The sequence below is a fragment of the Malus sylvestris genome, chromosome 4 (assembly GCF_916048215.2).
Source record: "Malus sylvestris chromosome 4, drMalSylv7.2, whole genome shotgun sequence".
NCBI lineage: Eukaryota > Viridiplantae > Streptophyta > Magnoliopsida > Rosales > Rosaceae > Malus > Malus sylvestris.
The window spans coordinates 1,270,918-1,559,275 of NC_062263.1; the positions used below are offsets into that span (position 1 = coordinate 1,270,918).

The window sequence follows — 288,358 nt, forward strand, 5'->3', positions numbered from 1 at the left end:
TCCGTGGTGCCTGCTTAACAGGTTTATATCATTCCTTGATGGGCATTCTATGTTCCACCAAGGCTGGGTCTAACCCTGGCATCTCGGTGTAATGCCAAGCAAAACAATCTTTGAACTCTTGCAAAAGACAAATAATCCTGGCCCGATCTTCAGCCCCTAATAAACCACTGATTTGAATTGGTCTTGGATCCTCCTTCGTGCCTAGATCAATAACTTCCAAATGATCCTGGACTTCTGGTGGTGGCTTATCAGGTTCTGTACATAAAAATTCGACCAACTCTGGGTTCTCGGGCAGATCGTCTGGCTCTTCTATATCATAGATGCATTCGGCCATTTGAATGGCCCTATCTAACTTCTCTTTGCAAGATTCCTCCTCATTTCCGTGCTGGCTGGTAGAAGCATTCTCCTGCCATTCCTGCTCTTCTTTATCTAAGAGTTCCCTTTCCTGTCTTCTTCCATTTCCATACATCAACAGTCTTTTAATCAGGGATCTGACTGCCATGACCTGATCTTTCTTCTTTTGTTCGATCATTAATGGTGTAGGGAATTTGGTATAAGATAGGGTCTTTCCCACTCCTCCTCGGTAATGAGCATTCCTTGTTCCAGAAGCTTTTGGGTCGTCACCTTGGTAGGGCGGCCGTTCTCATCATCTCCTAAACATTTCAAGATTCCTACGTTGGGATTGTAGAAACTTGCTTCTACAACATTAGCTGAGGGGAGGAACGGCCGTGATTCGGCCTCTACTAACTCCCAAAAGCCTGGTCCTTCAGTACCTGCCTCGTGATATACAGCTACTTGTTGATGAAGAGTGGAAGGTATGGCTAAACTTTGGTGGATCCAATCTCTTCCGAGTAAGGTCCCGTAAGTGGAAGTGCAGTCCACCACAAAGAATGCCAACATTATCTTCTTGGATCCCAGGTCTACTTCCAAAGGCAATATCCCATGAGTCCTGGTGATAGCACCTGAAAAGCTCAAAACTGTAAGGTCTGTGGGAATAAGATCTTCAGTGCCTCTCCCCATCCTCCTCATCTGTTTGGCTGGTAATACATTAACAGCTGCTCATCCATCAATTAAAATTTTTTTTTGAAGGGTACACCTTCCAAATGAGCTGAAACGTATATAGGCTTCAGGTGGTTGGCCAACGAAATACTCGGGCGGCTGAACATCATCTCATCTGTGTAAATCCTTAGAGGACCACCTTTGGATATTTCTGAGGGTTCAGCCTTGCCCGAGTCTTCTCCTTCAGCTACCTCCACATTGACGTGAGCCATCATTGGCTCAGTTGTTAAGTAATCACCCTCTATAGTAGCGGGCTGATCAGGCCTGGCGCCAAACGTGGCTGATAATACATACGTCATGTTGATGTGGAAGTTACTGGGCTCGAGCAAATCTTCCTTCTTGCTCCCAATTTGATCCATGAATTCGTCTAACCAGGCCATTGCATCGGCTGGAAGTAATGGCTCTGGTGTCCCTTCCTGTTGTGGTTGATTCATGCCCTCGTACAACGTTTGCTTTGGAACTTCACCAAAATGATCCACCAAGGGTAGAGAGGGTGGTCTCCTTTCAGGTGCAACAGTTTCCTCATGGGTGGGCTCTGGCTTCCAACCAGGGGTTGGTACCATAATCAGATCTTCTTGAGCTCTTCTTAAGATCCTATACTTCCCAGGATGTTGGCTCTGTGGCACATGATCCCCCACACCCTCCGTTTTGCTGTTGGCCTTCTTCACCTCCTTCTTACTTCGCCAACGAAGCTGGCTACTACCTCCAGATGTTGCTCTCTCCAGCTTTTGATTTTTTGAAGCTTCAGAGGTGGTGGGGGTCTTCAGGGAATTCATGTAGGCTTTGTGCTGCCTTTGAACCCTTCTGACCATGGAGGCTCCCATTGGTTTGGTGGGCTGCCCGTCCTTTCCAACTACATACCATTTCCGCCCAAGATGTGCAGGATTCATTTTCTTAACAGGATTAGCTATCCCATCAGCTCTTTTGACTTCCCTCCCCTTTTGGCCATTCTGAAGATGATCTGTACTTCTTCGGAGTTTGGCCTCCATATCTTCTGCTTCATCATAAACTTCATGGTTTCGAAACACTTCTGACAAAGCCTTGGGTTGGGAATCACCTCCTAGGCGTTGAAAAACGCTTCGGGAAGTATCCTTCCTTGTTGCCTGCTTAATCTTTTCGCGGGCTTCTCTTTTTGTACCTTCTTCTTTCATCCTAATCAACTCGTGATCAATGAGGACTCCAGCCGGGGGAATCTCGAGCTCACATTTGCACTGGCATTTACTACACATGACCAACCCTTTGATTATGGCAGCTTTTGGATACTCGGGCGGTTTGCTTATCCCTTCCGTAGGTCTTTTGGCCAGTTTTCCTTCTTCTTCTTCCCTTGTAATCTTCCCTTTTCCTTTCTCCGCCCACGTCATATTGAGCATATTTATAGGGGCCTCTGAAAAGGGGAACGCAGGGTTGACTATGACCATCTCGTCTGGCTGGCTGGTTCTACGTCTTTTTTCTTTGGGAGGAACTAAACCTGTATCACCTCTAGAGCCTGTGGAGCCTTTCTCTAGTCTCTGCAGCATTTGAAACAATGTGTTTTGTAGATCTTCTGGCATGTTTGTCTTATCTTCGGATCAGAGATCCCACCGGGCGTGCCAAAACTATGTTCGTCGTAGGAATTTCCGTCGGGGAATGATTTCCTGGCGGACGAGCACACAGCTCCCCTGGGAGGTTGGTGCTGGTTGAGGGCTGCTGTCGGGCTTCTGCTTTCTTCTCGAGCTTAGTCGGGCAATTCTCGTCGGGCAAGTCTTGATCGGGCAAGACTCGTCGGGCAAGGCTCGTCGGGCAGTGCTGAAAGAGAAGGACAGAGTTAATTTGAAAGGTGCCTTTGTGGGGCCTTAGGTGTAGGCCTTGAGGCTCACAATCAAGATTAACTTTGTGGTGCTCAAGCGTGCCATTGCCATCTTCAGTATGGCAGATGTCAAATGGATGTTACGTTTTAGTTGAATATGCATATGCCCGAGAAACTATGTTAGATATAACATGTGCCTTTGTGGGGCCTTAGGTGTAGGCCTTGAGGCTTCCTGTCAAACCAAACCAGTGCTTGAACATATCATATTCAGTCTTTATGGTTGCCGGAGTCTTATCACTATTATACTTTTGATTACCCGAGTCCGAGAGGTAGGACGAACCCAAATGGGTGCCTTCGTGGGGCCTTAGGTGTAGGCCTTGAGGCTTCCCATCAGAGTTCATCCTTATACTCGGACTATCTAGACCGCACCATAGAGTGAATCCAAATAGATGCCTTTGTGGGGCCTTAGGTGTAGGCCTTGAGGCTTTCTATCAGAATTCACTCCATACTTAAGCCTTCTATGATAATCAGGATATAATAGAAACAAAACCAAGAGGTAGGTCGATTACTTGCGCTCCAAGTAACTTCGGACTTCTCGTTTATCAAGGATTGTCGTGGATGGGTTAAGTCCACATAAAGTTCTTTTTTATGCCTTGAGGCCAAGGACTTTTAAACTGATCAGATTTACATGCCCGCGGGCTTAAGACTTAGATCTGATTTGAATACAAAAGATATATTCAAACCGGATTCAAGTACTGAGGAACCCTTTTCATCATGATTTTGCTAGAAACAACTTGTATATAACTGAAAATATACAACATATTACTAGGCTTTTAAAGAAAGAAAAGACAAAGACAGAGCAAAGACGGTCGGGCAAGATTAAACCTTATAGGTTAAGGCTGATCTTCTTGCAGGTTCCTATCTTTGTGACTTTGTCAAAGGTCTGAAAGCTTAGAGGGAGAGAGGTAGGGAGAGGATACAAAATGGAATCGATACTACAACAAGTTTGAACCAGGTAGCAGAGCTATTACAGAGGTTGGAAGAGAAAATTATCCCGCGGGGGATAAAGGTTTATCCCGAATGGGAAGAAAGCTTGGGCTGACTACAGCTTCGTTTGAAGGCAAATCTGGCTTTGAGCAGAGTTTTGGCTTGCATTTGTATGTTTGATTGAGTGTCCTTGTTCCTGCCTTCTCTCCCTCCTTTTATAGACAACTTTGGCTCGGGTTCCTGTAGCAATGGCCTTGCCCGAATGCGGTTTAGAGGTGATGACTCATTAGCTTTTTTACATGAATGCCACCATAAAGTACTTTATTGGGCTGTGCAGTCTGATCAGCCTACACCACTTGGTCCTTGGGTAGGTAAGCAAGTGGCCTTTGTGAATTGTGCCAAGCCAGAAAAGGCCCTTTCCTGCCTCCTAAGTTTCTTCCGGGCCGTGGATCTTCTATTCCTCCGGGCCTTTTTTCGGGCCGACTCCATCTTTGGGCCAAAAGTTCAGTTTTAACCCAAACAAGAGGAAGACAAACTAACAAAGAAAGCATATGGTATCTATGAAACAAGATTTGTTTTGAGGGTGCTAAGCTATGTATGGCTCACGCCGAGTCTAGGATTCTTATGTGTACTAAAGAATCCGTTCCTTTGGTTTTTTTTTTTCTTTTTTGTTCTTCGGTCCCTTCAGCGTCAAGTGCTCCTAATTTTTTAGATTTTAGGTGTTTCTCCTTTGTTGTCTACCGCCCCTTGTTTCCTCCCTGTTGTTTGGCAACCTCCTATGTGCAGGATATGGTGGTGTATCGTGATTCTCAAGGTATTGGGTTTCAGAGGCAAGGTCGCGCTACAGTTTCACAGGCCATTTGTATAGCACTTTGCGTTGAAAAGGAATTAATACCTTGCTGGATGATTATCTTTCAAGAGGAGAAATGTCAACAACGCTCCTCAAATCAATTGAAGAGTGGAGGATTTGTGTCATTGTATACTCTGAAAACCATGCCTCTTCAAGGTGGTGCTTGGACGAACTTGTGAAGTTCCTCGACGCAAGAAATCAAATCAACAAATGGTGGCACCAGTATTTAACAAGGTGAGTCCCTCGAATGTGCGAAATACACCATTACATTATTACCTCACTTTCTCCTTCACTTACCCTTGATCTTGTTACATCTTCAGTTAATGGAATAGAGTTCCATATTGCTAAGCATTTAAGAGTAGAATGTGCCTAAGGATATGGTAAATTGTCAACATCTTAAAGATTTTAAATAAAAGCCAACAGAAATGTTTCCACAGGAAGAGTCAACCGAATGTTTGCAGATTGTATAAAACATCATCTAGCTGGTTATATTTAAGGAACATCAACAATGTCAACAATCAGGATACAACTATATATATGTTGGCCAATTTGAGCATTACCCTGCTAATCCAATATGGCTTTTCCTACGAAAACGCGCCAAAGTTTGTTGCATTTCCAGATCAGGCATCGATCCTATTTTGATCATTTCTATAACAAGCCTCAAAGCTTCACCGATTCTGTTAACGTTTATATAGCCGTTGACCAAGGTTTTATAGGAAGCAATATCAGGCGCATAACCCATAATCACCATTAAGTTCAAGACCACCTTCGCCTTTTTCCATTCTGCCATGCAAACAATATTCACTAACCAGCATACTGCAAGTTATTGTGTTGAGTTTCATACCGTATTCAATTGTTGCCTCAAACATTTTGTGAGTCTCTTCTGTCATCCCACCTTTGCAGAGAGCATCCAAAAGTATTACCAAAGTAACGGTATCAGGCAAGAGTCCCAGGCCTACCATATCATCAAATAACCTTGTGGCTTCTTCCCATTGAGCTGTACGGCACATGCCATTGATTAAACTGTTGTAAGTGATAACATCTGGGGCAATACCTTCATCCAGCATTCTATTAAACACCTAAAATCTACACAGATTCAGCCCAGTTCATGAAATCCCATGAATTTTAATCCTTCTCTGGAATCAAGCTGTAATTGAAAAGAAACTGACTTCAATTGGTTCTTGCTTCAAACACCGATTCTGTATTCTGAAAAACAACACCCTTATGCTGATGACATAAAATATGCAACATATATTTACAGAGTGTTATAATCTATATATAAGACTAAAAATGTGAAGTTTTTAAAAAGTTCTTCAATACCGCACAATTTTTTTTTAAGGAATACAACTTAATTAAAAAGAAAAAAACTAAAAATACAAAATAAAACTACCTCAAGCACATGAGTAAGTGGTCCTTTATCACAATGGTAAAAATGTGTGATGTCATTGCATGACGGTATGAATTCGAACCCTGTCGAGAAAGCTAATCTAACATTTAACTTACTAACGCTATTGCTATATTTAAACAAAAAAAAAAACAAAAACAAAAAAAGAAAAAAGAAAGAAAAGGAACTACATGAGCAAATAATTGATGTATTTTATTTTTGTCTTTTAGACAATATAAATTTTATATTTAAACTAATAAAACAAATAGAAAACAAATTGTCACATGTGACAAGAGGATTAGCATAAATGAAATGAGAAGGCAAAAACAGTGAAACTTTCATAATACCTAAATTGTCCTTCTTCTATTAGGAGTTTCAAGGATAAAAAAAAAAAGAGATCATTTGATATAAGCGTCTCAATTTTGAATTTTCTAGATCAAACCTCCATGCATTTTAGTCATTTGATTAAACTTTTTTTTGTCATAATTTTGGTGCTATATGCACGTTATAGTGTAACAAATTTCCTATAATCTAGCCTTTTGATTACACTCTCCTCCGTTAGAGATAATTGTAAAAAAAAAAAGGTTGGTTAGATTCAATTTATTTTCACAATAATGCTACAATTTAGCAATAATTATCTACGATTTAAGATATTTTCTTTCCAAAATAGTTCAACATTTAAATCCCTCAAAATCAAATGTACCAAAATACGTTTTTCTTTTAGTACGTTAAGAGAAAATAGGATTGAGAATAATATAAACGTACCAATACAATATGTACAAAATAAAACGTACCAAAATAAAACGTACCAAAATAAAAATAATGTACCAATATTAACAATATATATCAAATCAAACGTACTAAAATTGCAAATAAACGTACCAATTAAAGATTTTTGTAAATTCAAACGTACCCACATAAAAAACTGTGATCGAAAAAACATATTTGGAATAAGAGAAAATATAGTTTAATTACTAATATCTCCACTAAATAAGGAAAAGTGCATCATGCAAATAAAATGATAAATTCAAAAAATTATTTTAATCTTAAAAAATAGAGATGACTATTGGTGAAAGCACTTTAATCAAATTTTAAAAAGGCACATATGTTTAATCTAAATGACATAGAAAAACTGTATGAGATTCTAATTTTCGCTTAAAAAACGTAGTGGGATCGTGATGGGTTTGTAAGTTCATTATTTTCCATAATATATTTTATTACACCAAGTTATTGTGTACTTATATATGTGAGTTGCTTTTTAATGACTTTGTTGAGTCGCACTAAAATGACTTAGGATAATGTTAGACAGATCAAATTTTTTAAACCAAATGACCAAGTTACTGCGTACTTATCCAATCACTAAATTTTTCTGTTTCATTCTAAACTGTAATTTTTGTTTCACATTCTAAACCTCGAGAGTAGTCAACCAAAAAAAAAAAAAAACATTGTGCAATCCCCCAATAAGCAAAGCCAAATCCTAGAAGCATAACTGAAAGTTCTAGGATGGGTACTAATTTAACCTAGAGGGGGGTGAATAAGTTCCAAGTTAAAAAACAAATTCAATTTTCACATCCACGCCAGGGGGAAGGTTCCAAGTTAAAAAACAAATTAAATTTTCAATTTAATTTACATATCAAATTATCATACTCATATGCAGTTAAAACAATAAATAAAATGTGCACATGATGTAGGATTTATCGAGGTAAAACCCACCACTGGGAAAATCCTCAAGCTCCCAAGCTAGGACAAACACTAAGAGAAATGAATTACAAAACTCATCTTGCTGGACACTCAACTAGAAGGCAGTTTTGTCTCCGTGCCTTTGCTACTCGATCTCTCTTTAGCCTTCGAGTGGAAGTGGCACGACACTAACGCGGCCGTCAATTACTGTCTCCTCGAACTTTGCAGGATACTAACGCGATCATGCATAATGTATGTAATGAAATGATTTTTGAAAATCAACCAATTATGAAAATCACAAGGCATATTTTCATAATTGATTTCTAATTAAAACACATGAAAAATTAGTGAACAAAAATTAATATTTTATTTAGGCTAATTTTTTCTTAAAATGTGCTGGGTCTGAATTTTATTTTATTTATCGAAATTTAAAATAGTTTTAGATTAAAATGTTCATAAAATTAATTTACGATAGTCTACAAAAATTTTTTTTAAGTTAATTTAAAAAAAATTACCCTAAATTCATTATTTAATAATCTAAGGCTAAAATTTTAGGTTAGAATGGTTGGAGCAGAAAAGTTGTTTCTAGGCTAAAAATTTTAGATTTTAGGCCGAAGGTTGGAGATGGTCTTAAGGGTTGTAATTAAACAAAATATAAATATATTTAAATATTTAAATAAAAACATATTACCATAGTTTAAAGAATGAGAGAAATTGCACTGTACGAATGTGCAGTGTTTGTGTCCGAATTTCACTTTATTTATGAGACTGCCACTATCATGTCTCTTTCTCACTTCTCCCTATTATTTCTGCAGTTTGTGGGTTTTGCAGGGAAAAAGACAAAGTTTATGGAATGGTACACGACACCATCTGAAAAGAAGGAATAGAATAATAAAAAAAAAGGATGGTGAATCTGAAAAGGTGAAAGAAAAAAAGGGTATTTTGATATGGATCCAAAGTAACTAAAAATTGAACTTATTTCAAAAGTCAAAAGTCACTAAAAATTGGACCTATTTCAAAAGCAGGTCTCTAAAATTGGACCTATTTCAAATTTTCCCAAGAAAAAATAATAAAAGGGAAGAACTGCATCGGCACCATCACAAAAATAATAGTAAAATATAATATTAAAAAAAAGAGAAATGGGGACAAATGTTTCTGGAGCCATGTGGAAGATAATGAGAGAATGAGCATGGTTCTCATTTCATTTTATTTACAAGACTGTCTTACAAACAAGAAGAGTGTTCCTTCAGGTATCATTTGGTATGAAGACGAGATGGGACGGAACAGAACTAACACACCCCGACCTGGAATGTCCACTAGGACTCCGAATCAAGTTGTGTTGGCCGACACCTGGAAGGTGACGAAGTCATAAAGTGTGATAATGTGGAAATTTGTGAATAAATTTAAACCTAATAGTGCCTAAATACCAGAGTGCACTGGTGAGCGGGAATGAACCCACTTCACACGTGATGTTAGAGCATAAGCAAGTACAGAAAAGTGATATAAGAATCGTACCCTCAAAATAGTCTTCGATACTAAGAATCGCCGCGAGTCTTTGGTGATAATAAAACTCAGCTAATAATACCTGGAAGGTGAAGACAAGATAAGGATGAGTGGCCCTGTAAGTGAAATACAAATAGAAAACATATAAAACATGTAATCACTCGCTATAACACCTGTATAATTTCCAGAGAAATCATAATGTATCACAACACAGCATCTCATCGATAATGTCAAATAATCATGCGATTAATAACTCATATTAGTACGCAAGTCGGAGTCACTTAAGGTGACCAATACGACTTATCCATAACTCATCACGTATAACAGTTCCTCCCATATTTCATCACCTAGGCTAGCTCGTCATGTATTCATTACATATACTAGCATGTAAGTCGGAGTCACCTCTAGTGACCTATACGACATATTCATATCTCATCGATTATGGCTAGCATATAAGTCGGAGTCACCTATAGTGACCTATACGACATATTCATATCTCATTGCATATCTCATCAGTTATGGCTAGCATATAATAGTCGGAGTCACCTCTAGTGACCTATACGACATATTCATATTTCATCGCATATCTCATCAATCATGGCTAGCATATAATAGTCGGAGTCATCTCTATTGACCTATATGACATATTCATATCTCATCGCATATCTCATCAATTATGGCTAGCATATAATAGTCGGAGTCACCTTTAGTGACCTACACGACATATTCATATCTCATCATATATCTCATCAATCATGGCTAGCATATAATAATCGGAGTCACCTCTAGTGACCTATACAACATATTCATATCTCATCACGTATCTCATCAATCATGGCTAGCATATAAGTTGGAGTCACCTCTAGTGACCTGTACGACTGAATCATAGCTCATCAATCATTGCTAGCACATAAGCCGAAGTCACCTCTAGTGACCTATACGGCACTACACTGCACACAAATTTGGAACCACTGAAAATGTTTGTACGACAAAATTGGGTGTAATATAGTTATGCTCAAGCACTACTACAAAATGGTCTTATAGTGTCAGTAGGTGGTGTCGCTTTAATTTAATATAGTGGCGGATAAGACAGTTGCGACACTAACTGAATATGACGTCGGATTTACTGTCGCTTATAAGCGTCATAAAGTACTAGTGTCGCTTTTAAACCGACGTAAACATACATTTTAATATTTTTAAATACTGGTGTCACTTTTAAACCGACGTAAACATACATTTTAATATTTTTAAATAATGGTGTCGCTTTTCAAATTTTAATATTTTTAAATACCGGTGTCGCTTTTAAGTGACATAAAGTATGAGAGCTTTTCAATTATTGTTGCAGAAGCTTCCTTATTTCGACGCACATGAGGCTAACGTCGGTTTAAATCGACGCAAATTTGGCCTTATTTCGACGCCACACAAACTTGTCCTTATTTTTTAAATATTTTAAAACCTGCATCGGTTTTGAGCGACATAGATTTTAGTTTTTTTAAATATTTTAAAATCCGGTGTCAGTTGTAAGCAACAAAATAATTGTCTATATATACTTTCCCCCGTGTTCTCTTCTTCCTCTATTGCATTTTCCTTGTTCGTTCTTCCAATTTCAAACCGTCCAATGTTCTCTCTTGCTACTTTCTTATTTGTTCTTCAACCCTCCCGTGTTCTCAACTTCATGTGTTCCTGCTTCACAACAGTAAGTTTTTCTTGCTTCTAATATTTTTATTTTCTCCACTTATGTTTAATTTTTATTTACAATTTATTTTTGTAGGGAATTTATTTGAGTTGGTTGAGTACATAAAGATTTGATCGACGACAGAATTCTTCCATAATTCAGGTTTCTATCATTAAATTCTTTAATTTTTATATTGTATAATACACAAGTTTATTTATTAAAAGTTCTAATTTAAGTACTTCGATAAATTTATACTATTTTTGTTAAATTAATAAATATTTAGTCGAATTAATTAATTTTGTCACTTGAATTGTTATGAGAAAAAGGAAATGAATAATATTTATAAGCTTTTATGTGAAATTGACATATTAAATATAACATAAACTTATAATATTTAGTAATATAAGAATATATTATGTTAAATTAATTTGTCTTGACCTCTAATTGTTATTTTAATTTGTTTTTGTTGTTATTTTGATAACTTTGATAACTTTTGGTTGTTATTTACTAGAATGGATTAGACGAGCATAATTTTGATAACTTTTTGTTGTTATTTTAATTTGTTTTTATTGTAATAGGTGTTGAAAATTAAAAGATTGCAATCGTGATAGAGTTCGAGGATTGAAAGATAGAAATTGAAAATTCTAACAGTTATGCCTACATGATAGGGATTGAAAGATTGTAGGCATTTTAGTGTCAACATAATATTTTGCCCTCAAAAAGCGGTAAAACATGGACAAGAGTTGGTTGACGATAGCTCGAAATTTGGAAGCTTATACAGCTGGAATTAATTTGTTTTGGACCAAGCAGTTGCAAATGGTGTTGGCCCTGATAAGTTGAGATGTCTTTGCAAAAGATGTTGTAATCGATATACTTTTGTTAGGAACATTGTTGTTGAACATCTCATATTGTATGATATGGATAAAGATTATAAAAACGCTTGGTGGCGACATCATGGTGAGAAAAACATTGGAGAGCAAAATGTGGCAATCGAAGAAGAAGAAACAGGAGATGAAGTGGCTAGTATGCATGATTTTCTTAATAATGTATTTGTCCAACCATTAACAGAAGAAGGTGTTGTGCCGTTTACTGAACCCCCTATTGGGGAAAGGCGTCCATAAGAGGTGGAGACTTTTTTTAGGTTGCTTGAAGAGGCAGATCAAGATTTGTGGCCAGGATGTAAAGAGTTTAAGAAATTGGAAGCAGTTGTAAGACTGTATCAGATCAAGTGTTTGGCAGGAATGCCAGACGAGATCTTCACCACTTTACTGGAGTTAATTAAAAGAATGTTGCCTGAAGGGGATTGTTTGCATGATTCATGTTATAAGGCAAAAAAACTTATAAATGACTTGGGTATGATGTATGTGAAAATTGATGCATGTCTCAATGATTGCATGATCTATTGGAAAGATACTTCGGAGTTGACCGTGTGCTCGGTTTGTGGTGAATCAAGATATAAAATTACCAATGCAGAGGATAGCTTAAGAAAAAAGATCGCAGCTAAGGTTATGTGGTATTTTCCTTTAAAACCACGATTGCAACGATTTTTTATGTCGAAGCATATTGCTGAACATATGAGGTGGCACGCAACTGAATGTCCTAAGGATGAGTTTATACGGCATCCTTCAAATTCTCCAGCATGGAAGCATTTGGATAATTTATATCAGGATTTTGAAAACGATGAACCACACAACTGGTGCAAAGTCTTTTGCAAGAGTTAGGGTAGAACTTGTAAGTGTTGTTCATTTTCAAGAATTGTAGATATTTTTAAATTTAATATATTATTGGTAGAAATTTATTTATAATTTGATGGTTGGTGAAAATTGTTCTTTTCTTTTGTTGACTTATAATTATAGTGGAAAAAGCATGGGAATGAGGCGGATCTTATTTCGTTTTTTCGTCATTGTTATACTCGAAAGGATCGCACTTGGATTGACGAAACGTCGGAGCGCACTGGGGTAATTGATTTTTTCTTTGTAGTATATCATTGTTATTAAATTTTATTATCTATAGTCGAATTCTTATTTGTAAAAATTTTATTGCAAGGCAACTATGGAGGGGAATATTCAAACTCTGATTGAGTCTGGGCATGAAGATGGTGATGAGCTTAGGACCCAGGTTTATGTGGAGACGATGGGTCTGGAGCGTCATAATAGAGTATGAGGGTATGGACATGGGGTGACTCCGGATATGGTGTCGTATGCATCCTCCTCAGCTTCTTCTAATTCTTCCAGAAGATCATCCAACAGTTCAGTGGCAGTGTTGTTGACCGAGAACAATGAATTGAAAATGAAGGAAGAAGCTCATTCTAAACGGATGGCAGATCTAGAATTTATGCTTACAGAAACACGCAGCCAACAGCAGGAACAGAATCAGCTTTTTAAGTTGATACTGCAAAAAATTCAGTCGATGCCACCGTATAGTCCGGGAACCCAACATTCAGGCCAGGGTTAGCCTCCTCCTCCATATCCATACCCACAAGGAACCCAACAGTCACCCCAAAATCAGCCTCCTGGTGCACTTGTATATCAATATACAGGCTATAATCAGCAACCTCCGTATCCGTTGTATTTGACACAGGCCATGGCATACATGCAGCAGCCACCCATGGCTTACATGCAGCAGCAACCACCCATGTCATATATGCAGCAGCTACCATATCAAATGCCTATATATCGACCTGAGATGGCTTCTCATGATGGGATTTGCTCGGATGTTCCAATTGGAGGTTTTTCTGGAATGCTTGGAGGTGGTCAAATAGATGTGGACATGACGAGGTTTATTGGATCATAAGGAGGATCTCAACAAGCATCTCGAGAAGGAACTGAAGAAGCATCTTGAGAATGAACGGGTTCACTTTCGGGCTCTGGTTTTGCTGAATAATGTGGTTCGTTTTCTTGTCGACTATGTATGACACTTGTGCTAGCGTTTATAGTTTCTATTTTTGTATTTTGTATGTTGTATTTGTAATGTCGGATTTGGTGTTTGTTATGACGGATGAGTTTTTGTATGTTATTTGAAATATAAAATATTTGTTATGAGTTTTTGTTAATGGTTGTCTAAGACTTGGCCTATAAATGATGAAAAACTTGAAAAAATATATCAAAATATAACAATTACAATCTGACGTGAGGATTTGATATTTTTTTATATTTTTAATATGTGTAGTGTCTCTTGTAAGCGACGTTAACTCACGTATTTTATTATTTTAACTCAATTGATGTCGGTTGTAAGCGACACCAAGTGTAATATATGACGTGAGGATTTGAATTTTTTTTTATTTTTAATATGTGTAGTGTCGCTTGTAAGCGACGTTAACTTGCGTATTTTATTATTTTAACTCAATTGATGTCGGTTGTAAGCGACACCAAGTGTAATATTTTAATTATTTATTTACTACTTAATGTCGGTTTAAACCGACATCTTGGTGCATTTCTATGTTGCTTATAAGCGACGTCAGTGGTAGTGTCGCTTTTAAGCGATGCCTTTTTTCCATTTTATTTTATATTACTTTGCTTCATGGTGTCAGATTAAGGTGCCTAAGCGACGTCAATACCTTTTTTGTGACGGTAGCATTGGTGTCGGTTTGTATATCCGACATTGCATGATTTAATGTCGGATTTTGCCCAATTATTCGACAGTAAGGGGTTTTTCCTGTCGTTTTTAAACCGACAGTAATATCTCCTTTTGTAGTAGTGAATGCTACGCACATCAAGATAGCCATGTGATAAATCGGTAGTCACCTACGAGTCGGAACCACCTATAGTGGTCTATACGACAAGATTATGCACCTAAATTGGATCCAATGTGAGTATAGGGTGCGGGAGGTGACATTATATACAGGCCTGTGTCATATCTCTGGCTAAATCACAATCACCCAGGGTGCAGGTTTATGAGCTCTAAATGCATCTAATACAACATGTACGACTCATAGGCAACCTATACGACAATACCGGAGTTGCCTACTATAGAAACTTGTACGATAGTGTCAGAGTTGCTAAAAGCGTAAATGTAGTCATATCATAACCCCATCAATTCAACTAATACCATATACTTACTTGAACTTACCTAAACTTACCTGAACTTACCTGAGCGTCCTGTATTCACCTTTGCATTTCAGAGCGTTCACCACACCACAATTATATATAATGCATCATATACCAATTCATATACGAATTATAGACTCATATGCATGGCATTCAAGGCATAATCTCATTTAAATGTATTTCTGGGAAAATATTAAGTATATAAATATATATTGAAAACCAAAAGCCCACACACATTGCTCAATTCCTTAAACAAGGCTATGGTCTCGACTATTTAATCTCATTTCTTATATGGTTGCATTTAACGTCTCGTTAGACTGCTTACGGACCCTAAACAGGGATCAAGCCATTCGTAGTTCACAATAATCATTTATAGTAATACGCATATGGATAGATCACGATGAAATCTAACTCAACCATCTCATAGTATTTTATAACTTATATATATATATATATATATATATATATATATATATATATATATCATGGCATAAGTTTCTCAGTTTTATTTAAAGCATTTATAGAATTATTAATCATGAAACATAAGATGAGCAAGGAAAGATCCACTCACTTGGAGTCCGTGCTACAACTTCCTAGCATGAACATCGAAGCGTCATAAACGATCGGCGCCTGTGACCAATTATCAAACCATATCTCAGAATTCTCGTTGATATAAAACATAACTTACATCGCACATAAGTCTACGCAATTCGGTCCAGAAGATCCACAAATCAGATCTCTGATCCGTAACTTCCAAGGATCCACATTATGCTTCTAGAACAACATACTAAAGTTTCAGAACGATCCAACGGTCGGATCTCCGCCAATTGCCAAAACCAAGTGGCGGTTAGCATTTTATTTTACGAACTTACAAATCCAATTCGAGGAGATCCATACGTCGAATTCCCACTCCATAAGTTCCTAAATTCTTCAAATATTACGTAATACCACGTACCAAAGTTTGGTGATGATCCAACGGTCGGATCGTCAATTCATATTTTGGCCTAACCATGTATCGTAACAAATTTAGGTTTGAATGATCATCATACGTCATTCATTCACCAAAACTGAATTCAGAACATGAATTATGGCCTAAAAATAGCATTGGCAGTTCACTAGCCAAGCGCCGCCGTAGGTGGCGGTCGGCTGCCCCGGCTCGCCGGAAAGTCTAACTATTTCAAAAAATTATCAAAATTTACAGATATGAAGATCTCAACTAGTAGAGTAAACTTTATACTTGCGGCCAATTCCAATTTGGTCTGGAAAGGCTCTAATTTCGTCAAAACCGTGCCAAACCCTTGTTTTTGGGTGTCTTCGATCCGTCTCCAAAACAGCTATGCCGCTCCCAAACCTGTTTGGGCTTTGTTCTAGGCCTCAAGAGGAAGCTAGGGGTGGTAGTTATTGGAAGAAATTGCTTCAAAAACTGGAGGATTTCGAACACAAACTCGTGGCACCCACGGGTGCGTTTTTCACCAAATCACTACCAAATTTCAAGATTTTTGGGGTGAAACATGAAGAGGGAAGGTCTAGGTGTTGATTAGGAATGGTACCTTGATCCAATTTGTGAGAAATCCGGTGAAAATCGTCGAAAAAATAGAGATGGGTGCACAGGTGCACGGGTTGGGGAAAACCCGTTTCTTCCTTCCCCCCCCCCCCCCCGCTTCTCTCCCTTCTCCTTTCCCTCCTTTCTTACTTTCTGATTGGTCTAACCCTTCTCTTCTCTCCCCATTCGGTCTCTGTCTCTTTTTCCAGATTGGACAGCTTTGCCCAATCCCTTTTTCTTCTGATTTCCTTCTCTCCGATGCCCTCTTCTCAGCCACACCCATGTGGCCCAATCATTTAGTACAAAATAATATAATATTCTTAGGATAAATCATTTTTTCAAAATACATTTGGTTTGTAGCTTCACAAAACTTTAATTGTAACTCCAAATTCACTTCTGCTTGCGTTCATGCGTTTGTATCGTCGAATACATCAGGAATACACTACAAGAATATTTAGTATGTTTCCCTACGCGTTGGTCAATGAAGGTCAACACCTTCATTTCTAGGGCATTTTTGTAAAATCACGCTTTTAAAATTTATAAAATAATAAAATTTGGGACGGGTTGTCACAGGAACAGGACGGAACAGAGAGAAAGCAAAGATGCACTCAGATGGAAACAAGGAGGAAGAAGAAGGAGACGAAGAGGTTATAATTTTGTGTTCCATGGATGTGGAACGAGTCGTTCCAGGGGGTGAGGTGGACCGAAAATTCATCCAAAATTCGTCCCATGGAACAGCGCGTTCCACCCATTTTAGGCGCACCAAACATGTGACGGAACGTCTCGTCCCACGTACCAAACGGTACCTCATATCCAATAGGGAATAGCAGGCTGACCATTTCTGTATGTAAATAGCAAGACATTTGATATTGTTCTTTGTATAAATTGTATAATATCCAAGAACATTGTCTATTGTGTTTAGTATTGTTTTGGGATGCATATTTGTACAGTGAAAAACCTCGGGATTAAAAACTTAATTTATAAGTTCTGAATAAATTGCATTGGTTGCATTAGCGTTCGAAAATCAATTTTTAACTCGAAAATTGTTTATGAAGATTGCAGTTCCATAATCTTTCATATAATTTTCAATCCCACAGCAACGCGCGAATACAAATTCTAGTTCTAAACTATTGATGCACTAATAATTGCGCCACCTGGATGCTACGGTGAATTGTTTGTGTAGGTTAGTCCTTGTTGAGATTAAATTGCTTGCTAGTGGTAATGATTGTGTAATGATAAAATCAAGAAATAGGTCTTGGACTTTTAATAGTTACCTATTAATAACTTAATAGGTTGATTTGTCATATATGATCGAAAAGACAATTCCAAATCTTAGGCAATCTCTAATAATGAAGAACTATATTTTTAACCCTTCATGAATTTTTTTTATGAAAAAAAAATGATATTTGTTAAAAATAAAAACCTCTGATACAACCATTATCAATACAATTGAAATTAATGGCATTGAGCGCAATAGAAGGTATGCCATAATCCTAAATATGAGGATTCTCAGTCGTCATCTCTCCATGATTTTATAGTCTGAAATTCATTTGTTTTTTTTTCTTGGAATTAGAAAAAAATACTCAATAGAAAGTGTTCGGAAATTTCTCAAAAGAAATTGTTCATCAACTGACTTAAAAAAAATCTCAATTTTGTATGTAAAGGTAAAGACCTTGAAGGGAGGCCCCATCCGATGTGCCCCTTTGTCGACTTTAGAGCAGTTCCAGCGTGGGAGCTCTCCCTCCAGGCAATCCACTATTCAATCTACCCCGTGAACAGTAATTGTCTTTAATGAACAGTAACTGCCTTTTGCATCTCCAGTGTGGGAGCCCTCCCCCTGGCAATAGGCAATAAAATATTAGTATTTTTTTATTTATAAAATAATACAAAATAATTTTATTTGTAATTTCGGATAAGATTTTTAATTGTTCTCATTGTGCCACGTGTCATAATCCGAAAAGTTATAAAAAATACAAAATAATTTTATTTGTAATTTCGGATAAGATTTTTTTCGTTATCATTGAGCCACGTGTCATAATCCGAAAAAAACAATTAATGGTGATGGATTTCCGATAAGATATTTAATCATTCTCGTTGCGCCACGTGTCATTATCCGAAAATACAATTATTGGTGATGGATTTCTGATAATATTATTAACCAATCACGTCGCGCCATATGTCATAATCTGTTTACAATCTTTGATGATAGATTTTCATCAGATTTTAAACGAATGACGGCATGCCACGTGGTATTATCTATAACCTAATCGTTTCTGAATCCTCCATATAATCCACCATCCATCCTCACAAATCTCACACCAATTTTCTCAAGATCTCTATCATTATTCATAGTTTCTGCTTCCTTATTCACCTAAATCTCTAATATTATTCATAGTTTTTGCTTCCTTCTTACAATGTCTTATTCTTCCTCAATGATGATGTGGGAAATTGATCAGCAAGAGAAAGAATTGTTTAACCAATCAGAAGGAATGTTCAAACGCAAGGGGCCCCAAAATGAGAGGGAAGAGAATGAGAAGCGTAGACGGAGAGACGACGAATCAAGAATGGCAAGAGCCTCACATTCCCGTCGAGTCATCCAAGCTGTGGCTCATATCTGCAGGCCCAACCCTGCTGTAAACATTGATAGAGACATGCAACAACGAGGTAAGTATCTCTTGGACAATTATTTTATCCGTAACAGTGCATTCCCTGATACGTACTTTAGACGTCATTTTAGAATGGAACGTCATTTGTTCAACAAAATCATGGCGCTGTTTGCAACCATGATTCTTACTTTATGCAAAAGCCGGATGCTTTTGGTGCTATAGGTCTCCTACTTGAGCAAAAAATTACTGCTGCCTTGCGGATGCTTGCATATAGAGCATCTGCAGACCAAGTGGACGAGATAGCGAGGATGGGAAAATCAACCATTCTTGAGTCCTTGATGAGGTTTTACTCGGCAATCGAATCTATCTACACCGCAGAGTACCTCCGGACACCTACTAATATGGACTTGGAAAAGCTTCCGAAGAAGGGCGAGATGCGAGGTTTTCCAGGGATGATTGGAAGCATTGACTATATGCACTGGACTTGAAAAAACTATCCAAGTGCATGGCAATGCGCTTATGAGGACAGAAAAGGATAAAAAAAATATCATTTTGGAGGCGGTGGCATCTTTTGATACATGGATTTGGCACGCATTTTTCAGGGTTTCGGGAGCTCAAAATGACCTCAACGTCCTCGCCCAATCCCCAGTGTTCAACGATGTCCTGCAAGGAAAGACATCAAAAGTCACGTATTGGGTCAACGGACGTATGTACGACGGGCCATACTACCTAGCAGACGGCATTTACCCAAGGTGGGCATCGTTTGTCAAAACAGTGCCACGTCCACGAAGTGCAAAGGAAAAACACTTTGCGAGCTGTCAAGAAGGGTGCAGGAAGGATGTGGAGCGTTGTTTTGGTATCTTACAAGTTCGATGGGCGATTGTCAGGGGTGTTGCCAGAATGTTTGATGTAGAGTCGCTTCGATTCATCATGATGACGTGCATCATTCTTCACAACATGATTGTGGAAGATGAGTACGATTATGATGCCGTTGATGAATATGAGCCAGACACGATGAACTATTCAAGAACACGTGTATATTGTGCTCATGACGCCATCGAAGAACCCGTGCAACATGAGCCATTAGAAATGGATGGACGTTACAATGAATTGGTCATTCAACGATATACTGCACTTCAAAGGCCATATATGCACAATGCCCGACTAAATGACTTGATAGAGCACCAGTGAGCATTGAAACAAGCTGAAGATAATTAAGTTCATTTAGTGCGTTTGGTTTTATTTGGTGTGTTTATTTAATTTTAGTTGGTGTGTTTTTTTTAGTTCATTTTTAGTTCATTTTTTATTATTTGGTATGTTTATGTAATTTTATTTGGTGTGTTTTTGTCATTTGAATAAATATTCTCTTAAGTATAAATAACTTACCAAATTAAATAAATTTACTCTCACTTTAAATAAAGTACTAAAGTCAATAAATTGGAAACAACATAAAGCACTATATTCAATAAATAATAAATTACAACTCAAAGTGATTGGAAAATTATGGGCTCCGATTACAAAAACTACTCTATTCATCATCACTTAACCAATTTGTGGTGCTAGGATGATCTTCTGTTGTCGTGCTAGGACCATTTTCTCTTGCTCTCGCTTCTCTTGCACGCCTCATTCGCACCACGTCCACTTTCTCTGACTTCTCAAAATATTTAGAATTTAGAGACTTCCCTTCTAAAGGCGTGTTCATAATTTCACGATCTCGTTGAACCATTTTTTTCTTCTCTAACATGTTCCCTTTCTTGCCTAAGTAGCTATCTTTCCATCTGATTAGCTTGAAATTCTCTCTCAATAGCTGCAACTTTTGCCTCCTCTCTAGCATTATCAGTCTTTCGCCATTTTCCGCGCCAAAGTCAATTCACCTTGGCGAGCAAGTTCTTCCATGTATTTTGCATACTCATTCTTGGAAGCACTCCCTTTTCTCTTTGAAGCCTTCTTACCTTCAGGCCTAATTGGATAACGGGTCGAACCCGACACTTGTTCAGGGAGGGGCGTTTCGGGCACTTCTTCTGCATCATCTTCATGAACATGCGAGCCATGATCGGGTGTAGAGTGTAGATGAGTGCTGTTCATGAAAACGTCTGGACTGACAGGCATAACTCTAAATTTAGAACAATCTTTGACAATATTCCAACATTCTCACCGATTGAATAATTTAATTTTGCTTTTGGTTTTGGCACTATACCAAACTTGTGCTTGAAGTTGCTACACAATGTGGTAGAAGAAATAATAATAATTTTAATGAAAGTAGGTAACAAATAAATAATACAAACTGTCACATCCCGGCCCGGGTGCACCACATCCCGAGCCCGTTCCACCACCGTAGCATGATATTGTCCGCTTTGGGCTTACCATTCCCTCACGGTTTTGTTTTTGGGAACTCACGAGCAACTTCCCAGTGGGTCACCCATCCTGGGAGTGCTATGGCCTCCTTCTCGCTTAACTTCGGAGTTCCTACGGAATCCGAAGACAGTGAGCTCCCAAAAGGTCTCGTGCTAGGTAGAGATGAGAATATACATTTAAGGATCACTCCCCTGGGCGATGTGGGATGTTACAATCCACTCCCCTTGGGGGGCCCGACGTCCTCGTCGGCACACTCGCGGCCAGGGTTAGGCTCTGATACCATTTTGTCACATCCCGGCCCGGGTGCACCACATCCCGAGCCCGTTCCACCACCGTAGCACGATATTGTCCGCTTTGGGCTTACCATTCCCTCACAGTTTTGTTTTTGGGAACTCACGAGCAATTTCTCAGTGGGTCACCCATCCTGGGAGTGCTCTGGCCTCCTTCTCGCTTAACTTCGGAGTTCCTACGGAACCCGAAGCCAGTGAGCTCCCAAAAGGCCTCTTGCTAGGTAGGGATGAGAATATACATTTAAGGATCACTCCCCTGAGCGATGTGGGATGTTACAATAACAAATAGTTATAATGAAAGTAGGTAACATATAAATAATACAAACAAATAATGAAAGTAGGTAACAAATAAATAATACAAACAAATAATTATAATGAAAGTAGATAACAATTAAATAATACAAACAAATAATTATAATGAAAGTAGTTAACAAAAAAAAATAATACAAACAAATAATTATAATGTAAATTTGGGTATAGTACAAACAAATAAATAATATATTGTTACCTGATCCGTGTAATTTTCCCCACTTCGAAGATTAGTACTAGCTTGTGCCAAGACTTCTCTCCACGTACTAAATGATTGGCTAAGTAATTTCCAACGACTGGACATCGATTCTTTGGTTCTTGTCCCACCCATTTTCTCAAGATAATTGGTATGAATAAGACTCCACATTTCTTGCAGCTGCATCTCATTACCCGTAAGTGAACTATGAGTAACTTCAACCCAGCTAGTCTAGTACAAAACGCAACATCTTCAAGAAGCGACCAATTCGTACCTGCAGCAGTAGTCATTTTGTTGAAAAAAAATTGGATTGAAACTTTGAGAGAAAGATAGGAATTTGATTTAAAGTAGTTGAGAAAATATGAAATTGTGATATAACGTAGATGATAATGAAAAGGTATTTATAGAAAAGTAAAAACTTTTTTTTTTTAAAAATTTCAGATATTTTTTTCGGATTTTTTACAATTTTTAAATTTTTTTTATTCAAATAATTAATTTCTGCCGTTGGATTTTAAAAAAATTGAATTCCAACACTCCAGATTGTGCCACGTGTTAGAACGGTAACTTTTCTTAATTTTAAAACTATTTTTTCTTTTTATTTATTTATTTATAAAGAATATTAATATCGACCGTTGATCTCAAATCGAACGGTTGATATTAAATAAGATTTTTTTTTATTTTTTTTACCTTTGAGATTGAACGGTCCAAGTTAAAGAACCGTTGAGATCGAACGGACCGTGGGAAGCCATGTGGCTTCCCAACGTTAACATTTCAAACAGAAAAGTGGGTTGATTTTTCTGAAAAGATGTCGGGCGACGCGCCCCCACGCACGAGTTGGATGCACGAGCCTGACAGAAAAAAAATAAAAAAAGGGCCTGCTGCAAGGTTGACATCACATCCGCTAAGGCTCGCGGCTCAAGCTCCTTCACGCTGGAGCAAATCCACAAGGCCTCGGGGCATTTTCTCTGGCCTGTCCCCGAGCAATCCACCACGGTGGAGTTGCCCTTATTGGAAGAAATTGTCGTCAACCAACTTAAAATATTCGTACCATTTTTTACTTTTGTGACTGTTCATCTCTCACTCATCTTTTACTTTTATATATATATATATATATATATATATATATTATAACCTTTTATTCCGTCTGAACGCGCATGGCTTCTTCTGCAACGAAATTGCCGTCCTTTACATTTTTTATGTTTTTTTTTTGGGTCTAATCTCTGATGATTTTTCTCAGTCGTCGTTCGTGTGTTTATTTTATTGAAATATGCCTTGCAGGAAATGCCTCATCCCTTGCCGATTCTCTCTCGCCGTTCTCAGTCTCGCCAGCTGCAAACCCCTTGACATCGCATATACCAGCTGAGACCGTCGTCCTCGTCACCGTATGAACAAATCTATGCTCAGAAATCAGAGATGAGAGCCCCAAGACCGTCGCCCTCCGTCTCAGAAAAGTGAGCCAAAATCTCAAGAGATTCAAGCTGCACGCGAGCGGATCCAAAGGCTGAACCTCCGATCTTGCTGAAAAACCGTCAATTTGGTCCCAATTCGAAGGAAAGCCTTGGTTTCACAGTAAAAACCCAGAAACTTGAGGTACGAAAATTTCAAATTTTTTGATGTTTTTGATTATTTTCAGTGTTAATTTCTGATTAAATTATTATTTTTGATAAACCCATCCAGAATCTGATCTGGGTTTTACCTGGATTCCAGAGTAAAAACCTTGAAACTTGAAGGTATAAAAATTTCAATTTTTTTTATTTATTTTCAGTGTTACTCTCTGATTAATACTATTCTGGGTTTTGCAGAAATGCTATTCTTGCTGAATACCTGTCATGTAAGTGATTTAATTTTTGCTTTTCGAATTTCTACTTTTTGTGCATAATTATGAATATGTAGATGATTTGTGGGTATTTTTATTTATTTTTTACTTTGTCTCCAATTCAAAGTGAAGGATATTGAATTTTGTTATCATTTTTAAATTCAAGAAAGGCAGTCTGTGCTGCCTCTTCTGTTCTGATTTGATGAAGATTTCTCAAGTGGCTATAATTTCATGGCAGGTTGGTTTAAATCAGTTCCAAAATTTGGGATCGTTTGGGATATTTTTAGGTTTTTCTGTCCCTCACAAATGTTGGCTCGCTAAAAAAACCGAAGCAGTTTAAGCTTCTTCAGCTTTTTAATTTGGATTGAAGATGATTTTTAGCCTAAAAGGCTAATGTTTTGTGGTAAGTTCTTTGAATCCTGGATCTGGGAGTTTTTTTTATTTTCCCCAAGCTGTGGGATTTGTTTTCTTCAATTTTAAAATATTACAATTGAATTCTTTGTTTGGGTAAAACTTTAATTAGATTCTGTATGGGTTCTGATGAGGCACTGAATTGGGTTTGAGAGTTTTGATATTATGAGAGAGGTAGGGATTGTGTTTAAACTTTTGAAGTACTTTTTTCACAGATATAGCCTACAAATGTTGGCCCAAAGGTTGGACATAATCATTACTTCCTATTACAATTATTAAAGTTAATTCAGTGTACATGTAAAGCAAAAGTATACAATAATTTCAATAATTTTTTTCTTCTAACACTGTTGACTTACTGTGTTCCTTATTGTTAAGTATATAGTTTTCAGTGATCTCTGGACAATCCCTGTATATGCATTGTATTTGTATATTAGTTTCACTTAGTTGAAGGTCTTGAAAAACTTCATTTAATAAATCCAAAATGCGTATTCCTTTAGGAGCCGTTTGATAACCATTTGGTTTCTAGTTTCAATTTTTTGTTTAGATTTCTTTTTGGGCATTTACGATAACTTTACTTTAGTATATGTAGATCTAATATTACAATTTAGTATAAATTTATATATTATCTTCTTCTTAGGTTCTTCAAGCATTTAGCTTCTTAGAATATCATTTTTGAAAAAAGTTGGAGCAGTGCATTTTATAGTGTGGTTGAAGTGGGATTTTTGAGAGGGAACTCGTGGATCTCTGAAAAGGAACTTGGTGGAGGTAATACTGAATTTAATATAGTTTGGTGTTTTGCATCCCTTGAACAAATTTTATAAACACTGAATTTAAAAATTGAATATACAACTAAAATAGTAGGGCAAATTCATTATTAGTTCTCTTAACTTCTATTGAATAGATTTATACTATTGTAGGTTTAATGAATATTATTTTTAGTTGATAATGAATTGATGATTTTGAAGTGTGTAATATCTTTTGAAATGTATATAAAAACCAAGCTGCTTATCTTACCGATCCCGTTCACTCATCTATCCCTCTATTCATTCAGGATTATGTTTAATTTATTCAGGTTAAATGTGTCTTATTCATGCCGTTAAGGCTGGTGCATTTAAGTCCCGTAACAACGCACGGGCATATTTACTAGTTGCTTCTACACTAAGAAGCATCGTCATTCGTCACAACTCCTCATTCCAAACTCAACTGTTAATTTGTGAACAAGCTAATACTTGGAATCTTGTAGCCTGTCGAACATTAATTGAAACTCTATTGAAACAATCATCTGTTTGCAACAATCATCTCGTTGGCTTCGATGGCTAAAGAAGCAGCAGCAGCAGCTGCCTCATCTTCTTCTCCTCCACCTTGGAAATACCATGTATTCTTGAGTTTCAGAGGCGAGGACACGCGCTACAATTTCACAGGCCATTTGTGTACAACTTTGCGTCAAAAAGGAATTAACACCTTCATGGATGATTGTCTTTCAAGAGGAGAAGAAATATCAACAGCGCTCCTCAAAGCGATTGAAGAGTCGATGATTTCTGTCATTGTATTCTCCGAAGACTATGCTTCCTCAAGTTGGTGCTTGGACGAACTTGTTAAGATCCTTGACTGCAAGAAATCAAATAAACAAATGGTGATACCGGTATTTTACAAGGTGAGTCCCTCGGATGTTCGAAATCAGAAGGGTTGTTTTGGTGATGGACTTGCTCGCCTTGAGTGCAAATATAAGGATAACGTTGACAAGATCCACAAATGGAGGCCAGCTCTTTCAAAAGCAGGAAATTTGTCTGGGTGGACTCTCTTGGATAAGTATACATTATTACTTTAACACTTCCTTCTGCTTTCGCTTGTTTCAATATCTCTCCTCTTTTGGTATATATAGATTTAAATTGTTTGTGATAGTATCAAGAATCAAAAGACCCAACATGTCATCAATTTGTGGCCTTGTCATCCATTTGTGCATATTTGGAGTCCAAATTTAGTGTACAAATTAGTGTCTCTAACATCCTTTGTCCAATCTTCCCAAACTATAAAAAAAAAAAAAAAAAGATACTGGTTTTTAAATATAACTAGAAGGAAATTCCCTTCTACTTTTGTGTGTGTATATTTTCTTCCCTCTTTTAAAAAAAATGGGAAAATGTCATTTATAAGATGTTCCTTGTGATTTTATACTCGCAGGCATGAAGATGAATCGAAATTTATTCATATCATTGTTGAATGGATTTCCGCGCAAGTAATAAACCATACATATTTGGATGTGGCCAAATACCCAGTTGGAATAGAGTCTCGGGCACAAGAAGTAAATAACCTCTTACATGTCCGGAGAGATGATGTCCGTATGGTAGGTTTGTGGGGGACTGGTGGAATTGGTAAATCAACAATTGCAAAAGCTGTTTATAATTTAATTTCCCACAAATTCGAAGGCAGTTGCTTTCTCAGTAAGGTTAGAGAAAGTTCAATGACAGAAAAAGGATTGGCCAAATTACAAAAGACACTTCTTTATGAGATGGAGAAAAGTTGAAGGTGGCCAATGTTGATAAAGGAATCACTTTAATTAAGGAAATATTAAGCAGTAAAAGGATTCTCTTAGTTCTTGATGATGTGAACGACATGAAACAGTTACGCTGCTTAGCTGGGGGATCAGATGGTTGGTTTGGCATGGGTAGTAGAATTATCATAACGACGAGGGATAAGAAACTGTTAACTGCTCATCATCATAATATTTCAATATACGAGGTGGAGAAATTGAACGATCATGAATCTCTCGAGCTCTTCAGTTGGAATGCCTTCAAAAGCAAAGGACCTTTGGATGGTTATGCGGAACTTGCAGACCATGCAATACGGTGGGCTCAAGGCCTTCCATTAATTTTGAGAGTTTTAGGTTCACATCTGTACGGTGAAAGTATAGATAAGTGGCAAGCTATATTAAATGGTACGATCAAAAGCCGAGAAATTCATGACGTTTTCAAGATAAGTTATGATGCATTGGATGAAATAGTGAAGGAAGTTTTTCTCGACATTGCGTGCTTCTTTAAAGGGGGAGGAAGTGACTATGTGATCGAAATATTAGAAGGTTGTGAGCTAAACCCCAAGCATAGCATTGACGTACTCATACAGAAGGCCCTCGTAAATATAGATCGTGGTTTAATATGGATGCACGATTTGGTAGAAGAAATGGGTAAAGAAGTAGTTCGCCAACAATCACCCAATGATCCTGGAGAGCGCAGCAGATTGTGGTTTCATGACGATGTTTATCGTGTTCTGACAGAAAATACAGTAAGTCCATTCGACAACATTTTATTTGTTAATGAGACATGCATTTTGTTTTATATGGAACTTGCATTGTTAATACCTTTGAATTTTCATACTAGGGAACGAAAAACATTACAGGCATAAAGGTGCAGCTGCTTGAATCGGATAATGAGATATGCTTAAGTGCTACAACCTTCTCCAACATGAAAAATCTTAAAATTTTCATAAACTGTAATGGACGGTTTTCTGGAGCCGTTGATTACCTCCCCAACAACTTAAGGTTAGTTGATTGGCCTCAATATCCGTTGACATCTTTGCCGCCCAATTTTTGTCCGAAGAATCTTGTTCTACTCAACATGAGGAACAGCCATATCACAGGATTCGGGGAGGGATTTAAGGTATATACGTTGATCTCTTTTCTTTCTGTTTTATTTAAGGCTAAAGAGTCTTTCTTTTTTTCTGTCCCCTTTGAAATGTTTTCATCCTTTCCTCTCTTTTTTTCTTCACAGAACCTGACGAAGCTGACTGATATAAATTTATCTGGCTGTCAATACTTAACCAGAATCTCCGACTTCTCCGGAGTTCCAAACTTAGTGAGGTTGAATCTAGGATTTTGCCCAAATTTAACCGAGGTTGATCCATCAGTTGGAATTCTTAATAAACTTGAAGAGCTAATTCTTGTTGGCTGCTATAACCTTACAGTGTTTCCAACAACAATAAGCTTGAAATCTCTGAGTACTTTTAATCTTTGCGGTTGCAAAAAGTTTGAGATATTCCCGGAAATTGTAGGCAAAATGGAAAGCCTAATTCGTTTGGAACTTGGTAGAACTGCTATAAAAGAATTGCCTCCATCGATTGAAAATATCACCGGGCTGAAATACTTAAATTTAAATGGATGTGAAAACATTGCAAATCTGCCGCAAAGCATTTATGTGCTGCCCCATCTTGGACATGTTTATCTCTGTGGCTGCCCAAAGCTTGTTACACTCCCTCCGGACATTGATACCCTTTCAAATTTCGGTTGGTCATCTAAATTAGTAGAAATTTTTCTATGTAATAGCAATTTTGAGAGTCTTCCTGCATGCATTAGCAAATTTGTGTCGTTGCGGGTACTTAATTTGTGTGGTTGCAAGAGACTTCGAGAAATTTTAGAACTTCCACCAAAGATAAGATGGATTGACGTTCGTGATTGCATATTACTGGAAATATTTCCAACATTGTCAGAGATGATTCTGGTAGACGGGGACATGAGACTCATTCGTTGGATGGACATGTCTAATTGCCAAAGGCTATGCGAAAATTTTGCTTTGGACGTCTCCAAGATGGCAAGCGTATTACTGCATCAGGCACTTTTCTCTCTTTCTCTTTTCCATTTTTCCACTCTTCCACTATGAACGACTAATTAACATTCATTATATGAATCTTACAGGCGGGGAAGTGCTATGAACAGATAAATATTATACTTCCAGGCAGTGAAGTTCCAAATTGGTTCAGTTGCCGTAAGGACGTAGGTGTGGTGGTTGATGACACTACAACTGATCATGGTTGTATATGTGAAATTTTTATTGAAATCCCTCGGACTTTCAAATGGAAAAACACAGGACTTGTTTTCTGTGCTGCTTTCAAAATCATGCAAATTTTTTCTGGAGACCGCGCTTTTTATATAAATGCTTCAATCAATGGAGTACCTATAATTAAAGACCTGCCTGATTATTGGTTAGTAGTAGGATTCAAAGTGACATATGCAGCTCATGTGTGGCTAAAATATATTCCATTACCGGCTCACATAAAGTCGAAGGTGGATGAGCGTGGTGATCAATCAAAGCCGTATCTGTGTCGAGTTGGAGTTCACTACCTATTTTCAAGAAAAGGGTTGCTCTTAAATGGGTGCGGTGTCCACTTGGGAAATTTCAGTATGCCCGAGGATGATGGTGAAGATGACGACGATGTAGGAGGCGAAGTTCGACCAAGAAAAAAGAAAAGGGTGTTGGCGATCAAGAGTTGAATGTGAGTTGCAACATTTTCAAATCTCTAATCATGTTTTTATGATGGTCATTCTTCTTTTGAAAGTATTTCTTCTGCTAACTCAACAAGTGCAAATAGTGAAACCATGAAATATAAACTGTATTCATTTCGGTCAGGTTTCCGACGCGGGACTTCACATTCTTCAACGCGTCCAAGAAGGCCATTGATATACGATTCCTCTCATCTCTCTCTTGTGTTTAAGGCAAGGATTTAGCTCCATTTTAACGCTCTCTCTTGTTTTTCTTCTGTTAGTTTTCAATTCTTAGAATTCTTTGTGATTTTCGTTTATGGAAAACTAATCTCCATAGCTACGGCTAGGAGAGAAACCTACACTATAACTATATACTTATATTATTTTGATTTCATTTTGGATTTTCAATGTCAAAATTATATTGTGGAATTTCTTATTTAATCTATTTTTAGAATGATGAATATTAGTTATGATCCATAGGATCAACCCTTATTTTTTTTTTTTTTTGGTATAGTTCTGTTTCAACATTCATGCTTTCAGTGAACTATATATATTGATTGATTGGTATGATTTTGATGACATAGTTTTTTTTTATATTTTGTCGTCGTAGGTATAAATCGAACATCCAAAATGGAGATTTAATCACAAAAAGGTTTCATATTGAGAAAACTTAATTGTCATATCTTCTGATTGAGAGCGCACGTTGTTTGTTTATTAGTTGAGTTATAAAAATGAATCGAAATAGTGGAATTGCATAATTATATATAGGCGGAACCCCAATGCTTTAATGCTATTTGGAGCATATGGTATCTACAAAACAAGATCCTGGTATACCATCTGCAGTTAATGGAATAGAATCCATCTTGCTAAGCATTTAAAAGGCCACAGAAATGTTTCCACAGGATGAGTCAACCGAATGTTTGCTGATACAACTATATGTATGTTGGACAATTTGAGCATTACCCTGCTTGTTGCATTTCCAGATCAGGCATCAATCCTATTTGGATCATTTCTTTAACTAACCTCAAAGCTTCACCAATTCTGTTAACGTTTATATAGCCGTTGACCAGGGTTTTATAGGAAGCAATATCAGGCGAATAACCCATAACCACCATTAAGTTCAAGATCACCTTCGCCTTATCCGTTCTGCTCTGCAAACAATATTCACTAACCAGCATACTGCAAGTTACTGTGCTGAGTTTCATACCGTATTCAATTGTTGCCTCAAATATTTTGTGAGTCTTCTGTCATCCCACCTTTGCAGATAGCATCCAAAAGTATTACCCAAGTAACAGAAAGATTATTTTTGGATTAAATTTGCTAACGGACTTCATCATAAGAGTATAAATCCTAATATTTTTTTTTACCACGGGGCTATTTTCCAATTATCTTATCACCACAAAGACCATTTATCCGATTAGGCCTAAAAGAAAAGGTGAACAAGTGTCGGAAGCCAAACAACAAATAATCACACCAGATGAATCACTTGCAAGCTAGAGATACCATGTGTGTTTATCATTTTCCTAAGAACTAACAGTCTGTTTGGATACGGTAAAAAAACACAGAATTTTAATTAATTTTGGAAATTTAGGATGGGAAAGCAATTTTCCCTTGTTTGAGAACTTGCCGCGAGAGAAAAGGAAAATTCCAAGGGGAAAAAACGTGGAAATCGAGGATGAAGCTTCCCGAGTTCAATTTCCGTCTAAATAGATGTAATTTTCCAATTACAACTACGACGAGAATCGCAAATTCATGTGGAGTAAATCTTGAGCATACCAATTTTCACGATTAGGACACCAAATTGGGATGATTGGGTGCCAAATTCCAAATACCGGAATCTTAATTATTGTAAATTGTAACTCCCGTCGTTTAGAATTCTATGAAAATTTAAAAATTCATCATCCAAACTTAGTGTAAAGGTTTAACTAGTTCAGTTGTAAATATCAATCAACTGTACCATGTAGTTGTTCATTAGTGACATCCAAAAACTCACGCAAGCCACTCACAAGGAGAAATATTCTGCAAAAAAAATTGCCTTCTAAACCAAAACGTCTACGTTGAATTTCCAGTTCAGGTATCAATACTTTTTCGATCACTTCTTTATACAAGCCCCGTAGCTTCAATGGTTCTCTCCGATGTGCCGCCACGAGCACTGATCTTCATCCATTCCAAAGTTTACCACAACTAACAATATTGCGTGGTCACTAGAAGTTAGAAACTAACGATAACTGAAGGCTTTTCATCCTTAATCTTCAAACCCTTGCAGAGGGACCTAACAACTACCCTGCTAATCCAATATGGCTTTTATGACGAAAACGCCCCAAAGTTAGTTGCATTTCCAGATCAGGCATCAATCCTATTTGGATCATTTCTTTAACAAGCCTCGAAGCTTCACCTATTCTGTTAACGTTTATATAGCCGTTGACCAAGGTTTTATAGGAAGCAATATCAGGCGCATAACCCATAGCTGCCGTTAAGTTCAAGACCACCTTCGCCTTATCCATTCTGCCCTGCAAACAATATTCACTAACCAGCATACTGCAAGTTATTGTGCTGAGTTTCATACCGTATTCAATTGTTGCCTCAAATATTTTGTGAGTCTCTTCCGTCATCCCACCTTTGCAGATAGCATCCAAAAGTATTACCAGAGTACCGGTATTAGGAAAGATTCCCCGGCCTACCAGTTCATCAAACAGCCTTGTGGCTTCTTCCCATTGAGCTGTACGGCACATGCCATGGATTAAACTGTTGTAAGTGATAACATCAGGTGTAAGACCTCTTTGAGTCATTAACTCTAACATACTGAGGGCTTCCTCGGTCCTCCCCTCCTTGCAAAGAGAACTTATCATATTATTATAGGTTATAACACTTGGGGCAATACCTTCATCCAGCATTCTATTAAACCACCTTGTGGCTTCTCTCCATTGGCTGGTCCGGCACAATCCATTAATTAAGGAGCTGTAAGTCACAACATTAGGCTTTTCCCCCCTACTGATCATTTCTTCCACAAGATTCAGTGCCTCTGTTGTCTTCCCTTCCTTGCATAAAGCATCCAGAACAGCACTGTATGTAACAATATCAGGCAAGACTCCATAACCAATCATGGTTTTGAATAACCTCACACCTTCCTCCCAGTTACCAGACTTGCATGATGCAGAAATCAAGGAAGTAAAAGTGACAACATTAGGCTTTATGCCTTTCGTTGTCATATTTTCCAACAGAGTAAGCGCTTCTTGAATTCTTTCTTCCTTGCAAAGAGTGCTGATAAGAATATTATATGTGTATACATCTGGTGAAATTCCATAACCAATCATGGTTTTGAATAAGCTCACACCTTCCTCCCAGTTACCAGACTTGCATAATGCAGAAATCAAGGAAGTAAAAGTGACAACATCAGGCTTTATGCCTTTCGTTGTCATATTTTCCAACAGAGTAAGCGCTTCTTGAATTCTTTCTTCCTTGCAAAGACTGCTGATAAGAATACTATATGTGTATACATCTGGAGAAATTCCACTGTTAAGCATGCAAATCAAGTAGCTCTTGGCCTTTTCCATCCTCCCCAATTGGCACAATGCATAAATTAGAGTGTTGTAGGTGACAACATTAGGCTTGACTCCTTGATCTACCATTCCTTCAAAAAGAGAGAGCATTTCTTCCCAGCGGCTCGTGTTGCATAACCCATGAATCAATGTGGTATAAGTGATAATACCCGGTACAACACTTTTGCTGATCATATCTCGAAATAGGGTCAAGGCGTCGTCTATTCGTCTTTCTTTACAAAGGCTATCCATAATTGGATTGTAGCAATCTTGGTTGGGCTTCAATCTTCCATCTTCCCACATCTTCATTAGTATCTCGAGTGCCTTAGAAGTTTTCCCAGCTTTGCATAACCCATTAATTATTGTAGCATAAGTGATTTCATCGCATGTGTATCCCTTATCTTCTATTTCCTGGAAGAACTCCATTGCCTCGGCCAGAGAACTATTCTTGCAAAGTCCATGGAGCAAAGTATTTATAGAATGAGCATCGGGTTGAAGACCATACTTAAGGGTAATTGCTAAAACAGAGAAACCCAATCCACCCGGTTTAGACGACACGAGCAATTCAGAAAAATATTCATTGTGCAGACATTAGGTCGGAATTGAGCGCAACCCATCAACTGTTTACACATAGAAACCACAGCAGAATACTCCTTCATCTTGGAGAGTGCCCCAAACAAACAATTGAAAGTCCAAATAGAGGGCAAGGGTTTTGTTTGAATCATGGAATCAAAGTAACTCAATGCTTCATCTGTCCTAAAATTTCCAGATTTGCATCGAGTTTGAATCAAATTCTCCAATTCCAAATGGGTTTGTTTAATTCTACCCGTACAAGCAGGATTAGCATTAACAGCGTCGGAATGAAATCCACTACTTGTATTCTGCAGAATGGTAAAAATGAAAGAAGGAAGATTACTTGGAGATGGAGGTCTTGTGGATATCCTCTTCATCTTCATTTTTGCGACTGGCCGACTCCTGACAAATTCAGTTCACGTCAATTTTTTAGATGAATCTGACTTTAATTTCATTGCTCTTTTCAAACCCTAATCCCCTTTTCTGCTCTCAGAGGCCCAACGACACGTTTGCTTGTTGGTTGACAAAGATGCAGGTAATTGAATATGATAGGGATTAGCATGAACAGCATTGGAATGAAATCCACTACTTGTATTCTGCAGACTGGTAAAAATGAAAGAAGGAAGATTACCTGGAGATGGAGGTCTTGTGGTTATCCTCTTCATCTTCATTTGAAAGCTCTCTCCTGTTTTTCTTGGGGTTCGAGGACGATTTTGGTATAAAGGCAAGGATTTGGCTCCATTTGAGAGCTCTCTCCTGTTTTTCTTCTTAGTTTTCAGTGCTTAGAATTCTTTGTGATTTTTCTGCATAGCTAAGGTTAGGAGAGAAACCTACACTATAACTGTGTACTTTTATTATTTTGATTTTATTTCGGATTTTCACCGTCAATTTTAGGGGTGGGTTCGGTTCAAATCGGTTCGGTTTTTTGTCAAAACCGAAACCGAATCGAAATTTCGGTTCGGTTCAATTTTTTTTCGGTTTTTTTCGGTTCGGTTTTTTTTCGGTTCGGTTTTTTCCGGTTCGGTTTCGGTTTTTTTTTCAAAAAATGAAATAAATTGAAATCTTAAATTTTAACATATCCAACACAATCATAACATAAATATTCCGACTAAACTTAAAGATAATGAAAATAAACATTTAAAGTTCAACTAGAATTATAACATAAAGATTTTTTTTTAATATTTTGGGTTTAAAGTTTAACTGTAAATAGATTTCTTTTTAGACGATGATGATGGAGTACGACCTTATTCATTCCTCTCTCTCTCTCTCTCTCTCTCTCTCTCTCTCTCTCTCTCTCTCTCTCTCCATGTATTCTTCACTAGCAATAAGAAACATTCTATAATATACTATTTATTTTGATTATTGTCTAGGTAACAATTTTTGATATTTTCTTTATCTTTATGGTCCGAATTTTTTTTATCCATATATGTGGTTACATAATATAATTTCTACATTCTGTCTTCAGCTTCTACTGCCAGCAAATTTTGAAGAGGTGTTCATCAATGTTTTTGAATATATTGATATACTTTTCAAAATTGTTGAGCCACGGAAGCTACTATACTTGGCCATAGGTGAGAAAGTTTGAATTTTGTTTTTGATCTCGTAGTGTTTAATAAACTCATGAGACTTTTATACGCTGTTTGTTTTCCCTAATCATCTGCAATGCAATTGAGATATGTGTTCTTATATATGTGTTGCACTTAATGATATAAACTAGAAATATTGCATGTAATGGTATAAGTTCTAATTTTTATTGTAGATGGAGAAGCTGAGAAGACAATTTGAATTGGAAAGCAAACAAGTCCTACCAAAGCAGCAGTCCGAAGTATCATATTCTAATATAATAAATTCAAATAATTAAATAAATAAAATTAAAAAAATATTAATTTAATTATATCGGTTCGGTTCGGTTCATTTTTTTCAATTCGGTTCGGTTTTTTCGGTTCGGTTTTCGGTTTTTTCGATTTTCGGTTTTTTGAACCCACTCCTAGTCAATTTTACATTGTGGATGTTCAGTTGAATTTTTTATTTAATCTAATTTCAGATTGATGAATATTAATTATGATCAAACATTTTTTTTTTTTTTTATAGTTTTGTTTCAACATTTTTTTTATATTTTGTCGTCGTAGGTATAAACTATTATTAGAATTTTAAGTAAAGTGTAGCAACGATCTCTTAACTTTAACTCAATTGGAACAATGGTCCCTCAACTAAAAATTCATTACCACTGATCCCTCAACTCATCAAAACATGCAGCTATGTTCCATCAACTAAAAGTCTATTACTCTTGGTCCCTCAACTTTAACTCAATTGTAGCAGTGATTATTTCAACATAACTCATTTTGACAAAACTCTAACGAAGTTGACGAAAATGGTCATAGCTACATGTTTTGATGAGCTGATGGACCCTAATTGTAGCCATGGTCCTTCCAACATAATTCATTTTGACAAAATTTTGAAGTTAATGAAAATGACCATAGTTACACATTTTGATGAGTTGAGAGACCAATGATAATGAATTTTTAGTTGAGGGACCATCGCTCCAATTTGATTAAAGTTGAGAGACCATTGCGACAATTTACTCGTATTTCTATAAGAAAACTAAAGGGCTTTATATAGTTCGAGTTCGAACATCCAAAATAGAGATTTAATCACCAAAAGCTTTTATATTGAGAAAACTTAATTGTCATATCTTCCGATTGAGAGAGCATGTTGTTTTGTATATCAGTTGAGTCATAAAAAATGAATCGAAATAGTGAAATTCATATTGTATATGGGCGGAACCCCAATGCTTTAATGTTACGTTGAATATTTTTTCTAGAAGTTACATCATATTATGCACAATGTGGTTATTTGGATATTCTTTTTCAAATGCTTTCTTTGTTGATTTGTCTTCCTCTTCTTGCCACTTGTGGGTACTTGTTCTAATGTTATTTGGAGCATATGGTATCTATGAAACAAGATCCGTTTTGAGGGTGCTAAGCTATGTATGGCTTACGCCAAGTCTAGGATTCTTATGTGTACTGAAGAATCCGTTCCTTTGGTTTTTTTTTGGGAGTTTTAACGAAAAGTCCACGGTACTGTTCACTTTAACGAAAAACCACATTTTTACACTAAAAAGTCAAACCTGATACTATTCACTTTACCCTTTATTTTGTCCTTATCGTTAAAACTCAAAGTTTTCAAGCCATTTTCATTAGTTTTTTTTTTTTTTTTCCTTCAGTCCCTTCAGCGTCAAGTGCTCCTAATTTTTTAAATTTTAGGTGTTTCTCCTTTGTTGTCCACTGCCCCTTGTTTCCTCCCTGTTGTTTGGCAACCTCCTATGATCCGGTGGATCGAGGTAAATACTAATGCGTCATTCAAGTCTACAGGCCATGCAGGATATGGTGGTGTATCGTGATTCTCAAGGTATTGGGTGCTTTTGTATTTGTCTTTTCCAACTTTATACGTAAAATAATGTCAAGAGGAAAGCACATGGCAGGAACATATCATCGTTCATGTCTCATTCCAAAGTCAACTATTGATTGAAATTCTATTGAAACAATCATCTGGTTGGCTTCAATGGCTAAAGAGGCAACAGCAGCTGCCTCATCTTTTCCTCCTCAATAGCAGCTGCCTCATCGTTCATGTCAACAGCAGCTGCCTCGTTTCACCAATTCATGGAAATACCATGTATTCTTGAGTTTCAGAGGCAAGGTCACGCGCTACAGTTTCACATGCCATTTGTATAGCACTTTGCGTCGAAAAGGAATTTACACCTCGCTGGATGATTTTCTTTCAAGAGGAGAAATGTCAACAACGCTCCTCAAAGCGATTGTAGAGTCGAGGATTTCTGTCATTGTATTCTTTGGAAACTATGTCTCCAGAAGGTGGTGCTTGGACGAACTTGTGAAGATCCTCGACTGCAAGAAATCAAATCAACAAATGGTGGTACCGGTAATTTACAAGGTGAGTCCCTCGGATGTGTGAAATACATCATTACACTATTACCTCGCTTTCTCCTTCACTTACCTTTGATCCTGTACATCTTCAGTTAATGGAAGCATTTAAGAGTAGAATGTGCCTAAGGATATGGTAAATTGTCAACATCTTAAGGATTTTAAATAAAAGCCAACAGAAATGTTTCCACAGGAAGAGTCAACCGAAAGCTTGCAGATTGTATAAAACATCATATCGCTGGTTATGTTTAAGAAACATCAACAATGCCAACAATTAGGATACAACTATATATATGTTGGCCAATTTGAGCATTTACCCTGCTAATCCAATATGCCTTTTACAACGAAAACGCCCCAAAGTTTGTTGCATTTCCAGATCAGGCATCAATCCTATTTCGATCATTTCTTTAACAAGCCTCAAAGCTTCACCCTTTCTGTCAACGCTTATATAGCCGTTGACCAAGGTTTTATAGGAAGCAATATCAGGCGCATAACCCATAATCACCATTAAGTTCAAGACCACCTTCGCCTTATCCATTCTGCCCTGCAAACAATATTCACTAACCAGCATACTGGAAGTTATTGCGCTGAGTTTCATACCGTATTCAATTGTTGCCTTAAATATTTTGTGAGTCTCTTCTGTCATCCCACCTTTGCAGATAGCATCCAAAAGTATTACCAAAGTAACGGTATCAGGCAAGAGTCCCCGGCCTACCATATCATCAAACAATCTTGTGGCTTCTTCCCATTGAGCTGTACGGCACAATCCATTAATTAAGGAGTTGTAAGTCACAACATCAGGCTTTTCCCCTCTACGGATCATTTCTTCCACAAGATTCAGTGCCTCTGCTGTCTTCCCTTCCTTGCATAAAGCATCTAGTACAGAATTGTATGTAACAATATCAGGCAAGACTCCATAACCAATCATGGTATTAAATAATCTCACACCTTCCTCCCAGTTACCAGACTTGCATGATGCGGAAATTATGCTATTAAAAGTGACAACATTAGGCTTCAGGCCATTCGTTTTCATCTTTTCAAACAGAGTAAGCGCTTCTTGAATTCTTTCCTCCTTGCAAAGACGGCTGATAAGAACACTATATGTGTATACATCGGGTGAAATTCCACTGTTAAGCATGCAAATCAAGAAGGGCGTCAGGTAGTCGACAGCCGGCACTCCATGATCACGTCGAATCCTTATGAAAATGAATTCAGAACAAAATTGCGCTAAAGCTAGGGCATCACCCGTAAGTGGCGCGCTGTGTGGCCCGAGCACAGTGATAAGTGAGCAAGGGTCGCTGTATCTCCATCGGCACCCGGATGCAGTGTTAAATGAGCAAGGGGGCCATAGAAACTTCTTTTCGAACGACTCCACTCAAAGTTGTTTGGGAGCATATGCTCCTATCAACTTTACACGGGACACACAAAAGAAGTATTTTGATCCTATTAGACGGGGGAGGGTGAAGAAGCTAGGACAGAAGGGTAGAGTTCAAGAGAGCAAAATGCGTTTAGGAACGTGGAATATAGGAACCTTAACGGGAAAATCTATGGAAGTAGTGGAAGTTATGGTGAGGAGAATGATAAATATTATGTGCCTACAAGAAACTAAGTGGGTTGGTAGTAAGGCAAAGGATCTAGAAAACTCAGGGTTTAAACTTTGGTATTCGGGCACAAATAGAACGAGAAACGATGTTGGCATCATCGTGGACAAGACCTTGACACAAGATGTTATGTTGTAGATGTCAAGAAGGTAGGAGATAGAATCATGGCAATCAAGATTGTAATAGGACAAGAACTTATCAATGTGATTAGTGCGTACGCACCTCAAGTAGGGTTGGATACGAGTTCGAAGGAGAAATTTTGGGAAGACCTTGGAGACTTGGTGCAAGGAATTGCTCAGACGGAGAAGTTATTTATAGGAGGAGATTTAAATGGACACGTGGGCAGGGAGACAGGCAACTATGGAGGTTTTCATGGTGGCCATGGTTTTGGGGAGAGAAACGAGGATGGGGAAGCTATCTTGGATTTTGCAATGGCATATGATCTCTTCTTAGCCAACACCTTCTTTAAGAAGAGAGAAGAACATGTGATCACCTACAAGAGTGGGTCGTCAAAAACACAAATAGATTTTCTTCTAATGAGGAAAGGGGGTCGTATAACTTGTAAGGATTGCAAAGTTATACCAGGAGAGAGCGTGGCAAATCAACATCGCTTGTTGGTGATGGATGTACATATCAAAAGAGCAAGACAAAAGAACAAGACTTGGAAGTGTCCAAGGACTAGATGGTGGAATCTAAAAGAAGAAAAACAAGTCATTTTCAAAGAGAAAGTAATCACCCAGTGTGTGTGGGATAGAGATGGGGAAGCTAGCCAAATGTGGGATTCCATGGCTAGTTGTATCCGAAAAGTAGCAAAAGAGGTATTAGGAAAGTCCAAGGGCTTTGCCCCACACCAAAAGGAATCTTGGTGGTGGAATGAGGAGGTACAAACAAAGGTGAAGGCTAAGAAGGAATGTTGTAAAGCCTTATACAAGGATAGGACTGATGAAAATGGTGAAAGGTATAGAAAAGCGAAGCAAGAGGCAAAGAAAGCTGTGAGAGAAGCTAAGTTAGCGGCTTACGACGATATGTATAAACGACTAGATACCAAAGAAGGAGAGTTGGATATCTATAAACTAGCTAGAGCAAGGGAAAAGAAGACAAGGGACCTAAACCAAGTGAGGTGCATCAAGGATGAGGATGGAAAGGTTCTTGCTACAGAGAACGCGGTTAAAGACAGATGGAGAGGTTATTTTCATAATCTTTTCAATGAAGGACATGAAAGGAGTGCTTCTTTAGGGGAGTTGAGTAACTCAGAAGAGTGTAGAAACTACTCTTTTTATCGTCGAATCCGGAAGGAAGAAGTGGTTGTAGCTTTGAAGAAGATGAAGCATAGAAAAGCAATAGGCCCAGACGATATACCAATCGAATTGTGGAAAGTTTTGGGAGAGACAGGTATAACATGGCTCACTGACCTTTTCAATAGGATTTTGAAAACGAAGAAGATGCCAAATGAGTGGCGAACGAGCACTTTGGTGCATATCTACAAGAATAAGGGCGACGTACAAAATTGCATGAACTATAGGGGTATTAAGCTAATGAGTCATACAATGAAGCTCTGGGAGAGAGTCATTGAGCATAGATTGAGGCAAGAGACACGGGTTTCGGACAACCAATTCGGGTTCATGCCAGGGCGCTCAACCATGGAGGCAATCTATCTCTTACGAAGATTGATGGAAAGATATAGAGATGGGAAAAAGGATTTACACATGATCTTTATAGATTTGGAGAAAGCGTATGATAGGGTCCCAAGAGACATTCTTTGTAGGATTTTAGAGAAGAAAGGAGTACGAGTAGCATATATCTAAGCTATAAAGGATATGTATGAAGGAGCAAAGACTGCCGTAAGAACTCATGAAGGACAAACTGAAAGCTTTCCCATAACTGTAGGATTACATCAAGGCTCATCCTTAAGTCCTTATCTTTTTGCGTTGGTAATGGATGAGTTAACAGGACATATTCAAGATGATATTCCTTGGTGTATGCTTTTCGCAGACGATATAGTGTTGATAGATGAAACTCAGGAAGGGGTAAATGCAAAGCTTAACCTTTGGAGAGAAGAGTTGGAATCTAAAGGTCTTCGCCTAAGCCGATCAAAGACAGAATATATGGAGTGCAAGTTCAGTGCAAATGGAGGTCAAAACGAGTTAGGGGTGAGGATCGGAGATCAAGAAATACCAAAGAGCGACCGTTTTCGTTACCTAGGATCTATCTTGCAAAAGAACGGAGAATTAGATGGAGATCTCAACCATAGAATACAAGCTGGATGGATGAAGTGGAAGAGTGCATCCGGCGTGTTGTGTGACCACCGTATGCCACTGAAGCTCAAGGGAAAATTTTATAGGACGGCAATAAGGCCGGCGATGCTGTATGGCACAGAATGTTGGGCGGTGAAGCATCAACACGTACACAAAATGGGTGTAGCGGAGATGAGGATGCTTCGTTGGATGTGTGGGCACACGAGAAAGGATAAGATTAGGAATGAGGATATCTGGGGTAAAGTAAGAGTAGCCGAAATTGAAGGAAAGATGAGAAAAAATCAGTTACGGTGGTTTGGACATGTGCAAAGAAGGCCTACTGACGCTCCGATTAGAAGATGCGACTATGGGACAGAGGTTCAGGGCCGAAGGGGTAGAGGAAGACCTAGGAAAACTTTGGAAGAGACTCTAAGAAAAGACTTAGAGTACTTGGATCTAACGAAGGACATGACACAGGACCGAGTACAATGGCGTTCTAAGATTCATATAGCCGATCCCACTCAGTGACTTGGATTTTCCAAGTCTCCAACCGAGAAGTTTTCCTCACTCAGGAAATTAAGGGAACACTACCTCAACCTACATGCTCCACTCACAAAGCTTCAACAAAAGAAAATTCAAAGAACTTAGCGAAGAAGGCTTTGGTGTATTTAACACAATACGTTGAAATGAAGGAAAGCTTATTTATTGATATCCCCGATAAGCTACAAATATGTACATATACATAAGTCAAAATAAACAAACAAGAGGGAGCCTTCACAAAGGTTGCTTAGGAGAAGTCTCAGCAGTCGGTAGAGCCCCAGAAAGAGAAGGCACCGGAGGGGGATCATTCGGAGCCTCAGTACTGGACAGAACCCTAGAAGGAGGAGGCATCAAAGGTTGATCATTTGGAGCTTCATTACGCGGTACAGCCCCAGAAGACGAAGGCAATAAATGCCTTTGGAATAAACCCACAAATCTCTGATGATCAAGTAAAACCTGACCATCAGATTCCTTCATCTGGTCAAGCTTCCTCTTCATGTTTGTAGCATAGTCATGTGCGAGCCGGTGCAACTGTTTATTCTCATGCTTGAGCCCTCTAATCTCCTGTTTGAGACTCATCACTTCAGCCGCCAATGATTCAACTTGGCGAGTTCGAGCAAATAGGCATTGGGCCATATTAGACACAGAACCTGCACACTGAACACTGAGAGCCAGAGAATCCTTAACAGCTAACTCATCAGACCGTTTGGAAAATAGTCTGTTATCTTTGGGAGTGAGAAGGTTCTTGGCCACCACCGCAGCGGTCATATAATTCTTCATCACGGAATCCCCAACGGTAAGAGGACCAGTTGAGGAGACGAAGGATGGGCGCCATATGTTGTCTGGAGAAGGCGGGGCTGCCTCTTCAACAAGGTTCAAGTCAAAACGACGGTCAGAGGGGCCAGACATTTTCAAAGGTGTTGAAGAGAGAAGAGGTCGGACAAATCAAGATCTTAGAAGTGCAAGAATGAAGCTTCTACTGGTGGAGATTCAAGTGTGCTTTGGAACTTAATGCCAGCCCCTATAAAAATCTGCACTCGACGGAGCTTTAAAAATCGAAGAGGCGCCTGCTCAGAAATCGAAGAGGCGTTTGCTTTCTCAAAAGCAAGGCTGCTCAGATGCCACGAGGGTCGATCTCAGAAATCGAAGAGGCGTTTGCTTTCTCAAAAGCTGGGCTGCGCAAAGACCACGAAGGCCGATCTCAGAAATCGAAGAGGCGCTTGCTTTCTCAAAAGCTGGGCTGCTCAGAGACCACGAGAGCCGATCTCAGAAATCGAAGAGGCACCTACTTTTCCAGCCTTGTCAACACCTGTCACACACACACTCAGCTTTGCGGAAATTATGGGCATTCGGTCGAAGACTTCTGGTGAAGTAGAAAGCACATGAGTTTTACTGTTCAATCACCCACTTCCCACACGCAACAGTAGCTCATGGGTACCACAGATAACTTTGCCAAAGTTCTCTGCCAAAGTTGAACACGTGAAGCTTGCAGCTCCCACTACATCGCTCTGACCAAGAAGGGTAAAAGAATAGCAAAGAAACAACACTAACAAAGTTTAGACACATAAATTTTGAAGGTCTAGCTACCATATTATTACCCACAAGGGTAAAGGAACAGTACCACTGCTGGATAATTGGAAAGTCCCTGTGTGTCAACCTCTGTGCTTCATGGCAAGGTAGACTAGCAAACATGCCCAACCTTTAATCACATTCGAGAAAACACTCCCAACAAGATTGCTTGCTCCAAAATCGAAGAGGCACCGTCCTCCGAATCTCGAGAGCCAGACTCCCAACATGACTACTTTCTCAAAAATCGAAGAGGGTAAAGGAACAGTACCATTGCTGGATAATTGGAAAGTCCCTGTGTGTCAACCTCTGTGCTTCGTGGCAAGGTAGACTAGCAAACATGCCCAACCTTTACTCACATTCGAGAAAACACTCCCAACAAGATTGCTTGCTCCAAAATCGAAGAGGCACCGCCCTCCGAATCTCGAGAGCCAGACTCCCAACATGAGTACTTTCTCAAAAATCGAAGAGACACCGCTCTCCGAATCTCGAGAGCCAGACCCCCAGCATGATTGCTTTCTCAAAAATCGAAGAGGCATCGTTCTCCGAATCTCGAGAGCCAGATCCCCGATAGGATTGCTTCTTCGAAAACCGAAGAGGCAACACTTTCCCAACTTCAAGAGCCGGATCTCCTTGGATAAAGCTGTCTGTAATCTTCACACGCAACATCAGCTTTCCAGATACCACAAACCACTTTTTCAAAGTGCTCTGACAACGTTAAAACATGTGAAGCTGACAGCTCCCACTACCGTGCTATGACCAAGTATGGTAAAGGAATAGCATTACTACTTGTTGTTAAGGAGACTCATATATATGTCGACCTCCATCCCCAACGGACAGGCAGACCTGCAAAAATGCTCAACCCTTCCTCATATCTGAGAGGGCACTCCCAACGAAGCCTTTCGAAATATTCAGCTTTCTTTCCCCTCGATAATCCCTCTGCAAACAAGCTATACTAGAGCAAGAATATCTTATATCATCAGGGTTAAAAGCAAGAGTATCCCATATCATGCTTTTTCCCTGTCTTTTCCTTGGACCTTGTTCTAACCTGCAAGACAAGGAGAAATAGAGCAATCAGTCAGTACTTGGAATCAAGCTTCCAGCCAGGAACTAACTGTCTGGAACCCCTTACCTGATTACTTACCTGACATTGCTCTCGAGTACTCATCTTCAACATCTTATGCTTCCAGGGAAGATACCGCATCTGCCTGAGGAACAGATAGGGCAAGGGAGAAGGATACAAGGAAGCATGTGGAGACAAGCGTAACAGCACACGTGCCGATACATCCATTACTCTGTCAAAGCAAAAGTATCCCATATCAGCAGGGTCGAACGTACTCTAGATTTGATGGACTTGTTTTGACCCTCAAATTCTTCAGTCGGCCTTATACTCTGAAGGAAACCAGAAAACCCTCCAGCTCAGTTCAAGAATAAGCCTGTGGAAAGTTACTTCTTCAAAAGCAAAAGTATCCCATATCATCTCTTCTCATTTTCTTCTCTTTATCCTTCATGCTACCTGCAAGATAGGGAGACTGTGAACAATCAGCCGGAGCTATGATTGCTTACCTTGTCTGTCACCTCTTTCAGCAGATCCCCTAGCTCGGCGACTTGGGGGACTCCTACTACATGGTTTGTATCGCGCTTGACCAAGCCTGAAACTACAAGTAAGCTTCAAGTGAAATTGATACATTACCTTGTGCATCTCCACCAGTTAAAGATACCACCCCGGGATGGAGGAAGAGTACTTCCAAAGAAGATGCCCCATCTACCTATGAGACAGATAAGGCACGTCAAGACGATACCACACTCCGATACTTAGAAGTTTCGTGATTACGCGATCATTCTCCCACAATATTTCCTAATGTCTTTTGTACTAAATCATTCACTTGTACTCACTAAAGGAGAGTTTGAACCTATGTACTTGTGTAAACCCTTCACAATTAATGAGAACTCCTCTATTCCGTGGACGTAGCCAATCTGGGTGAACCACGTACATCTTGTGTTCGCTTTCCTATCTCTATCCATTTATATACTTATCCATACTAATGACCGGAGCAATCTAGCGAAGATCACAAAAAGCGACCGTTTTCACTACCTAAGATCTATCGTGTAAGAGAACGGAGAATTAGATGGAGATCTCAACCATAGAATACAAGCTGGATGGATGAAGTGTAAGAGTGCATCCGGCGTGTTGTGTGACCGTCATAGGTCACTGAAGCTCAAGGGAAAATTTTATAGGACGACAATAAGGCCAGCGATGTTGTATGGCACAGAATGTTGGGCGGTGAAGCATCAACACGTACAAAAAATGGGTGTGGCGGAGATGAGGATGCTTCGTGGGATGTGTGGGCACACGAAAAAGGATAAGATTGGGAATGAGCATATCCGAGGTAAAGTAGGAGTAGCCGAAATTGAAGGAAATATGAGAGAAAATCGGTTTCGGTGATTTGGACATGTGCAAAGAAGGCCTACTGACGCTCCGGTTCGAAGATGTCACTACTGGACAGAGGTTCAGGGCCGAAGGGGTAGAGGAAGACCTAGGAAAACTTTGGAAGAGACTCTAAGAAAAGACTTAGAGTACTTGGATCTAACGGAGGACATGACACAAAACCGAGCGCAATGGCGTTCTAGGATTCATATAGCCGACCCCACTTAGTGGGAAAAGGCTTTGTTGTTGTTGTTGTTGTTGTTGTAAGCATGCAAATCAAGAAGCTCTTGGCTTTTTCAAACCTCCCCGATTGGCACAATGCATAAAGTAGAGTGTTATAGGTGACAACATCTGGCCTGACTCCTTGATCCACCATTTCTTCAAACAGAGAGAGCACTTCTTCCCAGCGACTCATGTTGCATAACCCATGAATCAAAGTGGTATAAGTGATAATACCCGGTACAACACTTTTGTAGATCATATCTCTAAATAGGGTTAAGGCCTCATCTATTTGTCTTTCCTTACACAGGCTATCTATGATGGGATTGTAGCAGTCTTGTTTGGGCTTGAACCTTCCATCTTCCAACATATTCGTAAGTATCTCGAGTGCCTTAGAAGTTTTCCCAGCCTTGCATAGTCCATTGATCATGGTGGCATAAGTGATTTCATCGCATTTGTATCCCTTCTCTTCTATCAACTTGAACAGCTCTATCGCCTCGGCCCAGAAACCGTACTTGCAAAGCCCGTGAAGTAAAGTGTTTATAGAATGAGCATCGGGTTGAAGACCATATTTAAGGGTAATTGCTAAAACAGAGAAACCCAAATCCACCCGGTTTAGATGGCACAAGCAATTCAGAAAAATATTCATTGTACAGACATTAGGTCGGAATTGAGCGCAACCCATCAACTGTTTACACATAGAAACGACAGCAGAATATTACTTCATCTTGGAGAGTGCCCCAAACAAACAATTGAAAGTCCAAATAGAGGGCAAGGGTTTGGTTTGAATCATGGAATCGAAGTAACCCAATGCTTCATCTTTCCTAATTTTTCCAGATTTGCATCGAGTTTGAATCAAATTGTCCGATTCCAAATGGGTTTGTTTAATTCCACCCGTGCAAGCAGGATTACCATTAACAGCGTCGGAATGAAATCCACTACTTGTATACTGCAGAATGGTAAAAATGAAAGAAGGAAGATTACTTGGAGATGGAGGTCTTGTGGATATCCTCTTCATCTTCATTTTTGCGACTGGCCGACTCCTGAAAAATTCAGTTCACGTAAATTTTGTAGATGAATCTTGACTTTAATTTCATTCCTCTTTTCAAACCCTAATCCCCTTTTCTGCTCCCAGAGGCCCAACGACACGTTTGCTTGTTGGTTGACAAAGATGAAGGTAATTGAATATGTTAGGGATTCGGGGGTACGATGATTAGGAAATCCTACTCGGAACATTTTGTGCTTGAATTACTCAGAACATTTTGTGTTTGAATCACTTTGCACAAATCATCTTTGCGACATATGAATTAAAATTAAGAAAACTAAGCTCGTTTAGTTAATCTATTGTAACAAATACATAAACGATTCGTAATGTTTTTGCTAATTACGTTAATTTGTTTATACACAATTCGATGACTAAACGACTTTAATTTAATTGATTTTTTGCAAAGGCGATCTATACGGTGATTCAAAATATGAACGGTTTATTATAAACACGAAGTTTTTAAATCAATAACAAACCGTTTTGAGTAGGAATGTCTGCTCATCCTTTAAGTAACAAAGTATTGTTCGGAAAACATTGAAGTGACTGTTGCGGCATGTACTAGTGAATGAATAAGCATACACAAAGGCCAATGAAGTTATGAAGCTCTAGATACCAACGGTCGAAGAGAGAGTAGGATTCTTTGCCCTTCCATCACCTTCTATTTAAACAGTTGTGATTACACCACGTTTACATCATATTTTGAAAATTTTATATAGAAGATAAGACAAAAAGAAAAGTGTGAGAGGGGAAGATGGTAATATGAGGGGAGAGAATCATACTTCGTCGAAGATAGCCATGTTGGCTATTCTTAGACTAATACAAGGCTATTCTTAGATGAATAATATTTGGCTGCTTAGAAAATGAGTAGAAGTTTTTACTCAAAAAATAAGTAGGAGTTCTTACTCAAAATTGTTTGCTTCGAATTTTTACAACTTCGTGTTTATAATCAGAACCTTTCATAGTATAAATCATTCTATAAAGATCACATCTGCAGAAAATCAATTAAAACTAAGGTCTTTTAGTCATCGAACAAATGAACGAAATTGGTAAAAGTATTACGAACCGTCTATATATTTCCTAAAATAGATTGACTAAATGACCTTAGTTTTAATTCATTTTTTGCAGAGATGATCTTTACAGTGGGATTTATAATATGAACAGCTCTGATCATAAGTACAAAGTTCTTTGATTCAAATACCAAAAAAATTGATAAGTACAAAGTTCTTTGATTCAAATACTAAAAAATTGAGTACGAGCTTCTACTTATTTTTGAGTAACCAAGTATTGTTCTACTTAGACCAACTTTGGGTTAAAACCTAAACTTTTAGCCCAACATATTTGGTTCTAACATAAAAACACTTTTTCTCCTCTAATGATTTTAGCTTTCTTTTTCTAAACGGTCTCTTGCCTCTTTCTTTGCTGCTTGCTTTTCAAAGCACATCAGACCATTTTTGGGAGTAGTTCTTGTGTAAATCACCATTGCTTTGTCACCCTATGCAAGGAATAAATAAAGATCAACTAGTTGCAAAATAAGATTGTCTACATAAAAAAGAATGGTGTGATGTACAATACATCTTGAATAGTCCCTGACAAATAGCCTATGACGAGGTGTTCAGGAGATTAGCTCTCCATGGACATGTTTACTCATAGACGGCGGCATATATGAAAGATGAGCCTCTGTTAAGCATAGAGAGAATATAAGAGAAATGTATCTTCGGTTGTAATTGTTTTCATTATCTTGAGCTTGATTTTGGGGATATGTAGAAGTAGTAACCGAGAAAAAACATACAAAATGAAAAGTCATAATAAAAAACCAAAACTCTTTTCTGTTTGATTTTGTTTTCATTCTTTTTTTATTTATTCCTCACTCTCGTCCCCCTTCTTTGTTCTACCTTTCCATCGTATACTTTCCTCACACCCCAAGCACAAAAAACTAAAAATTAATAACGAAATGACCTAAACTGAAGTCAGTGTGCGGCCAACATATATCTGCTGATGCCTTCTTTCCAGAGGTATTTAGTTTTGCACAAGCTAGGGAAAACGCACGCTCAAATATCACACACTAAGTAGCAACCTGATCAGCACCAAATCTCCGAGACTTCCACCATTTAAAATACCTCATGGAATCAACAAATAAAAATAGGCAGTGCCTGTTCATTAGGCAATCAATATAGCAAAAGATGAGAATGAGAGTCAACTTCCACCAAAAGATGAAGTTATCCTATGACTGCAACCATGCAGAAGACTCGTGATTCTGCAGATAAAATCTCACCTCGGCCAAGATTAGCAGTCATGCTATCTCTAATCAATCCTCTCGCTGCAATATTCCTTGAACGACCAATTTCTAGAGGAGAGGGACCAACATTTAATTTGGAAGCACCATGAAAAGGAGGATCTTGACGTAACATCACACAAGTAGCGTGTAACAAAAGGGAGAAACATATAACCACCCACTCATCCTTAGAAGTTCAATTACATATGACCACTCTTCATCAATATAAATTTCAACCTATTCTGCACATGAAGCATGTAGATTAGGACGAAGAACCTCCTAACATTCCTTCCGTTTCTAGACCAGGCGTCAATCCTTTTTGGACCATTTCCTTACCAAGCTACGAAGCTCCATCTATTCTCGCTTTAAATTCTTTGCGAACCTCATCTGTCATCCTTCCATTGCAGAGAGCACCTGAGAGTATCTTCGAAGTTATGAAATTAGGTAAGATTCCACGGCAAACCATTTCATCAAACAACCTTGTGGCTTCTCTCCATTGGCTGGTCCGGCACAATGCATTAATTAAGGAGTTGTAAGTCACACAATTAGGCTTTTCACCTCTGCGGACCATTTCTTCCACAAGATTCAGTGCCTCTTCTGTCTTCCCTTCCTTGCATAAAGCATCCAGAACAGCATTGTATGTAACAATATCAGGCAAGACTCCATAATCAATCATGTTTTTAAATAACCTCACACCTTCGTCCCAGTTACTAGACTTGGATGAAGCAGAAATCAAGGAATTAAAAGTGACAACATCAGGCTTTATACCTTTCTCTGTCATTGTTCCAAACAGAGTAAGTGCTTCTTGAATTCTTTCTTCCTTGCAAAGAGTGTTCATAAGAACATTATAGGTGTATACGTCGGGTGAAATTCCACTGTTAAGCATGCAAATCAAGAAGCTCTTGGCTTTTTCATACCTCCCCGATTGGCACAGTCCATAAATTAGAGTGTTGTAGGTGACAACATTAGGCTTGACTCCTTGATCTACCATTCCTTCAAAAAGAGAGAGCACTTCTTCCCAGCGACTCATGTTGCATAACCCATGAATCAATGTGGTATAATTGAAAACATTCGGTACAACACTTTTGCTGATCATATCTCGAAATATGGTTAAGGCCTCGTCTATTCGTCTTTCTTTACAGAGGTTATCAATGATTGGATTATAGCATTCTTGGTTGGGCTTGAACCTTCCACCTTCCCGCATCTTCATAAGTATCTCGAGCGCCTTAGAAGTTTTCCCAGCTTTGCATAGTCCATTGATCATGGTAGCATAGGTGATTTCATCGCATTCATATCCTTTCATTTCTATTTCTTGGAAGAACTCCATTGCCTCAGCCAGGGAACTGTACTTGCAAAGCCCGTGAAGTAAACTACTTACAGAATGAGCATTGGGTTGGATACCATGTTTAAGGGTAATTGCTAAAACAGAGAAACCCAAATCCACCCGGTTTAGACGGCACAAGCAATTCAGAAAAATATTCATTGTACTTACATCAGGTTGGAATTGAGCGCAACCCATCAACTGTTTACACATAGAAACCACAGCAGAATATTGCTTCATCTTGGAGAGTGCCCCAAACAAACAATTGAAAGTCCAAATGGAGGGCAAGGGTTTGGTTTGAATCATGGAATTAAAGTAACCCAAAGCTTCATCTTTCCTAATTTTTCCAGATTTGCATCGAGTTTGAATCGTACTCTCCGGCACCAAATGGGTTTGTTTAATTCTATCCGTACAAGTAGGATTAGCATGAACAGCATTGGAATGAAATCCACTACTTGTATTCTGCAGACTGGTAAAAATGAAAGAAGGAAGATTACCTGGAGATGGAGGTCTTGTGGTTATCCTCTTCATCTTCATTTGAAAGCTCTCTCCTGTTTTTCTTGGGGTTCGAGGACGATTTTGCTATAAAGGCAAGGATTTGGCTCCATTCGAGAGCTCTCTCCTGTTTTTCTTCGGTTAGTTTTCAGTTCTTAGAATTCTTTGTGATTTTTCTGCATAGCTAAGGTTAGGAGAGAAACCTACACTATAACTGTGTACTTTTATTATTTTGATTTTATTTCGGATTTTCACCGTCAATTTTACACTGTGGATGTGCAGTTGAATTTTTTATTTAATCTAATTTCAGATTGATGAATATTAATTATGATTCATAGGATCAAACTTTTTGTTTTTATAGTTTTGTTTCAACATTCATATTTTTAGTGAAATGTATAAATTGGTTGATTAGTATGATTTTGACGGTATAGTTTTTTTTTAATATTTTGTCATCGTAGGTATAAACTATTCTTAAGATTTTGAGTAAATTGTAGCAATGATTTCTTAACTTTAACTCAATTGGAACAATGATCCCTCAACTAAAAGGAGATTTACTCTTATTTCTATAAGAAATCTAAAGGGTTTTTGTTGACCCTAAAAACTATCAAGCCTACGTTGCGCGCAGGCCGAGTAATCTATGAGCTAACTACATCCTTCGGTTGTGTGCGGGGCGTGCCAACTCGTCGGCCGAGCTCGGCCGAGGAGTAAAATTTGTTGATGTTGCGTTGAGCGCGCTGCTGACTTCTGCGTCTTGCGATTGCGGCCGGGGAATGAACAATTCTCGGCCTCTTGGGTTCTAGAGCCTGAAGACAAGGCTGCTAATTTGCAAAGTTCAATATCAAATTCAGCTTTCAGTGTTCCGAATACAGTAACTTGGTAACACCTCACTTCGCCGAGAAGGCTGATGAGATGACCTCCGCCAATAAGGATTCGAAAATCCTTCTCGACCGATACTTGGATAGGTAACCAGTCGTCCTCGCTGTAGTGTTGTTGATGCCAACGGAAGATGCTGCGAGATCGGTTGATTCTACGGTGACAGAGTTATCTATGCCGACTTAAGATATCACCGGTTGCCTTCACAGTGCTGTTGATGCCAACGGAATATGTGTCGGCAAAGAGAGAAAATAAAAATCTCAAGGTTGTTGAGAGAGTTTGCGCAAGGTAGTTTTGTGTGTGTGTTGGAGAGGGCTCTTCCGTTGCTGAATGTCTTGTATTTATAGTAGCAGAACACTAGGATTGTCGTCGTGAGTTACGAAAATAATGGGAATATTCTGCATGATCCCGTAACCTTAGAAACCAACCGAGACTAAACTTCTCGAATTATCCCAAATGGATCCCGTGGCCTTGATGATTCCCTTATTTCCATGTTTATCCAAAGTAACCTTTCGTCCAAATGGTTGGCCCTCCAAGATCAAAGCCTCATTTTGAGTTTTCAAACTCTGTCAAAAGTCTAGCCTATCTAGACTTCGTGCCTTATCATAACTCTCCCAACATCAGTAGCATTTATCCCACGCATGCATGCCTTATCATCTGGTACCTTAAAGACCATCTTCCATGGCATCCAAGACTTGCACGGCACCAATCAATCACCCATTTAATTTGCACGCAAACCGTTGCTTAACCAGATATTGCACCCCATTAATCTTATAAAAACAATTCTTTACTAAAAGATAATTATTATAATAAAACCATAATAATATCTTTTAATAACAAAATTATCTTCATCTTTCCATCCGACGGTGTAAAGTTATGCTCACTCAACGGCCTTGATTGCACGAACCGACGATGTAAATTCGGGTCCAAACAGCTTTATATAGTTCGAAATCCAAAATGGAGATTTAATCACCAAAAGCTTTTATATTGAGAAAACTTAATTGTCATATCTTCTGATTGAGAGAGCAAGTAGTTTGTATATCAGATGAGTTATAAAAAATGAATCGAAATAGTGAAATTGCATAATTGTATATAGGTGGAACTCCAATGCTTTAATATTTCGTTGAATTTTTCTTCTAGAAGTTACATCACATTATGCACAATGTGGTTATTTGGATATTCTTTTTTCAAATGCTTTCTTTGTTGGTTTGTCTTCCTCTTCTTGCCACTTGTGGGTACTTGTTCTAATGTTATTTGGAGCATATGGTATCTAAGAAACAAGGTTCATTTTGAGGATGCTAAGCTATGTATGGCTCACGCCAAGTCTATGATTCTTATGTGTACTAAAGAATCCATTCCTTTGGTTTTTTATTTCTTCGGTCCCTTCAGCGTCAAGTGCTTCTAATTTTCTAGATTTTAGGTGTTTCTCTCCTTCGGTTTTTTAGATGTACAAGAGTAGAAACCTTCCGTACAGAAGCTTCACATCCTCCCTCAACAATTTGTGTGTCTTTTTGTCAAAATTATTCATGTCTTCCTATGTTATGGTTTAAAAAAGGATTTCGATATTGTCCCCAGTCAATCTAAGGGTTCTATTTGATCTCTAAGAATTGTGGGAAAGAACAGGCAAATGCATCTAGACGGGTGGTTTGGTGGTTAAGAGACTTGGAGGGCCAATAGAGGCAGTCTATTCTTGCCATATTTTCTTTTTTAGGTTAGTATATGTAGCTTTAAAGAAATGACGTTATTTCATCACAATCTCATTGCTGGATTTTATTCGGCGTTGGTTTCGATATGATAGTATCATATTTATACTCAAATGCTAATAGATTCTAAGTGGTTTTTAATCTTTGATGATCTGGCATCCGGTTTTACGCCGAGTTTTATCTTTCTTATGTTGTTTTTTTTTTAAATTAATTTTTTTGGAATTTTCAAAATTTTTGGTCGTTTGAGGCAAAAGTTGGTTGGTTGCTTGACACGATGAGCTATATAATTATACACCCAATTGACTTTGATCTTTATGTTTTTAATAATTGAGAAAGAGTAGTGTTAAGAATTGAGAAATCTGTGTTAAACATGTTTACATGACAAATTCATCTTAGAGATTTGTTTGGTTTTGAAATTCCATCAAAATGTATGGTTTTTGTGGGATTGATTTTGTGAGGGAGATAAGGCACGACTTTCTAATTTGGTTTTGTCTCCCTCCTTTTTCAAATTCCTTCAAAATCTTGCAATTTGCCTTTCTAAATTAGCTTAAGAGTTTTCATAAAATTGAATATTTTGTTAATTTGATAATTGAGATTGGTTCTGAAATTCCAATTTGTTTAAGCAATGACAAATTAGGATTGGTTTTTAAATTCCCCATTCAAAAATACATAGCAATTTCAGCTACAATTTGTTAAGCAAATACATGGCTAATAATTAACGTCTGTTTACTCTCAGAAAAACCTTTCCCAAATCCTCAAATACATAGCTAATTCAATTAAACGCACATTTGATTGCTGCAATCAATGTCAGATATTCCTTGGGAGTAAGCATTGTTAAATTTTAATTGCAAATGGCAGCTGAAATTATCTTATTTATTACCACTATTGATTTGGATATGTAATACACAATGTTTAGATCATTTGATCGGTACTTAGTTAAGTTTAATAGTGGCAGTTTGATTATGATTAAATTGATCCAGTCTCGAATAGTGTGGCATGTGAGATGATAATAGACTAACAGAGGAAAAGGAGTTGATGCATTTGTGTTTGATTTACAAATTTTGGCAAATCCTTGCCATTGTTTTGGTTTCCTGGTGATTTATATCTATCTTCATAACCAAATAGCGATAACTTCGAGTTTCTAGAAGTTTTAATGTGTTTTGCGTTCTGCATTTTTGTAGCGTCCGTACAAGTCGTCACTAAGATCTTTTGGTTTCTAGCTACTTTTGTTTTTCAGCATTGAATTGTAGGATTAGAGTTTTTGATTGAGTTCTTATTTAATTTCATATTGGAATGGGTACAATTTGAGCACTCCTAAAACTAAAAGTTCTCTGAAGATTGCGAGAATGGTTGTGTCAGATATGGTTTATTGTCCATGCAAGGATGGCGTACCACAATGGAGGATGCTGTGAGTGCATTAAACTTTTCTCTTCCTATTTGAAGTTGTTTTCAGAACATAAGTTCTGTTATGTCCATTTTCAGAAGTTTCTATATTTAGCATGCTATAGTTTAGGATTCCACTAAATATGATTTTACTTGACATGTTCAAATTCTCTTAATCATGTTCTTAAATTTTACTATATGTATCGTGTTCTTTGCATTTCATTATCTGAACTCTGTTATTTGAATTTGGTTACCTGAATCATGCCTAATATTTGATGTGGCCACTGGCTTTGTATGGTTGGTTGGTGTGCTTTGAGAGTGTTTTTAGTCAATGGGAGACGGAGGATAAAGGTGTGGGGCAGCGAAGTCAAGTGAGATTTGGAATTTAGGATGGTAGAATTTTTGCTAATTTATGGGATTAGAAGTCTTCCTTTATTTTTGTCTTGGTGTGATCAATTGCAACAAAGAATTTTCATTAAATTGAGGCAGTGAACCTACTAATTTTCAACTGTTGTTTATCTACAATCTTCTCCATTCTCTTGGACCAAACATGAAATCCCAAGCACCGTATCACCACAAAGCAAGCAAGCTGAAAAGCAAACCAACAAACCTTTTTTCAGAGGCACTTAACAGAACCTTTCTATGGGTTAATTGTTGTTTCAATTATACCGGATTGAAAACGAGTATGGAACCATTGGTCAAGCATATGGGGCTGTTGCTTCTTTTTCTCAGGAAATAGAGCATATTTTGCAACCATATGTTTTGTAATCAGCTCGGTTGAATGTATATAAAAGTTAAGCTGCTTATCTTACCGACACTGTTCACTAATCTATCCCTTTTGTTTATTCATGATTATATTGAATTTTTTTTTTCAGGTTAAATGTGTCTTATTTATATAGTTAAGGCTAATGCATTCAAGTCTCGCAGCAACGTGCATACATATTACTAGTTACTTTAGTCTAAAGAAGGGGGAGAAATTGCCCTGTATGAATGCGCAGTGTTTGTGTCCGAATTTTTTATTGCGAGTCTCAAGGCCTACATCTAAGGTCCTACAAAAGCATCTTTCAGAACTTACTTTGTTCTCTTCTTGCAGCACATCAGTAAGCAAGAGCCCGACCATACATCAAAAGTCTTGAGAAGTTTTGCTGAGTACCGAGGACCACCTATTCGGAAAAATCTTCGTCCGAACAGGAAGTCTTGCTTTCCTTAACATCATATTCCACGGTGCTTTTTCTAAACAATTATTGCTTTGTATTCGACACATTTACCTTTGGAGCAAGCAGAACTTTCTTTTAAAAATAAAAGAAAGCCGAATAGTGGAGAAGTTGGAGCGGACAATTGTTGCAAGTTGTTTGAAAAAAAAAAGGAAAAGAAAAGAGCACTTGCCTTTGTGGCTTTGAAAAGTGTGTGTGTTTTGTGACTCGCTCTTGGAGCACCTGCCCGGTGCCTTCTCATTGAGTATTGGAGCTTTAAAAACACAGGTGTCTGTTTTGTCGACGTAATTGATGGTGTTTTTGTTTTTTAACCGAAGATAGAATAGATTAAAGACGAATAGGAATGTTTACATCGTGGGCTAAAATATTAAACAAAAATTTCGGCCCAATACAATCCCAAACATAATCACCACCTTGCTGCAAGGCAAACTTCGCCACCGAGTGAGCCGCATGGTTGCTCTCCCTAGGTACAAACGAAAACGTCACTGACATTAACCTCTGTACTAGAATCTCGATGTCACCAAGGATGCATTCAATGCTGTAGTCTTGTGGAGAGACCTTACTTAGCATCTTAATGATAACTAAAGCATCAGATTCAATTATCACCATATCAAAACCATTATCAATACAAGCCATCAGAGCACTCCGAATAGCACATGCCCCAGCAGCCGCCGCGCTATGACAAATACCAGTTCCTGATCCTCCAGCAAATTGAAGCAGACCCTCAAAATCGCGGCCCACCCATCCTACTCCAGTTCGCAAAGAAGATCTGCACCAGGCCGCATCGATATTCACCTTGAGGGTTCCAAATTTTGGTTTCATCCAGTGAAGTTGCGGACGTTTCTCCGTCTTGAGGGGTTTGGAGTTCAGATGACTTTCGCCCTCGAGGCTCAGGGACAAAGCCTCACAGTACTCATAAATGTTCTTTCTCCATAGCTTCATGACTTCCAAATGTTGTCTTTGTACACCATTAAATACCACGTCATTTCTGTTCTTCCAGAGTCTCCATAGACCAAACGCAACCTCCTGGAGAATCTCCTCTTTCTTTTGCATATTCTTGATTCTGGTACATATTTTATCCCAACTTTCCAGGAAGTCGGCACCGGCCAACTCATGAGAATTTATGTGTAGAGGATAACCAAACCAGAATCGATGGCTGAATTCGCACTGGAAGAATAAATGATTTTCCGATTCATCAAAGGTGTTACATACCCCACATATATTTTCGACTCGTATTTGACGCCGTTGCAGGTTGTGTCGCACCGCCAGAGCCTTATTGCAGCACTTCCATATGAAAAAATTGATTTTGTTGGGAACCTGCAACGTCCAAATCATTTTCCATACCCAATTGTTCTTTCGGTGCTCACTAGGCGCACCTCGTCCTTTCCTACACAGGGCGCCATTCTCCATCAAGCTCATTGCCACTCCATATCCAGTTTTAACAGAGTAATCGCCATTCACCGTATAATGCCAAACTAATCTGTCAAGACAGCCAGATTTGCTTAGGGGTATACTTAAAATCTCCCTAGCTTCATCCCGATTGAAACCCGCCGAGATGACCTCTTCCTTCCAAGACTTTGAGATCGGGTCAATCAAATCTCGTACCTTAATTTCTTCTAGACTAACCATCGGGTTAGCCAAGAAGGTGGTAGGTGTCGGTAACCACGGATCCTTTCGGATATTTATGCTTTCCCCGTCTCCTACCCGCCACCTAACACCGTGTTGAAGAACCATGCGGCCTTCAAAGATGCCTTTTCATCCCCACGAAGTGTTCCTTCCTCTTCCAGCTTCCTTGAAACATTTCCCTGGAAGTATTTATCTCTTAAGACAGTTGCAAGTAGGGAAGTGGGGTTTTGGATCAAACGCCAGCCAATCTTAGCTAGGAAGGCCAGGTTAAAGCACTAGATATCCTTAAACCCCAAACCACCGGCCAATTTTTGTTTCATTAGCCGATCCCATGAAATCCAATGACATCCCCTTTTCTGAGCATTGCCTCTCCACCAGTAGCTCCGGACTGTTTTCTCCACATCCCTACATACCCCAATGGGGAGTTTGAAGCAACTCATGGCAAAGTTTGGCAGAGCCATAGCAACTGCCTTTACCAGGACTTCCTTTCCAGCTTGGGATAGGAATTGCTCCAACCATCCTGCTAACCTGGCTTCAATCTTATCCCGAATCTCCTCAAAGACAGCTTTCTTGGAGAGTCCAAAATCCGCCTGCAGCCCAAGGTACTTCCCGAAACCATCCTTAGATGGTATCCCCAGCGTGTTCCCAATCCTCTTCTTGGTCATTTTAGAAGTCGAAGTTCCAAAGAAAATCAAACTTTTGGATAAATTAATTTCCTGCCCATATCCGCTAGCATACGTATTCAGGATATCTGCCACACCTTGGGCCTCCTCAACCGTAGCATTCCCAAAGAGGACCGAGTCGTCTACGAAAAAGAGATGGGTAAGAGGAATCTCGTTAGGTGTGAACTTGTAGCCGTGTAGAATTCCACGCTCCATCCCTTTCCTGATCAAACTGGAGAAACCCTCAGTGCAAATTAAGAAAAGGAAATGAGATAAGGGATCCCCTTGTCTCAAGCCTCTATGCGGTTGGATGTAACCCGTCGGTGAGCCGTTGATGAGGATACTAAAGGATACAGTAGAAATACATTCTTTTACCCTGTTGCAAAACATCGGCGCAAACCCCAATTTAGACATAATGGAGAGAAGAAAATCCCACTCTACACGATCATAAGCCTTTTCCATGTCCAACTTAATGGCCATTCCTTTCTGCATATCTTTGCTTTGATGATTCAAGGAGTGAAAGATCTCGTGTACCACCAGAATATTGTCCTGAATTTGCTTCCCAGCAACAAAAGTAGATTGATTTTCGCCAATCACCTTCGGCATTATCTTTTTGAGTCTGTTGGTGATCACCTTTGCCAGGATCTTGTAGATAACATTGCAGAGGGCAATAGGTCTAAATTGTGTCATATTCTTTGGACATTTAACCTTGGGAATAAGTACTAAATTTGTGTGGTTTAAATTCCTCAGCATATTTCCAGAGTGCCAAAAAGCTTTGATGACCTTCACCACATCCTCTCCCACTGTCGTCCAGTGATCTTTATAGAAACATCCAAAGAATCCATCAGGGCCCGGGGCTCTTTCGGAGGGAATTTGAAACGCCGCCTCTTTTATTTCCTCATCAGTGATAGGTGCCACTAGGTCACGATTGTCCTCCGGTGACACCCTGGTCTCCATACAGTCTTCTACATCCCTGATTTGGCTAGGCCTGCAAGACTGAAATAAACTTGTAAAATAAGAATTGGCAATATCACAGATATCTTTGTCACAGTTATGCCACTTCCCGTTGGAGTCCTCTATACCCTTTATCTGGTTGTATCTCATTCTTTTCAAAGTTTGAGCATGAAATTTTTTTGTATTTTTATCTCCCTCTCGTAGCCACTGAACTCTTGATTTAGCTTTCCAGTAGGCTTCTTCGTTTCTAAGGGCAGACCGAAGATATCTTTCTTTCAGTTTGACCTCCTCAGAGGCAAATTGATTAAACGTGTATGCCCTCCTGATCTCATCTTTCAACTTATCAATGGCTTTTTTTTGAATTTCTACCCCTGCCTTGATACCACACCTTAAGCCTCTTCCTGAGCATTTTTTATTTTTCACAGATCCGGAAAGCATGGGAACCACCAAGATTACCTTCTCATTCATGTGCCACAAGCTCCCGGCATTCCTCCAGTTTGCTCCACCAGGCATCATACGAGAACTTTCTTCCTCTCCGCGCTTTTAGCTTTTCAGTGGAGAGAAAAAGCATGGCATGATCCGATCCTTCTAGCATCAAATGTCTGATTGTAGTGTCCAGATAGATGTTATTCTAGCCCATCGTTGCTAGCCCCCGGTCAAGCCTTTGTTGGATAGGTAGGGACTCTCTGTTGTTTCTCCAAGTGAAGGGATATCCTTCGTATCCAAGGTCCATGAGTTCATTCCTGGCCACGAACTCCCTGAAGTCTCTCATACTGGAAGCTGGTCTGTAGTTTCCTCCTTCATTCTCTTCATTGCAAAGAATGTCGTTAAAATCTCCAATTAGAAGGCAGTAATCCAAATCCTGCTCAATTCTTTTCCCCAACCTCTTCCATTGTTCCTTGCTCTTCTTCTCATCCGTACTAGCATAGATAGCGAAGAGACGCCACTGTTTTATTTAAATTTTCATCCCATATCTTCACTTCAATCACAAACTCCTTAGACTTTAGCAAAGTAACCTGAGAACCATCTTTCCAGAATACACACAGTCCGCCACTGAGACATTGAGGCTCCACGACAAACATATATTCCAGGCCTAGACTCTTTTTCAAAACCTCATAGCAATGACTCTTGTTTTTTTGTTTCCAACAGTATCACTATATCAGGGGTGTGAAGCCGGTTTGATTCCAGCAAATTGTCAACTGTCAGGTCACCCCCGATACCCTGACAGTTCCAAGTGAGTAGCTTCATGGGGCATTGGAAGACCCCTTAAGGCTGGTCTCCTCCGCCTCTGCAAATAAGCTCCTTCTTTGTTTAGTGTTCCTCGGTTCTAAGCAGAGAACCGGCGTCGTGGATTCAATATCACGGAAAGCTCTTTTCCTACTTTTGCTTTCCTTTGTTACCGCTTCAATGATTTCCTCCAAATCGAATGGATCATCCTCAGTGTGCTTCCTGTTTCCTGCAGATTGTTCCCCATTAGTCGTGTCATCAGTCGTCAGCCCCCATTCCGTTACAACAAAAGCTCCCACTCCAACCGTATCAGGCTCGATATTTAGATCAAAACCCTGTTCATTTACTAGAAATGCCTCAGGTACAGGCATCGAAACTTCATGATCAGGGAGGTCGTGAAGGGTGATATGTTCAGCTCCAGGGCCTACGACTCCTCCCGGTCCAATGAGACCAGCGTCAAAAGCTAATTCTCTTGCTTCCCTGACAATTTCAGCCCCCTTCCTTTGGTTCCGGATCTTCATTTCTAGCTCTAGACGGTCATTCTTTTATTTGTTTGATGATCCTCTAGGCTTATTTGGGGAAATAGCTGTATCCATATCATCCTCATCTGCCTTGTCAGTGCAACCACTTTCACTATTAGCTCTAGATCCGAAATGTTGAACTTGTGTTCCTGCTCCAAAGGCTGTGGAGGAACGAGTTGATCGCCATCCCCCATCCCTGTCCTCGCTCTTCTCATCCTTCCACCTGTCAGAGCTTTTCCTCCCCCTATTTGATCCATGAGATACATTACGCTTACCTCTAGAGCTCAGCGGATTTCCTCGTAAGTCACATGTTGCGTCTAAACCCCGGAACGCAAACTCTTCATTCCTCTCTTCTGGGCTCCCTCCATCATCCCTGTTAGCATTCTGATTTTCATGGCATATCCTGGTAGCATGTCCCATCATTCCACAGGCCAGGCAATATTTGGGTAAAGCTTCATATTTGAAGTCAACCCATATCTTTCCATCGTCAGGAAAATTCACAAAAGTCCCACGCATAAGGGGTTCACGGACATTGAAATTGATTTTTGCCCTGAGAAATCTTCCAATACAATCCCTGCTTCCGGATTTATCCACCTTACAAACGATACCCATTAGTCCTCCAATATATTCTGCTACTGCCTGGGTCATACTTAACACCGGAACATTATGCATTTGGACCCAGAAGGTACCTTCGGATAAGGGTGCCCATCGATCCCTGCCATTTTCCGTTCGGTCCACCACCATGACTAGATCATTTTTGAAAGTCCATGGCAGATCTGCCTCCACCACTCTCAGTAGATCTCGTTGGCCGGCAAACCTGGCTAAAAATCTTCGATTCCCGATGTCTCGGATTGAGACTCCCTCGCGCTCCCTCCAGAGAGACATGAAGCGATATGTAAAAACCTCCCCATTGACCTCCTTAGATGTAAGAACTTCAGCAATCAAAGTATATTGGAGTCCAAGAATAGCGCCTTCCACGTCCTTCCTCTCTATTACGATGCCACCACGTTCTTTCTCCGACAACTTCAGCTTAGATCCAAATCTGGAGCCCAGCTCGTCCATCTCGTCCTTGTTGATACTTCCTACCATGCAGGAGACAAGGCCCTCCCCAGGCAAACCGCCTTGTGCCCCCTTCGTAACTAGATCTGGGAAGACCAAAACTTTCAGATCTACCCCAAATCACAGAGAGTCAGTCCAAACCCTGCACTCCCCCACCACACACTCCCTGAGTAATAGTCGGCTCGCTTGTTTCACTCACGGATGTAAGCCTTAGGGTTCTCCTAGATCTGAGAAGGAAAGCCCTGACTGAAGGATCCCTCCGTCAAAAGCGCGCCGCTCCGCGCACCGCACCCCTCCTTTCGAGGGACTTTTACCTATAATTGATGGTGTTGATGTTACAATGTGATTCATGATGATGAAAGAAAAGAAATAATAGTACAATAATAAAAAGGAGAGGTGCATCGACACCATCACAGAAATAATAGTAAAATATAATTAAAAAAAAAAAGAGAAATGGGGACAAATGTTTCTGGAGCCATGTGGAAGATAATGAGAGAAATTGCACTGTTTGAATGTGCAGGGTCAGGATTTCATTTTATTTACGAGACTCTCTTACTTTAGTCTAAAGTTAGGGGAGAACAATTACAAAAAAAAATAAAATTAATAGAAATGATTTGAAAACTTTAAGTTTTAATGATAAGAATAAAATAAAAGGTAAAGTAAATAGTATCAGGATTAATCTTTTAACGTAAAAATATACTTTTTCTTTAAAATAAAAATTATTGCAGATTTTTCGTTAAAACACTTTTACAAAAAAAAATGAACTAAGCTTATTTACAAAGTCATTTACAGTCTTCGTGTAAACAATAAAGACTTCAATTATCAGGCTTAAAGTCTTCATGTGCACAGGCTTAAAGTCATTTACAGTGTTTGTGTCCGAATTTCCCTTTATTTACGAGACTGCCACTATCATGTCTCTTTCTCACTTCTCTATTATTTCTGCAGGGAAAAAGACAAAGTTTATGGAATGGTTCATGGCATCTGAAAAGAAGGAATATAATATTGGAAGTTTTAACGAAAAGTTTATAGTACTATTTATTTTAACGAAAAATCACATTTTTACATTAAAAAGTCAAACTTGGTACTATTCACTTTACCCTTTATTTTGTCCATATCGTTAAAACTCAAAGTTTTCAAGCCAATTTCATTAGTTTTCCTTATAATCTTATATAGAAAGCCGCTGGGCTGGTCAACAGTGTTGCACAGTGCAGCACTTTTTTTTTTACCAATTTACCCTTGCACAATTTGAAATATGATTTTGGGTAGGTTTTGAATTTTTTTTGGCAGAGGGGCATTTTCGTCCAATTATGTTGTCGAAGCCAGTGACACCAAAGTTTTGTCCTCATGTGCACTGTTCACTGTTCACTTCTTTATATTTAAACACGTTCAAAACATCATAAGAAGCGTGTAATGCAGGTTATAAAAAAGGTATTTCACATGCGAATAATAATGTGATTAAATGAATTGTCAAATGGATTTTTTTTAAACAAACGATATTATCTACACTAAAAGGGAGGAGGTGAGCTTGGCCTCACAATGACTAGCAATAATGTGATTCAATCAATTGTTTATTAAATATTATTTTCTCTATTATGTCAAATGATCAATTTTTTCTTTATAAAAAAGGTTTTTCGCACACGGATAATAATGTGATTAAATTAATTATCAAATAATTTTTTTTACCAAATAATATTATCTACACTAAGCAGAGAGGGTGAGCTTAGCCTCAAAATGAGCTAACAATAATGTGATTCAATCAATTGTTTATTAAATATTATTTTCTCTATTCCTGATGTAAATTCTATAAAAATCGATTTTATTATGTGAATTCAGCTACTTTAATTGGTTTATGAGGGGTTTCTTCTAGCATGATTTAAAATTATTCATTTACTTCAAATATTTAAATTTTCTTTTGTCAATTTACGTATATAAATACATTTAAAATGTGTAAGTCGCACATAACACGCCGTGATTCAAAAAATGTCTTCTGCACGCGCGTGAAGGCTAGTAATAATAAAAAGGAAAACTAATGAAAAGGGCTTGAAAACTTTAAGTTTTAACGATAAGGACAAAATAAAAGGGAAAGTGAATAGTACCAGGATTGATTTTTTAGTGTAAAAATATGATTTTTCGTTAAAGTGAACAGTACCAGGAGTTTTTGTTAAAGTTCTCGTAATAAAAATGATGATGAATCTAAAAAGGTGAAAGAAAAAATAATAAAAGGGAACAGGTGCATCGGCACCATCACAGAAACAATAGTAAAATATAATATATAAAAAAAAAAGAGAAATGTTTCTGGAGCCATGTGGAAGATAATGAGAGAAATTGCACCGTAAGAGTGTGCAGGTTCCGAATTTCATTTTATTTACGAGACTCTCTTACAAACAAGATCAGTGTTCCTTCATATCCAATGGGGAATAGCAGGCTAACCATTTCTGTATGTAAATAGACATTTGATAATGTTCTTTGTATAAATTGTATAATATCCAAGAACATAGTCTATTGTGTTTAGTATTGTTTTGTGATGGGTATTTGTACAGTGAAAAACATTGGGATTAAAAACTTAATGTATAAGTTGTGAATAAATTGCATTGGTTGCATTAGCGTTCGGAAATCAATTTTTGACTCGAACATTGTTTATGAAGATTGCAGTTCCATAATCTTTCATATAATTTTCAATCTCGCAGCAACGTGCATATACAAATTCTAGTTCTAAACTATTGGTGCACTAATTATTGCGCCACTTGGATGCTTCGGTGAATTGTTTGTGTAGGTTAGTCCTTGTTGAGATTAAATTGCTTGGTAGTGGTAATGATAAAATCAAGCTAAATAGGTCTTGGACTTTTAATAGTTACATATTAATAACTCAATCAGTTGATTTGTCACATATGATCGAAAAGACAATTCTAAATCTTAGGTAATCTCTAATAGTGAAGAACTATACTTTTAACCCTCTATGAATTTTTTTTATGAAAAAAAAAACGATATTTGTTAAAACTAAAAACCTGTAGTACAACCATTATCAATACAATCGAAATTAAGGCCATCTCCAACCGAAGGGTCCAGAGGGTCAGATGGCCGAAAATAGCCCTAAAACCGTCTCCAACCGAGGGCTAGGCCAGAGGGCTCTGGAATCTGGGAGGGCCCCACGGGATCGGAGAGGGCTGGAGGGCTGGCTATTTTTTTTTTAATGTTTCCTATTGCTGTCGGTTAAAACCGACAGCATTAAAGAGCTTTTTTTTTTTAAATAGTTCTACTATTAGTGTCGGTTATAACCGACACTAATAGTTTGAAATGTTTTTGAATGTAACGGCTAGTAGCCGTTGGATTATTAGGCCTCTTTTTTTTTTTAATTTATTTTTTTAATGAATTTAAACTTCTTTTTTTTTTAATGAATTTAAACTTCTTTTTTTCCCTTTTTTTTTTCCTTTTCATATGAATCAAATTTTTTTTCATATTTTTTTTCCTATAACTTCTATTTCACAAAATTTGTTTCATATTTTTTTTCAATTCTATTTTTTTCGTATAACTTCCTAGGCCATTTATATAACATTAAATTGTAGTTTTTAAATAATAAATTATGTTTGGCCCTATGACCCTTTGACCCTCGGTTGAAGACGGTTTTTTGTGACAGGGCTAAAACGAGCCCTTTGGCCCTCTGGCCCTCGGTTGGAGACGGAGTCAAATATGGCCCTATACTGTTCATTAAAATATTAATATCTTGGCCGAATGACATTGAGTGCAATAGAAGGTAAGCCATAATCCTAAATATGAGGATTCTCAATCGTCATCTCTCCATGATTTTATAGTTTGAAATTCATTTGTTTTTTATTTTTTCTTGGAATTATAAAAAAATACCCAATAAAAAGTGTTAGGAAATTTCTCAAAAGAAATTGCTGACTGAAAAAATTCGCAATTTTGTATGTAAAGGTAAAGCACTTGAAGGGAGGCATGTGCCCCTTTGTCGACTTTATTGAAATAAACTGTCGTCAACTAACTTAAAATATTTGCAACTTTGTACATAAAACACGTAAAGGAGCCCTCATCCTTTAAAGATATATATTATACTTTTGCGACTGTTGGTCTCTCACTCATCTTTTACTTTTCTGGCGGAGATCCTCCTCTAAAGATATGTATTATAACCTTTTATTCCGTTTGAAATCGCATGGCTTATGCAAAGAAATTGCTGAGCAATTTCATCCTTTACAATTTTTTATGTTTTTTTTTTTGGTCTAATCTCTAATGATGTTTCTCAATCGTCGTTCGTGTGTTTATTTTATTGAAATAAGCCTTACAGAAAATGCTTTGGACAAATATTTATTTTACAAAAAATAAACTAACCTTATTTACAAAGTCTTCATGTAAACAGTGAAGACTTCAATTGCTTTATACTATTATGAATAGGGAAGTCTTTGGAGTAGGTAATATTGTGATTTGCAGTTTATTTGATTACTACGTGGTATCTGTCAATTGCTTTATACTATTTTTGCTTTCCTTAACATCATAATCCACAGTGCTTTTTCTGAACAATTCTTGCTTTGTATTCCACTCACTTTACCCTTGGAGCAAGTGGAACTTCTTTTCTTTTAAAAATAAAAGGAAGCCGAAAGGTGGAAAAGTTGGAGGGGACAATTGGTGCAAGTTGTTTGAAAAAAATATGGAAAAGAAAAGAGCACTTGCCTTTGTGGCTTTGAAAAGTGTGTGTGTTTTGTCGACCCGCTCTTGGAGCACTTGCCTGGTGCCTTCTCATTGAGTATTGAAGCATTAAAACACAGGTTTTTGTGTTTTGTCGACGTAATTGATGGTGTTTATATTACACTGTGATTCATTAAGTATCGGCACCATCACAGAAATAATAGTAAAATATAATTAAAAAAAAAAGAGAAATGGGGACAAATGTATCTGGAGCCATGTGGAAGATATTGAGAGAAATCGCACTGTATGAATATGCAGGGTCGAATTTCATTTTATTTACTAGACTCTCTTACTTTAGTCTAAAGTTGGGGGAGAACAATTAAAAAAAAAATAATGAAAATGATTTGAAAACTTTAAATTTTAATTATAAGAATAAAATAAATAATAAAATAATAAAATAAAAATTATATTTTTATAAAATTTTTAATATAAAAATATAATTTTTAATTAAAATAAATAGCGCGAACCTTTTTTAAAACATCCATACAAAAATAAACTAAACTTATTTTCATTTACAAAGTCTTCGCGTAAACAGTAAAGACTTCAATTATTAGGCTTAAAAGTCTTCATGTGCACGCTTTCCATGCCCTAGTTCTTTCCCTCTTTTTTTTCTCTCTTACTCTCTCTCTGTACCCGTCAAATCCCTCATCCCACCCTTTTCTCACTCCCTCACCGATTCTCTCTCGCCATTCTCAGTCTTGCCAGCCGCAAACCCCTTGACATCGCATATACCAGCTGAGACCGTCGTCGTCGTCGTCACCGTATGAACAAATCTATGATCAGAAATCAGAGATGAGAGCCCCATGACCGTCGCCTGCACCTCCGTCTCAGAAAAGTGAGGCAAAATCTCGCGAGATTCAAGCTGCACACGAGCGGATCGAAAGGCCGAACCTCCGATCTTGCTGAAGAACCGTGAATTTGGTCCCAATTCGAAGGAAATTTTAAGCCCAGAAAAGCCTTGGTTTCACAGTAAAAACCCTGAAACTTGAGGTACGAAAATTTCAAAATTTTTGATGGTTTTGATTTATTTTCAGTGTTAATTTCTGATTAAATTATTATTTTTGATAAACCAATTCAGAATCTGATCTGGTTTTACCTCGATTCCAGAGTAAAAACCTTGAATCTTGAAGGTATAAAAATTTCAATTTTTTTATTTATTTTCAGTGGTACTCTCTGATTAATATTATTCTGGGCTTTGTAGAAATGCACCTCCCATGTAAGTGATTTAATTTTTGCTTTTCGAATTTCTACTTTTCATGCATATTTATGAATATGTAGATGATTTGTGGGTAATTTTTGTTTTTTACTTAATCTCCAATTCAAAGTGAAGGATGTTGAATTTTGTTATCATTTTTAAATTCAAGAAAGGCAGCCTGTGCTGCCTCTTCCGTTCTGATTTGAATAAGATTTCTCAAGCGGCTATAATTTCATGGCAGGTTGGTTTAAAGAAGTTCCAAAATTTGGGATCGTTTGGGATATTTTGAGGTTTTTCTGTCCCTCACAAATCTTGGCTCGCGAAAAAACCCGAAGCAGTTTAAGCTTCTTCAGCTTTTTGATTTGGATTGAAGATGATTTTTAGCCAAAAAGGCTAATGTTTTGTGGTAAGTTCTTTGAATCCTGGATCTGGGAGTCCCCCCCCAAGCTGTGGGATTTGTTTTCTTCAATTTTAAAATATTACAATTGAATTCTTTGTTTGGTTAAAAATTTAATCAGATTCTGTATGGGTTCTGATGAGGCACTGAATTGGGTTTGAGAGTTTTGATATTATGAGAGAGGTAGGGAGTATATAGGGAGAAAAGGCATTTACGATAACTTTACTTTAGTATATGTAGATTTAATATTACAATTTAGTATAAATTTATATATTATCTTCTTAGGTTCTTCAAGCTTTTAGCTTCTTAGAACATCATTTCTGAAAAGGAACTTGGTGGAGGTAATACTGAATTTAATAGAGTTGGGTGTTTTGCATCCATTGAGCAAATTTTACAAACACTGAATTTAAAAATTGAATATACAAATAAAGGTCAAATTCATTATTAGTTCTCTTAACTTCTGTTGAATAGATTTATACTATTGTAGGTTTAATGAATATTATTTTTAGTTGATAATTAATTGATGATTTTGAAGTGTGTAATATCTTTTGAAATGTATATAAAAACCTAGCTGCTTATCTTACCGATCTTGTCGACTCATCTATCCTTCGTTCAGGATTATATTTAATTGATTTAGGTTAAATGCATCTTATTCATGCAGTTAGGCTCATTCAAGTCCTAAAAGCATTGTCAATTAACTTAATAGAAATTGTTCGGAAATTTCTCAAAAGAAATTGTTCATCAATTGATGAAAAAATTTGCAATTTTGTTTGTAAAGGTAAAGCACTTGAAGGGATGCCTCATCTGATGTGCCCCTTTGTCGACTTTATTGAAAGAAATTGTCGTCAACTAACTTAAAATATACGTAAATTCGTACGAAAAACGTGTAAAGGAGCCCTCATCCCATGTGCACCATATTTTACTTTTGTGACTGTTCGTCTCTCGCTCATCTTTTACATTTCTGACGGAGATTCTTTTTATTCAGTCTGATGCGGCTTCGGAAGTGGATTGTTTGCCTTCTATTTCCGTACTTTTTCCATCTCTTTTTGTTTTGTATCTTTTTGTTTTGTATAGTCACGGTTAACTTACGTGAACATTTTATATTTTTTTAATTATTTTTATAAAAATCAATATAAAATGTTGATGTGGCTCAATCTTGATGGTACAAACAAGAAGGGATAGGAAAAGTATGGATATGAGAAGACAGACAATCCATCTCCTATGTTTCTGCAACGAAATTGCTCATCCTTTACATTTTTTATGTTGTTTTTTTTTGGTCTAATCTCTGATGATTTTTCTCAGTCGTCGTTTGTGTGTTTATTTTCTCAGTCGATATTTATTTTACAAAAAATAAGCTAACCTTATTTACAAAGTCTTCATGTAAACAGTAGACTTCAATTATCAGGCTTAAAGTCTACAGTTCTGATTTGAAGAAAGGCAGTCTGTGCTTCCTCTTCGGTTCTGATTTGAAGAAGATTTCTCGAGCGGCTATAATTTCATGGCAGGTTGGTTTAAATCAGTTCCAAAATTTGGGATCGTTTGGGATATTTTTAGGTTTTTCTGTCCCTCACAAATCTTGGCTCTCTAAAAAAACCGAAGCAGTTTAAGCTTCTTCAGCTTTTTAATTTGGATTGAAGATGATTTTAGGCTAACAGGCTAATGTTTTGAATCCTGGATCTGGGAGTTCCCCCCCCCCCCCCCCCAAGTTGTGGATTTGTTTTCTTCAATTTTAAAATATTACAATTGAATTCTTTGTTTGGGTAAAAGTTTAATTAGATTCTGTATGGGTTCTGATGAGGCACTGAATTGGGTTTGAGAGTTTTGATTTTACGGGAGAGGTAGGGATTTGTGTTTAAACTTTTGAAGTACTTTTTTCGCAGATATAGCCTACAAATGTTGACCCAAAGGTTGGACATAATCATTACTTCCTATTACAATTATTAAAGTTAATTCAATTAACTAAAGTTGATTTGAATGTGATGATGTGATGGCAACTACTAACAACAAAACAACAATCTCCTTAGATTAAGGAGAAAGAACCAAAAGGTGAGGAAGAAAAGAAAGGAAAGGAGGAAAGAGAGCTCTGCACATGCAAATGTCAGAGAGCTCTCGGTGTACATGTAAAGCAAAAGTATACAATAATTCCAATAATATTTTTCTTCTAACACTGTTAAGCATATAGTTTTCAGTGATCTCTGGACAATCCCTACATATGCATTGTATTTGTATATTAGTTTCACTTAGTTTTAGTGATCTTTGCGAGAACTTTATTTATTTTCAGTGTTACTCTCTGATTAATATTATTCTGAGTTTTGCAGAATGCTATTCTTGCTGAGTACCTGCCGTGTAAGTGATTTATTTTTTGCTTTTCGAATTTCTTCTTTTCATGCATAATTATGAATATGTAGATGATTTGTGGGTAATTTTTTCTTTTTACTTGATCTCCAATTCAAAGTGAAGGATATTGAATTTTGTTATCATTTTTAAATTCAGGTAAGGCAGTCTGTGCTGCCTCTAATGTTCTGATTTGAAGAAGATTTATCAAGCGGCTATAATTTCATGGCAGGTTGGTTTAAATCAGTTCCAAAATTTGGGATCGTTCGGGATACTTTTAGGTTTTTCTGCCCCTCACAAATCTTGGCTCGCTAAAAAACCGAACCAGTTTAAGCTTCTTCAGTTTTTTTATTTGGATTGAAGATGATTTTTAGCCAAAAAGGCTAACGTTTTGTGGTAAGTTCTTTGAATCCTGCATCTGCGAGGTTTTTTTTTTTTTTCCAAAGCTTTGGGATTTGTTCTCTTCAATTTTAAAATATTACAATTGAATTCTTTGTTTGGGTAAAAATTTAATTAGATTCTGTATGGGGGTTCTGATGAGGCACTGAATTGGGTTTGAGGGTTTTGATATTATGAGAGAGGTAGGGAGTATATAGGGAGAGAGGGAGGTAGGTGATTTGCAGAAATGGAGGGTGAAAGAAAAAAGGGGAGAGAAGGGGTAGTACATTATATTTTGATTTTATAATTTTGGGGGTTTTGTGTTTAAACTTTTTTCGCAGATATAGCCTACAAATCTTGACCCAAAGGTTGGACATAATCATTACTTCCTCATCTTCTGTTTAAACTTTTTTCGCAGATATAGCCTGTCGAACATTAATTGAACTCTATTGAAACAATCATCTGTTTGCAACAATCATCTCGTTGGCTTCGATGACTAAAGAAGCAGCAGCAGCTGCCTCATCTTCTTCAACTCCACCATGGAAATACCATGTATTCTTGAGTTTCAGAGGCGAGGACACACGCTTCAATTTCACAGGCCATTTGTGTAGAGCTTTGCGTCAAAAAGGAATTAACACCTTCATGGATGATTACCTTTCAAGAGGAGAAGAAATATCACCAGCGCTCCTCAAAGCGATTGAAGAGTCGAGGATTTCTGTCATTGTATTCTCCGAAAAATATGCTTCCTCAAGGTGGTGCTTGGACGAACTTGTTAAGATCATTGACTGCAAGAAATCAAATCAGCAAATGGTGATACCGGTATTTTACAAGGTGAGTCCCTCGGATGTTCGAAATCAGAAGGGTTGTTTTGGTGATGGACTTGCTGGCCTTGAGTGCAATTATAAGGATAACGTTGACAAGATCCACAAATGGAGGCCAGCTCTTTCAGAAGCAGGAAATTTGTCTGGGTGGACTCTCTTGGATAAGTATACATTATTACTTTAACACATCCTTCTGCTTTCGCTTGTTTCAATTTCTCTACTCTTTTGGTATGTATAGATTTAAATTTTTTGTGATAGGATCAAGAATGAAAATACCCAACATGTCATCGATTTGTGGCCTTGTCATCCATTTGTGCATATTTGGAGTTCAAATTTAGTGTACAAATTAGTGTCTCTAGCATGCTTTGTCCAATCTTCCCAAAGTATAAAAAAAATATTGGTTTGTAAATATAACTAGAAGGAAATTCTGTTCTACTTTTGGTTTGTAAATATAACTAGAAGTAAATATAACTAGATGTTCCTTGTGGTTTTATGCTCTCAGGAATGAAGATGAATCGAAACTTATTCATAACATTGTTGAAGGGATTTCCGCGCAATTAATAAGCCGTACATATTTGCATGTGGCCGACTACCCAGTTGGAATAGAGCATCGTGCACAAGAAGTAAATGACCTCTTACATGTCGGGAGAAATGATGTCCGTATGGTAGGTTTATGGGGGACTGGTGGAATTGGTAAATCAACAATTGCCAAAGATGTTTATAATAATTTAATTTCCCACAACTTCGAAGGCAGTTGCTTTCTCAGTGAGGTTAGAGAAAAATCAATGACAGAAGGATTGGCCAAATTACAAGAGACACTTCTTTATGAGATTCTAGGGGATGACAAGTTGAAGGTGGCTAATGTTGATAAAGGAATCACTTTAATTAAGGAAAGATTAAGCAGTAAAAGGATTCTCTTAGTTCTTGATGATGTGAACGACATGAAACAGTTACGCTGCTTAGCTGGGGGATCAGATGGTTGGTTTGGCATGGGTAGTAGAATTATCATAACGACGAGGGATAAGAAACTGTTAACTGCTCATCATCATAATATTTCCATATACGAGGTGAAGAAATTGAACGATCATGAATCTCTCGAGCTCTTCAGTTTGAATGCCTTCAAAAGCAAAGGTCCTTTGGATGGTTATGCGGAACTTGCAGACCATGCAATACGTCGTGCTCAGGGCCTTCCATTAGTTTTGAGAGTTTTAGGTTCACATCTGTACGGTGGAAGTATAGATAACTGGCAAGATATATTAGATGGTCTGATCAAAAGCCGAGAAATTCGTGATGTTTTGAAGATAAGTTATGATGCATTGGATGTAGACGTGAAGAAAGTTTTTCTCGACATTGCGTGCTTTTTTAAAGGGGGAGGAAGTAACTATGTGATCGAAATATTAGAAGGTTGTGGGCTAAACCCCAAGTATAGCATCGACGTACTCATAAAGAAGGCCCTCGTAAATATAGATCGTGGTGTTATATGGATGCACGATTTGGTAGAAGAAATGGGTAAAGAAGAAGTTCGCCTAGAATCACCCGATGATCCTGGAGAGCGCAGCAGGTTGTGGTTTCATGACGATGTTTATCGTGTTCTGACAGAAAATACAGTAAGTCCATTCGACAACATTTTATTTGTTAATGAGACAAGCATTTTGTTTTATAAGGAACTTGCATTGTTAATACCTTTGAATTTTCATACTAGGGAACGAAAAAGATTACAGGCATAAAGGTGCAGCTGCTTGAATCGGATAATGAGATATGCTTAAGTGCTACAACCTTCTCCAACATGAAAAATCTTAAAATTTTCATAAACTGTAATGGACGGTTTTCTGGAGCCGTTGATTACCTCCCCAACAACTTAAGGTTAGTTGATTGGCCTGAATGTCCGTTGAAATCTTTGCCGCTCAATTTTAATCCGAAGAATCTTTTTCTACTCAACATGAGGAACAGTCATATCGCAGGATTGGGGGAGGGATTTAAGGTATATACGTTGATCTTTTTTCTTTCTGTTTTATTTAAGGCTAAAGAGTCTTTCTTTTTTCTGTGTCCCCCTTGAAATGTTTTCATCCTTTCCTCTCTTTTTTTCTTCGCAGAAGCTGACGAAGCTGACTGATATAAATTTATCTGGCTGTCAATCCTTAACGAGAATCTCCGACTTCTCCGGAGTTCCGAACTTAGTGAGGTTGAATCTAGATGATTGCAAAAATTTAACTGAGGTTGATCCATCAGTTGGATTTCTTAATAAACTTGAAGAACTACGTCTTCTTGGCTGCTATAACCTTACAGTGTTTCCAACAACAATAAGCTTGAATTCTCTGGCAATTTTTGATCTTCACGGTTGCAAAAAGTTGGAGATATTCCCCGAAATTGTGGGCAAACTGGAACGCCTAAATATTTTGGAACTTGGTGAAACTGCTATAAAAGAATTGCCTCTATCGATTGAAAATATGACCGGGCTGAAATACATAAATTTAAATGGATGTGAAAACATAGCAAATCTGCCGCAAAGCATTTATGTGCTGCCCGGTCTTGAAAGTCTTAATCTCAGTGGCTGCCCAAAGCTTGTTACACTCCCTCCGGAGCTTCCAACTAACTCAAACATTTCACTTGACTACTTTGGGTCAGTAGCATTTCCCAATCTGTGGAATGTAGATTTTGGTAAATGCAATTTATCGGACATTGATACCCTTGCAAATTTCGGTTGGTCTTCTAAATTAGTAGAAATTGTTCTATCTAATAGCAATTTTGAGAGTCTTCCTTCATGCATTAGCAAATTTGTGTCGTTGCGGGTACTTAAATTGTGTGGTTGCAAGAGACTTAGAGAAATTTTAGAACTTCCACCAAAGATAAGATGGCTTCACGTTCGTGATTGCATATTACTGGAAATATTTCCAACATTGTCAGAGATGATAAGGGGAGACGGAGACGTGAGACTCATTCATTATATGGACATGTCTAATTGCCAAAGGCTATGCGAAAATTTGGCTTTCGACGTCTCCAAGATGGCAAGCGTATTACTGCATCAGGCACTTTTCTCTCTTTCTCTTTTCCTTTTTTCCACTCTTCCACTATGAACGACTAATTAACATTCATTATATGAATCTTACAGGCGGGGAAGTGCTATGAAGAGATAAATATTATACTTCCAGGCAGTGAAGTTCCAAATTGGTTCAGTTGCCGTAAGGACGTAGGTGTGGTGGTTGATGGCACTACAGCTGATCCTGGTTGTATATGTGAAATTTTTATTGAAATCCCTCGGACTTTCAAATGGAAAAACACAGGACTTGTTTTCTGTGCTGCTTTCAAAATCATGCAAAATTTGTCTGGATTTTATACAGAGACTGCAGTTAATGGAGTACCTATAAAGGACCAGGGTCATTTTTTGTTTGAATCAAAAGAGACGGATGCAGCTCATGTGTGGCTACAATATATTCCATTACCGGCTCACACAAAGTCGAAGGTGGACGAGGGTGGTGATCAATCAAAGCCGTATCTGTGTCGAGTTAGAGTTTACCACACATTCAGAGAAGGGTTGCTCTTAAATGGCTGCGGTGTCCACTTGGGAAATTTCAGTATGCCCGAGGATGGTGGTCAAGATGACGACGATGTAGGAGGCGAAGTTGGACCAAGAAAAAAGAAAAGGATGTTGGCGATCAAGAGTTGAATGTGAGTTGCAACATTTTCAAATCTCTAATCATGTTTTTATGATGGTCATTCTTGTTTTGAAAGTATTTCTTCTGCTAACTTAACCAGTGTGGGGTTTTATAAAAAGTGCAAATAGTGAAACCATGAAATATATACTGTATTAATTTCTGTCAGCTTTCCGACGTGGGACTTCGCATTCTTCAACGCGTCCAAGAAGGCCATTGATATACGATTCCTCTCATCTCTCTCGTGTTTAAGGCAAGGATTTGGCTCCATTTTAACGCTCTCTCCTGTTTTTCTTCTGTTAATTTTCAATTCTTAGAATTCTTTGTGATTTTCGTTTATGGAAAACTAATCTCCATAGCTACGGCTAGGAGAGAAACCTACACTGTAACTATGTACTTCTATTATTTTGATTTTATTTTGGATTTTCAGGTTGGAATTTCTTATTTAATCTATTTTTGGAATGATGAATATTAGTTATGATCCATAGGATCAACCCTTTTTTTCTTGGTATAGTTCCGTTTCAACATTCATGCTTTCAATGAACTGTATATATTGATTGATTGGTATGCTTTTGATGACGTAGTTTTTTTTGATCTTTTGTCGTTGTAGGCATAAATCGAACATCCAAAATGGAGATTTAATCACCAAAAGCTTTTATATTGAGAAAACTTAATTGTCATAGCTTCTGATTGAGGGCGCACGTTGTTTGTTTATCAGTTAAGTTATAACAATGAATTGAAATAGTGTAATTGCATAATTGTATATAGGCAGAACCCCAATGCTTTAATGTTATTTGGAGCATATGGTATCTACAAAACAAGATCCTGTTATACCGCCTTCAGTTAATGGAATAGAATTCCATCTTGCTAAGCATTTAAAATGCCACAGAAATGTTTCCACAGGATGAGTCAACCGTAATGTTTCCGCAGATTTCCATCTTGCTGGTTGTGTTTAAGGAACATCAACAACGCCAACAATTAGGATACAACTATATATATGTTGGACAATTTGAGCATTACCCTGCTAATCCAATATGGAACGCCTCAAAGTTTGTTACATTTCCAGATCAGGCATCAATCCTATCTGGATAATTTCTTTATCACCGATTCTGTTGACCAAGGTTTTATGGGAAGCAATATCAGGCGCATAACCCATAATCACCATTAAGTTCAAAACCAACTTCGCCCTATCCATTCTGCGCTGCAAACAATATTCACTAACCAGCACACTGCAAGTTATTGTGCTGAGTTTCATACCGTATTCAATTGTTGCCTCAAATATTTTGTTAGTCTCTTCTGTCATCCCACCTTTGCAGATAGCATCCAATAGTATTACCAAAGTAACGGTATCAGGCAAGAGTCCCCGGCCTACCATATCATCAAACAACCTTGCGGCTTCTTCCCATTGAGCTGTACGGCACATGCCATTGATTAAACTGTTGTAAGTGATAACATTTAAAGCAATACCTTCATCCAGCATTCTATTAAACACCCTTGTAGCTTCTCTCCATTGGCTGGTCCGGCACAATCCATTAATTAAGGAGTTGTAAGTCACAACATCAGGCTTTTCCCCTCTATGGATCATTTCTTCCACAAGATTCAGTGCCTCTGCTGTCCTCCCTTCCTTGCATAAAGCATCCAGTACAGAATTATATGTAACAATATTAGGCAAGGCTCCATAACCAATCATGGTTTTAAATAAACTCACACCTTCCTCCCAGTTACCAAACTTGCATAAAGCAGAAATCAAGCAATTAAAAGTGACAAGATCAGGTTTTATGCCTCTCATTGTCATCTTTTCAAACAGAGTAAGCGCTTCTTGAATTCTTTCTTCCTTGCAAATACCGCTGATAAGAACAGTATATGTGTATAAACTGGGTGAAATTCCACTGTCAAGCATGCAAATCAAGAAGCTCTTGACTTTTTCCAACCTCCCCGATTGGCACAATGCATAAATTAGAGCGGAGTAGGTGAGAACATCTGGCCTGACTCCTTGATCTTCCATTGCTTCAAAAAGAGAGAGCACTTCTTCCCAGCGATTCATGTTGCATAACCCATGAATCAAAGTGTTACAAGTGATAATACCCGGTACAACACTTTTGTAGATCATATCTCTAAATAGGTTCAAGGCCTCATCTATTCGTCTTTCTTTACAGAGGCTATCTATGATGGGATTGTAGCAGTCTTGTTTGGGCTTGAACCTTCCATCTTCCAACATATTCGTAAGTATCTCGAGTGCCTTAGAAGTTTTCCCAGCCTTGCATAGCCCATTGATCATGGTCGCATAAGTGATTTCATCGCACGTGTATCCCTTCTCTTCGATTTCCTGGAAGAACTCCAATGCCTCGGCCAGAGAACTATCTTGCAAAGTCCATGGAGCAAAGTATTTATAGAATGAGCGTTGGGTTGAAGACCGTATTTAAGGGTGATTGCTAAAACAGAGAAACCCAAGTCCATCCGGTTCAGACGGCACACGCAATTCAGAAAAATAGTCATCGTACTGACATCAGGTCGGAATTGAGCGCAACCCATCAACTGTTTACGCATAGAAACCACAGCAGAATATTCCTTCATCTTGGAGAGTGCCCCAAACAAACAATTGAAAGTCCAAATAGAGGGCAAGGGTTTGGTTTGAATCATGGAATCGAAGTACCCCAATGCTTCATCTTTCCTAATTTTTCCAGATTTGCATCGAGTTTGAATCAAATTGTCCGATTCCAAATGGGTTTGTTTGAATCTATCTGTACTAGTAGCATTAGCATTACCAGCAGCGGAATGAAATCCATCTTTTTTTAGCAGAAAGGTAAAAATGAATGAAGGAGTACCTGTTGAGTAAGGAAGTCTCGTGGTTATCACCTTTATCTTCATCTTCCACAGATTCAGCCCAGTTCATGAAATCCCATGAATTTCAATCCTTCTCTGGAATCAAGCTGCAATTGAAAAGAAATTGACTTCAATTGGTTCTTGTTTCAAACCCTAATTCTGTATTCCGAAAAACACTACCCTTATACTCATGACATAAAATATGCAACATGTATTTACAGTGTTATAATCTATATATCTATATAAGACTATAGAGGTGAAGTTTCTAAAAAGTTCTTAAATACCGCTCTATTTTTCCATTTTTTTTAAGGAATACAACTTGTGTAATTAAAAAGAAAAAAACTATAAAAATACAAAATAAAACTACCTCACGCACATGAGTAAGTAATCATTTATCACAGTGGTGAAAATGTATAGTGTCATTACATGATGACGTGAGTTCGAATTCCGTCGGAAGTTCATCTAACATTTAACTTATGCTATCGTAAACATGTGACAAGAGGTATAGCATAAATGAAACTAAAAGATGAGCACACACTTTGTGTGTGAACAATTTCATTTTCTTTTTTGTTTTTGATTAAGGAGTGTGATTAATTTTAAAATTTTTAAAAGGAGTATGAGACAATGATGATGAGATCTCTTCATAAGGGCATATTTTTCTTAATATTACATAATTATCATTTTACCCTCGTTATGTAAATATTGTGTATAAAAAATAAGAGTAAAATAGAGAAAATAGGGATATGATTGTCATTTTCTCAAAAGATACAAAATTACTATTTTGCGCTCCTCATGTCAATATTGTGTATTGAAAAGTGAGGGCAAAATTGGAAAAAAATGGGGAAAAAAGTTGACAAGAGGTCTTCTCTTAATTGAATAGATGAGATGGCAAAAAAAGTGAAACTTTCATAATATCTAAATTGCCCTTCTACTATTAGGAATTTCCAAACAAATAAAGGATGAAAAAAAAACGTAGTGGGATTGTGATTGGTTTGTCAGTTCATTATTTTCCAGAATATATTTTATTACACCAAGTTACTGTGTACTTACGCCATCTCCAACCGAATGAGGGCCAGATGGCTCGTTGTAGCCCTGTGACTCTCCAAGAAATTAATATTTTAATAAACAGTGCTAGAAGCATGACCAAAGAGTAACATTGTACAATCCCCCAATAAGTAAAACCAAATCCTAGAAGCATGACCAAAGAAGTATTAAAAAATCAATATCTTGATCAATGTAGGCTTTGTTTGAAACTGCTTTGAAAATAATTTTTTAGAGAAAATAGTTTTAGATTCTAAAAGCATTTAAAGTATTTCTTGCAAGAAGACAATTATGTGCTTCTTGCACGAAGCAATAAAATGTTTTTCCATGATTCACCTGCATTTTTACTAAGTATTAGTTCCAAAAACATTTTCCTCAAAATCACTTTCAATTATTTTAAAAGCTGAACTCGCCGCAAACGAGTTCACTTCTAGAATTCCGCAAATGTGTTCACCTTGCTGTGACTAATTTTGAGTTTGCTCCATGAGTTCGTTGTTTCTCGTTTTCAGCAGATTGTTCTAGGAGAACGTTGCTGGCTGAAGCACATAATTCAAAGAGCAAACAACTTCATCATCAACATCTAAACACACACTGAATGAGTTGTGCACATTATTAATCCAAGTACATATAGAGAAGCTAAAACTCCTAGGATTAGGACAGCGTATGAATCTCGGTTTCCTCGACACAAGCAGATGATGCGATGGAGACGACGGTGGTGGAGTTGCACAGGGAGATAAAGTAGTATGTGATAGATTTGCAGATAAAAGTCAGATGCATATGCATGACTGACAAATCTCACTAACATCTGAGAGTTCCAACACATATAAAAAGAGCAGAGACCTATAATACCTCGTAAAATCAACAGACTTGAATCAATTGGCCGTGCCAGTTCATAAAGCAATCGACATAGCAATAAGAGCAGACAAATGGATTACTGTTATGGAGAAACAACAGAGATTACCGAAAGAACTATACAACTGAAATCCCTTCTCTTAAGCTGCTCAGCTTCATTATTGATTACCTCAAAATCAAAGTGCTTTTTCGTACTACATCATTATACACTAAAAACAATAACGGGCTAAAGAAGAAGCTCCTGAATCAGAGTGGGGAGGAGAACCATACTAACCTGACGCCGCTTACTCAGGGCTCCGCAGGAGATCAAGGTCCATGGCAGTTTTATAATTTTATCTGCTGGTCGAATCCCTTGAACAAAAAGGATGTCACTTATACATCAATTACAGTAATGCTAATCCTCCTCTTTTCACACGTGCAAAAAGACACACCAGTACATGCATGTATACGCCCGGCCAAAAGGAGCTTTAAGTGGAAGGTCGAAGTCACAATACCTATCAAAACGGCTTGATTTCACACTCATATTGCCAAAACGTTATTATTGAGGGATAAAGAAAATTATTCAATTTAAACACAATAGTTACATAAAAATTTAGAGTTGGGAATTCATGGTCCTTATTGACTCGATTTCAAGCTCGATCGATCAGTCAATAACCATACCTAATTGAACAAAGTACAAATCGGAGTGCATTAAACAAATTTCTAACCTTTACAATCCCCACAATACTGCAGACATTCATACATACAGAGCAGAGAGCAGTTTCTTCAAGGTAAAGCGTTATCCATCGAGAATGTATTGACCATCTTGATTTTCTCCGTCAACCCTAGCATCATCATGAACCAAAATATTCACATGGTCAGCAATCATCGGCTGTATTATGCGGTATCCAGTCGGTCTGTTTTTTGTAATGGTCTTTGTAATGGTCATGTGGTGCATTTCTACTTTCTCCTATCTAATTCTTTTATAATCTATTTCTTCATCACTATGCTTTAGTTCCTTGGAATTTGGAAGTTCCTTACCCAAACATACCCCAACACTGCATTTGGATGTGAAAATTTTAGATTACCACAGAGGGGCCGACATTTAATCCTTAGCTACAGAGCAATTGAAAACTGAACGAGTTTAAGCTTATACGAAAAAGAGTTTCCATTGTAGCACAAGAGCACGTAACAGAAACAAGAAAAACATAACCAGTGACTTACCCCATCACACCGAAATCTATTCATTAATATATGACCACTCTTCATTAATATAAATTTCAAACCAGGTAGCATATTATTCTGCACATGAAGCATTAGGAAAAATCTTCAAAGCTCCATCCATTCTCGCCTTAAATTCTTTGCGAACCTCATCGGTCATCCTTCCATCGCAGAGAGCACCAGAAAGTATCTTCAAAGTTATGCAATTAGGTAAGATTCCATGGCATAACATTTTGTCAAACAACCTTGTGGCTTCTCTCCATTGGTTGGTACGGCACAATCCATTAATTAAGGAGTTGTAAGTCACAACATTAGGCTTTTCCTCTCTACAAATCATTTCGTCCACCAGATTCAGCGCCTCTGCTGTCTTCCCTTCCTTGCATAAAGCATCCAGTACAGAATTGTATGTAACAATATTAGGCAGGACTCCATAACCAATCATGGTTTTAAATAACCTCACACCTTCCTCCCAGTTACCAGACTTGCATGAAGCAGAAATCAAGGAATTAAAAGTGACAACATCAGGCTTTAGGCCATTCGTTGTCATCTTTTCAAACAGAGTAAGCGCTTCTTGAATTCTTTCTTCCTTGCAAAGATGACCGATAAGAACATTATATGTGTATACATCGGGTGAAATTCCACTGTTAAGCATGCAAATCAAGAAGCTCTTGGCTTTTTCAAACCTCTCCGATTGGCACAACGCATAAATTAGAGTGTTGTAGGTGACAACATTAGGCTTGACTCCTTGATCTACCATTCCTCCAAAAAGAGAGAGCACTTCTTCCCAGCGGCTCGTGTTGCATAACCCATGAATCAATGTGGTATAACTGAAAACATTCGGTACAACATTTTTGCTGATCATATCTCGAAATAGGGTCAAGGCCTCTTCTATTCGTCTTTCTTTACAGAGGCTATCGATGATGGGATTGTAGCAATCTTGGTTGGGCTTCAACCTTCCATCTTCCCACATCTTCATTAGTATCTCGAGTGCCTTAGAAGTTATCCCAGCTTTGCATAGTCCATTGATCATGGTAGCATAAGTTATTTCATTGCATTCGTGTCCTTTCTCTTCTATTAACTTGAACAGCTCCATTGCCTCAGCCAGGGAATTGTACATGCAAAGCCCGTGAAGCAAAATAGTTAAAGAACGAGCATCAGGTTTAAGACCATATTTAAGGGTAATTGCTAAAACAGAGAAACCCAAATCCACCTGGTTTAGACGGCACAAGCAATTCAGAAAAATATTGATTGTACAGACATCAGGTCGGAATTGAGCGCAACCCATCAACTGTTTACACATAGAAACCACAGCAGAATATTGCTTCATCTTGGAGAGTGCCCCAAACAAACAATTGAAAGTCCAAATAGAGGGCAAGGGTTTGGTTTGAATCATGGAATCGAAGTAACCCAATGCTTCATCTTTCCTAATTTTTCCAGATTTGCATCGAGTCTGAATCATACTCTCCGACACCAAATGGGTTTGTTTAATTCTATGCATACATGTAGGATTAGCATTAACAGCGTCGGAATGAAATCCACTGCTTGTATTCTGCAGAAAAGTAAACATGAAAGAAGGAAGATCACTTGGAGATGGAGGTCTTGTGGTTATCCTCGTTATCCTCTTCATCTTCATTCTTGCGACGAGCCGACTCCTGACAAATTCAGTTCACGTCAATTTTGTAGATGAATCTGACTTTAATTTCATCCCTCTTTTCAAACCCTAATCCTCTTTTCTGCTCTCAGAGGCCGAACGACACTTTTGCTTGTTGGTTGACATAGATGAAGGTAGTTGAATAACAGATGAAGGTAATTGAATATGATGGGATTTGGGGTGGGAAAACATTGAAGTGACCGTCGCGTCGTCAACTAGCGACTGAATAAGCATACACAGGCCAATGAAGTTATGAAGCTCTATATACCAACTGTCGAATATAAACTTGTTGGCTATTCTTAGACTAGGCTATTCTTCGAACCAATATTTGGCTGCTTAAAGAATGAGTAGTAGTTTTTACTCATAATTGTTTGTTTCTAATTTTTAGAATTCCATATTTATAATCAGAACTGTTTGTATTATAATTATTTTTGCAAAAATCAAAACTAAGGTCGTGTAGTAATTGAATTGTATAAAAACATATGAACAGAATTGGTAAAAACATTACGAACCGTCTATGTATTTGGTAGAATAGATTACCTAAACAACTTTAGTTTTAATTCATTTTTCGCAAAGATGATTTTACGGTGTGATTCAAACGATTTTGATCATAAGCACAAAACTCTTTAATTCAAACACTAAAAAGGCGAAGTTTTTAAAAAGTTCTTAAATACCGCTCTATTTTTTTATTTTTTAAGGAATACAACTTAATTAAAAAGAAAAAAACTACAAAAATGCAAAATAAAACTACCTCACGCACATGAGTAAGTGACCCTTTATCATAGTGATAAAAATGTGTGGTGTCATTACATGATGGTGTGGATTTGAACCCTAAAAAGCTAATCTAACACTTAACTTACTAATATTATCGCTCTACTTAAAAAAAAAACAAAAGAAAAGAACTACATGAGCAAGTAGTTGATTTATCATAATGAACTTACAAACCCATCACAACATCTTTAAAACATTTCAATTTCATACATTGACTTATCATTTTATTTCAATTTTATATATCCGTTAGAAAATTCATTAAGTGATGACGTGGCTGTCAAATTTGTGACACGTGGCCAAAAAAAATTATGCATTTAAATATTATAATAATTTATCCTATTTAAAAAAAATACCACAAACCCAGAAAACTCATCCCCCGACCCACCACCCTTCCGCTTCCCTGCAACCCAAACCCCTCATCCCACCCCACCCTACCTCCCTCGCAAGACCCCCCACGTGAGTTTGAATTTTTACAGATGGTGGCGGGCGGCGGAGGAGACTGTGAAATCCTGTTCCTTGATTTCACTGTTATAATCTATGTATTTGTATTATTGAGATTTTATATTATTTTTCAAGAATTTATTTTAATTTGTTTGAATTAAGATTTTAATTAAATTAGTTACGAAGTTTGAAGTTTGGAGATTAATTATTTAAAATCTGTAGACCTTTCGAGGTCACAATTTATATCATTGAATAGATTTCAAGATCACGAACGTATAGACGAAAGCCGCTTGCGAGTCCGAGTTTTAGCGGTATAGTTACGGATATTTGAAGTTGTGTTACTAAACTATATATTTTAATTTATTTTAAAACTCCCACATAGTGGGAGAGGGACCAGGGAGAAATGGAAAATAAAAGGGAACGGTCAGAACAAAAAAAAAAAAAAGAGGGAAGGAGGATCTGGTTTTGACCCCTTTTTTAGCATTTTCGACCCTTTTGACCTGCTTGTATTTCCTTCATCCGAGTTCTGTTTTGGGTGATCTTGGTGTCCATGGAAAGCTCTTGGCGAGCCCTACAACTCTGTAATGTTAGATTTTCCATTTTCTTATCCATTTTTCCAGTTCGAGGCAGCAAAGTTTCGTGGGTTTTCTGGCGGTTTGAAACTTTACCTACTATTCATAATCTTCAAGTTGGTATGCTTGGTTTGTGTTTTTGTAGTCGTTTTAGTGTTGGGTGTTTAGAACCCTAGAAATTCGGTTTTCCCCGGTGAAATAGGATGGCATACGGCTTGAATTTGTCGTTGGGCTAGTTGTGAAAAGTGTTTCCCTTGTTGAGCTCTAGCTACTACGTAAATTTGAACTCATTTAATTAATATTGAAAATTTGGGTTTTCTAAACCCTCCACCTTGGCTACCACCACATGTGGCGGTGCGTGGGACAGTCCACGAGTGTTGTTTAAGTACCAAATACCTTCCAGTGACCCTGTGAACCTATGTCTAGCTTGGTTTCCCGAAATTCAATTGTTTGGTGTGGTGATCAAATTGGACCGCCACTTGTTTGTGTGATTGATGACAATCCGATCTTTGGTTCGTCGTACAATTTTGTGAACACCCTAATTATTAGTTGTTGGACCTTTGAGAACTTATAGATCGGAAATCAGATGTGCGGATCTTCCGGATTGAATAACCTTAGTTTGTTGACCTTAATGGACCTACCTTATCGACGATTGACTCTTTAGTTAACGTGCTCTACTCTTGAGTGTTGCTTACCTCTAGTATGTTGTTGAGGCTTGATGGAAGTTAGTTGGCTCATCACGATGATGTGTTGTTCCTAGATGACGTGTGTCTCGATATATGTATTAGTGGCACCATATTGAGATATACTTGCTTATTAAATGTGCTTTCTATTGAATTGTTATTTTTATTTTTAGCATCGATTTATGTTTGGTAATTGTGAATCGATTATAGCTTGGAAACGTTTATGAAATGTGGTTAGATATGTATGAGGTGTATGATTATTTTCATGACAATGTGATCCTAGAATCCTATTAGAGGTATGTTGTAGCACTTATATGCTTGGGTGACATATAAGTGGTGACCTCGAGAAGTTGATGGTGTAGGTGACTACGTTGTAACTCATAGGGGTTGAAATGTGGACAAGTTGAGGTGTTGAGTTTACTACACCATGTAGTAGTTGTACATTGATGGTCCTGCTTGGTATATCCGCATTGGGGGACCATACGCATTCTAGGAGTGATCATGCTTGGTATATCCGCATTGGGTGATCTCTACCTACCTGATTATTTTGACCCTACTTGGTTAATCCGCATTGGGGGGTCATTAGTGGTCCTGCTTGGTTAATCCGCATTGAGGGACCATACTATATATGGATCGCGCTTGGTTAATTCGCATTGGGTAATCCTTATGGTCATGTATGCTTAGGAGTGATCATGCTTGGTTAATCCGCATTAGGTGATCACTTCCTAATAGTTGTATGGGTGACTCTGCTTGGTTGATCCGCATTGGGGGGTCACTGCCTACTTGGTTACTTTCTCAAGGGTGGCTCTGCTTGGTTAATCTGCTTTGGGGGGGGTGCACTTCCGTTTTGGTTACTTATGTGGGCTTCAGTTGAACTGCGTTCCTCTAGCCCTAGTTTTAATGTACATATGAATGATGGTTTTTGAGAATCTTGATGGTTTGAATAGGATAAGTCGTTGGATGTCTGGGTGACTCCTTCGGAATTGTTAGAGACTTGATTATGTTTTCATATTTATGAACTTATATTTGAGGTTATAAACTATGATCAATGGTCTTTTCTTTATTGATTATCTCACACTTGTAATTTGGTTCCGTTGAGTGGTCCAAAACCCCAGTGTTGTTGGATTCTGTTGAGCGGTCCGGAATTTTTGCTTTTGCTCATTTCCATAAGGTTATCTTAGAATCCTAGATTCGAGTGAATGAGAATTACGCATAATGGATCTTGTGCATACAAATGAGAATTACCATGTTATTATTCATAACCCAAGTAGGGAATTAGGTAGAGTTCTTTAATTAAACTCGTGAAATGATGTGCTATCTCACTAATTGATTAACGTAATTAAATATTAATATTGTGCTTCGTGATTCCCTGATATGTTACAAGTTATGGATTGAGATATAATGTTGGAAGTGATTGGTATGATGTAGTGAAATGTGATTTGACTTGTGTATTGGAAATGGTTGTGTCATGTGATTGAAATGCATATTGAATTGCTTGGGAGATGTGAGATCTAGTAATGGACCGATAACCCATTGTGATGACATTTGTTGCTTGGTATTGTTTCGTTTCGTTGAGTCTTTGTGAATTGAGTAACTTGAATCATGTCTTATTCTTTCGAGCCGTTGTTATGCTTCCTAGACTTCCGTTCAGTTTTATTGTGTCTGGAACTGAGTTCTGATTGGATTCCGTTAAGTGATGGTCCGGAATCCCTTATACTTCGCGATTCCGTTGAGTGATGGTCCGGAATTGTATTCTGATTGGATTCCGTTGAGTGATGGTCCGGAATCGTATCCTGATTGGATTTCGTTGATTGATGGTCCGGAATCGTATCAATGACTTGTTAGTTCCTTGGATTGATATCAACTTCTGAGATGTAGGCTTCGGTCAAACTGTGTCACTCTAACCCTGCATTTTGGTATATGATGTATTGTTGATTGATGTGATTGTGGAATAATGTTGATTGTGATTTTTGTCATTATAATTAGATTCGTTGACTATTTTGGCTAGAGAATAGCATGGTGATCCGTTGATTGTTCTTTGAGATGTTGCATATTATGAAATGGAGAATCATGTGAAATGTAGTGATTTATATGAAGAATGAAATGGAAAATATATGTGTGGGCATAGCATACCTACGTGCATGACAAGATGATAATTGTGTATGGCTTATGGTTGATGCGTAGTGTGGTACCCTATGTTTTTTTTCACTATGAGTATTTTATGAAAAGTTTAAAGTTTGACGAAAGTTGAACTACGAATGGCTTGATCCCTATTGAGAGTACGTAGGCAGTCTAATGAAGAGGTTAGATGCAGCCATAAATTGTACGAAAAATGCTATGAAATTTGAATCTTGATTTATGCTTTGTACATATCCCGGAGGCGGGGTATGTTAGATGTACGGGTATTGGTGACGTCACGTGTCGATTCTGGACGTATGTTGGGATCGAGGCGTGACAGAGACGATGAGGGGATACGATGGAGAGGCTGCACTTACATGTGGTGGCACGCGGCAGAGGAGATGATGGTGGCGCGTTTGCGCTATCATCGGCGCCAGAATATTCTTGCTCACCCGACTGGAGGCAAAAAATCACTAGGGCCCTGCTGTCGTACCGTCTTACGTCGTCTTAGGGGAAGTGAGGTGGGGTGGGGTGGGGGGGTTGCGGGGGAGGTGGAGGTGGAGGTGGAGGTGGAGGTGGGGTGGGGGTGGGGGATGGGGGGTTTAGGTTGCAGGGAAGGGGAAGGGAGGTAGGTCGGGGGAGGGGTTTTCTGGGTTTATGTTTTGTTTTGGTTTTTTTTTTAATAGGATAAATTATTATAATATTTTAAATGCATAAAAAATTATTGTTTTTGCTATGTGGTACAAATTTGATAGCCACGTCATCACTTAATGGTTTACTTAACGGATGTATGAAATTGAAATAAAATGATAAGCCAACAAACTTGTTAAGATCCTTGACTGGAAGAAATCACACCAACAAATGGTGGTACCGGTATTTTACAAGGTGAGTCCCTCGGATGTGCGAAATCAGAACGGTTGTTTTGGTGATGGACTTGCTTACCTTGAGTGCAAATATAAGGATAACGTTGACAAGATCCAAAAATGGAGGGTAGCTCTTTCAGAAGTAGCACACTTGTCTGGGTGGACTGTCTTGGATAAGTATACATTATTACTTTTACACTTCCTTCTGCTTTCGCTTGTTTCAATTTCTCTACTCTTTTGGTATGTATAGATTTAAATTTTTTGTGATAGGCCAAGCAAATAGAGAACAAGAGAAAACCTATGTACTTTAATTATTTCGATTTTATTTTGGATTTTCAATGTTAATTTTACATTATGAATGTTCAATGCAATTTTTTATTTATTTTATTTTCGAATTGATGAATATTAATTATGATGGTGTATCGTGTTTCTCAAGGTATGGGGTGCTTTTGTAATTTTCCTTTTCCACTTTGTTTGTAAAATAATGTCAATGACAAGAAAATATCCAGATGAGAAGAAATATCCACAGAGCTCCTCAAAGCGATTGAAGAATCGAGGATTTCCGTCATTGTGTTCTCAAAAACTATGCTTCCTTAAGGTGATGCTTGGACGAACTTGTTAAGATCCTTGACTGCAAGAAATCAAATCAACAAATAGTTAATGGAATAGAATTCCATCTTGCTCTAAGCATTTAAAAGCCCACAGAAATGTTTCCACAGGAAGAGTCAACCGAAAGTTTGCAGGTTGTATAAAACATCATAGAGCTGGTTGTGTTTAAGGAACATCAACAATGTCAACAATCAGGATACAAATATATATGTGTTGGACAATTTGAGCTTTACTCTGCTAATCCAATATGCCTTTTACGACGAAAACGCCCCAAAGTTTGTTGCATTTCTAGATCAGGCATCAATCCTATTTGGATCATTTCTTTAACAAGCCTCAAAGCTTCACCTATTCTGTTAACGTTTATATAGCCGCTGACCAAGGTTTTATAGGAAGCAATATCAGGCGCATAACCCATAAGCACCATTAAGTTCAAGAACGCCTTTGCCTTATCCATTCTGCCATGCAAACAATATTCATTAACCACCATACTGCAAGTTATTGTACTAAGTTTCATACCGTATTCAATTGTTGCCTCAAATATTTTGTGATTCTCTTCTGTCATCCTACCTTTGCAGATAGCATCCAAAAGTATTACCAAAGTAACGGTATCAGGCAAGAGTCCCCGGCCTACCATATCATCAAACAACCTTGTGGCTTCTTCCCATTGAGCTGTACGGCACATGCCACGGATTAAACTGTTATAAGTGATAACATCAGGTGTCAGACCTCTTTGAGTCATTAACTCTAACATACTGAGGGCTTCCTCGGTCCTCCCCTCCTTGCATAGAGAACTTATCATATTATTATAGGTTATAACATTTGGGGCAATACCTTCATCCAGCATTCTATTAAACAACCTTGTGGCTTCTCTCCATTGGCTGGTCCGGCACAATCCATTAATTAAGGAGCTGTAAGTCACAACATTAGGCTTTTCCCCCCTACTGATCATTTCTTCCACAAGATTCAGTGCCTCTGCTGTCTTCCCTTCCTTGCATAAAGCATCCAGTACAGAATTATATGTAACAATATTAGGCAAGGCTCCATAACCAATCATGGTTTTGAATAACCTCACACCTTCCTCCCAGTTACCAGACTTGCATGATGCAGAAATCAAGGAAGTAAAAGTGACAACATCAGGCTTTATGCTTTTCGTTGTCATATTTTCCAACAGAGTAAGCGCTTCTTGAATTTTTTCTTCCTTGCAAAGACTGCTGATAAGAATACTATATGTGTATACATCTGGTGAAATTCCACTGTTAAGCATGCAAATCAAGTAGCTCTTGGCCTTTTCCATCCTCCCCGATTGGCACAATGCATAAATTAGAGTGTTGTAGGTGATAACATTAGGTTTGACTCCTTGATCTACCATTCCTTCAAAAAGAGAGAGCATTTCTTCCCAGCGGCTCGTGTTGCATAACCCATGAATCAATGTGGAATAAGTGATAATACCTGGTACAACACTTTTGCTGATCATATCTCGAAATAGGGTCAAGGCGTCGTCTATTCGTCTTTCTTTACAGAGGCTATCCATAATTGGATTGTAGCAATTTTGGTTGGGCTTCAATCTTCCATCTTCCCACATCTTCATTAGTATCTCGAGTGCCTTCGAAGTTTTCCCAGCCTTGCATAGTCCATTGATCATGGTAGCATAAGTGATTTCATTGCATGTGTATCCCTTCTCTTCTATTAACTTGAACAGCTCCATTGCCTCATCCCAGGAACTGTACTTGCAAAGCCCGTGAAGTAAAATACTTATAGAATGAGAATCGGGTTGAAGACCGTATTTAAGGGTAATTGCTAAAACAGAGAAACCCAAGTCCACCCGGTTCAGACGGCACAAGCAATTCAGAAAAATATTCATTGTACAGACATCAGGTCGAAATTGAGCGCAACACATCAACTGTTTACACATAGAAACGACAGCAGAATACTCCTTCATCTTGGAGAGTGCCCCAAACAAACAACTGAAAGTCCCAAGAGAGGGCAAGGGTTTGGTTTGAATCATGGAATCGAAGTAACCCAATGCTTCATCTTTCCTAATTTTTCCAGATTTGCATCGAGTTTGAATCAAATTGTCCGATTCCAAATGGGTTTGTTTAAATCTATCTGTACTAGTAGCATTAGCATTACCAGCAGCGGAATGGAATCCATCTTTTTTGTGCAGAAAGGTAAAAACGAATGAAGGATTACCTGTTGAGTTAGGAAGTCTCGTGGTTATCACCTTCATCTTCATCTTCCACAGATTCAGCCCAGTTCATGAAATCCCATGAATTTCAATCCTTCACTGGAATCAAGCTGCAATTGAAAAGAAACTGACTTCAATTGGTTCTTGTTTCAAACCCTAATTCCAGTGAAGTATGCAACATGTATTTACAGTGTTATAATCTATATATCTATATAAGACTAAAAAGGTGAAGTTTTAAAAAAGTTCTTAAAATACCGCTCAATTGTTTAATTTTTGTAAGGAATACAGCTTAATTAAAAAGAAAAAAAACTATAAAAATACAAAATAAAACTACCTCACGCACATGAGCAAGTGGCATTTTGTCACAGTGGTAGAAATGTATTATGCCTTGACATGGCAGCGTGAGTTTGAATTCCGTCGGTAATTAATCTAACATTTAACTTACTAATGCTATCGCTTTACTCACAAAAATAAATAAATAAATAAAAAATACCTTATGCACATGAGCAAGTAGTTGATATCAGTGGCGGATCCAGGAATCTTACCCCAAGGGGTCGCAGTGTAAAAGTTCAAATAAAAATTGAGGATGGAAAAACATATTGAAAATGAAATCATAGTACTTTCATTCATAATTCATAATGGAAACAATATTACAAACTATAATTATCCACGACGAGGTTTCATATTTTGAAAACGAAGCATTATAGCTTCATTTTCAATACAAGCAAAAATATCTCTCTCAATATAAACAAGCAAGCTATCACTCAACCATTGATCTCTCATTTTGTTCCTAAGTTGACTCTTAACAATATTCATGATAGAAAATGCTCTATCCAGAACTATCAAAGTAATTGCCAAGGTAAACAATAATGAATTATCAGAAATATATTGCTATCTTAAATCTATTATAAATTGCGAGTTAATAGATGTCAAGCCTTCATTAAAGAACAGATGAATGTGGGAAGCTAATAATTGAATATTGTAACAAAGTAACGAAATGATATCCCCAACATCAAGTAATCGAGGTATCATCTTTCAGCACTGCATTCATAAAAGAAATTAACAATATATCGACTTACATCTCTTTTAACTTTGATAAACTCCCTAGCTCAGATGGCAGAGGGCCAGAAAAGTTGTTTGCCCCAAAAGCACTACAAAATATACAAGTCATCGTTCAAAAAGCATCCATGAACATTGTTTTAGAAGTTCACAAAATCAAGACTAAGTACAATAACAAGGTATAAGGCAGCATCTACATGCTGGAATCGAGAAGTACAGGCAGTAGAGAAGCAAAAACATCAAATTGTCATATAATACACACACACACACACACGCTATATACATAGGATGTAATGCTAGACTGTCAGGCACACATTAGAAAAAGACTCCACGTGATTTGATAGTTAGACTGTCTAGCAGGAGAACATTTTCGTATACAGGATACAAAATGAGAAAACTTACAATGATATCAAATCAGTAAGATTTCCAAGTTCCTTTGGTAGCTCACCTGATAATCCGTTAATGCCAAGGCTCCTAAACTTGATATTAAAACAAAACTAATAATCATGAACACCAAAAATCAAACAAAAACTATTATGGGTATAAACATCACAATGCATGGATGGAATTGACCAGTTTTTAAAATAAATTTAGATGGGCTCACAACTTGTATTTAAGGTGAGGAATGAGAAGCGCCATAGCATCCAACATCCGGCTTAGGGAAACAAAAGACGGATCAAATGTGGTATTGCAGAATTCATCAATGGATGCAAACTCAAGCATATCCGTATGGCATAGTAATAGCTTGCTTCTTCTTCTTCCTCTTCCTGCAGTGCCGAGCTTCGTTCAGGATTTTTGTCGAACACTTGGCGTGCGACTCCGACCCCGACGACCCCAGCTCCAAGAGGTCGCGTATGGGAGCTTCAAGGTTGTTTCCATGGTTTCCAAGGGGTCGTGCGACCCCGACGACCCCACTGTGGATCCGCCCCTGGTTGATATGTAAGTTACTCTGTACTTATACATGTAAGTTGCTTTTTAATGACTTTGTTGTGTCACACTAAAACGACTTAAGAAAAAAAAAAACTACCTCACGCACATGAGCAAGTAGTTGATATATAAGTTACTGTGTACTTATATATGTAATTGGCTTTTTAATAAGAGACGTTTTGAATTAGACGCCTGATTTTTAAATTTCATAGACTAAACATCTATTCCTTTTGCAAATTTGATTAAACATTTTCCCTACAATTTTGGTACTTTAATTTTATTTCATTAGAAGTCTATTCACGTTAGCATGCCTTTTTTTCCTCCTATTTTTATGCATCTCTTATTATGATGATTTAAGATTTTTTTATTTTTTATTAAATATATATATTTTAGTAAATTAAATAGAATGTAACAAAACTCGTTGTTAGGTATGTTTGATTATAATGGTACATTTGATTTTTTGGTCCATTTGAATTTTTGGTACATTTAGTTTTTGGTACGTTTGTTTTCAAAACATAAGTTTTATTACTTTTTGTCCTAATAATGAGGAATTACTTTAATTAATTTTTTTTTTATAGAAAGAGTCATTAACAATGTAAAAGTTTAAATCACTTTAATTAATTATTATTTTTATAGAAAGAGTCATTAATCAACGGATAATAACCTTTTTGTTAATTCAAAATTATATGATTTATTGTTATTATTTAGCATTATCTACAATAATAAGGATTTATCTCCGATCAACTAAAAGTTGTTCCAGAGACTTATCTACAAAAAAACCAAACTATCTAGAACATTGTGTATGAATCAAACATATTTTTAAACATTCCAAAAAGATGAATATTCATTTTAATATAGTTTATAATTGAGTACGTTTTAATTCAGGGTTGGTACGTTTTTGTTTGACATTGGTACGTTTTCATTTAATGTTGGTACGTTTTCATTTGGCGTGGGTGTAAATTTAGATTTGAAAAGTTTAAATTTTTAGACTTAAATATAGTTAAAATTATTTAAAATAGGATAAACTGCCAATTTAGTCCCTAAATTATCACCTTAGTGAAAATTAGGTCCGTTAACTATTTTTTTCAGAAAAATTAGTCCCTGAATTATAAAAATCTGCCAATTACATCCCTAATGTTATATTCGAAGCTACTATATTCAATTTTCCGTCAATTTAAGTCACGTTACTTGTATGTGATACACATTGGAAGGTAGATTGGTAGTTTTTCATAAAGAAATAGTGTATGGAGTTAACTTTGGAGGAGAAATTGGTAGTTTTTCATAAAGAAATAGTATAAGTTAACTTTTGAGTGTAAATTAGACATTAAATTCGCAACCTATATGATATGTTAAGCACTTATAGACGAGAAAATGATGGTATTACACTCTAAAGTGTGTCAAGTGACTTAAGTTGACGAAAAATTGGATAAAATAGCTTTGAATATAATAGTAGACATGAAATTAGCAATTTCTAATGAATTTAGGGACTTATTTTATCGAAAAACTAATTCAGGGACCTAATTTTCACTGAGGTGATAGTTCAAGGACTAAATCGGCACTTCATCCTTTAAAATATATAGCAGATATTTAAATGTAAATTAATTTCAATTAATCTGAAGTAGTTCAAGTCTGAGTATCTTAATCAAATGTTTCAAAAGCTTAATCAAAAACTCAAAAAGCATAAATGTTTAGTCTACAAAAGTTTGAAAGGAGGCATCTAATTCTAATTTTCTCTTTTAATAACTTTGTTGAGTCACACTAAAACGACTTAAAATAATGTTAAGGAGATTAAATTTTTTAAATCAAATCACCAAGTTACTGCATACTTATCCAATCACTAAATTTTGTTTGTTTCATTCCAAAATCATAATTTTTGTTTCACATTCTAAACCTGACACACCCCGTCCCGAAGGAGGGCATGCTGGCCGTCACGTGAGAGTGACGTAACCATTTGCACAGTACAGAAGCTTTAATTATACAATTTATAAGTTGATACACCCGAAGGTGAGTCCTAATTTTGTCCAATCTGTCAGAACACCGTCAAATTCCTCGTAGTCACCACACCTTTGTGATTCCTGAACCTGGAGGGGCGCAAAACCAAAATTGAGTGGGTCAGTAAAACAATTCTTTTCCAAATCCAAACATTTCTCAAAACGTTGTAACCCCTCTCCGTAAAACATGTATACTTTCCCAGAAATATAAAATATAAATATACATATATATATTCTCAATACTTCAATTCATTAACTCAACATTTTCATACAATTATGCCATGCCACATCATCTCAACATTTCTCATATTAATTATGCCATGCCACATCATCTCAACATTTCTCATATTAATTATGCCATGCCACATCATCTCAACATTAATAAGGTATGAATGCATCAACATAAATCATATCAGGTGCAAGAAAGTAATCAACCGTAGGCCCTCTAATAGCCCTATACGGTTGAACCTAGAGCTCAAAATCTATCATTATCACTCTACCGGAGTCACCTCTGTGACCCGTCCGGCCTTCTGCACACAAGTTACGCTCTAGTGCTTCTCATAAATCATCTGTGCACATAATCTAAGGTCACCCACCAGTCGGAATCTCACTAACACTCTCGCGACTGGTCTGTCGTACCCACTCCGCGTGGACTGTACGACTAGCATCTACTTGGATCCAAGGCGAGCGTGCGATGCGGTGAATACTATAAGCACTAAACCATGGTGCAGGATTTGAGCTCAATATATATCATCATCATCATAACAGTAATTAAATACTCATCTGTGCGTCCACCGCACCATTTCATACATATGCATCATAAATCAATTCTTACCTGTGCGTCCACCGCACCAATTCATACATATGCATCATATATCAATTCATGCATGGCATTTCAACTCACATTTCTATATACTTTTCATATCAATTCTATGCATGGTATTTCACTTCCCGTTTTTCCACATAACTCATATGCATTTCATTTTAAACATATTTTCATTTCAATTCAATTTCTGGGAAACGTCAAGTATATATATATACGGAAAACAAAACTGCCCACTCACCTGGAGTTCATCCAACAACTCCCTAGCACCACACATCAAGGCGTCACGACGATCGCCGCCTAGAATAGTAATCAAATCCAACCTCAGAATTCATAGTGATAGAATATATAACTTATATAAAATACGTCACTACGTAGTTCGATCCGGAAGATCTGCCACTCAGATTTTAAATCCATAAGTTCCAGAGGTCCACAATATATCTCTAGGATAACCTCCTAAAATTTCATTACCATCCAACGGTCGGATCGTCAATTCACATTTTTACCTAAATGTGAAAACTATAAAACGTTATTCGAACACCTAACCAACAATCCTTAATAACTTTCTCATACGGTGTTCAATTTGGGTATATGAATATACCACAGTGATCTACTCGACGTCACGGACGTCGACATATTTTTAAAATAATTTTTTACTGTAGCACGCGCCCCCACGCGCCAAGACAAGCACGGCCCACGCGCCCCCACGCGCATCATCTTCTTCCTTGGGTCGCCGGACTGGTTTTTCCGGCGGCCGTTTTCTGGGCAGTTTTTCAAATTGCCATAACTTTGTCATTTCTCAATTAAATCAAGTGATTAAAAAACTAAAGTTGTAGCCCTTGAAGAGAAAAAGAGAATGGTACCTTGCACAACACCTAGTTGGCCGTGGTTTGGCCGGAAACTGCCTCGAAAGCCTCGGAGGTCGCCGGAAACTGGGTATTTTTCAAATGAGTATAACTTCTTCAATACTTAACGAAATTGAGTGAAACAAAAAGGAAAGTTGTAGTACTTGACGAGACTAAGAGATTGATATCTACCTCAACTCCTAACTCGCCGGGGATTCGCCGGAAAGAGCCTCGAAAGCTCCGGCCAAACTTTGAACTTGTCGATCTCCGTGTTCTTACGTCCAAAAACTTCCAACGAAGCACTCCGAGCTTCCTTGGGACTTCCTTAAGCTCACTGTGAGCTTGGTTTCACCTAAAACAAAGCCAATTCGAAGATAATGAACAGTACTCTTCACGGGAACTTGGAAACTAAGGGTTTTCCGAAGCAAAACTTACCTGAAATGGATACCATCGTGATCGTGGAGGTTCCAGGAGTTTGATGGTGGTCTTAACTCCGTCGTTGGTAGAAGTTTAGGGTGGTTTTGTGGTTGGTTTGGTTCGAACGGAGAAGAAGAGTGACAGAGAGAGTGAGAGAGTCGTGAGGGAAGAGAGAGAGAGTACATACGGGAAATGGGGAGGGAATCAGGGTAGGAGGCCCTACTTAAATCCCAAACACAACTTTAAACATACTAATGTAAATCCAATTGATAAATTTTCGCCCCTTAGTCCCGCTTAAGGGCATTTTGGTCTTTTCACGTCCTCGGAATTAAAATTCCGGGACGGGCTGTGACAAAACCCCAAAAGTAGTCAACCAAAAAATAACATTGTAAAATCCCCCAATAAGCAAAGCCAAATCCTAGAAGCATAACCAAAGAAGTATTAAAAAATCAATATCTTGATCAATGTAGGTCTTGTTTGAAACTGCTTTGAAAATAATTTTTTAGAGAAAATATTTTTAGATTCTAAAAGCATTTAAAGTATTTCTTGCCAGAAAACAATTATGTGCTTCTTGCACGAAGCAATAAAATGTTTTTTCAGGACTCACCTTCGTTTTTACTAAATATTGATTCTAAAAATATTTTCCTCAAAATCGCTTTCAATTATTTTAAAAAGCTGAACTCGCTGAAAACGAGTTCACTTCTAGAATTCCACGAATGAGTTCACCTTGCTGTGACTAATTTTGAGTTTGCTCCATGAGTTGGTTGTTTTTTGTTTTCAGCGGATTGTTCTAGGAGAACGTTGCTGGCTGAAGCACATAATTCAAAGAGCAAACAACTTCATCATCAACCTCTAAACACGCACACGACACATATACTGAATGAGTTGTGTATATTATTAAAGGAAAACTAATGAAAAATGTTTGAAAACCTTTAGTTTTAACGAAGATGACAAAATAAAGGCTAAAGTGAATAGTACCATGATTGACTTTTTAGTGTAAAAATATGATTTTTCGTTAAAATGAACAATACCGAGAGCTTTTCGTTAAAGTTCCCTATTATTAATGCAGCGAAGGATTCCTAATCAAAAGGAAATCCAAGTACATATAGAGAAGCAAAAACGCTTAGGACTAGGACTGCGTATGAATCTCGGTTTCCTTGACAGAAGCAGATGACGGTGGTGGAGTTGCATAGGAAGATAAAAGTCGTATGTGAGATTTGCAGATAAAAGTTAGATGCATATGCATGACTAACAATTCTCACTAACATCTGAGAGTTCTTATCTATTCTATTATATATAAAGCCAACACAAAAGTGAATAGTGTTTTGGTGTCATAATACTTTACTAAAAATAATTGGACAAAAATGCCCCCAAAACAAAAAACTTTAAAGGCATTTCAAAATAATGTATCAAATAAGGCAAAGGCATTTTTGTCATTTTCATAGTATTTTTTAATAATTAATGATTTTGTGGGGTTTTTTATTATTTATTTATTTATTATTTATTTTTTAATTAGTACCTCACAATAGGCTAGTAATAATGTGATTCAATTTATCTATTTTTAAACACATTCAAAACATCTTAAGAGACGTATAATGCCGGTTATAAAAAAAAATCTTTCGCACGCGGATAATAATGTGATTAAATTAGTTGTCAAATGATTTTTTTTTGTAACAAACGATATTTTCTATACTAAGAGGGAATGGGGTGGGCTTAGTCTCATAGTGGGCTAGTAATAATGTGATTCAATTAGTTGTTTATTAAATATTATTCTCTCTATTTTAAACACGTTCAAAACATCTTAAGAGACTTGTAATGCCAGTTATAAAAAAGTCTTTCGCACGCGGATAATAATGTGATTAAATTAGTTGTCAAATGATTTTTTTTTTAACAAATGATATTATCTACACTAAGGGGAAGTGAGTGGGCTTTGCCTCACAATGAACTAATAATAATATGATTCAATCAATTATTAATTAAATATTATTTTCTCTATTCTTAATGTAAATTCTATAGATACTGATTTTATTATGTGAATTCAGCTACTGTAATTGGTTTATGAGGGGTTTCTTCTAGCATGATTTAAGATTATTCATTTACTTCAAATATTTGACTTTTCTTCTAACATGATTTAAAACGTGTAGGTCGCGCGTAGTATGCCGTGATTCAAAAAATGCCTTCTGCACGCGCGTGAGCACGTGCATGAAGGTTATTCTCTCTATTTTAAACACGTTCAAAACATCTTAAGACGCCTCTTGTAGTTATCCTTTTCATCGTCCTCTTCAGTTTCATTTCGCTGGACAAATTCAGCAAACCTCACTTCGTTAAACGAAAGTCCTCATGCAATGCAATTGCGATCTCGGCAAAAGTAAGAGGATATATAAGTTGGGCTAGAAAATAAAGGGCTTAAATTAGATGACTACTTCACGTCCTAAGCAAACAGAGAAGGAAAATACTAGTTTTACACCGTGAATTCGAGTCGGTCGGCAACATCATGTAAGTTTCTTAGTTTTCTTCTTATTTGTTATAATTCTTTTAATTTTATCATTTTTAGGAGCATATTCAATTAGAATTTTGAGAGATTTTAATTCTTTTAATGGATGTATAAGTATTCAATCAGAATTTTAAGTGTTTATTTGAAATTCAATGTGTATTCAATTAGAATTTTAAGATAGTTTATTAAAATTCTTTGAAATCCGGGTGTATTCAATTAATATTTAAAGAAATTTATAACAGGCGTATTCAATTATAAATTGATTTTAAAGAATTTGAGAAAGTTAAGGAATTAGAGAGAATTTGAGAGATTTTGTAATGTATTTTAAGCATCCATAAATCTCACATCTTCCCATGAGATTTCAAGGGAATTGAATCAAAATTTTATATGGAATCCCTACAAATCAATTCAACTTCATAAAAATCTATAGATTTATAAATCTATTAAAGTCTCTCAAATTCTCAATTGAATACACCCCCTTTATGTTTGAATATTTTTGTAAATTTATAAATTGTATATACTTTTGTATGATGCAGAGTTATCCAGCAGGTTTAAGCATCTCTTCTCTTTGTATTAATCCACAACAAAAAACCTCGCCTTCACAAACTCCTACCCTGCATCCTCAAGCATCCTCCTCACAAGATCCTCAAGCTTCTCTAATACCTCGTCAACGTCAAGCTTCAAAAAGAGCACCTTTATAGCCTCATAAACCTTCAACGAACTAGGGTGTTAAGAAAAAGTAGAAGCTTAAAAACTTATGCCTTTTTTTTTTGTTGCATTGCTTTTTAGGTTGAACAATTAAACTGATAATTTAGCTCTGATATTTACATAACTTATTACTTGATCCTTAAGATTTGAAATAGAAGTGGTCCATGAGATTGTTCACCATCGATCATTTTGGTCATTCTGTGAAACATTATGTTAAATAAGAATCAAAATGAGAAAAATACCCTTAATTCAATAAACAATAGGCCAAAATAATTTGATAAAAATTGAGGTTTTTTGTCGTTTTATTCTTATTTAATGAAGATTTTTCGTGAAATGACCAAAATGATTGATGACGAACAATCTCAAGGACCAATTTTATCGGTTTCAAATCTCAGATATCAAAATGAGAAGTTATACAAATCTTATGAACTATTTTGGTTAAAAAACCATTTTTATCACACAAAAAAAAAAACCAAAAAGTGAGCCTATAACTGAAACCCAAAAACCCTTCGTACCGAATTGAACCGAAGATGCATACTTTAGCACAATTAACAGAAACAAGAAAAACATAACCAGTGAATTTGACCCCATTTCATTTCATGGAAATCTATTCATTAATACAAGAAAAACGAAACCTCAAGTTCTTCCCGTTTCTAGACCAGGCTTGAGGCATCAATCCTTCTTGGACCTTTTCTTACCAAGCCTCAAAGCTCCATCTATTGTCGCCTCAAATTCCTTGCGAACCTCATCGGTCATCCCTTCATTGCAGAGCACCTGAATGTATCTTCAATGTTATGCAATTCGGTAAGATTCCATGGCATACCATTTCGTCAAACAACCTTGAGGTTTCTCTCCATTGGCTGGTACGACACAATCCATTAATTAAGGAGTTGTAAGTCACAATTGATAACTTTGTGAGCAAGCTATGAACAACAGAGAATATCCAGAGAGAGATTTTGAAGAGAGAGAGAGAGAAAAAAAAAAGTAGTGGGAGAAACTGTTATTTCATTATATCTCCAACATTACATCATTTGTCCTTATAAATATAATCACACATAACTAACTTCTAGAATCACCAATATAATTGTGACACATGGCAATGTGAAACAATACTAAACAATACTATCTTTTATTCTAACATTCCCCCTCAATCTTGTGCTAGAAACTCCCGAGCGTAAGATTGGAGCAATGAGAACTAAACAATAGAAAACACAATCCCTTGGTAAGAATATCAGCAAACTGTTCTGAGAAAGTAACAACTACAACAGAATTGTGCCTTGCTGCACTCGTTCACGCACAAAATAACAGTTGGTTTCTATGTTTTTAGCTTTTGAATGTAAAATGGGATTAGTTGCTAAAGCCATAGCAGATATATTGTCACAGTGAAGCAATGGAGTTACTAAAGAAGACAAAGATAGGTCCTTGAGTAACTGTTGAATCCACACAACCTTAGCAGTGGTAGTAGCCATTGTTCTATATTTTGCCTCAGTAGAAGAACGACTAACAGTATGCTGTTTCTTAGAACTCCAAGAAATCAGATTGCTACCTAAAAACACAACAAAACCAGTTGTTGATCTCCTGTCATTGGGATCCCCATCCTAATCAGCATCTGTGTAAGCTCTAATACCCAAACTACCAAGTATAAAACACAAACCAAGAGTCATAGACCCTTTCAGATATCTCAAGATTCGCTTCACAGCAACAAAGTGACTTTCAAGAGAAGAATGCATATACTAGCATACTTGATTGACTGAATAAGCTATATCAGGTCTAGTGAAAGTCAAATACTATAAAGCCCCAACTATACTTCTGTAAAGGCCTGGATCATGAAATGGAGAACTACTATGGTTTAAGAGCTTTTGATGAGGATGACATGGAGTTGTACAAGGCTTGCTATCAAGTATATGTGTCTTATGTAGCAAGTCCTTGATGTATTTTGACTGATGAACTAACAATCCTTGAGGTTGATACTTAATCTGCAGACCAAGGAAATAGTGTAAGATCCCTAAGTCCTTCATGTCAAACTTTCTGGTGAACTGATTAATCACAAACTGAACATGGGAATCATCATCTCCATTGAGTATAATATCATCAACATATATCATCAACACAACAAGGGAATGACCATCACTTTTAACATATAAAGAAGGATCTGCATAGGAAGATTTGAACCCCAAACTAATAAGAAATCTAGAAATTCTCTCATTCCAAGCTCGGGGAGCTTGTTTGAGACCATACAAAGATTTTTCTAATTTGCATACAAAATATGGATGATCCTTGTCAATAAACCCTTTGTAGTTAAGGCATGTACACTTCTTCATCTAGAAAATCATGCAGAAAAGCATTTTTAACATCTAACTGCTTAAGTTTCCAGCCCTTTGTTGCAACCAATGACAACATCAACCTAACTGTAGTAGGCTTAACCACATGGCTAAAAGTTTCATAGTAATGGAGACCAGCTTCTTGAGAGAAACCCTTGGCCACTAAACGAGCCTTATACCTTGCAACAGATCCATCTGGATTCCTTTTCACTTTATAAATCGATTTACAACCTACTAAGTTCTTGTGAGGTGGGAGAGAAACTAATTTCCATGTTTTCTATTTGAGAAAAGCCTTCATCTCTTATGTCATGGCTTGTTTCCACTGAGAAAACTTTGAAGCAACACTAAATGACTGAGGTTCCTTATCCAGAGAAGATTCTACTTGAACTGAAGCGTAAAGAACGTACTTTTTAAAAGTCCCAGACTTAGACCTTATTTGCATTGGGTGAGTGTTAAGACTAACCACAAAGACTGGTTGCAAATCTAGAACTTGAGAGTTAGATACATCAGGATGAATCTCAGATGACACCAATGTAAATGTAGAATGAAGCAAAAGTACCTTCAGCAGGAACAAGATCACCATGTGGCTGAGAACATGAGTGATATGGGTGGAAATGGTATGGGAATAAGTGGAGGATGATGAAAAGTAGTAGGATGAACCATGGTAACTGGTAGTGACTCAGAAGGTATAACAGAACTGGGTAAAGAATAAGACAGCCCATGTTCACTAGGAAAGACACTTTCATCAAACAAAACATGCCTAGAGAGACAATGAGTTTGTTATCCCTTATAGCATAGCATATGTATCCTTTATATTGAGCAACATACCCCAAGAAAATACATTGAGTAGTCTTAGGTTCAAGTTTGTGATCATGTCTATAAGGTTTTAAAGAAGGGTAACAAGCACAGCCAAAGACCTTTAAATGATCAAGTTTTGGTGGAGATTTATGTAACAATTCAAATGGAGATTGCATCTTCAACACAGAGGTAGGCAATCTATTAATAAGATAGGTAGCTATGGCACATGCATGAAACGAGAACTTAGATGAAAGGGAGGCTTTTTGAAGCAATGTAATAACAGTTTCAACAAGATGCCTATTCTTTCTTTCAGCTAAATCATTCTACTCAGGGGTGTAGGGACAAGATTTTTTATGAACAATGCCTTTGGTTGTAAGAAAATTTTGAAAAAGAGTGCTACTATATTCACCTCCACCATCACTTTGTAAAACTTTAATATTGGCATAAAAGTAGTTTTGAACATAAGTATGAAATTGTACAAAGATCTAAAAAACAGCAGCTTTATTAATCATGGGAAAGATCCATGTATATCTTGTACATTCATCAATGAATGACACATAATAGCTATACCCTTCTTTGGACTTAGTAGGAGATGGACCCCATACATCTGTATGAATGACTTCAAAGGGAACAAGAGACTTTGAAGCTACTAAAGAAAAAGGTAACTTGGTGAACTTGCCTTGTAAACAGGCAGTATAAGTTTAAGGTGTTGAATTACATGGAAAAGTAATGGCTGACTTACTAAGAGCTACTTGAGTTACAAAATTGGTGGGATGACCCAATCCGCAAGCCAAAGAGTTGCATTTATTCTTTGTCCAAGAAATGTTGCAGGATTTGTCTTTGGTGGTTTGAGAATGGGAAGTGGATAGACAGCTTGGTTACTCAGTCTTTGATATAGAACCTTATTGGTGACCTTGTCCTGTATACACATAGAAAACTCATCAACAATACACCTACAATTATCGTCTTTGCATAATTGATACATAGACAGTAAGTGTTGTGATAGTTGTGGAACATGTAACACAGATTTTAACTTAAGTGTATAAGAAGGAGTAGATAAACTAGCTTGACCAATGTGTGAAATGTGTAAACCTTCACCATTAGCACCAGTCACAGTTTCTGATGAAGCATATGGGGTAGCAGAATGTAGATTAGATAGATCGGATGTCATGTGATTGGTTGCTCCACAATCCAGCAACCAATACTCTTGTTGTGGGGATATTGGAGAGAAATTAGTGCTTGCAGTAAAAGCAACAAGTGATCTGTTGTGAGAATACATCATCCCATTGGAATGCTGAGATGTAGACATCATAGTAAGATTCTGCACTTGAGATTGGAATGTATTTGGTGACTGAAAATGTTGTTGCAAATGATATGAAGGCTGTTGAAATATCATGGGAGATGGAGAGTAATTCTGAGACATAGGTGCAGCATTGTTTCTGTCAAAACAAGTTGCAGCAGTGTGCCCTTTTTTGTGACACATTTGACACCCATTCTGAAACAATTCAAAGCTACATTTCCCTTTTTATCACATATTTGACAAATGAGTAGGGGTTTAAATGATTGGCCTGAAACCATTTGAGATCCAAGATTCTGAAACTGAGACTGAGACTGGAGAGGAGAGGGTACAAAATTCTGATATCCAGAAGGATGTTGATAACCAGCATTGAACTTCTTCCTTTTACCCTTGGATATGTAGTTATTCCCCCTGAAATTGTATAAGTTCCAGATCCAGTCCGAGAGACAAAAGCAACATGACCATTTGAAGAAGGAAAATGCAGTTGCTGAAACTGAGGCATTGGTAAAAAAGAGGAAACATGAGATCCTATGTCAAAATGCCTAGTTTGAGACTTAGAATGGGAAGATCCACCAGCTTCATAAACTGAATTAAAAGTATTGGCAAACATAGCTGCCATTAAAGATGGTTGTTTAACAACTTCCTCCAGAGTATACTCTTCCGCCTTTAACTAGGACCTAAGCTCTTTCAATGAAACCAAATTTTCTCTGCCCCAAACGAAAGACTTAATAGTATTGTATTATGTTGGTAATCATCTCAGAGCTACAATAACAATATCTTTATCAGAAATCACAACACCAGCTGTCACATCCCGGCCCGGGGCGGACCACTTCCCGGGCCCGCTCCACCACCGTAACACGATATTGTCCACTTTGGGCCCCGACCATGCCCTCACGGTTTTTGTTTCTGGGAACTCACGAGCAACTTCTTAGTGGGTCACCCATGCTGGGAGTGCTCTGGCCTCCTTCTCGCTTAACTTCGGAGTTCATACGGAACCCGAAACCAGTGAGCTCCCAAAAGGCCTCATGCTAGGTAGGGATGAGAATATACATTTAAGGATCACTTCCCTCGGCGATGTGGGATGTTACAATCGACCCCCCTTAGGGGCCCGACATCCTCGTCGGCACACTTCTGGCCAGGGATTGGCTCTGATACCATTTGTCACATCTCGGCCCAGGGCGGACCACTTCCCGGGCCCGCTCCACCACCGTAGCACGATATTGTCCGCTTTGGGCCCCGACCATGCCCTCACGGTTTTGTTTCTGGGAACTCATGAGCAACTTCCTAGTGGGTCACTCATTCTGGGAGTGTTCTGGCCTCCTTCTCGCTTAACTTCGGAGTTCCTACGGAACCCGAAGCCAGTGAGCTTCCAAAAAACCTCGTGCTAGGTAGGGATGAGAATATACATTTAAGGATCACTCCCCTGGGCGATGTGGGATGTTACACCAGCATTAGCTAATTGATCCCTACAATCTTTAATTCTCTGCAAATGCACATCAATATATTTTGGCACTTTCTTAATATTTTGCGGTTCAATCTTCATTTGGAAAATACTAGTACGAGTCATATGAGCAAACCTTTCTGTCAGATTATTCCACATATCTCTTGAGCTTTGACAGCCAATCACACAAGATAATGCAGCAGTAGAAAGAGTTGCAGTAAGCAAAGCCATAAAAGCTTTATCATGTATTTTCCAAACTTTATAAGCATCATTCAGTGGAGAATTATTAACAATCAACTCATCATCAGACTCCAACTCAGTATATTTCTGAGGACATGGAATGGATCCATCAATAAACCCCATAATTCCATTCCCTTCTAGTAACAATATGATATGAAAATTCCAAGTAACATAATTTGAATCATCTAACTTCACAATAACTGTGTTTCCAATGCTAGGTATAAGCTAAGAAATTGGAGATTGTGTGAGAGCTAATTGTGCAGTGGTAACCATGGTAAATCAACACAAAAATCAATCGTTTGACAATGAAGAAAAATTTCAAGAAACATAGAATTTTCCGTGGACAGCAAGCGATCTTCTAACACAAGATTATTTACCCAAGAAATCAACAGAAAAACACCAACAACAACAAATTGATATCCACAGAATGATCAAGAACAAATGATGAGTAGCGAATTCGAAAAAAAACACCTCAATTGCAGCAACAAGAGATGATCAGATCGATAATCAACAGCAACTTCAACGATTGACGACCAAATCAACAGTCTACGACGAAAAAAAGATCAACCGCCAAAGAAAAAATTCCATCGACCTAGGGTTTGATGAATTGACACTTCACCGGAAGAATGGAGAACCGACAAACACCAACCAACATCTTCACCGGAATGATAAAGATGAGCGGAAGCACATAAGTCGTCAAGCAACAATGTTAACCATGGCAGGCGAAGATACCATGATAACTTTGTGAGCAAGCTATGAACAATAGAGAATATCCAAAGAGAGATTTCGAAGAGAGAGAGAGAGAGAAAGTAGTGGGATAAACTGTTATTTCATTATATCTCCAACATTACATCATTTATCCTAATAACTACAATCACACGTAACTAACTTCTAGAATCACCAATATAATTGTGACACATGGCAGTGTGAAACAATACTAAACAATACTATCTTTTATTCTAACACATCAGGCTTTTCCCCTCTACGAATCATTTCTTCCACAAGATTCAGTGCCTCTGTTGTCTTCCCTTCCTTGCATAAAGCATCCAGTACAGAATTGTAAGAAACAATATTAGGCAAGGCTCCATAACCAATCATGGTTTTAAATAACCTCACACCTTCCTCCCATTTACCAGACTTGCATGATGCAGAAATCAAGGAATTAAAAGTGACAACATCAAGCTTTATGGTTTTTGTTATCATCTTTTCAAACAAAGCGCTTCTTGGATTCTTTCTTCCTTACAAAGACTGCTGATAAGAACATTATATGTATATACATTTGGTGAAATTTCATTGTTAAGCATGCAAATCAAGAATCTCTTGGCCTTAGGGGTGGACAATTGAAACTGAAAACCAAAACCGAAACACGAACCAAATCGAACTGCACCGAATGGTTCAGTTTTGCGGTTTTGAAACCGAAACGTAGTGTAGGAAACAGTTTGGTTTCGGTTTTGGCTTTTGAAAACTACACTAAAACAGAAATCGCACCTCAAATTAAATGTCATGTTTATGTTGTTTGCTAGAGTCCATATATTTAGTATGACCTCAACCACACTAGAATGTCATCATTTTCCACCCTTATTCGACATACTGTCAAATTATCTCTCATTCCTCGTCACTCTCTCTCTCAAAACTCATCTGAGAATTCTTACTGTGGTCAAATGCAAATGAATCTCTGATCAAATAATATGCCACAGCACTCCATTGGGTACTTTTTCCGGCTCACAATGTCCATCATTTGTGCAATTAGCTATGCTATGCTAGGCTAAGCTAGTTGATTATATATCATTCTCCCATACCATTTTCTTGCTGTCATCATGTAATAACCCATTCTCAAATTTTGGCATAATTTACAACTTTGCCATTTGGATTGGGGCGGTGACACTTAGGCCCAAAAGGTTGGGTGTGGGAGTGTTGGCCCAAAACCCGGCCCAAAAATCCTGTTTGTTTACCCCACCCGTGAAGTTGTGAACCCCTCTCTTCTTCCTTATTCTTTTCTGCACCTACTCTTTGTCTCACTTTATCTCTACTCTGCATTCTCTATGACACCGAGAGAGAGAACTACAACTGTTCCCTTCCAATCTGATCAAACCAATATCCAAAGACTTGAAGTTTAGACCTTTAGGACCTAGTGAACCCACCTGCACGGCTGCATGTGGAATCGGTGTATCTCTGTGTAATCTGCAATGTACACCGAGAGCATGAAGCTCTCAGACTAGCACTCAGGTGATGCTTTCCCTTCCTATCTTTGAATATCTGGGATTTTCATGTTGGTGATATGATTTTGTGTGAAATATCAAAGGTTAAACCTTGTTACTTTCTCTGTGCATGCACTGTGTATTTAGTTCCAGAATCCGACAAGGAAAATGGGTCGGAGCTTGGAGAAATCGAAGTGATTTGCGTCTGAAATAAACTTCAAACACTCTCAGGTATCTTTCCCAACTTCCCTATGTCGAATTTGAGTGGATTTCCAAAGAAAATGAGGCTTCAAATCTCTGTCTTCAGACTCTCTCTAACTATCGACACCTTTCTTCTCTCTTCTCTCCGCAGAGAGAGACCATCATTTACAACCATCACGTTTCACGACCAGATTTAACTCGAGACCACCATAATCAGCTTTTGGGTGGTCTGGGGGTCCTGCAAACTACTTGCATGGATAATCGGAGCTCGGAACAGTGGCGAACTCTTAAATCCGAGAGTTTCGAATTTTCGTTGTCGAACTCAGGTAGATTTCCTGTCCTAATTTCTAGTTGGTTTGGACGATTTTGAGTTCTATTAGGTTTTAAGGTTTGTTTTGAACCGATATTCGGGGGTTACACCTTCTGTTGCTTCTGTTCTTCAAACCCCAGTTTCCGATGAGGGAAATCCGGTGAGGCCGCGTCGATCCCGAGATGGACTCGACTTGAACTCGTCTAGTTCAATATTCTGGTATGTTATCTGAGCTTCTTGTGTGATTTTGGGTGAAAATTTCAAAGTGGGCTTGAGGTTTAACCTCCGTATGTGTCCTGTGCGAATTTGCAGAATTTTATGGTCCTTCTCGGCCATTTCCAGTGAACCCGGGAAGGTTCGGTCACCTAGTGACTTAAATTTGTGTCTAGGTAAAATTCTGGGCTTCTGGTATGAAGTTGGAGAATGAAATCAAAGGAATTCAAACTGATATGTACTGTGTTTCAAGCCCCGGACCAAGCGAGCATCACCGGTGCTATTTTGGTGAAACTATTACTTCCTAATCCTCCTAAATTGAAGTCTTGGTAATTTTCTAAACACATTTGTGAGATGTTAGTTTAAATCTTGTGATTTGGGATAAATTTTAGTTAATGCTTAAAATTAAGTAGTTAATATTTTTATAGGTGCAATATTAAGGGTTACTAACTGGACTGAGGCACCTATTTAATGATTGTGCTCGCAATTTGGTGAGTGAACCCCTTCTAAAATGATATTTTTATAAATCTTAGGGTTGCATGCATATTTTATTTTGGAATTTCATATTCTTTAAATATGTTTACAAATTGGCATATCTTAGAGATTTGGATATTTTATTAGTTAATTAAATTGTTTTGTGAATATTTTGATTATATTATATTACTTTTTATTAAAGGTTGTAAACTATGGATTTATACATACGAGTTTCAGTGGATTTATGATGAGATAGATTTATGAATTTTGGTACGAGGTTTTAAGTAATTGAACCTTGACATATTGATACTTTGGGTTGAGAGTGGAATTATGTTTTGGGATATATATGTATGTATGTATGTATGTATGTATGTATGTATGTATGTATGTATATATATGTATGTATGTATGTATGTATATCTAGCGGATCATACAACACATCCACACAACACGGGTATTAGATGTCTATGGCCATAGGACACGGAGATGAGGAGGAGTGAGATATAGGTTATACCCCCAGCTTCATTGCCGAAAACAGTGTCGAACAGCTTCACTAATCACAGCTAGTGTCGGTGTGTGATGTTACATATTTCTTCTTTTGCATAACCCAGAGTCGTACAGCTTCACCTTCGGGTGATGGACAGGTACTGCCTTCAGGTGACTATGATACCCCTAGAGAGTATAGTTTTAATGAGAATTATGGTTTTGCCTTTGGGTGGTGACAATACAGTTTTGATGCCTCGGGTTTACATACAGGTTTTATGGAGGTTTTTCATGGCATAGTAGAGTTTTTGGAAACCTATTACATAGTAATATATATATGTTTTCAAAACAGGGGGTTATTATATTCATAAAAGAAATGATTTTATTATTATTAGTATTATTTTAAACTTTGGTTCACTCACCTTTTCTGTTTTGCGCCCCCTCAAGGTTTAGTTTCGAGGCACATGATCCCGGCGTCAGGATGCTTCAGCTTAGTGATTCTCGAGTCTTCTCAGTTTAGGTATCATTCTTGGGTTGGTATAGTTTCCTAGTAATTTTTCAACATTATTCTTAATAGATGTATGCTCTGAATACGTTCCTGTTCTGATGTAATTGTTCTAATTGCATAATTATTTTAATTATATGCATGTTTAAAATGGCTTTGTCATCCTAGGATGTCGGCTAGCACATGTCTACCCTGATATTTGGGGATATCGGGGTTGGGACGTGTCACATCAAATGCACATGAGAGAGTGGGGAGAATAGTAAAGAAAAGAATTCTCATATGGGTTGGTTAATTAATGTATTGTGTGAAAAATGAGACTCTTTTATGCGTAGACGTGTAAATTTTAAAGAGCGCTACTACTCCCACCCAATGTGTTATTTTCCCACCCACGTCAAAGTAAATATTTTGTTTACAACCTCTTTTTTAAAATAAAAAAAAAACATGGGAAAATGTCATTTGTAAGATGTTCCTTGTGATTTTATACTCGCAGGCATGAAGATTAATTGAAACTTATTCATAACATTGTTGAAGGGATTTCCGCGCAAGTAATAAACCGTACATATTTGGATGTGACCAAATACCCAGTTGGAATAGAGTCTCGTGCACAAGAAATAAATAACCTCTTACATGTCGGGAGAAATGATGTCCGTATGGTAGGTTTACAGGGGACTGGTGGAATTGGTAAATCAACAATTGCCAAAGCTGTTTATAATTTAATTTCCCACAAATTCGAAGGCATTTGCTTTCACAATAAGGTTGGAGAAAGTTCAATGACAGATAAAGGGTTGGCCAAATTACAAAGGACACTTCTTTATGAGATTCTAGGGGGCAACAAGTTGAAGGCGGCCAATATTGATAAAGGAATCACTTTAATTAAGGAAAGATTAAGCAGTAAAAGGATTTTCTTAGTTCTTGATGATGTGAACGACATGAGACAGTTACGCTGCTTAGCTGGGGGATCAGATGGTTGGTTTGGCATTGGTAGTAGAATTATCATAACGATGAGGGATAAGAAACTGTCAACTGCTCATCATCATAATATTTCAATATACGAGGTGAAGAAATTGAACGATCATGAAGCTCTCGAGCTCTTCAGTTGGAATGCCTTCAAAAGCAAAGGACCTTTGGATGGTTATGCGAAACTTGCGGACCATGCAATACGGCGTGCTCAAGGCCTTCCATTAGTTTTGACAGTTTTAGGTTCTCATCTGTACCGTGAAAGTATATGACCACTCAAATATATTTGAGAGTTTTAGGTTCTTCCACTATGAACGACTATTTAACATTCATTATATGAATCTTACAGGCGGGGAAGTGCTATGAAGTGCTAAGTATTATCCCGGACCCTGGCAAGCTAGTAATGACTTTGATTTTCTTCTAGCAAAGGTGGACAAGTAGTTAGCTTCTGGCCTAATGAAAGCGCATTCTTATGATGGGGGAGGGAGGGCCAGCTCAGCACTCATCGCTGTATTATGCGGTATCATGTCTCATGTGGTGCATTTCTCATTTCTCATACCCTAACACAGCGTTTGGATGAGAAAATTTCAGATTACTATGGAGGGGCGATAAAGAGTTTCCATTGTAGCACAAGAGGACGTAACAGAAACAAGAAAAACATAACCAGTGAATTACCCCATCACATGGAAAACTATTCATCAATTTATGACCACTCTTCATTAATACAAATTTCAAACCAGGTAGCATATTATTCTGCACATGAAGCATTAGGAAAAATCTTCAAAGCTCCATCCATTCTCGCCTTAAATTCTTTGCAAACCTCATCGGCCATCCCTCCATTGCAGAGAGCACCCGAAAGTATCTTCAAAGTTAGGCGATTAGGTAAGATTCCATGGCATAACATTTTGTCAAACAACCTTGTGGCTTCTCTCCATTGGTTGGTACGACACAATCCATTAATTAAGGAGTTGTAAGTCACAACATTAGGCTTTTCCCCCCTACTGATCATTTCTTCCACAAGATTCAGTGCCTCTGCTGTCTTCCCTTCCTTGCATAAAGCATCCAGAACAGCACTGTATGTAACAATATTAGGCAAGGCTCCATAACCAATCATGGTTTTGAATAACCTCACACCTTCCTCCCAGTTACCAGACTTGCATGATGCAGAAATCAAGGAAGTAAAAGTGACAACATCAGGCTTTATGCCTTTCGTCGTCATATTTTCCAACAAAGTAAGCGCTTCTTGAATTCTTTCTTCCTTGCAAAGACTACTGATAAGAATACTATATGTGTATACATCTGGTGAAATTCCACTGTTAAGCATGCAAATCAAGTAGCTCTTGGCCTTTTCCATCCTCCCCGATTGGCACAATGCATAAATTAGTGTGTTGTAGGTGACAACATTAGGCTTGACTCCGTGATCTACCATTCCTTCAAAAAGAGAGAGCACTTCTTCCCAGCGACTCGTGTTGCATAACCCATGAATCAATGTGTTATAATTGAAAACATTCGGTACAACACTTTTGCTGATCATATCTCGAAATAGGATCAAGGCCTCGTCTATTCGTCTTTCTTTACAGAGGCTATCAGTGATTGGATTGTAGCATTCTTGGTTGGGCTTGAACATTCCATCTTCCCACATCTTTGTAAGTATCTCGAGCGCCTTAGAAGTTTTCCCAGCTTTGCATAGTCCATTGATCATGGTAGCATAAGTGATTTCATCGCATTTGTATCCTTTCATTTCTATTTCTTGGAAGAACTCCATTGCCTCGGCCAGGGAACGGTACTTGCAAAGTCCATGGAGCAAAGTATTTATAGTATGAGCATCGGGATTAAGACCATATTTAAGGGTAATTGCTAAAACAGAGAAACCCAAATCCACCTGATTCACACAGCACAAGCAATTCATAAGAATATTCAATGTACCCACCTCAGGTCGGAATTGAGCGCAACCCAGCAACTGTTTACACATAGAAACGACAGCAGAATACTGCTTCATCTTGGAGAGTGCCCCAAACAAACAATTGAAAGTCCAAATAGATGGCAAGGGTTTGGTTTGAATCATGGAATCGAAGTAACCCAATGCTTCATCTTTCCTAATTTTTCCGGATTTGCATCGAGTTTGAATCAAATTGTCCGATTCCAAATGGGGTTGTTTAAATCTATCTGTACTAGTAGCATTAGCATTACCAGCAGCGGAATGAAATCCATCTTTTTTGTGCAGAAAGGTAAATATGAATGAAGGATTACCTGTTGAGTTAGGAAGTCTCGTGGTTATCGTCTTTATCTTCATCTTCCACAGATTCAGCCCAGTTCATGAAATCCCATGAATTTCAATCCTTCTCTGGAATTAAGCTGCAATTGAAAAGAAACTGACTTCAATTGGTTCTTGTTTCAAACCCTAATTCTGTATTCTGCAAAACAACACCCTTATGGTGAGGAGGATTTTGCTTGCAACCTCAAAATCTTGTGCCGATTACATAAAAATATATGCAACATGTACACAGTGTCATAATCTATATAAGTGTTATAATCTATATATCTATATGAGATTAAAAAGGTGAAGTTTTTAAAAAGTTCTTAAAATATCGCTCTTTTTTTTTTCTTTTTTTAAGGAATACAACTTAATTAAAAAGAAAAAAAAACTATAAAAATACAAAATAAAACTCCCTCACGCACATGCATGTGGTCATTTACCACAATGGTATAAAGGTATTCTACCATTGCATAACAGCGTAAGTTCGAATCTCGTCGGTGACTAATTTAATATTTAACTTACTAACTACTATCGTAGTGGGATTGTGATTAGTTTGTAAGTTCATTATTTTTCCGAATATATCTTAATCAAATTTTTTAAACCAAATCACTACATATTTATCCAACTATTTTTTTTTTGTTTCATTCTAAAACCATAATTTTTGTTTCACATTCTAAACCCTGAAAGTAGTCAACCAAAAAATAACATTGTACAATCCCCCAAAAGCAAAGCCAAATCCTAGAAGCATAACCAAAGAAGTTTTAAAAATAGAGAAATTAGGTTCACATCCTTCTTTTTGCTATTCCATTGATTAAAATCCTATTCATTTTCAATTTTTTATCAAGGTCCTTGGGTATTAATAACATCATTAATTATTTGAATAATAAAATATTTTTATTTTTAAATATATTCCTTTAGTGTTAAAAATGTTACAATTAGTATATTTATATTTATGGCTAAATTTTTTATCATATATTTTTATTTTTAGTTTGTACCTATTTTTAATTTGTACCAATTTTTTTATTTTTAATTTGTACCCTTATATTAGTTTCTTTTTGTGCCCATATTTTTTAAAGTTTTATTTGTGTTTGTACCCATGTGTATACATTCACGTGACATTGTATATTTAATCAATGATAGAAAAATTACATATGATATATTTATGATTTATGCCTAAACTTTGTATCATATATTTATATTTTTAGTTTGTACCCACTTTTAATTTGCAACATTTTTTTTAAATTTGAAGTATTTTATTTTTAGTTTTATTTTGTACCCATGTATTAAGTTCTTTTAGCGTCTATATTTTTTAAAAATTCATTTGTACTCATAATTTTTTAATCTTTTATCTATATCCTAATTGATTTATAATGTACACATTCTTCTTTATTAATGTGCCACTTTGTTATATGTGAAATGTACCAATTTTTTTAACACTATGGATACATTCTTTTGCCATTTATTATTTCTTATTTTTACATAGTTTTTATCCATTTATTCAATCAAAATGTTTGAATTTTTTTATTGTAACCGTTTCTAATAGTATTATAATGAGGGATTTTAAATTTATAGGATTATAAATCTCATAAAATATCAAACAATTAATGTCAAAACTATAAAAATATAAATATCAATTGTAATACAATGAGGTGTACAAAGTCAAGGGACTTTGATCAAACTTTAAATACCATTAAGGTTTTAGTCAAAGAACGTTAAGGATTAGAGACCACATCCAAATTATCCCTTTAAAAAATCAATATCCTAATCAATGTAGAGCTTAATTGAAACTGCTTTGAAAATGATTTTTCAGAGAAGATATTTTTAGATTTTAAAAGCACTTATAATATTTCTTGCAAGAAGACAATTATGTGCTTCTTGCTCGAAGCAATAAAATGTTTTTCCATAACTCACTTGCATTTTTACTAAGTATTGATTTCAAAGACATTTTCACCAAAATCGCTTTCAATTGTTTTAAAAGCTGGACTCGCCGCAAACGAGTTCACTTCTAGAATTCCGCAAATGAGTTCACCCTGCTGTGACTAATTTCGAGCTTGCTCCATGAGTTTGTTGTTTTTTGTTTTCAGCGGATTGTTCTAGGAGAACGTTGCTGGCTGAAGCACATAAATTCAAAGAGCAAACAACTTCATCATCAACATCTAAACACACACACTGAATGAGTTGTGCACATTATCAGTGCAGCGAAGGATTCCTAATCAAAAGGAAATCCAAGTACGAGAAGCTAAAACGCCTAGGACTAGGACTGCGTATGAATCTCGGTTTCCTTGACAGAAGCAGATGACGCGATGGAGACGACGGTGGCGGAGTTGCACAGGCAGATAAAGTCGTATGTGATAGATTTGCAGATAAAAGTTAGATGCTTATGCATGACTAACAAATCTCACTAACATCTGAGAGTTCCAATATATATAAACACAGCAGAGACCTATAATACCTCGTAAGATCAACAGAGATGAACCAAGAAGAGGTCAAATGAAAATACGCCGTGCCAGTTCATTAGGCAATCGACATAGCGATCAGAGCATACAAATGGATTTGCTGTTATCGAGAAACAACAGAGATTACCAAACACACAATTCATCGAAGCAGTTTGAAAGAACTATACAACTGAAATCCCTTATCTTAAGCTGCTTAGCTTCATTATAGATTACCTTAAGATCAAAGTATAACACGACCGCCCGAGCAAGAAAGAACTACATTACTTTGATCCAAAAAGTTCACATTGTAAGCATGGTCTCTCGGAGTACTTATTTCTTTAGACTTGTAGAACAAAGGACAGCAAGGACAAAACTAACAACTTCTGACACGAACCTAGGTCAGATACGCCCGGCCAAAAGGAGATATAAGTGGAAGGTAGAAGTCACAATACCTATCAAAACGGCTTGATTTCACACTCATATTGCCAAAACGTTATTATTGAGGGATAAAGAAAATTATTCAATTTAAACACAATAGTTACATAAAAATTTAGAGTTGGGAATTCATGGTCCTTATTGACTCGATTTCAAGCTCGATAGATCAGTCAATAACCATACCTAATTGAACAAAGTACAAATCGGAGTGCATTAAACAAATTTCTAACCTTTACAATTCCCACGACACTGCAGACATTCATACATACAGAGCAGAGAGCAGTTTCTTCAAGGTAAAGCGTTATCCATCGAGAATGTATTGATCATCTTGATTTTCTCCGTCAACCCTAGCATCATCATGAACCAAAATATTCACATGGTGCAAGTTCTGCATCATTTGTGATAAATAATGGTTACTAGCACTTGTATGATCAGACTGTCCAGCTGGATGAGCAGGCCACTGAGAGACAATCCCAAGTAACTGGCTTGTAAGGCTTTGTTGCTCGTGAAGAATACGAGTCTGCATCTGGCCCATCTCTGCCCGGTGGTGAGCCAACATTTCATCAATCCTCGTCTTCCATTCTGTTCTCCTCCTATTCATCCTCTCCTCCCATTCCCTCTCATGAATCAACTCGTCCTCTTTTCTTCTTCTTTCTCTCTCTTCACTCTCCTTCTCCAATGCTTCCCATTCTAGAATCCTCTGCTTCTTTAACTTCTCTCTTGTCTTCTCTTGCGTCTCCTTTTTATTTGCCCATTCCTCCCATTTCTGCTCTCGTTCTTGCTCACACTCCATTCTAAAATTCTCACTCCTCCGTCTGTCCCGTTCTCTCTCTGCCTCGCGATGCTCAAACCGTGCCTCCATTTTCTTCAACTTGCCCAGTTGGTTACCTAGAAAGGCCCATGCCTTCTTCTTTCCCAACCCTGTCGACACCTCCCTCTTCTTCTTCCTCTTCTTTAAATTATGACCATTTTGCTCAACTTCTTCGAACACAAACTTGTCATCTCCATCCTGCCTCAACCGATCACAACGATTAAAATTCTCCTCTCCCTCCTCCCCGTCAAACTCAAATCCCAAACCCATCACTGCATTCTCAACCCCATCAATCCCCGCCCCAAAATCCCCATCTGAATGCCCCAATTGCCCAAAGTCCACAAGCCCCATTCCCCTCCCACTCCCCACAAACCTCCCACCATTCTCACCATCCCCATTCACAGACACCATCAAATCATTACCACTATTACTCACAATCTCCACATCCCCAAAAACCTCCTTATACCTCAAAAAATTCGACCAATGCGCAAGGCCCTCCATCCAATCAAACTCCTCCTCACTACACTCCCCACTCCCACCACCACTACTACCAACACCACCCCCACCGCCCCCCGAATTACACTCGGGTTGCTGCTTCTTAATCTTCTGCTTGACAAGCAAATACTGGTGCCTCATGTTCTGGACCTTGGTGGAAACATCCTTCCAAGACCACTGCCAACGATACGCAATCGGGTCTCGAACATGGTGCACAGAATTCACATAGCAGGCAATGGGTTTAAACTTTTTCTCTCTGGTTTTCATCTTAGCAAGGGTCCCATCAGAGACCATCTCTCCATATCTGTCGATCAGAGTTCTCTCCTCGGACTCTGTCCACTTCTTTCTTCTCGAGGGCATCATTTTTGTGCCCAAGAACCAATCTTTACTGTGCAAAAAGGACCTCAAATCCTAGAGGCTAATGCCTAACAGATAAAATCTGACACACCCATATCGAGAAAACATGAGAATTGAGCAGCAAAGTAGAGAGAATGGATTGAGAGCTTACCTTGGGATGGAGATTGAGAACCCGTGGTGGGGATTTTCTCGGGAAAATTGGCAGAGAAAGTGAGGGGGAGTTGTGGGAGAGTGATCTGTGGGGATTCCTGTAGTTTTCTGAATCTGTTGACTCAGATAGTTAGGAGGAGGACCAACAGTTTTAACTGAGGACTTGAAAAATTCGGTGTCGAACTACCGGAGTAGATAAACTAGACACAAGGGGAAGCAGATTTGGTATGTCCGAAATTTTTTGTGGTTTTATTTTATTTTATTTTCTTTCAAGCTTTTATTATTTATTGATCTAGAAGAAATGGCTTATTACGAATTCGCTCCTAAAACTTATTTGTTTACCCACTTTGGTCCATATTTCAAAGGGAAATGACTTCTTGATTATGGCTGGCCATGGTTTGGGTTGGTACGGTTTTGGGTCCAAACAATGGGATTTAGATCATCTCCGGATCTTCTCATTGGGGATCCCATGGATCAATTCATAGTAACCGTTCATAAAAAATCGTGCGGTCATAATATTTTTTATTTTTTATTTTTCACGTAAAACGAGACTGTTTTACTTTTTTAAATATAAAAAGCATTTAATTTTGACCACACGATCTTTAATGAACAGTTACTATGCATTGATCCCCGGAATCCCCAGTAATGGATCCAGAGAGGATCTAAATTCCAAACAACGAACCAAATTGTATGCTTTTGTTGCCCCAATTTTAAACCACAAACAAATCATAATGGGTTAAAATTAAGGCTATGTCGAAGTAATATTAGAAATATTTTGTAACCTATTCATTTATAAAAATATTCATCTTCAATCGGTTAAAATACTTATTCTCATAACTCAACTTCTATTGTTGGAGACGCCGCTGTTAAAATCTAGCGAGACTTCTGTTCACCACTAATTATTCTACCATTTTATATTTATTGGGTTTAAATAGAAGCTTCCTTAATTTAATGTGAATAAATTTAATGTGAATAAAAGGGCGCAAATGTGTTTGAATAGTAAGCTGGGTGAAACGACTAATTGACTTGATGGACAAAAGCTCTTCTCTAAGAAACCATAATTATGAGTTCTCATTAATTTACTAAATCTAACTTAAACATCGGTCACCTAGTACTACGATCTAATGGTATTCCTTTTTACTTGTAAGCGAAAGGTTTTAGGTTTGATTTTCGCCTAAGGCGAATTCGAACCACATGATTGCTAGCCCATTGTGAGACTAAGTTCATCCCTTCCCGTTTGCTAAAAAAAAAAACTCAAACATCCGAAAATCTTAGACTAAGGTAATTGTTTCTAAGCCAAGAAATTATAATTATGAATTCTCATTAATTTTTCCTAAATCTAACTTCGATATTTGAAAACTTTAGACTCACACTACATCGGCGTGACAATTCACTTTTGAAGGCAAGGCAAGGCAAGGCTTCCTACTTGCCTGAGTTGCCTCCAGCCTTTCATTTTTTAACAATTCACTTTTGAAGTATGCCAATCCTTTTCTTCTCTGGGTGCTTTTAGCAAAAGCACAAGTTCAGCTAAAGAAGAACATATGGATGGTGAGTAAGAAGCACTTTTCTTCACTAAAAGAATTTATAAATTTCATCATTTCCTGTAATTTAATTTCATCAGTAACAAATTCCCCCAAACTGCTGTAAATCTTATTTAACCATACAAGAAAACCTGTTCAAGAAAAAGGAAAAACAAATGGAAACTCAAGTATGGAGGAGTCCCTACAAACAACAAACTGCAACCTGATACCGTACCAGTGCATAAACTTCACTATCTGCGGCGCGGCTATCAGGAATTCGAGGATGAATCTAAGTGGCTCGGACTTTTGAATCCGGAGGGTTCCTTGGGTGGATCATTTCCCATGTCCTTTGTTTTGTGAAGGAGAAATGTACCGGATAATATAGTGATGAAACCACACAGTTCAGTCACTATGTGTGATCCATTTTGTGACTCCCAGTCCTGCAACCGAAAGGAAGGGTAAAAACCGGATTGTGAATCAAACCGAGTATTTAGCATCTGTAGAAAATGATTCTCGTCGATGCCAAAAGAGCGAGACAAATCGAAGCACTACAAACATTTTGAAAGTAAATGTACCTTGAACAAGATCACACTGGCAAGAATGGTGAATATTGTGAACATAACGTAGTAGACTGGAGATATGACGGCAGTGTTAAACGTGTCAAGAGCCTACAAAAATTGCATAGACAATATGGACTAAGCATTCGCCGGATAACAAGATTTAGAGTCAATTAATTGCACGGTATCTAACACTAAATAACTGATTTTTCAGGACCCCAACTGTGTGTGTTTCTATACAGCATCTGAAACTTTCTTACGAGTTTGGCCTTCGCTTCTCAATTTTTAGCAACTTATCGAATTTGACAAGGTTCAAAAGTTTGATTATCTTGTAATCTTTAAACTGTCCAGACACTAAATCAAGTTAATCAACAACTCTGATTCTCTAACTTTGTAGATAACGAAAACTACAACGGTAAACAGAATGAACGCGGTTTCTTGGGAACTATATACCTTGTTTAAGTAGTTGATCTGAAAAAGACAGCATACTGTCACTATCAACACAAAAATCCAAGTCTCGAAGTATTTAAATTGATTTGTTCCGGAAAACGTCAGCTTCAGAGCTATTCCCACTGCCTTCACACTCATAACCTGTAGATGAATCAGAGGACATAGAAGGATTACTTTATGGTACACCAAAATTAATAACATCAACGAGCTTCAAAATTATGAAACAGACCGTAAGAGATCCCATGAGTGAACAGATACCAACATAGACGATCATGTGGGTTTGCCCGTAGCGTGGCACATAACGGACAATGAGGACAGCAACCAGAATCAATACTATACATGTGTAGATGATGAAGCCTGTGAATAACGAAATCATTTGTACTAACTGTCTCGGATGTTCATAAACTAAGAGACTAAAGTAAATCTGCAAATACCTGGCTGCGTAGCATGATGCCACACTTGCTTAACGGAATATATTGGTTTCTCTTGTGGAGCATGCAATACAATACTTACAGAACCCACCACGCAAAGAACACAACCAAGCACACCAAAAATATGCAATTTTTCCTTCAAAACAAAATGAGCAAGCACTGCACTGGAAAAAAAAAATTTCGTCCTTATAAAAACACTCACACGCAAACACTGCTATCACAACAGCATGTGTGTACACACGCACAAGCCCATATGTTTAATACATCAACCGGCAGACAAAGGATATAACAAGAATAGACGAGGGCAGTGTCAAGATGTTTCATACCTGACAATAATACTTAAAGCTCCCAAGGGAGTTACGAGAATTGCTGGAGCAAATGCATAAGCCGCAAAGTTAGCTATCTCCCCAACAATCACTGAGAAAGAGAATAAACTCAGCATTAGCAGATGAGTGTCAACCACAGTAATTCTCCGATAAACAATTCTAACTTAGCATGCAATAATTTGAAAAAAAAAATCCCATAAAAAAATTTGAAACAAATTTAAAGTTTTGTTTATACCATATTTAGGGCCTCGTATAAATACTCGAGGGACTTAAATGTAATTATGTAATAAAGGAATTGGCAAATATGTAATAAGTGAGGAGTCCTTATTCTATAAAAGGACCCCTCACCCTCACAATTAGGGGAGGCCATTTCTTAAGCCCTCCTCATCCTCTCAAAGTTCTCACTCTCATTCAGAGCTCTCTCTCCATCAGAAATACAACAATATCAGTGTGGACGTAGCCCAAACTTTGGGGTGAACCACGATACATCTTGTGTTATTTACATTTCTTACAGATTCACGGTCGGATTTACGTTGTTCCAAGACCTCCGGTTTTGTGCATCAACAAGTTTAATTTATCTTAACAGGACATCTATAACATTGGATGAAAACACCAATTGGATAATCCCTTCGATTTCATATAGATTTTCCGACATAACGTATGGATGGAAAACTTGAGGCTGTTAATGAAACCACAATATCATCCCCTTGTTTCAAATAATATTTGCATATTGCCCCTGGAGAAACAAAGTCAAGGATGTCACTGTTCCGTTCTCTCACACACATAACCCCTTCAACCTAAATAAAAGTTATATCCGAGTACAGATAATTAAATCATGTAGAATATCCAGAGCGTGTCAGTTGAGTATCATGTAAAATGGTGTGATCAAAAGCACTCCTAACACCCGACCCAAAGCCACCTTTTCTACAGTTCTAGTAGACAAAGCAGAAACCAGAAAGAATCAAGAAGAAAATGCTTTCAGATCGGATCAAAGTGAAGGTCATTGTTTAACCATTTTTGCGCACAACTTTCTGTCCATGACCATCATGACTATCTGCATTTCCGATCTCAGAGCAAAGCTCGGCAATGAGCTTCTTCGGTATAACCACACAAAGTGAATCAAGCAAAGCTCGGAAATGAGCTTCTTCGGTATAACCACACAAAGTGAAGGAAGATCTCGTTCTTTTCGGCTGGCTCTTTTTTAAGGTTTGGACATATAAATTACTAGTTCTAATTACAATTTGGAAGTCTTCCCGAAATGACATCATGTAAAGAGTTTAATTTGTGCTTTTAATTTGTGTAAAGAGGTCGCACTTGGTGCGATGGCAAGTGCCTTCGCCCATGAGCGGTAGGTCTCGGGTTCGAGACTTGGGAGCAGCCTCTCCATAAATAGGGGTAAGGCTAGCCAACATTCACCTCTCCCAGACCCTACGTAAAGCGGGAGCCTTGTGCACTGGGTACGACCTTTTAGTAATTTTAGGTCTATAAAGGATATGTATGATGAAGCAAAGACTGCCGTAAGAATTCACAAACCTAAAGCTTTCCCATAACTGTAGGGTTATATCAAGGCTCATCTTTAAGTCTTTATCTTTTTGCATTGGTAATGGATGAGTTAACGGGACATATTCAAGATGATATTCCTTGGTGTATGCTTTTCACAGACGATATAGTGTTGATAGATGAAACTTAGGAAGCGGTAAATGCGAAGCTTAACCTTTGGAGAAAAGTGTTGGAATCTAAAGGTCTTCGCCTAAGCCGATCAAAGACAAAATATATGAAGTGCAAGTTCAATGCAAATGGAGGCCAAAATGAGTTAGGGGTGAGAATCAGAGATCAAGAAGTACCAAAGAGCGACCGCTTTCGCTACCTATGATCTATCTTGCAAAAGAACGGAGAATTAGATGGAGACCCTCAACCATAGAATACAAGCTGGATAGATGAAGTGGAAGAATGCATCCATAGAATACAAGTTGGTGTATACTTTTCGCAGACGATATAGTGTTGATAGATGAAATTCAGGAAGGGGTAAATGCGAAGCTTAACCTTTGGAGAGAAGTGTTGGAATCTAAAGGTCTTCGCCTAAGTCGTTAAAAGACAGAATATATGGAGTGCAAGTTCAGTGCAAATGAAGGCCAAAATGAGTTAGGGATGAGGATCGGAAATCAGAAAGTACCAAAGAGCAACCGCTTTCGCTACCTAGGATCTATCTTGCAAAAGAATGGAGAATTAGATGGAGACCTCAACCATAGAATAAAAACTGGATGGATGAAGTAGAAGAGTGTATCCGGCGTGTTGTGTGACTGCCTTATGCCATTAAAGCTTAAGGGAAAATTTTATAGGACGGTAATAAGGCTGGTGATGCTGTATGTCACGAAATGTTGGACAGCGAAGCATCAACCGTACATATAATGAGTGTAGCGGAGATGAAGATGCTTCGTTGGATGTGATGGCACACGAGAAATGATAAGATTAGGAATGATGATATCTGAGGTAAAGTAGGAGTAGCCGAAATTGAAGGAAAGATGAAAGAAAATCAGTTACGGTGGTTTGGACATGTGCAAAGAAGGCCTACTAACACTCCGGTTAGAAGATGCGACTACGGGACAGAGTTACATGGCCGAAAGAGTAAAGGAAAACCTAGGAAAACTTTAGAAGAGATTCTAAGAAAAGACTTAGAGTACTTGGATCTAACGGAGGACATGACACAGAACCGAGCGCAATGGTGTTCTAGGATTCATATAGCCGACCTCACTTAGTGGGAAAATGCTTTGTTGTTGTTGTTGTTTTTGTTTTAGTAATTTTAGGTCTATAAAAACCCATAATCTCAAATTTTTTAAGTTTGATATCAACAGTTGGCCAATAATCATCCAAAGTTCAGTGTCCTGACAAACGAATGCCTACTATCGGTCTGCCTGACTATGATACTTGTACAGAAAAGGAATCCAATATACTTTCTTCTGGAGGTTCTTAATTTTGTTTTTTGAAGAACTGATGCCGATAGCGTTTAAGGAGACTAGGAGACTCATCACTATCCAAATCCATATTCAAATTTGGTACCGAATGTTGACTTATCAAACGAAGGCGAGTGGTCTATGCCCTTCTCCGGCCTTGGAAAAGCAGCATACTACAGAAGCTAGGGCATTGTTCGCCTTTGGATATGAACACTATTTCATTCTTAGTGAAAACCCACCATAGAGATTGAATGTTGATTTATCTTACTCCACTACAAATAAGTCGACGTTCAGATACTCTACCTTGGCTATGCAGCCAACATATTACAGGTTGCACAGCCATACCGCTATATGGTGTAGCAAAGCACAGAAACAAACAATATAAAGGATTCCATATAAGTAAATGATGGCAAATGCGGCCTTTCCTTGCGATGAGAAAAACAAATTCATCGGACAAAAAATGGGCGGGGAGAGACAAAAGAAGGGCTGAATTTATAAACACATCCAACAAGAATGAAGAATCCAGAAAAAAAAACAAAAAATAACTTAAAGAATGCAACAATGCTAACAAACAAAGCAATTAGAACAAGAGATGATTAAACTTACTTGCTATCATCCCAGCCCACCACAAGGGTTCATACAAGTACGTATACCCTCCTAATCCTGAATCCGAAAATCCACAAACTCAATTAACAAAACATCGACGAAAACAACGAAATTGTAGGCAAATTTCCAAAGATATTTGAGGATTCAAGACTCTAAATAACGATAAAGGCGCAACGGAAAAGGGAATGAAACCTGCTCTGGTTCCTGTAGCGCCGGCCTTTTTAAGACCTTTCTTCTTGATGATAAAACTAGTGCCAATGAAAATGCTTGAAGAAACCGCAAGAGTGAGTCCATGAACATTGTCACGCGATATCCCCATTGATCACACAAAATATGGAGGAAAACTTTGCAGGGCCAAGAAATATTATATCCAAAAATCCAAATTAAATTCCTGATCCATAAAACCAGGCCAAGCAGATCACACAAATAACACAATCAATCCCAGAATAAATACATGCATTTAAATAAATAAAAATAGAAAATGATCATAAATATAAACAGCATACCTTCTTGGCACGCTGCAAAAGAAGGCAATGGGAGTTAAAAACCCACCACCACCATGATGTCTGTAATTTTATGGGGTTTTTTTTTTACATCCGACGTAAGAAAGTGATTGAATCGACGAAGATGGTAAATGGGGTTTCTGTGAAGGAAGGGAGGGAGGGAGGGAGGGAGGGAGGGAGAGAGAGAGAGAGAGAGAGAGAGGGGGGTTTGGTGGTTTCTTGTGAGGCTAGCTGAGGCAACGGTATGTCCGTTACGTTGGCGTATGAGAAACGAATGCCCTCCGCATCCCGCGTTCCTGCCATATGCCTTTGTGAATTGTGTTATTTTAGTGTGTTGTTTCGAGGTTAGATTCTCGGAGAAATTTTTTATTGGAAACGGAATTATTTTTACTAATTAATGAAATTCTTTTTGTCAACTAAAAGAGAATGAAAAGATAAATTAATCTTTTATCACATAAAAAAAAATGATGGGCAATAATGTAATTTCACAGGTCTAAATTTTACTTTTTTTTATTTAAGCATCACCATGATGTTAAAATACCTCAAATATTAAAAAAATATTAAAAAAAAACAAAAATAAAAACCTCTCACTCCCCCACGTTTTCTCTCTCTCCCTCCCTCCTTCTCTTTTTCTAAAAAAATGTGTTCATACATACAAAATATGTAGGCAAATGCTAGGTATTTTAATAGAAATGCCGAAAAGTTTTATTTTTTAAGTTATTAACTTTTTAGTACACATATTTTATCATTTGTACTCTGTATACCGGTCACATTGAAAAATCTTTCAGATTCTAGTTGGTGTTCTACGAGAAATCTTTTAGCATCCTGAAAATATACTAAGTGTTATAATACTAATAGTTAATATTTTTTTTAAAATTTAATAATTGATGTATCACTCATGGTATTTTTTTTATTTCTCCTTTTCTATTTATTTTTTGTTAAATAAGAATTTTGTTTATTTATTTTTCGGGTATACTAAAAAAATGCACAACTCCAAGTATTTTTAATTTTTATTTATTTGTTATTTGTTATTTATTTTTTTGTTAAATAGGAATTTTATTTACCAATTTAGCTAAAATGATCATTGATATTGACATAATTCAATAAAAGTCCCTCAATTTGTCACTATCAATGGTTTTGGACTTTTCGTGAAAAATCTTTGTTAATAAGGATTAAAATGATAAAAATACCCTTAATTTAATAAATAAGGACAAAATGACTTGACAAAACTCGAGAATATTTTTTTATTTTGATCCTATTTAACGAAGATTTTTTACAAATTATTTAAAATAATGGTGAAAAAAATCAAAACTAATTATATCGATTTTTAACCTCAAAAAAACAAAATAAAGAGATACTTAAAAATTATTTTGATTAAAAAGTCTATTTTCGTTGAGTGAATGAAATACGAAATTAGGAATTAAAAAAGGAAACTATTATTAGCATTCTAAGAAGACGTTTGTTTGTCCTTATTAAGCCCCAGTTTGGGGTTGAGGTGATTTTAAAAAAAGCTCCTATGAAAAAAAGCTGGGAGTGTTTTTGGTGTTTGGTAAACTTAAAAAAAATGTCTTATTTTGGAAGCTGCTGTGAGAATAAACTAAAATCAAAGGAAAAAGCTGAAGCTGCAATTTGTAGCTTTGGAAAACTGGCTTTTTTTCAAAGCACACAGAACTACAGTGCTCCTTTAATGAAAAGACCCACTATTAGACTGCTTTTTTTTCCAAAAGCACTTTTACAAAAAAGTTTACCAAACACTCTGCTGATTTATTTCACAGCCGCTTATTCTCACAGCACAGCCGCTTATTCTCACAGCAGCTTTTTTTCAAAGCACAGCAATACCAAACCAGCCCTAAGTGAGACTGGACTAGACTAGATTAGGTGTTAGTGTAATCCCATATCTGTTAGAGAAAGGGACTAGCTTTAGGGATTAAACCTCACTCGCCTTGACTACGGGCTCGCTGGATAGTATTAGCGAGACCCCCCCAATACCACTGAATTGCTAAGACCATTCTTTTCTCTCGTGTTGTTCCACTCGACTTCTTGCTCTGCTCGACTCCTCATCCTGCTTGACAACCTTGTCGGACCATCTCAGGACCACCGCCGTGTCCTCGTAAATCACGGCTTCCTCTGCCACTTTCTCTTCTTAGTTTTCTTCAATTTTGTTTTGAAGATTCGTGAAATTATTACTGGGTTTTGATAGATTTTTGTTTTTGATCGATTTGTGAGTTTGATTGATTTCTCAGATTTGATTGGTTTCTAGGTTTTGATTGCTACCCATTTGTTTTCAATTTATCTGCTATTTTTCCTTTTATGAATTGATTGATAAGTTTTTGTAAGTTGAAGTGATTTTTTTCCTCATTCCCTGCTTTCGTTTTGCTAGAAATTTGATGTTATCATATTTTGGTTTAATCTTTATCCAAAACTCCCCGATTTTCTTACAGTTCCACTACAAGATCTTGAGAACTGCAAGAGATGCAAGAGCCAAGAGCCACTAAATCTGCAGGTTTCTCTCAACTGGCAGACAAGGAAACAAATACGAGGACCACAAAAAGTCGCCATGAGGTATTGGAATCCTTGATTTTCAATTTGTCAATCGGGAAGGCCAAATGGCATTGGCTTTTGTAGTTTATTATGGCGTATTATCTTGGTGTTATTGTGGTCATTTATGATGTTTTATTGACTGAAATTAATGGATGGGTTAATTGGTATCTTGTGGGATGCATTAGAACTGTTTTCAGTTGAAAATTTGTGTATGTTTTCAGTTGGGGAAGTTGAACCTAGTACTGCTTTTCTAGTAATTTTTCTCTAATTTTCAGCTTTTGGGTTGTTCTTGGTTGTGTTGTTTGTCAAGTACTGCTTTTCTGGTAATTTTTCTCTAATTTTCAGCTTTTTGGGTTGTTCTTGGTTGTGTTGTTTGTGGTTGATTTGCTTCTGCACTGGCTTTTTTTTTTTTTCTGGTTTTCTGCATCTGGGTTCTCTAGTAGGCATTTTCCTGTGCCTGGTTCGTGCGAAAAATCGAAGCTTGAGTAATTTTATGTAGAACTTTGTTTGCTCAAGCTGGGAGCTTGAGATCACAAGGTTTAGTTCGTATTTCGTTTCAAAAATGCTAAGTGGGGTAAGTTAAGAAATTGTTGGAGGAAACGAAGAATTGTTGTTTTTGTTCCCTATTGTATGTCAGTTGTTGAGAATAAGAGTATATCATGTCTAAATTGGAATGTTTGGTTTTGGTTTGCAGAGTTTGTTTTAGGACTGCGATTTAGCATCTAGCATTTTTGTTCTTGATGATTAGATTCACTTGCGATGAGCCTTGCAAGTTGTGTTTACGTATGCGATCTCTCGTACTCTTTTTGTTATTCACTTTGTCATCCCCTTTTCATGTTGTATATTATTTGGCAGTGCACATTATATTACGAATGCCATTGATAATACTCAAAGCTGTAGCTGAACTTTGGTTTTTGTTCATCACGATCTCATCACATTTTGTATGCGGTTCATTTCTTTCAGTTTAGGAGTTACAAGCTAATTGCAGGGCATTGGAGGTTGAAGTGTGGTTGGTACAAATGATGAGTGGAAAATGGATTGGAGGCATGATTTTCCTCCTAGTTGGCATGTTCACCAATGTACTAGGTCTAGGTAACATAGTAACCTTGTTTTGTTTTCTGTTGATTCCGATTTTCTATTTTTGATAGTATAACTTCGAGCTCCATTCTGCCTGAAATTCTTGTCGTGAGGTCTTGGTTTTACTGACTTTGTTCAAGGATCTCTGAATTAAGTGTGCAATCGGTATCAACTGCTCATGTGGGCGGTAGTGTATACTGCTGATGAGGATTTGGAGTCCATAACCGACACACAAACTGAATTACAGCTGATGGAGTTAGATGCTCACAATTTTGTCAAATTCAAAGTGCAGAACAGTCACTACCCCAATGGACCATTGCAGAAAGAAAGCAAGTTCTTTTTTAAACCTTGAGGACAAGGTTGTTCTTTAAGGGGGGGAGTAATGATATGATCTGTAATTAGTGATTAGCTTAATCACTATTAAAGGTTTTAATCTTGGGATTATTAGGCTTATTCCTGTTTTAGTGAAGTTTGTTATAATTAGCCAGCTGACATGATGAGTTGTGACTTGAATAAGAGCACTAGCTCTCACTATTGTAATCAGATCAGAATTTACAAACACAAAAATATATTGGAGCTCTGCTCCCTTCTACTTCATCTTCTCCATTTGTCATTTCTATTGCTACTTGTAGGTTGAATATGGTCCTCAGATTTGTGATCCTATCATCAAGAAGCTTTTGAGCATACAGAAAGCACCCTTTTCTGACCCATAACCCAGATAACCTTTTTTACATCGTACTGGGCTTCCTAATTCAACAAGCTTCTAACTCTTTCTAATTTCTGCTTTGTTTTCTTAAAAGACCATTCAAGAGAGTCCTTTTTCTACAGCCGCATGATGCTTGGAAACTCTTTTGGCCAAGGCAATTGCAAATGAACGTCAAGCTTAGTTCAGCAGTGTCAAAGGCCCTAAATTGCTCACCATGTGGTTTGGTGAGGGTGAAACCAATGTTCAAGAAATCTTATACAAGGCTCGTTCATCTTCTAAATTGCAAAATTGGTTCTATTTGCCTATCAATTTGAGTCATTGAAAAGTTTGATAATTCTCCAAGTTGCAAAGCACCTGCAATTCGTGATGAAGAAGAGGGATATGCCCTTTTATTTTTCCATATATTCATTTTGATATTTTTAATAGAAAATAAATTAAAATATAATAATAATAATAATAATAATTTATTGTTAGTCTAGCTTCTTAGTTTGACACTGCACCAAACGCTTCACTAAGCTAGTCCAGCTTAGTGTAGTCTAAGACAGTCCAACTTAGTCCCTGAAGCTAGTCCAGTCCGAGATAGTCCGGTACAACAAACGCACCCTAAAAATCTCATTATACACTTTCTACAAGTATATTTTCCTTTCTATTTATAGAAAATTTAAAATGTCAAATAAAATTTTAAAGCTACTAGACCCACCCATTGTCTTATTTCTCCACCCACGTTATAATCCCACCCTCCTTAAAAAGTGAAAAACTTAAAATGTTATTTCCCCACCCACTATTATTTTCAAAATAACCTTTAACATATGCATACATATGAAATTATAAAAGAACATATAATTTTCATAATGCATCACAGATGTGGTATTTCAACTGGCTCTCATGCCAGGGTGCTGCTGATTCAATCCAAGCGTTCTAAAATGCACACAACAATGAAACAACAAAAAAGGAAAGGATTGTTTGATTTGCTTAAAGATTTTCGTAGGTGAGTTTTGTGTTTCTCAACCTACGTTAGCCAAATTCAAATAAACAATAAAATTAAGGATATGTTGCCCAAATCCTTTTTGCTGATCTTGAAGTCACAAGTATGCAAATTCAATTGGAAAACATAGAGGTATCCAAATTCAAAAGGAAAACTTCGACGGCAAATGCAAAAGATCCACTTACAAAATTATTCTTTTACCCCTTCAATAGAAACATAATTTTCTAACTTTTCCATAGAAGCATCATCTTCTGTTTCTTCAACGAAAAAGTCATCTAAATCCTTTTTTTTTTCTTCCTGTAGATGAAAAGAGATGGAAAGATGAGTTAGGGTTTAAGATAAACTGAGCGTGCAACCCAACTCTTTTTTTTTTTAACACAAAAGAGGATAATTATGTCCTTATCAGTCATTTTACAAATGAACAAATTTGTAATTAAATTTTTTAATAAAAGATAGATGAAAAGATAAGACAATGGGGTGGGAATAACATCCCTCTAAAATTTTAGGAGTCACGAATCACGATAACAATTTCCTTAAAAAATTGAGACGGTAGGAGTATATTTTGAGTTGCCCTTGTGTTCAAAATATCCCATCTTATCGCGAACCCAAATCTTCCGCCGTCCGCAACATAGAGAATACGTACGCTCCTTCCTCCCATCCATCATCGGTCGGATTCTACGTGTTTGGCTGCTGAGAAAGTCCGATTAAACTTTCCCAGAAAATTGATTTGGAAGAAAACAAAAGGCCTCCTTATTTTTATCTAATATCGGTATTGTCATTGCTTTTTCAAGATTTCTTTTTTCTTCACGTCATATTCGTCAATTTCTCGGCATCAATCAGGACATTATAGATATTTGCTTCATCTGTTTTGGTATTTTTGTTTAATTTTAGGGTTTCGAAGAATAGTGCGAATGGAGGTTTTGGCTGATTGATCTTATTAGGGTTTTGAACTTGTTTAATTGAAGGACGGTATTGGCGTTTAGGGTTTCTGTGAGGTTTGGTTATTGGGGGAAGTAGGGCATTGATGGCTGATCGAAATCTTGCACTTGTTAAGCCAGTATGGATGAAGCAAGCCGAAGAGGCGAGGAGCAAGAGCGAGGCTGAGAAAGCCGCAGCGGCAAAAGCTGCTTTTGAAGCCACATTCAAAGATGTGGATAAGAATCGAGAGAAAGAAGTGGTGGCTGGATCAGATAGTGAATCTGAAGAAGCTGAGGACTTGGCGAACAAGCCCATTGGGCCGGTGGACCCGGCAAAGTGCACTGCAGCCGGGGCTGGGATCGCGGGTGGTACAGCATGTGCGCCGTCTTCGTTTATGGTAGTGACTAAAGACTCTGATGGAAGGAAGGTTCCAAATGGTGGGGTGCAGATTAAGGTGAAAGTTGTGCCTGGTGTGGGAGTTGGGGGATCAGAGCAAGAAGGGATGGTGAAGGATATGGGTGATGGGACGTACACAGTTACTTATGTGGTGCCAAAACGAGGGAATTATATGGTGAGTGTGGAGTGCAGTGGTAAACCCATCATGGGTAGCCCATTCCCAGTGTTCTTCAGTGCAGGTATTTATAGTTTATCGTGCTTTTATGTGTTGTTGTCGATGCATTTAGTCCAGAGTTCATAAATTTATTGCGGGTTTATTGTTTAGTGAGTGAGTTGTGCTCTTAGCCAATATTGTTTCTGTAATGATGTCAATGCTGCAATTAGCTTGTGGTCTATATGAAATCCTTTGCAGCTCTTAAAACTGCTTCTGAGATGCACCGAAGACATAAGAGAAAAACAAAAACATTCTTTCTAGACAAGAAAGTGACTGATAGGGGAGGTTAGGGTTTTTAAGGAAATAGTTTTATCTTACATTCTTTTGCAAGACGCAGTATTAAAGCCTATTCAGTATGCATCTTGGATTATTCACAAGTTACTGGTTATCTCTCAGACACATAATTTTGAGGATTTGCTTTGTTCTCATGCAGGTTCTAGTGCTGGAGGACTGCTGGGATTGGCTCCGCCGTCCACATTTCCCAATCTAGTTAACCAAACCATGCCTAACATGCCAAATTATTCAGCTTCTGTTTCAGGGGCATTCCCTGGACTGTTGGGAATGATTCCAGGCATTGTTCCTGGTGCTTCAGGAGGGGCTATATTGCCAGGAATTGGAGCATCTCTTGGGGAAGTTTGTAGAGACTACCTTAGTGGTAGGTGCGCCAAAATTGATTGTAAGCTGAACCACCCGCCTCACAATCTGCTAATGACTGCGTTAGCTGCAACCACCTCTATGGGAAATGTTAGCCAAGTGCCTATGGCACCTTCTGCAGCTGCAATGGCTGCTGCTCAGGCAATTGTTGCTGCCCAGGCTCTTCAAGCCCATGCTGCTCAGGTGCAAGCACAAGCTCAGTCAAACAAAGACTCTTCTGGTATACCTCTCAGATTTTACGTGGTGATGATTATAATGTGGCTTAGAAGCTGCTAGTTTCTCACATGTATTTTGGCTTTTGGTAGTCTTATTTGAATGTGTTTTCTCATGTTTTTGAGTTGTGTTGTTTTCGTTACAATTGCTACATATATATATATATATATATATATATATATAGTTAAATATATATACAAATGTATATGTCTATCTATCTATAACATTTTACCATCTATTAATTAGGTTCACTTGACAAAGCTGGGAAGGCTGATGTGCTGAAGAAGACGGTTCAAGTTAGCAATCTTAGCCCACTTCTCACTGTGGAACAGCTGAAAGAACTTTTTAGCTATTGTGGCACTGTTGTAGAATGTACCATCGCTGACTCAAAGCATTTTGCATATATAGAATACTCAAAACCTGAAGAAGCAACTGCTGCTTTGCAATTGAATAATATGGATGTTGGAGGCCGTCCTATGAATGTTGAGATGGCAAAATCACTTCCTCAGCAACCAGCTGCTATGAATTCCTCAATGGCTTCATCATCTCTTCCTATGGTGATGCAGCAAGCTGTTGCCATGCAACAGATGCAATTCCAGCAGGCTTTGCTTATGCAACAAACTATGACCGCCCAACAGGCAGCCAACCGAGCTGCAACCATGAAGACAGCAACAGAGTTAGCTGCTGCCAGAGCAGCAGAAATAAGTAAGAAATTTAAAGCTGATGGAGTAGAAATTGAAGAGAAGGAAACAAAAGAGAAATCTAGGTATGTTACATTGATTACAAATTGTCATTGTCATCTGCCTTTGGATGTCTTATTCCAAAATGGTGAACTTAAACATTGAAAATACTTTGGTATATAGATTATGAAGAATTACGTGATGCTCAAATATTGTTACACTTATAAATTGTTGAAATCCTTTGTTCTGGATATCTGAGGCTTTAGATTTTGTTATCACAAATTTAGTACAGGAAATAGTGTTCAACCTGTATGATTTTAGGGTTAGGGAATTACCAGTTTTAATAAAAAAATTCCTATCCAATCCAGTTGAGTCCCAACTTAATGTACAAAATGGGGTCTCGGTTACTGTTGTTAGGTAGGTTAATGCTCAATCATATTGGTGCTACTCCTGAGAATATTCTCCACCTAATATGTTTAGCAATTAGTAACTAATGATGAGTCTGTCGTTAACAGATTATAACATGAAAGCGGTATTCAGAGGTTCAGAGGCATGAGTTTTGGAGTTTTTTTTTTTTTTTTAATTTTTTTATCTTGCAATGGTTTCCTTTATTTGTAAAATCTTATTGATTTATTGTATGCAAAAGTTATAACACTGTTGAGAAGTGCACATGTGATTATGAATAATCTCTGTTTTCATAATAGGAAACCATATAATTCTAATTGTTTATTTGAAGCAACGAAGTTTTCTTTATTTGTTAGAAATTGTTTTAATTGAAAACTGTGTTGCCTTGTTTACAATCAAAGTATTTTTCTTTTGCTAATCAATTACTCCTATTACAGGTCTCCATCACCATCTCGTGCAAGGTCAAAATCCAGATCCAGATCACCTATAAATTATCGCCGAAGGCGGAAGTCTCCTTCTTACTCTCCTCCATATCGCTATCCAAGAGATCGTAGATCCAGATCCCCTTTGAGATCACGCCACTATTCAAGCTATGATAATGAACGCAGGCTATATAGAGACATTAGGAATGATGGTGACAGAACTAGAAGGCGGGATTCAGATAGATCACATGATCATCATTTTTCTATGTCACGGAGAAATAGGAGTAGGAGTGTTAGTCCTAGAACAAGAAAAACACGAGTTGATTCGGTGTCACCCAAACATCGACGAGAAAGTTCTCCACGTAGAACTCGAGCTGCGTCTAGATCACCTGGTCATCATACAGGAAGTAAGTCTTCTCCAAGAAAACGCTCAAGGTCAAAGTCTTCAGAAGGAAAACATCACTTAAGTGACAAAAAAGATGACACCCACTATGAAAAAGAAAAACATGGAGAAAGAAGGCGATCAAGGTCAGTGTCTACTGAAGGTAAGGGACATAGAAGACGGTTATCACCAAGAAGTCCGGATGAAAAAAAATCCAGACAGAGAAGGCGGTCTAGGTCAAAATCTGTGGAAGTCAAGTACCGCTCTAATGAGAAATCGGACGAAACAAGAGATGAAAAATTAAAACGTCGTAGTAGAAGGCGGTCCAGGTCAAAATCTTTGGAAGATAAGCACCACTCTGATGAGAAAACAAATGAAATAGATGAAAAATCAAAGTATCGTGATAGAAGACGTTCTAGATCAAAATCTGTGGAAGGGAAGCATCACTTGAAGGAGTTGGGCGAAGGTAGGGATAAAAGATCAAAGCATTGTGATAGAAGGCGATCCCGGTCAGTATCTGTGGAGCCTAAGCACGACAGAAGACGTGGGTCATCCCCAAGAAGCTTGGATGACAATAAAGTGAAGCACAGAAGGCGGTCAAGGTCAAAGTCTGCTGAAGGGAAGCATCGCTCCAATGATAGGGCATATAAAAGTAGAGACGAAAAAGAAAAGAGTCATAGGAGAAGACGGTCCGGGTCTACATCTGTGGAACCTAAGCGTCATAGAGGAAGTATGTTATCCCCAAGAAGTACGGATGGAAAGAAATCAAAACACAGAAGAAGGCGCTCTAGGTCAGAATCTTCTGAAGGCAAGCATCCAGCTAGTTGTGGAAGGGATGAGAATGGTGGTGATGGAAAGAAATCAAAACACAGAAGAAGGCGCTCTAGGTCAGAATCTTCTGAAGGCAAGCATCCAGCTAGTTGTGGAAGGGATGAGAATGGTGGTGACAAATCAGAGTATCATGAAGATGGCAATGAGAAACCAAGTTCGGTGGTGAAAGATTCAACAAAGAAAATTGATGATGGGGTGGTTATTTCAGCGGAAGAGGACTTGGACTCGAAGGAATCAATGCGAAATATGAGAACTGAAGATATTCCTCATATGAAAAAACATGGTTTTGTGCAAGATCTTGATAGTGAACGAACTTCTAGAGTCTCGTTAAATGTGGAGGAAAGCAAAGTGGAAGTGTCTATCACTGAGAATCTAGCACTTGGAACATCTGGTAATTAACAAGGTGATAAATACTTATTCTTCAGTGTTGATTACTAGCATAGCTGAATATTCTACTTTTGTGGCCTACAGGACAGGAAAATCAAATTGGTTGTGAAAAGTTAACTGATGCAGATGATGTTTGCAGAACTGACTCCGGAAAGGATTACATCACAGTGAAGGCTCAGAAGAGAAACTCCCTGATACCTGATGCAGATAACGCAGATATGTTTTCTGATGACACCATTGCAGAAGAGAACTTGTGAAAATATGAAACCAGACCCTGGGCTGTTAGGATTCAAGAGTATCTGCCGGGGGAGATGATGCTGACAAGTGCTGCAGTCGCTGCACTGATAATAACTTGGTCTAATTTGAGGGACTAACTGAGAAACTTGAAAATTCTGGGGAATGATCTGTTGCTTCTCATTGGAAGGGCGATTTACTTGGAAGCTTGCTTAGCGTTTCTATTGTTGTATGGCTCTTCATAAGTATACTCTCTTTTTTTTCTTTTAATCTTATTGCAGGTTCTTTGGGTCTCTGAGCTGATCTGGATATGGTTTAAATATTTCAAGGAGTGTTCTGATATCATCCACATCCAACATTCCAGTGTTTGTAGTGAGCTTCTTTTACTGATTGATGTATGTTGGACCATTAACTCTATTATTACATTATGAATTACTTTGACTGTTTATCTTTAAGAAATATTGCTACTTTCATGTTGTTTTGCTGTAGTAATTTGGTGCTTAATTGTTTTTTTTTTTTTTTTTGGGATGAAGATACGAATAATTGGTCTGTATAAAAGGCTGAACTATGCTGTAGGTCTGTTAGCAAATCCTTTCCTCAGAGTCAGCTTGTGTCCATAAATGTATCCTGTTGATAGCATTTATGTAAATAACTGAAGTCTTTATCCTTGGCGTTTCTTTGATCTAGTTGGTCACGGGTCCATCTTTTATTTATGTTTGATGGTATGGTGGGCCTGTTATGTCTCAAACACGTGCAGGTTACGGTGATTTTGATTGGAGCTTTCTGAGATTCAGTTTGGCAGGGTTGATTTTCTCTGGATATGAAGGTATGCCGCCATAGACATTGATAGTTTTGCATGGAGAGCTTATGCTGTAAAAGCTTCTGTCCAAGTGTTGAAAGTTTATGGGAGGACCCTAGTAACTTTTGCAAGTGTTATAAATTGGTTCTTACTGTTTCCCCTCCATCTTTCTTTCTTGTGTTTTTTTTTTTCCCTTTATTTTTTTTCCTCTTTCCCTAGAAATTGGCTTGGTTGGGTAAAAGCTACTTCTAAGGTCGAGTGAAATCAGATGTTGCTGGGATGAGTTGCACCAAAATTCCACAACAGGTAATGCAGAAACTTTCTAGGTTGAGTTCCATTTCTTGATATGACATCTGGTTATACGCTCAGTTATAGTTGTATCAGTGGTACTGGAATTGTTCCTATGAAAGTAATCATACAAATGCTGGTGTTGTGCCGTTTGTTAGTTGGGTTGACCGGTGGAAGTTTTCTGTTTGATTGATCCTTATCGTTCTTGGTAGTTGCTTAGTTACCGGAGGACTGGCTACCAACTTTTTGTTTGCATACATATTCGCTACATGTAGAAGTGGTATTTGATGTTGTTCAGTGTGATTTCTGAAACCCCATTCCATTTTTTTCGTTGACCTCATTTTCTCTGGTCTTTTCCCCCCAGTTTCTTTATTTTATTTAGGGTGAGCTGTGGATGGTTAAGCACTGCTGCCTAGGTCTCAACTTGGGAATCGATTATGCTTGACTACAAATTTGGTATGTAGGATTCGATTGGAATGGACGACGAATTTGAAGGATTGGAATGGACTACCAATTTCTTCTCTCCTCGTACATCTTCCCCTCTCCCTTTCTTTTGCTCTCCACTTTGTTCTCGTTTGTTATGTAGGATTGGATTGGACTGGACGACTAATTTGAAGGCATATTGGAGGTAGAAGCAAGTGATGTTTCGTTTGGATGGGATTTGAAGAGGATTATACATCAAGAAAATCCTCCCTTCTAGTCCTACCATTTTTGGAGAGCATATTGGAATAGATAAGTTTCCTTCATGAGTAATCCATCGTCTGCACTCTAGTTGGTTATAATGTTTTCATTTCTCCCTTCAACATACCTTGAAATTAGAGTTATCCATTCCATTCCAATCCAATCCAATCTTACCAAACGAGGGTTTTTTTTTTTTTCATCTAGATTTGTTTTCAAGAAAATTTGTAGTTAAACCTCCATCACTTAATGCAAGAGAGCTTTTGCCGTAGTGCGGAGAAATTCTGAATTGTGGCTGCCATACGCAGCAGCACACTTCAAGGCTGTAAGGACCCTTGCATGTTTGTTCCCACTTGGCGCCACCTCCTTGTGAGTGTGCTGCCGCGTATCACAGCCTTCAACAAGGAATTAGAGAGTCGAGAGACTGGTAGTGGTCGTGTTGGCGTTGAGCTGGAAATTCATTTTCTTACTTGATGCTGATTTCGGCATCTAAATTTCAAATTGAATGTCGTTTGGTCTCTATTTGCAAGACACTGTTGCCATCTATCGATGACGGATGGTATTAGTTTGAAATTTGACACAATAAGATAACAACAATGGTTATTGTAGAGAAAAACAAATCTATAAGAATATTGGAACACTTCTTCCTCATGGTCAAGGGTTCGGTACTTCGCAAATTACAAATTGACACATGGGAGTGAAATTTAACCTGTGAATAACAAATTGACGTATACATTTCAAAAGGAACTATTATTGGCATCAGGAAATTAATTGTGCACTCTTTGTTTTTTTTTTTTCTTCTAAATGTAGAAAGTTTGGAGAGCACAATTAGATTTTGGAGTGCCAATCAAAGTAACAAGAAAAAGATTTTAGAATTAGTTAAAAAAAATTCAGAAATGTTATTTGGAGTCACCTAGAAAATATGAAGTCGGATTCTGTGACATTTCAAGATGAGAGAGATATCAAGAAGGATCAAGAAAAATAGTCCCAAACCAGAAGGTGTTAGTATACTTTATTTGTCATGTTTATGTATAAATTCATATGCATATTCGGTATATGCTTGTGTATAAATTTATTTATTTTGTAGTATATTAGTATGATTATTGTTTTTAATATTGGAGTGTGGTGTATAATTAATATAAAAAAAATGAACACAATGTATCCAAAATTAGTGATAAAATATAAAAGTGATTACAAAATACATAATTTTAGTAAATAATTTTAAAACATCTGAATATTTGGTATTTTAATATGGAAATGTTCGTAATACTTTAGAGATTAATTTAGAATTTTTGGAATCTTTAAAGTACATTTTATTTTTTTCATAAATTTTCAGGTTCAGATTTAAAAAATTTAATATCAGAATCAGCTCACCCCTTAGATTGAACATATCAACAAGAAGACCGATTCAAGAAAAAAATAAAGATCAAGGGTATGTTTAGATGAGGATTTCTCAAGTTTCAAAAAATTGATGTCAAGTTATGAAAGAATAGACATAATGTTATATAAGATATAGAGGAGATTAGAAGCTATCCACGAACACTACAAAACAATGTGAGAAGGTTTTGTAGATGATACATCGTAAGTAGGGATTTGTAAAGTCCTCCCACATAATTTTGTACTGCTCATAGAGAAAATGTTTTTAAGGACAATATTTGGCTATTAAAATATGAGTAGGAATTCATACTCAAAATTTCTTAAAATTGTTCGTTATCAATTTATAGAAGTTTGTGTTTATAATCCGAAAAACTCATATTATAAATCATCATATTAATATCGCATTTGCAAAAAATCAATTAAAACTAAGGTCGTTTAGTCATTAAACTGTTTAAAAATAAATGAATTGTATTAGTAAAAGCATTACGAACCGTCTACGTATTTGCTTTAATAGATTGACTAAATGACCTTAATTTTAATTTATTTTTTGCAGAAATGATCTTTACAGTGTGATTCATAATATGAACGATTATGATCATAATCACAAAACTCTGTAATTAGAACACTAAGAGTTTTAAGTAGCCAAATATTATTCTTTTTCTAATCCAATCTACAATATGTTTTGGATTTCATCGTTCATCGTTTGATAACAATTCCTTAGCGGCAAAATAAATAAGTAGGGGTTGTCAGCATAGCTTAGGTATCATGTGTGTAAATGCTGTCGGTGCCAACTGTGCCTGCCAATCTGCGCACCTGGGGTTATCCGTCAGTGACAGAGTTCGGTTTGCAAATCTGTGCGTCTCTTCTTCGGAGACGAAACTGCGGCCTAATAAAAGTAAGCACTGCTGGTGACAGGTGTTATTGCTCGAGTCCTTTTGTGGCAGTGTTCCATCGTCGGCATAACAAATTGTGTGAATGGTGTCACTCGAGTCTAACAAATTGGATACAATCCCCTGTGCTAATGAGTATGCGGGATAAACAACCTCTCTGTTAACAAGTATGACCCCTTATGTTAATGGTGTCACTCGAGTCTTAACAATTTGCCATCGTCGGCATAACAATTTTTCAGGGCATGTTTACTTATATGATATAGGTATGAGAAGAAATGTGTATGGAATTAGCAACCCCCTATATTAATGTCTTTTTATTCCGATATGTAATACCAACACATGAGACTCACCTACTTTTTCATTCCGCTTACTGTTAATAAACACATGAATAGAAATATTACTCATTTTTTTAGAAATTCATTCCTCTCAAGTAAATATATCTTAAAAAATAAAACTCAATGCTAAATTTTAAAAATTAATTTTCTATTTTTATTTTAAAAAATTAAAAAAAATTACTAAACAAGATTTAACGTCACCAATCAATAACTATATCTTAAGTATCTGTTTCACGTTTGTTATCTTTTATTTTTAGTGTTTTTTTTTCCAATCTTCACATTCCTATAAATTTGTTGACCCAACTTTTATTTTTTTAATATTTAATTTCTTTTACACAAGTAACCCAAAGAAGGAGAGAAAGATTTAATTATGCCAGGAGGATCCTCTCCGAAGAGGATCCTGGGATCCTCAAATTATGTCTGCTTATCGTATATCGTGCGATTAATTTTCATTAGATACTATTCATATTTAATTTAAAATAAAAATATTTAAAATGATTTCTGACCGTACGATGTACGATAAACAGACATAATTTGAGGATCCCCACAAAGAGAATCCAGAGAGGGTGGGTCCTCATTCTTAATTATGCCCTTGGATTGGACGTGGTTGAAGCCCTTTGGTTCCTTTCTAGTTTCTACAAGTGGAGCTTTAAGAGCATTTTCAAGAGAAATTTTAAATTTTTGTCAAATTAGCAGGTGAATAGTCTAAAAAAGCTATATTAGCTAAATTGCTGGAGAGAAGGGAAGGATGAGGCTTACTTTCCCAGATATCCTTAGCCGACCTTAACTTCCTTCTCTTTTAATTATGTTAGTGCATATGCTATGAGCTGATTTTAAGTTAGTAGAAATAAGCCTTGTACGTAGTTGTGTATTCACTTCGGTTAAAATTATGAAGTGTAGGGTTCATATTGTAATTTTGTCTAAGTGACATGTGGATGAATCACCTTGAATCCAGCTAGATGTGTGGCTGAGATCCTTTGATATAATAGTGAGATTCCATCAGCGTAACTAACCGTTATGCGGTGCATGATTGTGTGTGCTAGTGTGAAAATGAAAGAAAACAATCCTCTATGATTTTGGAGAAGCATCCATCACTATCTCCATTTCTGTGATTTTTCTTTCTTCCTTCTTCGATTCATACGCTCTCATACCCAAACTTTAACAAATTAATCATCTGAATAAAATATTGGATCAGCAACAGATGACATGTCTTCTAATGTGCTCTTTTCCTCCCCTTTTCTGTGTTTCTTGAACTTAGGGTTTGGTAGTTTCCATGCCCCCCCACACTCACCCCACCACATAAACAGTAAACAGAAAAACTTATAAAACTGATATGGTGCTTGGCCTTTTGACAAACTTAAGGGTTAACCCAACTTGTTTAACAAAAATCGTACGAGTCACGCTAAATTATATTTGGTTTGACAGTTGTACAAGTTTCATAAGTAGTTCATCTACCAGAGCATGGTGCATACAAGTTTAGCCAAAATGAAAAGCCATCATTGTCAAAATTATTAGTCCTGATACGCATGGATGCCAAACAAGATATTTTACTAGTTTTCCCAAAAAAAAAAAAAAAAAAAAAACAAGAAATTTTACTTTATTTATAGTACTTTTTTATGAAATTTATTTCTGCAGTTGTCTACTACTTGTTATTTGGGCTAAATATATCTATATCGTGGATGATGTGTGACCTTTTAAAATAATTGCATTAATCTTTCCGCTCTTCATTAAAAACTACTAAATCAGCTAAATCAGAACTCTAATTTATCTTATTATTCATGCTCGCCCTTTTATTTATGTTGTTTGTACCATACTTAGGGCCTCCGTATTTAGATCTCGTATAAATACTCGGGGAACTCAAATGTAATTATGTAATAAATGAAGGGGCAAATATGTAAAAAGGGGAGAAACCCTTAGTCTATAAAAGGGTCTCCTCACAATCCTCAAGCCTTCTCACCCTCACAAACAGAGGAGCTCTCATCCTCATAACCAGAAAGCTCTCTCACACTCTCTCTTTCTCTGGGGGACTCCTCTCACACTTGTAATCCATACATTCATACAGTTAGAGAGAAATACAATCAACATCAGTGTGGACGTAGCCCAAACATTGGGGTGAACCACGATACATCTTGTGTTCTTTACTTTCTTGCAGATTCACGGTCGGATTTACGTTGTTCCAAGACCCATCCGGTTTTGTGCATCAACATTTGGCGCCGTCTGTGGGAATCGACACGAAAAGCTATGTCGGTTCTCTCTCAATTTTCACCTTCGCTGTGAATCTGCAAAAACCCAACAACCCAAAGCTATCCCAGAAAACCCACGAGCCATCTCATCTCTCACTCTCTCTCTCTACTCCCTTAACTATAAACCCACCATATCTCTCACTCCCACTCTGTTTGTACCATACTTGACTAATCCCGAAACTACTGAGCACCGGTCAACGTTATACCGTCAAGGACCCAGAAGAGTTTCCCTTCAACCAGAAGGCCAATCACAATGCGACACGTGTCAACATTAGAAGCCAATCACAACACGACACGTGTCAATATTAGAACAAAACTAGAAACTCTCTTCTATAAATAGGGATCATTCTCCCACAATAATCTCTAATGTCATTTTGTGCTAAACTATTCACTAGAACTCACTAAACCAGAGCTTGAACCTATGTATTTGTGTAAACCCTTCACAATTAATGAGAACTCCTCTACTCCGTGGACGTAGCCAATCTGGGTGAACCACGTACATCCTGTGTTTGCTTCTCTGTCTCTATTCATTTACGTACTTATCCTCACTAGTGACCGAAGCAACCAAGCGAAGGTCACAAAACCTGACACTTTCTGTTGTACCAAAGTCCTCGCTGATTTTGTGCATCAACATTTGGCGCCGTCTGTGGGAAACGACACTTATTCCCACTCTCTTCAACTTTGTCAAGCTGGTTTCCACCGCTCGTACACTCTCTTTTGGCCAAGCATCTCTCTCCGATATGGGGAGCGAAAGAAGCCACATCACACAGAATGACACTCCCGTTGGACCTAGTATGAAGCAACGAAAGCAGGAAGGAAATAGAGTTACTCTTCAAGCTAAAGTTGATGAGCTAGAGGTTCAGAACAACAAGATAGCGATGAAGAATGAAGTCCTCCAGGAACAATATGAAAAACTTTTCGAGATGCTTCACGAGGCTAGGCAGGCTCAAACACATAAGCTCGTCGCCCCTGTTGAGGTCAACAATCAACTGAATGCCCCCCAACACGGAGGGTCGCCGATATCCGACACGGACATCCCTGATAGGGATCGAGCTACACATCAATGTGATAATCAACATGAGACTTCTCTCAACCCAGCTGCTTCAACCCGAAGCAGGAGAAGTAGAGGAAAACACCTCCTCACAGAGGGTGTGGAAGGATCAAAAGCTGTCTATCGCGATTGTCGAGACTTCCTAAAGCAACGTCGAGAGAATCCCATCCACATAAGCTCGAAGATCAATGACCCAAGGGTTTCTAAAAGACTCGGTCCTCTTCCACGACCCAGGCCAGCCGCCAATCTAGAGAAGGGGCAACAAGTCCCAGAAGAATATGAAGGTACTGGGGACTCGGAAACACTCCGACATACACACTCTAGAAGTCAGTATGGCGAGTCCAGAGAAAGATCACGTTATCTTGATCAAACTTTCCTACTTCCAAGAGGCGATGGGGACTTAAAGAAGAAAACTTCGGTGGTGCACGACTCCGCTCAGGACCCCCTTGTCCTGTAGCTCTTTGAGGAAGTAAACAAGCTGAAGGCTGAACGTCAAGCCGAGATACCTGACTGGAACCAACCCAGGCCTGGCCCTCTCACAAGAAGGATCCTCAACACTCCCCTCCAAGCGAAGACAAAGCAGAAGCTTGACTTACAACTCTATACTGGAAGGGAAGACCCGATTGAACACCTTAACCTCTTTGAGTCCACCATGGTATACCGGGGACACACCGACGAAGAACAGTGCCTTCTCTTCCCCTCCACCCTCTCTGGCGGAGCTTTAAACTGGTATTGCCGTCTTCCACCTGAGACAGTAGACTCATTTGAAGAGTTGAGAAAGCTGTTTGTCTCTCAACACATCTTCCAGACCGATCGCTTGCATTCCGCAGATGACTTGTACACTATTCGCCAGAAGCCGGACGAGTCATTACGAAAGTACGCTGGCCGCTTCAGCCATGAGTATTCTCGCTGCGCTGAGGCAGATGACAAGACCGCCTTCAAGGCTTTCACTGCAGGCTTACGTGACTGTTTCTTCAAGTACATGATCAATGCCAACACTTGGAAGACTTACTCTGAGGTGATGACACAAGCTTACAACCATGCCTCCGCCGAGGTAAGGACATATCAAGGGAAACCCCCTACAGTCACCCCTTATCAGCAAGTAGGGAGTGGAGGCCAGATCCAACCGAATGAAAAGACCTCAACCTTCCAAATGGCAGCAGCACACCCCCCAGCCTCATTTAATGCTTCGCCAAGTCAGCAGACATATCAATCTCAGGGCAAAAGGAAAGACTTCCATCCTCACCAATCTCATTTTAATAAAAAGAATAAAGGGCACTATCGCGATAACTCAGGATATCGTCACAATAATGCCCGCCCCCAGGCAGTCAACGCAGTGGGCCAATCACGTGTCAAGACAGGCCCTACCCCGAGGTATGAGACATACACCTCTTTGAATGCTACATGTGCTGCCATCTACCCCAGTATAGCTCACCTGATACCAAAGCCAAAGCCAAGACAGCCAGATTACAAGTCCACGAAGAACACGGGCATGTTTTGCTGCTACCACGAGTATAATGGCCATGATAGTGAGAAATGCATTATCCTCCGTGACCATATTGAAGCTTTGGCACGTGAAGGAAAAATTGATCAGTTCCTCCTTCATCCTCCAAGGGATAACCGTAACCAACGCCAGGTGAATGTGATATATTCCATTAGCGGCGGCACACCCATGTCTGAATCTTCCAATAGGGCCATGAAAAGCAGTGAACGAATTTTGAGACCTGGCCATCAAGTGTTTCACGTGGAAGACATCAGAGGAGGCAAGTATCAAAAGCCTAACTGGGATCCAATATGTTTCTACCCTGAGGAAGAAAGAGGTATCATCTACCCTCACAATGACCCGCTGATCGTGGAAGCTCACATAGCAAATTTTGATGTGAAACGAATCCTGATAGACACAGGTGCTTCAGTCAATATCATGTTTGCTGAAGCTTTCAAGGCACTTAATGTAGCTGAACAATTGCTCGATCGCTCGATTTCTCCTCTGATAAGCTTCTCTGGCGATATCGTGCAACCTTTAGGGAGTATACACTTACCCTTCACCATTGGTACAGGCCCCTACACAGCTACTATTACCACTAACTTCCTAGTGGTCAACTGCCCGACGGCATACAATGTCATCTTTGGGCGCACAAGCATCAATGATCTCAAGGCCATGGTATCCACACATATGTTGTTGATGAAGTTTCCAACCCCTTTCGGCAATGGGTACATCAGGGGAGATCAACTTAGTGCTCGATCATGTTACAACACTTCAGTCAAACAACAACACCTGCCTGTCCCTAAGGAGACTCTCTTTATACATAACCAAGTCGTAAAGACCAGTCCAGATGAATCCAACTCGGGTCTTCAGGATGGCAACAGTCAACCCGATGACCCTCGAGATGACTCCTTCACCCAGCAAGCACAACCCGCTGAAGAGTTAGAGAAGGTCTCTATCTCCAAAGACCATCCAGACCGCATGGTGAAGATTGGCACCACTTTGTCACCACCCCTTCGGTTGTCGCTGATCTCCTTTTTGCAAGAGAACGCCGAGGTCTTCGCTTGGTCATATAAAGATATGCCGGGCATCTCTCCTGATATCATCTGTCACCACTTGAGTATTGATCCCAAGACCAAACCAGTAAAACAGAAGCGAAGATCTTATGATGTTGAGCGATACGAGGCGATGAAAGCAGAAGTTGAAAAACTCAAGGACATAGGCTTCGTCCGTGAAGTTAATTACCCAACATAGGTAGCAAATGTTGTCCTTGTTAAGAAAAATCCGACCAAGGAAAGTCTCCTGCTTCAAAAGGTCTTGTGGAGAATGTGTGTCGACTACACCGACCTAAACAAAGGATGCCCGAAGGATAGTTTCCCTCTTCCTCTCATTGATAGACTTATAGACTCTACGGCAGGGTGTGAGCTCTTGAGCTTCATGGACGCTTATTCGGGATACAACCAAATCCTCATGAACCCCTCAGACCAAGAACACACAGCCTTCACTACTGACAGGGGACTATATTGCTACAAAGTCATGCCCTTCGGTTTAAAGAATGCAGGAGCAACTTATCAGAGACTGGTCAATTCAATGTTCGTCGAACAGATTGGGAAGAGCATGGAAGTTTACGTTGATGATATGTTAGTCAAGAGCAAACATGCTGACCAACACATCACCAACCTATCTGAAACTTTCACCATTCTAAAGAGGTATCGAATGAGGTTGAACCCCAACAAATGTGCCTTCGGCGTGGGCTCTGGCAAATTCTTAGGTTTCATGATTAGCCAACGAGGCATTGAAGCTAACCCTGAAAAGATCAAAGCAATCCTCGACATGAAAGAGCCAATAACTTCCAAAGACATCCAAAGCCTTACTGGCAAGGTGGCAGCCTTAACCAGATTCATCTCTAAGGCCACAGACAGATGTGCTCCTTTCTTCAAAGCACTCAAGGGAAATAAAAAGTACATTACATGGACGGAGGAATGTGCCAAGGCATTCAGGAACCTCAAAGAGTACATGAGTAAAGCCCATCTGCTCTCCAAACCAGAAGTTGGTGACACTCTCATTATCTATCTATCGGTTTCGGTTTCAGCAGTTAGTTCTGTTCTTATTCGAAAGGACAGTGGGGTTGAAAGGCCCGTCTACTACGCTAGCAAGGCCCTATAAGATGCGGAGACACGATACTCCAACATTGAGAAATTAGCTTTAGCATTGGTCATGTCTGCTCGAAAACTTCGCCCTTATTTCCAAGCACACGCTATCATCGTGCTTACCAATCACCCTCTTCGATAGATACTCCAGAGTCCTGACACGTCTGGGCGAATGATCAAATGGGCGATAGCATTGGGTGAGTTTGACATCTCCTACCAACCAAAACAAGCCGAAAAAGGTCAGGCTGTAGCAGATTTCATAGCCGACTTCACATATCCTGTTGACATTGCTTCTACACCTGAAGCAGTAGCTTCATTACCATCGGAAGCTCAGAAGATAGAATCAACAACCCCAGCATGGAGTCTGTATGTTGATGGCTCATCCAACCAACAGGGCTGCGGAGCAGGATTAGTCATCACTACCCCCGACAAAGTGGCGAAGGAATACGCTCTTCGTTTCAAATTCAAGGCATCGAACAATGAGGCCGAATACGAAGCCCTTCTAGCAGGCTTACGTTTGGCCAAGCACCTCGGGGTTAAACGAATTGATATCTTAAGTGACTCCCAATTAGTGGTCAACCAAGTCACGAACAACTTTGATGCTAAGGATAGCTCCATGGCAGCATATCTTGCGCAAACGCGACTTTTGCTCAAGCACTTCCACTACCAGATCACCCAAGTTCCTCGAGCGACAAACAGTCATGCAGACGCTTTGGCTCTCCTCGCCTCGGCAGTGGAAGACAAGATTGGGAGAAAAATTCATGTCGAATTGTTGGCAGAACCAAGCACCATGGTCGCAGAGGTGTGCAATTTACAACAAGAAGATAGTTGGATCACCCCAATTTATAAATTCCTTGCTCATGGCACCTTCCCAATTGACAAAGTCCAAGCTAAGCAGATTCGATACAAGTCTGCCCGCTACCTGATCATTAATGACCAACTCTACAAGCGCGGTTTCACCCTGCCATACCTAAGATGCCTTACACCTGCGGAGGCGGAAATTGTCCTGCGGGAAATACATGAAGGAGTCTGCGGAGATCATGCTGGGTCTCGATCCCTAGCACACAAGACTTTTCGCCAAGGATACTATTGGCCAACACTCCACCAAGATGCCATCAGAATATCTCGCTCATGTGATAAGTGTCAACGCTACGCAACTATCCCTCACTCCCATCCCGAGCCGCTCACTCCTATGATCAGCCCTTGGCCCTTCGCCCAATGGAGACTTGATTTGATCGACCCAATGCCTGCAGGGAAGGGCAAAGTCCGCTATGCAATCGTTGCAGTTGACTACTTCACAAAGTGGGCTGAAGTGGAACCCTTGGCAACCATTACTGAGGGAAAAATAGAAGACTTCGTATGGAAGAACATCCTCTGCAGATTTGGCATTCCCAATGCGATAGTCACGGACAATGGGCGGCAGTTCGACAACAAGAAGTTCAAGATGTTCTGCTCTAAGTTCAACATCAACTTATGTTTTGCCTCTCCAGCCCATCCCCAGTCTAACGGACAAGTCGAGGCCGTTAACAAAATAATCAAGCGCACTCTGAAAACTAGCTTGGACAAAGCTAAAGGTTGTTGGCCAGAATTCGTACCCCAAGTTCTTTGGTCATACCGCACTTCATATCGGACTTCCACAAGAGAAACTCCGTTCTCACTTGCTTTTGGTACAGAAGCAGTTGTCCCAGTTGAGCTTGAGCAAGCAACATACCGAATCCAGAATTACATCCAGAGTGAGAACGACAAGCAACTCACCCTCAACCTGGATCTAGTCGAGGAACACAGAAATCAGGCTCACCTGAGGAATGTCGCCTACAAGCAGCGCATCTCCAACTACTACGACTCAAGGGTCAAACCTCGCTCTTTCAAAGTGGGAGACTGGGTACTGAAGAAAAGATTACTCTGTGATAGAGTCCCGAGTGAAGGAACACTCAGTCCTAACTGGGACGGACCATTCGAGATCGTTGGCATTAGCCGCCCTGGCTCCTACAAGCTCAGAAACTCCGACGGCAAGACCCTTGGCCATCCATGGAATGCTGACCACTTGAAGTATTATTACAAATAGACTCACATTGTACAAGTGTTAAGCTACAGCCGTTCGGCATCCTATGTAACAAAGACCATTTGGTATGAATTCAATAAAGAGGTGATTTAGCCAACTCGTCCCTAAACTCTTTTACATTCTGAGCAATGAAACACTCAAGTGTTGAAGCTTCAACGCAAATGTTTCCAATACAAAATCAAATCTCAGTATGTGTCAACAAGACTATACAAAGGATCTATGCAAACATAGTCAAACATTCATCAATGATAGGGCAAACACTTGAAGCTTGATAATGCAAACACTTGAAGCTTGACAATACAAACACTTGCTTGATAATGCAAACACTCATAAACATACAAAACAAAAAAAAAAAAAAAAAAAACTCTCAGGCTTCTAACATGGCACATGCCATACAAACAACAAACTAGTGCAGGTAGAGTACATGCAGAAAGTGAAAGCACTTCTAGTCATCCTCATATGAGGTTGAACCCCTGATCATATCACTATGAGTCCTACCGCCATTTTCTGCATTTCCAAACTCATCATCACCCTGATGACTCTGCTCATCAGCACTAGCCTCATCACTAGACTCATCTGCACTGCTAGAATAAACGGCAAGGTTGAAGGTTTCACCTTTTCGATGATGCTCATCTATTTCTTCACGGTATTTTCGAAGAACGCTTCCATCATCATAACGATCAAGGACAACCATCCATTTCCTTTTTTCAAAGTGAACTTCCCGGGTACAGCGAGGTCTAAGGACATGGAGAAAGGCCGGGGAACCCAAGAACTCCTTCACAGCAGCTTCCTTCTCAGTCGGGATACTACTCTTCAGCTCAGAAATCTCAACCAATGCACTATCCAACTCCCCTTTAACCTTGGAAACCTCAAGCATAGTTGTCTCCAACTGTTTCTTAGTCGCCTCCAACTGTACTTTGAGTCTCAAGTTCTCACCATTCCGCCTCTTCAAACTCTCAAAATGTTGATCCCTGACTTCAATGGCCTCAGCCAAAGCTTTGCTCGTCTTCCTGGCATCATTCACAAGCTGCTTATTCTCTTTCAGTTTCACTTTGCACCGCTCAGCCTCTCGCAGTCTATCGTGATACTCAGTCATGACCTGCATGACAAGACGATCATCGCTACCAAAATAATGCTAATAAAGAGGAGAAAACAAGGAAATGACAAAGTAACACTCACATATGAAGACAGCTTCAACATCCGGTCACAATCCGATTCATCTTTAGCTAAAGGCTCTCCGAGCTCATCGAAAGTGAATCGACGCCCTGCCAGGCAATTGTTGATATACCCAAAGTCCTTTGGCCGCATGGCAACCTTCAAATCCTTCCAAGGGACACTGCCAACCTCTTCCTTATCTTTACCCTTGCTGCTAGAACTAGGATCACCTTCCTACCCAATGTGTTCCCTAACTGGAGGAAAGATGGGATTAATAGTAGGAAGAGGAGGCAGCAATCGCCTATCTTCCCCGGCAACTATGGTAGCAGCACATCCAATGGCCTCAGCTTCAGCTTTCTTCGAGGCAGCAACCTTGAGGACTTCTTCTCGAGACTTAGTTTTAATGATTGGTCTCACCCGGTGCTTGCGAGCTTCCTTGTGAAACAGGATGTCTTCTGAAGGAACTAACATGGGCACTCTCCTTTTCTTGGTGCTAGTCTCCACTTTCTTGCCCACCTTCTCCACTGAACAAGGAAAATCAAAGTAAGGAATACCACATTATATATCTATAAAAAAAAAAAAAAAAGGAAGAACAAGGATCAAGTGAGGATACAACTTACTCGCTCGTCTCTGGCACTCAGAAACTAAGGGCTGGAAACCGTACTTTCGAAACAAGGGTCGTAGCTTACCCAAGTGTCTATCTTCTTTAGGCACCCTCAGCACTTTCTCTACATCAGCTAGCTCCTGTCCGGAGAGTTTGATGGTGCCTCGTGTCACTGCATGAAGAAAAATCTTAGAAGCAAGAGAAAGTCACAACAATAGCAAATAATGAGAAAATGGATACATTGCAACCTACAGTCTGGAAATGAGTAGGAACACGTCGCTCAGGCGTGACACCCTTAGCATGCTCCCAATCATTATAAAGAAAGCACCAACGTTTCTTCCATGTGCAGTACGACTTTCTCTTATCAAAGACAACACGCTCTATCTCACTCCGACATGCACATTCAGCATAACCCGTACATGCTTTCACCGGGCGCATCTTATAACAGTAGCGCCACTGATGGAAGGAAGGTTCACCTAATCCACACTCCATCCATATAATATAAAACCCGATCAAGGTATCCCAGAAACCAGGGTTGAGTTGCCCCGGTGCATAACCAATAAAAGACAGCATCCGTTGCAACCACGGATGCAAAGGTAAATTTACCCCCAAGGTCACTAATGTCTGGGTATAGAACATAACATGACCCGTGGGCGGCTCAGAAGGCAATTCTTCACAACGCACCAAACGTATTCCTACACTACGGGGGATACTACATGATTGCCTTAGGGCCTCAAGCTGCTTTTCGCTATCTAACAAGTTATTTTCTAAATGGTCCGCTGTGAACTCAGAGCGAAATATGGGTATGGCATCACAAACAACCCCCTCACCCACTCGTATGGAGGAAGAACCAATCTCGGCTAAGGTTTGACAATTGTGAGGATCAGAACGACATATGGGTATGGCGTCACAAACAACCCCCTCACCTACTAACATGGAGGAAGAACCAATATTGGCTAAGGTTTGACAATTGTGAGGATCATCCAACGTTTCTTTTGTACAAGACTCTAACAAAGGCCATGAAGACCCCGACATTGCAGGCTCAAACCTAGAGCCCGAGCTAGGGGAGCCCTCATCACTTAGACTTCCAGACTCTGACATCTACAACAAACAGAAACAAACTCTATCACTACATGAAGGATCAAAACATAAGGAAGCTCACAGGGCATGAAGAACAGCTCAACCAGTTCATTATGTTCTTCACAAAATACATGAACATTCCAACAATTCAACAAAAAGGAAAACATCCAATGTAGTGGAGAAGACTACCAACCTGAAGATGGTGCAGCAAATGCTAGAATCCCTATCAAGGAAAAAGCACTCTGTCTTCAAAAATCACTACAAGATGAGCAAATGAGGGTAAGGTAAAGAATGGAAACTTATCATTCTTATATATAGTTCAACATGGCTATTAATATTCAAAATTCAAATTCAAACCATGAGAAAGCCCCACATGGAAAATCTTCAAACTTCTAACATTAGGGAGTTTCAAATTTCAAATGTTTCAGTTCCCCCCTCCAACAAAAAAAAAATAAAACAAAAAAAAAATAAAACAAAAAAAAAATAAAACAAAAAAAAAAAAAACAAAAACAAAAATAAAACAAAAAAAAAAAAAAAAAAAAAAAAAAAGGTGAAGGGGGAACACAGCAGCTTCATCAATGGAAGACAAGTATCAATCTCAAAAGCTTCGCACTATGTTCATCAAGATAGTGCGAAGCACAATCAATTTATGGTGCCCACAAAAGCTTCATCAATGGAGGACCAATATCAATCTCAAAAGCTTCGCACTATGTTCATCAAGATAGTGCGAAGCACAATCAATTTATGGTGCCAACAAAAGCTTCATCAATGGAGGACAAGTATCAATCTCAAAAGCTTCGCACTATGTTCATCAAGATAGTGCGAAGCACAATCAATTTATGGTGCCAACAAAAGCTTCATCAATGGATGACAAGTATCAATCTCAAAAGCTTCGCACTATGTTCATCAAGATAGTGCGAAGCACAATCAATTTATGGTGCCAACAAAAGCTTCATCAATGGAGGACAAGTATCAATCTCAAAAGCTTCGCACTATGTTCATCAAGATAGTGCGAAGCACAATCAATTTATGGTGCCAACAAAAGCTTCACCTATAAAGCTTCAACACCAAAGCTTCACCTATAAAGCTTCAAACACAAAGCTTCACCTATCAAGCTTCAACCCCAAAGCTTCACCTATAAATCTTCAAACACAAAGCTTCACCTATAAAGCTTCAACACCAAAGGTTCACCTATCAAGCTTCAACCCCAATGCTTCACCTACAATACAAAATTTCAACACCAAAACATATAAAAGCTTCGCACACTCTTCATCAAGATAGTGCGAAACTAATTCAAGTTTTGTATCCTAAAAATAGCTTCAACTAGTCACGCTATATACCCAAGCAAAAATCTATAGTCAATAAACCTTACCTATTAAACTATTTCCCAAACACAAAACCTTGTGACAAATAAACAAATTTTGTTCACAAAACCAAGATTCCCTTGAACCTGTACAAAAACATGGGTCAACACAAACATTTGTTTTGTTCTACACCCACAACATCCCTGTCATAACCAAACAAGCAATTATGTATATGTTTCCAAACATATTATAATAAATCAAACAACAAGCCAAAATCTCAAGTTTAACTACAAAACCAACCCAAGCAACCTCTTTCCCTCTTTTCCTCTTCCGCCTCCTTTCATCTATCAAATTTCTGCAACCTTTGCTCTTCTCCAGTGGAGCTGAATTTTGGACACCCTGTAGTTCTTGAGCAGATGAAAAACTTTCAAGAAGGAATCGTTTCTGTTTGAGCGACGGAAATTAAAGTGTTGAGGCTCCAAACACGACGGTCGGATTCCCGCAAATTTAAAGACTGCTGTGATGTTTCGAAGATCTGGAAATATTTAACCGTTAGTTCATTCTGAATTTTTGATATGTCATGAAAGAGATGATAAGGAACAACTTTGATGAAGAAAGTATGTTGATCTGCACAAGAGAAAATGGAGTTTCGAAGCTCACAACAAGTCTGACAGGTTAACAGACAAATGATGAACAGTCACTCATCATACCTGAATTTCTGGATTTGTACTGCTCCGATGGATCTCAAATTTGGATATGTTGTAGCTGACAAGGTGAGAAACAACTTTGATGAAGCAAGTATGTTGATCGGAACAAGAGAAAATGGAGTTTCGAAGCTCACAACAAGTCTGACAGGTTGACAGAAAAATGATGAACAGTCACTCATCATACCTGAATTTCTGGATTTGTACTGCTCCGATGGATCTCACATTTGGATATGTTGTAGCTGACAAGGTGAGGAACAACTTTGATGAAGAAAGTATGTTGATCTGAACAAGAGAAAATGGAGTTTCGAAGCTCACAACAAGTCTGACAGGTTGACAGAAAAATGATGAACAGTCACTCATCATACCTGAATTTCTGGATTTGTACTGCTCCGATGGATCTCAAATTTGGATATGTTGTAGCTGACAAGGTGAGGAACAACTTTGATGAAGAAGGTATGTTGAGCTGAACAAGACAAAATGGAGTTTAGAAGCTCACAACAAGTTTGACGGGTAAACAGAAAATTGATGAACAGTTACTCATCATACCTGAATTTCTGAAGTTGTACTACTCCGATGGATCTCAAATTTGGATATGTTGTAGTTCACAAGATAAGGAACAACTTTCATGAAGACGACTTTGCGATCTGAGCTATAGAGAATGGTGTTATCTTGCTTCCACTCAGGCTGATTAGTGGAAACGAAAAGCAATTCCACCAAAGAAAAGATGAAAAAGAGAGAAAAGCTACTAATTGCACTTGATCTTGTCTAGTCAATAGCATGCAGCATCAAACACACAAAAGTTGGAAATATTTTTAGATAAGTCATATATGAAGGTGTGACATCAAAACACGGCTTCGTTACTTTGACAAATTAGTAGCAAGCAAGACACCTCATTCGGCAACTCTCCTCGCCTGAAGACTTGGGGGACTCCCACCATATGCTACTGCACCTTGATACTCGGCAGTCTCACAACCACTCAGTGACTTGGCTTTTTTCAAGTCTCCAACCGAGAAGTTTTCCTCACTCGGGAAATTAGGGGAACACTACCTCAAACTACACGCTTCACTCACAAAGCTTCAACAATACAGGTTTCAACAAAAGAAAAAATTCAAAGAACTTTCTGAAGAAGGCTTTGGTGTATTTAACACAATATGTTGAAATGAAGCAAATCTTATTTATTAATATTTTCGATAAGCCACAAATATGTACATATACATGAGTCAAAATAAACAAACAAAAGGGAGCCTTCACAAAGGTTGCTTAGGGGAAGTCTCAGCAGTCGGTAGAGCCCCAGAAAGAGAAAGCACCGGAGGGTGGTTATCCGGAGCCTCAGTACTTGACAAAACCCCAGAAGGAGGAGGCATTGGAGGTTCATCATTTGAAGCTTCATTACCAGGTACAGCCCTAGAGGACGAAGGCAATAAATGCCTTTGGAACAAACCCACAAACCGCTGATGATCAAGTAAAACCTTACTATCAGATTCCTTCATCTGGTCAAGCTTCCTCTTCATGTTTGTAGCATAGTCATGGGCGAGCCGGTGCAACTGTTTATTCTCATGCTTGAGCCCTCTAATCTCCTGTTTGAGACTCATCACTTCAGCAGCCAATGATTCAACTTGGCGGGTTCTAGCAAATAGGCGTTGGGCCATATTAGACACAAAACCTGCACACTGAACACTAAGAGCCAGAGAGTCCTTAACAGCCAACTCATCAGACCGTTTGGAAAGTAGTCTGTTATCTTTGGGAGTGAGAAGGTTCCTGGCCACCACTGCAGCGGTCATATCATTCTTCATCACAGAATCCCCAACGGTAAGAGGACCAGTAGGGGATATGAAGGATGGGCGCCATATGTTGTCTGGAGAAGGCGTGGCTGTCTCTTCTTCAAGGTTCAAGTCAAAACGACGGTAGGAGGGTCCAGACATTTTCAAATGTGTTGAAGAGGGAGGAGGTCAGACAAATCAAGATCTTAGAAGTGCAAGAAGGGAGCTTCTACTGGTAGAGATTCAAGTGTGCTGTGGAACTTAATGCCAGCCTCTATAAAAATCTGCACTCGACGGAGCTTCAGAAATCGAAGAGGCGTTTGCTTTCTCAAAAGCTGGGCTGCTCAGAGACCACGAGGGCCAATCTCAGAAATCGAAGAAGCACCTGCTTTTTCAGCCTCGTCAGCACCTGTCACATGCACACTCAGCTTTGCGGAAATTACGGGCAATCTGTCGAAGATTTCTGGTGAAGTAGAAAGCACGTGAATCTTACAGTTCAATCACCGCTCTCCACATGCACCATCAACTCCTCGGGTACCACATATAACTTTGTCAAAGATCTCTGACAAAGTTTAGGCACGAGAATTTCGAAGTTCCAGCTACCCTACTATTACCCACAAGGGTAAAGGAACAGCACCACTGCTTGACAACTGGAAAGTCCCTATGTGTGTCGACCTCCGTGTTTTGCGGCAAGACAGGTTGGCAAGAACGTCCAACCTTTACTCACATTCGAGAAAAGACTCCCAACATAATTACTTTCTAAAAAACTGAAGTAGCACCGCTTTCCGAATCTCGAGAGTCAGATCCTCGACGGGATTGCTTGTTCGAAAACCGAAGAGGCACAACTCTCAAAACTTCGAGAGCCAGATTTCCTTAGATAAAGCTTGTCTGTAATCTTCACACGTAACATCAGCTTTCCAGATACCACATACCACTTTTTCAAAGTGCTCTGACAAAGTTAAAACACGTGAAGCTGGCAGCTCCCACTACATTGCTGTGACCAAGAAGGGTAAATGAATAGCATTACTACTTGTTATTGGGAAATCCCTATATACATCGGCCTCCCTCCTCAACGGACAGGCAAACCTGCAAAAATGCTCAACCTTTTCTTGCATTCGAGAAGGCACCCTCAACATACCCTCTCGAAATACTCAGCTTTATTTCCCCCCGATAATACCTCAGCAAATAAGCCACACCAAGAACAAGAGTATCTCATATCATCAGGGTCGAAAGCAAGAGTATCCCATATCATGCTTTCTCCCTGTCTTTGTCTTTGTCCTTGTCCACACCTGCAGGACAAGGAGAAAGAGAGCAGTCAGTCGGAACCTGAAATCAAACCTCCAATCTGGAACTGACTGCCTGGAACCTTTGCCTGGTTGCTTACTTAGCATTGCTCTCGAGTACTCATCCTCAACTGCTGTCAAGGTCACGAATTCCACCGGCAAATACCTCATGACAGTTGATCAGATATTGGCTCTTTACACTGAAGCTGCCAAGCGTGGATGAGTCACTATGAAGGAATGTTCTGAATGACCATTTAAATGCAAAGGTTGCACACCACTTCTGCCATGCAAAAGATTGAAGCAGAAGGTTCAACGGTGAGCTGAAACAGATCACTACAGCACGACACCTTTCCATACCACATTCATTATTCCGTTAACAGCAAAAGTATCCCATATCATCAAGGTCGAACGTACTCTAGATTTGATGGACTTGTTTTGACCCTCAAATTCTTGAGTCGGCCTTATACTCTGAAGGGAACCAGAAAACCCTCCAGCACAGTTCAAGAATAAGCCTGTGGAAAGTTACTTCTTCAAAAGCAAAAATATCTCATATCATCTCTTATCCATTTGCTTCTCCTTATCCTGGCAGTCGAATGAGAGACAAGCAGAATGAGAACAATCAACCGGAAGCCGAAGTCAAACCTCTGATCCTAGGTTGCTTGCTTGGAAGTTTGAATGCTTACCTTGTCTGTCACCTCTTTCGGCAGATCTCCTAGCTCGGCGACTTGGGGGACTCCTACTATAGGGTTTGTATCGCACTTGACCAAGCCCGAAACTACAAGTAAGCTTCAAGTGAAATTGATACATTACCTTGTGCATCTTCATCGGTTAAAGATACCACCCCTGGATGGAGGAAGCGTACTTCCAGAAAAGATGCCACATCTACCTATGAGAAAGATAAGGCAAGTGAAGACGATACCACACCTCGGTACTTAGAAGTTTCGTGATTACTCAGCGGCTTGGATCTTGCAAGTCCCCAACCGAGGAGATTCCCTCACTCGAGAACTTAGGGGAGCACTGTTTGTACCATACTTGACTAATCCCGAAACTACTGAGCACCGGTCAACGTTATACCGTCAAGGACCCAGAAGAGTTTCCCTTCAACCAGAAGGCCAATCACAATGCGACACGTGTCAACATCAGAAGCCAATCACAACACGACACGTGTCAATATTAGAACAAAACTAGAAACTCTCTTCTATAAATAGGGATCATTCTCCCACAATAATCTCTAATGTCATTTTGTGCTAAACTATTCACTAGAACTCACTAAACCAGAGCTTGAACCTATGTATTTGTGTAAACCCTTCACAATTAATGAGAACTCCTCTACTCCGTGGACGTAGCCAATCTGGGTGAACCACGTACATCCTGTGTTTGCTTCTCTGTCTCTATTCATTTACGTACTTATCCTCACTAGTGACTGAAGCAACCAAGCGAAGGTCACAAAACCTGACACTTTCTGTTGTACCAAAATCCTCGCTGATTTTGTGCATCAACACACTCCAATAATTTCTCTTCAATTTTAAGCAAAACCCATTCAGATTTCAGAAAACCCATTTGAAAGTTCAAAACTTTTACTCGAATCCCTTGAAGAATAAGGAAGAGAAAAAGAAAGCTTCAGGAAGAAGGGTGTGGACTTTCTGCAAATCCCGTTTGTTAATGGGTTGTCATTCAGCTTCTCAAAGAAAAGCGTAGCATTCGCACAAAAAGACTGCAGCCTTTTGCCCACTGAACTAGACCCAATGACCCAAGCTCCAAGCTTGGTATCGTCTCATCCTCTGCGTCGGTTTCGGCTTTACGTTTTCTGTCAGCTCCACTCTGCAACAAGCTAGAGAGAGGTCAAGATTGAGAAGACTGAGAGGAAGAAGAAGCAGAATGGAGCTTGGAAAAGAATGAGAGAAGAAAAACGAGTTGATTTGGGTTTGTGGGTCGTTTTCTGATTGACTGAATAATCGAGTTTTGTTGGTGGAAGTTTGGCTATATGGCTTTTCCTCATGTTTTGTTGCAGAGGGGGATTTTCTCGAAAAGTACGAGGAAAGAAGCAGCCAACATGAAGGGTATTTTCCTTGAAAGAACTGCACGCCGCAACAAACAATTTTAATTATGACAACAAACTTGGAGATGGGGGATTTGGAAGTGTTTACTGGGGTCAGCTCTGGGATGGATCACAATGTTCAAGAGCTTGTAGATCTTCCATTCGTCGAAAACCGCCGGAGAGTTACCGCGGGTGAACTTACGGTTTGTTTTTCGAGTTCGTCGTCGAGTTCGGAACTTGGAGAAAGCGAAAGCTAGCCTTCCCTCAGACAACCCAGCTCTTCAAATTGTGATGGCATATGTGGCAGATGGTTCTGCTAAGTTAGCAGAAGTAATAAGTGATGATTCAGAAGCTGCGATTTGTGCCACTGGTCAAGTAAAATCTGAATGACTGTGATTTGTGACACTGATTCAGAAGCTGCGATTTGTGCCACTGGTCAAATTATGATGACTAAATGCCGCTCCATGAACCGGAGGTGAACCGATAGCAGCATTCTGAACGACTGCAGAAACCCCACCCATACCAAAAGCCCTTCAAAAATTTCCCAAAATTCTCAGGCTTTCGATCGTCTCGATCCACCCAATTCCATGGCCACCACCAATGGCGTCTCTCTGAGAGCTGCGGACGCTGAGAACAGCTTGGAGAAGATCAAGCGCCAGCTCGCATCGAGTTTGGGCCGGAACTTGTTGCAGGGTCCACTTCTCAAGCAAGAAAGCAGAGATACTTGATGATGGATATAGATGGAGGAAGTATGGTAAAAAAAGCAGTGAATATACTTATCACCACTGATACGAAGGTTCTCACGGTCAAGGCAGTCGTGGACCCAAATCCCATATCCTGCGAATACCACGAGCACTAGTGGAAAACAGGAAGAAGATAAGTTTTCTTATCAATATTTCTATTATTATTCTCCTTTGTGTTGTCTGCCATCTACCAAAAGAAAGAGAACAAAGATGAAGGAATTATAGGTGGTGGTGTTTCCCTTCTTTATGCCTCAAAAGAGCTGGAAAAGTTGGTGACTGCCAACTTCGATCAAAAGATAGGTTCCTATTTTCTGAGAAAGCAAAAGCAGAAAGCAAAAGTAAAAAAAAAAAAAAAAAGGGAGGGAAATAATAAAAAAGGAAAAGATGTCTGGAGATGGAGAAAAGCCGAGGAAGTGGAAAGCATGGCACACCCATACCCACTGTCATTGATGAATATTTTATTAAATTGTCTTCTGCAAACTGGAGCAATTATTGTATAGTAATATTGATGTGTAAAGAAGGCAGGAAAAAAAAAACGGCAAGCCCAAAATAATGGGTTGGAATGTTATATGGAGGGCAAAGGCCCATATGCCCAAAAGAGTCAGGCCCTCTATTATCACCAACCAGGTGATTAAAAGTACGTCTAGTACTACAAAAAATTATTCGGCAGTCTGCCGCTATCACCACCAACCAGGTGATCAAAAGTACGCCCAGTACTCCAAAATTATTCGGCAGCCTGCCGCTATTACCACCAACCAGGTGATAAAAAATATGCCCAGTACTCCAAAAGTATTCGGCAGTCTGCCGCTGTTATCACCAACCGGGTGATCAAAAGTACGCCTAGTACTCCAAAATTATTCAGCAACCTGCCGCTATTATCACCAACCAGGTGATCAAAAGTACATCCAGTACTCCAAAATTATACATGAGCATCACTCATGTCAATCATACATAAACATTCATGAGCATCACTCATATCAATTATATATAAACATTCACGAACATCATTCATGTCAACATTCATGAGCATCACTCATGTCAACATTCATGAGCATCATTCATGTCAATAAGCTTCGAAAGCTTCATTTATAGAGCTCTAGCTTCGAAAGCTTCATTTATAGAGGCTCCAGCTTCAAAGCTTCACTTGCAAAGCTTTACCTACAAAGCTTCAGTGCAGGGTATACAAATGCCGCCTCCGAACAACCGCCACTTCGGCCCATACATGGATTCAATTTGAAGTCTCCAGCCAACAAACCCTATTAACTGAAGACTTGGAGGACTACATTATGTATCATATATTGGGCCTCAACTGGGCCTCATAAAAAATACTTGGGGGACTTAGCCCATTATTTATGTACTGAGGAACAAGCCCTTATTTTATAAAAGGGACTCCCTCACCATTATTAGAGAGCATCGCCGCCTACTGAGTAGCCACCTCGCCGCGAGCATCAACTCTAGCCCATCATTTATGTATTGAGAAGTGAGCCCTTATTCTATAAAAGAGACTCTCTCACATTCAAACGCCACAAGCCGAGCCAACCAAGGCAACATAAGCCACAAACCAAGCAGCCTCACAACAAGTGCTACTTTTGGTTGAGGATCATCTCAGATTGGGCACCGCCTCATATCGAGTATCAGTTATAGACGACATCTAGTTACTTCGGCCCACACATGGACTGAATTTCAAGTCTCTAGCCAAAAGACTCTCTTGACTGAAGACTTGGGGGACTACTGTTTGTACCATACTTAGGACCTCCGTATTTAGATCTCATATAAATACTCGGGGGACTCAAATGTAATTATGTAATAAATGAATGGGCAAATATATAAAAGGGGGATGAGCCCTTAGTCTATAAAAGGGCATCATCACCCTCACAATCCTCAAGCCTTCTCACCATCACAAACAGAGGAGTTCTCATCCTCACAACCAAAGAGCTCCCTCAAACTCTCTATTTCTCTGAGGGACTCCCCTCACACTTGTAATCCATACATTCATATAGTTAGAGAGAAATACAATCAACGTCAGTGTGGACGTAACCCAAACATTGGGGTGAACCACGATACATCTTGTGTTCTTTACTTTCTTGCAGATTATGATAGAAAATCTATTATTTATATAAAAACAACTAAATCAGCCAAATCAGAACTCTAATTAATCTTAATTAATATTCATGCTTGCCCTTTTATTTATGTAATAGCCACCGTGAAGTATTTATAGTTTCTTTAGAACTTAAAAGGCAATAAGAAGTTGAGGTTCCATTATAAAATTAATTTGCAATATGAGTAGTTCAATCTCTTATAACTTATAAGCCTTTGCAAGCTAAACACGTGGACTACACAAATTGGGTGACGTGAAGCACCATGAAGAAGGTTGAGGTTTCACCATAAAATCAATTGGCAATGTGGTGAGTAACCCAACCTCTTATAAGCCCTTGCAAGATTTCTCGTTTCACTAATGTGAGACTCTTTTACTTTCACTATCACAAACTATACGAATAATTTTACTTCATGATTTTCTGGTCTATAATCATAGATATTATCTTTAATTTAACCATCTATTAAATGATGTTGTGGTTTAATAATAAAATACTTTGTGGTACATTCGTTTATAGTTTGACATCAAATTCTTTTGATGACAAAACAAATAAGTGTAGCTTGTCACCATAGCCAGTAGCGAAGCTAGACTAGGGGCAATGTATGCTCACGACCCCAATAAGTTAATAACCCATTGCTCCTCCTTGTATTTTGTTGTCTTGACCACATAGTTTGTTCAAAGAAGACCAAATTTGATGGTGTAGGTGGAGCAGTGCTAGATATTTTGCATACCATCCATTTGGAATTTGGCTTCTTCCTTTGGACTGGAGATATGAATTTTACTTCCTATTCATGTGGGCGGGTCTTTGTTTGACCAGTTTGTGCACTACATATGTTCATCTTTCACTTTCTAATTAGAATATTACAGAATTCACTTAGTTACATCTCTCATTAATTGTTTCAGCAACTATCTTCTATTAAGTCTTGAATTTGATTACATTATCATAAATATTAGTTTTCTTTTCAATGGATTAAATTGATCTAATAATTGAGCATTTGTAACATAAGACATTCTTCTAAGACTCAGGGCAACCGATTACATATATTTTGTAATCTTTTTAATACAACGAAATATTTATACTAAAGGGTGGGGGAATGAATTGGTTGTCAACTCATCATGCACGAGATTCGAACCTAAGAATTCTCATTTACAAGTGAAAAAGAATAGCACTAGACAATAGTATTAAATGACACATATATTTATACTTATAAGTAGGTTAGTTCATTAAGTTTTTTTCCTTGTGAGAAGTTTATTTATCATGACCCCATTATTACAAAATCCCGGCTCCACCACTGACCATAGCTTAGGTGTCTTGTATGTAAATGTTGTCGGTGCCAACTGTGCTTGCCTATCTTCTTGGGCACCTGGGCAGTGACCGAGGGTTCGAACTTCGGTTTGCAAATCTGTCTTGCTCTTCTTTAGCCACGAAAACTTGACCTAACAATACCAATTCGAGAGAAAATGGAAACAAAAAAGAAGCGTAAATTGTAACAATGGTCCCTTAACTTTAATTCAAATGGAGTAATGGTCCCTCAACTAAAAATTCATTACCATTGGTCCATTAACTTTAATCCAACTGGAGAAATTGTCCTTTAACTTTAATTCAATTGAAGCAATGGTCTCTCAACTTTACCTCAATTGTAGCAATGATCTTTCCAACATAACTCATTTTGACAAAATTCTGACGAAGTTGACGAAAATGACCATAGCTACATGTTTTGATGAGTTGAGGGACCCCAATTGTAGCAATGTTTCTTCTAACATAACTTATTTTGACAAAATTCTAACGAAGTTGACGAAAATGACCATAATTATAAATTTTAATGAGTTGAGGGACTAATGATAATGGATTTTTAATTGGAGGATCTTTGCTCTAATTTGATTAAAGTTAAAGGATCATTGCTACAATTTACTCCAAAAAAGAAAGAGGAAAAGAGTGGCTGCCTATGAAAAAAATTGTAACAGAAAGTAAGCACTGCTGTTGTTATTGCTAGAATTTTGTTGCAATTTGCCATCGTCGGCATGACACAATTTGTTAATGATGTCACTCCAGTTTAACAAATTGGTTTGTTTATAATTTTCATGTCATTCGTGTTGCATTTTTTTAAAGGTATTTTGGACGTTTGAACTATAATGAGTATAAACATGAGTATGAGAAGAAATGAGTATGAGATAAACATTCCTTTGTGTCAACAAGATATCTTTTGTTTTTCAGGTATTTAATACCCAAAACTTGAGACTCGTCTACTTTTTCATTCTTTTGGTTGTTGGCAAGGTTTTAAAAGATGTTAGACGCTAGTCGGGTGATGAACTGAGACTTAGCGCCTAGGTGGATTTAAGTATATTTATATCATAAAAAATACATAATTGTATTGTGATACATAAATTGTAAAATAAAAAAAGAGCGAGATTAAAGTATTAGAACAAACTGAAAATATGGGGTGCAAACATTTAATGAGTGTTCATCCAAGTATTCAACAAGTCTTTTACAATTTATTGAACAAAAATAAAATGCAAAACGAAAGTTATCTATTTTCTGTTTAATTGATAGTAGTGACTTAGGCAGGTGTCTAGGTGGGTCTAGGCAAGCAAACTAGGCGGACGCCTAAAGAGGTATAGGCGCCCTAAAATGCAAAATGAAAGTTATCAATTTTTTGTCTAAGTGAAAGTAGCGACTTAGGCAGGTGCCTAGGTGGGTCTAGGCGGCGCGGGCAAGGTGGGCACATAGGTAGATTAGGCAGACGCCTAAGCCCTTTCTTAATTTTGAAATGTCTAAGGATTAATCAGGTTGATGGCTAACCGCCTAGGTGGGAATTTTTGAAACAGTGGTTGTTGTAAACATATGAATAACAATGATACTCTTGGTTTTCAAATTTCATTCCTTGTAAGTAAATATGTCCTAAAGAGTGAAAACTCAATGCCAAATTTTGAAAACTAAATTTCAATTTTTTTTTTGTCACAGCCCGTTCCAAAATATTACATTCGTGGCTGTGAATGGACGAAATTGCCCTTAAGAAATACTAAGTATGTGAAGTTCAAGTTGATAATTATCTAGGTTCCTAAGTTTTGAAAATAAAATGGAATTTATTAAGGATGAAACTTAGATTTTTAGGTTAAAATTTTGTGGTTTGGAGTTGGGGATTGGAAAAGGACCACGTGGGATCCCCACATCCCTCAATCCTCTCCCTATTTTCTGCATACTGTCTCTCTCTCTTCCCTCACGACTCTCTCACTCTCTCTGTCACTCTTCTTCTCCGTTCAAACAAACCAACCACAAAACAATCCTAAATCTATACCAACGACGGAGTTAAGACCACCATCAAACTCCTGGAACCTCCACGATCACGATGGTACCAGTTTAAGGTAAGTTCCACTTCGAAAACCCTAGTTTCTAAAGTTGCCGTGAATGTGTACTGTTCATGAGCTTTGAATTGGTTGATTTTTAGGACAATCCAAGCTCATAGTGAGCTTAGTGAGGTCCCAAGGAAGCTCGGAGTGCTTCGTTGGAAGGATTTGGACGTCGGGATCACGAGGGTTAAGTTTGGCCGGTTTTGCTTGGATTTTTCCGGTGAGATTTAGTTGTTTTTGAAGATTAAAAGTAGTATATTGTGATTCTACATGTTGAGGGCTTTAAATTGATATATTATACGAAGAAAATGGTTGAGAAACGAAGGAGAACGAAGCATTTGAAAATTCCCCAGTTTTCCGGCCACCGGAAAAACCAGTCCGGCGAACCCGCGAGGAAGAAGGTGCGCGTGGGCACGCGTGGACCCGTGCCTTCCTTGGCGCGTGGGGGCGCGTGCTACAGTAAAAAATTATTTTAAAAATATTTCGACGTCCGTGACGTCGAGTAGATCACTGTGGTATATTCATATACCCAAATTGAGCACTGTATGAGAAAGTTATTAAGGATTGTTGGTTAGGTGTTCGAATAACGTTTTATAGTTTTCGCATTAGGTGAAAATGTGAATTGATGATCCGACCGTTGGATCGTTACCAAGCTTTAATACGTTGCAATACGTAATGTTTGAGGATTATTGGAACTTACGGATTGGGAATCCGAGTTACGGATCTTCCGGAATTGGAGTTGTAAGTTCATAAAATAAAATGTTAACCGTCACTTAGTTTTGGAAATTGACGGAGATCCGACCGTTGGATGGTAATGAAATTTTAGGATGTTATCCTAGAGATATATTGTGGACCTCTGGAAGTTATGGATTTAAAATCTGAGTGGTGGATCTTCCGGATTGAACTACGTAGTGACGTATTTTATATAAGTTATATATTCTATCGATATGAATTCTGAGGTTGGAATTGATTATTGTTTTAGGCGCCGATCGTCATGACGCCTTGGCGTATTGTGCTAGGGAGTTGTAGGGCGAACTCCAGGTGAGTGGGCAGTTTTGTTTTCCGTATATATATATACTTGACGTTTTCCCAGAAATTGAAATTGAATGAAAGTATGCTTTAAATGCAATGTATAAAATTATATGAAAAGTATATTGAAATGTGAATTGAGATGCCATGCATAAAAGTATATGAAAAGTATATAGAAATGTGAATTGAATTGCCATGCATGAAATGATATGAAAAGTATGAAATTGAGATATGATGCATATGAATGAATGGTGCGGCGGACGCACAGGTGAGTATCAGGTGAGTATTTAAATACTGATATGATGATGTTAATGTATATTGAGCTCAAATCCTGCACCATGGTTTAGTGCTTATAGTATTCACCGCATCGCACGCTCGCCTTGGATCCAAGTAGATGCTGGTCGCACAGTCCACGCGGAGTGGGTGCGACGGGCCAGTCGAAGAGTGTTAGTGAGATTTCGACTGGTGGGTGACCTTAGATTATGTGCACAGATGATTGATGAGAAAGCACTAGAGCGTAACTTGTGTGCAGAAGGCCGTACAGGTCACAGAGGTGACTCCGGCAGAGTGAGAGTGATAGATTTTGAGCTCTAGGTTCAACCGTGCAGGGCTATTAGAGGGCCTCCGGTTGATTACTTTTGTTGATGCACAAAATCAGCGAAGACTTTGGTACAACAGAAAGTGTCAGGTTTTGTGACCTTCGCTTGTTTTCTTCGGTCACTAGTGAGGATAAGTACGTAAATGAATAGAGACAGAGAAGCAAACACAGGATGTACGTGGTTCACCCAGATTGGCTACGTCCACGGAGTAGAGGAGTTCTTATTAGTAGTGAAGGGCTTACACAAGTACAAAGGATCAAGCTCTCAATTTAGTGAGTTCTTGTGAATGATTTAACACAAATGGCATTAGGCAATATTGTGGGGGAATGACCCCTATTTATAGAAAAACTTGTAGCTTTGTCACATTGACATGTGTCATGTTATGATTGGTTCTTGATGTTGACACGTGCTGCGCTCTGATTGGCTTCTAATCTTGACACGTGTCGAGTAGTGATTGGCCTCCTGGTCGGAGGGGAACTCTTCTGGGTCCTTGACAGTATAGCGTTGGCCGGTGCTCGGTAGTTTCGGGATTGGTCAAGTATGGTACAAACAACTTTCTTGCACCTGATATGATTATTGTTGATGCATCCATAATTAACTGTTGAATTCCGACATGGCATGGCATATTTGTACTGAAAAATGTTGAGTTAATGAATTGAAGTATTGAGAATATATATGTATATTTATATTTTACATTTCTGGGAAAGTATACAGGTTTTACGGAGAGGGGTTACAACGTTTTGAGAAATGTTTGGATTTGGAAAAGAATTGTTTTACTGACCCACTCAATTTTGGTTTTGCGCCCCTCCAGGTTCAGGAATCACAAAGGTGTGGTGACTACGAGGAATTCGACGGTGTTCTGACAGATTGGACAAAATTAGGACTCACCTTCGGGTGTATCAACTTATAAATTGTATCTTAAAGCTTCCGTACTGTGCAAATGGTTACGTCACTCTCACGTGACGGCCAGCATGCCCTCCTTCGGGACGGGGTGTGTCAGTTGGTATCAGAGCATGGTTGCAATCTTGGACATCTTGAGAAGTTCTAGTGAATTCTGTCAGAACTACACCGCCTCGTAGCAAGCCACGTAGTTAGAGGAACTTAGTCTCCCTGATTTAGCGGTTTAGGGAAAACTACCACTATGGTGATTCAGTTTATTATTAAAAGGGACATTTTAAGACGGGTTATAAGTCGAATTTGAATCACCTTATGAAATGATGAACCTGAGGGAGCGAAGTAACGGTTTAACCATTTGGAAAAGATGTTTCAGATTATGCAAGTCAAAGGAAATTTCCTTCTGACAAGGGGTCGAGACGACTACCTGGTTTTGGTTATGAATTTGTATCCTGGTGGAAACAGGAGTATGATTTGTTGTCACCGGAGGAACAGTCGATTGAGAATTGTTTAAGGACTTGTTTAAGGAAAAGTTTATCCCTCCGACATTTATCGATGGTAGTAAGCAAGAGTTTGCAAATGTGAATCAAGGAAGTTGACGATAAATGAATATTATAGAAAGTTTTCAGACTAGCCTCGTTTCCATTCGGATATTGCTGCTAATTTGGTGGAGGTGTTATGTTGTTTTAAGCTGGGTGGCAAAAGGGAAGTGGTATTTTGGGTGACCACTATCCATTGTAGTTCTTATCAGGAGTATGCTAGATGTTGTTGAGCCTTGAGGACTCTGAGAACATGATCAACGAGAGTAAAGAAGAATAAGAAAAGATTGGGAATTAAAAGAAGACGATAAAGTTAATGATTCGTCATATCAAGAATATCGAAGGATTCAGAGTTTAAAAAGAAGTGAAGCTAGAGTTAATTCTTCCAGCAGAGGTTTTAACGCCACTGGTCAGAGGCGAAGTGATGGATATACTGGTAATCCCAGATATTTGAGACAAGGTGTCTCGAGTAAAGGAAATGTACCTTGTGCAGCAGGTACAAAATTAACACTTTGGGAAGTGTGAAATTAATGAATGTGTTTATGTGAACAGAGGGGACACAGAATTGTGAATCGTCCCTAGAATCAGTTGTACCCAACAGTTTTCTATGACATCGTAGTATCGATTCAGCAGGTTTATGGACTTAGTAGTTTGGTCGGATTGACCGTGGGTACAGAGAGATTTGATGAGTTATATGTTCAGCCGTACAGGCCACGAGAGGTGGATCTGGCTGACGCATGAGAAATTGGTGAGTTATAGGCTCGGCCGTACCGACCACGCGGAGTGGATCCGGCCGACGTATTATTGAGATAAGAGTTGAATCAGCCGTATTGGTCATTCTAGTTGACTTCGGCTGATATATTTCTTATTATGTATGTTATTACCTAGAGAGTAGTAAATAAATGTAGTTGAGACGAGTGTATGTATTTTGCATTGAGTGACAAATTAGTAATGTTATATCTTTGAGAGTGGTTACCTACTTATCGAGACAACGATGATTTATCAGTATTGCGGGCTGCAGACCGTAATATTAATAACTCATTCGTGGATTCGTTAAGCAAGCAAACCGGTAGGTTATTTTATGTTAGTATTGTACTTGTTTAGAATGCTTAATAATAATAGAATAGATATTGTATCAGTTAATTCTGTTCCATTAGATTGGTTGGTTATAATTGTGACAAGACGGAATGTTACGGGAAACCAGTACTTTCCATCGATCTGGATGACCAGAGATTTCTTTTGTAAGTATGCAAAGTGGATTGAGTCAGGCCTTTATTTATGCTGTGAAAGCAAAGAGATTGTTTTCGAAAGGCTGTCAAAAATACTTAGTTCATGTGGTGCTAAATGATGTTGTTTGGAGTAGTGTGAATAATGTCAAAAGGGTTAGACTTTTCTTGATGTCTTCCCTGAAAGTATACCTGGATTGCCTTCAGGCAGAGATGTGAGGTTCACTATTGAATTGTTGCCAGGTATAAATTTATGTTAAAGATTGGTTCATGATGAGTTAAGGGAATTGGAAATTCAGTTGAAAGAATTGGTTGATAAAAGTTTTATTCAACCTAGTACAACGCTTTGGGGGAACCCCAGTTCGTTGGTGAGGAAGAAAATGGACTTAGAGATTGTTCATTGATTATAGACAATGGAATTGGTAACGATCGAGAACCGTTATCCATGATAGTGTACTGATGTTTAGTTGATAAGCTCAGAGATGTTTGTGTAATTTCAAAGATTGATTGAGGTCTGGTTATTACCAATCGAAGATTTTGAGCGACATTGATCATAAGACGGTTTTCTGGACTTGTTATGGTCCTTATGAAGTTTGGTGATGCTATGTGGATACTCATGCGGTTTTATGAGTTGATGGATGAAGTATTCCAATAATGCCTTGATAATTGATATCATTTTCATTGAAGATATTCTGGCATATTCTGAGCTAGAGCAGAGCATGTAAACGTATTAAGTCGGTGAAGCAAAGATTAAGAGAACGTTGGTTGTATGCTAAGTTTAGCAAATGCGAATGTTGGATGAATCAAGTGGCATTCTAAGAAAGGTTATATCTGCTTAAGGTATTCAAGTGAATCCTTAAAAGGTAGCAGAAATTGAGAATTTGGAACAACCACGAGTCGTAATTGAGATTTGGAATTTCTTAACTTACCAGGCTATCTTGGATGGTTGTGAAAGAGTTTTTAGTCATTGCTTTGTCATTGACGAGACTGTTGAGAAAAGAGGTTATGTATGAGTGGGAAGGAAATTGTGAGCAAAGGATTCAACAACTGAAGTATTTCCTCACTCATGCACGTATTCTGGTATTCCCAGAGAATAGTGGTAATCATAAATTTTTAGTGATGTTTCTTGAATGGTATTGGAGGCATGTTGATGCAAATGTTAGGGTGATTGCATACGTTTCACGATAAATGGAACCTCATGAGATGAATTACCCTACGGGTGACTTGGAAGTCATGATTACCATTCTTGCTGTGAAGTTATGAAGGCATTATATTTGGTAAGAATGCAAGATTTTTACGAATCCAAAAAGTCTTCAATATCCATTACTTGGAAGGATTTTGATATGAGGCAACAAAGGTGGATTGAATTACTTAGTGATTATGATTGTACGATCAGGGTGATCGTGAATTGTTGTAGCTGAAGCACTTGATGAGAAGACTCCAGTAAGATTAATGTCTGGCACGTTTGCCAAGAGTATCATCTTGTGGATTGAAAACCAACGGAAGAAAAGTTGAGAATTGGAGATCGAGAAGAAGCTCTACTTGCTAATTTTCAAGTTAGGCATTTTTGGTAAGGTCGTACTCGAGACTCAAATGCTTGACGAAGAAATTTAAGAATTAACCAAGGCAGAGAAAGAAGGGAAAAAGAATGAGTACATGATTCGTGAATCAAATGGTATGTGGATACAAGAAAACAAAAAGTATGTGCCTAATGCTGAGGATTTGAAGCAAGCAAATATTGGACGAAGTTCACTGTTCAACTTCTGCAATATTCCAAAAGTAATAAGATTTATCATACCATTCGACAGTTTTATTTGGTCAGCAGATTGAGGCAGAAAGAGATAAACCTTTGGATTGAGATAATTATTTTCTGTTTCGCAGTGGAAATGGAAAGATATTACTTTGGATTATGTGTACAAGCTTCCTTGTACACAAGATGGTTATGATCGAATTTGAAGTGATAGTTGGTCAATGTACCAAGTTAGTACAATTACTCCAGTGCTGAGTAATAACTTTTTCCCAGACAGGGCAACGGTACTTAATGTATTTTGTGTTCGATGCGTTGTCGCTAGGTGGCAGAGTCGTCACATGAGATTCTAGTGCAACTATTGAGAATTAAATTGGATTCGACTTGATAAGGAACCAAGGACGACTTGGATTGGAAAAAAGAAGGTCCTGAGAATTAAGACAGAGTAAGTGGTAAAAGCTTTGTGAAGGAAATCATTCAGTAGAAAATTATGTGGGAGAAAAAGAATCGGATGAGAGAGATTTACCCGAAGCTATTGTTGGAGTATGGTTGATTTAGTTGGTTGCTGGAATTTCGGGGACGAAATTCTATAAGGAGGGGAGATTGTCACAGCCCGTTCCAAAATATTACATTCGTGGCTGTGAATGGACGAAATTGCCCTTAAGAAATACTAAGTATGTGAAGCTCAAGTTGATAATTATCTAGGTTCCTAAGTTTTGAAAATAAAATGGAATTTATTAAGGATGGAACTTAGATTTTTAGGTTAAAATTTTGTGGTTTGGAGTTGGGGATTGGAAAAGGACCACGTGGGATCCCCACATCCCTCAATCCTCTCCCTATTTTCTGCATACTGTCTCTCTCTCTTCCCTCACGACTCTCTCACTCTCTCTGTCACTCTTCTTCTCCGTTCAAACAAACCAACCACAAAACAATCCTAAATCTATACCAACGACGGAGTTAAGACCACCATCAAACTCCTGGAACCTCCACGATCACGATGGTACCAGTTTAAGGTAAGTTTCACTTCGAAAACCCTAGTTTCTAAAGTTGCCGTGAATGTGTACTGTTCATGAGCTTTGAATTGGTTGATTTTTAGGACAATCCAAGCTCATAGTGAGCTTAGTGAGGTCCCAAGGAAGCTCGGAGTGCTTCGTTGGAAGGATTTGGACGTCGGGATCACGAGGGTTAAGTTTGGCCGGTTTTTCTTGGATTTTTCCGGTGAGATTTAGTTGTTTTTGAAGATTAAAAGTAGTATATTGTGATTCTACATGTTGAGGGCTTTAAATTGATATATTATACGAAGAAAATGGTTGAGAAACGAAGGAGAACGAAGCATTTGAAAATTCCCCAGTTTTCCGGCCACCGGAAAAACCAGTCCGGCGAACCCGCGAGGAAGAAGGTGCGCGTGGGCGCGCGTGGACCCGTGCCTTCATTGGCGCGTGGGGGCGCGTGCTACAGTAAAAAATTATTTTAAAAATATTTCGACGTCCGTGACGTCGAGTAGATCACTGTGGTATATTCATATACCCAAATTGAGCACTGTATGAGAAAGTTATTAAGGATTGTTGGTTAGGTGTTCGAATAACGTTTTATAGTTTTCGCATTAGGTGAAAATGTGAATTGATGATCCGACCGTTGGATCGTTACCAAACTTTAATACGTTGCAATACGTAATGTTTGAGGATTATTGGAACTTACGGATTGGGAATCCGAGTTACGGATCTTCCGGAATTGGAGTTGTAAGTTCATAAAATAAAATGTTAACCGTCACTTAGTTTTGGAAATTGACGGAGATCCGACCGTTGGATGGTAATGAAATTTTAGGATGTTATCCTAGAGATATATTGTGGACCTCTGGAAGTTATGGATTTAAAATCTGAGTGGTGGATCTTCCGGATTGAACTACGTAGTGACGTATTTTATATAAGTTATATATTCTATCGATATGAATTCTGAGGTTGGAATTGATTATTGTTTTAGGCGCCGATCGTCATGACGCCTTGGCGTATTGTGCTAGGGAGTTGTAGGGCGAACTCCAGGTGAGTGGGCAGTTTTGTTTTCCGTATATATATATACTTGACGTTTTCCCAGAAATTGAAATTGAATGAAAGTATGCTTTAAATGCAATGTATAAAATTATATGAAAAGTATATTGAAATGTGAATTGAGATGCCATGCATAAAAGTATATGAAAAGTATATAGAAATGTGAATTGAATTGCCATGCATGAAATGATATGAAAAGTATGAAATTGAGATATGATGCATATGAATGAATGGTGCGGCGGACGCACAGGTGAGTATCAGGTGAGTATTTAAATACTGATATGATGATGTTAATGTATATTGAGCTCAAATCCTGCACCATGGTTTAGTGCTTATAGTATTCACCGCATCGCACGCTCGCCTTGGATCCAAGTAGATGCTGGTCGCACAGTCCACGCGGAGTGGGTGCGACGGGCCAGTCGAAGAGTGTTAGTGAGATTTCGACTGGTGGGTGACCTTAGATTATGTGCACAGATGATTGATGAGAAAGCACTAGAGCGTAACTTGTGTGCAGAAGGCCGTACAGGTCACAGAGGTGACTCCGGCAGAGTGAGAGTGATAGATTTTGAGCTCTAGGTTCAACCGTGCAGGGCTATTAGAGGGCCTCCGGTTGATTACTTTCTTGCACCTGATATGATTATTGTTGATGCATCCATAATTAACTGTTGAATTCCGACATGGCATGGCATATTTGTACTGAAAAATGTTGAGTTAATGAATTGAAGTATTGAGAATATATATGTATATTTATATTTTACATTTCTGGGAAAGTATACAGGTTTTACGGAGAGGGGTTACAACGTTTTGAGAAATGTTTGGATTTGGAAAAGAATTGTTTTACTGACCCACTCAATTTTGGTTTTGCGCCCCTCCAGGTTCAGGAATCACAAAGGTGTGGTGACTACGAGGAATTCGACGGTGTTCTGACAGATTGGACAAAATTAGGACTCACCTTCGGGTGTATCAACTTATAAATTGTATCTTAAAGCTTCCGTACTGTGCAAATGGTTACGTCACTCTCACGTGACGGCCAGCATGCCCTCCTTCGGGACGGGGTGTGTCATTTTTTAACTAAAAATGATTACAAAACAAAAGTTCTATATTTAGATTTCAAAAGTGTTAAACAAAAATAAAATATGTACTGAACGGTCTCTAAGCAATACTTATATCTTTGGGAAGTATCTATTTCTTGTTAATTTCTTGTCTTTTATTTTTGGTTTTTCCAAAACCATGGGGTTTCACATTCTTGTAAATTTTTTGACACAACCTTTTTTTTTTCTTTTTTTAATTTAATTTCCTTTACACAAAGTAATCAAAGAAGGAGAGGAAGATTGAAATTATGCCCTTGGACTGAATGTGGTTTATGCTCTTTGGTTCCTTTCTAGATTCTACCAAGAGCATCTCCAAGAAAAGTTCTATCTTTTTATTAAATTAGCAAGTGAATAGCGTCAAAAAACTATTTTAGCCACTCAGTTTAATTTTTCATCTCTAACAACACTCTCTATTTTAATAAACTTAGAATATTTTATTATTAACAATTCAAACACAACTCACTCATTTTGTAAAACAGTCTTCTCGCTTTTTCTTTTTTCCTATCTCAAGAGTCCACCTTTAAGTTTTATTATTTTTTAATATTTAGCCGATGAATATTTGCTCTGTAAATTTATAGAAGGACTGTTCATTTTACTATAATAGAGAATCTTTATATTGGAGATGTGTGTTTTTGAATTTAGTTATTTAAAATAGAATTTTGATTATTTTACAGCATTTTTTGGAAATGCTTTAACCCCTTTGCCAACATTTCAATTTCTTTAGTCCTCTTTACAGGTAAAAAAACAAAGGGATAATGGAATAGCTACAATCCGTACACATGTCGTGTCCATGCATGTGGTAGAAGGCTAATTGTACTATTTTTAGTGGTTATATAATGAAGGAAAATATTAAAATGATAACATCAAATAAGCTGATAAATTTTTATTTTTGTTCTAAGCGATATTCTATATTAAATTTACACTAAAGAAAGAGTAGTTTGACTTTAGAATGCAATGGGCTGAAGAATAGACCATAACTACTAGAACAATCCATCAATTACAAGTGATAACTTTTTATAGTACTTGATGCAGCAAGTGTTCTCACAAGTTAAGTCATTAACGATTTTATTTTGTTAGCTATGTAATATTATTTGACATATATATTCTACTTTAACGGGTTGAGTTTTGTCTTATTCATTGGTCGGTCAAGTCTTGCCCTCCTAAGGTTCTTATTTTGAAGGTTTGTAAATATCAAATGCATATTAGTCATAATATTATATTAATTTGGATCTAAAGGCTTAAAATATTTGACAATTTGATAAAGTAAAACACAAAAAAGACTTTTTTAATGGTTCATGACTAATTTTAAGTTAGTTTTGCTTTATTAAGTTGTCAAATAATTTAAACCTTTTGATCTAAACTAATATAATCTTGTGACTAATATGCATTTGATTCTCACAGGTCTTCAAAATGAGGTCATAGTGATTAGGCATTGAACTTGTCAAATAGTAAGTTAAACTTGAGATTTTCTAAGTGGAAATGAATGTTACTAAACCGTAGTACTAGTAACACAATTAAGTACTAGGACACTAAAAAAAGAGTACTTCGTCATTTCAGCAAATCGTAGTTTGACATATATACACATTCAAATCATCAAAAACACGTCACTTAGTACTACGGTCTACTGATATTCCTTTTCATTTGTAAATGAGAGGTCTTAGACTTGGTTTTTACCAAAGGCGAAGTTGAACTACATTATTATGACAAGCCTATTGTAAGGCTTAGCTCACTTTCTGACTATCTTAGTGTAAATACTATTGTTTGTTAAAAAAAATCATCAAAAACACAACAATAAAAATATTTCGGACACATGTCAAATTGTTTCTGGAAAAAATTTTAAAATGTCTAATTGTGGAAGGTGCCAAATATTTTTCTAATTAAAATACTATTACTGAACATATTATTTTAGCCTTTAGTGTACCAAAAAAACTTATTACTTTTTTGTCAATTAAAAAAATATCATTCGAATTGTTGATTGCCCTATGATTTTTGGATCTTTCATAAAAATGTAGGTGGTGGCTGAGAAGGTGAGGAAGTGTGGGTATCAAGAATACTATTAATAGTAATCCAGAAATTTATATAATATGGATTCTTGAAAAAAATAGTTCGTGAAAACAATCTTGAGTAATTTGATATTGATTTCCAGATCTCTTAGAATCTGAATTCGAGTTTTAAAAGCGTTTTTGGTCAAGCTGGTGAATTTTTAAATTCTAAGCTTGTCTACATTCCATTCGTCATCGGATAATCAGCAACTTTATCTTTCTTATTTATCTGAGTAATTGGCATCTTGTAGGTTTCTGAGTATCTAAATTTAGCATTGGTGCATTTTCACATCAGCCCAGGTCTGAATAATTGTAGGTTTTACATTTGTTTGCACCGCTTTTCATCTCTCTCCTTCCTGTCTGTTCTCTACTAAACCCTAATCATGGCCTCCACATTTGATCACTTTCAGCTATTTGGATCTCTCTTTCTTCCCCCACCCAAAAACGAAATCATTCCACCGCTTCAATCCTTCCCCTATTTTTTAAGTTCATATTTCTCACTCTTCTGTTCTTTATCATACGATCTTTCTTCAAACCGTCTCCCTCTTGTTCCTAAGTTTTATATAGAAACCGATGAACCCAACTAAAGGTTTCCAACTCCATATTATTTTCTTAGTTTATGTTATGAGTTACAATTATTGAAAAAGGAAGAATTGCAGGATTAATCTTAACTGATAAGAGGAAAAATGATATTGAAAAAAGCTTCCCAACTCTAAAACTTATGGATTGTCAAATGAGATATGGAAAAAAGGAAAAATTAGAGGAGAGAAGGGAAGGATGAAGAAAATAAGGGACATGAGATACTATGCAGAGAATGTAATACAACTAAGTTGACGTGGATGGATCAAAATTCATTTGATTAATATAACGATTAAGACTTTTTTTAATGCGTGTAAATACACAGATGCTAGAGTAAAGACTTGGAATCCTCCTTCTAGCTATGTTGAGAGCCCACGGGTAGATTTTGTTTAAAACTCGACATATAAACTTCAAGAAAGTCAGAGGGTAAGGTTGAGTACGTAAATAGACGTTGGCGTTTCACATGGGAATCAACTTTTATACTATAAAAGAAGTAGAAGTTTTATCATAAAATCTATAAGCACATGCAATTAATCTCTACTTTCCTGATGTCCTTAGATGACCCTAACTTCCTTCTCTTTTTGTTAATCATCTCAATTAAAAATTAGATCAGTAACAAGTAACATTCCTTTAAATGTGAGATTCGTATCCTCAACAAACCTAATGCTCCAATGGGGAGTAGGTTTTTTCTTTTCCTCCTCCTTTTTCGGTGGAGTTCTTGAAGTTAGGGTTTGATAGTTTCCAAGCCCCGCCGCATAAACGGAAGAGATTTTTCTATGTAAGTAGCATATGGGTGATACATCACGTGTCTTATATAAATGGTAGGATATATGTGTCAAAAATTAATAACTTAAAAAATATAATTTCCAACCACTTATATTCAAATAAATGATGTACTACTTGTATTCCGGTCACAATGAAAATTTCTCTATAAACAGCTAGCAAACAGAAAAACTAAAACTGATAGGATGCCTGTCCTTTGACAGACTTAAGGGTTAACCCACTTGTTTAACAAGAATCGTACGAATCACGCTAAATTGTAATGGTTTGACAGTTGTACCAAGTTTCATAAGTAGTTTATTTATCAGAGCATGGTGTTTACAAGTTTAGAAAAAAGTAAAAAACATCATTGTCAACATTATTAGCCCTGATAAGCATGCATGCTTAACAAGATATTTTAAGGGGTGTGCTATCCACACACCTCATTTTACTTCTCACACACCCTTAATAATTTCTGTCCGTTGATCTTCTTCAATTCATCCAATCCGACGGCCGAAAATTAAAAAGGTGTGTGAGAAGTAAAATAGGATGTGTGGATATCATATCCCTATTTTAATTTATAATTCTTTTTTTATATTTCTGCAGGGTGTTTATTTTCTATCTCGTGGGTAATGTATGACCTTCTAAAATTGTTGCATTTATCTTTCCACCCTTCATTATAAACTACTAAATTAGCCAAACATAACTGTTAGACCTACTTCAATTCTTACAATAAAACTCAAATTTTAGGTTTTAAACTTATCTCAACTTACTTCAACCTTGGGGCAAATATGAGTTTTAACCCAAAACTCATTTATGGGACAAATTTAGCCTAGGATTTCCCTAAGTTAGTGGGGGTTGGTCCATCATATATGGTATTTTTTTAATTTTGTATTTATAAATTCATTATATTCAACGGTTAAGATCTAATATGATCAAATCTAACAGTAAAAAAGAAGATCTAACGGTCCAAATTTAAATCTAAATGCCAAAGTAATTAAAAAAATTATTTTAAGTGTTTCATATTCTTTCATAGTGTTCCACAAGTTTCATGATGTCGATTTAATAATATTTCAATATTTATTCAAATATAAATATTTTTAAGTTATAATGTTCATAAAATAAAACTAGGATAGTCTACAATTTTTTTGTTCAAAGGGTTACTTTAAGAAAAAAATTATCCTAAATTCATTCTTTAATAGTCTTGGACTAAAAATTTAACCTAGAAGGGTTGGAGGAGAAAAATTGTTTCTGGGTCAAACCTAAATTTTATGAGTTAAAAATTTTAGGTTTTAACCCAAGGGTTGAAGATGATCTAATATCCCAATGTTCATGTTTGCCCTTTTTTATTTATGTTGTGACAAAAAATGTATGGGTAATGCTAACGCGACTAAATGTGTAGATTAAATTTTGTAAACTAAATGATATAGAAGTTAATTATTGGATTATTACTTACGTGTTGATTAATGTGTTTATTTCTTATTGTTGACACATCGTTTAGTTTGCAAATTTACTCTACAAATTTAGTCTACCTAGCAATACTTAAAATCTATTATTTATGAGAAATACTAAGGAGATTCTCTCAAAAGTGAGACTTTTCATAGACTTTCTGTCACCTCATGTTTTTGGTATAATATATTATAATGTTGACACGAGAGTTAACGTTAAATTGTGAGTGACAAAGAATCCTTGAAGAGTCCCTTCTTGAGAAAGTTTCCTTGCCATTTCTCATTATTTATAAGAATAAGTTTACTTCATAATTTTATGGTCTAAAATTATTAATATTGCAACCATTTAGTACATGATGTATGATGTGGTTTAATAATAACATGCTTCGGTAACTTCTCACGTATAAAGAACATATTATTTTGTAATATTTCCAATATAATACTCTATCTCAAATGCTTATAATCGGACCACACACACACAAAAAAATGTCCTACTCATATGATTTAATGTTTATCTTCAGAGCCCCGCTTTGGGGTCACGGCTTCGACAAAAAATAATATGGCCAAAATGTCTCTTAGCCAATAAAAAAATCAAAAGCAGCAAAAGGAATGCATAAAATAATACAAGGGTAATTTTGTAATTTTAACGGTTTTTTTTTTTGGTGCAGCTTTGTTTTGTTTTGTTTTTTTTAATTAGTACCTCAAAATATGTTAGCAATAATATAATTCAATTTCTCTATTTTTAAACACGTTCGAAACATCTTAAAAGACGTGTAATGCTGATTATAAAAAAAGTATTTCACACACGGATAATAATGTGATTAAATTAATTGTTAAATTTTTTTTTTTAACAAAAGATATTATCTATACTAAAGGGGAGAGGGTGAGCTTAGCCTCATAATGAGTTAGCAATAATGTGATTCAATCAATTGTTTATTAAACATTATTTTCTCTATTCTTAATGTAAATTATATAGAGACTAATTTTATTATGTGAATTCAGCTGATTTAATTAGTTTATGAGGGGTTTCTTTTAGCATGATCTAAAATTATTCATTTACTTCAAATATTTGACTTTTCTTTTATCAATGCACGCATATAAATACATTTAAAACGTATAAGTCGCGCGTAGTATACCATGATTCAAAAAATATATTTTGCACATGCGTGAACGCGTGCATGAAGGCTAGTAACTCATAAAATGACACATCTATTGGGATAACAGATACAAACCTTGCAAAAATAATTTTATGTAGAAACCTTTGCATACTTTCTCTCTCTGCGCAAACACCTTCAGAACCCTCCAGGCCACAAAGCAACGTTTCCTTATAGATTCCAGACAGAGGGGATGGTTTCCCCCCTGGAATCATACTTCTGTCTGCAGAATACATTTGGCTTCTTTTTTCTATCTCATCACTTGTATTAAGACATTTGGTGTACCAGATCGTGTTTTTTACAGACTAAAATTTTTTTTCTACCTGCATAATAAATTTGGGCATCTCTCCTATATCCAACTACTTGTAGTATGACATTTGGTATATTAGACCATGTTATTTGCAAACTGAAAAATCTCTTCTAGTTCTGTGCTATTTATCTCACGTTGCATCTCTTGCAAGGATTTGGATCTCCCTTATTTTTTAGGAGTGACTTTTTAGGGGTTACTATAATTCAATAGAGATGAGATGTTTATGCAAAAGCCTCGATGCAATTAGAAGTGGAATAATTTGATATAAGTTGTGATTTGTTTTATAAGACGGCTAACATGAAGCTTTACTTTATTTAACATGCTCCCTCATGTCGGACCACTTTAGAGTGGGCCTGACATGGAATTGCATCAGTCATGTTTGGGAGTGAACCCAATAATTTGGGCCCAAATCTGAAAATCCGCTTGAAACTACGTTTGAAATAGACTGTAGGCCACCACTAATGGTATCAATACTTTCTCCCACTTAATCACTTCAATCAGTGGAAAACTTTTATGTAAAAAACATCGATGCAATTAAAAATGAAACCATTTAATATACATTGTGATTTATTTTGTAAGATGACGAATGTGCTGGGTTTTTACTTTATTCAATAATTATTGCCTGATCTGATGTAGATTTGTCTCTTTACGCTGGCGATGTTGTGCATCTCGGCTTTGAGAGGCTGATTCCTTCAGTTCTTGCTTGCCAAGAAGTCAAATCGGTCGAGATTGATCTGTAGTATATTCGTTTTTTTTTTTTTTTTTGACCGAGTCTCGGATGGCTTTCATCGTTTCATTTTTAAGTGTTGCTGGAACCCTCCTCTTTGGGGTGTTGTTATATTTCAAGTATTGTAATTTGGCCATTTTTGTTAATCAAATTGACTATGGTTTTAGGAAAAAAAAAATTGTCCAAAAATGTATTGTTCTCTCTTTTTCTACCCCATGTAAAACTGTGCGTAACTGATATTTTATCCCTTTAATGTAAGTTTCCACTTTAATTTTACTTTAATTTTTTTTGACCAAAATGTGATACACACCTTGTAAACTAGCGAAACGGAAAAATACGTTCATGTCAAAAAATTAATTGATTTCCCTCTCTTCATGTAATTTCTAGCCTATAACGAATATCACCCTGTAACACAAGTTTCAACATAACACCTATTTTAAAATTGTTGGCCAAACGTGATACACACGTTGTAAGCTAGCAACATAAGTAAATATTTTCACTCCAACAATTCATTTGTTTCTCTCTATCTCTCCCATGTGATTTTTAACATAACGTATATCATAATTTAACGTAAACTTTCACCTGATACCCACTTTAGAATTGTTGACTAAAACGTGATATTAATGAAACAAAAAAATTCTTATCCATAGATATTTATTTTTACTATCAACCGTCCCATCACAAAAGTTCTCTTAATAGGAAAAACATATCTATCTCTTGTATTTCTTTTATTAGGACATCTATCTCTTGTATTTCTTTTATTAGGACGTTAGAGCACCGAAATGTCACATCCCAAAAACAAAACTACCAAATTACCCATTGAAACAACAGCCCATGGTATGTATATACACACACATTACATTACATTAGTCCAATATAATGTCCAATCCACTCCACAAATATTATATATTTCCCTTCAACTTTTTTCTGAACATTCTTTATTCTGATCTTCTCCAAAATCCAAGATAAATACACAAAAGATAGAAAGCAAAAGACATTGCTGAGGAGAGAGAGGAGAGAGAGGACAGATGCAGAGCTATGGATTAGCAATCTCAGGAACGGGAAGCGATTCCTGCTTCCACATCCCAACATCCCACACAGCCATCCCTACCAACATACCCATACCCGACCCCAAACCCAGCTTCCTCTTCCCCAAATCGGTTTCCTCCTTCCGGAACCTGTCCGGCCCCCTCAGGCTCAAAGCGAAGGCCGCCATCAACGATGGGTGGGTGGCGGAGTACAAGGAGCTCACCTTCTACGAGCTTCTGGGCATACCCGAATCCGGATCCGTGACCGAAATCAAGCAGGCGTATAAGCAGCTGGCCCGGAAGTACCATCCGGACGTGTCGCCTCCGGGTCTGGTGGAGGAGTATACGGAGAAGTTTATCCGGGTTCAGGAGGCTTACGAGACCTTGTCTGATTCGAGAAGGAGAGCTTTATATGATCAAGACATGGCCAGGGGTCTTCACCTTGCCTTCTCTGCAAGACGATGCCAATACGATGAGGTATTTTTTTTTGGGTTTTTTTTTATTTAAATCTTCTGATGATTTTGGTGTTAATTTAATTCGATCTTTCTCCAAATTATTAATATGGGTTTTATGAAAATCTCTGAATCTTAATTGGGGTTTTTTCAATTTCTAATCTTGGTGCTGTATTTGTTTTTTTTTTTGAGCTTTGATTCGGTGGGTTTTACCGGCCCCTGTAATTGCAAGTATTTGCTGGAATTAGTTCTGGTTTCAGAAGCCATGGTTTTGATATCCTTAGCTTTCTGTTTTATATCAAATCTCCGGTGTCTAGGGGTGTATTCAATTGGGATTTTGAGGGATTTTAATTCGTCTTGTGCCTTGGCAGCCTCGTTCATTTCATAACAGTTGTTTTTCGATGACAGTTTTGGTTTCAGTTGTCTGAACCTTCCATACACGTTAATCTTCATGCCTCGATGATTAAAGTATTTCGAAGGTTCAGACAACCGAGAAATCCAGAAATATATCGAGGCATGAAGATTAACATATATGGTAGTATAATATCAAAGGGAAATGGCCAAGATTAGCTCTTTATTAGCCAATTGTTTTCCTATTCCGGAATGGCATTAAATTTCAATTTCGATTGTTTACAATTTCAGGGAGAGGAGGATGTCGGCAGCTGGAGGAATCGATGGCAAAGTCAGCTTTCTGAGTTGAAGAGAAGAAGCATGAACAAGGATGCTGCTACAAGAGAAGCACATATGTCATGGGGAGCTCGAATGCGCCGGCAAAGAGAAGGATCGTCCGATCAACTATAAAATAGGTCCTCCGGTGTTCTATGTATGCCTGCAGATGTATCTTCCCTACCTTCTTAGTCATGGTTGACATTGACAGAGGGAACTCAAGCTTCCATTTAGTTACCATATTTACCCTAGCCAAGCAAGGAAAGTATTTCAATATGCTAAACAGATGGAAGGTTAAAACAGAAATTTGCAAAGATGTAATCCCTGTCCGTGACAATCATAATTAGAGGCAAGATATAATGTACATAAGGTTTTGTTAGACTTTGTTGCTTGATTAAACATTATTGCCAACTCTGACTCAGTAACATGTGAGCTTGAATTATTCCCAATTGAAATTGTATTCAATGAGGTGGAGGACAAGTCTTCTCATCGGATACAAGATGAGAACATTGGAGGAATCGACCTTCAATTTTAGTTAGAGTTTTGGTCTCTCAAAAAAATAATCGTGGGTATTCGTACCTGGACTTGTAATAATGTGGCGGCAGAACTTCAATTCACTTTTCGTTTCTTTAAACTCTTTACTTTGGATGGAAGTTCTAACTGAGTTAGCGAAAATGACTATTCTTTCACGTTATAACAAATTTAAGGAATACTCATTAACTTTTAATTAAGGGAAATGCTAGAAAAACCAAATTTTATAAATTTAATGATGTGGATGTTGCAAATTTGGTTTAAAATTTTTGTCTCCCATTATCTTTTAGTTCAAGAACTAAAGGTTCTATTGGACCAAAGTTTGGGCATCATTGCTCTAAGTTTCAATAACCAAGTAGGCATATGTATATGAACAGTACTTGCTGGTAACTCTTCCTGGCCGAGATGATCTCTTAAAAGGAAAACTAATGAAAAATGCTTGAAAATTTTTTGTTTTAACTATAAGGACAAAATAAAGGGTAAAGTGAATAGTACCATGTTTGATTTTTTTAGTGAAAATGTGATTTTTCGTTAAAGTGAACAATACCACGAGCTTTTTGTTAAAACTCCCTTTTTAAAACTCTTGATTTTTGTATAAATAATCTTTACTGTATAAAAAATTAGTTTTAATTATAAACACGAAATTATTGTGAATTGCCACATAGAGTTGTTGAGTAGAAAGTAGCCAAGTACTATTCCGTATGGATAAACCTTAAAGCTGCAACTTGCCAATTTGATTAACTTTACAACTGGCCAATTTGCTTTACAACTTGCGAAATAAAATAGGGAATTTTAACGAAAAGCTTCTGGTACTGTTTACTTTAACAAAAAATCATATTTTTACACTAAAAAGTCAATCATGGTACCATTCAATTTACCATTTATTTTGTCATTATTGTTAAAACTCAAAGTACATGTACAAACAAAATGGACCAACCAAGCAAACCAAAGCAAAACTCAACCAACAGCATGGGCCCAAAACAGAAAAACCTAAAGCAAGCCGAGAAAGGCCCAAAGGAAGGAAGCCCAGCCGAAGCTAGGGTCGGCGGCCCCCGATCTGCACAGAATTGAAATTAAACCCTCAGATAAAACTGAGAAAAACCCTCAAGCAGAGAGAAAGGCTCTCACAAGGGAGAGAATCTAACCTGGGTTTAATTAGTGGGCGTTTTTTTCTCTCTATCTCTCTACATGTGCAACGGGTATCACCCTTTAACGCACCCTTTAACAAACAAACAAACTTAATACTAATTTGTTTTTTATTTTCAATTTTCACTTTTTATTCTTAATATATGAGATAAATTATAAAGAAGAAAGCAAAGGCGAAGAAATGTGCTGGAAAGAAGGAAAGAAATATACAAGAATAAAAGCGAAAATTTTAAAGTCAAAACAAACTTGAGATAGTTTTTTATTTTTTTAAATTTAGTTTTCTCTTTGTGCATCATTCTTGCACCATGTAATTTCTCCATATTTCAAGCACAAAACTAACAACTAAATGCTTATCAAACATATGCTCATAACATATTTAGTGTCCTCATATAACTTGTATTTATTTTTTGATTTTAAGAATGATAATAGATTAAGTGAGTCAAGCTACACATAAGGTTTGGTCTACCAAATTAGTCTTACTCTCTAAACTTGCACAAGATGAGAGACCCTAGAAAATAAGTCATCAACTGCAAAGTATGATATACTTCTTTCCCACTCAAAGCGATTAGAAAATGGCTAACTCTCCGGTAAACTGACCCCCTATCCCCAGGACAACACAGTGACGATGGGATCCACGGTCATCCTAGATGGAAATCAGAATGCCCTCTGACCTCAAATTTTCAAAGACAAGTAGTGGATAGACTAGAGCAGTGACTCGTTAATTGTATTCGTCCAAATCTCCATTGAGAGAGAGTCTTTTGTTTCAAGCTGATTTCCAACTCGTCCAGAATAATAAAAAGAACAATCTAGCTAATTTATTTCTTCGTATATTTAGGGCTTATTTGGCCATGCAGGTTGCTATCCTCCTCATCACTATCAGTGAGTGACCTTGGTTTTAGACCTTTCGAACCCAACCACAAAATGACCTCTCTCATAACTCAGAAAATGATAGAAATTGAATTATTTGAAGGGTGTACCGAGGTGGGTATATATTCGATCGCATATTTTAATGTTTTTTTTTTTTTTTGGTTGATTGATGGAAGCATGTTTTCTGTCTCTTTTATTTATATTAATACCACCATCAACATATAAGACATCAGAATTTGAACTAAGAACCCAGACCCTCTCCATTTGAACCCAGAACCTAGATCCCTCTCCGGATCCCTAAAAACTGAGCCTAAGGATCAAATAATCCGGGCCGTTGAAATTTGATCAAACGGCTACAAATAGGAGGCTCCTCTAAAAGTTACAATAATTGTAGCCGTTGGATCAAATTTCAACAATCCGTTAGGTGTGAGGTTTTATCACAAAAAACCTCGGTATTAGTTGGAGTGGAGTTAGGATATTTGAACTCTTCTTTTCTTAGTGATATGGACGATGTGGGATATTTCAACATATCACTACTTAGTTTAGTTTGTTTTTGGTTTACGGTTGTAAAGTAGAGAAAGGGCTCTAGTTAATTGGATTTGAAAGCGAGTTTAATCAATTTCAGTTTTACGTACTTTTTAAAATAAAATTTAGGTGATTCATGTAATGTAGATAATATGAATGGACCATATAGTTGTCACACTGCTTATGGTTCAATCAATTTATTCATCTTAAAATTACAATGAAGAGAGGTGTGTTACGTGTAAAAAAAGTGTGCATAAATTATTCCTCAAACTATATCTTAGGTCCATCACACATATCAATCTCATCGTGTACCCATTTTATAAATTCAAACTTGCTAGGTCAACAGGAAATTCATCACTGTTGTAGAGACGTCGACAGAGAATAGTGCTGCTCATCTCTAGCTGCTTTTGCTTATGCTGAAGAGTGTGTGTCTTCTTTTCATTCTATTTATTTATTAAGAGGGTCCTCTAGGGCTCAGGAATTGTAATTTGAAGGTGTGGTTGTGTCTAGGTTTTCGATTGGTAAAGTTGTACAGCTGATGATCACAAAGCATAAAATTAACAAAGTACTTTTAGGCAAGTGATCATTTACCACAGTGGTGGAATTGAGCTCTTGCATGACAGTGTAAGTTCGACCCTCGTCAGTGGCTAATCTAAAAAGACTCTTGAGATACTTCAGAAGGTAGGTAGGACATAATTAATTTTCATGTCACATTATTCCTCAGTTATAATTTAATGATGGTCTCAAAGCTTTAATAAAAAGTAATACGTGAGAGATTATCATCTCGAAATAGTTATTACGTTGTACATTATATTATAAGTAAATGACATGATTGATATTTTTCACTTATAAAATATATTAATAAAAAATAAAAACACACGTTACAATATAAGTGAGATGACAACACAATGCCACAGTGTTCGGAATAAAAAAAATTGCCCAAATAAAGATTTATTGAAAATAAACAACGGGAGCCCTAGAGCTCAATTATTTTTCTTACATATTTTCTCAACTTTTTTAGCGGTTGCCTACTCTGATTCAAACCCTATGGCAAGCCCTAGAGTTCAATCATTTTCACACCAAACCCTAACTACCACCCATGCCCTAACTCATTCAAGCTCATTACCAAACAGCAGATCATTTTTCCTCAACTCAGATTTGACCCCAAACACTTCTTTCTCTGGCAGAATAACAGTCACCACTCTTCCTCCATCACCCAACTCTTTAGCCCCAGCAGGCAGCAACAAAACAGCCCCTTCATCACCAACACCTTGTATGTTATAATGCACGCAAACCGGCTTATGTCCCTTCACTTCCAACCCATAAAAATCGACATCTTCCCAGTTCACAAACGTCAAGTTGGCTCCATACACAACAAAATCAGCTACTCCATTCTCATTCTCTATGGCCTCTTCGATTCGTGTTTTCTCGTTCTGGCCGGCTTGCTTGGCTAGCAAGTTTGCTAGTTCTTTCAGATCCATATCCGAAACCCTAAAATCTGCCTCGACTGTGCTTATAGTCTGACTGTTACCTTCTGTTCTCTTATTTGTGTCATTTTTGCAAATTGTCACCAATTTTGGTTGTGGCCCTTCTCTAACTGTGGCTACGCATTTCCAAATTAGGGCACAAATAAGTTCAAAAATTGGAATTTGGTCACTTTGAATTGGACCTAATATCTTGACTTGCAAGTTGTTTAGCTGCGTGGCAGTTACAGTGAACGAGAATGTTTCCATCTTGCATTTATTGGGACTTATCCAATAGTCACCAACCGAGTCCACGTGTCTGATGGAGAGTGGTGGGGGTGATGGATTTTTTGCAAGTTTTTGTTGAACATTTGTGTTCGGTTTTGCATAATTTGGTAGCCTGCTGGGCTCCAGACCAGACATGACTTGCCCTAAGCCGTTGATGAAATCTGATGCTGCAAATGCATCTCCGAGGACATGAGACCAGCTGAGGCCTAGTGACATTCCCCCACATTTGAAATAAGTAACCTGCAGAAAATAAAGCATTAATTATACCTAAAAATATTGTTTTAAAAATTTCCACCCAGCGCCGCTTAAACTCTAGAAGGCTGGTTATTGTCCCGATTAATCCCTAAACGTTTGAATATCAAGAAAAGACGGCTAGACTTGCTTAGGTGTCCGCCTAGCCTGCCTAAGCACTTGCCTAGACTGCTTAGACCCGCTTAGGCATCTACTTAGATCGCAACTCTCACCTAGACAGAAAATCGACAACTTTCATTTTGCATTTTATTTTTTTAATAAAATATAAGAGACTTGTTGAATCACTGATCATACACTCATTATAGTTTGTTCCTCATATTTTTAATATGTTCTAATACTTTATAATCTATATATTATTTTATTGTAATTTATGTATCTCAGTACAATTATGTATTTTTTTAATATAAAAAATACTTATTTATACTATATATGATAAAACTGACTTGCCTAGATCCCGTCTAACTAGCGTCCTTTCAAACCTTGCGTAGAAATACCAAAAGGTTGGTTTGTCCTTTAGCTTTTAAAAGTGTTGCATGTTAAGTCATCCTAAGCCAATCAATCAAATTTAATGCCCAATCTTAATGACTATTAGATTGGGAACATCAGCGTCTTTAGCTTTTAAGAGTGTTGTATGCCAAGTCATCTTAAGCCAATCAATCAAATTTAATGCCCAATATTAATGGGACTTGGATTCTTTGCCCTCCCATTTTGGTACCTTTCCAGTGCCTTCCTGTTTTGTGTGGTCACGGTTAATCCATGATAACATTTTATATTATTTTTTATAAAAATAATAAGACAAAAAAAAATAGTAATATCAAATATTGACGTGGCTTAACCGTGACCACACAAACAGGAGAGCACGAAGAGGGCACCGAATTGGGAGGGCAGAGAATCCAAGTCCATATTAATGACCATTAGATTGGGAATATCTGCGTCTTTTAGAACATGCCTAAAAATACCAAAAGTTAGGTGGTCCTTTAGCTTTTCAGAGTATGCATATTATAAGTACTATAGCATAGTAGTATTATTCTTTATTCATAAATGAGAGATTTTAGGTTTGAATATCGTGAGTATAATAATATTATTTTTTATTCAGAAATGAGAGATTTTAAGTTCGAATATCGTGAATGATGAATTCGATACTAAATTAAATTGTTCATTGTGTGAGTTAAAAATTAAAAAAAAGTATGCATATTGTATGGCAAGTCATCTTAAACGAATCAATCAAATTTAATGCCCAATATTAATGACTATTAGATTGGGAACATGACCACCAGTTCGCCCAGCGTGTCTTTTGGTTTTTTACTTGGTTAGAAGAGATTTTAGATTTTATCATGCAAGATTAATATAAATTGAGTATTGTTATTCATACCAAGTTTTTATACCATATTTTCATATTATGTGACATTTGATGTGGATAGACACATCATTTGAATTAATTAGATTTTTAAATTTAGTTCATTATTTAATAAACTAATAATTAGGAAAAACTAGTTAATTAAATGATGATTGTGGTATACGAAGAATCATTCTCCTTCATTTCCTTGGGTTTTGCAAATTTTTCAAATGATGTGGCTGTCCACATCAGATGCCACCTAAGGTTGTATAAAAACATGGTATGAATTGCATTACTCATATAAATTTGTAATGTTAAGTTATAACGCATTATGTCTTGTCCTTCATGTTAAACGGCCGAAATTTTTTTCTTTTATTTTTCTCAAAATTTGTAACGAGTTTGATGTTAAGCTAAAAATAGCACGAATAATAAAACTAATCTGCTCTCAAATACTTCAATCACAATAATCATATAGAAAAAAGGAAGTATCTTTTTTTCTCAACTTGTACAAATTACTGCCAACTTTTTAAGAGTTGGATATTCTTTGATTTAAAAAATAAATAAAAAATTGGGACACTTTGGATGCAGTCCCTAGCTATCAATATTCTTTGATTGAAACCTTGTTAGTTTTTAGTTTTTGATTGAGATCCTTGACATTAATGCAATAATGTAAGTTACTATATTTTTTTAATTAAAAATTAAAAATTGAAATTTGTAATTGTTTATATTAATGAGATTTTAAATAAAACCCATAATTTATGGGATTAAAAATAATAAAATATAAATTATACTCTCTATTATATTGTGTGTGTGTATATATACATATATGTATGGGTACATTAACCAAAATTAATAAAAAAAGTTATTGTACCAAAACATGGATACATTCTCAAATCAACGAAAAAGAATGAACCCATATAAGTTTAAACATGGATTAAAAAATTTGAATGGATTTTATATTAAAAAAAGGGTACATTTTACATATAACAAATTGATATATTTGAGAATGGGTACATTTAAGATTAAAAAAATTGAAAAATTATATGAATGGGTACATTTAAGATTAAAAAATTGAGAATCTTTTTATATATATATAAAAAAAAAAAAAACCTAATAGGTACAAACTTAATTTAATTTAATTTTTTTTATTTTTGAAATGTTTGAATTGAAAATTAATTAGAAGTTTAATAGAGGTGTGAGTATTAAACCCTAAATTAATTACTAATTTTTATATTAAAAAATTATATAATAAACATGTAAATTCATTATCACATCAATGCTAGGGACTTGAATCAAAATTTGAGAACTAATAAGGTCTTAGTCAATGAACAGTAAAAACTAGGGACCGGATACTAATTTTTTCTAAAAAATTTACCTGGAAGAGAACAACTGGAGAGAAGAATAGTTCAGGGCCAATGATTTGGTTAGAAGCAAGCAGCTTCTGAAGAGAGCAGTCCATCCCCAGCCATTCATCGATGGTTTTATCACACTGCGCTTCAAGATACCTCGCACCGCAATCGTTACACTTCAGGTAGGGCCGGCCGGATTCGGATCTCCGAAACCGGCCGCATGTCTGGTAGCTGACACATAACCATGTGAACATAGCTTCCTTTATGCGGTTAGTGGTCAGGCCTTGAGCCGCCTGGCTATCAAAGAAGTAAACTCCTCTAAGGTAGTGAAGCTTCATAGCCAAGTCCATGCCACTCGGGTTATGAACCACGTCCGAACCGGTAACCCTGGCTGGCCCGACCGATGAAAGCTTGATGCCATAGACCAAGTTTTCTTGACTGGCTAAGACCATGGTGGTAGAGAAATGAGAGGGTGTTTGAGTGTTTAGGTCGGTGCCTAAGATTATGGTGTAGTTTGTAAATATATATGTGAAGGTGAGTAGTTGAGAAAGTTAAATGAGCAGTTGAGAAAGTTAATTGACCTCTATTGCAGATGAAATGTCAATTGGTTGGTTCAGAAGAAGGGAAAATTTTTAGTTGTGAGGAGAACACGGATAATACACCACATGTTTTTATGCAAGTGGTGAAAATTTTTAATTTTTAAGTTATTAGCCTTTTAACACACATAACTCACCATTTATATAGGGACACGTGATGTACCACTTCGTGTGACGGGAACACTAAAAATTCTCTACAGAAGAACAGTTAAGCGGCCTTCATTAAATTTCATCGGCCCAAACCTAGAAATAGAGCAAAAATAGTTGCATTTTCGTGTAATAAAAATGCTATATTTAAAGGGTAATGCTTCTTATTCCATTATCAAGTCCTTGTTCTAAGTTATGATCGCAAACCTCTAATATCACAGTACAAAAAGAACACTACTTGGCTGCCACAAGTTCAGCAAGTAGTGGCTCTTGCTTCTATCCAATTGTAGATAAACACGTATCCAGTCTGTGTTTACAATTTCAATTATTTTAGACACGTGTTCATTTGTAATTGAGTAGAAGCAGGAGCTACTATTGAATAGCCAAGTAGTGTTCTAAAATGAACTTGTTCCATTTTGAATATTTTCTTAATAAGAAAAAAAGATCAGTATTATTTAATTCAAACGTTGTTAGCGTAATGCAATCATGTTAAAGTCTACTATCTTACATTTGTAGTATAATATGATGTTTACAAGGTAAAATCCAATTTTTTTTTTAATGAAAAATGGCTTTTTATCCAAAATGGTCTTTAAGATTGACATAAGTCCTCACTTTGGTCTCTGACAATGAAAATCGATAGACATCGTCCCTAAGTTTGTCCATTATATGAAAAATCTAACAATATCCTTGTTAAGTAGAGGGGTTGCTTTGATAAAACTACTCTTGAAAAGGTTGTCCCATAGTTGTTAACATGACAATTTGACGAGAATATTGATAATTTTTTGCAGAATGATCAAAATGATTTACAATACAACAAACATAGGAACTACTTCTATCAGTTTTCATTGCCAATGACTAAAATGGTGAGTTATATTAATCTCAATGAATATTTTAGATAAAAGAAAAAAATAAATAAAAACTAGGAGCATGTTTAATAATTATTTAGTGTTTTTTTAGGCTTATTGTTTGGAATGCCTCATGAACTAATTTACAACCGTTACTTTACATTCTGAAACTCTATATTCTTTTTAGACTAGAATTTTCTTCCCTCCTCCTTTCATTCCCTTCCATCCTCTCCTCTCACATTCTCTATTTTGTCTGTCTCTTTCTATAAAAAAAAATTAATATAAGATGTTGACGTGGCTTAACCATGACCGTTCAAATAGAAAGAGAGAAAATTTAAAGGAAAAAAAAAGGGGAAAGAATCCTATTCCATTCTTTTTACCTCACTAACGCCTAAACCTGCAACCATTTCTACTTGTCCTCCCTTCCATAACTCTTAATGAGGGACAAAATGACTTGTTTACTCTTAGAAGTTTTTCACATAGACAACACCTGACTAAGATGGAGAAAGTTTGATGGACAATTCGAAAATCTAACAGCATGAGAAACTTAGCCAACTATATAAGTTCAGTGAGGTATTAGATAAAATATAAATATACTGCCAATGCCTTGCAAGTTCTAAGGAAAATTGACGAATATTACGTCTAATAAAAAAAATAAAAAAATCAGTTGGATAGGAAACAAGCATATGCATGATTGGTCATGTTATTTTTATCACCTAAATATACAATAATTTGTACCATATGATATGGCTCATGATCTGACTCGTCTTCAATTAAAAAAAAATCCTTAATAAAAAAAATTTGAAATTAATCCGACCCTGATTTTTTTTTCCTTATGTTTCTCCCATTCCTGCCTCCTCCTCCCTCCTCCGTCGCAGTAATGAGTCATGGCACCTAATTGCTTCTCACCGCTCCACTGATTTTTCGGGGAATTTAAGGAAATTAATTAGGGTCACTTTATTCAAGTGCACCTTTTTTGAATTTATTTATTTGTGAAATGAAAGCATTGTATTCTGGTGGCCAATTCATTATGTGACTTATTAATCCAAGTCTCCACCCTCGGAAAGGGATCCTCTCTGGATCCCTTCCATCTGAGCCTCATGACCCATAAATCCAGGCTATTGAAATTTGATCAAAAGACTACAAGCAAGAGGCCCCATTAAAAGTTATAATAATTTTAGCCGTTGGATCAAATTTCAAGAGTCTGGAATGTGTGGTCATGAGGCTCAGGTGGAGGATCCCTTCCCTCCACCCTCCACCAAAAACATGAAACCAATACAAATATGGAAACACTGAATGGGGAAGAACAATAATGAGAGGCCAAACGAATTATGCAACTACTTTCCCCTTTCCTCCTTCTATCTTAATTTATGTAAATAGGAGCTGCTCTATGTTACAAATCAAAATTGAGGTGGAGTTCCAAATATACCACATCTAGTTTTCTCAAATGCTCAATTAGGATGAGCTTCTCAACTCCTAACCAAATGACAACAAAAAATGCACAAGCCTTATATATCTCTCCCTCCCTTTTGTACGCAAACCATTTCACTTGGTCGCGTTTATGAAACTTTCCGTTTTGAATGAATTAGCCGTTGGGGAAAACCACCCGTTGAATCCAAATAGCGAGCCCGTCCCCGAGTATGCCATTACGTGTTGAGTGTGTCCCCGTGACGTGTGACGACATTCGTGTTTGGGACGTGTTGAGTCATGATCACTGCAACAGTGCTGATCACATGAATGCAGCTTAAAAACTCAAAAACTGTCGAAGGTGCCCGGACGCCTCTGTAGCTTTTGCTCTAGTGTGGTCCTATCAAGGGTTTGCCCACACCACAGTTACGAGGTGAAGTGTGCCCATTTGAGTTGTTCAATATGGAATGACATACGGCAGGGCATGAACGTCAGCGGACTCTATCCACAGAACCTCTGACCATACCTCAGGTGTCTACTCAAATCCTGAAGATTCCACCTTGGGTTTCTTTGATTGGGCATCACTGCACCCAAACAACCAATCTTGATCGTCATGATCAGGCAGTCCAACTTCGGAACCAAATAAACATGGCTTAGATATCTGGAATCCGGATGGGGTGGTCTCATGCATGCTTCAGCAACAGGAACAACCTGTGTTGCTGTAGATGTCGGCTTTGCAGTGGAGACAGCCAATGACGGAGCTTCAACAATGCCATTTATCTTTAACCGGGTCCCTATCTTTCTCCTTATCCTTCTTCTTGTCTTTCTTTTCCCGATGCTTTCCTTCACTTTTATCTTTACTCTCTCTTCTCTTTGTCCTTCTTTTCCTTTTTATGCTTCTTTTCTCTGTGCTTCTCCTGTAATTATTACAAGTTATACAAGAATAACTGGTAAGGATATCTAATCAAGGTAAACATATCTACTGATTTAATAGATATAAATAAATAAAGAGGCTTCTGGGAATCCATACTGAATAAATTGATAATATGGACTGACTTGCGAGAAATGCCACAGAAAACAACCAAATCTAAACCTGAGTGAATTCTCAGTCTTTGGACAATATACTACTGATGTCTACTGATATGTCCACCGTCCAAACGTACCCCATACTGGTAAAGATCCTTCCTTTCCTTTTCAAAACATCCCAAAAACCAGAAAAGAACAAAGGATAACAAATGTTCACTGTTTTCAAATAGTTTTGGCACTTAAACTATCAAATACATAGTTTTTGAAGAAATAATACATTCTGTGAATAGTACACGAAAAGTGAAATAAACCTACCATCACTCGCTTGAAAAAAACAAAAACCAACCTTATTTTATACATAACCGGAAGGGGAAAGTTAAAAAAAACACATCTTTTAGGTAATAGAAATTACAATTAAATGACATGTACAACGCAGTGTCACTACTGCATCGGAAGCGCAAAATTGTACTATGCCAACAACCACCACCCACCAAATCATTGCAACGTGAGAAACCACCATAAGATTGTTTCCTCACAAATAAAATTTCAGAACTTAAGTAGGAGAAGAGAATACTAGCAAGACAGACAGTCAAGTACAAAGTAAGAACTTCAGGCTTATAAGATGGTGCAGAAATAAGATATGCAAAGGCAATCCGAAACCAAAGTTCAAGACAAGCAAAACAGGGAAAACAACCAAAAAAGAAAATTAGAACATTTTAAATACAAACCAACAATAAAAGACTGATCATCAAATAGCCGTTATCACCAAGATAAAGGAGAAGCAATACAAGGAAACTTCTTTGGTTCATAGCTAACTTCCTACGCGGTGTCCAAAACAGAATACAGATGACAATTATCCATACCCTCCAGTCTCCCAGTTATCAATCATATCCTACCATATAAAAAAAAAATTAGCAATCCAAACTTCAGGGGACAAAGAAAGGAGGATGAAGAGATCAAGACAAGCAAATAGGGAATGAGAAAACGGAAAAGAAAGGAAGATTGTACATGATAAAAGCCCAAATCACAAAGAAAAAAAGAAAAAACGACAAAAGACATTCCCCCCGAAAATCCAGGAAATTTGAGCCTGTTGATTCCCAAAACAAATTCTATTCCAGAATCTCTCTGTTTCCTCACCCTGGATGTTTCTTTTTAAAGGGTATCACCCTTTAACGCACGCTCCAATCCGCTCCACAAATATATATAAGCTTCATTCCTGCCTCTGACCTTCTCATTTCATTTTCTTTCTATATTTTTTTCCTGAAACATTCTTGATTCTGATTTTCTCCAAAATCCAAAAAAAAAACAAGAAAAAAAAAAAAACAAACACCTTGCTGATCAGATGGATGATTAAAATAGAAATTGCAAAGATGTATCCCAGTCCGTGACAATCATAGTTCCAGGCAAGATATATATAATGTACATAACTCGCAACGTTTTGTTAGATTATATATTTATTTCTTCTTAGACTCTGTTGCTCAAATGAACATGTTTGCCAATCTGACTCAGTAACATGTGAGTTGTGACAAATATTAGAAACATAAAATAAAATTGTTTTAATCATTGTTTTGAAATGCAGGGGAAACCCAAGTGTTGCCTAATTAACATAATGTTTAAAGACTTTGAGTTTTGAATTAAATAATAGTACTTGCATTTCCGTTTTCTTATTTTTCTCTAAAGTGGTCGGACATGAGGGGCATGTTGACTAAAGCTAAAAGTTTTACGTTAGTTATTTTATAAAACATATCACAACTTATATCAAATTGTCCAACTTTTAATTGCAAACGAGAGGTTTTTTGCATAAAAACCTAACACCTATTAATTGCATAGATGCTTAAGTGCAGAAATATCGATGCCATTATTAGTGGACTGTTCCCCGTCTCTCTGAAACTTTTTAAAATTTTACCCAAATGAAAAGAAAAATGGCTTTGAGGTCTTTGGCTCTGGTCGTACCAAACTAGAGAGAAATATATATATATTGGGAAATCCGGAAAATTATATTCATGTATTTTATTTTTCAAACTATAGGATTTGTATTTGATAAGAATGGAAACATCTGCGTCACTTACAACTTACAAGAACAAACATTCAGATACAGATAACCTTAAAGCTGCAACTGGACAATTTGAGTAATATATTTACATTCATATCTTAGTCAATTTGAGTAACTTGACTAAGATGTGTGACACTATTTGGTACAACTTGAGTTGTGGCCCTACGGTCTTGATTTTTTAAGAAGGAGATGTCGGGATCGGTCATTGAAGAAGGGTATATTCATATTCGGTGTCACGTTTGATTTCATATCGATATCTTTTGCAATATAAATTGATTTATAGGGTAACGGATTCACTCTCAGAATTTGAACTCTCTCACAACTTAGAAAATGATAGAAATTGAATTATTTGAAGGGTGTACCGAAGTGGGTATATATTCGATCGCATATTTTAATTTTTTTTGTTTTTGGTTGATTGATGAAAGCATTTTTATCTGTCTCTTTTATTTATATTAATACCACATATAACACATCAGAATTTGAACCCATATCCTTTCTGAATCCCCAAAAACTGAGCCTAAGGATCAAATGATATGGGCCATTGAAATTTGATCAAACGGCTTCAAATAGGGAGCCCCTCTAAAAGTTATAATAATTGTAGCCATTAGATCAAATTTCAACGGCCCGGATCATTTGATCCTTAGGCTCAGTTTTTTGTGATCCGTAGAGGATCTGGGTTGTCAGAATTTAATGTTATTGACCAAAATGTATTATAGTTTATAGGGTTGTTTAGATATAGGCCCTTGTAACTAATATTGTCTAGACAAAAACCCACCTCATATTAAACATCCAAATAAAATTCAAAATTCAAATAGTCTGCCATGTTGGCAAATAAATGACATATCCTTATAAAATATTTACAACATATGCCACAATGACCTAAATATGTCAATAAATATTATTATTACTCACCTTCAATTATACTATCAATGAGCAATTGAGCTTCTGTTTTAAAACCACGTATTACAAACTATTTACCTATATTTTAAAAATTCACTAATTGACCTACATTCTTTTGATACAAACTATTTACCTATATTTAAAAAAAAAATCACTAATTTACATACATTCTTTTGTTACAAGCTAATTTATTTGCATTTTTTAGTACATACTAATTTACCAATCTACTTATTAATTTACCTATACAAATAATACTGTCATATTATTACTTATAATATCCAAAGTAATCATATACATTTTTTCTTTACAATATCACATCTATGGGGCAGGTAAATTATTTTTACAGAATTTCTATTCTAAGTGGGTACTAACATATAGATAGGTAAATTATTTTCTATGGAAAGAAAAAAATACAACCATTATTTTGTTTAATTTTTTGGACAGAAATTATTTTTGTCCATCTCAACGTAAAACACCATAATATTTTTTTATATATTATATATTGTGTTGATGCACAAAACCGGATGGTCTTGGAACAACGTAAATCCGACCGTGAATCTGCATGAAATGTAAATGACACAAGAGTTATCGTGGTTCACCCCAAGGTTTGGGCTACGTCCACACTGATTGTATTATATTTCTCTGAGAAGTGAGGGAGAGAGAGCTTAGAGCTTAGGGGGTGTGAGGAAGCTTTAAGAGGGGATGAGAGGCTTCAGGCCTAGGAATTGGCCTCCGAGAGTGAGAGTGAGGCCTCCCCTAGAATGAGGGTAGGAGTCCCCTTTTATAGAATAAGGGGCTCCTCCTCTTTTACAAAGTATGGGCTTTAGTGTGAGGCCCAAATACAAGGCCCAAGGCCCAAATATACGAGGCCCTAAATATGGTATAAACAGTAGTCCCCCAAGTCTTCAGTCAAGAGTCTTTTGGCTGGAGACTTGAAATTCAGTTCATGTGTGGGCCGAAGTAACTGATGCTCGATATGAGGCGGTGCCCAATCTGAAATGATGCTCAACTAGAAGTAGCACATGTTGTGAGGCCGCTTTGCTTGTAGCTTATGTTGCCTTGGTTGGCTTGGCTTGTGGCGTTTGAAGGTGAGGGAGTCCCTTTTATAGAATAAGGGTTCACTCCTCAGTACATGAATAATGGGTGCTCTCTAATGAAAGTGAGGAATTCCCTTTTATAGAATAAGGGCTCACTCCTCAATACATAAGTGATGGGCTAGAGTCCCCCAAGTATTTTTCATGAGTGCTCTCTAAAAGTGAAGGAGTCCCTTTTATAGAATAAGGGCTCGCTCCTCAATACATAAGTGATGGGCTAGAGTCTCCCAAGTATTTTTTATGAGGCCCAGTTGAGGCCCAATATATGGTACATAATGTAGTCCCCCAAGTCTTCGGTCAATAGAGTCTGTTGGCTGGAGACTTCAAATTGAATCCATGTATGGGCCGAAGTGGTGGTTGTTCGGAGGCGGTATTTGTATACCCTGCACTGAAGCTTTGTAGGTGAAGCTTTGAAGCTAGAGCTCTGTAAATGAAGTCTTTGAAGCTAGAGCTCTTGTAAATGAAGCCTTTGAAAGCTAGAGCTTTTGTAAATGAAGCTTTTGAAGCTAGAGCTCTGTAAATGAAGTCTTTGAAGCTAGAGCTCTTGTAAATGAAGCTTTTGAAGCTAGAGCTCTGTAAATGAAGTCTTTGAAAGCTAGAGCTTTTGTAAATGAAGCTTTTGAAGCTAGAGCTCTGTAAATGAAGTCTTTGAAGCTAGAGCTCTTGTAAATGAAGCTTTTGAAGCTAGAGCTCTGTAAATGAAGCTTTTGAAGCTAGAGCTCTTGTGAATGAAGCTTTTGAAGCTAGAGCTCTGTAAATGAAGTCTTTGAAGCTGATTTGACATGAGTGATGCTCATGCATGTTTATGTTGATTGACATGAGTGATGCTCATGGATGTTGACATGAGTGATGCTTATGGATGGTTATGTTGATTGACATGAGTGATGCTCATGGATGTTGACATGAGTGATGCTCATGAATGTTGACATGAGTGATGCTCATGAATGTTTATGTATGATTGGATGAGTGATGCTCATGAATGTTTATGTATGATTGACATGAGTAATGCTCATGTATGACTTGAAGTACTGGGCGTACTTTTGATGGCCTGATTGAAGTTTTTTTTTTTTTTTTTTTTTTTTTTTTTTTTTGGGCTTATGGGCCTTCGCCCTCCACAACATGACAGCCCATTTATTGTGAGCTTTGTCGTTTTGTTTTGTTTTTGTTTTTGTTTTTTTTTTTTTTTTTTTTTTTTTTAACCCTCTGATGGGGTTTATACATATTACCCTCTGATGGGGTTTATACAGATGTTTCCGAAAGATACAAAAAATAAATTACATCATTCAAAAATAAATAAAGCAGTCGTTGGTGCGTTGCTGTTGCCTTTGTTTTCTGCTTTGCTTTCTCTTTAAAGTGACAACTGCTTTGGACACTGATATTCCTGCTGTAATAATTGCAGTTGAGATAATATATATAACAGGTGAATGCATGGTTGGAGTTCGTGGAAGACACGTTGGTGGTGCCCGTGCCACTGCTAGTGGATGATTGCCTTTGCCTGTTTTTTGATGATGGTGTCTCTTTCTTTTTCTCTTTTTGCTTTTGCTTTCCTCTGCGCCTGTCTCTGTCTCTTGGCGAAACTGGAGGGCTAAATCTACTTGCTTTTCTTGGACAGCCTGTGCCCATCCATTCTCACTCCTCTTTTTCTTTTTCTTTTTCTTTTTCTTTTCTGTTCCCATTGCCTTTCTCTTTTGCTTTTTGTGCTGTCATCTGCCGCTGGGATCTGCAGCCATCGCTGAAGAAGACCGACTGACTCTCACCGTGGTCGCGTATCCTGTATGCGAAACTGCTACTTTTCTTCCCTAATTTTTTGTTGAGGCCCTTCCTCGAATCATCTCCATAGGTGGAGGTGGTTTTGAAAGGGGAAGATGAGTGTGCAGAAAGAAGAAGGACTATGGCATAAGCTGATAGGTTCAGATAGAGAAGATGCCTGCCTTTGGCTTTGCCTTTGCCTTTCTGGTGTTGTATCACTATCATAATCATACGAGTGCATCATGTACGGACTGTTACTGGCAACAGATTGACCCGCTATGTCGTTGCAATACGGTCAAGTGGGGATGTCCATAAAGTTATGTTCCCTGTCTTCAATGTCACTTCGTAACCTTGGGAAGTTAAACGCTCCATGCTGTGAGGACCCAAAGGTGACTGACCGTTTGAGCATCTCATCAGTGACGTCATCGCTGCGGTGGAGGTACCACGTACATCTCTTCTTCGCCGCCAACAGAAGCTTTTCATGGCCACAGACAAAAACCCACCAAGAAAAGATTCAATCTTTGGGAAAGATCTAAAAGCAGAGACCCTTCAAATTCAATGTAGTGCTTCTTCTTCCTCAGGATGGGAGACGATCTGGACGATAGAGGGCGATCGGGAGTAGACTGTGAGTGAGGTGACGAATGGGAAGGCGTCGCAGAGATGTTAGGCGAGGAGAAGATGGGCAGTGTTGGCGGCGGAGAGGGAGAGCAGAGCGTGGCCCCATGGGGATATAAGTGTGAGAGGTCGAGCTGGGCGACCGCCGTGAAGCAAATTGGGATCCTGTGGAGGTCGCAGGCATTGCCCCGGGGCGTGAGGGATGTGTGCGTGGTCCTCTTCATGCTCCAGAACTTTTTTGCACACAAGGCAGAGCGAGTTCCTGGTCCGGATGTCAGAAACTAAGGTGATGACGGTGGAGAGTATGGGCTCCGACAGGTCATTGATGATGGTGGCCATGGTGAGAGGGAGGGAGGGAATGAGTGAGATAGCGTGAGATTAGGATTGGGAGAGTTCCTCGTTTGAAACAATCACCTCTTTCATCCTGTCCCGACTGCCTTCTTCCTTCTAGAAATTGATTGGTTGAGGCTTCTCCGAGTACATGCCGTGGTGTGGAAATTAAAAATATGAGTTTGCCATTTTTGTTACTTTTTTGCAGTCGGTGAGTTTGGGGTTCTCTAGGCTCAAAGACAGAAAGAGCTCTCTAAAGAGAGAAATGAGAGAGAAGCTAGAGAGAGAAAGAAAAAGAGAGAGAGATCTGGATCTTTTCTGTGTCTGGGTTTTTGTGATTTTGCAGACACGGTGGTGAGATGAAAAAATGAAGGAGAACCGACATGATTTTTTGTGTCGTTTCCCACAGACAGCGCCAAATGTTGATGCACAAAACCGGATGGTCTTGGAACAACGTAAATCCGACCGTGAATCTGCATGAAATGTAAATGACACAAGAGTTATCGTGGTTCACCCCAAGGTTTGGGCTACGTCCACACTAATTGTATTATATTTCTCTGAGAAGTGAGGGAGAGAGAGCTTAGAGCTTAGGGGGTGTGAGGAAGCTTTAAGAGGGGATGAGAGGCTTCAGGCCTAGGAATTGGCCTCCGAGAGTGAGAGTGAGGCCTCCCCTAGAATGAGGGTAGGAGTCCCCTTTTATAGAATAAGGGGCTCCTCCTCTTTTACAAAGTATGGGCTTTAGTGTGAGGCCCAAATACAAGGCCCAAGGCCCAAATATACGAAGCCCTAAATATGGTATAAACATATTGCATGCTAATAAGGTAAGCTAGTTTCATGATAAAACAATTTTTGGTAAAAAAAATTAGAAAAAAAGCCCAATCAAATAATAGGTTAATTGACATTTAATTGCATTGAAAATAATAAAATGTAAAATTTATTATTAATTATAAGTCAAACCTAACCCATGTTACACTCTATGAGGGTATTTTAGAAACACGAGAATTATAAAAACTGACATACCAAGCTTGTTAAGGAAATTTGCTTAGTTGGACTCTAGTAAATGGGGTTTATGTCTGAAAAAAAATAAAGAGGATGGGTTTTAAGTGAGATAAAATAAGTTTTAAGGGGGAAACTCTCATTTCCAGTAGTTTATATCGCATATATTTATTTTTATTTAATTATTGAATAGCTATTCATTCATTAAGGTAGCTCTCATGACTACAATATGATAATGCTAGGAAGACTAACTTCTTAAACTAAATTTTGTAAACTACAAAACATGGTTATTGATGATTGAATTAGAATTTAAATGTTGATTAACGTGCTTATTCTTTATTGGTGACATATCATATAATTTGTAAATTTGGTCTAAAAAGTTGGTCAACCTAGCATTACTCATAACGATATATATGAATTTGAACTCTCTTTGTAAGCATGCAAGTTGCTTGTAGCTTAGTTGGTTAAGAGCATCTGCCCTTGCATTTGAAATCCCATGTTTGAATCCCCATTTTCCATAGTTTAATATAAGGGAAATCTAAGGAGACCAAATTTTTAAACTAAATTTTGTAAACCAAATGGTGTTGTTGTTGATGATTGGATTAATTATTACTTATCTATTGTAACGTGCTTATTTTCTATTGGTAAGACATCATTTGGTTTACAAATTTGGTCTATCTAGCATTACCCTTAATGTAAAGTTACCTATTGTTTGTTCAAAAAAAAAAAAAAAAAACTCTCTTTATAAGGTATTGCTAGGGAGACCAAATTTCTAAACCAAATGATGTGGATGGTTATATAATCTTTGTGTGGCTATTCTTTGCAAACACTTTTACTCTATTTCGATACCATGTCGTAGTTATAACTCATTTTATATAAGTTTCTCTTTCATAACGTCAAACACAGGACACGTGAGCGAATAGAGATAGTGTAACTTTAATAATATTAAGCTAGAAGTTCTATTGTCACAACTAAAACGATTTTATTTTTGAAGTTGAAGTTTGACGCAAATGGTGTTTCATTGTAATATCGGAAAACAATGATTCCTATGCACCTTGGTACTTCTTATGCACCTTGGTGCATATCAATTGTCACCGATCTCCTTCCTACCTAATTATTAATAATTTAACTTACTAACGCTATCGTTTGTTAAAATAAAAATTTTAGTTTGACATTAATTTGTTTATTGGAATTCTGAATTTCCATTCAATTAGAACGAGCAAATGAGATATATACAAGCAGAAGGAAATTAGAAAGATAAGGAAGTGAGGGCCCTCCTTCAACTGTATGCATGCAGTCATTAACGTTTTGAAGTCAGATCTGTTTGCTTTTTCTTTTTCTTTTTTTGGACAATGTTTGCTTTGTTGTAAAATTGACTGTGGGTGCAGTGGAATAAATGAAACAAGACACAAAATTTACAAGGTTCCTCTACAGTCAGTGTGACTGGAGTACGTCCTCGGGGCAGCAGTGGTGCTTTCATTATGATTTGAAATAATAGGAGTACACAGATAACTCTCTCTATTATCTCCTCTCATCTTCCTCTATTTTCTCTCTTCCTCTTCCTTCTCTCTCTTCCTCTTCATTCCTTCCTCTCTTTCTTTCTTTCTTTTCATTCCCATCTTTCCCGTGAACTCCACCACCAATTATGAAACTCTCTCTTTTTGTTGTGTTCCATAGTGTTGTTTTTATAGAAGTAAATCACATGCTAAATAGTGGAAGGGCAACTTGCCCATTATTTGAGTGGACATCCATTTCTACAACACTCCCCCTTAGATGGCCACAAGTCTTCGATTGACTCGTTAAAATCTTGATCTGTTTTGGATGCTCCCCCTGATGAGTATCTCCCCCTGATTTCAAATCATTTAGGTTGATCGTTGATCGTTCTGCTTTAGTCTCTTAGTAAGAAGAGTTGCTGAAAGAGTTGCTTTACTTGTTGTTAACTTTCCACAGGCTTTTTCTTGAACTGGGTTGTAGGACTTTCTGCTAGACTAGCATCGAAGATCTGAATTTACTCCTTTTATCTGGAGCGGAATTTGATTCAAAAGTGGTGGACACTTGATCTTGAATCGGACTTATGATTTTTTCAAAGACTTCGAGGCTTGATCTTGAATGAAATTGCACTGTTAAGAGCTTCATGTGGCAAGTGATCTTCGGTTTTGTCGGGGATGAATCAGCACGTGTTTATTGTGCTTGTCTCCACATGCTTCAATGTATCATTTTCACTTGTCTTACTTGCTCCCCTTGCTTAAGTGGTATTTTCCCTGGTTTTCCCCTACATGTGTGGCATCTTCTCTTGTAGGATTTGTCCCCTGATGCAGGAGAGGAATGCAAACCCTTGCATTTGAATGGTTCATCACTTCTTGGTGACTGGAGACCCAGCTCCAACCGTTGAAGATGACTACTCGAGAGCAATACTAGGTAAGCAATCAGGAAAGGTTCCAGGCAGTCGGTTCCTTACCGGGAGTTTGAGTGGAGGTTCCGACATATTGCTTTCTTTATCCTTGTCTTTGCAGGCAAGAACAAGGACAAATGAAAGGACAGGGAGATTGCATGATATGAGATAATCTTGCTCTGGTCCCTGAAGATATGTGATAATCTTGCTCTGGTGTGACATGTTTGAAGAGGTATTCTCGGAGAGGAAGAAAACTGAGTATGTTGAAAGGTTTGGTTGCAGGTGCATCTTCGACAATAAGAGAGAAAGTTAGGAGTTTTAGATGTATGCCTTGCCATGGAGGATGAAAGTCGACATATATAGGGATCTCCCCAATAGCAGGTAGTGGTGTGGACGTGACTTTGTCATCCACACTTGTCAGCAACAGTGTTGTAGGTGGAATAGTGAAATTCACGCGTTTTCAATTTTATCAGAGATCTTTGACAAAGTTGTACGTGATATCCAAAAGCTGAGATTGCATCTGAAAAATTTTTATTCAGGAAAATCTGGCTTTTGAAATTCAGAGAGCTGTGCATCTTCGATCTCTGAACAAGTGGCTCTGTTGCCTCTTCTTTTATAGAGGTATTGATTGTATTCAAATTTGCACACTTTGAAGATTTCCCACTTGTGAAAATTGTCTCTGCTGTATTTCTGAGATTTCACTATATCCAACCTTTTTCTTTCATCAATTTCTGAAAATGGCTTGCTCATCTAACATTTGCTTAGATTTGAGTCTTAGGACTAACACAAGCGAGCCGCCTCAGGATAATATATGGCGCCCATCTTTCTTATCTTCAAATGGTCCTCTTACGGTTGGGGACTCTGTGATGAAGAATGACCTAACCGCTACAGTGGTAGCTAGGAATCTTCTCACTCCCAAGGATAACAGAATCCTTTCAAACCGATTTGATGAGGCTGCCGTTCAAGACTCATTGGCTCTCAATATTCAATGTGCGAGCTCTGTTTCTAACATGGGCCAACGCCTACTTGCTTGAACTCGCCAAGTTGAATCATTGATGGCTGAGGTGGCAAGTCTTAAACAAGAGATCAGAGGGCTTAAGCACGAGAATAGAGTGTTACACATGCTCGCAAATAATTACTCAACGAGCATGAAAAGAAAGCTCGACCAGCTACTGGAATCCGAAGGTCGGACTCAAAATGACAATCAAGGGTTCAAGTCTTTATTCCAAAGACACTCATTGTCTCAACCGTCCGGAGTTTCACCAAGTACTGAGGTTCCAAATAATCAACCTTTGGTGCCTCCCCCTTCTGGGGTACTTCCGAGTACTGAGGCTTCACATGAGCAACTTTTGTGAAGGCTCCTTCATGTTTTCATGTGTATGTACATGCTTGTAATTCCTCGGATATATCAATAGATAAGCTTTATTTCATTTAATGTATTGCGTCAAATACAATAAAGCATATACTTCACTAAGATGTGGTACTTCTGGACCAAATATCAATGTATCTTTACCCTCACGAAGATAAATGATCTTTCTTAGTGTCTACATCGTTTGAGTATTCAACTCATAATCTTCAATCCATATGGTTTTTTAATATCATAAACATCATGGATAATATTCGTGTTGGCATATTGTTCGATCTGCAGTTCGAGACAATATTTCTTTCAACACTTTATAATCTTTCTCGACTCTTCAGGAGTCCCAATTTAACATCATCAACTCTTCAGGAGTTCTAATTTAATGTCATCGATTCTTACAAGAGATTTTAGTATAGTACTCTCTAAGGCAATTATACCATCCATTGGTATTGAGTACATATTTTATACTTTACCCTTCGGGGGCTTACCTCAAGCAATTTGAATCATTCAAGGGTTTTCTACACTTCATGACACATTTTCCTTTGGAATTTATACAGAGCAATTTGCTCCCATGTATACTTGAGGGATTTACTTATGGAGATATAATGTGGGCGACTCATAACCCTTCGTATATAATTCTCCATTTATATGAATTTGTTTACAAGAGTATAATTTCAGGTTTCAATTAGTAACCTTGTGTCATATCATGTGAGTGTATTACACTGTATTACAAATGCGCATATGTAACCTCCTTGGTTCAACATCTTTTGGCTATTTGTATTGTATTCAAATATATATATAGGTTCATTTGCCCACGTTCTTACAAAATTGTAATGGAATTGCCTTTCTCCATTTTGGCCAATAATTTTTCTTTTGTCGACGAACAAAAGAACGTGACTCAATATTAACACAGCTCATTGATGAATTTAGTAGCTACTTGTAAAAACCAAAATTACCATTGGTTATCATCAATCCGTGATCCCATATTCTCATATGCATGCGCATGCATAAAAGCTTTTCATTTCTTTGGATATCCATTGCCTCTTCAAGGGCATGACGCTATCTCTTCCAGGATAGTCATAATTTAGAGAATGTGGATCATAACCTCCTCTTGAGCGTTATAGAGCTTGGATTTTAATCTCCACTTCCAGGAGTTGAGTCATTGGAACCTATATGTCTGTCATGCTTCTGGCATGCAACAATTATGCTTCGGGAATGCAATAGTTCAGTAGTGCCATATTATTCTTCTTTCGAATAACTGAACCTTTTGAGTCTAAAAATCTACCACGCTTCAGGCGTGCAACAGATAAATCATTTACTGTCTCATTATTTTATCCAACAGAGACATCAATTTTTGTAGGCACATTTGCAACAAGTATATGTGATTTCATCACTTTTGTTGCATCATTAAATGCATTTGGCATTTGATTCACACATCATTGCATCATTCAATTATTCTTACTTCATTTGATTACTTCGTGAATCAAAATAAAATAAATTCTCTTCGTTCTTCTGGAACGATCCTTTCTCGTCATTCTTCTGGAATGATATTTTCTCATTGTTCTTTTGGAACGATATTTTCTCCCCCTAACAGCGGAAAAATTGTCTTATCAAAATGACAGTCCGCAAACCAAGCGGTAAATATATCCCCAGTCAAGGGTTCTAAATATTGAATGATAGATGATGTTCAACATCAATGCCCATTTCAGTACGTTGTGGCAGTGCAATAGGCACATAGATAACACAACCAAAAACTCGTAAATGTATAATGTTTGGCTAGTTCCCAAACACGAGTTGTACTGAGCAATATTGATGGTTGGAAACTGGTCTCATCCGAACTTAATAATGCGTCATGTAAAATGACATGTCCCCATGTAGAAAACTGGTAATTTCGTTTTCATGAGCAGAGCGCGGGTAATCAATTTCATCCGCTTAATAAATGCTTCTGCTAAACCATTTTAAGTATGGACATAAGGAACTTCTGGTCCTTATTAAATAGTCTATGGACTGAGACTTTTATGACCTTTATTATAATCAAGTTGAGGCACTGTGGCACTTTAAACTTAAGGTACTTATCAAGAAACTTCATGTCCGATCTTGAGGATCTAGGGACTTCATGTTTGATCTTTTTGCATGATGGAACTTCGGGTCCTATCATTTTATGTGATGAGGATCAAGAAACTGCAGGTTCTGATCTAATCAAGGAACTCTGGGTCCTTGTTATACTCATCGTAACAAAAGATAAGTACAATAAATAAATTAAAGCAATAGGCGGCAATTCCAGCCATAGTAAATAAATTGCACAATAAATAAATTAAAGCTTGTGACAAGGGCTTTAATTCAGCACCATTCACATAAATCAAAACTTAAAGCAGTGGGCGGTAAAACCGTCCATGATAAATAAATTGCTTTAAAGTAAATAGAATTTGTGACATGGGCTTTAAACCAACACCATGCACATAAATATCGAAGCTTTAAAGCAAAGGTGACATGGGCTTTAAACCAACACCATGCACATAAATAAATATATACATATTTTCTTCTTTCTTTTTAGATGGTGTAACACCATCCAAAAACCTTTACCTTTATTATTATTTTTCTTATTCATTCACATGCTACAACATTCCAACAACTTTTGGTTTTATTTCTTTTATTTTACATGGTGCAACGCACCTTTCTAAATCATTGGCCCCATTTCCCCTTTTCTTTGTCTATCTCTACCAGTCTCGAAACCCAGTACCAGCTGGGTTGTTGTGGGGGTTACACAAAACCAATTCAATCCAAAAAGGCTACCAGAGACTGGCGTTGTTCTTGCATGGCCCAAAGAACATGGCATCGCAAAGCAAGAACCTCTCCATAGAGACATAGATGACAGTGAGGTTGACGAAGGCACAAGAGAGGGAGGCCTGTGTGGAGTCAGTCATGCCATCACCATCTCAGACAACTGAGGATTCATGGAGGTCCTCGAGATCCATTGAGAACGACACGATCTGGGTTTCCAAGTCTAATGAGATTTTTCTGGATCTCTGGAAACCAGTTGTCAGGTACGAGTTTTCTTATCTCGTGACGACTTCAGGTCGTTGGAAATTTCAATTTGCACCGGAATTCGGTGGGGCGCTTCTGGCGCGGTGGGATAAATGAAAAATGGACATACCTTTGCTTGTTTTGCTGCACCTTTGTTTGTCTGTAAGATCTCTTCATCTTTCTTGTCCACGAGAGAAAAATAGATTGCAGGTCTAGCAGGGATAAGGATTAGCACATCAATAGTTAGAGTGATAAAAGAAAAGTGATAAAAGAAAGGTTGATGGAATTTTGACAAGATGATCTTCCCTGTTTGACATGTCTGGCTTGTCGTCTCTACTCTGTGAGATTTTAGCTGACCGAGGTGAGAGATAGATAATGCTTCACCAGATTTATGATGTTGTGCTTTCCACTGACATGAGAGCTTTTCGTACTGATAACGTGTTGTAAAATCGACTGTGGGTGCAGTGGAATAAATGAAACAAGACACAAAATTTATGAGGTTCCTCTACAGTCAGTGTGACTGGAGTACGTCCTCGATGCATCAGTGGTGCTTTCATTATGATTTGAAATAATATGAGTACAAAGATAACTCTCTCTATTATCTCCTCTCATCTTCCTCTATTTTCTCTCTTCCTCTTCCTTCCTTCCTCTCTTTCTTTCTTTCTTTTCATTCCCATCTTTCCCGTGAACTCCACCACCAATTATGAAACTCTCTCATTTTGTTGTGTTCCATAGTGTTGTTTTTATAGAGGTAAATCACATGCTAAATAGTGGAAGGGCAACTTGCCCATTATTTGAGTGGACATCCATTTCTACAACATACTTCTTTTTTTTTGGACAGAAGACTTTCATTAAAGAAACGAAGAAGAACAACCATAACAAGGAGAAAAGGCTAGATATCTAAGACCATCCTCAAATGAGATATCAAATTTTAAGTGGAATGTCATGTAATTAAATTTGAAGGTAAGAGCAAGTTCCAACTGATATGTCAATCTTATGTGGATTGACATAAGTTTTTATATGCCAAATTTGACATATGAGAAAATGTGGTGTCAAATAATTTTTAATTATTTTATTGTGTGAGTCTCATTAATGCACTAATTATAGATCTTGAATATTTATTTTAATTAATTTTTTAAAAGGGTCCTACAAACATTGGCGAAGCCAGGATTTGCCGAGGGGAGGGGCGAAATTCAAAAGAGTGCAAGGTTCAATCGAAGCGGTTACTTTCACATTGGATAGTGCAAAGTTTTGACTCAATATTCATAGCAGAAAATAATCTCTCCACCCAAACGGTTGTAAGCAATAATATCTAAGCCAATGTAAGAAACTTAAATTGGCTAGGATTAGATCCTAAAAAATGTTAGGTACTAATCAAACAGCGGACTGAGACCTAGCAGCTAGGTGCCTAAGCGAGATCTAGGTGGGAGCCTAGATAGATTTAAATTATCATAAAATAAGCATTAAACAATATTTACATTGTTTTTAAAAGTAATACAATATTTATAAATAATACATTATTTTTAAAAGTAATACAATATTTATAAATAATATGAGAGTTTAAAATAAATACGGTGGGAGTCTTAAAAGAGAAAATAAAAATACATACAAGAATAAAAAATAAAACCACAAATACTTGTTATCTTGTTAAGCAAACACCCAACTTTAAAACACCTGTCATTTAAAACTCTTCCCGAATGCTTGTTATCTTGTTAACCAAACACCCAACTTTATCTTCAACCCACATCCAAACACCCATCTTCTTCCTTGCTTTTTTCCTAGACCCGGCACCCCTAACCGCTTTTCGTCAATCTCATCCCCACACCTCCTCCATCAACCTCTCCTTCGACCATCACAACCGCATCTCATTCCCCGTCGATCCCACTCCCACCCCCTCCTTCGTCATCCCCACCGTAATCCTTCTTCGACTCTCTTCCGGACCTCTGTTAATGTCCACTGCCATTCCTCTACAAATTCGACCAAGATAGTGCACCGGCCAAAACCAATTTTTACAGGTGCCATGAATTCTGACGAGAGCGGATGGGCCGAACCAGCGCTCCTAGGCGTGTTTTCCGGTGAGGGGAGGGGTGGCCGCCACTCCTCGCCCTCACGTAGCTTAGCCAGTGCCTACAAATATCATTTATAACAAAAAAACATATCGGTTAGAAAAAGAGAAAATTTAACATTGCCACATCAGCCATTAAATTAACATTTGACATTTATCTTTTGACGTCTCCTTTAGAGATTATCACCCTGCAACAGGGTTTTCTATGCGGTCTATGCGTTGGCAATTGGAGAGATTTTTTTTTTATGGAAAAAACAATAAGATTAATGACACACCCCGACCCGAAATGTCTATAAATTTAAACAAAAAAGTGTAATGATGTGGAAAATGTGAATAAATTTAAACCAAAAAGTGCCTAATTATAAGAAAGTGCTAGTGAGCGGGAATGAACCCAATTCACACGTGATGTCAGAGCATAAGTAAAGTAAAATAAGGTAGGACGAGAATTATATCATCGAAGGTAATCTCCATTACCTGAAGCTAGGGTCAGCGCCCCCCGATTTGCACAGAATTGAAATTAAACCCTTAGATAAAATTGAGAAAAACCATCAAGCAGAGAGAAAGCCTCTCACAAGGGAGAGAATCTAACCTAGGTTTAATTAGTGGGCGTTTTTTCTCTCTCTGTCTCTCTACATGTGCAACGGGTATCACCTTTTAACACACCCTTTAACAAACAAACAAACTTAATACTAATTTGTTTTTATTTTCAATTTTCACTTTTTATTCTTAATATATGAGATAAATTTATAAAGAAGAAAGGAAAGGCGAAGAAAGGTGCTGGAAAGAAGGAAAGAAATATACAGGAATAAAAACGAAAATTTTAAAGTCAAAACAAACTTGAGATAGTTTTTTATTTTTTTTAAATTTAGTTTTCTCTTTGTGCATCGTTCTTGCACCATGTAATTTCTCCATATTTCAAGCACAAAACTAAAAACTAAATGCTTATCAAACATATGCTCATAACATATTTAGTGTCCTCGTATAACTTGTATTTATTTTTTATTTTTTTATTTTAAGAATGATAATAGATTAAGTGAATCAAGCTACACATAAGGTTTGGTCTACCAAATTAGTCTTACTCTCTAAAGCTGCACAAGATGATGAGAAAGAACCAAGACCCCGGAAAATAAGTCATCAACTACAAAGTATGATACTTCTTTCCCACTCAAAGCAATTAGAAAATGGCTAACTCTCCGGTAAACCGACCCCCATCCCCAGTACAAGACAGTGACGATGGGATCCACTGTCATCCAAGTTGGAAATCAGAATGCCCTCTCACCTCAAATTTTCAAGAACAAGTAGTGGATAGATTAGAGCAGTGACTCGTTAATTGTATTCGTCCAAATCTCCATTGAGAGAGAGTCTTTTGTTTCAAGCTGATTTCCAACTCGTCCAGAATAATAAAAAGAACAATCTAGCTAATTTATTTCTTCGTATAAAAAGAACAATTGCTATCCTCCTCATCACTGTCAGTGAGTCACCTTGGTTATAGACCTTTCGAACCCGACCGCAAAATGACCACTCTCATAACTCAGGAAATGATAGAAATTGAATTATTTGAAGGGTGTACCGAGGTGGGTATATATTCGATCGCATATTTTAATTTTAATTTTTTTGGTTGATTGATGGAAGCATTTTTTTTCCGTCTCTTTTATTTATATTAATACATATAACACATCAGAATTTGAACTCAGAGATTAGGCTCCACAATGTAATTAAATATTGCCATGTGGATTAAAAAAATTTAAAAAATTATTTTACACAATTAAAAAAAAAGACTGTTCATCTTCTTCTTCCCCTCCTACCCAATGACTCACCATTAACGGATCAAACTGGAGGCCTCTGGAGGCTCGCATCGAGCTTCCTCAGACGCTTCAGCACCACTTCCCAAAACCCAACTTCCGCTGCCGCTTCTCCTTCTTCGGCTTCAAAGAAACCCAAGCGGAAGAAGAAGAAGAAAAACCTTTTCGAGGTAGCCCAATTTCTTCCCAACTGGGGATTGGGGTACCGAATGGCTAAGACCCACTGGGTTGGCGTCTCTTACCAGATTACCAAAATCAATATTTACAAGGTATTGATTGCTATCAAATTTTCCCAGATTTTGCTGGGGTTTTTGGGTAGGAGGGGAAGAAGCTTCTTCCTTTTTTTTCCTTTTGTTTTTGTTTTTAATTGTATAAAATAATTTTTTATTTTCTATTTAAATATTTTTAATCCACATGGCAATATTGAATTACATTGTGGGACCCACTTGTGTGTCATATCAGCACATAACGGAATTTTTGACAGAATTGTGATGGAAGGACCATATTGATTTGCGACATCCAATTTCAGGGACGACATTGATCGATTTTCAATTTTAGAAATCATTTTGATGAGGTGGGTCAATTTTAGGGAGCATTTATGATAAAACCCCAATTTTTTTTTATACTATATTATTTTTGGTAGAGATTAGCTTGACAATTGTTTGCTGTTCTTTTGGCATAGGAATATGGTCGGTTAGGCAATGAATATGAGGAATATGAGGACGATGAGGATGGTGAAGAGTATGATTCCAAAGAGTTTCACCGCCACTACATTTGCATGTTACAAATTTTCAGTTTGATTGAAATCCTCCATCTCATCACTCCCTTTTTCAGTATCTAAATGGGCGATTTTCAAACTTTTTGTAATAATTTTTTAGTTCTAACAGGTAATTCTCCACTTAATTGTTTAATCTTTTATTTGCTACAAGCCTACAAGTATATTGTCTTTTGAACATTCTAATTTTTCTTATGACCATAGCCCCTAATTATTGTCAAAGGAAATGGATCCTCTCCTGATTCCTTCTACCTAATCATCCTCATCAAACAATCTGGGTTCTTAAAATTTGATCCAACGGCTAAAGTTATTATAACTTTAAGAGTGGGCACCTGTTTTTAGCCGTTGGATCAAATTTCAAGAGCCTGGATTTTTTTATGAGGAGGATTAGGTGGAAAAAATTCGGAGAGGATCCCTTTCCATTGTTAAAAAAGTATTGTAGAGTCGTAGTTTTTCTATGACTCCGGCTGAAATGAAGATGCTCCACAGTGGTCAAGATGGTAAAGGTTTACAAATATCTAATTTTATTCATATGTGTATTCTTTCTCATTTGCTTTTCTACTCATACGAACTTAAACTTTAAACTAAACCAATTTTAAGGCTTTACAACATTTCAAGCACACTCTAGAGTTGGGAATTCTCCCTCAATCTCTCATCCTTTCTTTTGAATGTTTGATTTGTATTTTACTGTTATTAGGTTTTCCATTTTGGTTTTTGCCTCAATCAGAGAGAGAGAGAGAGAGAGAGAGAGAGAGAGAGAGAGAATGTTCTTGCAAACAATCAATTGGTATGCAATTTGTGAGGGAATTTGCTCCATTCTTTCTTGACACACCCCGACCTGGGAAGGTCGAAACATGCTGGCCATCACTGTGAGGTGACGTAACCATAAAGGTAGTGATGTGATAAAGTGGGTATATTTAAACCTAAAAGTGCCTATAACAAAAGAGTGCGCAGGTGAGCGGGATTGCACCCATTTCACACATGATAGTAGAGCATAAGAATAGTATAATAATTAGGGTGAGGGTTATACCACTAAGGTATCCATCTACTAAGATCTTGCCAGAGTCCTCGTTTACACGCAAGCACAGCTACTAAACCTGGAGGGTGAGTGGGTCAGCAAAACAATGCTTATACAAAACCTTTATTTTCGAATATACTAACCCCTCACCGTAAAACAAGTATAGTTTCCTTAAAACATACTACGTAAGTATGTAAACAATAATACAACAACATTAAAACCAGAAATATGCCAAGTCATGATATATCAAATGCCATAGTAATATAATCATGAATAATCAATTGCTTTAAGCAATTCTACTCGACAAGACTGGGTGTAATTAATATGCTCTAATACTACGATCACGTGAAGACTGATGCAGAAGCACATCACATACAAGTCGGATTGTCTAATGCAATCTACCCAACAGGACTGGCAGCTAACTTGGATCCAAGGTGAGCGAACGGTGCGATGTGAACATATTAGTGAAAGACTGGCCCTGGCCTTGGGGCGAGTACTAACACCGGGATGCAACAAGATGAGCATGTATGAAGGTATGTATGAATGTCATGACATTAATATCTCAACCATATAACAACATTTATCACAATTCATGTCACAATAATGATACTAGGCAGTATAGGCGTAAAATGAAGTAAATACGCATTTATGGAAACTATAATATGTATAGGCATAAAAACAAATTGCCCACTCACAGATACGCAGTCGAAACAAAGCCTCATAGCCTGGCTTAACTCCGTACGTCCTCGGAATATGTTCCTTATACGTGAAATTACTAATTAACTTAGTTTAATAACAAATAAATGGAAACTTAAATAAAACCTTTGTAGATTACTCAAACATAGGTTTTAAATATACGAAATCGATCTACTTGATGTCACGGACCTAAACAAATTTTTAGAATAATTTTTTGTTCACTCACGCACCACTCACGCGGATCCCTCACGCGCGCCCACGCGCCTTCTTCACGAAACCTGCGATTTTTGCAGTTTGTAGGCCTTACTTTCAGAGCTCCAAACGAGCTCATTTCTCAACCAAAATCAGTGATTCAAAAACCAAAATAAATTTAGGAATGCAGGGAATATATATATGTCCATTTGGGGTCGTGTCATGGACAAAGATTGCCGGAAAAATGGCCTGAAAGTGGCCAAATGGTCACGGGTCTGAGTTTCCAGAAATCTGGGAAATTTTATCCCAACTTTGAAGGCAAATTTCTAGTTCACTACCTAACCATTTTCAGTGTTCTACTTATATATTTTAAGATCGTAATGAGGGAAACAAGATTATACGATCATGATGTAAAAAAATGGTAGGAGCCGGCCGGAAAAGTGATATGAAAGTGACTCGATGGTCAAGGTTCCGTCCATCCAAAAATCAGGGGAAAAATTCCATTTCATCCTTTTAGTCACCAACCCTACCAAGATAAGTTTAAAACCCTAAAATCATTTACAAACAACGAAGAAGAATGAAGAGAGGGTGCTCCTAAGGCTAACCTTGGTTATGAACTGGAGAAACACACAGGAGTAAGTCGAACTCGAAGTAGTTCTTTCTTGTGCACCCGGAGAGCTCCGTTCTCGAACGAGTGCTGGTAGTTAGGATAATAATAGTGGTTCAGTGGCCTGAGGGATCGCTGGAGGGGTGAGGTGGTGACTGGTGTTGGTGCATGGCCTTTCGGCCTCTCTACTTGTGCAGAGAAAAGAGTAAGGTTTTGAGAGGGAGTGAAGAGGGAAATAGAGAGAATGAAGTGAGTTTTTTTACTTTTTTTATTTTTATTGGTGCCAAGGTTGAAGGAAAGGAGATGGATTGTCTGCCCTCCCCTTCCCATATCCTCCCTATGTTCTCTTGTTTTGTACAATTTTTAATGTAAAAGATCTACTTCCTTACAGTGTTTCCGACACTGTTAATTTGTACATGCATGTACAAAAGTACTCGTGATTATGTACTTTAACGAAACATAACTTTTTTGTTATAGATCCATTTCGGGTCTAACTCGTGTCCATGCATTCGTAGCGACAACTACTAATTTAGTACGAAACCAATAAAATGAAATTGAAAGCCGAAAACCATGCCCACGTCACATTCCACTTTTGTCCAAAAGGGTATGACCGTCAAATTACACCAACAAAAAGAAAATTATAGTGAAAAGTAAGGATGGGTCGTCACATTTCTTTTGATTATTTTACGTTTTTGGTAATTAAACTTTTTGTTTTACTCTTATCTTTTTTCTTTTTTTTTTGTTATGTACCTCTAATCCAAGCATTCGGCCTATTAATATTTTTGTAAATTTTAATTATGTTTATATGTGTTGGAAAGTGGATGCTACTTGCTATTGTTCATGGACTTTAGGTAGGAACTTGTATTCAAAATGCCATGTTGTTTGACAATTGCATGAATAACATTTAAGTCATTACTTCACGCAAAGTGAAAACGAAAAACATGACAACTTTTTAGGACGTGCATGATAAATAAAAAGTTCCTCTTTGCACAATACATTTAAAATATATCTTGACAATTACAATGGAAAAAAAAAACTAACACAATACACATTTAGGGACGCGTAGCTTTTGTGATGCAAAAATGCTTCTCGCACGCACGTTAGCGCAGAGAGGCTAGTAAATTATAAAAGGCGAAGAAAGGTGTTGGAAAGAAGGAAAGAAATATAGAAGAATAAAAGCGAAAATTTTGAAGTCAAAACAAACTTGAGATAGTTTTTTAGTTTTTTAAATCTAGTTTTCTCTTTGTGCATCATTCTTGCACCATATAATTTCTCTGTATTCTAAGCACAAAACAGATAAATTAGAAAAGAAAAAAAAAAGGAAAGACGAAGAAAGGTATTGGAAGGAGGGAAAGAAATATAGAGGAATCAATAAAAGCGATATTTAAAGTCAAAACAAACTTGAGATAGTTTTTTATTTTTTTAAATTTAGTTTTCTCTTTGTGCATCATTCTTGCACCATGTAATTTCTCCATATTTCAAGCACAAAACTAAAATCTAAATGCTTACATGCTCATAACGTATTTAGTGTCCTCATATAACTTGTATTTATTTATTTATTTATTTTATTTTAAGAATGTGTTTGGACTCGAATTTACATCTTCGGCCTGTGCATTCGAGGCCGTTGAATAAGTATAGCTTCATGCCGTCGGATGAGAAATAGAGGTAATTCATTTTGTTATTATTAAAGGATTCATTTTATGATGTTTTATCATAATTATCTTTTAATAATAGTTTTTTTTATGAATGATGAGATATGTATTTCCAATTGGAAACATGTCAGCACAGTTCAAGTTGATATCCGGATGTGGGTATGCGGCACAGTTCAAAATGGATTTTAAAATTTATTTAGTTGGGATCAGGATACATGATGATGGCCTTGGGTGATGGATAAGACAAGGAGTCTAGGTAAGCTAGGCTATGATGATAAGAAGACTTTTATTTGGATAGGCTTTTATGGGGTTTAAAAAGTCACGAAAGCTAGAGGATATGCTTTGGCATTTCACACGGATCAATTTCACGGAGTCAGAGTTGCAGTTGGACTTTACACAATTATCCAGCCGTGCCAAGCAAGTACAAAATGCTATAAATACAAGATGCTCTGCGACAGAGAAGACCGGCCTCCAATTCAACACACAACTACCCTGCGCAAATTCTCTCAACAACGTTGAGATTTTTTCTTTTCTCTTTTCGCCGACACACCTTCAGTTTGGATAAACAGCACTGTGAAGGCAACCGGTGATATCTTCAGTTGGCATAAACAGCACTGTCGCCATAGAATCAACCGAACTCGCAGCATCTTCAATTGGCATAAACAGCACTGCGTCGAGGGCGACTGGTTATCTATCCAAGTCTCGGTTGAGAAGGATTTCCGAATCCTTATTGGTCGAGGTCATTTTATCAGCATTCTCGGCGAAGTGAGGTGTTACAGTTTATTGGGGCTCAGCACATTGCACACCGAAAACCTTGGTATTAGTTAGAGTGGAGTTAGGATATTTAAACTCTTCTTTTCTTAATGACATGGACGATGTGAGATATTTCAAATGATCACTACTTAGTTTAGTTTGTTTTTGGTTTACGGTTGTAAAGTAGGGAAAGGGCTTTAGTTAATTGGATTTGAAAGTGAGTTTAATCAATTTCAATTTTACGTACTTTTTAAAATAAAATTTAGGTGATTCCTATAATGTAGATAATATGAATGGACCATATAGTTGTCACATTGCTTATGCTTCAATCAATTTACTCATCTTAAGATTACAATGAAGAGAGGTGTGGTACGCGTAAAAAAAGTGTGCATTAATTATTCCTCAAACTATATCTTAGGTCCATCACATATCAATCTCATTGTGTACCCATTTTATAAAAGGAAAACTAATGAAAATGATTTAAAAATTTTGAGTTTTAACAAAAAAGACAAAACAAATGGTAAAGTGAATAGTACCAGGATTGACTTTTTAGTGTAAAAATATGATTTTTTTTGTTAAAGTAAACAGTTCAGAAGCTTTTGTTAAAATTCCCTTTTATTAATTCAAACTTGATAGGTCAACAGGAAATTTTCCACTGTTGTAGAGACATCGACAGAGAATAGTGCTGCTCATCTCTAGCTGCTTTTGCTTATGCTGAAGAGTGTGTGTCTTTTTTCATTCTATTTATTTATTTATTTATTTATTTATTAGGAGGGTGGGTAGGACATAATTTCATGTCACATTATTCCTCAATTATAATTTAATGATGGTCTCAAAGCTTTAATAAAAAGTAATACGTGACGATGGGATCCACTATCATCCTAGTCGGAAATCAAAATGTCCTCTCACCTCAAATTTTCAAAAACAAGTAGTGGATAGACTAGAGCAGTGACTCGTTAATTGTATTCGTCCAAATCTTCATTGAGAGTCTTTTGTTTCAAGCTGATTTCTAACTCGTCCAGAATAATAAAAAGAACAATCTAGCTAATTTATTTCTTCGTATATATTTAGGGCTTATTTAGTGCAGGTTGTTATCCTCCTCATCACTGTCAGTGAGTCACCTTGGTTTTAAAACCCAACTGCAAATTGACCTCTCTCATAACTCAGAAAATGATAGAAATTGAATTATTTGAAGGGTGTACCAAGGTGGGTATATATTCGATCGCATATTTTATTTATTTTTTTTTTGGTTGATTGATGGAAGCATTTTTTTTCCGTCTCTTTTATTTATATTAATACCACCATCCACATATAACACATCAGAATTTGAACCAGAACTCAATCCTCTTCAAATCTCTAAAAACTGAGCCTAAAGATCAAATGATTTGGACTGTTGAAATTTGATCCAACGGCTACAAACAGAGACCCCTCTAAAAGTTATAATAATTGTAGTTGTTGGATCAAATTTCAACAATCCGTCAGGTGTGAGGTTTTATCACCAAAAACCTCGGTATTAGTTGGAGTGGAGTTAGGATATTTAAACTCTTTTTCTTAGTGATATGGACGATGTGAGATATTTCAACAAATCACTACTTAATTTAGTTTGTTTTTGGCTTACGGTTGTAAAGTAGGGATAGGGATTTAGTTAATTGGATTTGAAAGCGAGTTTAATCAATTTCAGTTTTATGTACTTTTTAAAATAAAATTTAGGTGATTCCTATAATGTAGATAATATGAATGGACCATATAATTGTCAGACTGCCAAAGGTTCAATCAATTTACTCATTTTAAAATTACAACGAAGAGAGGTGTGGTACGTGTAAAAAAAGTGTGCATTAATTATTCCTCCAACTATATCTTAGGTCCATCACATATCAATCTTATTGTGTACCCCATTTTATAAATTCAAACTTGTTAGGTCAACAGGAAATTCATCACTGATGTAGAGACGTCGACAGAGAATAGTACTGCTCATCTCTAGCTGCTTTTGCTTATGCTGAAGAGTGTGTTATTTATTTATTAGGAGCGTAGGTAGGACATTATTTTCATGTCACATTATTCCTCAGTTATAATTTAATGATGGTCTCAAAGCTTTAATAAAAAGTATTACGTGAGAGATTATCATCTCGAAATAGTTATTACGTTGTACATTATATTATAAGTAAATGACATGATTGATATTTTTCACTTATAAAATATATTAATAAAAAATAAAAACACACGTTACAATATAAGTGAGATGACAACACAATGCCACAGTGTTCGGAATAAAAAAAATTGCCCAAATAAAGATTTATTGAAAATAAACAACGGGAGCCCTAGAGCTCAATTATTTTTCTTACATATTTTCTCAACTTTTTTAGCGGTTGCCTACTCTGATTCAAACCCTATGGCAAGCCCTAGAGTTCAATCATTTTCACACCAAACCCTAACTACCACCCATGCCCTAACTCATTCAAGCTCATTACCAAACAACAGATCATTTTTCCTCAACTCAGATTTGACCCCAAACACTTCTTTCTCTGGCAGAATAACAGTCACCACTCTTCCTCCATCACCCAACTCTTTAGCCCCAGCAGGCAGCAACAAAACAGCTCCTTCATCACCAACACCTTGTATGTTATAATGCACGCAAACCGGCTTATGTCCCTTCACTTCCAACCCATAAAAATTAACATCTTCCCAGTTCACAAACGTCAAGTTGGCTCCATACACAACAAAATCAGCTACTCCATTCTCATTCTCTATGGCCTCTTCGATTCGTGTTTTCTCGTTCTGGCCGGCTTGCTTGGCTAGCAAGTTTGCTAGTTCTTTCGGATCCATATCCGAAACCCTAAAATCTGCCTCAACTGTGCTTATAGTCTGACTGTTGCTGCATTCACCTTCTGTTCTCTTATTTGTGTCATTTTTGCAAATTGTCACCAATTTTGGTTGTGGCCCTTCTCTAACTGTGGCTATGCATTTCCAAATTAGGGCACAAATAAGTTCAAAATTTGGAATTTGGTCACTTTGAATTGGACCTAATATCTTGACTTGCAAGTTGTTTAGGTGCGTGGCAGTTACAGGGAACGAGAATGTTTCCATCTTGCAATTATTGGGACTTATCCAATAGTCACCAACCGAGTCCACGTGTCTGATGGAGAGTGGTGGTGGTGATGGATTTTTTGCAAGTTTTTGTTGAACATTTGTGTTCGGTTTTGCATAATTTGGTAGCTTGCTGATCTCCAGACCAGACATGACTTGCCCTAAGCCGTTGATGAAATCTGATGCTGCAAATGCATCTCCGAGGACATGAGACCAGCTGAGGCCTAGTGATATTCCTCCACATTTGAAATAAGTAACCTGCAGAAAATAAAGCATTATACCTAAAAATATTGTTTTAAAAATTTCCACTTAGCGCCATTTAGACTCTAGACGGATGGTTATCGTCCTGATTAATTCCTAAACGTTTGAATATCAAGAAAAGACGGCTAGACTTGCTTAGGCGTCCGTCTAGCCTGCCTAAGCACCTGCCTAGACTGCTTAGACCCGCTTAGGCACCCACTTAGATCACAACTCTCACCTAAACAGAAAATCGACAACTTTCATTTTGCATTTTATTTTTTTCAATAAAATATAAGAGATTTGTCAAATAACTAATCATACACTCATTATAGCTTGTTTCTCGTATTTTTAATATGTTCTAATACTTTATAATCTATATATTATTTTATTGTAATTTATGTATCCCAATACAATTATGTATTTTTTAAATATAAAAAATACTTATATGATATATGATAAAACTTACTTGCCTAGATCCCGTCTAATTGCCTAGATGCTAGATCCCTAAATACTAGATCCAACCTCCCGCTCGACTAGCGTCCTTTCAAACCTTGTCTAAAAATACCAAAAGGTTGGTTTGTCCCTTAGCTTTTAAGAGTGTTGCATGCTAAGTCATCATAAGCCAATCAATCAAATTTAATGCCCAATATTAATGACTATTAGATTGGGAACATCAGCGTCTCTTATAACTTGCCTAAAAATATCATTTGAATTAATTATATTTTTTAATTTAATTCATTATTTAATAAACTAATTAATTAAATGATGGTTGTGGTATACGAGGAGTCTTTCTCCTTTCTTTTCTTAGGTTTTGCAAACTTTTCAAATGATGTGGGGTTTTGCAAATTTTTCAAATGATGTGGCTGTCCACATCAGATGTCACCTAAGGTGGTATAAAAATATTGTATGAATTGCATTACTTATATAAATTTGTAATGTTAAGTTATAACTCATTATGTCTTGTCCTTCAGGTTAAACGGCCGAATTTTTTTTTCTGTTATTTTTCGCAACATTTTTTCGCAAAATTTGTAACGAGTTTGATGTTAAGCTAAAAATAGCACGAATGATAAAACTAATCTGCTCTCAAATACTTCAATCACAATAATCATATAGAAAAAGGGAAGTAACTTTTTTTCTCAACTTGTAACAAATTACTGCCAACTTTTTAAGGTCTGGATATTCTTTGATTTAAAAAATAAAAAAATATTACCTGGAAGAGAACAACTGGAGAGAAGAATAGTTCAGGGCCAATGATTTGGTTAGAAGCAAGCAGCTTCTGAAGAGAGCAGTCCAACCCTAGCCATTCATCGAGGGTTTTATCACACTGCGCTTCAAGATACCTCACACCGCAATCGTTACACTTCAGATAGGGCCGGCTGGATTCGGATCTCCGAAACCGGCCGCATGTCCGGTAGCTGACACATAACCATGTGAAAATAGCTTCCTTTATGCGGTTAGTGGTCATGCCTTGGGCCGCCTGGCTATCAAAGAAGTAGACTCCTCTAAGGTAGTGAAGCTTCATAGCCAAGTCCATGCCACTCGGGTTATGAACCACGTCCGAACCGGTAACCCTGGCTGGCCCGACCGATGAAAGCTTAATGCCATAGACCAAATTTTCTTGACTGGCTAAGACCATGGTGGTAGAGAAATGAGAGGGTGTTTGAGTGTTTAGGTTGGTGCCTAAGATTATGGTGTAGTTTGTAAATATATATGTGAAGGTGAGTAGTTGAGAAAGTTAAATGAGTGGTTGAGACAGTTATGACCCCTATTGCAGATGAACTGTCAATTCGTTGGTTCAGAAGAACAGTTAAGCGGCCTTCATTAAATTTCATCGGCCCAAACCTAGAAATAGAGCAAAAATAGTTGTATTTTCGTGTAATAAAATGCCATATTTAAAGGGTAATGCTTCTTATTCCATTATCAAGTCCTTGTTCTAAATTATGATCGCAAACCTCTAATATCACTGTACAAAGAGAACACTACTTGGCTGCTACAAGTTCTGCAAGTAGTGGCTCTTGCTTCTATCCAATTATAGATAAACACGTATCCAGTTTGTGTTTAGAATTTCAATTATTTTAGACACATGTTCATTTGTGATTGAGTAGAAGCAGGAGTTGTTGTTGAATAGCCAAGTAGTGTTCTAAAATGAACTTGTTCCATTTTGAATATTTTCTTAATAAGAAAAAAAGGATCAGTATTATTTAATTTAAACGTTGTTAGCGTAATGCAATCACGTTAAGGTCTAATATCTTACATTTGCAATATAATATGATGTTGTTTGGGCCCAAAATAATAGTTTGGGCCGAGTATAGAATCATTCTCGGCCCGAAAGGCCTTGCGACAAGAATGCCATGGATCGTTTAGTACGTGGGCCTCCAAACCTAGGCCGGCTAGGTCATAACGCAAGAAGCCGAGTCCTAGTGCAATGAGGAGTCTCGGCAGGACCCGGAAGCGAATCCGGCTCAATTAAGGACTAGGTTCACAATCCTAGTGAAAATAGGACTGGTCGAGTTGGTGCTGATCAGGAGAAGAAGACCTAGTCCGAGTAGGTTTTTAACTCGACCTTGGGGGGAGCCGTTGCTATAAATAGAAGAGGCTGCGCATCATTCAAGCCCCCTGAAAATCAATACAAAACTGCCCTGCGCAAACTCTCAACAACTTGAGATTTTTTCTTTCTTTTTCGCTGACACATCTTCCGTTGGCATCAACAGCACTGTGGAAGCAACCTGTGATATCTTAGGTCGGCATAGATAGCTCTGTCACCGTAGAATCAATCGATCTCGCAATATCTTCCGTTGGCATCAACAGCACTGCGGCGAGAACGGTTGATTACCTATCCAAGTCTCGGTCGAGAAGGATTTCCGGATCCTTATTGATTGAGGTTATCTCATTAGCCTTCTCGGCGAAGTGAGGTGTTACGGCATATCGAGCTCGGCGCTTTGCTCGCCGAGTTATTTTATGATTGGATATTCCCAAGTGGGATTTAGAGTTCGGCATTCGTACGGCCGAACCACGTTCACCATTAAAACTTATATTTGCTTTGAATATTTGTGCCCTTACACTCTGGTGTCGATTCGGCGTGAGTTTACTCTGACGAATAACATCACTGTGACTGAATCCGACGACGACGACTCGTGAACTTCGTAAGAATAGTAAACTTGTCTTCAGGTTCGAGAGCCCAAGAGGCCGAGACGTGTTCCTTTCTCGGCCGCAATCGCAAGACGCAGAAGTCAGCCGCGCACCCAACGCAACATCAACAAATTTTACTCCTCGGTCGAGCTCGGCCGACGAGTTGGCACGCCCCACATTCACCGAAGGACGTAGTTAACTTATAGAATTACTCGGCATGCGTGCCACGTAGGCTTGGTAGTTTCTAGGGTCAACATTTTAGCACGCCCAGTGGGACCCAGTGCTAAACTACGAAGTTCATGCCAATTGAAACACGATCGGTAAAAAAGAAAACAGCTATGGGAAAGTCGACAGCCGATCTACCAAATCAGAACGCAGGAAACCATGTGCCACAAGCGCAGAATCCCATCAGCGCCGTGACACCTGAGTCCACGAGCACAACTCGCCGAGAGAGGGAAGTTAATCTCGGCGGTTAGGTTCGCAGTCTTGAAATTCCCGACAGGAACACTTGCGTTCTTAATGAAGGAGTAATAGAAGATTGTGATGAAGATGGTGGCAAAGGATCCGATCCACCCACAAAGTCGTTTCTTCGAAAACGGCTTGACGAGCAATCTCGGACAGTTGAACAGACATTGAGTCGAGGAATCGATAAGCTTCATGACGTGATACGCAATTACAGTGAAGCACAAACCAGATTACTCGAAATACTGGTTAGTAAGGTCAGCGATGGTAGACTTTTCGATCTTGCCCAGCATTTGCCGCCGAGGAATAATCTATTATCGAGTGCACCGACCGAGCCAATTCCTGTTCGGCTCAGGCCACTTCAATTGGAAAGAGGAGGAGGGTCGAATAGTAGGTCAGACGGATCCGACCAGAGAGCGGAAGTAACGCCCGTCGATATGACCGAAGTTCAACGGATGATCGATTCGGCCATGAAGAAATGGCCGAAGTTCCCTAAGTTTATACACCCGTATCCAGCTTACGTGGAACAGGTCGAATACCCTAGAGGTTTCAAGATCCCGGATTTTAGCCTTTTTGCCGGAGAATCATCCTTATCCTCGTTAGAACATGTAGCTCGCTTCACCGCACAGTGCGGAGACGTTAATAGTGACTTTCACAAGCTGCGACTTTTCAATTTTTTGTTGACCGACTCAGCTTTCGCTTGGTATATTAACCTCCAACCGAACTCTGTCCAGAGTTGGGAGGAGTTGGTCGAGAAATTTCATGAGCAGTTTTATCGACCGGGAATGGAAATGTTAGTATCCTCACTAGCAAGGATGGCTCAGGCGTCCGACGAGTCACCAATGGATTATCTTACTAGATTCAAATCAGCTAGGAATTGGTGCCGAGTGCCTCTCCCCGAAGTTGAATTCGTCAGACTTGCTCTAAACGGTCTTGACGTCGAATACAAAAAGAAATTCTTGGGGGCAAACTTTCGGGATATGTACGAATTAGCCCAGCATGTCGAGCAGTATGATTATTTGCTCCGCGAGGAAAAGATTTCGAAAACTCCATCTCGGGGGACGATGTACAAGAATCCTACTGTCAATTATGCATCAACCGAGGATGAATGTGTTAGTGTGGATGCAGCTGAGATAGTGATAGATAAGCCATACGTCTGCAAGGCATTGACTCAAGTTGACTCTAAGGAAGTCAAAACCCGCTCGGCTACTGAATGAGCACTGAAACCGTCGAAAGTTTATACTTTTGATATTACAAAAGCCGATGCAATTTTTGATCAACTGTTATCAGCAAGGATCATCAAACTTCGGCCTGGGCACAACATTCCCAAGGCCGAAGAGCTTAAAGGGAAGATATATTGCAAATACCACAATTCAAGCAAACACACGACAAACAATTGTGTCGTGTTTCGAGACAACGTCCAAAGCTGGATTGATAATGGCAAACTGAAATTCCCAGAGAAGAAGATGAGTGTTGATACTGACCCGTTCCCCACGGCAACAGTAAATATGGTCGATGTGTGCCTACTTAAAGACAAAGGGAAAGGGAAAGGCGAAGATGTTGCGACACAACGTTTTCGGAATCAGAATTCTCGGCCACGTTTCATGGCTGATTTTCGTTCAAACAAACCGCCTACAGCTTTAACAAGACCCGCTATTGTCAAACCTATGATGGATTATACCACCGATGAAGACAGCGGGACAGCGATTTTATGCAGTAAATGTAGAGCAAAGGTCGGCAGTGAGCCAGATGAGAAGCCCTATTCGCTTATAACGGAACGACCTACGGCCACAACCCAGCAGAAGGTTGCCAACGTAGGCAAACATCAAGGGGTTTTTGATAGGCTCGGTCCCAAAGTGAGGATGGAAGAGGCACCCTCAGTTAGGCGGCGTCTTGATTTTGATGCTTCATTTTATGACGAGGACTACTATAAACGTAATTCTAGTAGTTCGGAGTCATCGCGGAGCCAAAAAACTTTCAAACCTCCCAAACCTAGCGATCAACGTTGGTATACATATCATTCTTCGAAAGGCGTCTACACCGCACTATCCAAATCCCAGAAACGCCGGCACCAAAGGATAGATTGCATGGCCCGCCGACAGGCGGCCCAAGAAACTTCGGCCCCTCAATGGCGGCCGAATGACACAATTGTTACTGATGATGAACGACCACCCCCAGCTATTATGACAGAGTTGGTTCAAGGGAAACGGCTGGTCAATCGAGATATCGAAACCACGTTCGAAGAGGCTGATAAACGGATCAAACTTTTTCTTCGGTCGGGGGAGATGAAGGCACGCCTCGAGCATTTCAGGCAAGAGGCCGAAAGCAAATTAGCCCCGCCGGCCATACAAGAACCTTTGATCAAAATTCGACGAAATTTGCACCCACCGTTCCTCGGGGAGGCTTTGGAGTACATGTGAGAATTCCATAAGAAACATTCGGCCAATGATCTGTATGGTTTGCCGAAAGCATGTCAGGATACAATTGATCTAGTCCTGACTTGTCCTGATGCCGAGCAAATCATTCAGAAGACCTCAGACCCAGGATTGAAAGCAAGGTTCCAACACATACGAGAAACTCGTGTCATTGGATTTGAAGTCGACCTATACACTGATATTGATGCAGCCGACCTTCCTTTCTCAATGAAGGACCTTCAGTATTTACGATATCACTTCAAAGTATTTTCCGCTGTTTCTCTTTTCGGCCTTACGACCGATGAAATAGCACGTGTTGCGCGATTGGATGCTTATCTCGACACCAGGAATGCCCGGATACACTACCAGGAGCAGGCTCGGATCTTGACGCCAAGCACACTATCGACCTCAACCTCACTTGAGGCAATCACGCAGAACCAACAAGCTGTCGAAGCAGCACCGCAGGATCAAACCATTGAAGAAGAAGCCGAAGAGTCTCTTTGTCTAACTCTGATAACAACGGAAGCCGTAGTCGCCGACCAGACGAGAGATGAGGTTAGCGAGGAGGATCCTAACCCGATGGGCCCATCAGTCTTGGATAACATGGAAATCAGTATGGTCCATGTGTTACCCGCTGCTTTTCAGTCCAGCACAGCTCAGCTGAATTTCCTCGATGGTGATGTAGTCGCCGAGGAAGCCGGCCATGTTGATTTTGTATCTGTTGCTGAAGTTGACTCTACAACAAAAGATGACAATATCAAAGCAGCTTTGGCCGAAATATTTCCTCGCTCACCATCGGCCAACCTCCATCATTTAAAGGCATTGTATGTGACGGCCCATATCGAGGGATATCCAGTTTCTAAAGTTTTTGTCGACTATGGAGCTACCGTCAATATCATGCCTATGAACATCATGAAGGCCTTACGTCGCTCTAATGACGAACTTATTCCGTCAGGGATCACAATGAGTAGTTTCGTCGGCGATAAATCCCAAACCAAAGGTGTCCTTCCGTTAACAGTGAATATTGCCGGTCGTACTCACATGACCGCCTTTTTCGTGGTTGATTCTAAATCCGAGTATAATGCACTACTCGGTCGAGATTGGATTCACCAAACCAGCTGTATTCTTTCCTCATTGTATCAAGTGCTCATTTTTTGGGACGGCAAATCGATCACTATTCACCTGGCCGACCGCCAACCCTTTGAAACTAACATGATCCAAGCACGGTATTATGATGACCACGTCGGCTACATTACTTTGCAAGGCTTCAATGATGAAGGACGGCCGACTCAGATTTCTGTTCAGAAAGCTATCGAGGTTGGCGCCGAGACTGTCCACCAGGATTTGGCGAGACTCGGATTAGCCAACTTTCTCCCCGAAGCCGATGTTTGACACAGATTGGGAGGAACGTAGGGCCGCGGTTTCATCTACTATGGAACGACTGCTGGCCCATTGGTATATTATATCTAAACAACCAAATTCGGGCGTTAACCTCGTCGAGTTCCTTGCCGAATGAAATAATGGTCCTGTCTTATCTCTTGACAAAGTTCGAGCCGCCCCGGCCGAGCTCGAGGACCATCAGCCCTAAGTTAAGGACCCCCTGGAAGAGATTAATGTTGGGACGGTCGACGACCCACGGCCTTTGTTTATTAGTGCATTACTTCCCCAACAAATGAAGGACGAAATTTGTGCCTTGCTTACGGAGTTCAAGGATTGTTTTGCTTGGAGCTACCATGAAATGCCCGGCTTAGATCGTACTCTTGTCGAGCATGAATTACGTATTAAGCCCGGATGTAAACCTTTCCGGCAGCCACCTCGTCGATTCTCGATCGAGGTGCAACTCGGCATCAAGGACGAACTGGTTCGACTTTTGAAAGCCGGGTTCATTCGGCCAGCTCAATATGTGGAATGGTTGGCGAATATCGTTCCTGTCTTAAAAAAGAATGATGCACTGCGCATCTGCATCGATTTCAGAAATCTGAATCTAGCAACTCCCAAAGATAAGTATACAATGCCGATTTCAGATCTATTAATCGATGCCGCGGCAAATCATGCGATCTTATCCTTTATGGATGGACATGTCGGGTACAACCAAATTTCATTGCCGAAGTCGATGTGCACAAAACTGCTTTCCGCTGCCCGGGGGCACTCGGCACTTACGAATGGGTCGTTATGCCATTCGGCCTCAAAAATACCGGCGCCACATACCAACGGGCAATGAACACCATATTTCATGATTTAATTGGAACCATCGTCGAAGTCTATATCGACGATGTTGTAATTAAATCCAAACAACGGCGGACTCATGTGGATGATCTCCGGCAGGCTTTCCTTCGTATGCGCCAACACAATCTCAAAATGAATCCTGCCGAATGTGCATTCGGTGTGTCGGCCGGTAATTTTCTCGGTTTCCTGGTACATCACCGTGGGATTGAAGTGGACGAAAATAAAGCACGCGCAATCATCAATGCTCCACCACCGACTACGAAGAAACAGCTGCAGTCCTTACTCGGCAAGATAAATTTTCTCCGCCGATTTATAGCTAACTCGGCAGGGAAAATGAAAGCGTTTTCAACGCTTTTGAAACTTAAGGACTCGGATACATTTGCGTGGATGGACGAGCATCAGGCGGCGTTTACACAAATCAAAGTCTCCCTCACGACACCACTTGTCCTTGTTCCACCTCGGCGCGGTAAACCTCTCAAACTATATATCTCGGCGGTTGAAGAGTCCATCGGCTGCCTCCTTGCCCAAGATAATGATGCCAGGCGAGAGCAGGCTATTTTCTACCTCAGTCGAAATCTTAATCAACCGGATATCAATTATTCCACCGTTGAGAAGCTTTGTCTTGCCGTGTTCTTCGCCGCCTCCAAGCTCCGGCATTACATGCTTCCGTCGGTCACGCAAGTCATTGCCCAAACCGACGTTATCCGGTACATGCTTACACGACCAATCGTAAAAGGGAGAATTGGGAAGTGGACGATGGCGTTGTTCGAGTTTAGCTTGCAATATGTGCCCTAGAAAGCTGTCAAAGGCCAAGCATTGGCCGATTTCCTTGCTCACCACCCCTCCCCCTATGGTTTTGGGGACACTGATGTCGAAATCGGCATGGTTGAAACACGCGACAACTATTGGACGATGTATTTTAACGGGTCCAGTACTTCATCCTCGACCGGTGTTGGAGTTGTCATTCAATCTCCTAATCACGATCGTTGGTATTTTTCGCTTAAGTTGGATTTTGACTGCACCAACAATCAGGCCGAATATGAAGCCCTTATCATCGGCCTTGGCCTCCTTCATGACTTGCGGGCTATTTGGCCGAGTCCTTCGACGGTATTACGTTCGAACATATTTTTCGGATCCATAATACCGACGCAGACGAGTTGGCTCAAATTGCCTCTGGTGCATAACTCCTGGGGGGCAAGCTAGGTCGAGAAATACCGGTGTTACGACAACTATACCCGGCCTTGGTCAACCAGCAAATCCTCCGGCGCGACGATGTAATACGCACTCGGGTCATGTCTTTACCTTCGTTGCTAGACCGACAAGAGACTATAGAGGTTTGTACCGTCGAGGCAATACCAGATGATTGGAGAAAACCCATTATGCAGTACTTTGACAATCCCAATGGAAAACATAGTCGCAAGACACGAGTCCACGCCACGAACTATGTCACGTACCAAAACGAGTTATACCGAAAAGGGGAGGATAGATTGCTACTGCTATACCTCGGCCCCCAAGAGGGTGCTCGGGCGATCACAGAAGTCCATGAAGGGGTTTGCGGAGCTCATCAATCCAGACGAAAAATGCGATGGCTACTTCGACGACACAGTTACTTTTGGCCAAGAATACTAAAGGATTGTATCGAGTTTGCACGAGGATGCGTACAGTGCCAAATCCACGGGCCTATACAAAGGGTCCCGGCCGAATCGTTGCATTTGGTCATCAAACCATGGCCGTTTAGAGGATGGGCCATGGACGTAATCGGCAAAATCACGCCATCCTCCGGAGCTGCCAAGCACGCATAGATAATAGTCGCAACCGATTACTTTACTAAGTGGGTCGAAGCAAAATCATATGTCGAGCTAACGTCTAAAGAAGTTTGCGACTTTGTGGAGGAACACATTGTGACCAGATTTGGCGTACCATAAACGATCATAACTGACAATGGAATAATCTTCACAGCCGAAAGGTTTAAAGAGTATACGGCAAATTTAAAAATTCAGCTCGAACAGTCTACACCGTATTATCCACAAGCGAATGGGCAGGCCGAGGTAAGTAATAAAATATTGATCGGCATCCTCAAAAAAATAATAAAAGAAAGACCCGGCATGTGGCATTTGAAGTTGAACGAGGCATTATGGGCATATCGAACATCGCCCCGATCAGCGACTGCGACAACCCCGTATGCATTAACCTACGGACACGATGCAATGTTACCAGTCGAGTTAAGCATAAATTCGTTGCGATTAATTGAACAAAGTAGTTTGTTTAGCGCCGAATATAATCAGTCCATGAGACAGGAATTAGAGGATTTGGAAGAAGCGCGACTTGACGCTTATAACTTACTGGTGGCACAAAAACGGATTGCCGAGCGAGCCTATAATCAAAAGGTGCATCAGAAAACATTCGGCGAGGGTGAATTGGTTTGGCAAACGGTATTACCCGTAGAACTAAAAGACCCTAGGTTTGGCAAGTGGTCGCCTAATTGGGAGGGGCCGTTCGTTGTGCATAAAGTATACGGAAAAGGGGCGTATCATCTTAAAGACCGGACCGGTGTAGTTTACAGATTACCAATCAATGGGAAGTTTTTGAAGAAATACTATCCGGTCACATGGGAAATGCGGGAATAAAAAACCAATTCATTCAGATTGATGAGCATGTACAAAATGAGTAAGTCGATCGGTTTACATTCAATTCAAATACAGTTAAGGTGAAGAAGGTAGAAGAGTGCCGAGCAGGGCCTTCAGCTCCAACCACCGCACCTCGCCCATGATAACCTCGGCCTGCCGATTCTTCTTGTCCAGCTTCAACCGCTCGACCCGTTTTGTGTTCGTCGAATACTCGGTCAAACAAACCTTGCCGCCCGACTCAAAGTCCTTGGCAAGCTCGGAGGCGATGGCCGACCAGCATTTCGCCAATTCGGCTATTTGACGGTCAAGGTCGGCCAAGGCTTCTCCTTTAGCCTTTAGGGCGTCAATCTTCGGACAAATAGTGTCTTGAACGGCCATGGCAGCCTGCAGGTCTTGTTCGGCCCTTTGAGCGCTTTCAAAAATACTGAAAGTTTCTTGAACCCGCTCCAAGGCGGTTGACGCCTGAACGACAGCCTCGTCGCTCAGTTGACCGTCGGCTCCAAGGTCGTTCAGACACGCACCCAGCACATCAAGACCTCTTGCAGCCGAGTCAGAGCAGTTGAATCAGCAGTATCAGTTGCGACGGCCGAAGGACCAGACCCTCAAGTGGTGCTGGACAAAAGAGCTTTAAATTCGACCTCCCACGAAGCCTGCACACACAAATCAGGTTAAGCTCAAAAGAAGTCATAAAAAGATAGCAAGAAGGTTTTGTTTCTTTTAACCTGCCGAGAGGAGACCTCGGCCATGTCTCCAGGATCGTTGCTCAAACCTAAAGAACTCAATGGCCGAGCCCAGTGTCTTAGACTGCTTCTCAGTTCACGCGGCCGATGGAGGTTATCTACGTTCGATGGCCACTGAGGTGGCCAAGAAATATAGATAACGCCCTTCGGTGCATAGGATTTTTTATGAAAAGAGTGTATAGGCACCTGACATTTAGTACTTTCCTCGTTTAGAATTCTAAGGCAGAAAAGTAATCAAGGAAAGGCGGTGGAGGGCACTTACAAAGGCCGAAGCGGCTTTCTGCGAAGGAATGTTAAGGTCCTGGTCTTGAGGATGAATGGGCGTTTCCGCCGTTGCCTCTGGTTCCTCGGCCAGTCGCTTGCCACGGTCGGCGGTGGAAGGGCCGACTGGGACAGCCGCTTCGGACGTAGGATGGACATCCTGGTCCTGTGGAGGAGCGGGGTTTCGGTCGCCGCTAATGGTTCCTCGGTCGGTCGTTTACCACGGTCGGCCGTGGAAGGGCCGACTGAAACAGCCACCTTAGACCCAGGAAAAGGGTGACGGCGGGGATGAGGGCGACTCGCCACTGGAACTTCGTCACTCCCTTCGCTCTCTTCCAGAACGACGACCGAAGGCTTTGGAGGTGCGAGAGAAGTCTTCTCGATCGCGGGGACTGCCCTTTCTAGGGCAGGCGTAGCCTCGACCGATGGAGCTACGACTGCTGCACCGACCTCAGAAACAGGCCGTGCTTGGACTGTTTTTACGGTCAGAGTTGGTTGTTTCTCGACCTGGCCGACGGTGAGAGAAGGGGAAACACTGGGAGTCGTTGCCTCCGTAGTATGACTGGAAATGACGTGGATCTCCCGTGCTCCTTTCTTCGCCAACTTTTTGACCCACTTGGCAGGCCGAGGGGGCTCGATGATCGGCTCGGCCTCTTGACGAGGCCGTTTGCTCGGCAAGACAGGCCCAGCGGTTTTAGCCTTCTTCGAGGCGACCGATTTTTTCTCAGCTGCAGCTGCAGCAACCACTTCCACCTTTTTCAAGGACCGGCTACCTGAGGAAGCAAAAGCAAGTCAGCAAAGCAGATCAGTAGTTCAAAATTGAAAGAAAAAGGTATAAATAAACCATTACCTTGGGTTTGGGGGCAGAAGCTTTCTTAGGTCGACCACCGAAGAGTTTGGCGAGAACGGTTTTGACCGGGACACCAAAGAACTGTTGGGTATATTCTTCCTACTAGGCACCGAATGTATCAGTGCAAAGAGTTTCTGGAGTGGCCGGTCGAAGGTGGAATTTCTGGCACCGCTCTTGGAACTCCCTTTTCGCGTCGCTGCATTCCTTCTCAGAAGAACCAGTTTCGCGTCCACGGCTCAGGACGGACCGAGAGGAGAGAAAGGGGACCGGGCAACCTTGGAGGTAGCCAAGCTGCCGAGCGAGGAAGTTTGGGTGATACACGTCCCAACTCGCTCGGCGGCCCTCACAACCGAGAAGAAGGTCGCGGGCAAGCACGAAGGACCCCCAGGATTGACGAAGGTCGGCCTCTTCGTCCGCGCCCCATGCTGATGTAGGAAGTCTAATCGACGAAGGGTATTCTCGACGACGACAGATCAAGAATTCGTCATCAGAAAGGTCGTCAAGAGCGAAAAAGTATCTGAACACTTCTTCAGCTTGGTGGGGGGGATTGGCCGAAGAGCCAGTTGGGGGCCGAGCGCTTCCTTGGGTGAAAAATTGGCCATCGTTGGCCGAAGAGGGGCAAAATAGACCTGCAACCAGAGTTTGAAGACCCATAGGGGCCCATTCTGCTCCGGATCGACCTTGTCGAGAGTGACTTCGGCCAAGCAGCGTAGGAGATGTGCGACAATGGCCGGGCTGAGTGCCAAAGTGTGACCACTGGCATATTCTCGACCAGACACTTGTTAGATTTGGTACAACAAATAAATTTGTTGTACCAATAGAAGAGGAAAGCCTCGTGCTCCCCTTCTCGTAGAGCCTCCTTTCCTCGGCCGGTAAAATGGAGGTAGAGGGTGTTGTAGTTGAAGAAGTTCTTGTGAAGCTTGTGGACCTCTTCCTTCGAGGGTGTTTGGCCATCACCGCTCAGCGTCTCAAGGGCCCGCTTGTCGAAGAGCACCTTCAAATTGAGGTTCGACGGGTACCCAGGGAGGGCAGCGTCGACTGGGATTCCAGTTGGGGAAGTCCCCAAGATGGCAGTGAGGTCGAGGATGGTGGGGCCAATAGGGCCGAGAGGGAGAACCATGGTGTTAGTAGCCGAACACCAGAAACATGAGGCCGCCAGGAGAAGCTCCTTGTCCAGGATGATATCCATGGACGAGAGGCGAATGGCATCATAAATGCCTAGGGCTTTCCATTGCTCGCCGAAAAGCCTCTCCATTCGTACAACCCAGGCTGCCCAGGTTGTAGTGGTTGAGGGCCAGGAGCCCTGAGGCCTCGCCACCTCCCACTTCGACCATTCAAATCCTTGCAGCAAGGATGACAGGCAGTGCTTCTGGAGGAGCCCAGTGATGGTCGGTGGCACCGCCGCCTTAAAGAGAAGACCCAAGATTTGGTGAGAGGTACTCATGTCACTCTCAAATCGGATGGTCTTGATTGAACTCCGATCAATGATTTTCTGGCATTGGTCACACTCCTTGGAAAGCTTGGAGATAAAGGAGGCCATGGTGAATGGTTTGACAAGAAGAGAATTTTTTGGGTTTAAAGATTGAGGAACGAAGACTCTGGGAGAAGAACTGTGCTGGAGAACAAAGGCAAGAAATTTCAGAGAGATTTTGAAAGCGTAAAGTATGAATGAGGGATTTCGGTATTTATAGGATTTTGGAAGGAAGGGCAATCGTTCGAAATTCAAAATAAAGGGCAAAATCGACCAAAGGAATCACTGATCATGATGAACATTCAGGAAATGCGGTTGAGAAGACCGAGAGTCTCAGGTTTTGGGGGCGCACGATTGCGTGTGATGGCGAGATTAATGGCGAAAGACGTTTCGACGTCTGCACGATGACAAGCGGCTCGAGGATTAAGGTAAAGTGGCTAGGTTCAGCCATAAGGTCATGATGGCACGACGGTTCAGGTAGCCGCACGCCTCAGACGTCATTATTAGGGATTGGCCGTGTTAGAAGACGCCACGTGGCGAGTTGGTTAGCAGGATCAAGATCGTGCAATCGTGCTCAATAAATGTGCCTTGGAAATAGAGCACTGGGGTTCTGAGGGTTACATTCGCTTCTTCAAGGCCGAAACTCGGCCAACGAATTCAGGCTGAGGACCTCAGAAGCGAGGGGGCAATGTTTGGGCCCAAAATAATAGTTTGGGCCGAGTATAGAATCATTCTCGGCCTGGAAGGCCTTGCGACAAGAATGCCATGGATCGTTTAGTACGTGGGCCTCCAAACCTAGGCCGGCTAGGTTATAACGCAAGAAGCCGAGTCCTAGTGCAATGAGGAGTCTCGGAAGGACCCGGAAGCGAATCCGGCTCGGTTAAGGAATAGGTTCACAATCCTAGTGAAAATAGGACTGGTCGAGTTGGTGCTGATCAGGAGAAGAAGACCTAGTCCGAGTAGGTTTTTAACTCGACCTTGGGGGGAGCCGTTGCTATAAATAGAAGAGGTTGCACATCATTCAAGCCCCCTGAAAATCAATACAAAACTGCCCTGCGCAAACTCTCAACAACTTGAGATTTTTTCTTTCTTTTTCGCTGACACATCTTGCGTTGGCATCAACAGCACTGTGGAAGCAACCGGTGATATCTTAAGTCGGCATAGATAGCTCTGTCACCGTAGAATCAGTCGATCTCGCAGTATCTTCCGTTGGCATCAACAGCACTGCGGCGAGAACGGTTGATTACCTATCCAAGTCTCGATCGAGAAGGATTTCCGGATCCTTATTGATTGAGGTCATCTCATTAGCCTTCTCGGCGAAGTGAGGTGTTACGGCATATCGAGTTCGGCGCTTTGCTCGCCGAGTTATTTTATGATTGGATATTCCCAAGTGGGATTTAGAGTTCGGCATTCGGACGGCCGAACCACGTTCACCATTAAAACTTATATTTGCTTTGAATATTTGTGCCCTTACACTCTGGTGTCGATTCGGCGTGAGTTTACTCTGACGAATAACATCACTGTGACTGAATCCGACGACGACGACTCGTGAACTTCGTAAGAATAGTAACCTTGTCTTCAAGTTCGAGAGCCCAAGAGGCCGAGACGTGTTCCTTTCTCGGCCGCAATCGCAAGACGCAGAAGTCAGCCGCGCACCCAACGCAACATCAACAAATTACTCCTCGGCCGAGCTCGGCCGACGAGTTGGCACGCCCCGCATTCACCGAAGGACGTAGTTAACTTATAGAATTACTCGGCCTGCGCACCACGTAGGCTTGGTAGTTTCTAGGGTCAACAGATGTTTACAAGGTAAAATCCTTTTTTTTTTTAATGAAAAATGGCTTTTTATCCAAAATGGTGTTTAAGATTGGCATAAGTTCTCACTTTGGTCCCTGACAGTGAAAATCGATAGACGTCGTCCTTGAGTTTGTCCATTATATGAAAAATCTAACAATATCCACGTTAAGTAGAGGGGTTGGTTTGACAAAACTACTCTTGAAAAGATTGTCACATAGTTGTTCACGTGACAATTTGACGAGAATATTGATAATTTCTTTGCATAATGATCAAAATGATTTACAGTGGACAAATATAGGAACTACTTCTATCAATTTTCATTGCCAGTGACTAAAATGGTGAGTTATATTAATCTCAATGACCATTTTAGATAAAAAAATAAATAAATTAAAACTAGGAGCATGTTTATAATAATTATTTAGTGTTTTTTTTTTAAGGCTTATTGTTTGGAATGCCTCATGAATTAATTTACAACCGTTACTTTACATTTTGAAACTCTATATTCTTTTTGGACTAGAATTTTCTTCCCTCCTCTTTCCATTCCCTTCCATCCTCTCCTCTCGCATTCTCTATTTTGTCTTTTTCTTTCTATAAAAAAAATTCATATAAAATGTTGACGTGGCTTAACCATGACGGTTCAAATAGAAAGAAAGAGAATGAAAAGGAAAAAAAAAGGGGAGATAATCCTATTCCGTTCTTTTTACCTGACTAACGCCTAAACCTGCAACCATTTCTACTTTTCCTCCCTTCCATAACTTTAATGAGGGACAAAATGACTTGTTTACTCTTAGAAGTTTTTCACATAGACAACACTTGACTAAGATGGAAGAAAGTTCGATGGACAATTCGAAAATCTAACAGCATGAGAAACTTAGCCAACTATATAAGTTCAGTGAGTTATTAGATAAAATATAAATATTGCCAATGCCTTGCAAGTTCTAAGGAAAATTGGCGAATATTACCTCTAATAAAAAAATTAAAAAATTAAAAAAATCAGTTGGATAGGAAACAAGCATATGCATGATTGGTCATGTTATTTTTATCACCTAAATATACAATAATTTGTACCATATGATATGGCTCATGATCTAACTCGCCACGTCAATTAAAAATAAATCCTTAATAAAAAAAAACTTTGAAATTAATCCGACCCTGATTATTTTTTTCTTATGTTTCTCCCATTCCTGCCTCCTCCTCCCTCTTCCGTCGCAGTCATGAGTCATGGCACCTAATTGCTTCTCACCGCTCCACTGATTTTTCAGGGAAGTTAAGGAAATTAATTAGGATCACTTTATTCAAGTGTATCTTTTTTGAAATTATTTATTTATTTATTTACTTGTGAAATAAAAGTGTTATATTCAAGTGGCCGATTCATTATGTGATTTATTAATCCAAACCTCCACCCTCGGAAAGGGATTCTCTCTGGATCCCTTCCATCTGAGTCTCATGACCCATAAATTTAAGCCGTTAAAATTTGATCCAACGGCTACAAACAGGAGGCTCTATTAAAAGTTATAATAACTTTAGCCGTTTGATCAAATTTCAAGAGTCCGGATTGTGTGATCATGAGGCTCAGGTGGAAGGGATCCAGAGAGGATCCCTTTCCTCCACCCACCACCAAAATCATGAAACCAATACAAATATGGAAACACTGAATGGGGAAGAACAATAATGAGAGGCCAAACGAATTATGCAACTACTTTCCCCTTTCCTCCTTTTATCTTAAAATTTATGTAAATAGGAGCTGCTCTATGTTACAAATCAAAATTGAGGTGGAGTTCCAAATATACCACATCTAGTTTTCTCAAATGCTTAATTAGGATGAGCTTCTCAGCTCCTAACCAAATGACAACAAAAAATGCACAAGCCTTGTATATATCTCTCTCCCTGTTGTACGCAAACAATTTCACTTGGTCGCGTTTATGAAACTTTCCGTTTTGAATGAATTAGCCGTTGGGGAAAACCACCTGTTGAATCCAAATAGCGAGCCCGTCGCCGAGCATGCCATTACGTGTTGAGTGTGTCCCCGTGACGTGTGACGACATTTGTGTTTGAGACGTGTTGAGTCATGATCACTGCAACAGTGCTTGATCACATGAATGCAGCTAGAAATCTCAAAAACCGTCGAAGGTGCCCAGAGTACGCCTTTGTAGCTTTTGCTCTAGTGTGGTCCTATCAAGGGTTGCCCACACCACAGTTTCGAGGTGAAGTGTACCCATTTGAGTTGTTCAATATGGAATGACATACGGCAGGGCATGAACATCAGCGGACTCTATCCGCAGAACCTCTGACCATCCCTCAGGTGTCTCCTCAAACCCTGAAGATTCCACCTTGGGTTTCTTTGATTGGGCATCACTGCACCCGAACAACCAATCTTGATCGTCATGATCAGGCACTTCGTCCAACTTCGGAACCAAATAAACATGGCTTAGATATCTGGAATCCGGATAGGGTGGTCTCATGCATGCTTCAGCAACAGGAACAACCTGTGTAGCTGTAGATGTCGGCTTTGCGGTGGAGACAGCCGATGACGGAGCTTCAACAATGCCATTTATCTTGAACCATACCGAAATTTGGGAATAACGAAATTTCGGTTTTGGTTTCTGAAATCCTGTCCTAAAAAGAAATCGGTTTGGAATTTGGGATCCCATGGCGAACCAGCCCTAGTTGTTAACGTGACAATTTGACGAGAATATTGATAATGTTTTTGCATAATGATCAAAATGATTTACAATGGACAAACATATGGGCTACTTCTATCAATTTCTCTTGTCAGTGACTAAAGTGGTGAGTTATAACAATCTCAATGACCATTTTGGATATAAAAAATAAATTAATTAATTAAAAGTATGAGCATGTTTGATAATTATTTAGTTTTTATTTTTTGAGGCTTATTGTTTGGACTGCCTCGTGAACTAATTTACAATCATTACTTTACACTCTAAAACTCGATATTCTTTTTACCTCACTAACACCTAAACCTGCAACCATTTCTACTTTTCCTCCCTTCCATAACTCTTATGGCACATTTACGTAACTATAATCAACTATGGAGGAATTAGATTAAGGAGGAATTGAATTAAGGAGGAATTGAATTAAGGAGGAATTGGATTGAGCAGAATCAAAATCCAAATTTCCATAGAAGCTGTTTACTAAAGTATTCTGGAATCATAATAGAAATAGTATTGAATCCATAAAACTGTTTACTAATTCAACAGAATTGAAATATAAATCATCAGAATTACTAAAATACCCTTGCCACAATTCCTTTTATATGCTTATTTTCTTTTAATACAATTTGATATTATATAATAGTAAAAATTAAAAAATAAATAAATACTCATTTATCTTATTTTGCTCAGCACTCTACAGTCGCATCTTCTTCCTTTTGATTTTTCTCCCCATTTTTTCCTCTCCTCCTCCCTCTCTCTGTTATGGGAAATTTGGAAAAATAACCAAATTTTAGATCTCATATAGAATTATAACCACTATTTTAATTTTATGATAATTATAACCAAAACTTGATGTAAAAGTATTAATATACCCTTAATACTAGGGTTTCTCATAACAACCACAACACAACCTTTAAACTACCTTAAAATGTTGAGAATTACTGCAGATTGTGGCCACTGAATTAGATTTCTCTTTAATTAGCAGGACAAGCTACTAATTCCATGGCTAATTATTATTTTTTTAATTAGATACTTGGATTTAGCGTTTCATTGACTAAATTGCATACATTCAGATATATTTTTCCAGTGGATGAAGAAGAATATGAAATTGCATATGCAAAGTGAATAGTGAAAGCAAAAAAGTGATGAAGATTAATTTCTCATTTTAAGATAGTTTAAAGGTTTGTTTTGGTTGTTGTGAGAAGCCCTAATATTAAGGGTATATTAGTACTTTTACATCAAGTTTTGGTTATAATTATCATAAAATTAAAATAGTGGCTATAATTCTATATGGGATCTAAAATTTGATTATTTTTCCAAATTTCCCTTGTTATCTACCCGGAAATATCATTCTATGAAATGGGGCAAAAAGATTATTCTTCTCCTCCTTCCTCTCTATGTTACCTACCCGGAAATATCATTTTATGAAATGGGTTAGAAAAGTTATTCCTCTCCTCCTTCCTTTGTTTTTATTTCCTTTTCTTTCCTCTCTTCCTTTGTTTTTCCCATTTTTCCTTTGCTCCTTCCTCTCTCTGTTACCTACTCTGCCGTCAGTACAGGTTAGATTTCAAAGGAATGGATCTTCAGATCCAAGAATTCACGTGCGCGCGACTAAGCTTCTGATGGCTGCTTCGATCCTCACTTTGGTATCGTGCATGCGAAGATGGCGGTGCAGGATGCTGAAGCAGTAAAGGAGTCGGCGAGAGAAAGAAACAGATGAAGGGGAGGGTTGGGTGCTAAATCGTTTTAAGGGCATTTTGGGAAGGAAAGTATGATTCCAGATTGAGGCTTTCACCCGGAGTGGGATTACCACCTCCATCTAAGTAATCCAATTCCTCCTAAATTTGGAATTGAATTCCTATTTTTGAGTGGACCCCACCATGTTCCCATTCCCATAAAGATTAGTAAACACTAGAATCCTTTCAATTGGGGAATGATTCCTGTTGATGCACAAAACCGGAGGTCTTAGAACAATGTAAATTCGACCGTAAATCTGCAAGTAATGTAAATAACACAAAGGTTATCGTGGTTCACCCCAAGGTTTGGGCTACGTCCACACTGATATTGTATTTCTGAGGGGGAGAGAGAGAGAGCTTGAGGGGGTGAGGAGCCTTAGGAATTCGCCTCCCCTAATTGTGAAGGTGAAGAGTCCTTTTATATAATAAGTGCTCATCACTTATTACATATTTGTCCTTTCCTTTATTACATAATTACATTTGAGTCTCTCGAGTATTTATAAGAGATCTAAATATGGAGGCCCTAAGTATGGTATAAACAGTAGTCCCCCAAGTCTTCAGTCAAGAGAGTCTTTTGGCTGGAGATTTGAAATTCAGTCCATGTGTGGGCCGAAGTAACTAGATGTTGCCTTGAACTGGTACTTTATATGAGGCGGTGCTCAAAGTGAAATGATGTTCAACTATAAGTAGCACATGTTGCGAGGCTGCTCAATTTGTGGCTTATGTTGCCTTGGTTGGCTCAGCTTGTGGCGCTTGAAGTTGAGGGGGTCCCTTTTATAGAATAAGGGCTCACTCCTCAATACATAAATGATGGGCTAGAGTTGATGCTCGCGGCGAGGCGGTTGCTCAGTAGGCGGCGATGCTCTCTAATGGTGGTCAGGGAGTCTCTTTTATAGAATAAGGGCTCGCTCCTCAATACATAAGTGATAGGTTAGGAATGATACTCGCGGCGATATGGTTGCTCAGCTGGCAGCATTACTCTCTAATGAAGGTGAGGGAGTCCCTTTTATAAAATAAGGGCTCGCTCCTCAGTACATGAATAACGGGTGCTCTCTAATGAAAGTGAGGAAGTCCCTTTAATAGAATAAGGGTTCGCTCCTTAATACATAAATAATGGGCTAAGTCCCCCAAGTATTTTTCATGAGGCCCAGTTGAGGCTCAATATATGGTACATAATGTAGTCCCCCAAGTCTTCGGTCAATAGAGTCTGTTGGCTGGAGACTTCAAATTGAATCCATGTATGAGCCGAAGTAGCGGTTGTTCGGATGCGGTATTTGTATACCCTGCACTGAAGCTTTCTAGGTGAAGCTTTGCAAGTGAAGCTTTTGTAAATGATGCTTTGAAAGCTGGAGCTATGTAAATGAAGCTTTTGAAGCTAGAGCTTTGTAAAAAAAACTTTCGAAGCTGGAGCTCTGTAAATGAAGCTTTTGAAACTGATTGACATGAGTGATGCTCATGAATGTTTATGTTGATTGACATGAGCGATGCTCATGGATGTTGACATAAGTGATGCTCATGAATGTTTATGTATGATTGATATGAGTGATGCTCATGAATGTTTATGTATGATTGTCATGAGTAATGCTCATGTATAATTTAGAGTACTGGGCGTACTTTTGATCACCTGGTTAGTGGCATGAATGGCTAGTTGCCAAATGATATTAAAGTATGGGTTGTACTTTTGATCACATGGTTGGTGGTAATAACGGCAGGTTGCCGAATAATTTTGGAGTATTTGGCGTACTTTTGGTCACCTGGTTGGTGGCATGAAGGAGAGTACGGGTTGTACATTTCATCACCTAGTTGGTGGCATGAATGACTAGTTGCCAAATAATATTAGAGTACGGGTTGTACTTTTGATCACCTGGTTTGTGGTAATAGCGGTAGGTTGCTGAATAATTTTGGAGTACTGGGCATACTTTTGGTCACCTAGGTGGTGGCATGAAGGAGAGTATGGGTTGTACATTCCATCACCTGGTTGGTGGCATGAATAGCTAGATAGGGCCTGGCTCTTTTGGGCATATGGGGCTTCGCCTTCCACATGACATTGCAGCCGATTTATTTTAGGCTTTGCCGTTTTTTTTTTTTTTTTTTTTTTTTTTTACCCTCTGATGGGGTTTATACAGATATCTCCGAAAGATATGAAAAATAAATTACATCATTCAAAAATAAGGAAAGTAAACCACTTCACTCTGGTGGGGTGTTTATTCCTAGCTTTTGCAGTGTGGGTGTTTATTCATTGCTTTTGCTTGTGTTTTTCTGCTGCACTCTCTCTGTCTCTTCATCTGGCAAACAGAAGGAATCATAATAATAGGAAGATCTTTTGATTTTCTTCTTTTCTCTCCACTGCGTCTCTGTCTTTTGTTTTTTGTGCCGCAGCTCACTTGATTGTTTTCCTTTCTGCTTTCTTCTTTTGCTTTTCTCTTTTCTGTTGCACGCTATCTGTCTCTTTCCACCTTCATTTCTGCTTTAATTATTATGTTGTTGCTCCTTTAGTACTCATTTCCTTTTACTCTTCCCTCAATAAAGCTAGCAATAGCACTAGTGTCCAATCCATTTGGATCTGTCGAGGCAGAAAGTGCTTCGAAAATCATTGCATTGCACACTGGGGTAAGTATTGCATCAGATAAGCCTGTCGAGGAATTATCCGCAACTGGAGTTATATCGCGTTTGACCGAAGTTTCTGTTGATGCTTGCGGAGGAGAATTTCGACCTGCTGTTATTGCTGAGCCATTTGCATAGAGGACACTGTGCCTTCATACGCCAATGTCGACATGCCCTGTCTTTGCTTATGCTTGGGGTTAGCTGTGCAAATCACGAAAACAAGCCCGTGACTCTTAACTGTCTTACAAAACTCACACATCTTCTTCACATATGAACGCACCTTCATGGCTACTCTCGCGGAGGGCATCAGCATCTGGGTAGAAGAGGAGGCGATGAATGGCCCAGTTGAGAGTGTCTCTGAAGGCTCGCCTGTAGAGGATCTGAACCTTCTCCTTCTGAGCTGCTTGACAAGTTACGTACGCTGTTGTTGACACTCCGCTCATTGATCAAGGCAGAGAGATGAGAGATTTGATTCCCTAAATTTGCCTTGCTAGATTTTCCAGAACCAATGCCTTTCTTGCCGGAGATGGAGTCGTCGAAAGAGATCAGGCGGTGCTTGTAGATGCAGTTGGTGGGTTCCGGGATCCGTCCCCGGGAGAGATTGGATCGAAACAGGTCCATGGGGTCGAGCATCACTCTCTGTGCAAAAAGAAAGGGTTTTGAAATTGGACAGGCAAGACGAGAGAGGTGGACTTTTCTGTATGCTTTTGCTTTTTGAATACAAAAGCAACAGGCAATACATTTTGAAGTTTCTCTGGTCTTCCTCATCTTGTCTCGACTCTACTGGAGTGATGAGAGAGAGTGAGAGAGTGTGTCTGTGTCTTTGTGGGTTTTTGCAGATTTTGCAGATTTTGCAGATTCACGGCGGAGGTGAAAAAATGAAAAAGAACCGACACAACTTTTCGTATCGATTCCCACAGACGACGCCAAATGTTGATGCACAAAACCGGAGGTCTTGGAACAACGTAAATCCGACCGTGAATCTACAAGTAATGTAAATAACACAAGGGTTATCATAGTTCACCCCAAGGTTTGGGCTACGTCCACACACACTGATATTGTATTTCTAAGGGGGGGAGAGAGAGAGCTTGAGGAGGTGAGGAGCCTTAGGAATTGGCCTCCCCTAATTGTGAGGGTGAGGAGTCCTTTTATAGAATAAGGGCTCCTCACTTATTACATATTTGCCCCTTTCTTTATTACATAATTATATTTGAGTCCCCCGAGTATTTATACGAGATCTAAATACGGAGACCCTAAGTATGGTATAAACAATTCCCTTTCATTTCATCTCATACCCGATGCGTAAACACGCCATTAGTGAGGGACAAAATGACTTGTTTACCTTCAAAAGTTTTTCACATAGACAACACTTGACTAAGATGGAAGAATGTTTGATGGACAATTCGAAAATCTAAAAGCATGATAAACTTAGCTAACTATATAAGTTCAGTGGATAATTGAATAAAATAACAATAAATTGCCAATGCCTTGCAAGTTCTGAAAAAAAATTGACGAATATTACCTCTAATATAAAAAAAAATTCAGTTGGATAGGAAACAAGCATATGCATTATTGGTCATGTTATTTTTGTCACCTAAATATACAATAATTTGTACCATATGATATGGCAGATTATCTGACTCGCCACGTCAATTAAAAATAATTCCTTAATAAATAAAAAATTTGAAATTAATCCGACCCTGATTTTAGGTTCTTTTGTTTCTCCCATTCCTGCCTCCTCCTCCCTCTTCCGTCGGCCGTTACTGGCACCTAATTGCTTCTCACTGCTCCACTGATTTTTCAGGGAATCTAAGGAAATTAATTAGGGACGTTAACTTTATTCACGTGCACCTTTTTTGAAATTAAATTTTTTTTTTTTTCAAAGGAAAGCGTTGTATTGATTCTAATCAACTCATAAAGAGCTATATATGTCTTGGAGGAGGACATCTTGAATGAGAGTAGGAGGCTTCTCGATCCAAATTAAATTATTGTTACTAGTCAAAGCAAACTTTGCAAGACAATGGGCAACCACATTACATAAACGAGAACATGAATAAATTCAAAATAGAGAAGGAGGATGCCACCTGCAAAACATCATCCGCAATCAAACCTATTGCTGACGAGTCTGAATAGGTCCTATTACGTGTTTGTAGTGGCCTTCATGAAATCACTCTCCACCACAACCTGATCAAGACCCTGCTGATGGGTTAGTTGGATGCCGTGACTCACAGCAAACAGCTTCAGGAGCGGCACAGATGTGATGCCTGGATATTGCCACACCCCAGCCGCCAAAAAACCCCCCACCAATCCCATATCACAGCTCCAACACCACCCAGCTTGGTATTGACTTGTGTAGCTCTTCATGAGTTTCTCCAATATGTGTTAGAAATGTCGACGATATATATCGATTTTAGTTTAAATTTAAGAGTTTCTCCGATATGAGTTGAAGTTTAGACTTCACTCCCCATTTCCATATCTTTCTCTGATTCTTTGGATATTTCCAAGGACATATAGACCATGTCGAAGAAATTTTAAACACTAGTACCAGACCATTTTCTTGCCACACTAAAAAGTGTGTGAAAGACTCAAACGACTATAGCAAACTTCTCAGACACTGATCACAATCAGTCATTTTTAACTCTTGCAAGTATAAGGTCTTAATTCATTTTCCTTAGACAATGAGTAGAATTGTAATTTATAGCCAACCCGTTATGTGACTTATTAATCCGAGTCTCCACCCCCCACCAAAAACATGAAACGAATACAAATATGAAATATGGAAACACTGAATGGGGAAGAACAATAATGAGAGGCCAAAAGAATTATGCAACTACTTTCCCCCTTCCTTCTTCTATCTTACAATTTATGAAAATAGGAGCTGTTCTATGTTACAAATCAAAATTGAGGTGGGGTTGCAAATATACCACATCTAGTTTCTCTCAAATGCTCAATTAGGATGAGCTTCTCAGCTCCTAACCAAATGACAACAAAAAATGCACAAGCCTTATATATATCTATCTCCCTTTCTACGCAAACCATTTCACTTGGTCGCGTTTATGAAACTTTCCGTTTCGAATGAATTAGCCGTTGGGGAAAACCACCCGTTGAATCCAAATAGCGAGCCCGGTCCCCGAGCATGCCATTACGTGTTGAGTGTGTCCCCGTGACGTGTGACGACATTTGTGTTTGAGACGTGTAGCGCTTGATCACATGAATGCAGCTAGAAAACTCAAAAACTGTCTAAGGTGCCCAGACGCCTTTCTAGCTTTTGCTCTAGTGTGGTCCTATCAAGGGTTTGCCCACACCAGAGTCACGAGGTGAAGTGTGCCCATTTGAGTTGTTCAATATGGAATGACGTACGGCAGGGCATGAACATCAGCTGACTCTATCCGCAGAACCTCTGACCATACCTCAGGTGTCTCCTCAAACCCTGAAGATTCCACCTTGGGTTTCTTTGATTGGGCATCACTGCACCCAAACAACCAATCTTGATCGTCATGATCAGGCACTTCGTCCAACTTCGGAACCAAATAAACATGGCTTAGATATCTGGAATCCGGATGGGGTGGTCTCATGCATGCTTCAGCAACAGGAACAACCTGTGTAGCTGTAGATGTCGGCTTTGCAGTGGAGACAGCCAATGACGGAGCTTCAACAATGCCATTTATCTTGCAGTCCTTAATGTCCACCTTAACGTTATTTGCAGCACCCAGCGTATCTGAAACATATGGGATGGAAGTTTGGCAAGATTCCATTGTTCTCCCATTTACAGGCAATGAATGAGAGGAAGAGGAAGGTCTCAACAGTTTACTGGGCCTAATATCATTGGCTGTAAGATCAGAAAAGGAAGCATCATTAGTCAGCTAAGAATAAAAATTACCAAAGCTTGAACCTGCTTGACAAAATTGATTCAAGAGCACTGCCAATTCACTGATACCAAACTGGAAAACAACAATATTCGGAATCAAAGGAAGCAGAGGATAGCAGAATCCAGCTTTAGTTCCAAAAAGTGCACCTACAACCTCCCTCAGTTGTAGGCAAAAAGAGCCCAACTTGTGCTAGACAACTACATAGCATGATTGGGATCCAACGATGATACTTAGCGTCATAAAAAAGAACTCACCATGCACAATTCCATTCGTCTGTATGTCCTTTCTTTTCTTCAGATTTCCATCAGCACCAGCACTTTTGTTGCTGTCCTTCGAAAGTTGGGAGGTTTTGACACTATGGGAATCTATGTGATCCTCTTTATCGCTCTTTCTTAATTTATCAGGCTTTGCATTCTTAGTTTCATTTTTCTCCTTTGCTTTCTCTTCCTTTTTCTCCTCTTTGTCTGGCTCTCCATTCTTGGATTCATTTTTCTCCTTTGCTTTCGCTTCCTTTTTCTTCTCTTTATCTTTGTCCTTGTCTCTCCCTTGTTTTTTCTTCTCTCTATCTTTTTCCTTGCGTTTTTCTCCTCGTTTATCATCACCTTCCTTCTCTTTGGCCTTTTCTTTTCCATCAATATCTCTATCCATGTTGCTTGCCAATGGTCTGGAAAGTCCTTCAACTTTAGGTTCAACGACACCAACAAGGTTTTGAACCATCGTGTTCCCACTAATCTGTGCTGCACCCCTGACTCCTTGCCCATATGTCCTTCTGTCATCAACTCTCCTGTCCTTGTTCTTTTCCTTAACTTCAGCCAAAATGTCAGTACCCTCGGCCAGCAATCTGACCATCCCCTCATCCTTCTTTCGGTCTGATTCAGTAATCTTCCCAACCAGATGGTTACTGATTGCCCTGGCCTCATCTTTACTCCTCCTACCCAACTCCACCAATACAGAATTCTGGTTTTGCTCAGCGGGATGACAGTACTGACTGAGTTTCTCTGCCTGATGACCTCCAATTTGCCCCGTATATCTCTTGTCAATACAGTTGCCCTTGTACTCTTTCTGAATGTATCTCTCTTCACCATGACCCTCGGTCTTTCCTGGAACTCTCTTCTCGTCTGAAGTACTTGTTTTGTCTTTAACCAGGTCCCTATCTTTCTCCTTATCCTTCTTTTTGTCTCTCTTTTTTTCCTTCTTGTCTTTCTTTTCCCGATGCTTTCCTTCACTTTTATCTTTACTCTCTCTCTTCTCTTTGTCCTTCTTTTCCTTTTTATGCTTCTTTTCTCTGTGTTTCTCCTGTAATTATTGAAAAGTTATAAAAGAATAAATGGTAAGGATATATAATCAAGGTAATCATATCTACTGCTGTAATAGATACAAATAAATAAAGAGGCTTCAGGGAATCCATACTGATTAAATAGATAATAAGGACTGACTTGCGAGAAATACCACAGAAAACAACCAAATCTAAACCTGAGTGATTTCTTTCAGTCTTTGGACAATATACTATTGATGTCTACTGATATGTCCACCGTCCAAATGTACCCCATACCAGTAAAGATCCTTGCTTTCCTTTTCAAAAGATCCCAAAAACCAGAAAAGAACAAAGGATAACAAATGCTCACAGTTTTCAAATAGTTTTTGGCACTTAAACTATCAAATACATAGTTTTTGAAGAAATAAAACATTCTGTGAATGGTAGTTTTTGAAGAAATAAAACGTTCTGTGAATGGTACACGAAAAGTGAAATAAACCTACCATCACTCGCTTGAAAATAATAAAAAAACCTTGTTTTATACATGGGAAGTGTTATTGGCACTCCAAAAATCTCATTCTACACTCCTCACAAGTGTATTTTTCTTTCTATAAAGTTTGGAGTGTAGAATGAGAAATTTGGAATGCCAATAACAATTCCCTTGTACATAACCGGAAGGGGAAAGTAAAAGAAAAATAAAAAATATTTTTTAGGTAATAGAAATTACAATTAAATGACATGTACAAAGCAGTGTCACTAGTGCATCGGAAGAGCAAAATTGTACTATGCCAACAACCACCACCCACCAAATCATTGCAACATAAGAACCACCATAAAATTGTTTCCTCACAAATAAAATTTCAGAACTTAAATAGGAGAAGAGAATACTAGCAAGACAGACAGTCAAGTACAGAGTAAGAACTTCAGGCTTATAAGATAGTGCAGAAATAAGATATACAAAGGCAATCTGAAACCAAAGTTCAAGACAAGTAAAACAGGAAAAACAACCAAAAAAGAAAATTAGAACATTTTGAATACAAACCAACAATAAAGACTGATCATCAAAAAGCCGTTATCACCAAGTTAAAGGAGAAGCAATACAAGGAAACTTCTTTGGTTCATAGCCAACTTCCTACGCAGTGTCCAAAACAGAATACAGTTAACAATTATTCATACTCTCCAGTCTTCATCAATCATATCCTACCATATAAAAAAAATTAGCAATCCAAACTTCAGGGGACAAGGAGCTCGTTTGGATGTGCTTTTAAAATGATTGAAAACGCTTTTGGTAAAAATGTTTTTAGAACCAATCCTTAAAAAAAATGCAAGTAAATCCTGAAAAATCTCTTAAAGTGCTTCTTGGAAGAAGCACATAATTGGTGCTTCTTGCAAAAAGCACTTTTAAGTGCTTTTGGAACCCAAAAATATTTTCTCAAAAAGCGCTTTCAGTCATTTTAAAAGCACATCCAAACGAGCCCAAAGAAAGGAGGCTGAAGAGATCAAGACAAGCAAATAGGGAATGAGAAAACAGAAAGAAAGGAAGATTGTACAACATGATAAAAGCCCAAATCACAAAGTAAAAGAGAAAAAACAACAAAAGACATTTCCCCCAAAAATCCAGGAAATTTGAGCCTGTTGATTCCCAAAACAAATTCTATCCCAGAATCTCTCCATTTCCTCACCATAAATGTTTCTTTTTCGGAGAAAAGAAATAATTTTATTGCAACAAAGACTATAAAACAACAAAATAAAATGCAGTCAAGAGGACCACTAAAGGAAAATAGAAACGCATGAGGGAAACAAACCCCTCCTAAAATCTGAAAAAAATAGCAGGCCCACAACATCATGGACTCCCTGCCAAATTAGTAGAGAAGGGAATAAGTCTAAATTCATTAGAAGACAGACGCCTAGAGAACAGACCAAAACTGGACCTTATCCCATAGCTCCTCAGCCCCCACACCAACATAGCCTTTAAAAGCTCTTTATTTCTTTCTGTCCAGACCACACAAATCACAGCAAGAACTAAACACCCCCATATAACTCTTGCCTTCTTGCCCCTACTAAAACTCAATAAAAGACAGCAAGGAGAGAAATTCCTCCATTTCACCTTCGTTCAGATTCGTACCCCTAATATTTTCAGAATCCTATTACTTCTCAAAAACACGTGCACAATTTAGATATCACCAAATACACACTAGCTCCAAACAGTTTGTGTGCCAAGCTTTAATGAAAGCATACAACGAGGAATAGATAATCTATACTTCCAGGTTCTTTTTGCACATGATGCATCAAGGCTGGGCTAGACTAGGCATCCCTTGAATAATATCACAAGTATTCGCTCCACTTTGAGAAATAATCCAGGCCTATAAGATGAAATTGGGGACTGGACGAATATGACATGACAGTATGTTTAACTAGCTGGTGTTTTGTATTGGAATCCTTAAACTATGCAAGACCCATTGCTCAGTATAAGCTCAGTTTATGCATCAGAACATATCATCAAGATATAATTGGAATCTGATAGTCCTAGCACTAGAAAAGAAAAAGGCCTCGGAGTACTGATCCAACTTAGAGAGTAACGTAAACTATTCTGATTCAACATGGCCCCACTGAACATGAATAGAAAATGTTCTCCTGGTCACCAGGTGACCAAGGAATGCATGGCCACTAACCCTTAGATTTGATATCGAAGCTTGAGAATTAAACATGAAAAGCAGCACCAATTATTCTCTGCCCCTGATATCAAATCCAAAGGTGGGTAACCATAAATCCTTAGTAAGAGCGGGATTCGAACATGAATTGGGTCACACAAAAATCAACCTAATAGTCGCTAACTGGCAAAATGACGATGATTATTTTTACTGGACTTCAACACGCAGGCAAGAAAAGCATCCAACAAATGTAATTGATTAGAAATCAGGACAAAATGACCAGTTATGCCCAGCAATTACTGGACTCTAACTGGCACCTATATCTTTACTTGCTCCATATTTTCTAATTATATTTGTTCGAAACTATAGCATTACTGAAATAGACAATCTTCAGTCATGACAATACTTATTTTGTTTGCATATCAATGAGTAAGCCATACTAGTTAATTGCTGGAACTCACTTGTATGTGCCTAACGAATGATTATTTCATTTTACCATTTTATCTTTTTGATAAATCATGTCCGTAATGAATGTCATACGAAATAAAAGATATTAATAAAACAATAAAAGGAAAGAATTTTAACCTTTTTCAGCAAGTCAACATCATCTGTCCTAGTCTTTTTTTCATATCCAGGTGGAGGAAATGGAAAGCAGCGCGACATTGCATAAAGCCCGACAGTACCAAAAACCAGTATCTTCCAATGAACAAAAAATTAGTTTCCAGTAGCACTGTTCCAGAAAGGGAACGAACCAGCAACTATGCTCCTGTCCATGCACCATGTCCCCGCATTCATTCCCAGTATCAAAAATCCGCCATTAGCTTCTCAGTCACTTCAACCAGTCCTTTAATCCTTTTCACACAGATGTGCAGGCACGTCAATGAGATATCACACCAAATTCACTTGAAAAATCAAGGCTCAGCACAAGCACGACCTCAATGTAAACAACTGCAACACAAATCTGAACTAACTACTCCAAAAGCTTTTCTGCCAAGAATGTTGTTCAAACTAAGTTAACCAGAATGGTTTTTTGAGAAACAAAAAACAGTCCATCACAACCTAATCGTCTGTGTTGCCTTATGGGCCAATACAATATATCCAATATATCAGCTACCCCTTATTACCAAATACCAAAACGAAATTGATTCCCAGCTGAAGATCAAGCATGTAAAAGCAGCAAAAACCCAGAAGCCCTTTGCTCCAAAATAACGATTCGGCAAGTCTCTGATCACTCCTGTACCCAATTCAATATGTGCAATCTTCTTCCATGCTCAGAAAAACAACACTTTCCATAATTCTATGCAATCTCAGAGTTTATGTACTCACCCAGCACTGCCAAATCCACAATTCCATTCCCCGAAAGATCGGAGCTTATGCTCATTCGATGCAGGGCCGCGATGATCCCAATACTACTCAGTTCCTTGCACTGATCAAACCCTAATTCGTCCAAAACTGCAGAATTGGAGCAGTACCCAGTTGCGATCCAACAAAACCCTAGAAAACCCACCAAGAAAGGAAACACCCACTACCAAAAACCCTAATCCCACTCCTCAAACAAAAAATTAAGGGCAAAAATTCAAAACTTGAAGAAAAAGAAAAAAGAAAAGAGAATCGACCCACTTTACAATTTCAATTTTTATTTCGGGAATATCGATCAAAAGGGCAAAAGAGAGTGGATTCAAAGCTTTAAAGAGAAAATCTGCGAAATCTGAATTCTGGGTATTTGATAAATAACTGGTGAGATTACCTCGTCCACTACAAAGTGGGCAATGCAGAATGAAAGAGGAGATCTCTCTCTGTCTTTCTCTGATAGAACCCAAATCTTAACCCTAGCTCAACCTTAACTCTTACACATGGAAGAGAGGGAAGGAAGGAAGAAGGAGGCAGAGCTCCAATATATTTTTGTATTGATTTCTATTCTGTAAATTTGATATGTTCTGTTTTCTGGGAGCTGCCCTCCTTTTATGACTCCGCACTTTAAAATGCCAGCTGGCATATTTGACAGTGGGAGCATTTTTACTCGGCATTATAAACTATGGTTTATGCTCATCATATACCTAATTAAATAACACGTATGTGTCATCTGATTAGGTGTATGGTGAGCATTCATCATAGTTTATGGTAGGGTTGGGCATTTGGAAAAAAAAAACCTACTTAACCATCCAAACCGCACCGACCTTAATTGATTCCCAAAATTCTTAGGGTACGGTTAACCGAACCGACCCTCATATATTTAATTTTATTTTTTAATCATAATTAATACGTGTAGTAATATAAATTGTTACTTATTTATGAGTTATCGTATTTCCACCACATGAAAACAAAACCTATTTAGTTTAAGAGTCCCTTTGGAGAAGAACAAGGGGCACCATTTGGAGAATGAGCAGATGTTGCTTTGGTGCTCTCCTTGGGCTGCTTCATTTGTGCTTTCCTTTAAGCAATCACTCGTATTGGTGTTACGTTCTGTAGCTTTTGGAAGATAAATTTATTATGTATTTTCGTATTCACGCAAATCGAGAACCAACTCAAACCAACCCCCCCCCATTTTCGGTTAAACGACTTAATCGGTTTTAAACCAACTCGTCGGTTTGGTTTCTTTGGCCCAAAACCGTCCCAAACCAACCCACGTCCACCCCCTAGTTTATGATGGTGAGCAAAAATGCTTCCCTTAATAATGCTTAATAACAAAACTAAAGCATAAAACATTCAATTAACTCTCTAAATCACCGATTAAGGCAATTGAGTCATATTTGGGTTCAAACAGTATTCCCCCCTTGAAAATTAGCCTTGTCCTCGAGACTTCAAGAGGAATTGTAGAAACTTGGCCTTGTAATCATCATAGTCCTTGCCCTGTAGCAATCTGATCAAAGCACAATAAATTGGCTTTGATTATTGGTTTATTACTTAAACGTTGATAAACGTGCTTATTTTTATTAGTGACACATTATTTAGTTTGCAAATTTAGTCTTCCTAGCGTTACTTCATCTTTAATCTTAGAAACTCATTGTCCCAATATTAGTGCAACTTTCAGATGGATGAGACGCATATTTGGATAATCATTTGAGAGCACAAGGAATAATGCGTTATTAAACCAATCTTTAGAAGCACCATAAGCAACATCTTTTAGAAGCAACTCTGGAGTTATGTCCGCCACTGAAATTGGGCAACCATTAGGGATGGGCAAATACTCACCGGGTATGGTTAACCGCGGTTAACCGTCCATTTAATATTAATGCTAGTGAAAATTCTGCCTGATGAATTTCTTATATGATTGCCCCAACCTTCTTCTAACAAATCTGGGTGGGAAAATGGGGCCTCCATTATTTGGAAAAGTGGAAGCATTTTAGTGAAACTCGTTTATGTCTTGCTCAAGTTCCAAATATGCCCTTTTCGAACTTGGCATTATCATATTTCTGTGTTAGAAAACAATGCTCCGTCTCTGAAACTAATCATTGAGATGAAACTTTCATGAGTATCGATGGAAGTAAACAAAAAATCTAAGGATCCAATATTCGGACAGTATATGTGTGTGTGGTGATGAACCAGCCAGATGAGTCTTTCAATAAAAAATATGTTGAAACCTCTTTCTACAAAGGTTGCTTCGTAAAATACGGAAATGCATGCTAAATGTACTTATAAATGGTTAAATAATGTGTAGACGGGTAAAGAAAAGGTAAATGAGTAAAAAACGGTAAACGGGTATGCAGTTACGGTAAAATAGGTATGCGGTTATCGGTATGGTTAACCGTTTATAAACGATTATGAGTATGGGTATGACCGTTTATACAATTACCCAACAGGTAAACGGTTATACGGTTAATGGTTTAAACGGTTATGGGAAAATAACTGTGGTTACCCGCCCGTCATAACCTTTGCCCATCCCTGCCAACCATTCATTGCCTCTTTAAGGATGGAAACCACAACAGGAGCTAGAAGCTGGCTTCTTACTAATATGTTGCACAAGAATACTATTCGGGTGCATTTGTTGCATCAAACTATCTCGGATTGGACTAGCTTTAAGGGCTAAGCTGGATTAACTTAATAAAGCGTTTGATGCAGTGTAACCCCATTTTCAAACTCTTAATCACCAATTTACTCTCTATGGCACTAGCAGCACCACCATGCTTCTGAATATGTGGCTCAATAAGGCATGCACTCTCAAACAATTTCAGAGGACTTCCTTGAGGTAAGGGGTCTGTGCAATCAGTGACTTCTTCAAATTAAGCGGCAAGGCATCAAATAAATTGGCATCATCAACACAATATGGTTTCATCTCTGCCAAACATAACAACTCCGTGACCATGAAGCTATGATCTTCAAACAAAATGGCCCAAATCTCTCAAAAAATAGAGGAAGAAGGGTAATTTGGAAGGCACTCCCATAAGAACCTATATCAGGAAAGTGAGAGCAACTTATCACTACAGAGGTGGATTGTCTGCCCTCCCATTTCCATACTCTTCATATCCCCTCCTGTTTTGTGTGGTCATGGTTAAGCCACGTCAACCTTTTATATTCCTATTACTTTATGTTTTATTATTTTTATAAAAAAAATCAATATAAAATGTTGACGTGGCTTAACCGTGACCACACAAACAGGAGGGGATGAGAAGAGTATGGAAATGGAAGGGCAGACAATCTACCTCCTATCACTACTAGCTAATCAATTGACACATGTTGTTTCACATAATTCTAGTTGACTCTCACATTAAATGTTACTTTTTCAATTAAAAAAAAAAGTTAACCAAAGTTAAGTGGAAGCACATTTGTCAATTGATTAGGTGTATGGTGAGCATCCACCATATTTTATGGTGGTGAGCAAATGCTCCCGTTATAAACTCTCTAAAGTGAAATTAAGAACCATCACTAATACTATAATCTAGTAATATTGCTCTCTATTTGGAGAAATTTCTTGATGTTCCACGAACACAGCCTACTATGGAAGTGTCATTACACAATTGATTGAATTTTTTTTTCACTTGGTGTATCAGACCGTTTTCTCAACACATTAAAAAGTGATTGTCAAACACTCAAACAACATAAGCAAACTTTTCGGTCATTGAACACAATTAGTCATTTTAACTATTGTAGTAAGTACAAGATCTTAATTCGTTTTCCTTGAATAACGAGTACAATTGTAATTTATGGCCGACCCATTATGCGAGTTATTAATCACAATCTCCACCCTCCACCAAAAACTTAAAACCAATACAAAAATATGGAAACACTGAATGGGGGAAGAACAATAATGAGAGGCCAAACGAATTATGCAACTACTTTCCCCTTTCCTTCTTTCCTTCTTCTATCTTACAATTTACGTAAATAGGAGCTGTTCTATGTTACAAATCAAAATTGTGGTGGAGTTGCAAATAATACCACATCTAGTTTTCTCTTAAATGCTCAATTAGGATGAGCTTCTCAGCTCCTAACCAAATGACAACAAAAAATGCACAAGCCTTTTATGTATCTATCTCCCTTTCTACGCAACCCCTTACGCTTCGTCGCGTTTATGAAACTTTCCGTTTTGAATGAATTAGCTGTTGGGGAAAACCGCCCCTTGAATCCAAATTGCCAGCCCCATCCCGGAGCATGCCATGACGTGTTGTGTGTGTCCCGCGCCGTGTTGAGTGTGACATTTGTGTTTGAGACGTGTTGATTCATGACCACTGCAACACTGCAATCACATTAATGCAGAAACTCAAAACTGTCAAAGGTGCCCAGACGCCTTTGTAGCTTCGATCTAGTGTGGTCCTATCAACTATCAACGGATTGCCCGAACCAGAGTTGCGAGGTGAAACATGCCCATTTCAGTTGTTCAATATGGAATGACATACGGCAGGGCATGAACATCAGCTGACTCTATCCGTAGAACCTCTGACCATACCTCAGGTGTCTCTGCAACCCGTGAAGATTCCACCTGGGGTCTCTTTGATTGGGCATCACTGCACCCAAACAACCAATCTTGATCGTCATGATCAGGCACTTCGTCCAATTTCGGAACCATATAAACATGGCTTAGATATCTGGAATCCGGATGGGGTGGTCTCATGCATGCTTCAGCAACAGGAACAGCCTGTGTAGCTGTAGATGTCGGCTTTGCAGTGGAGACAGCCAATGACGGAGCTTCAACAATGCCATTTATCTTGCAGTCCTTAACGTCCACCTTAAGGTTATTTGCCGCACCCAGCCTATCTGACACATATGGGATGGAAGTTTGGGAAGGTTCCAGTGTTCTTCCATTTACAGGCAATGAATGAGAGGAAGAGGAAGGCCTCGACAGTTTACTGGGCCTAATATCATTGGCTGTAAGATCAGAAAAGGAAGCATCATTAGACGGCAAAAAATTAAAATCACCAAAGTTTGAACCTGCTTGACAAAATTGATTCAAGAGCACTGTCAATTGACTGATACCAAACTGAAAAACATTAATATTTGGAATCAAAGGAAACAGAGGATAGCAGAATCCAACTTTAGTTCAAAAAAATGCACCTACAACCTCCCTCGGTTGTATGCAAAAAGAGGCCAACTTGTGTTAGACAACTACATAGCATGATTGGGCTCCAACGATGATACTTAGCGTCATAAAAAAGAACTCACCATGCACAACTCCATTCGTCTGTATGTCCCTTCTTTTCTTCAGATTTCCATCACTGCCAGCACTTTTGTTGCTGTCCTTCGGAAGTTGGGAGGTTACGACGCTATGGGAATCTATGTGATCCTCTTTATCGCTCTTTCTTAATTTATCTGGCTCTGCATTCTTAGTTTCATTTTTCTCCTTTGTTTTCTCTTCCTTTTTCTTCTCTTTATCTGGCTCTCCATTCTTAGATTCAATTTTCTCTTTTGCTTTCGCTTCCTTTTTCTTCTGTTTATCTTTGTCCTTGTCTTTCCCTTGTTTTTTCTTCTCTCTATCTTTGTCCTTGCGTTTTTCACCTCGTTTATCATCACCTTCCTTCTCTTTGGCCTTTTCTTTTCCGTCAATCTTTCTGTCCACATGGCTTGCCAATGGTCTGGAAAGTCCTTCAACTTTAGGTTCAACCATACCAACAAGATTCTGAACCATCGTGTTCCCACTAACCTGTGCTGCACCCCTGACACCTTGCCCATCTGTCCTTCTGTCATCAACTCTCCTGTCCTTGTTCTTTTCCTTAATTTCGGCCAAAATGTCATCCCTCTTTCGGTCTGATTCAGTAATCTTCTCAGCCAGATAGTTACCAAATGCCCTGGCCTCATCTTTACTCCTCCTACCCAACTCCACCAATACAGAATTCTGGTTTTGCTCAGCCAGATGACGGTACTGAGTGAGTTTCTCTGCCTGATGACCTCCAATTTGCCCTGCATATCTCTTGTCAAAACAGTTGCCCTTGTACTCTTTCTGAATGCATCTCTCTTCGCCATGACCCTCTGTTTTTCCTGGAACTCTCTTCTCATCTGAAGTACTAATTTTGTCTTTAACCAAGTCCCTATCCTTCTCCTTATCCTTCTTTTTGTCTCTCTTTTTTTCTTTCTTGTCCTTCTTTTCCCGATGCTTTCCATCACTTTTGTCTGTACTCTCTCTCTTCTCTTTGTCCTTCTTTTCCTTTTTATGCTTCTTTTCTCTGTGTTTCTCCTGTAATTATTGAAAAGTTATAAAACAAAAACAGGTAAGGATATAAAATCTAGATAAACATATATACTGATTTAATATATAAATAACTAAATAAATAAAGAGGTTTCAGGAATCCATACTGATTAAATCGATAGTAAGGACTGCCTTGCAAGAAATGCCACAAAAATACAACCAAATCTAAACCTTACCTGAGTGAATTCTTTCAGTCATTGAACAATATACTACTGATGTCTACTGATATGTCCACCTTCCAAACCCCCATACCCGTAAAGATACTTGCATTCCTTTTCAAAAGATCCCAAAAAACCAGAAAAGAACAATGGAAAACAAACGTTCGCAGTTTTCAAATAGTTTTGGCTCTTAAGCTATCAAATACATAGTTTTTGAAGAAATAAAACATTCTGTGAATAGTACACGAAAAGTGAAATCTCTAAGCCTACCATCACTCGCTTGAAAAAAAAACTTGTTTTATAGATAACCCGGAAGGGGAAAATAAAAAAAAACCATTTAGGTAATAGAAATTACTATTGAATGACGTGTACAAAGCAGTCCCACTCTAGTGCATCGGAACCACAAAACTGTACCCAACAGACAGACAGTAAAGTACAAAGTAATAACTTAAGGCTTATAAGATGGTGCACAACATACAAAGGCAATCCACCCAAAAACCAAAGTTCAAGATAAGCAAAACAGGAAAAACAACCAAAAAGGAAAAAGAACGTTTTAAAAACAAAACAATAATAAAAGACCAATCATCAAAAAGCCGTTATCACCAAGATAAAGGAGATGCAATACAAGGAAACTTCTTTGGTTCATAGCCAACTTCCTACGCGGTGTCCAAACAAAATACAGTTAACAATTGTCGATACTCTCCTGTCTCCCAGTCATCAATCATATACTACCATATAAAAAAATAGCAATCCAAACTTCACAGGACAAATAAAGGAGGATGAAGAGATCACGACAAGCAAATAGGGAATGAGATAACAGAAAAGAAAGGAAGATTGTACAACATGATAAAAGCCCAAATCACAAAGTAAAAAAGAATAAAAAAATACATATCATTCCAAATTTTGGTTTAAAAGAAAATCACGAAACCAATGGAAATGACCACCAGCGATGGCAGGCTAGTATAATGTCAAACAGTAACCATCAATCAGATACCAAAGTTGTAAAAGGCTTAAGTAATAAATCGTTTCTTTCTCCAAAAAAACATTTAGGATTAAGTTGACAAGATAAGCCCAGATAAGCTTAGAGAACGCAATTCAAAAAAGCGACAAGAAACAGGCAACAATTCAAAGTAATTATAGCCAGACCCAACTGGCATCCTTGCAAGTAACTCTGTGTCTGCTATAATTCAAATTGTCCAGTTGCCAATTTGTACCCTAAAATTCTGTCAACAACCGTTCTCCCCATCTCTTCCAAGGCTTTAAGACAGCATACCAATTTCAGCAGCAGAAGATTGTGCCAACCAAACAATTCTAGGAACCATTGTTTTATCCAAAACTGGTCTTCAAGATAATACAAACTCAAATAGAAAAAAATGGTAGCGTATTATCAATAACATACGATATCTAGCCATTCCATATTTCCCTGCTTTGGAACTTATCTTGGCCAACATCAGATGCCCACTTCCAAAAACAAACACTAATGCTAATGTGCCATATCTTAGAGTTCTTTGTGGAAAACATTCTTGTGCAGCTTCTTCATGTCCTTCTTTTCTCTCCTTGGTTTTACTTTTAACTTTTAAGAGAAATGGAAAGATTTTATTGATATGCCCAAGATCGAAAATATAGTGTCAAGCTGTCCGGTAGAATGCATAAAAACCCCGACAGACCAGCTACATAACAGCACACAGAATACAACGTACAATAGTAAAGTGAGTATAATTATAGCAAAAAAAATCTAAGCTAGAGGGAGAGAATTTAAAATATTTGTGAATTCCACTCCACATGAATAACGACAAAAAACATTCTCCAAAAAATCCAGGAAATTTGAGCCTGTTGATTCCCAAAACAGATTGTATCCCAGAATCCCTCGTTTCCTCACCCTAAATTTTTCTCTTTGTTGCCAAAAAAAAACAATTTTATTGCAACAAAGACAATAAAACAATAAATGAAAAAGTGGTCAAGAGGACCAATAAAGGAAAACAGAAACGCACGATGGAAACAAAACCCTCCTAAAATCTGAAAAATTAGCAGGCCTACAACATCATAGACTCCTCGCCAAATTAGCAGAGAAAAGAATTAAGTCGAATTCATTAGAGACAGACGCCCAGAAACCAGACCAAAACTGAACCTTATCCCATAGCTCCCCAGCCCCCACTCCACCATACCTTCAAAAGCCCTTTATTTCTTTCCATCCAGACCACACAAATCACAGCAAGAACCAGACACCCCCATATAACTCTGGCCTTCTTGCCCCTACTAAAACTCAATAAAAAGCAGCAAGTGGAGAAATTCCTCCATTTCACCTTCATTCAGATTTGTACCCCTAATATTTTCAGAACCCCATTACTTCTCAAAAAACACATGTAGAATTTTGATATCACCAAATTCACACTAGCTCCCAAAAGAAGTTCGTATGCCAAGCTTTGATGAAATCATAAGATGAGGAATAGATGATCTATACTTTCAGGTTCTTTTTGCACATGATGCATCAATGCTGGGCTAGACTAGGCCTACTCTGAATAATGTCACAAGTATTGGCTCCACTTTGAGAAATAATTCAGGCCTATAAGATGAAATTGCGGACTGGACAAATATGACGCAACTATGTTTGACTGGCTGGTGATTTGTATTGGAATCCTTAAATTAAGCGAGACCCATTGCTCAGTATAACCTTAGTTTATGCATCAAAACATACCATCAAGATATAGTTGCAATCTGACAGTCCAAGCACTAGAAAAGAAAAAGGCTTCGGAGTACTGATCCAACTTAGAGAGTAACATAAACTATTGCTGATTCAACATGGCCCCACTGAACATGAAAAGAAAATGTTCTCCTGGTCACCAGGTGACCAAGGAATGCATAGCCACTAACCCTTAGATTTGATATCGAAGCTTGAGAATTAAACATGAAAAGCAGCACCAATTATTCTCTGCCCCTGATATCAAATCCAAAGGTGGGTAACCATAAATCCTTAGTAAGAGCGGGACTCAAACATGAATTGGGTACACACAAAAATCAACCTAATAGTCGCTAACTGGCAAAATGACGATGATTATTTTTACTGGACTTCAACATGCAGGCAAGAAAAGCATCCAACAAATGTAATTGATTAGAAATCAGGACAAAATGACCAGTTTTGCCCAGCAATTACTGGACTCTAACTGGCACCTATACCTTTACTTACTCCATATTTTCTAATTATATTTGTTCCTAAACTACAGCATTATTGAAATAGACAATCTTCAGTCATGACGATACTTATTTTGTTTGTGTATCGATGAGTAAGCCATACTAGTTAACTGCTGGAACTCACTTGTATGTGCCTAATGAATGATTATTTCATTTTACCTTTTTTATCTTTTTGATAAATCATGTCCGTAATGAATTCTATACGAATTAAAAGATATTAATGAAAAAATAAAAGGAAAGAATTTTAACCTTTTTCAGCAAGTCCACATCATCTGTCCTAGCCTTTTTTTCATATCCCGGTGGAGGAAATGGAAAGCAGCGCGACATTGCATAAAGCCTGACGGTACCAAAAACCAGTATCTTCCAAAGAAGAAAACTCCTGAATTAGTTTCCAGCAGCACTGTTCCAGAAAGGGAACGAACCAGCAACTATGCTCCTGTCCATGCACCATGTCCCCGCATTCATTCCCAGCATCAAAAACCCGCCATTAGCTTCTCAGTCACTTCAATCAGTCCTTTAATCCTTTCCACACAGATGTGCAGTCAGGTATATGAGATATCACACCAAACTCACTTGAAAAATCAAGGCTCAGCACAGGACCACCTCAATATAAACAACTGCAACACAAATATGAACTAAAATCCAACAAAAACCATGAACTAACTACTCCAAAAGCTTGTCTACCAAGAATTTTGTTCAAACTAAGTTAACGCGAATGGTTTTTTGAGAAACAAAAAACAGTCCACCGCAACCTAATCGTCTGTGTTGCTTTATGGGCCAATACAGCATCATCAGCTACTCCTTATTACCAAATAACAAAACAAGATTGATTCCCAGCTGAAGATCAAGCATGTAAAAGCAGCAAAAACCCAGAAGCCCTTTTGCTCAAAATGAAGACGATTCGGCAAGTCTATGATCACTCCTGTACCGAATTCAATATGTGCAATCTTCTTCCATGCTCAGAAAAACAACACTTTCCATAATTCTATGCAATCTCAGAGTTCATGTACTCACCCCAGCACTGCCAAATACACAATTCCATTCCCCGAAAGATCGGAGCTTATGATCATTCGATGCAGGGCCGCGATGATCCCAATACTACTCAGTTCCTTGCACTGATCAAACCCTAATTAGTCAAAAACTGCAGAATTGGAGCAGTACCCAGTTGCGATCCAACAAAAACCCTAGAAAATCCACCAAGAAAGGAAACACCAACTATCAAAAACCCTAATCCCACTCCTCAAACAAAAAATTAAGGGCAAAAATTCAAAACTTCAAAAATAAAAAAGAAAAGAGAATCGACCCACTTTACAATTTCAATTTTTATTTCGTGGATATCGATCAAAAGGGTAAAAGAGAGTGGATTCAAAGCGTCAATGAGAAAATCTGCGAAATCTGAATTATGGGTATTTGATAAATAACTGGTGAGATTACCTCGTCCACTACAAAGTGGGCAATGCAGAATGATAGAGGAGGATCTCTCTCTCTGTCTCTCTCTCTAAAGATAAGTGATACAACAAGAAGCAGAAGAATGGATAGATGATGATAAAGATAGCAGATTTCTTCTGTGGTTTGCTCTCAGAGTCTTGTAGTGCTTGTATTTTATGGGTGGCGTCCGAGTCTGAGTCTCCGTCTGAGCCTCTGCGTGTTGTTCGTATGATTTTTGGTATTTTTAGAGAGAGAAAGGAGAGATGGCGCTCTCTCTTTTGAGTTCGGAGGTTACACGCGAGAGTTGAGAATTGCAAGTGAGAGAGAGAAAAGGAGGGCAGTAAAGGGGCTTGAAGCACGTAAATTGGTGAGACCAACACTACGCAACACATGGTTTAGAGAGAAAGAGTATGATCCATCCAAATCAAGTCCCATGCTGTCGATGCAGTGTTTGGGTTCCAAATCTTTAGCTAATGGTATCACTTAGTACTACTGTCTAGTGATATTTATCTTCATTCGTAAATAAGAGGTTAAGTTCGATTCTCGTCAAATATGAGTTGAGATCATATTATTACTAATCTATGGTGGGTTTTTGTGAGACTAAGTTCACATCTTCCTTTTTATGATAAATAATATCGTTTATTTAAAATTAAAATAAAAAATCTTTGGGTAAGGACAGTTTTTGTAGAGCGAGGAATGAGAGAGAGAGAGTCAAAGCCAATACCAAGTTAAGTGCGTGATAAGGTCCTTGTCTTGGTTTGAATTTTTGTAGTTTAAATCATGTTGAGTTGTACTTCAGTTGGATGCTTTCTTTCCAAGCTTGGAATTTGGCTTGGTTTGTGGCACAAGCCCAACACTAATGACATGTTTAATGATATGGATTATGTATTATTTAAAAAAATTCAGGAACTAAATCAACTACGAGACTAGTTATTCCTCTTCGCTTATAAATGAGATGTTTTAAATTCGATTCTCGTCAAATGCGAATTTGAACCACATTATTGCTAGCTCATTATGAGGCTAAGTTCACTCCCCTCTCCCTTTAGTGTAAATAATATCATTTGTTAAAAAAAAATTTTAAAAAAAATTAATGAGTATACACGTTTTTTCTTTTCCTACTCCAATTCATGACTTCCTTTTATGAGTAAGTAAACATATTTAAAATAGGCAAGCTTTACTTCTTCTTTTTTTCTAGACGAAATGATAGTTTTTATTATAAATTTTAAAAAAGATGCAAATATCAAAGAGGACATTCGAGATAGCATTCAAGAGGTCTTTAATCTAAACAAACTCTAACATAAAATAAAAGACCAACTTGGCCAAACTAATTGTTGTTGTACAAGTGTATTTGGGGGCGAGACACGCTCGAGAATAAGTAAAAGAATGCATCCAAGTCTTGAATCATTCACATACAAACTCAAAGAATTGAGATGACCCTCCAAAGCCAAAGAAACTCCATTATTGATGAAAACATTTACTCACAAAACCTTGAATATAATGGACATGAGGACACTCTTTGACAACGAGCAACACCGACTCCAAAGAGAAATTGACAATAAACCAGCTAGTGTCCATAACACCATGAATTTTTGCGCAACATATTCAACGAAGATATTGGTTTTAACAAAGTAGACCCAGAGGATCCAATAACAGACCAACACAAAATTAAAATATTCACGAAGAAATGCCATACCATTCATGAAAACTCAACTGCGAGATAAATAATTTATGGATACATAAATCAATAATAGAAACATGTTACACTTGACAAAAAGCAAAATATATAAATCCGAGAAACTAAAAGGCATTAATCTTACGATTAAGTGAGCTTCAAATAAGTGTTATCGAACGATTTCCTACCCAAAATGGAATTAGTAAAGAATAAAATTCTCTTTTCCCACGAGGGAAAAAGCCCTTTCCATATGGTTGTGATTTCTTACACACCAGACATTTGCAAGGGTAACGTCACAACAATTTTTAAAGGATACATATTCCATTAAGTGGGTCAGATGTATGAATTCTAGAGAGATATTGCGCTCGGTTTTGTTCGAAGTCTTTCGTTAACTTCAAATACTCTATATTTTTTTTTTATAGTCTATTTCTAAGTCTTCCTAGGTATTTGTCTATCCTTTTTGCCCTAAGTCTCCCTTTTGTAGTCGCATATTCTAACCGGAGCATTTGTAGATATTAGGTTCACATGTCCAAACCATCTTAATCGATGTCTCACATCTTATCTTCAATGGGGCCACTCCTACTTTACTGCATATATTCTTGTTTTTAATCCTATCTTTAACCTATAGTAGTTAAAAATATTTACTTTACCTCAATGAAAGGACTTATAGCTCTAGTAGTACAAAATATTGAAAACTTCATTTTAATCATTGACAAAGATGACTTTTAGATTAAAACCATGAGTAAGATCAAAATCTAATTTTAGTCCATTGATACATTAATAGCCTTATTTATTAATTATATTTTGATTTTTTAATTATTTCTTTTTTTCTTCCTAATTTTTAATGTATTAATTTTATTTCATTATAATTTTCATTTACATTTCATTTATCGTAATATCTTTTGTTGTAAACATTTAAATAAATTAATTTTTGTTATACAATATATTTCAATGTACTTTGTCTTCTTCATTTAGATACATTAAATTCATTATAATATATTTCGGTACATATATTTAGGTACACACATTTCCGTACATACATTTCAATACAAACATTAGGTACATTAATTCAATATAATACATTTCGGTACTAATATATCGGTGCATACATTTTGGAACACATTTAGATACATTAATTTAATATTTGCATATATTTCAGTACTAACATTTAAATACATTAGTTCAATAATAATACATTTCGGTACTAACATTTAGGTACATTAATTGAGTCTTTCAAGTTTGAAGAATGTTAAATAAAATTAACAAATTAAAAAACTCTTTTTTGGTCAAAAAATAAATTAAAATTTGTATATTAATAAATTTAAATATTTAATGAGAGATCTTAAATAAAATGCACATTAATTATTTTGAATTAAAGAAACATCAAGATATTATAATCAATATGTAATCTAACATCAGGTTTATTTTAAATTTCATTGAAAACTAATTTTTTTCACGTAATATTCTTCATATGCATGATTCTTTAAAAAAAATGAAATTGTAAGTATAAACCTAACACAAACAACATAATCCATGTTATATGATTTTCATAATCTCTGGGGTCTAATTTGGAGTCTAAATAGGCTAATGTTTTTTAATTTAATCTTTTATTTTATGCGGAGAATATGAGAATATTTGTTGTCATGGGTGTGCGTACGCAGCACGCGCTATGGAGAGAGGGTGTGGACAGGAAGACCGCTGCCGCAGAAAGGAGGATTTGGGTATTTTACCAAGGAGCAAGCACATGTCCCTGGTTCCCTCCCCCCCTCTCTCTCTCTCTACGGCAGATCTGAACTCCTATTGCTGCTGCATCTCCACGTGGCACCACCCTAACCTATCACACCTTCCATCTGTCCATACACGTGTCGCTCTACCACTTCCCTCCAACACCATAAACCATTATAAATTCCATGGCTGCAAAAGGAGGTGCTTCCACGAAGCAGCTTATTTAATCGGAAAATGATCTTCCTCGGATTCTTTTTTCTTAATTCATCAAATCAGAGAACTCGTGGCGTTAAAATTTAATCCAACGATTACAAAGAGAGGTCCATTTTAAAAGTTATAATAACTTCAACCGTTGGATTAATTTTCAATGATACAGATTTTCTAATTTGGTGGATTAGGATTAAGAGATCCGGAGATGATCCATTTCCTATTTAATTGAAAGGACTCTCCCTGCCAAGAATATTTTAATGTGAAACGAACACAATTCAGTATAATAAGTGTTATAATATAAAAGGTTAGTGTGTCGAGAAATTTTTTAATGTGCAGCTAAGACGGTCCAGCACATCAAGTACTATAATATAAGTGGTTAAAATTATTTTCAGCGGACAAGGATTGTCTGCCCTCCTAGTTGTGGTGCTCTTCCATGCCCTCCTATTTTGTGCGGTTACGGTTAAGCCACGTCAACATTTTATATTAATTTTTTAATGAGATAATAAGACAAAAAACAATAAAAATATAAAATATTAACGTGGCTTAACCGTGACCGCACAAAATAGAAGGGCATGGAAGGGCACCACAACTAGGAGGGCAGACAATCCTTGTCCATTTTCAGCATCCTACTTGTATTATGACGTTTATTGTACCAATATTGTGTTTCCAACACAATAAGAAATAATACCTCCATGCCCGGGTTGTCTATGTGTTCACGCCACGCCACTAGCAATAACATGGATGTCTTGCAAAGAGCCCGTGCTTCAAAGCCAAAAAATGTTGCATGCCAAGTAACTTTTTCACTTGCTTGAGCAGGTGGTATATGCCTAAAGAGGGAATTAGGTCTTGTTTCGTTTGCAGGAGGGTTTCTTACATTTCTTCTATTATAGCGTTTTAGTTCAATAATTTGTTGTTATGAACAACAAAATTTGGACATAACCATGCATTATCGAAGAAGACGACACGTGACAATGAACTTGTTCCATATAAGTCATTCTCCCAATTTAGACTTTTATGATTACTTTTGGAGAAAGCACGCGTGTTGTACATTGTGTGTGTAATGCTTTGGATTTTTGTGTATGAATTGAGAAAATATTGTTCAATTTCATGATTTAAATATCTTGGAATGTTGAATTGTTTGTTTTAACTTCTATAGTAATATTTGCGCATTTTTTGGTGTCGATTTTGTTGGGGAAAATCGATGAAATGTGGAGAAATGATGAAGAAGTGTCAAGCCACAGATTTCGGGGTTTTTAGAATGGCCGTCATGGAGAGAGAGAACATGAGTAAATTGGTATTTAATCTTTTTGTTCCATTATGCCTCTCGCCTATCTAACGCGAAACGAACAACTGTCACTTCCAGCATGCGCGTACCAAACGTAAAACAATACCTTCATTCCATCCCGTCCCATTCTATCTCATTTCATCCTGTCTACGTACCAAACACTCCCTATGACGTGGATAGTACTCATAGTGAATTTCAAGTTTGGAATTTTATCTCATAAGGCATACATGCTTGAATAGTGAACTATCTATATTGATATCGTAATTTTATTTCAATGCGGTAGCAAGTATATCCATATACATGATTTATATCTAGCGACACAACCCCAACATAGTCATCCTTAAATTTTGATCATTAACTTTGTCGGACTGGGTGGGTAAAAGACGATAATTTATTGGATTTGAGACCTCTGTCATTAGGTAGGTATGTGTACCGGAATTCGGATCTCTCTTGTAAATTTGAGGAATTTTTTAGTGTGTCGAAATTCTAACCCGGTACATCAAGTCTCAAGATACAAGTGGTTGAAAGTCATTAGTTAGGTATGTATATAGGAATTTAGATATCTCTCTAAGATTTGAGAAATTTTTAGTGTGCCAAAATACATTCTAGTACATTAAGTGTCAAAATACAAGTGGTTGAATTTTTTTTTTTATGTATCCAACCAATTATTATGACATTTGATGTATCGAGTCGTATTCTAGATACATTGAAAAAATCTTTCTTATGATTTTAGAGATAAGGTAATGAAGTATTGATCATGTGAGCAAGAGGAGTAAAGTAATTGTGTTACCACAAAAGGAATGGTATTGCATTTGGAATATAGAGAAGATAATAATGTAGCTTTTAAAGATGTGGCCAAATGATAATTGAGAGGGATGATGAGGTTGATGCCCCTAATCCTTGTGAAAGCATTGAATAGGGGTGCCAAACATGCATGTGGGATGAAGCTAGATTGCTCCACAAAGTGTGAAACTTTGTCCAAAAATGGTGTCCCACCATAAAGAATGGGATTTTGTTGGTCTCTTTGTTTTGACATATGAAATTGACTGGATATTTATAAAAATACTTTTGTGACGGTATATATACTTATAAGGAAATTATTTTAGTCTGATTATTACCCAAAAAGTCTTGTATTTAACATCCATAATTTTTGCAATGGCGGCAATTTCATGATAGGATTTTTAGGTACATGCGCAAAGAGTTTAAAATCATACAAAATACTTGCAAGAGAACAAAATTGTTGTAGTATAAATGGCTCAAGTAAGGTCGTTTTCCACATGGATTATTTAAAACAATTTATGCAAAACCCAAATCTTAGTTAATTATTTGAAAACAAAAATTAGAAAAGGTTGATTTTGAATTTAAAAATAATAAAAACGAAATTTAATAAAAGTATTTTAAGAAAAACAACTAATAACCAATTAAAAAGGAAACAAAGCAAAGAGAAAGGGTTTTGAGGAATAAACTTGGAAAAGCACTAGGTTTCCGTCATCCCCTTAATAATCCTATGTAGATTTACTAATTACTTTTGAATTATCCATGCAACTTTGAAGGTTAGGTTTTCCTAAAATATATTATACTTGTGACATTCAAGTTAGAACGTATATCAAACATGCAATCCATCTGTGGCATTCAGATCAAATATAAACATGCATGACTCATTATACTTTGTGAAAACCCTTTGAAAAAACCATGCAACCCCTAAGACGTGGCATTTGCCTTAGGTGAAATTACAATTATCAATCATGTTTGTACCATACTTGACCAATCCCGAAACTACCGAGCACCGGCCAACGCTATACTGTCAAGGACCCAGAAGAGTTCCCCTCCGACCAGGAGGCCAATCACTACTCAACACGTGTCAAGATTAGAAGCCAATCAGAGCGCAGCACGTGTCAACATCAAGAACCAATCATAACATGACACGTGTCAATGTGACAAAGCTACAAGTTTTTCTATAAATAGGGGTCATCCCCCCACAATATTGCCTAATGCCATTTTGTGTTAAATCATTCACAAGAACTCACTAAATTGAGAGCTTGATCCTTTGTACTTGTGTAAGCCCTTCACTACTAATAAGAACTCCTCTACTCCGTGGACGTAGCCAATCTGGGTGAACCACGTACATCCTGTGTTTGCTTCTCTGTCTCTATTCATTTACGTACTTATCCTCACTAGTGACTGAAGCAACCAAGCAACCAAGCGAAGGTCACAAAACCTGACACTTTCTGTTGTACCAAAGTCTTCGCTGATTTTGTGCATCAACATTTGGCGCCGTCTGTGGGAAACGACACTTATTCCTACTCTCTTCAGCTGTGTCAAGCTGGTTTCTATCATTCGTACACTTTCTTTTGATCAGGCATCCCTCTCCAGCATGGGAAGCGAAGGAAGCCACAGCACACAGAATGACACCCCCCTTGCACATAGTGCGAAACAACGAAAGAAGGAAGGAAAACGAGTTCTTCTTCAAGCTAAAGTCGATGAGTTGGAAGCTCAGAACAACAAGATAGCAATGAGGAATGAGGTCCTCCAGGAGCAATATGAGAAGCTCTTCGAGACACTCCACGAAGCTAGGCAAGCTCAGACACGCGAGCTTGTTGCCCCCGTGGAAGTCAACCATCAACTGGGTGCCCTCCAACATGGAGGGTCACATGCATTCGACATAGATATCCCTGATAGGGAACAGATTACCCCTCGACTTGATAATCAACATGAGGCTTCTCTTAACCCAGTTGCTTCGACCCGAACCATGAGAAGTGGAGGGAGACACCTCTTTGCTGAAGGGGCAGAAGGATCGAAAGCCGTCTTTCGCGATTGTCGGGATTTCCTGAAGCAACGTCGAGAGAATTCCATCCATATAAGCTCAAAGATTAATGACCCAAGGATTTCTGAGAGACTCGGTCCCCTGCCACGGCCCAAGCCGGCCACCAATTTGGGGAAGGGGCAACAAGTCCTAGAGAGACATGAGGGTACAGGGGACTCAGAGGTGTTCCGACAGACATACCCTGGAAGCCAGTACAGCGAGTCTAGGGAAAAATCACATGCCCTTGATCAAACCTTCCTAATTCCAATAGGAGATGGAGATTTACGAAAGAAAGCTCCAGTGACACATAACTCCGCTCAGGACCCCCTTGTCCTACAACTTCTTGAGGAAGTAAACAAGTTGAAGGCTGAACGTCAGGCTGAAATACCTGACTGGAACCAACCCAGGCCTGGCCCTCTTACAAGGAGGATCCTCAACACCCCCCTTCAAGCAAAGATAAAGCAAAAGCTTGGCTTGCAACTTTATACTGGAAAAGAGGACCCGATTGAGCACCTTAACCTCTTTGAATCCACCATGGCATACCGGATGCACACCGACGAAGAGCGATGTCTTCTCTTCCCCTCCACCCTCTCTAGTGGAGCTCTAAATTGGTATTGTCGTCTTACACCTGAGACGGTAGACTCATTTGAGGAATTGAGGAAACTATTTGTTTCCCAACACATTTTCCAAACCGATCGCTTGCACTCTGCAGATGACTTGTACACTATCCGCCAGAAGCCAGACGAGTCATTACGTATGTATGTTGGCCGCTTCAGCCATGAATACTCCCGGTGTGCCGAGGCAGACGACAAGACTGCCCTCAAAGCCTTCACGGCAGGCCTACGTGATTGTTTCTTTAAATACATGATCAATGCCAATACTTGGAAGACTTACTCTGAGGTGATGGCGCAGGCTTATAACCATGCCTCCGCCGAGGCAAAGACATATCAGGAGAAACCCCCTACAACCATCCTTTATCAACAAGTGGGAGGTGGAAGCCAGACTCACCTAAATGAGAAGACCTCGACTTTCCAAACAGCAGTGGCACCTCCCCATGCCTTGCATAATGCTTCACCGAATCAACAGACATATCAATTTCAAGGCAAGAGGAAGGATTTCCATCCTCACCACTCTCCTTTCAGTAAAAAGAGTAAGAGACACTATCTCGATAACCAAGGGTATCGCCACAATAGCGCTCGCCCCCAGGCAGTCAATGCAGTGGGTCAAACCCGCGTCAAGGGTATCGCCACAATAGCGAGGTTTTAGCTTGCCATACTTAAGGTGTCTTACGCCTGCCGAGGCGGAAATCGTCCTTCGGGAAATACATGAGGGAGTCTGTGGAGATCATGCTGGATCTCGGTCCCTAGCACACAAGACTTTTCGCCAAGGATATTACTGGCCAACACTCCACCAGGATGCCATCAAAGTATCCCGCTCATGTGACAAATGTCAACGATATGCAACTATTCCTCATTCCCCTCCAGAGCCTCTTACTCCTATGATCAGCCCTTGGCCCTTCGCCCAGTGGGGACTTGATTTGATCGGCCCAATGCCGGCAGGGAAGGGCAAAGTCTGTTACGCAGTCGTTGCAGTGGACTACTTCACAAAGTGGGCCGAAGTAGAACCCTTGGCAACCATTACTGAGGCAAAGATAGAAGACTTCGTGTGGAAGAACATCCTTTGTAGATTCGGCATTCCCAATGCGATAGTCACTGACAATGGGCGACAGTTTGACAACAAGAAGTTCAGGTTGTTCTGCTCTAAGTTCAACATCAACTTATGATTTGCCTCTCCAGCTCATCCCCAGTCTAATGGACAAGTTGAGGCCATCAACAAAATAATCAAGCGCACTTTGAAAACCAGCTTGGACAAAGCTAAAGGCTGTTGGCCAGAATTTGTACCCCAAGTTCTTTGGTCATATCGCACTTCATATCGGACTTCAACAGGAGAAACTCCATTCTCACTTGCCTTTGGCACAGAGGCGGTTGTCCCTGTTGAGCTCGAGCAAGCAACATTCCGAGTCCAGAACTACATTCAAAGTGAAAATGACAAACAACTCACCCTCAACTTGGATTTAGTCGAGGAACACAGAAACCAAGCTCACTTGAGGAATGTCGCCTACAAGCAGCGCATCTCCAACTATTATGACTCTAGGGTCAAGCCTCGTTCTTTCAAAATAGGAGACTGGGTCTTAAAGAAAAGATTACTCTGCGACAGAGTCCCGAGTGAAGGCACACTTAGTCCAAACTGGGATGGACCGTATGAAGTCATTGGCATCAGTCGCCCTGGCTCTTACACACTTAGAAGCTCCGATGGCAAGACCCTTGGCCATCCATGGAACGCTGATCACTTGAAGTACTACTACAAATAGACTCACGATGTACAAGTGTTGAGCTATAGCCGTTCGGCATCCTATGTAATGAAGGCCATTTGGCAATGAATTCAATAAAGAGGTAATTTAGCCAACTCAGCCCTCACTCTTTTACATTCATAGCAAGCGATGCCGGAACCCTTCTCAATCAGAAAGCAATCTGTCTTCCACAGTCACTACAAAACAAGCAAATGAAGACCGTGTCAAGCGCCAAAAAAAAAAAAAAAAAAAAAAAAAAAAAAAAACAACTTCATCCAAAAAGCTTCACCCGAAAAGCTTCACCTCCAAAGCTTCACCCATAAAGCTTCACCTAAAAAGCTTCACCCAAAAAGCTTCACCATCAAAGCTTCACCCAAAAAGCTTCACCATCAAAGCTTCACCTAAAAAAGCTTCACCCAAAAAGCTTCACCCAAAAAGCTTCACCCGAAAAGCTTCACCTAAAAAGCTTCACCCAAAAAGCTTCACCCGAAAAGCTTCACCTAAAAAGCTTCACCCACAAAGCTTCACCTAAAAAGCTTCACCCTACAAGCTTCACCCGAAAAGCTTCACCTCCAAAGCTTCACTCACAAAGCTTCAACACCAAAGCTTCACCTACAAAGCTTCAACACAAAACCTTGCTCCAAATAAACAAATTTTGTTCACAAAACCCAAGATGCCCTTGAACTTGTACACAAACACTTGGGTAAACATAAACATTTTTTGTTTTACACCCATAAGGGCCCAAAATTTTCCTTCTTATTTATTCACTTATATATGTTCCCAAACATATTATAATAGATCCAACAACAAGCCAAAGTCCCAAATTTCATAATGGACAAAAGTACAAGCAATTCATCAATAATGAAGGTGCTACAAAAATTGGAATCTGCCCCAAAATAGAAATCCAACCCAAGAGACTTTTTCTCTCTCTCCCTCTTCCGCCTCCTTTCATCTATCAAATTTCTGCAACCTCTGCTCTTCTCCAATGGAGCTGAATTTTGGACACCCTATAGTTCTTGAGCATATGAACAACTTTCAAGAAGGAACCATTTCTGTTTGAGCGACGGAAATTAAAGTGTTGAAGCTCCAAACATGATAGTCGGCTTCTTGCAGATTTCGAAGCTGTTGTGATGTTTCGAAGATCTGGAAATATTTAACCGTTAGTTCATCCTGAATTTTTGATATGTTATGAAAGAGTCGATGAGGAACAACTTCAATGAATAAAGCATACCGATCTGAACAAGAGAAAATGGAGTTTCGAAGCTCACAACAAATCTGACGGGTTGACAGACAAATAATAACCAGTCATTCATCATACCTGAATTTCTTGAGTTATACAGCTCCGAGGGATCTCAAATTTGGATATGTTGTAGTTCACAAGCTGAGGAACAACTTCAATGAAGAAAGCATACCGATCTGAACAAGAGAAAATGGAGTTTCGAAGCTCACAACAAATCTGACGGGTTGACAGAAAAATAATAACCAGTCATTCATCATACCTGAGTTTCTTGAGTTATACAGCTCCGAGGGATCTCAAATGTGGATATGTTGTAGTTCACAAGCTGAGGAACAACTTCAATGAAGAAAGCATACCGATCTGAACAAGAGAAAATGGAGTTTCGAAACTCACAACAAATCTGACGGGTTGACAGAAAAATAATAACCAGTCATTCATCATACCTGAGTTTCTTGAGTTATACAGCTCCGAGGGATCTCAAATTTGGATATGTTGTAGTTCATAAGCTGAGGAACAACTTCAATGAAGAAAGCATGCTGATCTGAGCAAGAGAAAATAGAGTTTCAAAGCTCACAACAAATCTGACGGGTTGACAGACAAATGATAAACAGTCACTCATCATACCTGGATTTCTGGAGTTGTACTGCTCCGATGGCTCTCCAATTTGGATATGTTGTAGTTAAGGAATTAACGAACAACTTTCATGAAGACAACTTTGTGATTCGACCTACAGATGATGGTGTTATGTTGAAAAACAATTCCGGTTGTTAGGGGAAATGAAAAACAATTCCACCAAAGAAACATCATTATGATGTTTCATCATTATGGTGTTTTCATCATTATGATGCTTTCATCATTGTGATGCTTCCATCATTGTGATGCTTCCATTATGATGTTAATGCACCAACGGTTACACCTTCTGCAATTCCACTTATTCGGGCCTAGCAACCTTCATCAACAAAATCTATGAAGAAAACGTCCGGGGCTACCACTTAGAAAACAAAAGAATGAAGTTTTGGTACTTATGACATGGACTATTAGCAAGACACCTCATTCGTCAACTCCCTCGACTAGAGACTTGGGGGACTCCCACCATATGCTACTACGCCTTGGTACTCAAAAGTTCGTGACTACTCAGTGACTTGGATTTTTCAAGTCTCCAACCGAGAAGTTTTCCTCACTCGGGAAATTAAGGGAACACTACCTCAAACTACATGCTTCACTCACAAAGCTTCAACAATACAGGTTTCAACAAAAGCAAAAATTCAAAGAACTTTATGAAGAAGGCTTTGGTGTATTTAACACAATATGTTGAAATGAAGCAAAGCTTATTTATTAATATTTTCGATAAGCCACAAATATGTACATATACATGAGTCAAAATAAACAAACAAAAGGGAGCCTTCACAAAGGTTGCTTAGGGGAAGTCTCAGCAGTCGGTAGAGCCCCAGAAAGAGAAAGCACCGGAGGGTGGTTATCCGGAGCCTCAGTACTTGACAAAACCCCAGAAGGAGGAGGCATTGGAGGTTCATCATTTGAAGCTTCATTACCAGGTACAGCCCCAGAGGACGAAGGCAATAAATGCCTTTGGAACAAACCCACAAACCGCTGATGATCAAGTAAAACCTTACCATCAGATTCCTTCATCTGGTCAAGCTTCATCTTCATGTTTGTAGCATAGTCATGGGCGAGTCGGTGCAACTGCTTATTCTCATGCTTGAGCCCTCTAATCTCCTGTTTGAGACTCATCACTTCAGCAGCCAATGATTCAACTTGGCGGGTTCTAGCAAATAGGCGTTGGGCCATATTAGACACAGAACCTGCACACTGAACACTAAGAGCCAGAGAGTCCTTAACAGCCAACTCATCAGACCGTTTGGAAAGTAGTCTGTTATCTTTGGGAGTGAGAAGGTTCCTGGCCACCACTGCAGCGGTCATATCATTCTTCATCACAGAATCCCCAACGGTAAGAGGACCAGTAGGGGATATGAAGGATGGGCGCCATATGTTGTCTGGAGAAGGCATGGCTGTCTCTTCTCCAAGGTTCAAGTCAAAACGACGGTCGGAGGGTCCAGACATTTTCAAATGTGTTGAAGAATGAAGAGGTCAGACAAATCAAGATCTTAGAAGTGCAAGAAATGAGCTTCTACTGGTAGAGATTCAAGTGTGCTGTGGAACTTAATGCCAGCCTCTATAAAAATCTGCACTCGATGGAGCTTCAGAAATCGAAGAGGCGTTTGCTTTCTCAAAAGCTGGACTGCTCAGAGACCACGAGGGCCGATCTCAGAAATCGAAGAGGCGTTTGCTTTCTCAAAAGCTGGACTGCTCAGAGACCACGAGGGCCGATCTCAGAAATCGAAGAGGTGTTTGCTTTCTCAAAAGCTGGGCTGCTCAGAGACCACGAGGGCCGATCTCAGAAATCGAAGAAGCACCTGCTTTTTCAGCCTCGTCAGCACCTGTCACATGCACAATCAGCTTTGCGGAAATTACGGGCACTCTGTCGAAGATTTCAAGTGAAGTAGAAAGCACGTGAATCTTACTGATCAATCACCGCTCTCCATATGCACCATCAACTCCTCGGGTACCACATATAACTTTGTCAAAGATTTCTGACAAAGTTTAGGCACGAGAATTTCGAAGTTCCAGCTACCCTACTATTACCCATAAGGGTAAAGGAACAGCACCACTGCTTGACAACTGGAAAGTCCCTATGTGTGTCGACCTCCGTGTTTTGCGGCAAGACAGGTTGGCAAGAATGTCCAACCTTTACTCACATTCGAGAAAAGACTCCCAACATAATTACTTTCTCAAAAACCGGAGTAGCACCGCTTTCCGAATCTCGAGAGTCAGATCCTCGACGGGATTGCTTGTTCGAAAACCGAAGAGGCACAACTCTCAGAACTTCGAGAGCCAGATTTCCTTAGATAAAGCTTGTCTGTAATCTCCACACGTAATATCAGCTTTCCAGATACCACATACCACTTTTTCAAAGTGCTCTGACAAAATTAAAACACGTGAAGCTGGCAGCTCCCACTACATTGCTGTGACCAAGAAGGGTAAAGGAATAGCATTACTACTTGTTATTGGGAAATCCCTATATACATTGACCTCCCTCCTCAACGGACAGGCAAACCTGCAAAAATGCTCAACCCTTTCTCACATTCGAAAAGGCACCCTCAACATAACCTCTCGAAATACTCAGCTTTATTTCCCCCCGATAATACCTCAGCAAATAAGCCACACCAAGAACAAGAGTATCTCATATCATCAGGGTCAAAAGCAAGAGTATCCCATATCATGCTTTCTCCCTGTCTTTGTCTTTGTCCTTGTCCACACCTGCAGGACAAGGAGAAAGAGAGCAGTCAGTCGGAACCTGAAATCAAACCTCCAATTTGGAACTGACTGCCTGGAGCCTTTGCCTGGTTGCTTACTTAGCATTGCTCTCGAGTACTCATCCTCAACTGCTGTCAAGGTCACGAATTCCACCGGCAAATACCTCATGACAGTTGATCAGATATTGGCTCTTTACACTGAAGCTGCCAAGCGTGGATGAGTCACTATGAAGGAATGTTCTGAAGGACCATTTAAATGCAAAGGTTGCACACCACTTCTGCCATGCAAAAGATTGAAGCAGAAGGTTCAACGGTGAGCTGAAACAGATCACTACAGCACGACACCTTTCCATACCACATTCATTATTCCGTCAACAGCAAAAGTATCCCATATCATCAAGGTCGAACGTACTCTAGATTTGATGGACTTGTTTTGACCCTCAAATTTTTGAGTCGGCCTTATACTCTGAAGGGCACCAGAAAACCCTCCAGCACAGTTCAAGAATAAGCCTGTGGAAAGTTACTTCTTCAAAAGCAAAAGTATCTCATATCATCTCTTATCCATTTGCTTCTCCTTATCCTGGCAGTTGAATGAGAGACAAGGAGAATGAGAACAATCAACCGGAAGCCGACGTCAAACCTCTGATCCTGGGTTGCTTACTTGGAAGTTTGACTGCTTACCTTGTCTGTCACCTCTTTCGGCAGATCTCCTAGCTCGGCGACTTGGGGGACTCCTACTATAGGGTTTGTATCACACTTGACTAAGCCCGAAACTACAACTAAGCTTCAAGTGAAATTGATACATTACCTTGTGCGTCAACATCAGCTAAGTACACCATTCCCGGATGGAGGAAAGGTACTTCCAGAGAAGGGCAGATGAAGATCAGACCACACTTCGGTACTTAGAAGTTTCGTGATTACTCAAGGGATTGGATCTTGCAAGTCCCCAACCGAGGAGTTTCCCTCACTCGGGAACTTAGGGGAGCACTGTTTGTACCATACTTGACCAATCCCGAAACTACCGAGCACCGGCCAACGCTATACTGTCAAGGACCCAGAAGAGTTCCCCTCCGACCAGGAGGCCAATCACTACTCAACACGTGTCAAGATTAGAAGCCAATCAGAGCGCAGCACGTGTCAACATCAAGAACCAATCATAACATGACACGTGTCAATGTGACAAAGCTACAAGTTTTTCTATAAATAGGGGTCATCCCCCCACAATATTGCCTAATGCCATTTTGTGTTAAATCATTCACAAGAACTCACTAAATTGAGAGCTTGATCCTTTGTACTTGTGTAAGCCCTTCACTACTAATAAGAACTCCTCTACTCCGTGGACGTAGCCAATCTGGGTGAACCACGTACATCCTGTGTTTGCTTCTCTGTCTCTATTCATTTACGTACTTATCCTCACTAGTGACTGAAGCAACCAAGCAACCAAGCGAAGGTCACAAAACCTGACACTTTCTGTTGTACCAAAGTCTTCGCTGATTTTGTGCATCAACAAATCACAATATGCAATACTCAATTCCCCGGTGGCATTCCGACCGAATTGCATCCAATTACTTATATAAACATCTTAATGTTCACGAATCATTAAGACCAAAGACAGTTTAAATCACAATGATTAATAATTCAAAGCATGCATGAATAATATCATAAGCAATTAAATAAAAACTACATATTCATGCTAAAGCTCAAGGCATCGCCCTAGCAAAAGAAAATTAGTTACGCATATTCATAATTAAAATCAACATAATTGTATTAAACTAGACAAAAAAAATGAAAACATCTTAAAAGTATAAGTCTTGAAATCTCTAAAGCTTTGCCCAAAGTCTTCTCTCCAATCTTGTGTATGTTCTCCTAGTGCTAGCCAAAATGTCTTATTTATACTACTCTAAATAAAATCATCCTAGTAAAACGTCTTAGAAAAAGACTAGGAAACCAAATAAATTGAAATAAAATAGGAAATATAATCCTAAATGGGAAATTTTATTTAAACCAATGTAACCTATTTCTGTACCCAACTTACTCTTGGCACCCATTTGATTTTTAACTAAACTATTAATATCTCTTTAAACCCAATTTAATACTTAATATATCCCCATAAACCCAATTCAATATGTGGATTTATTTTTACACCCATTTGATTTTTAACTCTATCTTTACGCCGTATGGAAATGGAGACTGAGAATTGGGGCGTGGAACTGGAGATTGAGAATTGGGGTGTGAATTTAGCCATGGTTGACCACAAGACTAACACTTCTATAGATGTTGACAATATTTTGAAATCTTCTCCAGGCATGATTCTTAGACAAATCCTCCATAGGCATCAAACTTTCATAATCGACCCCTTCAATGGCTTCTGTAAAACCATTCTTCTTAACATCATTATATATTTCATCTCCTTGCTTAATTTATAGGTGAATATAAGTTATGCATTGTGTCTTGAAAGCGAATCATTTGATTAGGTTCCATAGTAATTTGAAGAGTATATGTTGAATCTGATATTATTCTTGTAGGAAGCCCTTCCTTAATGTCTCATGGTACTCTCGGAAGGATTCGTTTACCCTGTGCAATTTATAAAGTAAGAAATGTTATACGTTTTTGGGTGGAGGCCTAATTGGCATGGTACCGAAGAACAAACTAGGATATAAATTGCACGAGGAAAGACGATAAAAGCTCTGGGGAGAAGTTGCATAAGTATTTCAATCGTGTGTAGTTGTAAATTGAAATAAATCAATATGCTTATCTAAAAAAACTTCAAAATCATAAATTAGTTGGAGGATTCAAAATTTCATAATCACCATCCATAAATAAAAAAAAACTTGTTTTTCTCTATGAGAGCTATTATAGTTTTAGCCAAAATGAAATAGGATAAACAAAGAATGATAATAGTGTTTAAGTATAGTGTTTGGGTTTATTGATAAATTTGAATTTTATTATTAATTTTATTTTGTACTTAATAGTAATTATGCAATAGGGTAAAATAGACAATTAACATTTAAAATTTAAGTTGGGTGTAGAAATAGGTTATATGGGTTTAAATAAAAGTTCTCATCATAAAATAACTCGGTAAATTCGCCCAAAATCATTCACAGCCATATTTTGGACCCATATCAGCTCCAAAACTGGTCCAAAATAGCTGGATTTAAAGCTTATATTATTTTGAACACTTCTCCAGATGGCCATGAACCCATATAAGGACATCTTGGGCTCTAAAAAAGCAATTTAAGCAAAAAAAGGTCAATTTTCAGCAACCCACACTGCTTATTTATTTGATCGCCATGAAATAACTGCTTGGTAGAAAATTTCCAAATTTTGATACGAACACGCCAAGAGATACACGAACATTGCAATTTAAATCATTCCAAAATTTGTCTGTTTGGTCACGTTTTGCTCAAGAGGAAGTCGAATGTCCTATATTGAAAATATAAAGCAAAGTATCAAAAATTTTACCAAAATAATTAACAAATTATACTAAGAATAGGATAAAATACATAATATATTATTGACTCATCAAGGACGATTAGGTATTGATTTCGTCACAAATATTTATCATCACTAGTGAGTCGAATGTAAAATTTTATCCCAATCAAATGCTAAACTAATAATTAATTGACGAATGTGGCAATCTTATAATTCTCAGATTTTTTGTTTCAAATTTTTATGGGCCATTTGATAACATTGTTTTCATATTTTTGGTAATTTCACACATATGAGAATTAAAATACAATAAAATTAGGGAGAGCTGTGATATTAATGGTGTTTATGACACACCTTGACCGGAATCAGGGCGTGTTGGCCGTCACGTGAGAGTGACGTAACCATGTGCACAGTGTGAAAACAATAAAGATAAAAGGGAATTGAGAAGGAATAAAAACCAAACTACTAGCAGAACTAGTTAAGATAGAGTGCTAGTGAGAGATTAAGTGTGAAATACACAACCAGAGCATAAATAGTCTAAGTGCAGTCAAGCAGTACAAGTACTAATAATACAACACTTGAGGGTGATCCTACATGGTGATGTTCTGTCAAAACCCCCGTCAGAATCCTCGTGATCCACCAAAGCACTTCTACTTAAAACCTGGAGGGACGCAAAACAAAAAGTGTGAGTGGGCAAAAACAAAGCTTTTCAAAATCATTTCATTTCTCAAAAGTTCTAACCCCTCGCCGTAAAACCTGTATAATTTCCCATAAAATAATACTAATAATAAGCTGTATCCAAAATAATACTCAAGATGAAAATCCACCAAAGTATACCATGCCAAAGTATCTCAATGCAATGCTATAGGTAAACTAGTCAAAATATCGCATTAGCCAAATCTCTCTAATTCAAACTGCACTATTGAGTATATAGCTCATAATCAATCTCAATCATATCAAATCAAATCCATTTCCTGCACACGAGTCATAACCACCTAAAGTAGTTTGTATTACAAGACTAGGTGTAAAATAAACATGCTTTAGTGCTACGATCGCGTAAAGACTCTGCGAATGATCGTGGGTCACCTACGAGTCGAAACCACCTAAAGTGGTATGTACGACAAGCCTGTGCACCTAACTTGGATCCAAGATAAGCATACGGTGCGGGAGGTGAACATCACATGAAAAACTGTGCCCTAACTCTGGGCGGGAGCACTAACACCGGGTGCAAGTTTATGAGCTTTCATCACATCGCATCATAACTCGCATAACTGAATTAATCTCACATCTTTAATTTATAAACTTACCTGGCACGTACCTGTGCGTCCACAACACCAATCATAATTATATGCAACTACTAATGCATAAATAAAATAGGCAAATACTTTGCATGGCATTTCAAAATGTATAATCATTCAAATTCATTTTTTGGGAAAAATCTCAAGTATATAGGTTTATACGGAAAACCAAAAGCCCACTCACTGGTATGTTGAAGGGTCGTAGCACCCGAGCCTCGATTAATGGCGCTCGTCCTTAGGATAAGTCTCATCTATATGCGAAATAACTGAATAAACGTTATTTAAAGCACATACACAAAAATAGGAAATATCTTCTCATACATTGCCAAATGAGGTATATAAATATACCATCGTGACCTACACAACTCCATGAACATCCCCAAATTTATAGAAAACTTTTTGGAGTTGTCACGCTCCAACGAGGGCACGGCACTATGCGCCCCCGCTCGCAACCAACCTTGACGAAACCCTATCTACCGTTAGGAATATTTCGTTAAAATCAACCAATATCGTTAATCACCGTTAGGAATATTTCGTCGTCTCCTACCTTCAAACTCCGGTGACCGTCACCGTCGCCGAAAACTGGAAAAACTTTAAAACCTTATAACTTCTTCATTTTTGTACCAAATTTCACCAAATTTATATCAAATTGAAGCCTTGAAGGAGTAGAATAAAACCTTACCACTTTTAGACCCTAAAACTCCAGGAACTCACTGAAAAAAAGCTCCGATAATCCAGCCAAACTTAAAACTCGCCAATTTCACATTCCCGACGTCCAATTTACTTGATTTTTCTTCTCCGAGCTTCGTAATGATGTTCTAAAGCTTCCTACA

General features: G+C 38.3%; 12 protein-coding genes, 7 long non-coding RNA genes and 5 pseudogenes across 55 annotated transcripts; 9 read left to right on the top strand and 15 right to left on the bottom strand.

Moving 5' to 3' along the window:
- Positions 1–5,125: 5,125 nt before the first annotated feature.
- LOC126618669 (putative pentatricopeptide repeat-containing protein At1g12700, mitochondrial) lies at positions 5,126–92,205 on the bottom strand. 14 transcript variants are annotated; one of them, XM_050286803.1, is made up of 5 exons: positions 90,479–92,205; positions 77,516–77,700; positions 38,318–38,445; positions 30,768–30,874; positions 5,126–5,341 (listed from the first exon to the last, which is right to left on the bottom strand). In XM_050286803.1, exons 1-5 carry the CDS (start codon positions 92,062–92,064, stop codon positions 5,239–5,241), a joined length of 2,109 nt encoding a protein of 702 aa, XP_050142760.1. In that variant the 5' UTR covers positions 92,065–92,205; the 3' UTR covers positions 5,126–5,238. The 14 variants fall into 14 exon arrangements, 13 of the variants coding, with proteins under 13 accessions (XP_050142760.1, XP_050142762.1, XP_050142761.1 ...); XM_050286804.1 differs by lacking the exons at positions 5,126–5,341; positions 30,768–30,874 and having other exon boundaries at positions 37,994–38,445; positions 90,479–91,937; positions 92,022–92,204; XM_050286805.1 differs by lacking the exons at positions 5,126–5,341; positions 30,768–30,874; positions 38,318–38,445 and adding an exon at positions 30,503–30,741 and having other exon boundaries at positions 77,249–77,700.
- On the top strand, positions 23,406–30,239 carry LOC126618667 (disease resistance protein RPV1-like; annotated as a pseudogene).
- LOC126618668 (pentatricopeptide repeat-containing protein At3g22470, mitochondrial-like) lies at positions 31,659–34,632 on the bottom strand (annotated as a pseudogene).
- Positions 34,688–76,710, top strand: LOC126618684 (uncharacterized). The gene is made up of 2 exons (XR_007621802.1): positions 34,688–34,752; positions 76,638–76,710. It is a non-coding gene; the product is annotated as an uncharacterized LOC126618684 (long non-coding RNA).
- Positions 37,504–76,710, top strand: LOC126618666 (TMV resistance protein N-like). Of its 10 annotated transcripts, XM_050286792.1 has the most exons (12): positions 68,005–68,422; positions 68,511–68,562; positions 68,869–69,033; positions 70,413–70,529; positions 71,343–71,370; positions 71,518–71,754; positions 72,155–72,722; positions 73,060–74,164; positions 74,260–74,538; positions 74,651–75,583; positions 75,667–76,223; positions 76,377–76,710. In XM_050286792.1, the coding sequence occupies exons 7-11, from the start codon at positions 72,229–72,231 to the stop codon at positions 76,219–76,221; spliced, it is 3,366 nt and encodes a 1,121-aa protein (XP_050142749.1). In that variant the 5' UTR covers positions 68,005–68,422; positions 68,511–68,562; positions 68,869–69,033; positions 70,413–70,529; positions 71,343–71,370; positions 71,518–71,754; positions 72,155–72,228; the 3' UTR covers positions 76,222–76,223; positions 76,377–76,710. The 10 variants fall into 10 exon arrangements, with proteins under 10 accessions (XP_050142756.1, XP_050142757.1, XP_050142749.1 ...); XM_050286791.1 differs by lacking the exon at positions 68,511–68,562; XM_050286793.1 differs by lacking the exons at positions 68,511–68,562; positions 68,869–69,033; positions 70,413–70,529.
- On the bottom strand, positions 43,717–44,147 carry LOC126618685 (uncharacterized). Its single transcript, XR_007621803.1, has 2 exons — positions 44,043–44,147; positions 43,717–43,826 (listed from the first exon to the last, which is right to left on the bottom strand). It is a non-coding gene; the product is annotated as an uncharacterized LOC126618685 (long non-coding RNA).
- On the bottom strand, positions 46,471–51,674 carry LOC126618677 (putative pentatricopeptide repeat-containing protein At1g12700, mitochondrial; annotated as a pseudogene).
- Positions 52,065–53,397, top strand: LOC126618682 (uncharacterized). Its single transcript, XR_007621800.1, has 2 exons — positions 52,065–52,096; positions 53,323–53,397. It is a non-coding gene; the product is annotated as an uncharacterized LOC126618682 (long non-coding RNA).
- Positions 77,866–79,295, bottom strand: LOC126618676 (pentatricopeptide repeat-containing protein At1g62910-like; annotated as a pseudogene).
- LOC126618674 (uncharacterized) lies at positions 81,353–119,891 on the bottom strand. Of its 2 annotated transcripts, none has more exons than XM_050286824.1 (2): positions 118,076–119,891; positions 81,353–81,417 (listed from the first exon to the last, which is right to left on the bottom strand). In XM_050286824.1, the coding sequence occupies exon 1, from the start codon at positions 119,512–119,514 to the stop codon at positions 118,147–118,149; it is 1,368 nt and encodes a 455-aa protein (XP_050142781.1). In that variant the 5' UTR covers positions 119,515–119,891; the 3' UTR covers positions 81,353–81,417; positions 118,076–118,146. The 2 variants fall into 2 exon arrangements, with proteins under 2 accessions (XP_050142781.1, XP_050142780.1); XM_050286823.1 differs by lacking the exon at positions 81,353–81,417 and adding an exon at positions 117,467–117,862.
- LOC126618678 (somatic embryogenesis receptor kinase 5-like) lies at positions 93,089–94,004 on the bottom strand. 2 transcript variants are annotated; one of them, XM_050286827.1, is made up of 3 exons: positions 93,683–94,004; positions 93,478–93,549; positions 93,089–93,167 (listed from the first exon to the last, which is right to left on the bottom strand). In XM_050286827.1, the coding sequence occupies exons 1-3, from the start codon at positions 93,796–93,798 to the stop codon at positions 93,092–93,094; spliced, it is 264 nt and encodes an 87-aa protein (XP_050142784.1). In that variant the 5' UTR covers positions 93,799–94,004; the 3' UTR covers positions 93,089–93,091. The 2 variants fall into 2 exon arrangements, with proteins under 2 accessions (XP_050142784.1, XP_050142783.1); XM_050286826.1 differs by having other exon boundaries at positions 93,680–94,004.
- LOC126618681 (uncharacterized) lies at positions 109,250–110,383 on the top strand. The gene is made up of 3 exons (XR_007621799.1): positions 109,250–109,806; positions 109,928–110,102; positions 110,227–110,383. It is a non-coding gene; the product is annotated as an uncharacterized LOC126618681 (long non-coding RNA).
- On the top strand, positions 110,440–111,038 carry LOC126618683 (uncharacterized). Its single transcript, XR_007621801.1, has 2 exons — positions 110,440–110,628; positions 110,728–111,038. It is a non-coding gene; the product is annotated as an uncharacterized LOC126618683 (long non-coding RNA).
- LOC126618672 (pentatricopeptide repeat-containing protein At1g62914, mitochondrial-like) lies at positions 113,403–115,247 on the bottom strand. Its single transcript, XM_050286818.1, has 2 exons — positions 114,969–115,247; positions 113,403–114,884 (listed from the first exon to the last, which is right to left on the bottom strand). The coding sequence occupies exons 1-2, from the start codon at positions 115,009–115,011 to the stop codon at positions 113,467–113,469; spliced, it is 1,461 nt and encodes a 486-aa protein (XP_050142775.1). The 5' UTR covers positions 115,012–115,247; the 3' UTR covers positions 113,403–113,466.
- Positions 119,892–121,221: 1,330 nt separating the features above from the next.
- LOC126618686 (probable magnesium transporter NIPA2) lies at positions 121,222–127,236 on the bottom strand. Its single transcript, XM_050286829.1, has 9 exons — positions 127,006–127,236; positions 126,692–126,890; positions 126,500–126,556; positions 122,943–123,033; positions 122,620–122,780; positions 122,415–122,542; positions 122,189–122,326; positions 121,754–121,846; positions 121,222–121,618 (listed from the first exon to the last, which is right to left on the bottom strand). The coding sequence occupies exons 2-9, from the start codon at positions 126,816–126,818 to the stop codon at positions 121,448–121,450; spliced, it is 966 nt and encodes a 321-aa protein (XP_050142786.1). The 5' UTR covers positions 126,819–126,890; positions 127,006–127,236; the 3' UTR covers positions 121,222–121,447.
- A 5,583-nt stretch (positions 127,237–132,819) lies between these two features.
- On the top strand, positions 132,820–140,927 carry LOC126618687 (uncharacterized). Of its 9 annotated transcripts, XR_007621809.1 has the most exons (10): positions 132,858–133,080; positions 133,203–133,864; positions 134,273–134,713; positions 134,953–135,472; positions 136,229–137,386; positions 137,483–137,817; positions 137,898–138,442; positions 138,805–138,873; positions 139,066–139,152; positions 139,517–140,463. XR_007621809.1 is itself a non-coding variant. In XM_050286831.1 (6 exons), exons 2-5 carry the CDS (start codon positions 133,336–133,338, stop codon positions 137,823–137,825), a joined length of 3,087 nt encoding a protein of 1,028 aa, XP_050142788.1. In that variant the 5' UTR covers positions 132,858–133,080; positions 133,203–133,335; the 3' UTR covers positions 137,826–137,829; positions 137,953–138,182. The 9 variants fall into 9 exon arrangements, 2 of the variants coding, with proteins under 2 accessions (XP_050142788.1, XP_050142787.1); XR_007621806.1 differs by having other exon boundaries at positions 132,820–132,950; positions 136,229–137,817; XR_007621808.1 differs by having other exon boundaries at positions 132,834–132,950; positions 133,277–133,864; positions 136,229–137,817.
- Positions 140,928–151,669: 10,742 nt separating this feature from the next.
- LOC126618688 (uncharacterized) lies at positions 151,670–154,396 on the bottom strand (annotated as a pseudogene).
- A 13,084-nt stretch (positions 154,397–167,480) lies between these two features.
- LOC126618690 (uncharacterized) lies at positions 167,481–167,876 on the top strand. The gene is made up of 3 exons (XR_007621811.1): positions 167,481–167,535; positions 167,619–167,740; positions 167,826–167,876. It is a non-coding gene; the product is annotated as an uncharacterized LOC126618690 (long non-coding RNA).
- Positions 167,877–184,569: 16,693 nt separating this feature from the next.
- LOC126618691 (chaperone protein dnaJ 20, chloroplastic-like) lies at positions 184,570–186,304 on the top strand. The gene is made up of 2 exons (XM_050286832.1): positions 184,570–185,214; positions 185,832–186,304. The coding sequence occupies exons 1-2, from the start codon at positions 184,738–184,740 to the stop codon at positions 185,988–185,990; spliced, it is 636 nt and encodes a 211-aa protein (XP_050142789.1). The 5' UTR covers positions 184,570–184,737; the 3' UTR covers positions 185,991–186,304.
- A 3,555-nt stretch (positions 186,305–189,859) lies between these two features.
- Positions 189,860–194,100, bottom strand: LOC126618695 (protein ECERIFERUM 26-like). The gene is made up of 2 exons (XM_050286838.1): positions 193,639–194,100; positions 189,860–190,915 (listed from the first exon to the last, which is right to left on the bottom strand). Exons 1-2 carry the CDS (start codon positions 194,062–194,064, stop codon positions 190,034–190,036), a joined length of 1,308 nt encoding a protein of 435 aa, XP_050142795.1. The 5' UTR covers positions 194,065–194,100; the 3' UTR covers positions 189,860–190,033.
- Positions 189,860–226,718, bottom strand: LOC126618694 (protein ECERIFERUM 26-like). The gene is made up of 3 exons (XM_050286837.1): positions 226,241–226,718; positions 224,134–225,048; positions 189,860–190,032 (listed from the first exon to the last, which is right to left on the bottom strand). Exons 1-2 carry the CDS (start codon positions 226,664–226,666, stop codon positions 224,158–224,160), a joined length of 1,317 nt encoding a protein of 438 aa, XP_050142794.1. The 5' UTR covers positions 226,667–226,718; the 3' UTR covers positions 189,860–190,032; positions 224,134–224,157.
- Positions 226,719–243,206: 16,488 nt separating this feature from the next.
- LOC126618692 (uncharacterized) lies at positions 243,207–257,722 on the bottom strand. Of its 2 annotated transcripts, XM_050286835.1 has the most exons (4): positions 256,380–257,722; positions 252,143–253,184; positions 251,418–251,848; positions 243,207–243,292 (listed from the first exon to the last, which is right to left on the bottom strand). In XM_050286835.1, exons 1-4 carry the CDS (start codon positions 256,455–256,457, stop codon positions 243,236–243,238), a joined length of 1,608 nt encoding a protein of 535 aa, XP_050142792.1. In that variant the 5' UTR covers positions 256,458–257,722; the 3' UTR covers positions 243,207–243,235. The 2 variants fall into 2 exon arrangements, with proteins under 2 accessions (XP_050142792.1, XP_050142790.1); XM_050286833.1 differs by lacking the exon at positions 243,207–243,292 and having other exon boundaries at positions 250,842–251,848.
- A 3,128-nt stretch (positions 257,723–260,850) lies between these two features.
- On the bottom strand, positions 260,851–268,535 carry LOC126618693 (uncharacterized). Its single transcript, XM_050286836.1, has 4 exons — positions 268,191–268,535; positions 267,006–267,940; positions 262,389–263,397; positions 260,851–262,094 (listed from the first exon to the last, which is right to left on the bottom strand). Exons 2-4 carry the CDS (start codon positions 267,081–267,083, stop codon positions 261,607–261,609), a joined length of 1,575 nt encoding a protein of 524 aa, XP_050142793.1. The 5' UTR covers positions 267,084–267,940; positions 268,191–268,535; the 3' UTR covers positions 260,851–261,606.
- A 10,441-nt stretch (positions 268,536–278,976) lies between these two features.
- Positions 278,977–280,311, bottom strand: LOC126618697 (uncharacterized). 4 transcript variants are annotated; one of them, XR_007621815.1, is made up of 4 exons: positions 279,910–280,311; positions 279,729–279,826; positions 279,548–279,645; positions 278,977–279,372 (listed from the first exon to the last, which is right to left on the bottom strand). It is a non-coding gene; the product is annotated as an uncharacterized LOC126618697 (long non-coding RNA). The 4 variants fall into 4 exon arrangements; XR_007621814.1 differs by lacking the exon at positions 279,729–279,826; XR_007621812.1 differs by lacking the exon at positions 279,729–279,826 and having other exon boundaries at positions 279,548–279,728.
- Positions 280,312–288,358: the final 8,047 nt, after the last annotated feature.

Excerpts from the sequence above, each read along its gene's own strand:
- LOC126618666 (XM_050286792.1), top strand. The coding sequence starts at position 72,229 with ATGACTAAAGAAGCAGCAGCAGCTGCCTCATCTTCTTCAACTCCACCA. Across the intron at positions 74,165-74,259 it reads GTGTTCTGACAGAAAATACA|GGAACGAAAAAGATTACAGG; the intron begins GTAAGTCCATTC and ends TTTTCATACTAG. Across the intron at positions 75,584-75,666 it reads CAAGCGTATTACTGCATCAG|GCGGGGAAGTGCTATGAAGA; the intron begins GCACTTTTCTCT and ends TGAATCTTACAG.
- LOC126618669 (XM_050286803.1), bottom strand. The coding sequence starts at position 92,064 with ATGAAGATGAAGGTGATAACCACGAGACTTCCTAACTCAACAGGTAAT. Across the intron at positions 77,701-90,478 it reads CAATGGGAAGAAGCCACAAG|GGTGTTTAATAGAATGCTGG; the intron begins GTTGTTTGATGA and ends AGAAGCTACAAG. Across the intron at positions 5,342-30,767 it reads AGAATTGGTGAAGCTTTGAG|GCTTGTTATAGAAATGATCA; the intron begins GTTAGTTAAAGA and ends TGAAGCTTTGAG.
- LOC126618678 (XM_050286826.1), bottom strand. The coding sequence starts at position 93,798 with ATGCTTGAGTTTGCATCCATTGATGAATTCTGCAATACCACATTTGAT. Across the intron at positions 93,550-93,679 it reads CCTCACCTTAAATACAAGTT|GAGCCTTGGCATTAACGGAT; the intron begins GTGAGCCCATCT and ends TATCAAGTTTAG. Across the intron at positions 93,168-93,477 it reads CTTACTGATTTGATATCATT|TGCTTTTGGGGCAAACAACT; the intron begins GTAAGTTTTCTC and ends TATATTTTGTAG.
- LOC126618672 (XM_050286818.1), bottom strand. The coding sequence starts at position 115,011 with ATGAAGATAAAGACGATAACCACGAGACTTCCTAACTCAACAG. Across the intron at positions 114,885-114,968 it reads GAGACTTCCTAACTCAACAG|ATAGATTTAAACAACCCCAT; the intron begins GTAATCCTTCAT and ends CTACTAGTACAG.
- LOC126618674 (XM_050286824.1), bottom strand. The coding sequence starts at position 119,514 with ATGATGCCCTCGAGAAGAAAGAAGTGGACAGAGTCCGAGGAGAGAACT.
- LOC126618686 (XM_050286829.1), bottom strand. The coding sequence starts at position 126,818 with ATGGGGATATCGCGTGACAATGTTCATGGACTCACTCTTGCGGTTTCT. Across the intron at positions 122,543-122,619 it reads GCATCATGCTACGCAGCCAG|GCTTCATCATCTACACATGT; the intron begins GTATTTGCAGAT and ends CGTTATTCACAG. Across the intron at positions 121,847-122,188 it reads AGATCAACTACTTAAACAAG|GCTCTTGACACGTTTAACAC; the intron begins GTATATAGTTCC and ends CAATTTTTGTAG.
- LOC126618687 (XM_050286830.1), top strand. The coding sequence starts at position 133,336 with ATGGCTGATCGAAATCTTGCACTTGTTAAGCCAGTATGGATGAAGCAA. Across the intron at positions 133,865-134,272 it reads CCCAGTGTTCTTCAGTGCAG|GTTCTAGTGCTGGAGGACTG; the intron begins GTATTTATAGTT and ends GTTCTCATGCAG. Across the intron at positions 137,818-137,897 it reads TCTAGCACTTGGAACATCTG|GACAGGAAAATCAAATTGGT; the intron begins GTAATTAACAAG and ends TGTGGCCTACAG.
- LOC126618691 (XM_050286832.1), top strand. The coding sequence starts at position 184,738 with ATGCAGAGCTATGGATTAGCAATCTCAGGAACGGGAAGCGATTCCTGC. Across the intron at positions 185,215-185,831 it reads GACGATGCCAATACGATGAG|GGAGAGGAGGATGTCGGCAG; the intron begins GTATTTTTTTTT and ends TTACAATTTCAG.
- LOC126618695 (XM_050286838.1), bottom strand. The coding sequence starts at position 194,064 with ATGGTCTTAGCCAGTCAAGAAAACTTGGTCTATGGCATCAAGCTTTCA. Across the intron at positions 190,916-193,638 it reads CTCCAGTTGTTCTCTTCCAG|GTTACTTATTTCAAATGTGG; the intron begins GTAAATTTTTTA and ends TATTTTCTGCAG.
- LOC126618694 (XM_050286837.1), bottom strand. The coding sequence starts at position 226,666 with ATGGTCTTAGCCAGTCAAGAAAATTTGGTCTATGGCATTAAGCTTTCA. Across the intron at positions 225,049-226,240 it reads CTCCAGTTGTTCTCTTCCAG|GTTACTTATTTCAAATGTGG; the intron begins GTAATATTTTTT and ends TATTTTCTGCAG.
- LOC126618692 (XM_050286835.1), bottom strand. The coding sequence starts at position 256,457 with ATGTCGCGCTGCTTTCCATTTCCTCCACCTGGATATGAAAAAAAGACT. Across the intron at positions 251,849-252,142 it reads GACGAATGGAATTGTGCATG|CCAATGATATTAGGCCCAGT; the intron begins GTGAGTTCTTTT and ends CTGATCTTACAG. Across the intron at positions 243,293-251,417 it reads CACCTGAGGTATGGTCAGAG|GTTCTGCGGATAGAGTCCGC; the intron begins GTTCTGCGGATA and ends GGATGGTCAGAG.
- LOC126618693 (XM_050286836.1), bottom strand. The coding sequence starts at position 267,083 with ATGTCGCGCTGCTTTCCATTTCCTCCACCGGGATATGAAAAAAAGGCT. Across the intron at positions 263,398-267,005 it reads ATGTGGACTTGCTGAAAAAG|GAGAAACACAGAGAAAAGAA; the intron begins GTTAAAATTCTT and ends CAATAATTACAG. Across the intron at positions 262,095-262,388 it reads GACGAATGGAGTTGTGCATG|CCAATGATATTAGGCCCAGT; the intron begins GTGAGTTCTTTT and ends CTGATCTTACAG.